We start from the raw sequence: 255,550 nt of genomic DNA on the forward strand, positions 1-255,550 counted from the left end.
AAGTGAGTTTGGGATTGTAACGCGGAGGTGAAGGCACGGTTTTCTGCGCACCGCTCCCATTCCGAGGTGCCTGTGAACTGGCAGACAGGCACAGGCAGGTTACACTAGAGATAGAAACAGGTTGGCACACCCAGCCCAGGGAAGGCAAGCCACCTGCCTCTAGCTGTCAGAGGAAGAAAATAAACAGCCTGAGGAGAAGTGGAGGTCTCCCATTCCGGTCTCCCTAATTTGCATGGCTTCCTGCTAGCAACTGCATTGTCCTTTGAAATTTTTCTCTTTAATCATAGATTCTCATTATCAGGGAAGTGGGATGTTGGGAGGGGAGGAAAGAGATGCTTACTTATATTAAAAATTTTCCCCATCAAGTAATGCTTTAAAATTCTTTAATGGAACCCATTCACATGCAAAAAAAATCAATCTCCAGACACAGACTGTACACCTTTTACAAAAATTAAATCAAAGTGGATCATAGACCTGAATGTAAAAATACAAAACTATAAAACTCCTAGAAGATAACATGGGAGAAAATCTAGCTGACCTTGGGTTTGGTGATGGCTTTACAACATCAAAAGCATGACCCAAGGAAGTTGGGTGATAAGTTGTACTTTATTAAAAGAAAAATCCGTTACCTGGGGACAATTAAAATTTTTTGTTGTACAAATAGAATTGAAATGTAAATTTCTATCTGAAGGAGATAATATTGAGATTTAAAATCATAAAAAAGACTGTAAGGAGAAAGGAGATGAGAGCACCCTGATAATAATTATTCATTTATAAGACAATAGGAAGAAAAAGTATTTGTGAAACATACAAGGAAAAAAGCCTTATCCTAGGAATAAACACATGACTTCCACTTTAGCGTCTTGAACGTATGCCTTCTCTGATAGATATAAGGACATCTGATGGTTCAGGTTTTGGCGTTGGAATAAATATTTCCTTGCCAAGGCAGTCTCCATAAGTCTCAGGTCTAATCCAGCAATTCAATTCATAGTCTTAAATATTTTCATTATTTTAAAAATTCAATTATTAATAAGAAGAAAAGATATTTAACAGTAAAATACATTAACTCAGCATTTAATTAGAAAAATTTAGAAAAAATAATAAAGCAAGAGAAAAGAAATAGATAAAGGCAAAAATAAAATAATTATAAAGATAATTATGAAAGTAACTAACACAACCAAGAACTACTTTTCTGAAAAATAACACTGTATAACATAAGCAAACATCTAGCAAATGTCATCAAGAAAAAAGGGGGGAAAAAGCAAAATGCAAGATATGAGAAATGGAATAAGAACAACGAAAATCAACCCTTCTCCCCACAAAAAAAAATGAAGTATATAATCTTTGCTTGCATCACTCAAAAACCATTAAAGGGGATCCAGGTTGTATCCAGGAAGAGCAACCCCTCTCCAAATTCCTCTCCTCTCTTCCCCAATTCTCTGACCATTCCAAAACTCCTACTTCCCAAATGCTTCCAAGTCTTCCCCAAAAGTTCACCTTGTGCATCTTTTTCATCTTTCTCCTCCTTCCCTCTTCATTACGTAGATTGGTGTAACTTCTCTGACTTCTTTTTGTTGCCTTTTCACAAACTCTCCCATTATGTGAATTCTTTACCAGAAAAAATATCTGGAGGACTGATCTATGAAACCAAAGCCTAACCTATTCTCCTGACTTCAGATGCTTTATGTCAGAAGAACGGGTTCCAGGCCGCGAAGCACTCACACATGAACTGATCTATAAACCTTATTCCTTCATCCCCATCCTATCAAAAATGTTTCCTGAAGTCGAAGTAAACCTTGGAAGAGCAGCCCTCAGGAACCCAGAGGGTTCATTCCCAGAACTCAAGGATCGTTCAATATTGAAACTTACTATAACATGCCACACCAACGTAACACACAAGAGGAATCATGGGATCTCGGCAGCTGCTAAAAGACATTTGCAAACACAAATAGGAAGCTGCTATGGACAATTTTGAACAAAATATAGCTGATGTCTCTGAAAGAGACAGAGATTGAGTTTGGGGGCAAATAGAAAATCTACTTTTCTAGATCTAGTGACAGGGAAATCAGATCCAGAACATGAATTACCTTCATTGCCATCATCCTCAGGCCCAACGGGACCTGTTAGAGGCTTGGAATTTGGCTTTGCAGGATGCCTTTCTGTCTCTGGAGGGCTGGACAACTGACATGTTGAAATTATTAGCCATTTTTGGTTTTATCAGCTATTGACTTACATAATAATGTTGATTATATTCCCTTGTGACCTATTACTTTTTAAAAAATAAAAGTTTATTTTTTTCACATTCCCAAATAGATATTCACTGTAGATAACTAGAAATCTGCATAATAATATAACAAAATTTAAATTAACCACATTCTCACCATCCTGACAAGACCATTCATTAATATTTCAGTATATTTTCTCCCAGCATGTATTTGGGAACATAAGCACTCTTGGGGTTTAATAAGGACACGTTTGTCACTGGTGTTATAACAACCATCTGTGTGTCCCAAACTCAATGGAACATCAGAGGTTACTAAATTAAAGAGTTTTAACAGATTCTCGAGGCAAGAGATTAAACATTTGTCTGCCTCAAAGCACCAGGGACATTAGATGCCCTCCCATTGGTAGTACAGTGACTTTCTGGTGTGGATTGGAAAAAAGCCCTACCACATGGTTCAAATTAATCAGGGCCTAAAAGATACACACACACACACACACACACACACACACACAACCAGTTGAAAAGCTCTGGCATAGGAAATCCATAGACAATTGATTTGTATGAAAATGTACAGAGAGGGTCCAGAGCTTTTACCAAATTCTCAGAAGCCCTGGTTTGTAAAGTTCTTCCCAGCTCTAATGTTCTGGTACTATTTGAGGTTGGGGCATTTATTCTGCCTGCTAATAAGACAGAAGTCTTAGAAGCTAGCTGGAGGAGAGAAGTGAAGCTAGGTTCTTAGATCAGAAAGAGGTGTGAAGGGGAGCTGGCCCAAGAAAAATGCACACACAGCTTTCTCTGTGTATCATTAGTCTTGCTTTGACAGTGCTTCCTCCAATATCAAACCATCAGACTTACGTAACAACAAATACGTCAACATAAAAATGTCACTTTTCAAGGATAGGCCCAGAAGAAGTGTCTGTTCCCAGTGCTACTCCCAGGTAAACTTGTGGTGTGAACAAGAGTAAAAACCTTGATGTCAAGTTAAGAAATGGAAGGAAATGAGCTGGCATATTTTCAATGTCTACCATGCACTTGACATGCCTCAAAACCCTCATCTGATAAATGCCAGAATCAGGCCTCAACCCTGGCTCTCACCAATTTTAGATTCTATTTAACCTCCAAGCCAAAGCGCTTCCCCTTATTAATCAACTGTGTACATTTTGTATTCTTACGTACACCCTGGTTTTCTCTCAAACTTCTATATGAATTTGGAGATCAGTTAAAACATATCAGCCTTATTTTTAATAATCCTTATACATTTTATTTTGAAACAATGTTTTTGAAACATAAAAGTTATATAAAACTTCTTCCCAAAAAAGCTTTTAGATTATAAAACACAGATTAAGAATTTATTGTTCGGTCAACTGTAATTGAAAATTTTTTAAATTAAATTTAAAAAATAAAGAATTTATTGTTCAAAGGCTGCCATCTGGTGGCTAAACAGAAAATCCCAAAGAATAGCCAGCCGCTCCATAGAAAAAATACGGAAAACCCCAATAGGCCTAATCACCTTGTCTGTTAGCAAAGCTTGATAATCTGAAATGTTATATGGGAAAATATTATCTGGAACATTATGTTTTCCACATAAATATTAACATGTTTATGTTCCACTAATTCTGATCTATAAGAGACAGTTTGCCCATAAACAATGGCAGCAGGATGTTTATCAAAGTTTTTCCAAAAGCTAAAGATGCAGCTTCACCAGACAACACACTTTCCACAGTTAAATCCAGCTACAACAGAGAATTCTGCTTTCTTTATGCTTCCAAAGTGTGACACAAGGCTTCATTGACACAACAAAATTTTATTGGGATCCTATTATGTTCCAGGTACACTAAATTTCATTGGGTACATGATGGAGAACCAAAGAACCAGCATCTGTTCGAAGAGGACTTCATGGTCTGGTGAGAAACAGGCCCCATCCTGTAGGGTTGTGCAGCTGTGCCCTACGTGGGCCTCAGCCTCAGGAGTGAGTGTGGCCTAAATACTTCCACCAGTAGGGGGCACCCTTTTCTCATTATCATAAAGGGGACACATACCGGCTGTCACCTTCTCAGGTGGGTAATTCAGACAGGTGTGCCAACTGGGGCCTCTTCCCTAATACCTGACCAGCTGGGGGGATCGCCTTTCAGTATTTGACCTATTTCCTCCCCTTGCTCTGTCATGAACATTTCCCTGGTATCGGTTCCTGAAAACAAAAGTAACAGTTTTCATTCCCTAGTCACTGAGCAATTCTCTAAGAAGACTTAACGATGGTGGAAATGCTGTCAGTAGTACCGTGTTTCCCCAAAAATAAGACCTAGCCGGACAATCAGCTCTAATGAGTCTTTTGGAGCAAAAATTAATATAAGACTGGTCTTATTTTACTACAATATTTTACTTATTTTACTATATTATACTTATTTTACTATAAGACTGGGTAGTTAATATGATATGATATATGATATGATATATGATGATATGATATGATATGATATGATAAATATAATATAATAAATATAATACCGGGTCTTATATTAATTTTTGCTCCAAAAGACTCATTAAAGCTGATTGTCCGGCTAGGTCTTATTTTCAGGGAAACGCGGTAGATAAGAATCCAACCCTCAACTGGCTCTTCAGGCATCCCTCAAAGCCCACTCCGCTGCCCTGGCCCCGGCCTCCTATCTCCAGAACGCAGCCACAGGAAGAGCAGCAACAGCTGGTGGTCTGCTGGTGCCCCAGGACATGGAGGTGCCCCAAGACCCTGGCAACTCCAACCAGTGTTGTAAGAGTGCATGCTATAGTTTCTGGAGAAGTTTCTGCAAAAGATCCTTTTCCAAAGGAAATTATCCAATTTGAGTATACAATAGTTTTTCCTCCAATGAAGGTCAGTTGGGGGAGGCACAGTGGGTTATCTTTTCAACTTGCAGCTGCCAGAAGTCCAGAACTGTGTGCCTCCTTTTCAGTCTTAGCTCCCACACCAGTGTGGGCCAACGGGGTTACTAGCATGTTGAGGTGATGTGTGCCGTCCATGGGAGTGGTAAACATCCATTGTTTGCCAACTGCTCCTCCCTGCTCGCCATAATTCTAGTGAGGCCATCAGTCCCATGGCACTCCACCTTAAGATGGCCCTGTTACTCATGATGGCCAGAGTATGCCATCTTTCTAAGAGACTGATTAGTCCAGAGATGATTATGGGACCTAAGCAGAGGAGTCAGTGTCCTTTCTGTGCTTTGGTAGGAATGGCAGAGGGAAAGGAAACTCTCTCTCTCTCTCTCTCTCTCTCTCTCTCTCTCTCTCTCTCTCTCTCTCTCGGCTATTTTTGCTGCCTCCTGGAGAGATCAACAGAGGAAGCAGAACTAAGAGATGGAAATGATGTAATTTAAACCCCTAGATTTGCCTAGACCCTTTGCTTCCCAAATGGGTTCAGAATCAGCATAAATTGGGGCAAATAAAGACTTCTTTTAAAATTAACTTCATAGGTTACAGAATAGATGCAAAGAATCTCTTGTGCTTTAGAAAACTCATCTGCCAATTTTGGTCTTAGGAAAAAAGGAGACCTTGAGGACAGAGCAATAGGAGCTAACCAGCTGAAGCTTGAAGACTCAAATCTTACAGGGAGAGACTTCAAGTATAATCTAGTCCAAGGCCCTGGTTTTAAATATGAGAAACCAAGGTTGAGAGAGAAAATGGGCTTCCTCAAGAGAATTCTGAGGGTTCACAGGTCAGATGGGGTTAGAGTTTGGCAAAGGAGACTAGGATCAATGAGTGCTGGACCACACAAGTACCTGGCCCTTTCACATTCATGCGTGTTTAATCCTTGGTCCACCTGGGAGGTACATAATTTTAGTTTCATTTGATAAATGATGAAATTGAGGTTATATGACTACCGTGGTGTCACACAGGTAACATGGAACAGAGCTGAGCCTCAAATACAAAGCTAAGTCCTTTCTTTTTTTCCTACTCTATCTTTACATGAAAAAAATATTATGAGGCAGGACATAGAAGCAAGGGGAATTAGCAGTGATGTTAATTCTTATTCTTAAATAAGATGTCAGTGCCTAAGAGCATCCGGAAAGAGTCAGGAGAGGACATCGATAAAGGGAAGACCTGGTTTATATTGCTAAGTGAGCCCCTTGAACCTCCAAGCCCAGCTGCTGTCTAAAAATTGAGGAAGTTGAAATAGTCTCAAAATAAATTTGCAAAACAGAACAAGCAAAAGGAGCTGATTAGTGAGTAGCCCAGAATCCAAGAGCTCTAAACTCCTTTCCCACTTCCCCCACCCTGATCCCTCTCTTCCCTGAGGTTTGGGTAGAGAGGAGCTGCCTGTGGAGAACTGCAGGCACTGGAGGAAGTCACCGATTTGATGAGTCATGTGACAACTGCCTGCATAACACTCAGCTGCCCTAGGAGGCCTTGGAACCCTAAGCACTAGGAGACTCAAACCCAAAGCCCCAGGCCCTGGTGATAGAATTTGCTTGCTTCAAAAAAAAGTTAACAGATTAAAATGTAAATATTAGATTACTCCAATTCCGAGAGTCTAATGGTCTTTTAGAACCCTTTTCTCAAGCTCTAACTTAAGATCTATTCTCTACACTTTTAAGGCATTCATTTGCTCAGTTTCAGGTTCCAGTTCAGCTGTCACATATCTACCTTCTGTTATACCAACAGAAGAACTCAATTATAAATTTGCCTTCTCGGCTGCAGTAACCAACCATATTCAACTGCTTTATTTTAATAAAATTGCTGCCTTGTCTGGCTATGATGGGGCCAACGTGAAAAATGATAGTCGCTAGTGGAGGAAATACCATAACTTGGCATCACAAAGGTGATGTACATGCTTTTGGTCTATTTTTTCATGCCAGTATGCCCTGTACCTTAAGAAGCCTCCACCCAATTGTAACACAATAATAAATCTGAGTTAAATTGGCAAAATAAAGGTAATTTTTTCTAGTAATATCAACAGTAGCTCACATGGGGGGGCGGGTGGCATGGGGCTTATATACCTCAATATCTCACATCCTTTTTCTGGCCCCTCCAAATCATTATTCACATTTGTCCTTCTAAAAGATATATTACTCAAGGTCACCAAGTAGCCTGGCTGAACAAAGAAAGTAGGGGTGGTCACCTCTTCCAAATTTTCCTTCATTGTATCTCACATACGTATATACTCGTACACGCTCTGATAGTTTCTCCTTGGTTGCAGTTTTTTATAGTGTCATTTTGATTTTAAAATTTGATATGGTATATAGCCTTATTGATTAGGTGGAAAATCTGACAATACCTATTCTGAAAATGTTCACTGGCCACTTTATTTGAGCTTTAGTTAAATGTTCTGTAATTCTCAAGTACACTGGCTGGGGCCTCAGTAAACTCTCCGCCTTCATTAACAGTACAAGCTGCGACAAGCTGTGCTGGGTCTTCAGCAGTGTGTGCTGTTCACATACTGTACCCAAGAAATGCTGCCACTCCCACCATCCTGGAATACAGTCACGATGCAGCTCATCTATCTGTGCAGATGACAGGTGCTGTTCTCCCCGAGACATTCATTTTCATAATGTCAATTCAGTGCCTTTTGGAGTCTGTCAGCCAGGGCTCCTGAACCCCTCAGACCTGCTAAGGATTTCCCCGTTTCCCACGACTCCCGACTCCCACCTGAGAGTGGTGGCTAAACTGGAGCCAGCAGCTCCTGGGCCTGAATTCCATCTGCAGCCAGAGGCCCCCAGGATATGCACATACCAAAGGGCTGAGGGCGGAACGCTGAGATCAAAGGAGAGCATCCCAGAAACCTCCTGGAGATGAAGTCTGTCCCCAAGTCCTCCATAGTAACCCCTGAAATCCCAGTCCCAAACCCATGGTTATGACCCTTTTCTCCAGAGCAGAGGTTCTTAAGCTGAGGTCCACAGACCCCTAGGGAGTCTATGGAAGCACTTCAGGGGCTTCATAAACTCCTGTCAATGTATATAAAACGTGTATATATACATCATTCTCGGGCAGGCGTCATGACTTTCTTCAGATTTTTTAAAATCTAATCTATGGAAGAAGCTTAAGAATTCTGTGGACGTCTCCAAGTTGGGGTTACTGGGACAGAAAGAGGCAGTTAGGCCAATTCTGACACAGACAAGCCCTGAATCTCTGATATCCAGCTACACACAGTATGTGACATTGCCAGATGCCAGGCTCCAGGAACTGTCCCTGAACCTACAGACTCTTAATGACCATCCCAAGTATGATCTGGTCCCTGAAAGGACCATTTGTATCTGGATATTTCAGAGAAAGACCCAGAAAAAATACATACGCTCTGAGCCTAAGGCAGCTGCATTCATCCCAGGTCCCAGGCCAAGCCTCTGGGAGTGACCTCGGAGCAGGAAGGGGGGATGGGAGCCATCAAAGACGAGCAGTCATTAGCTCCAGGACTGGCCCCTAAGAGCCTTGAGCCAGAGGGGCTCCCCCAACCCCTGCCTGCAGGTAGGGCTGGTCCCTACAGACAGTCACTCATCCTCATCTAATACCCAAGATCTCCCTGGATCCTGAAATAACACTGACCCTGCAGAGAAAAGGAAGGCCCACAACTGGCCCAGAAAGCCAACCAGAAAATGGTGTATGTACCCTGGGAGCCTAATCCGGAAGCTTCAGAAATGCTTTGAAGCCAAGTGTTCATTTATATGGTGATTCCCAAACCAGTATGAATAAAAACCATCCTGAATGTTTGTTTTACAATACAGATCCCTAGGCCCAAGGGACTGATTCAGTAGCTCAGGAGTTTACACCTTTTTAAAAGAAACTAGTAACTCTGATCTCAGCAGACCATGGAGTATACCTATGGAAACAGCTTCTAGGGCTCTAAGGCATCAGATGTGGGGAGGGGGGTGGATCAACTGAGCCTTCCTTCCCAGTCCCCACTGAAATAGAAGCAGAGGCTTCCAGTTACCATGTATTTAATCCTTCTCTGTGCCAGATACTATGCTAAATCTTTTACATGAACTATTTTATTTAATCCCTTATAAGCCTGAAGTTCAGATAAAATAAGTAACTTGCCCAAGATCCCTCAACTGAGTACCAGAGCCGGGACTGGGACCCAGATCTGAATGAAGGGTCTGTTCTTAACCATTATGTCCATGATGTGGAAGCAAGTTTCGGTGCATAGTACCTGATGATGGCAAGAGAAGCTGTGAAGACACAGCCCCTCTGCAGCTGGGTTGGGGGAGAATCCTGCAGGCCACAGGGTAAGGAGGCACCCGCTGCAGGAGAGGCCGCAGACAATCAGACACAGTAGAGCCAGACGGGAGGACTATGGTAGCGGTGCTAATGAGGTAAGGACCACATTCCTAGAGTGCAGAAGGGGCAGAGGACAGAGATGAAACATGTTGTAGTGACAGATGGACAAAAAGGGTTTTAAAGGAACTGAGCATCCTCTGAGAAATCAACAAAACACCATGGAAGGCTTTTGGTCAGCACAGGCCCAAGGCCCCGGGTGGTCTGTGGCTCCTGCTGGTTAGTACATTTATACTCTTCAACTAAGAGGGAAAATGAGTTTGATGCACCAGAACCCAGGCCGGCTTTGGAGCCAAAGATCCTTTATAGAGTATTAAATCCTCATCTTCTAAAGGGACATAACCATAGTACCTATCCCAGAGTTACAGTGAGAAATGAGATAATTTGAATAAAGTGCTTAGCATAATGTCCAACACACAGGATTGAACAAGTTTTAGCTGCTATAATCATTAATTACTACTAATTATGACCTATACCCACGCTCACCAAGAAATCACTATAGCATCTAGTTCATTTGTGAAAGACAGTGAAGTCAACTGTGGTCTCTACGGATTGAGGTTTTCTCTCTCCAGAGAGAAGTTTTGTTAAGGGTGCTCCTTTTTATTTTTACTTTTTTTAATGATCTCAAGAGAAAAAAGACTCACCTCCCCAAATAGATGAACAATTTGATCAAAAACATTTTAGATTTCCCTTTACCTTCAGTTCTGACATTATCCAAACACCAAATTGATCCAACTGTTCCGTCCAAATTTGTTCTGAGAGAAAAGTGAAGCTACAGGGTTCTGTACAACTTTTTCATTCCATGACTACCTTTCCATGTATCAAAATTGACTATGACTGTTGGATGACCTCCTGAAAATTTTAAACTACCTAAGACAGATACCCCAAACAAATGAACTTTACTTTCAGACAACAGATCAAAACAAGCCAGCAAGACTTGACAGCTGAATCGTGATGAACAGATGGCTGAGTATTTCCTCACCATCCAAGAACCCCTGATATTACAAAGAAAGCCCATCCCTCCATCCCCTCATCCAGCCTGTTTGCTCAGAGTGAAGGAGAACTGATGAGATGAGAAGAGAGTTTCCTGAGAAGGGAGCATTCGGGTGGTTTTGTATTAGAAAGGAATGAAAAGGACAAGAAACTAAGTCTCTCCATAAAGGAGGGAGAGAAAGAATATTACACAACAGATTAAGATCACAGAACAAGACCAATCTGTGCCTTCGGAATAAATAAGAGACTCCTCAGGCTGCTCTGATGAAAGGATATCACATGTCTCTGGGGAGGGAGGATAAATGTAAGGAACAGAAATATATAGCCTGCCCTCTACTTCTGTATCTTGCATTGGGTTGGTTTGAACATGGCTTTGCTCTCATTAGTCAAACTTGACGTGGGTCCTGGAAATGGTGGAGCAGGCCTGTCCCAGTAACTCTTACCAGAAAACACATCCATGACAAATCCAAAGTCCTAATTCCTGAACCATTTTGAGTCACCCCACATTGTAGCCACTCAGGAATAGAATAAGTTTTGTTTAAAAAAACAAACAAATGAAAAAAAACCTGCATGTTTTAATTCAAGAAATAAGTGAAAGTTCACAAGCAACCCAGAAGAGGTTCCCGAAGTTTGCTCTCAACAATCAGCCATGCTTGCTGCAGAAGTTCAGGCTCCACAGAATCACTTTGGCCAGTGCTTCCTGAGATGCTCTTTCAGCTGAGGAATGGAAGGCAACAGCTGCTGGCACTCGTGACAACGGAGAGGCAGCTTCAAGAGCTCAGGCATCCCATCCCGGACAGTCACTCTGCCAGCATCTTGTACCATCTCAATCACAGCTGCAGACAAGGAGAAAAGTTCAGCGCCCAGCTACTCTGGAAAGCCAATATAAGATACCGAAAAGAAAAAGGAAATATCTGACTCCAAATAAAAATATACCAGGTAGCCTAAAGCTAGTAAATTTGACTCACTGTTGGGAAAATGGGCTTGATCAGATTCTAAATCTGAGCAACCTATTTTTTGAGATGATCCCTTTCCTCCGAGATACACTCTAAGTAATCCGTGTTACTGTGTCAAAGGCTCACCACAGTGCTTTCCCTGGGTCAATGGTAGCTGGCATTGTTAACATCCCAGCATACTGAAGTGCCACAGAATACACACCGGGGAACGCTTCCTTCTACATACACAGCCTTCCCCTGTTAACTAACCACTCGACTCGAGGCAGCCCCCACGCTTCTACCCAGATGATGGCAGAAGAGACAAAGAACTATTCAGGGCTTTCACATCTATGAACCCCAATAATTCTCAGGACAATTTTTAAATCCCCTCTTGTTATAATAAAACACCTTTTTGACCTTGAAATACAGTTTTCTAGGTCCCCCAAGAAAGCTGCTCACAGCAAAGTGATAATCCTACTACCATCCAAATAATCCAGTTTCTTTTAATGAGGCTCTCTTTACAGGGAACACAAAGTTATACATGGGTTTTTGAGATCAGTTTATTATTTAGGGAAACAAATGAATCACGTATAAAAACAGCTGAGGAAATGAAACAAATATGAAAACCAAAGAACACTGTTTACCTTGTGATTCTATGAAGTATTCTGTATTGAAAGAATTCCAATGTTTCTTGTTTTTAAGGCAAGGAGAATCAAAATCCTGGCTGATCACATGAAGGTGCACGTGGCTAGTTCAGAGGGGAAAACAATTGGTGACTAAATCCGTTAAAAAGTAAGGCTTAATCAAAATGACAAACAGTAAAAGCATGGGTATGTAAAATATTAACAGTGTTTCCACTTAATTCAGTGAATTCATTCACTTAAGAATATTTACTGCTCAGTAAGTACCTGGTAGGGCCAAGCACTATTCTAGCACTGGGAATTCAGGAGTGAACAAAATGGAAAAGACCTCTGCCCTTGTAGAAATTATATTCTAATGAGGGGAGAAAAATAAAATATAACAAATAAACAAGGAAAAAATCAAATCATTAACATTGCTAAGAAAAAAATATGGAAATGTGATGAGAGTGCCCAGGGGGTAGACGTTGCTCTTTAACTAGCGAGGGTTTTCAGGGAAAGCCAAGTGCAAAGGCCCTGAGATGAGAAAGAGCTTAGTACAACCACGGAACAGAAAGAAGGTAATATGGCCAGAATGGTAGGAGCCAAGGAGCAGAGACCAGGTAGGAGGCAGATCATAAAGGGTCTTACTGGTCGGCAAGGGGTCTGCATTATATTCTAATTACCTTGGGGAGCCACTGAAGGATTATAAGCAGGGGAGTGCTATTATCTGATTAATACTTTTAAAAGAGGATTCTAGCTGCTACGTGGAGAAAGGACTGTAGAGAGGGTACGGATGGATACAGAGACCAGCAGGGGGGCTGCTGCAGCAGCACAGGCCAGAAATAATCACAACTTAGACTAGAGCTATAGCAGCTGAGTTGACAAGAAGTAATCCAATTTTGAATATATTTTGGAATAGAACCGACACAACTTACTAATGGATTGGATATGTGTTGGGGGAGGCACCACCTACTGAGATGGAGAAGTTTAGGGGAAAAGCAGGTTTGGGGAAGAAAATCAAGAGTTGTCTTTTGGACTTGTTAAACCAAGTAGGATGCCTCTGTGTATAGCTTTGACTCTTAGAATCAGCAATACTTCATATTCCCCCAATAAATAATCAAAACCAACCAGTACATGTGAGAATCTAAAATGAAATATAGGCAGTTACAAATCTAACTGTATTACATGATAAAAGGACCATACTGGTGGCCAGTTAGCTCAGTTGGTTAGAGCGCGGTGCTAATAACACCAAGGTTGCCGGTTCGATCCCCACATGGGCCACTGTGCGCTGCGCCCTCCTTAAAATAAAAAAGAACCATACTGAATAGGGTCAGGAAGAAAATAACTAACCTAATTAACTTTGGAAAACAGTATTTTCACTGGATACTGTAAGGATTAAAAAAACTGTATACAAACACTGTGCTCTAGTGAGTAAAAGTCTTTCTCACAAGGGTATGAGTCAGCAATTCTGTAATTTTTCATATGTACACAGTTAACCCTTGAACAATGCAGGGTTTAGGGCTGCTGATCCCACACACAGTCGAAAAATCTTATAACTTTTGACTCCACAAAAACTTAACTATTAATAGTATACTGCTGACCAGAAGCCTTACTAATACCATACAGAATCGAATAACCCATATTTTGTATGTTTTATGTATTAGATACTGTATTCTTACAATAAAGTAAGCTAGAGAAAAGAAAATGTTATTAAGAAAGTCATAAGTAAAATACATTTACAGTACTGTACGTATTTATTGAAAAATATCCACATATAAGTGGACCTGCACAGTTCAAACCCATGCTGTTCAAGGGTCAACCATGTCAGAATTGAACAAATAAGTAAATTTATTGCAGCTAATGAGAGCCAGATTTCTCACTGTTGGACAAAGAAGTTACAACAAAGGAAAGGGGGAGACAAAAATGAACCTTGTGGAGTTGGACTGGAATCCGAGAAATCAGTAAGAACTCATGGTTTTCTATATACACATATAGATAAATAAATAGAGAGGTGTGTGTTGACAGTGTCGGTTAGGATTCATGCATTGATTTCCTATCTCTATCTGCTGAGAGGATTAAGGAGCAAAGACACCCTAGAATCGACATTACGGAAACCTAGTAACCAAGTCTTGGTTTATTAATATCATTCTCCAATAAAATGAACTAGGGCTCTTTGGAGAAGTGGTTCATTCCAGGGCTAGAACAAGAAAAATACAAGATGAGCCTAGAACACCTTGTTCCAGAAAATAAAGAAGTGCTCAAAAATGTTGGGGGCATGTCAAAGTGATACAGGAGCCAACCTAAAGGAGCTTCCAATGACTAAAGCTGGAACAATTTGAGCAACAAAATAAATAATGATAGATGGAATTAAAACCTATACAATAACATAAATATCTGTGAGTCCATCCTGAAAAACAATTGAATACATACATAATGGGGAGAAGGGACAGCTCTTCCATAAAGAAGAATTCTAATTAATAAATTAGAAGGAATGAGGGAAACATAAAATCACCATTAGACAAATACCATAGTAGTAACTGTTGTAGGCAAGATCCACCAACAGAGAGGCTAAAATAACTGGGCAAAAGTTTGAGGAGAAACAGGACAGTAGCACAGTCTCAAAATAGTCAAGATATTCATCAATTAGAAAGGAAACAATATTCAGTAACTCTGAGTGGAGAAATCTGGCAGATACTGCCATAACAAAGTGATCAAGGTTAATTAACATTGTGAGTAATAAACCATCTGACATCATGCACTCCTGATATGACGCACTGAGGACTTATCACATCTGTGGCATTTCGGCACATCTGTGCAAGGCTCATAATACCAGCATGGGCCAGGGAGCTGTGTGCCACACAACTAGACTGAGAAAGAACGGCTTGAACCCCAGGCGGGGTGGGGGGGAGGCAGAAGAAAGAGAGAAAAATAAAAAATAAATAAATAAATAAACTATATATATATATATATATATATATATATATATATATATATATATGTTTTTGTTTTTTTTTTAAGTGAGGTAATAACATACATCCACCCTGTGACCTAGCAATTCCACTTCTAGGTATTTACCCAAGAGCAAAAAAATGAATTATGTCTATGATAGACACAATACACATGAATCTCAAAATCATTATCCTGACCAAAAAAAGCCAGACAGAAAAAGAGTACACAGTGTATGATTCCACTTATAGGACGATTTAGAACAGACAAAACCAATCTATGATGAAAGAAATCATAACAACATTTGGGGATTGAGGGGAAGATTAACTGGAAAGGAACACAAGGGACAAGCATGATAGAAATGTCCTGTATCATGGAACTAGAGGGTATTATGCTGAGTGAAATAAGTCAGACTTAGAAAGGCAAATACCACACGATCTCACTTATAATTGGAATCTAAAGAACAGAATAAACGAACAAACAAAACAGAAATAGACTCATAGATACAGAGAACAAACTGATGGTTGCTAGATGGGAGGGTGGTTGGGGGGACGGGTGAGAAAGGTGAAGGGATTAAGTACAAATTGGTAGTCACAAAATAGTCACAGGGATGTGAAATACAGTATGGGTAATATAGTCAATAATGTAAAAATTATGTACGACTCAGATGGGTATTAGGGTGTATCACTTAATAAATTATATAAATGCCTAACCACTGCACTGTACACCTGTCAACTATAATTTAAAAATATATATATAGTCACAGGATGTAAAATACAGTATAGGGAATATAGTCAATAGTATTGTAATAGCTATCTATGATGTCAGATGGGTATTAGACTTGTTGGGGTTATCAATTTGTGAGGTGTGTAAATGTCTATTCATTATGTTGTTTTGTATACCTGAAACTAAAAAAAACTAAAAACAAACAAACAAACAAAACGAAAGAAATGTCCTATATCTTGATCAGAGTGATAGTTGCATGGTACATACATTTGTTAAAAATGATCAAACGACGTCTTACTATGCATTTTATTCTATGTAAGTTATGCCTCAACTCAAAAGAAAGAGTACTGACGGGGGGAAAAAATGTGGCACAAAAATTTCACTGGGTTAAAGTAACCAGTAATCAAAGCCATAATTACCCATCTAAATAAAACGTGAAGAATGTTGGGCGCTTAAAAAAAATAACCAAAAGAAATTCTGATACATGCTGCAACATAGATGAACCTTGATGACATTATCGTAAGTGAAATAAACCAGTCACAAAAAGTTAGATAATGTATGATTCCACTTATATGAGGTACCCAGAATAGTCAAATTCTTAGAAACATAAATTAGAATGGGAAGATGAGGGAATGGGAAGTAGTTTGAGAAGATGAAGAAAGTTCTAGAAATAGATGGTGGTGATGGTTGCACAACAATGTACATATACTTAATGCCATTCAACTGTACATTTAAAAATGGTTAAAGTGATAAATTTTATGTTATATTATATTTTATTAGCAAAATAAAAACTCTGAAATCCAATTAGTCTGCTCATCTTGTTGCTTAGTTCTAAAAAAATGTGGAGCTCTGCCTTGCTTGCATTCTTTGAAAAGAATCAATCGTTCCTTTCTGAATCCTTCTGAAAACAGGCTCCACACTTTTCTCTCATTTTATTTCAAATGTCAGGACTACTAAGCTTTCATGACAGAAGTTAAGTGATGTATGTCTCATTTGGAGAAATGGTACTTAATCATTTAGGGGTTATAGAGGCTTCTGAAAAATCACTGATCATAATTCTTCATCTGAGTAATAATAAAGCTGCTTCACCTAGTTCATAGGTTAGGCCCTCTGAGGTTTACATTTTGAGAGGAACAAAAAACCGTATGTGATTGAATTACAAGCAGAAGTAGGAACTCAAGTCATGTAAGCAAGTCAGGCAGAATGGTAAAAGTTTCAGCTCATCTGCCTTGGAAACAGCCCGCTCCATTGCCCTGGGCCTCAGGGCTGTCAGCACACTCAGCAGACCCAGGCCGCATCCATCTGCATAAAGAGACACAAAAAGTATGCACCAGCCCTACCCACAAGGCTTACCTCATGCTGGGAACGGCGTGGTAGCCCAATCGGAAGCGCAGTTTGCTGGACCCAGCAGCATCAGCAATCACCTTCTCCCCTACAGTGTGCATATGTTTGAGAAGCTCCAGGTGTTCCCTGGTCACAGCCTTCAGACTGGAAATGGAGGCCCACGGTAAGACCAGCCAGTGGTGACGAGCCTTGGGGTATTTATCCTTAATCACCACCACCTGCTCATCTTTGTAAACCTAGCAGAGGGGCACAGGAGGAGGAAACGGAGATCTACAGTGTATTCTGTGTGCCACGTGCTGTATTCATTAACTCACTTAATCTGCACCACAATCCAATGTTCTGCAAAAGGTTTTAGTACCCCAGTTTTGACAGATGAGAGCACAGAGACTCAGATAAATTGATGCAGTCACATAGTTGCCAAGTGGGAAATCTAGGATTCCCACAGATCAAGTTGCCTCTAGTCTGTGTTTTCAATCCCGACACTGCACAGAATACGCAGAGCGTGCACAGTACAGAGTAGTTCCTAAGGATCTGATGATATCCCGGCAGGCATCCACGCAAATGCTCCCCTCTCCCTTCTCTCCTCTACCACAGCAGACTGTGTGATACATGCACATGTGTTCCAAGAAGCCCTGTCAGATCTGGCCCCTTGGCACTCCAGGATGTAATTTAAGAACTCAAAGACTCCTCCCAGGATGATGCCTGACTATTGACCCCAGGGCAGCCCAGTAACTACAGCCACAGTCCATTATCTGATGGTCCCTGGAAAGGGACCACAGTAAAGTTAACACAACTTCTCTGATTAGCATCTAGAAGTTTAGGAGGAACAAAACAGAGGGGATATTCATTTGAAGAACTTTACTTCTCTCCAAAAATTCCACGTTCCTACTCACTGACAATGGGAAAAGACACTTATTCTCATAAAATAGCCCAATAAAACGAAATCTCATGAAGACTGATCTCCTTTGATTTCATTTGTAGTAATGAAGTCTGTGAAATAGTCATTTAAGACATGAAATATACTTCAATGCCAAAACTTTATTCTGACCTGCATTTTGGGGTCCTGCATAGAAATCTTCAAGCCTTGACTCCAGTGGCCCAATGATTCCTAAAACAAAAAAGGGCCATGTAAATTGCAAATGCCAATGGTTAAATTTGGCATAGTTAACACTGTATGCCAGCAAAGTCCAACCAAACTTGGAAATAAGGTTAGTTTCTAGGGATTAAACGATATCCCCTTCACCTCAGTCTTTTGCCACTGTCACCATACGCTATCCCCATCTTCTTCCTACATGCAGAGCTGCGTGTCTACACGGACACTGGAAACGCCAGAGCGTGAAGAGCATCTTCTTTTGCCCTTTCCCACTCCATCTAAGCCTGACTAGGTTTCTACTTTGACATCAGGATGTGAACCACACGATTTATGAAACGTGTTCTAAGACTAACCTTCTAGATACACAACTGACTGACCCATTTTAGCAGCTCAATGTTAAGTACACTGCCATTACTGCCCTACCGTCAAGTGGCTTACCTCAGAAATTTAAGAGAAAAGTTTATGAAGGGACATTTACCCAAGTGACTGGTAACACAAACAAGTGACTCTTTCATCAGTTACTAACCCTTGTCTTGGTTAATAAACCCCTCTTGCATGTCTGGGTTCTACAAAACAATCAGGCAGTCATTAGATCTCACTTAATCTCCGTATCATCTATCAAGCACACTACCTCACCTTTCTGGTAGATGCAGCTGTCCCCTTACTTGGGGGCACAGAGCACTGGCTTGGGTCGCTCCCAGGCTCCAGTCCTGCACTGGGCTCAGCTTCCTGGGCAGCATCTCTCTCTGCAGAGTCGCTGCTGCCTGACCTCTTTCTCTTCCTGTGCATTTCCAGGCCAGGCCTCTTTGCCTCTTCCTCAAACTCTACAATGTACGGATAAAGTTCATTCACCATGTGGAGAACCTGGCCGGGCTGCAGCTTCACCTCTTGCTCCTTCCCAATTATGACTGAGTCAATGCTGGTGGGATTGACCCCTACCTATGGAATAATCAGAAAATAATAATAACAATAGCAATGACACCGTTACTAACATGGCCACCGCTATGTTAACCACTTACTACGTGCCAGGCACCGTGCTTAATGTTCCCTTATAGTACTCTGCCACTTCCACACATGACAGAGAAGCCTTATTGGCTGGCATAGACACTCTAACGTCAACAGCGTAAGAAACTCATCAAGTATAAAATAGAAGTCCAAGTTACGAACAGACGTACCTGCTTTACCTTGACATATCCTTTGTTACACTCTGCTTTCAACTGTACTGAAAGAGATTGAAAAAGGTTAAATCCAAATGCCATGACGAACCAGGCACATGCTCTTATTCTCTACAGGGCAATGAAACCTCCCTCTAGGAGGCAACTTAACAGGGGTTTCTTCAAAGGCTTGTGAGCAAAACTGCCCATTATGCAGGCGGCTGGAGCTCCAAATCCTTCCATAAAACGTCCAAGTGGACACAGTCCCTTCGCTACTGCTAACGTCCCTATGCGGCAGCTTCACTGAATCCCCACAAGGCTCCCTATGCCCTTGGCCCAGGGAGGGTGCCTCCCTAGACTTCCGTAGCTCACCCAGGATCACAGACTCTGCAGTCAGGGAAGGGGACCCACTTCTCTCACAAGATCTTGCTCAGGATTAAATCAGGCCTACACTATTATATAAAACTATCAGAAGCCCTGAACAGAGAAAGAGGCAAATGATACATTCCTGGGAAACAGAAGTTCAGCTGGCCTTGGGTAGGAAGAATGGAGAGAATATTCTAGAAAAAGAAATATTCATACAGAACAATCTGAGCATGTGTAGGAAGAAGTGACATTAAACATTTGTGTTTGGATAAGTGAACAAAATTTCTAGGGTGGGACAAGCAGTAAAGAAGAGACACCACAGCTGCTCTTCAGGGAAGACAGGCAGAGGAAAAGCTGACATACATGTCCCTACAGTTGCTGCTGTGACAAGAGGGACAGAGAGCGAGAAGTGTCTGCTGCTTATCTTGGGTCTAGCCAGTTCAAGAGTGGCTTTCTCCCCCCCATTTGGATTAACTCACGTGGGAAAACCCATCATCAGTGCTGCCGACTCCAAGCCTCGGGAACCCCTGCTACAGGGCACACACTACAGGTGGGAGGCCTGGAAGCAGTGAGCACCTCTGGAAGTTTACAGGTGAAAAATGGGCTCCGTGGTAATGCTTTTTCCTAAGGACTTTCATTTCATTAATTCCCAGGCATGACATTTCAAGAGCTAGATGCCACAGACTTATACAGATGTCACCCTCTGTGTGAGGCAATGTGTAAAGGAGGAACCATCCCATCACTTCTCAGACATGGTTTCAGCCTGAGATCCCAGAATTCCACTGTCTCACTGCGCAGCGAGGACTCCCCATGGGCACAGCAGGGTGCAGGACTCAGTTCCCTCATCCCATAGTAACAGGGTGGAACCTGCCTGTTCCCAAGACTGAATAACGACTTTCAGAGGGCGGAATCAGGAGTGAATGGGGCCCTGGTATTGGCTAAAAGAGCTCAGTCTCTGAGTTTTGTTTATGGCAGACAAAAGGCTTTCCATCATTAGCACCAGGACATGTGCACGTTTGGCTATCAAGATCCTAAGGAACCAAACATGGTACTTTCCACACGCCTTTGATCAGTTACCTTGCTGTCGAGAACATTTCTTGTCAGTGATCTGGGTCTCCGGGCTGCGCCCAACCACAACTGTTTCCAAATGTGGAAGCTGGATTCGCTGGTGCCGGCGGTCCTGTCTCACCAACCAGCACACCCGCATCATGGCTCTGGGAGACGCAACAGAAGAGAACGGCGGGAATAACAAGCACGCGTCCTCCGGGGCCACACCCCAGCACCACCACACATGCCATTTACCAGCTGTTCACCTTGAGGCAAGTGACTTCACCTCCCTCGTCTCAATTTCCTCACCTGTAAAGTGGGATAATGACAGGACTCGAGTCAGCTGTAAGGATGAAATAAGATAATGTGAGTCAAGTATTCATCTCGGTGCCTGAATCATGCTAAGCAATTAAATATGTGTTATGTTTATTGATGTGCTCTACATGCTCGACATTCGGCTACATGCTGAAGATCAAAAAATAATTAACCACTGTCCCTATTCTTGAGGGGCCTGGAGTACAATGGGGCACAGACTCATATACCAATTATTAAAATTAATGTGATAAACATTATAAATAGGAAGTAACCAAATACAGCATTAGCCCAGGGAAAGGAATGACTGACTGGTGAGGAATTATCAAAAAAGCCTTCATGAATAATGGATATTTATGATGGGTTTTAAAGGACAAGAAGGAGTTTGCCTAGCAGAGAACTAAGGACATGACAACAGAAGATATTCTTCAGTCCACATGCATTTTTATGTGTATTAGAAGGCTTCCCTTCCTTACTTATCATAGCATTTTGATGATAGAACAATATATTCTACTGCCATCTGCCAGAAGATTGTCATAATAAATGCACAAACCTACAGTTTCTAAAGTCTGAATGCAGCACCTTTGTGCAATACACAACCTGCAAAACAACAGTGGAGGTGCTGGTATTATTTGAAAAACCACCCTTATGACCATGTAGAGTAACAGCAGAAGGGAAAGCAACAAGAAATTCTGCCTGAAAAAAGGCAGAACAAAGGGGATGGAGAGGAAGAAGAGCCGGAAGAAATCCTGAAGGTAGACTGAATTACTGACTGCATCTGAGGAATGACAAAGGACTAAAGGGAGGTATCAAGCAGGATTTCTAATTCGGAAATACCCATTTACCAAAATGAGAAACACACGAGGAGACATAATTTGGGGATAAACACTAGGTGACGAGATGATTTCAGATTGAAACGCAATTAGATTAAGTTGCCTATGGAAGATCCAAGGGTCAGCTGGGATGTATGGTTATGAAGCTGAGGGAGAGCAATGGACTGAATGTATATATTTGAGAGGCATCAATATGTCATAGAAGCTGAGGCAAAGTAAGGGGATGAGATCATCAGGGAGGGAGAGCATGGGATTATGGGCAAGGACAGGACTAGATTCTTGGGGCCTCCCCAGACTCCCTGAGCTTATCAATAGTCAGATCTCCAATACCCTCTCTTTAAGAAACGTCCCCCGCAGCAAGGCAACACCTGTCAAGTCCTCTGCACAAGCTGTGAGTCCAAAGGGGAAAGAAAAGAAACCAGATTTTAAAAATCAGTTTCATTACCATCTGCAAAAACAGGATAATACAAGACAGAGTGAGCATATATGAGCACTCAGGGGGTGCAAAGTCATAGAAATTGGATCAGTCAGGAAAGTCTTCAGAAACCACCCAGTTGAAAAGGACAAGAACACTGATAAGGAAGAAAAGGAGTGGGAGGGGACATCCCATTCCATTTCCCTTGTTTTTCTTCTTTTAGGGAGCAGGTTGACATTACATTTTAAAACACACAAGTGACAGCACAGATTTCAGCAATGACAAGCCATGGGTGAGTGGTGGAAAGCCGGCTGACCCAGAGGAGCTGCCCCAAAGAGTAACAAAAAAAGGCAGAAGTGTTGAAAGAACACTAGGCTGAGATCTAACGATCAATAGGACACAACTAGAGTGGAAAAATCTGGAGTCGCAAATTAGCCAGGAGTCTGTTAATATAATGTGGGCCAGAGTGAGGGCCAAAAGGCAGCTCAGCAGGTCTTTGTGAAGGAGCTGATGCCAGAGCACGAAGAGTCAGTTCTAAATCTAAAATCCTAAATCTGGAGCCTCAAAGGATGATGGTGCTACAGGCAGGTCACACTTTTACATGCTACGTGTTCAGAGCGGCATCTGTTTGCCCTTGCTGGAAACTAATGAATGAGCGGGTAATAAACTGAGAAGTATGTCTTCATTAGGCACTGGGAAATAAGTTATTTGATGACGGACTAGTCACCGTAATAATAAAAGAAGCCTGGAGAGAGCAGTTTGAGAGCAGGAACAGGAAGAAAGCCCATGAGCCGCTGAGTATGGCTGGGTGTCCACAGGACAACAGGAACTACCCCTCCTGCCCTACACAAACACATACTCACACGCTTCCTTCCCGCCAAAGCTCTGAAGTTATGATGCTCCTATTCACTTCTCCTTAAGAAGCTGAAACACTGACAGCACAATGCTTATGCAACTAACCTTAAGCAGTATCTTGGCCCATTTCAGCCCCCAGTTCCAACTTCTAGGAATGAAGCATTTTAGAATATGGGGAGCACATAAGGATGGGCGTCCCTGAATCTTCAATATAGTCCATCCAGTAAAACTCCATAAACTGCAAGCTCTGTGGCAGCAGAAATCAAGCTCATTTTTGCTTACCAATATATCCCAGCACTTAATACAATACTTGGCATACAGCAAAAATACAATAAATATTTGCAAGTGAAGGATCAGACGATAATCCTATCCAGGTTCTCTTCCCTTCCTTCTCTCTCCCCTCCTCTGACACCCTTTCTTATGTGGGGCGCTTTGCTCCTCTCTTTGGGCAATCCCATCCTCTATGTGGATGAATCCTAACTCTGTTTTTCAGCTCCGTACTTTCCATTGCAGAGTTGTGGGGATTGGTCAGAAAGAAATTATGATTATTTAAGGAACCCAAGTTATCTGATAGGCCAGCAATCTGATAACCTGGAACAGTGTCATCCAGTAGAATTTTCTGCAATTATGGAAGTGTTCTAAATCTGCACTGTCCAATAATGTAGCCACCGTGTGACAATTAAGATTCTGAAATGTAGCTAGTGCAACAGAGGAATTCAATGTCTTAGATTCCTTAAACTTAAATAGCTAGTTAAATGTGGCTGATGGCTACCATAATGTCCAACACAGCCCTGGACACCTGCCCAGCCCTGATCAATCCCAATACCTCAAGCTTAAAGACCCTCATACTCTAACCCCACAGAGGTTACTTATTTCACCTCCCACTTCTTTTCATAGAACTAGACCCACTTAAGCATCCCTCTCTTTCCTCCCTTCCTCCAGACTCTCATACATGCAAGGATGTATGTACATCCTTCAGGTACCATGTACTGAATCATGGCTCCGAAATAAGTAATTCTTAATACGACCTCCTGCTATTGGTTTTTACTCTTTCCTACCTCCTAGAAACCCAAATCCTTCACAACTTCCAAGTCTTACCTCCTCCCTGAGGCCTTCACTGAGCTAACTTCTCTACATCTTATTACTGGATATGGTCAATTTACCTTCACAGTTCTCTAGAAATTAAATGTGGATGTAATTTTACTTTCCAGATAAAATTTCCTTGTAAATAGACTGCATCACTACTCAGGAAACTCAGAGGAAGGGTCTCCGGAGATCACTGCCCTGGGTTAGGCCTGGTCTGACACTTCTGTGTCCCCTGGTGTTCAACATACCTTTATCAAGTTTATACTATATGCTAGGCACTTGCTAAGTATATCATCTCATTTAATCTTCACAACTCTCATTCTAAGGAAGAGAAATTTAAGGCTTAGAGGAGAAAAGTAACATGTTTAAGTCACACAGGCAACGTGTGCCAGAGCTAGAATTTGAATTAATTCCAAAGAATGTTCTTAATCACTGCACCATATACCTCTTGTCTTCACTCATTTGATCAATCAAAATTACTACATGCCCACTATGTGCCTTGTGCCATTCTAGTGCTGGGAATAGAGAGATACTGCATATCATTTGTATTGTACGATGCAGGTATAATACATCATACCTGCCTTCAAAAGGCTCCGTCTTGTGGAAGAGAGAAACACAAAGACGATTATAACAAATGTGGTATGACTGGTTTGTGCAAAGGGTATTATGGGAGCACAAAAGTGGAGTACCCGACCCAGACTTGGAGAAAGGAGGTGTCAAGAAAGGTTTCCTGTAAGAGGTGGGCCTACAATGAGTCCTACATACAAACCAGGTTAATTAGGTGAAAGGGGGCAGCCTAATTAGTTGAGGAGCAGGAGGCAGAGAAAGGAATCAGTGAAGATTCAAGTCAAAGAGAACAGCAAGGGCAAGCGCACAAAGAAACAGCACAGTGCATGTGAAAAAGCAGTTCGGTGTTGCTGCAACCTAAAGTATGAGGCAGAAAAGAGGCTGGAGATGCAAGCAGGTCCAGATGAAGCAGAGCCCTGGGTGACTGGCTGAGAAGCTCAAATTTTAGAAGTTCCAATGGATTTTGCAGATGATGGACAGCTCCTTAAAGATTATTAAGCAGGACTCTGACACAGTTAGATTTGTTTTCGAAGATCATTTGGGAGAGGAGGTAGGTAGTATGGAGAACAGATACATGGGGAACTAGAGGACCAGAGGCAAGGAAACCAGTTAGAAGGTCATCACATTTCAAGTGAGAGATGATGAGGCCTAAAGTACGACAATAATAGGGGCAAAGAAGAGAGCACAAGTTTGAGAAATATTTAGGGGGTAAAATCATGAGGACTTAGTGATGGATGTGATAAAAGTAAGTTCAGGGAAGATGCTGAGTTCCATTTGGGACCGCTGAATTTGAACTGCCTGTGGGACTTGCAGAGTTGTCCAGCAGGATAATCTGACATGAGGGTGAAACTCAGAAAAGAGTTCTAAGCTGACAACTTCTATTTGGGAGCACGTAGGAAGTTAAAACCAAGTTCAGTTGATGTGCTCCCTCAGGCAGTGTGTACAAAATGAAAAGACCCTGGGCCAAAGTCACAAGCCTTGGAAACACCCAATATTTTAGGAGAGGAGAAAAAAATAAGACTACCCACAGGAGACATGACTAGGGAGCGAGACCCATGGAGAAACAGCTAGAATATTAGCTCTGTAAGGCAAGGCACTGTGTCTTGTTTATCTGTGTGTCACAATAAATGTTCACTGAATAAATCAGCTAAGTGTATTATCCTGGAAAGCAAAGGAGAAGGGAGTGAGAGGTATCAAGTTTCAAAAGCAGCAAAGGGATCCAGTAATGATCTTTTTTTCAATGTCTATCTGGTTTGATAATCAATCACTGATGACCTAAAATTTCAGGGGAATGACAGGTCTGAAAGCTAGACTGCAGAAGGGAATGGGAGGTGAGGAAATGAAAACAGAACTTAGAATACTCTAAAACAGTGTGGATAAGAAGAGGAAAAGAGTTAGTGGATGACAGCTAAAGAAAGATAGATCACCAAGAACTTTTCCTTTCTTTCTGGCTTGGGGGTGGGAGTGGGGGTGAGGGATGGCCAGGGATCTGAGAAACGTGACCTTGTTTATACGTGACTGGGATATAGACATGGACAGAAAAGACAAATGAAAACAAGCTCTCATAGGTAACAGTATAAAAGAAAGGTCAGAAGCAAAGATAAAGGGATTTGCTTTGACCAGAGGATACAGCTCATCCTGAGGCTTAAGGAAAGGTAAAGATGGGTGTAAATCTAGACGACTTTGTAAGAGGGAAAGCAGAGGCAGAAATCTGAGAGAAAGCACATCTGATGACCTCAATTTTCTCCATAAAATAACAAACAACAATGCAGTGAGGTATATGGAAGCTTAATAAACAGTTGAATAAAATCAATATAGAATAGTTGATAACATCCAGGCCTGTGAAGTCCAACTGCTTGAGTTCAAATGGTGGCTCCACTACCTACTCACTGTGTGACTTGTAGTAGGTTAATCTAAGCCTTTACTTCAGCTGTAAAACAACGTTAATTGTTCTACCCTACAAAGGCTAAATGAGGAAGTAGGTGAACCTCAGCGTCTGGCAAAAAGTAAGCATTCAACACTATTATCACTCTTATTAACAGTGAAGGCAGGATGAAAGAGCTAAAGACTCGTTAAAAAAGTTACCTGACAGCACAGGCTATGCAACTAAGATGAAAAAGCACAAATCCATATTGTCTCCCCATATGAACAGTCCTGTTCCAAGTGTTCCAACGATCCCCAATATGTCAAATTCCCAAAAAGCTCCAAACCTCGACCACATTAATTGCAAATAGAAATTAAATCCCTGCTTTGTTGAACCGCTATCACTGGTCTGCATGGGGAAAGGCTTGCTTCTTCTGGCCTTCCTGTAAGACCTGTCGAGGACCTATAAGAGTGAAGAGCCCTCAAGTTCCTTTCAGGGAGCGTTTCTGAAGGAAACAATGTCCATCCTGACAAGGTGAGCCGCCTCCAAGGGTGGGACAGTGCCCACTCTCTAATCTTTTCTCTGCTTGTTGCGACCAAGTCAGGGGTAGGTGTCGGGGGCACAGTTGAACGAACGCGAAGTGGGGCGAAGACCAACTGAGTGCCACCGAAAAAACGGCCCAAGGAAGCAGGGGGAAAGTGGGAAGCCCAGAGCCCTAGAGCCCGAGGATGCAGCAACGCCTGCCGGGAAAGAAGCCTCGAGAGCGTTATTCAAGGCACATCACTCAGCGGGCCCGGCCTAAAGCCCACACCCACGGCTTTCTTGCCGGCCAGCAGAGGACGTACGCCTCCAACTGCCTTACCTCCAGACAGCGGAGATCAACAAACTCATGCTACCCCTCCGTGCTGCACCGCTTCCGGCGCTGTAGGATGACGTCATGAGACAGGCTGAAGAGGAACCAGGGGCATGACCAGTACCTGTCCGATGATTGGCTGAGAGGGTCTCGCCCAATGCCCGGATCAGGAAGCACCCGCAGCAATTGATCTCAGTGGGGCGTGGTCCAAGGGTGGTTCCTGGTAGTTATCCCGGGGAGGAGGTGTTGCCTCAGCATCTCTCTACCCGAGAGCCTTCCCGGTGTCACCACCTCTCAGTCTCCGAGTAAGGAGAGACCTCAGGCAGCTATCCCCTCTGTGGCTGTTTCTAGACAGTGGTGCAGCATCTTGACATTCCCTTCGTAAGGAGAAGCTCACTACTGTGTTTCCCCGAAAATAAGACTGGGTCTTATACTAAGTTTTGCTTCAAAAGACGCATTAGGGCTTATGTTCAGGGGATGTCATCCTGAAAAATCATGCTAGGGTTCATTTTCCGTTTAGATCTTATTTTCGGGGAAACGGTACCTTTAAAACCATGTTTTCCACCATAGATAGTACCTGCTTGTAGCATTGTTTTCCTGCTGCCTTTCAAAACGACAATCTGCTTTCTCCCCTTTCTGGGGAGAAAAGACTGGAGGGGCTAACTGCGAGGAAACCTTTTTTTTTTTTTTTTTTTCTTAATTCTACCAAATGAACTAGCTGAGGCAGTCAGGGGAGACAGAAACAAGATGCTGGGATGAGATGTGTTTATCGATTTTTATAGTAATTCCAGGATGTTTCCCAAGAGTCATGTATTGCAATTATTCAAAGGCATTTTGGCAGATGGAAAAATTCCTATCTCATGAGTGAAGGCATAGTTTATAATTTTTCTCAAACTCGACAGAAACTGAGTCTTAAGGAGTCACATTTCTTGATCAAGGTAGAATATTGTTTCCTTCCATAGAAAAGCAGAGACTTAACGGTATGACGGAGATACCGGAGCTATCAAAACAGGGTGGGAGGATCTTCCAGGAAACAAAAGAGACTTGCCCTTGTTAGCAGAGAAGATGCAGATTTATATTTGGTTCACACCAGGAAGTGGGGAAGCACAGGAAGCATCTCAGCAGCCACACAAACTCATGGTAGTGCAATGTGGTTCATACTGCTTGAGGGGAAAAGAGGTGACTGGGGACTTGACAAGTTTTGTTGTTCCTTCACATTAAGCGTCTTTTAGCCTCTGCTTCTACCTGACCTGCCTTTGTGTGTCTTGCATTCAAAACCGGATTGGATTATTCTAATTGGATTATTTGCCATAAATTGGGCGGAGTTTCCACGCCCAGCCTATTAGGTCTAGTCCTTTGTCTACAGCATATTACTGGCCAGAGGAGAAGGGACACATAGTACAATGCATGACTAAGGGCGTGCATGGCAGGCACTTAAGACTTTCACGGATTCCAGAACCAAAGATTTATTATAAACAGATACATAGAAATTAACAGAAAGTAGTCTGCAGTTTTACCTGATGTAGCAACCTTCAAAGTGCAATTCTTGGATCTGAGGCAGCAGCCTCATGACACCTGGGAACTTGTTAGAAATGCAAATTCTTGGGCCTCACCCCAGGCTTACTGGTTCAGAAACTCTGGGGTTGGTGCCCAGCAATCTGTTTGAAGCCCACCGGGTTATCCTGGTGCGTGCTCAAGTTTGAGATTGTCTGATGGAAGACAAAGGCTTCAAACAACACATCATCATACATGTTACATGTGTTCTGTTAGCCTGCTCAGGGCTTTTGTGTGTGTGTGTTTTTTTCTAATTAAAATTTGTTTTTAATTATGGCAAAATACACATAACATAAAACTTACTATCAACTATTTTTAAGTACTGTATACAGTTCGGTAGGTAAGTATATTCATATTGTAGTGAAATCTATTTCCTGAACTTTTTAATCTTGCAAAACCAAAACTCTGTATTAAACAACTCCCCATTGACCCTTCCTCCAACCCCTAGCAGATATCATTCTACTTTCTGTTTCCATAACTTTGACCACTCTAGATAGCTCACATCAGTGAAATCATGCAGTAGTTTCCCTTTTGTGACTGGCTTATTTTACTTAGTATAGTGTCCTCAAGTTTCATTCACTTGTAACATGTCAAAACTTCCTTCTTAAGGCTAAATAACACTCCATTGCAGGAATACACCACACTTTATTCATCTGTCAAGGGACATTTAAATTGCTTTCACCTTTTGGCTATTAGGAATAATGTTGCTATGAACATGGTTGTACAAATATCTCAAGATTCTGCCTTCAATTATTTTGAATATGTACTCAAAAGTGAGATTGCTGGGTCATAATTCTATTTTTAATATTTTAAGAAACTACCTACTGTTTTCCAAAGCAGCTACACTGTTTTACATTCCCACCAACAGGGCACAAAAGTTCCAATTTATCCACATCCTCAACAACACTTGTTATTTTCTGGTTTGGGGTATTTTTCTTAATAGCAGTCAGTTTAATGGGTGTGAGGTGATAGCTCATTATGACTTCCATTTGCACTTCTCTAATGGTTAGTGATGAGCATCTTTCATATGTTTGTTGGCCATTTGTATATCTTCCTTGGACAGATGTCTATTCTAATCCTTTGCCTGCTTTTTAATTGGGTTATTTTGTGTTGTTGCATTGTAGTTCTTTTTATACTATGGATATTAACCTCTTATCAGATATATGATTTGCAAATATCTTTCCCATTTTGTAAGTTGCCTTCTGACTCTGTAGATTGTGACCTTGGATGTACATAAGTTTTTAATTTTGATGTAGTCCAACTTATCTACTTTTGCTGCCTGTGCTTTTGGTATCATCATATCTAAGAAATCAGTGGAAGCTTTTCCCCGATATTGCATAGTTTTAGGTCTTCCATTTAGGTCTTCGATCCATTTTGAGTTCGTTTTTCACATGGTGTAAGGTAAGGGTCCAACTTTGTCTTTTTGCATGTGAATATCCAGTTTTCCCAACACGACTTGTTGAAAGCAGTCCTTTCCCCATTGAATGGTCTTGGAATCTTTGTTGAAAATCATTTGACCATATACGCAAGGGTTTATTTCAGGGATCTCTGTTCTATTCTATTGGTCTGTATGTCTGTCTTCATTGCCAGTACTACCCTGTTTTGATTACTGTAGCTTTGTAATAACTTTTGAAATCAGGAGGTGTGAGATCTCCAACTTCTTTCTTTTTCAAGATTGTTTTGACTATTCTGCTCAGGGCGGGAGTTAACTTTTTACCCCCAACAATTAGAAATTAAAAGATCTTGCATGGAAATCAGGATTCTTGGTCTTTTGGGGAGGGGAGATCAATAAATCCAGCAAATTCTGGTAACAAATAGCTGGAACTGTGAGTGGCTGCCATGTGCTCTCCAGTTTGCCACTGTCTCTGTCCACGCATTTATATAGACCTGTCTGGCCTCCTTTCTTTGAGAAAGGCCCTTCTTTCTTTGCTACTTTGAGACTTCTGGTCCAAGGGAAAGGCAGTTGGAGCCAGACAATCAACCTGAGGAAGCTGCTGTGGTCTAGTCCAGAGATTTGCTCAGAAGGAAAAGTATAGAGTTCTGGGAGATAGTACAGCTAGGAAATTTCATTTCATTTTTGGGGGTGGGGGAAGGGCGGTTGGTGGGAGGAGGATAGGGCAGGACGGAGGTGGATAGGGTATCAGGAAAGACTTATCTGAAGAAAGGAAAATAATCAGATTCCAGAAAGATGAAAAGGAAACAAAGTGAAGACTTGCTAGAAGAATATTCTCAGTATGATTTAGGCTGAGGAAAGAGCATGTACAAAAGGTTCTACATCAGGACTTTTACCATATTCTTTCAAATGTGACAGAAGTTCAGTGGAGCTGAAGAGTAGATAGTGAAAGGAAAATGGTGAGAGCTGAGCATTTAGGAACTGTATGTGGGTTCATCCTATATTCAAAGAAAAACCCCTGAAGAGTTAGCCAGGAAATAACATTATTCGATTTTTATTTTATGAAGGTAACTATGGCTGCTGTGAGGAAGAATGGATTGTGGGAAGGGCAAAAACAGAAAAGTTAAGAGCAGTTAGGAGTTTACTGAGGTAATGCAAAGGATGTTGGCAGCCAAGATAAGAGGAGAGAGGTGGTCTGATTTAAGAGATATTTTGGAGGCAGCATCAAGATATAATCTTCTCTGTAGGAAAACCTAGGTCAGATGCCACATGATAAAAGTTACTTAGTGGGGATGGGACCAAAAGCTAGTGAGCTATAAACTTAGCTGCATGTTTCATATATATGAAAACTTCTCACTGCAAACACCTGCAACTCTACTTGTAAGCTTCCTCTGGCCCCAAGAGCCTTCTCTGACTGCAGACAGCCCAGAGTGAGGCACTTTAGGCCCCCGAGAACAGTAGTGTAGTGATATAAAGAAGTGATGGGTAAATTTGTTTCCTCACGCCTGGAGTGAAACAACTTTGAAGCAGGTACTACACTGTCTCCCAGAGGCTCTCCAGCAAGACTAAGCCCCAGGTGCCCCAAGTAGTAACCTGCACACTGGCTTCCTTCCCATCCCTGTCTCACTTCTCCACTTCCCAAGTGGCACTTCTTGGGATCATCTCCTAAACAAATGATTTGTATTCAAATCCTTGCCTCAGTGTCTGCTTCTGGGGGAATCCAACCAAACGCTCCTCCTGATTATTTTCTCATGATACCATTGTATTTTTTTTTTTAGCTAACTTAATAACTCCTACGGCTTCCCAACTTTTTCATGCCAGGGCTCAAAGGTGAAATCATATTTGCTGAGCACACTGGGGTAAACTTAAGGGCTATAAGGAGCTTGGTGGAAAAAAAAAGTCATTACATTTGCTTTATAATTATATGATAAGAAAAATAAAAAATAGAGTATTTGGAAAAATAATATTAAATATTCAAATAAAATATGCTTAAATTTTTCATGAGAAACTTGAGCATGTTTCTGTGAATATTATCTTTTTGACATTAGGTTTCATGATAAAATAAATATGTAATTACTGATTAAAATTTTTAATGATAATCTTTTCAAATTCTTGGTAGTTACACCTATAATTGGCACACCAGTAAAGAAATTCTCTTCTATATGTCATAGTGTAAACATGCTAATGTATCCATTAACTATACCCTACGATTTATTTTAAAATCTTCCACCTATAATTTACACTTTATTGTTTTCAACTCCTTCTTCTAGGACTGGTTAACTTCTCCTACTAGGTATTGATTACATAGCTTAACTATCTCAAGGGGATAGTCACTGTAATCCCAACTACTGACATTCATATCATTGATGGTTCAAGTTAGAACTTTTATTGCAATTCAGCACTTCGTATTGTGTAAATCATAGAAGTTGTGGTAGTCTCTCCTGAAAAAATTTTTTTTAATTGGAGAACAGTGTGTTTTTTCCAGGACCCATCAGCTCCAAGTCAAGTTGTTGTCCTTCAATCTAGTTGTGGAGGGCACAGCTCAGCTCCCAGTCCAGTCACCGTTTTCAGTCTAGTTGTGGGGGGCGTAGCCCACCATCCCATGTGGGAATCGAACCAATATCCTTGTTGTTGAGAGCTCATGCTCTAACCAATTGAGCCATCCGGCTGCCCTGAAATTTCTTATAAACATGATAAAAAGAAGTCACAGGAAACCCTTCTACCTTATCCTGCCTTACCTTCTACAATCTCTTCATTCCCAGCTTTGTATCAGCAATACTGAACTTCTTACCCTTCAACCCCCTCCTCCCCCTCCTGTAGAGCGATAAATGAGCTATCCCTGCTAAGCCCTGGCCCAACTGCAATACTCTATTGCATTCCTTGACGTTCATGCTATTTCCTCTAGAATCTTCTTATTTTCTCCCTTATTCACTCTTGCCCTTTCCAATCCATTCACACTACAACTAGAGAAAATATTTCAAAACACAAATATGACCATGTAATTCCCCTGATTAACCTCGGTACTATTCCCAAACTCCAGGCCCTGCACCTCACCGTTACAGATATTAATAGTTAATGTAACTCCCAGAACAGGAGGGCCTGGGCTCTTGGCACTGTCAGCTCTTCCCACTGATCTGGTATGAGGGACATGGCTATAGGAGTCCACATGGATACTTCCATCCCATATTTTCCAGTGTCTTGGCCTCGAGCCAATGAACTCAGAGAAGCTCTAACTCTCCATTGGCTAGTACATTTATTCATTCATTCAACAAATATTTTTGAGCACCTTCTACATGTCAAACATTGTTTGAGGAGCTGGGGCTACCACAGTGAACAAAACAAAGTTCCTGCTCTCAAGGAGCTTACAATCTAGTGGGGAGAAGCAGACTATAAACAAAGAAACATGCAGGTTATGTGGGGATAAATGCTATAAAGAAAAAGCAGGATAGAAAGTGATGAGGATATTTTGTGTATTATGGAAGGCCTTTTTTGAGCACAGACCTAAAGGAAGAATGAAGTCATGTGGATATCTAGGTGAGATGGGAAACCATCAAATAATTTTAATCAAAGAAGTGACTTTTTCTTTTTGAACCCCGCTGCCTCCGACCATCCCAAAATGACATAGTTCCAAAAGGATCATTCTAATTATTTTATGGCACCAGGGTCTCAAAGAGAGGGAATGGTTTACAACTCTGCAATTTCTTCAAACCTGATGTCTATATCCATTCAACAACCACCGAGAGCACCTCCTCTGTATTAAGACAATGAGCTAGGTGTTCAATTCAACACGCCTCTCCCTTTAAGGAACGTTCTATCTGGGATGCACAGCTCCAGCACATATTCACCGTTCACAGACTTACACTATTTTACTCTCCTGAACATGTCAATATCCTTCCTATCAAACCTTCAGATCTTGACTTAGCTGCTCCTTCTTCCACATCTTTCTCATTATACTTCAGACTGGACGCCCAGTGGCATTTTCCTGACCATCATTCACCTCCTCTTAACAACAAATTTGTATGTCTACACTTTTACACTATTCAGACAACTCTGGACCCTCCTACCTGTCACTTTCACTAGCAAAGCTCCAGCTCTGCATGTCAAAATAACAGTTTAATTAAATTTATTCTTTCTTTCTTTACATACTTTCAACTAGAGTAAAACATCTATTTACATAGAATAATATCATTCTAAATTATATGGCCTGTAACAAAAGTTTTTAACCTCTCCCAAGGGCTTTTTATACAGGAAAAAAAAAACACCTCACTTCCCACCTATGTGACTTTTCCCTGATGTCTCAGATATAAGGAATATGGCAAATGCAATTGAGGAGAAAAAAAAAAGAAAAAAGTTTTTAGAAAATGTAGATTTAGCCTTTCTCTCTATGGTAGTCTTTACTTTCCTAAACCCTATTGATTCTCACTTCTCAGAATTCTCACCCTTGTATAGCCACACACACACACACACACACACACACACACACACACACACACTACACTGACCCTAGACTCGGCCAAAGGACTGGCTTTGGCCAATGGGACACTAACAAGTATGATGTACACAGAGTCTTAACAAGTGCTTACACATTGTGGCCTACCCCCCTGGGGTGATCCTCTCCAGAACCCCGTGGCCATGCTGTGAGAAGTCCAACTTAGCTGCGTGAAGAGATCACGTGAAGGAGAACTGCAGTCCTGGCTAACATTCCCAACTGAGCTCCCAGCCAACAGACAGCATGTGAGTGAGCCCGGTTGGAAGGATCCTGCAGCCCTAGATGAGCCACCCCAGCAGCCACCACACAGAATTAAGATGAACTATCCCTGCTAAGCTTTGCCCTAACTGCAGAATTTCGAGCAAATGACTATTGTTACTTTAAGCCACCAAGTTTTGGGGCAGTTTGTCACAGAGCATTAGATAACAAGAACACTCTTTTAAAAAAAAAAAAAAAAAAGAAAGAAAGAAAGAAAGAAAGAAAGAAAGAAAGAAAGAGGCACTGTTCCTGCTGGAATTACTAACACTGAAACGTCTGAACTTTGGATCAAGGGTCAATTTCCCTAATAAGAGAGCTGCCTTATATACTTGCATAATTATTATTTAATGTCTATTCCTCCATTCATCTGTAAGCTCCATAAGGGAAGGGATTATGTCTGCCGTGGTCAACATTGTTACACTTAGAAAAGACCCAAGCAAACAGTAGGCACTCAGTTAATATTTTAGTAAATCAACATTATGTTGACTTACTAGCTATATCAGTTCCTCTGTTTGAATAGGATAGTAATTCTTATGACCATTATTGTTATTAGCAAACACTTGCATAATGTCTACTATATGTAGACACTGTTTTAAGCACTTTGTATGTATAACGCATTTAGTCTTCACAATAACCATATGGACTAGATGCCATTATTATTCCCTCTTACAGATGAGGAAACTGTGGCACAGAAAGGACAGGTAACTTGTTTGTTGCAGGAATAGGATTTAAACCCAGGGAGTCAGTTTCCAGAATCCACATTCTTTTTTTAAACTGTATTATTCTTTTTTTATTATTAAGGAATCCACTTCTGTAACTGTCATGAAGCCTGGGCTGGGTTAACAGTGACGAGTTCTGGAGGTAACTACACTGGATTTTCTGGTTATAACCACTGTCTTCTCTCTCTACCTCAACTGAAAACCCAAACTCACGAGGCCTCAATCTCCGCCCTTCTGTTCCTGGAAGATGCCAAAGCCAACTATGTAGCAGGGTTTATCAGACGAGAGGACAAACCCCAACTTTGCTTTATGAGGCAGATAGCAATCCCAAACCTCAGACAGGTTGGAACTTGCGCAGGCCTCAGTCAAAATGGATTTTCTTAACCACTACACTCTGTCTCCCAGTTTCCTGTCCTAGGTCTGGCAGTACCATAGCTGTTGAAGCGAGAACAAGGTTAAGTTACACACCAGAAGACAAAGCATCTGCATCATGACGAAGACATCACTATGACTATGCAGGTAGGAAGCTGAACATAGGGACCTCGTTCCTGCTCCGAAACATCTTTATAATGTCAGTGATGACAGGAAGGTGACATTCAGGATGGAGAGGTGGTGATACCCACCAGAAGAAACACCCTCGTACAAGGCCCTACCCCCAAGCCTCTAACTCTGCCAGCTAAAATGACTGAACCCTGATCTATGAGCTTAACTCAACTCCAGTCCTCCTCACAGGACTGTACGGAGCCCTGAGTCGGTAGCTGCTAGCTCAGAACTGAGTCTCTTTTAAGGCCGGTGCTATTATGACCTGTGCCTAGGGCTTCCCGAAGCTCAGCACAGAGACCCGTGGTAAAAGGCCCACGGGGCTCCATCACCAGCCCTGCCTCTGCTCTGAAGGAAGGAGATGTAGGAGTCTGGATCTAAACTAACAGTACTCTCAGGGTGACCTGCAAACTGGCCTCCCTGTTTGATGAGTACAGTACTTTCTTGACCCAACACCACCACCAACAATGACAGGTGTGTGTACACACGTGCTAATGCCTCTGGCCTCACTCCCATATTTGGAGAAGACATGAGAACTTTAACATTAAAATATTGAAAAGGTGGTTTAACCTAACAGTAGAAGAAGTATTTCATAACTGTATTGCTTGATAGCTACAAAAGGGGCAGAATTGGGGAGCAGGATTTTAAGTATTGGTAATCATGGGACCTCTCTAGAGGGAATCTTTGAGCTGGTCTTCCCCATTACATTTAGTCAAAAAATACTTCTTAAAAAAAAAAACACTTCTCGGCACCTGCTATGTGCCCATAAGTGTTCTAGGTGCGGGAGATAAAACATTGTGACCCACGATCACCGAGACGGGCGTCAACCTCAGGAGCGCTGCTTCGCCCACTGAATTGCTTTGTGGTGTGCCGTCAGCAGGTGGTAAGAGCCATCCTTGCGAACTGGTCACCTTATCAGGGATGCCACCAAGGACCCTGCTGCTCATATAACACAATGTTCTCTTTATGAGCATCCTTGGGAGACAGTCCAATCTGATCTCAGTTCTAGGAATAGTTTTGCTTCTCCAGGGTAACGGGTTTGTTTTTATCTATGGACCCCATGAACTGTAGGACCAATGAGGCTGTCAGCTTAGAGACAAATTCATGGCCCAGCTGTAGCAAATGTGAAGGTCATCCCCATATTTATTTTTAGCTTTGTCACTGGCTCCATATCATCTCTATCATGTTTTTATTTCTTCATTCTCTGCACTTTTAATTTATGGATCTTGTGTGTGTGTGTGTGTGTGTGTGTGTGTGTGTGTGTGTGTGTGTGTGTGTGATTTTTTGTTGTTTTTTAGGTTTTTCTTTTATCTTTGGAAATGGCTATGAAAACTTTCTGGAAGAAGGTATCACGATCAATGTTTATAATACATATTTACATAAATACTATGATAGAAATGTGTCCAAAGGTTGATGTAGGCACCCAGAGAACTTATAAATCAGTCAAAAGCATTAGAGAAGAACTTGCATTAGGGGTCATTTTTTGAGTTAAGGTTTTCTTTTGTTCTGTTCTTTTATATTGAGGATGTTTTAGAGTTTATTCACAATACAACGATTGTTAAACAAAATTAAATTGTTGCCAATTGCAACACGGTCTTGCCTTAGATACAGACAATAGTTTAGAGGTTACCAGAGGGTAAGGGGGGAGGGGTGTGATAGATGAGGGTAAAAGAGATCAAATACATGATGATGGAAAGAGAACTGACTCTGGGTGGTGAACACACAAGGTGATATATAGATGATGTAATACAGAATTGTACACCTGAAATCTCTGTAACTTTGCTAACAATTGTCACCCCAATAAACTTTAACTTAAAAAGTCTTGCATCATATGGGTTTATGAAACACCACAGAAATTGTTTACAACAAATTGAGGCTACTTCCGCAAGAGTTCCTTTCATCAATTTTTTTTTCTGACAAAAAGATCATGAGGCAAAACAATTCATATCTACATCAGAATTTCTGTGCAGAGAAGGAAATCCAGATAGAATATCAAATTTAATTTAGAAGATACTTAATAAAAAAATGAGGTAAAGATTTAAAATAATAATAATCAAATAATCTAGAAAATATATATAAACAAAATGTTATCAACTGAATTATTCAAATGAATGACAGCAAAGAGGATTCAGGAATTTAAATTATCTAGGTCAAGAGTCTCAGATTTGGAAGAGATATTAAAAATCATTTAGTTCAGTTGCATACCTGTGCAACGTTCTTCTTTAATTCTTCATTGCATCTTGCAGGTGTAGCCCCAGCCTTGAAATTTCTCTGGATTGTGTGGTTGCCTGCGTGAGAACAGCGTGAGAGAATGAATACTTGCTGACACACTGTTTTAAGTGTGCGGGATCAGCAGATTATTTTTAAATACACTCAATTTAAGTTCCTTTTACTTCTCTTAAGAGTTCTAGCGATATCAAAAGTCATATTGACAAACTGCATACGGAGACCTCAAGAAATAGGTCAGGATCTCAGGGATGAAGCATTTCTTAATTTGCAAAAAGACGGCAATAAATGTGTTTACTGCGCACCCTCTCATTCTTCAACAGTATGGAAAATTACAATCATCTTCCTTCAAATGGAAGGCAGGAAAGGAAGGAGGAAGGGAAGGACAGAGGGAGGGAGAGAGGCGGTGAAAGAGGGAGGGAGGGAGAAATTAAACCAGATATACTCCCCATGACCTCTTTCAGCTACCTGCAAGGCCTGGCCTTTTAAAGGGAATACTTTTATCCTGTCTTTGCATTAGGGCAAATTGTTGACTTTTAACTTAGAGTAACTAAATGGAATGCATCACTCTCCCCCTTCTATTAGAATTTTTTTTTAACTTAAAAGCAAAATTATCTGAAAGTTGTTCACTGTTAAGAGGAAAGGCTACTCTGAACTCAGCCATTAGTCACTCTGACATTTCCCAGAGGGGCAGCCCAGGCAGGCAGAAAAACCACCAGACTATAATGCTTGGCTGGATGTTCCATGAGGGCAGAAACCAGCTCTTCTTTTTCACAACTATATACACAGAGTCTGGCTACAAGTCTGGCACGTTGTATATTCATTCATCCATTCAATAAGTACCTCTGGTTCAGTACCTACTTGGTACCAGGCAGTGTTCTAGATGCCTGGGAGACATCAGAAAACAAAACAAAGATCCCTGCCCAAATGACATTCAAATTCTATTGGGAAGGGGTGTGAAGAGAAGAGACAATGGGTAAATATTGTGTTCTGTCACAAGGGCAATGGAAAAAAGAATAGAGCAGGTGAAGGGAGATTGGGAGTGCCTGAAGCAGCAGATCGCAACTCAGAATACACATTGTAGGCCTCACTGGGAAGGTGATATTTAAACAGAAGACTGGAGTAAGGTGAGGTGCTCAATAAACATTTGTTGATTAAATAAATGAATCAGAGCAAAATTAAGGAGGCAGGAAATTTAAGGCATTTTCTGGGGATGGCAAAAAAAAAAAAAAAACGAGTTTGAGAAGGTAAGCTGTTGGGAGATGAACCTGTGATGGAGGTGGGAGGCTCGCTAAGAAAGGCCTGAGGTGCAGAGCTAAAGGGTCTTAGTTTATAAAACTTAGACTTTACAAAGAGCTTTCACTTATAGTCTCACTTAATTCTCACATCCCTAATAAGGGTAATTGCATCTCCATTTTACCAATAAGGAAACCATGCTCAACCTGGGCAATTTTCCCAAGATCACTAAGAGGCAGAGGCAGAACTTAAACCTGAGCTTCTGACCTCCACCTTGAGGCTTTCCCTACTGCCCAATCACCTCCCCCAAGAAAAAGTACACAGGTTAATAGAAAGCAAGTTATAAAATATACTACTAAAATATGAAAATGCTCATATGCCAGTTATAAAAAAACATACAGCTACAAGGTAAAAGTTTAACGTAGTTTTTAAAGCTGTAGAGAAAGGAATAGATTGTGGGTGTTCAAAAAAATTAAAAAGCAGTAAACTAAGAACCTATTTTAAATCATGTGGACTGTGGTACTGGCAACAAAATATGTGGCTGCAAATCTATTTCTATCATAAATGCCTTTCTTTATATTATAAACTTTTTGAAACTTTTAGTTTCAGATTGACTCTATTTCTCTTACAAATACAATATTTTGTGACTTTTCATTAATAAAAATCTTTCACAAGTATACAAGAAATACATGAATATTTTCTTTAAAATGTTAAAGTCCCCAACCAATTCCCACCCTCCATCCTGGTCCTCAACCTCAGAAATAAGTAAGTAGTACTATCGGTTTGGAGTGTGTCCCCCAGCTCTTTTTCTGTGGCTACTTGTATACCCAAGTGCTTCCTGAGTGTCTATAATTGGATGTGAATATGTTTAAAACTAAATTCATCATTTTTCCCCTCAAGGCCAATCTGGTCCTCTTTGATTTCCTGTGTCAGTAAAATGGCCTTACCCAATCAGAAACTTTACATTCCATATTTTATCTGCCCACTCACCCACCACATCTAATCATCAATCAATCCCGGCAAGTTTACCTCTTTAATATCTTGTGTTACCACCCTCTAGTCTCCATTCCCACTTCCACTGCTTTAATATTGGCCTTTTTTCCCTACTACTTCTACTGCAGTGCCAACTCCATGGAGTCGTGAGCTGTGCAGTCACACAGGGTCTTATGCTTAGAAGGGCTCCATGCTTGGTTTAATGCTCTGCTGCCAGTGTCTTGAAATTCTTAACAATTTTTGAACAAGGAGCCCTGTCTTCATTTTGCACTGTCTCACAAATCACATAGCCAATTCTGTACTACTGTAATGGCATCCTAACTGGTACCATTGTCCCAGCAAGGCCCTGCTGTAACCTACCTTTAACAATTCTATAGGGAATTAAAAAAAAGATATTCCATTAAAATTGGATCGAGCAATGCAGGGCACAGTGGTCTGCTCAATTTGAGGCTGAGAGTTCTAAAGTGTAACTTTAAATTGAAAAGATAAATTAAGGTATTAAATTCCCATATAACGAAGGACTTAACTACATTATCTGTGGACACTTTTGCATAACAAGTACTTAGGGAAGATGGCCAAAGTAAATACAACCTTCTGTAAAGCCAAATGGTGTGGGCAAAAACCGCAGGCTTTGCATTCAGAAAGACTGGGTTCAAATTCCAATGTGACCACTTACAGTATGACTTTGCAAAGTTATTCAGATTCTCTAATTTTTATTTTCCTATTGATAAAATAGAGAAAATTATCTGGCAGAACTTTTGTGAGACTCACAAAATACCAGGGACCCAGTTCAGCTCAACTAACACTCCGTGCCACACCACGCCTTCGTGCCGATGACATCAAGAGGAATAAGACTTCCCTTTAAAGGGTACAGTATAGAAAAAGAGGAGAGGGAAGGAGTAACTTCACAAGGGAGAAACCTGACAAATACTACCTCAGCTAAGTGATCAAGGTCAACACCCAAAGTAATAAGTCATCTTCATGGTATATTCCCTGGATATGAAACGATGAAACTAGCACTTTACCTCAGTGGTCTTCCTCCCCCAAAACCCACTAAAACCATGAGATAAATATTAAACAAACTCAAAGTGAAGGACAGGCTACAAAAATACCTGGCCAGTATTCCTTAAAACTGTCAAGGTTTTATCAAAAGTAAGGAAAATCTGAGGAATTGTGTCAGGAGAAGCCTAAGGAAACATGACAATTAAAATAATGAGGTATCCTAGATGGGATCCTGGGACAGAAGAGGGACAGTAAGTAAAATCTAAAGAAATTCGAATAAAGAATGGACTCTCGTTAATAATAACACTGTACCAACATTGGTTCATTAGTACCATTTTAATGTAAGATATTAACAATAGGGAAACCTGGGTGCCAGATATACAGGAACTCTCTATACTACCCTTGCAATGTTTTTGTAAATCTAAAACTATTCTAAAATTGAAAGTTTGCTTAAAAAATAACAAGGAGGAGTAGGGGTTGGAAAGGAGAACAGCTCATAAGACTGAAACTGTGTATAATCACAGAGATAAGCAAACCAGAACAAATTGGTGACATACACAAAAATTTCCAGCCCCAATAGGCCCCACAGTCAATTAAAACCTAAATGTTGCAAGAAATTTAATTTATACAAGCATAAAAATAGCATTTTAACTACAATTTACTCTCCATTTTGTGCTTTGCAGTAAAATGTTTCTTTCCCTTTTTTCCCCACTTCTTCCGCCTCCCCCCTACCCCCAATCTGTTTCAAGCTAGTGTTTCTCAGTCTAGTTGTGTAGGACACAGCTCCCTGGCCCATGCTGGTATTATGAGCCTTGTGCTCCCCCTGGCTGAGGCAGTCGGTCGCAGGTTGTCGCCACTCAAGGCAGCCATGGCAGCTCACTGCAGCTCCAGGCAACTCACACCTACCTCCGGCTGCTACCGCAGCCCAGCTCCAGGGAGAGCTGTTGTTCACAATCTTAGCTATAGAGGGCGTAGCTCACTGGCCCATGTGGGAATCGAACTGGCAACCTGGAAGTTAGGAGCATGGCCTCCAACCACAATCTTAGCTATAGAGGGCGTAGCTCACTGGCCCATGTGGGAATCGAACTGGCAACCTGGAAGTTAGGAGCATGGCCTCCAACCACCTGAGCCACAGGGCCGGCCCTTCTTCCCCACCCCTTTTTTTTTTAAAAAAAGTTATTCTACACATCCAAAACTGGACTATCTTTCTCCATTCCCCAATTCTGCCCCCAACACAGCCTCCTCTTCCTCCTCTTTCTGGGCTCCCCATCTCTGGAAAGGCATCCCCAACCATCCTATTGCTCAGACCAGGAAGAATATTGGCTATGGCTCCTTCTCCCTGACTTCTGCATCCAGTCACCATAACCTGCAGATTCCAGTTTTATTATTTTTGTATTTCCTATCTCTCCATTTCTACTGGTTAGGCCTTATCACTTATTAATCTCATCTCACATCATAAAAGCTTTCTAAGAATCCATCCTTCATATTAGCACCCAAATGATTGTTCAAAACTGTGAATGTGATCAAATCATCTGTAAAATAGAGTTGCTGTGAGGATTAAAATGTGATAACATTCGTAGAGAGTTTAGCACAGTGCCTGACAGGTGCTCAAATAAAAAACAAAGTCAGCTGATAGAGCTTCTATCACCCATCCCTAAAATCAGGGCCTAGTTTTTAAAAAAAAAGTTTAAAACACAATAAAGAAAGTGAATATACAGTTACATGCACAATATACCTTGTTCATGAGTAGGAAGATCAACATTGTTTAAGCATTTTAATTCTCCCCAAACTGACTGATATATAAAAGCACTGTAATCACAATAAATATCACAGTAGGATTTGGGGGAAATCTGCCAGAAATATTCTTATGTTCATCTGGAAGAATAAACATACTAGAAAATGACAGGAAAATTGTAAAAAGGAGGAGCAATGAGGGGAACTAAGCCTCCCGGACATTAAAATGTGTTTTAATGGAAATTTAGTATACAATAGAAGTGGCATTTCACAGTAGTCAGGAAAAATAAAGTATTAAAAGTGTTAGACAAACTAGCTCGCCATTTGGAGAAAAAGTAAGTTCAGTTACTTACAAATAATCCTCAGCCCTTACTTTGGTAAAGTAAATTCCAGGTGGATCAAAAATTTAAATGTAAAAAATGGAATCATAAAAGTACTAGAAAAAAACCTGGGGGGACTACATTTATAATGTTGGATTGGTGAAGGCTTTCTAAACATAACAAATAAAGAAGGGTAAGGGGAAAAGGAGGGAAATGCAAAAGCCAAAAAGGAAAAGTCAAAACTTATCTACATAAAAATTAAAACATTTTATATGGCCCCACCAAAAAAACATAAATATATATATATATATATGTGTATATATATATGTATGTATGTATATATATACATATATATATACACAACACAAAATGAAAAGCTAAATACACTAGAGAAAATAATTGTAACACGTGACTAACACCTAATATCCCTAATGTAAAAGTGCTATTATGTCATTAAAATAGTGGAGTTACACCTCAGAAAAAATGATTAAATAACAAGAATGGACAGTTGACAGAAGATATGATAAACATTTTTAAAATGCTTATGCACACTATTAAAGAAACTCAAATTAAAACAATAGATATCACTTTTTAATCTATGGTTAGCAAAGACTTACAAAATGGACAGAATCCCCCATATTGGCAAGGCCCACTCACACACTGCTGGCAGCAGTACAAAGTAGTATGGAAACTTATTTACCACAATTTTAAATGTGCATTCATATTGACCCAACAATTTCAATTCTAGATGTCAGTCTTACAGAAATACTTGCATGAGTGCGCAAAGCTGTATTTGAGAATTTCTCAACAATAAATATTTATTTAGCATTGTTTGTAAAATATTGGAAATTGCCAAAATGTTCAATAGGAGAATGGATAAATATAGTGCCTGCATATTATATACTATGAAGTTGTTAAAAATAACAAGGTAGATTTATTCATCTCAAAATAACAATAAATTAAGTGAAAAGGACAAGTGGCAAATAGCACGTATAATATGATCCTGTTTCTTTAGAAAATAAAGACCACATACTAAATTATTGCCAATCTTCTATTTTATGTAAATAAGAATGCTTCTTAAAATTGTTAACTTCTACTACTGAAAAGCCAGAATATTCATCAGGACATATTTTCAGCATCATTAAGATAAATTTCTATAAAGGAAAAAATATCAAACAAAGCATGTGATGATGTTTTTTAATTTTTACGTATTACATTCAAATGGGTTAAACACTGCAGTTACAAAACAGTATTTTGTGAAATGTGTCCCTCCCATCTGCCATTCCCCAGCACCCAGCTCTCCCCACAGGCAACCATATTACCTGTTTTGGGGTATTCTTCTGAAATATTCTATGCACATGCAAGCAAATAAGTACATAGTTTCCCTTTATTTAATCAACTTTTATGTCCCTTATTTTATTCTTAATAATTAAGTTCACTTAGTGAGCTTGCAAATTTTAAAAGTATTTTCAATATTGTATTTCAGAGCATTATGGTGGCTGTCTCAAGAAGATACCTTCATGTGTATATCAGACTTCCACCTTTCTAAACGTTGTTGAAATTTCAATTGGATTCCTCAGGTAAAAATAAACAATAAATGTGGTTACATTTAAGAAACACTAGACATGGTAATAATATTTACTATCAGTTGAATGTTTTGATATACACCATACTGATGATTTACTTATGTTCTATACTTAACCAGTGTTAGATTCACAAATGCAGCCCATGTTACAGTAAAGTAGGGACTTTAAGACTACAATAACTACATAATACACGAATGACATTTACTTAGTTATTGTTTATTTACTGTTTTGTTGGTCTCTCAGCCTGGGACACTCATTTAGACGGTGATTTCCCTACTCAGTACCCCAGTTCTCTTCCTTATTGGCTGGCATTTATCACGCAACTCATCCTTCTTTATGTGAACTCCTCAAGGGCAGGAATCATAACTTACATGATTTTTATATTACCAAACCCTAGTTTGCTGCCTGGCCGTATTAGACTTTCAGTAACTGCTGGTTAAAAGAAAAAACTGTATACCAGAGGAAATACTTAAGAAGGTAAGAACTAAGATTGGGAAAATGAGGTGTTTGTCAACCAGAGCAAAAGCAAAGAGGTGAAAAAGTGCATTTGGGAAACTGCAGATAGTTTGGTGCAACTGTCCTGCACAATTTAAATAAGAGAGATGAGGCTGAAGAGATACACATGGGGATGCTTCCAGGGTAAAAAAGTTCACAATTCTTAGCTTACCAACATAACCAATGAGGTCTACCCCAAGCAGTTCTGAAGCCTCACCTCCTGCCACTCCAGCTCCCTTAGCTCGGGCTATATCCCATTACTTGCAGTTTGATAAAAACATATTTTCACACCTTAGTCTTTGATTTCCCTTGTACTTTGCTGCAAAAGCTCTTCTCACTTCTTCAAAACTCAGCTCAACTGCCACTTTCCCAGGGAAGCTTCCCCTCTCCCATCAGATGAACAGAGGAGCCTCTCCCCTGCTAACCTCTATCATGTGGTTCCCTATTTAGTGGGGAGCCAGACAAGTTTGTTGACTTGTCTGGCTCCCCACTACAGTATAAGCGATGTGAACTGGACTTTTTCAATTTTTCATCTCCAGCTTTCTGTGGAGCTAGATAGTACTCCTAAGGTTGTTGTGTTATTGAAAAGGAAGACACCCCATTTTCCAATATGCCCCCCTCCCAACATTTAAAAAAGCCCAGAGACTCACTTTGCAGACTGTACATCCAGGTTCACAGATCGGTGGGGCTTAAAACGTCAAATAACACAATCTAAGTCACTCTTTGTGCTACTCTGTGTACAGGAATCGGAAACCAGGTGGACGCCTGGCCAGAGACGAGTTCAAGGCACAAAGGCATTGCAAACGTTTCCCTGTTTAGCGCTGCCCTGCGCCCAGTGTAGGAGGCAACAAAGCCCAAGACAGATAATGTGTGTATAGGAGTCGGGACTTACACAAGGAACTCTTCCAACTACGCAGTTTGAATTACTAGGCCAAAAGCTACGTGTGAAAAGGAGCAAGATCCAAGGCTTGTAAAACTGTCCTGGGGCGCAGTCCCACCTGGCTCATCATTTCTTGCTCAGTGGGTTACTAGAACTTCAAGACTAACGAACTAAGCCGGTAAGAGACGCCGCAAGAGTTAAATGAGGGGCCAGCGGGGTGGAGGTGCGGCAGGGCTTTGTTCTGTGATTCCCATTCTGCACACAGTACCCACCCGCAGTCTTGTTCTGGAGCCGTCCCCATCCTCGCAGGCGGCGGCGGCCGACACACTGATTTGGGAACCCAGAGTTAGCTCGGAATTGCAAAGCTCCTGAGAAATCCCCGCTCCCGCCCGAGACTTCTGTATTCTCGGGCCTACAGAGTGGAAGAAAAGGTTCCAGAAAGTTCCAGGAGCGCCAGAACCCCAGGCTTAGGCCCACCCCCACCAAGGCCCTTCCGCACAGCCCACCCCAGCCCGAGCTCCCCCGCGCGGTTGCCCAGGTAACCGCGGGGCGGTGGCAGAGGCAGGAGGGGCGGGACTTCCGGCGGGTGACGCGCCTGGGCTCGACTACAAAAGACGACGGCTGCGGCGCGCCGGGCGGAACTTTCCAGAACGCTGGGCTAGAGGCGGAGGAGCGGCGGCTGCCCAAGGTGTGCACAGCAACGCGCTCCTTCCCTCTCCCCCACATTGGCCTCGGCCCTCTCACGGGTGAGTTTCAGCCCTCACTGCTTCCCTTCAACCCAAGGCTGGCGCCGTTGGGAGGGCCGGGAGGCTGGATGGAGCCGCGGTCGGGAGGCGGTTGGCTCCGCGTGGGCGGGAGGGTTGTTGGTTCCAGGATCCACGATTTTGTTTTTGGAAGGCTGGTGGGTGCCCGGTCAAGCTGTCCCTGACACGTAGTGAGTGAGTGGGCCCCAGACCTTTCACGAAGCTTTCCCCCATTCCCCATCCAGCCTGAGATCTCCATGGACCTGCCGCCTAAGGCTTTTTCCTCCATGCGCGCCCCCTTCCCCCGCGGTTGGGGCGGGGGGGTGGGGGGGGCGGACCATACGCGCACGCGCAGAAAGAGCCAAGGGCGAGGGGCTGCGGGAGGAGCGGGGAGGAGGGTACGGTTTCGCTTCTCCGGGCTCCCCTCCTCTTTGTTGAGGGCTGGACTTGTACTCCTTCGATTCTGGGTGAGGGAGAAAGGAAGGAAACCTTAACGGTCAGCACCAAGTGCAGAGGGAAATCTAACGACGTGTAAGCTACGCCGGCTTGTGGGGGCGAGGGATTCGGCGGTCAAAGAGGAGCTATGAGTCCTGATAAACATCCTTATGGAGGGGGAGGGGAGATTGCTTTCTGGAACTGGCATTCATAATCGGTTTCATAAACAACTCCCTGCCCCCCTTGTACCCATATGTCTTTTTCTCCAGGGAGTGTATGGTTTATCGGATTTGCTGAAAACAATGAATATTTACTAAGCAATAGACTGAACCTGTTAGTGCTCCTTTTGATTACTTCTGTCACTGCTGGGGAAGGGAAACAGGAAGAATCTAGGTAATAGTCGAGTTTTGTGTGGGAGAGTGGAAACGAGCTGCTCTGGGAGTCTTTTGAATTATTCCCTGGTAGTTGTTAGCTTATATTTAGTATGTTAGAACTTACAGCTGAATTATCAAAGGATTTGTTATCTTCTCTGTGCAGGGAAGGTGGGTTTCTTATAATCATATTTGGCAAAGAACAGATTTCTCTGCCTTAACTCAGGTATTACTAATTAAAGCTACCAATTGAAAGTCGGTTAAAACTGCATTTTCATTTTTCAGGCTGTCAAAAATGGTGAAAGAAACCACTTACTATGATGTTTTGGGGGTCAAACCCAATGCCACCCAGGAAGAATTGAAAAAGGCTTACAGGAAACTGGCCTTGAAGTACCACCCTGATAAGAATCCAAATGAAGGAGAAAAGGCAAGTTGTATATTCATATTCATAGCTGAATAGTTCTTTGCTGGGTGTATAGTAGTTCCATTAAAACCTGAAATTGAGTATGTCTAATGGCTGTGCTTTGTAATGCTTTTTTAAAGTGAGATTTATTCCTCTTTCCTCAAACAGTTTAAACAGATTTCTCAAGCCTATGAAGTGCTCTCTGATGCAAAGAAAAGGGAATTATATGACAAAGGAGGAGAACAGGCAATTAAAGAAGGTGGAGCAGGTGGCGGTTTTGGCTCCCCCATGGACATCTTTGATATGTTTTTTGGAGGAGGAGGAAGGATGCAGAGAGAAAGGAGAGGTAAGAGTAACCTAGTCCACAGGCAGCAATTCTAAGTAGCCCTTGGTCAGAGCAAGTTCTCCACAATTCGCCTATTTTAAATGCTGATTTACAAGTCGGTATAATGTTGCAAACTGGTTGTTAACTGCCATTTTGATTATGGTAGTTTTTTTAATGAGATTTGATGAAAACTAAAAGGAGATCAGCCAAGTGCTAACAAGTGAGTGCTTCTAAAGCTCTTGGATACACACAACAGGACTTCAGGAAGGTTATCGAGTATTAGGAAGGAACAAAGCATAGGAACATTCATTTTCAAAACCCTTTTTACAGATCTCATTTGACAACTCCCCCAACCTAATGGAGGGGGGTATAGTGACCTTATTTAGTCAAAAGTGAGTTAAAGTTCAGAAACCTAAACTTCCCTTAAGGTCATATATAGCAAGTCATCAGTTGAGTCAGGATTGGAACATAGGTTCATGGCCTCCAAATAGCCTGCTATCTGTTGAATTTTGTTTCGGCTTTATCATATCAAAATGTGTGTTCTTAATGTTTATCAAAAATGTCATTTTCTGGCTGTAGAAATATTCCTCATAGGAATACAGTGTTCCATTCAGAAACAATCTTACTTTGTTCCCAGTATAGTTTACACAAACAAGGGCTAATGGGTAGAGCCCATTTTAGAATGAATAAGGGGACCATTAAATTTCACTTTGAGCTTTTTAAATTCATAAAGCCTGGAAGTTGTTTATTCAGTTTTTCTTGAACGGAGTATTTTATTTTTAAAGGATTTAGCTTAAAACAATTTGCAGTCAAAATCAGTTGCTTAGGATGGTTTCTCTCACAAAAAAGTAGTGGGTTTTTTTTTTTCTTTTTTGAACAGTGAATTAACTGGCAAACACTTCCATGTGATTTAGATCATTGAAAGGTCATTTTTTGTGTGTGTATGATACCAGAAAATACTTGATTAATCAAACAAGCTTTTTTCCTTTCCTATACTTGCAGTTCTATAAAGCTAAAGTAAGAAGGGCAGCTTTCAGCATGCTGAAACCAACTACGTGGGACTATAGTTGTGATATAGGACCCAAACATGGAGTTAGAAACATAAAGTTAATAGTACTTCATATTTGTTTGGAAACTAAAAATGTTCCCAACAGGCACGTTGTACAGAAAGGAGTTTGAGAACTTTTTCACTGATTAAGGCAGGATTGTTTTACGGTGGATAAAGTCCTTGCAGCAGAATCATTATCTAGGAACTTATTAACCATTGGCAGGTGATTTCATTTCTCTAGCCTCAGTGTCCTCATATGATCTCCACTTCCTACTTCCCATTCTGAGACAGGGCAGTCCTTTGTAGCTGTTGGCCATATGAAGTTTAGGTTAATTCAAAACAAAGACGAAAATTCAGTTCCTTGTCTACAATAGCCACATTTACGTGTTCAAAAGCCACATGTGACTAATAGTTACTGTGTTGGACAGCACAGATATGAAACATTTCCATCACTGCAAAAGTTCGTTTGGACAGCACTATGATCAAGGATATGAGAAACCTGGCCTTTAAACTAGTATAAGCAAAGCAGTTAAATGTGTTGGTTCTATTCCAGGGAAAAGTAAGAATTGATATTCTATGGAGACTGAATAAATGTATCCAGTTTCCAGCCAATCTTGATTAGTTGGAACTTAGTGTGATGAAGTAATGGGCCATGTTGCTCAATATAGTAAGTAGAAGATTCAAAGAATATATTAGGACAGAAATGCAATTTGGAGTAATTGTTGTGAAATGTACCTCTATTTAAATAACATTGGTTCTCAAAGTGATTTGTTTTTGATTGCTATAGTTTGTAAGATGGCAACAACTACATTATTAGGCAAATTAATTCCACCCAGTTTTCCTCATCTGAAATTACAATTTGAGGATCATGTGTGGATAATATGGCCAACATTCTCTGCATATAAAGATAACAAATGTACCCTGTGAACCTCGTCTTTCATTATCTTAAATATTTTTACAGTGTATTGAACACAAATAAGATGCAACATTTTCTATTTTTAATTAGTAATGTTTTGTTCTAGGTAAAAACGTTGTACATCAGCTCTCGGTAACCTTAGAAGATTTATATAATGGTGCAACAAGAAAACTAGCTCTGCAAAAAAATGTGATTTGTGACAAATGTGAAGGTATGGCCTTTTAACATCTTTACTATAACTGAAAATGGAACTGAAGCCTTTCTGGAGATATAAAACTCAAAAATAACACTACCTAAATCTTGAAGGGTACAGGCATAAAGAAAACCACCTAAACCTACCTAGAGAAATATTAGCAAAGTATCAGTGCTTCTTTTATGTGTGTATTTTAAAGCAGTTGGGATCGATCTAATTTGTTGTCTTTTTCTTTCGTAACATTAGTACAAGTTATTTGGAAATACAGTATCTTTTACAGAGAAGAAACTAAAATGTTCTCATCTCACAAATAAAGTACCTTCTATGAATTGTGCTTTGAGAGCACGTTTAAAATTCAAAATTCTGAAGTGGCTCGTTGGGAAAACAAAAGTGTTTATAGACAATTGAACCTGATTACAGCTATATTTTATCCAATAAAAAGGCTGAATTGTAGGTTCTTAAGGCAGCATTCCATCACACCTTGCAAATGTTAATAAAGTGTATTCGTGAAATGTCTTATTAAAACATTAGTGTATCCAACACTAAGCAAACAATTTAATTTCCTTTTAAACTATTTAGGCCGAGGTGGTAAGAAAGGAGCAGTAGAGTGCTGTCCCAACTGTCGAGGTACTGGGATGCAAATAAGAATTCATCAAATAGGACCTGGAATGGTTCAGCAAATTCAGTCTGTGTGCATGGAGTGCCAGGGCCATGGGGAACGGATCAGTCCTAAAGATAGATGTAAAAGCTGCAATGGAAGGAAGATAGTTCGAGAGAAGAAGATTCTAGAAGTTCACATTGACAAAGGTGAGTTCTCAGCCACTACTGAATTCTTGAGTGCTTATTAACATTACATTTTTTAATTGTTTAAAGTGGTCCTTAATAGGGTTATATGTATGATCTTACCACCCAGAGATATCTTAGCTACATACAGTAAATGTTTTTCCATCCTACATTCTTGAACATTTGTAGGGAATAAAGATCTCCTCGCTTAATACAACACTGACATCAATAAATGATTGCATAGTGTTCCAGACTTAATTGTCTTCCATTAAATCACTAGCTCTTTCACCTTTTTTTTTTTTTTTTATTGTAATTAACTTTTGTATACATTCTTAAATTCCTTAGGAACTGCTTGGTTGAGGGATATGTGTACTTTCAAGGATTTGATGGGGGTTTAGGTGAACTGGGGGTCTCAGTTATTCCCTTGAAATTTTTCTAAACTAATGAACATTTTATTTCATGATTGATTTATAAGAACTTAGATTATGAATATTGCTTTTTTAATATTTATTTTTCATAGACTAAACATACCTGTCAGTTTCTGTCTCTGGGGCTCCAGGTTATACCTATGTGACTTTTCATATTACTAGGATTTAATTTTTTATTTTGCCAATTCCTTAATTTTGGTAATTTATGAAAAATGTTTTAAAATGTATTACAGCAATACATATTGTAGAAATTTTAGAAACATACGTAATTCGCTATTTTTGCTACTCGGAAACAACGTAATTTTCAGCCTATGCTTTTTAAAATGAAACTAGTATTATACTGTACGTACTAATTTGGAACTGTTAATACTGCAAATATCTTCTCATTAATACATACATCTTCATTAACTTAAGCCCCATGTGAGTCATGATACTGTCCTCCCTCCATTCCTCCCCCCCTTAATTGGCCCATGTTTTGTAGGGTTTGGATATTTTCCTCCACTGAGATTGTCCCCTTTTACTACCAACAGCATTAATTGTGGAGTGAAACCATTCTGTACTTGTCGTCTTTATAGTTGTGGAACAACCAGCAAAAACCTAGCTGAGTTCATTTTACTAGTGTAACGAGACAGTCACATTGCCTCATGAATGATTAAAACCAGATTATGTTTAGTTTTGTCAATGTATAATACTGGTATTGTGGTTTAAGTGTTTATTTTTTTTTTAGAGGCACATACATAGAAGTATTTGGGTTAATTGGTTATGTCTGGATTTTGTTTCATTTGTGTGGGAATAATAGAGTGATGAGTATGGAGGTATACATGAGATACTTGTCATGAGTTGGTAACTGCTGGATCTAGATTGGTGGCTGTCTGTATAGGGATTGTTGACCATTGGCTGCTTACATAATCTAATTTTCCATAATAAAAAGTGAAACAAAGTTCTTAATTGAGGGGTCTCACAGATTCAGGAAATTATCAGGAGATAACTACTGCAGTATAATGATCTACAAACACGTTACATGAGATGTGTTTAAAGAGATGTCTAAGTAAGCCCTTACTAAACTAAAATAATGGGCCAGAGGTGGTCGAGGGGAGGTAATCTTGATAAAATATGTTGGCCTTAAAGAAATTTTTGTCCCATTGAAAAATACTTCTGTCCACTTTGACACTAACCACGAATTGAAGAGGAAGTCTAGCATAATGATCCTTTTTTAAGGAAGCTAAACTAAAGCATTCTTCAAAAGATTATGGATTTTTCAGTTGTTTAGGTTGTTACAATATGCAGGTTTCCTATGTATAAATACTGCTAACAGAGAAGAAAGTCTTGATTTATGCTCTTGTTAGAGTTAGTAGAAATAATTTGATACAGGTTCTTTTTAAGTAAGTAATGAAATACTTAACATTTATGGCTATAATTGCCAGTCACTGATCTGGTGCCAGCATAGACCTTTTTATTTAATCCTCACAACAGGCCCTGATGAGGTCAGTCTCCATGGGAAGCTGGTGCTTAGGAAGGTTGTGAAATTGCTGCCCCAGGGTCATCCAGCTGGTAGTCAATGGCAAGTCTGAGACTTGAGGCCTTACTTGCTTGCCACTAGAGTCGGTGTTTTCCACTAGGATAGCTTTCTTTCTAAGAAGTTGGACTGATTGTTACTCATCTCTGTAAGTTTTAGCATTCACAAAACTTGAACTCTAATGCATACAATGTGTGTGTGTTTAATAGATTGAGAATCGGATCTTAGTTGGATGATAGTAAGAGTATAAAATTAACCTTTTGTTTTTAGGCATGAAAGATGGCCAGAAGATAACATTCCATGGTGAAGGAGACCAAGAACCAGGACTGGAGCCTGGAGATATTATCATCGTTTTAGATCAGAAAGACCATGCTGTTTTTACTCGGTAAAAACTTTATAATCTTACTCAACCTGACATTTTGCATATTGGAGGTTGGGGGGTGTTGTTTTGTTTTTTAATGAACTTTTCATTGCTTTTAGAACATATTTCCTGTAAATACCCTAGAAAAGTATAGCAATAGAGGCTAAATATATCTTTCCAAAAGGTGGTTAATACTTATCTTAAAAGAGGCTAAAAACAAAAAGGATCAGATTTTAGCTTTTTGTCTAAATTTAGGTAAATTGTTACATAATCTGGAATTTGAAGGATATCCTTCCATTTAGATGATTTTTATGTAAGTATAAACAGGTGGATTAGGGGAAACATCCCTAGACAAAATTTTGCCCTAAAGCTTTCTCTCACCAGTTTCAATCCTGAATTCATGGTAAGTTGGGTTGCTTTTTTAATTATAAATGAGTGTCAAGCACCATCTCTATTAAAACTAAAATAGTATATAAATTCAGGCTTATTGCTGTGAAACATTTAATACTGTGTTTACATTGAACTTATAGTGGAGCACGAGATGGATGGATGGTTATAGTGAATGTGTTGGGAATGACACCTACAGGAGCTGGTTTTGGAATTAACAGTAGAAAATTCCATAAGTGTCAACAGTAATGGGAAATGCTATCAAGCTCAGGATTTTGGTGCTATCATTATCAAGAGTATTTCTGGAGAGTATTCTGCCTGACTAAAGATATTTTATTAATTAAAAAATGGATAGGAAAAGCAGAAAGTCTAAGCATGAGGAGGAAATGGACTATTAAATATTTAAAAATGTGTTCATAACATACTAATAAAAATGTTCATAATGTATCAGGCACTATTATTTCATGTACATCAATAAAATTTTAACTGTCTGTTGAAATTGGCTATATCCCTATTTAGTTTCATAGAAATAATCCAGGACCCAGCTGAGATCTGTTCGTCTTACACTATAATGTCTTCTCCCTAAATTAGTTGTTTTCACCTTAAGTCCTGTGAGAATTTTTTCTTCTCTATGTGAGAAACTAAATTTAAAATTGGATAATGAAAGAATTCAGGGATGGTAAGTGGTAGACTACTTAGAGTGTGTGGAAGGTCTGAAGCCTTGTCCAGGTAACAGGGCTCACAGGTTCCGTATATTTGATATTCCCTGTTCTCAGCTCTGCTTTAAGCATGGGGGAAGAAAGGGCATCTTTGTGAAAGATGCCTTGCTGTTAAGAAAAAATTGCCTGCTGTATTATTATAGTAATGGTGATTTGAAAGATCTAATTATGTGTCATATTTACGTTGAAACAGACGAGGAGAAGACCTTTTCATGTGTATGGACATACAGTTGGTTGAAGCATTGTGTGGCTTCCAAAAGCCAATATCTACTCTCGACAACCGAACCATAGTCATCACCTCCCATCCAGGTATGGTAACTAGATGAGCTTCTTTCTGTTCATACTTGCTCAGTTACATATCCTTCTTGCGAGCTGAGCTGAAATGGTATGGTTTGGCTCTCCCTTAGAAGCCTCTACAAAATCCATAAATGAAAAGTTAACAGGATTGCTTCTCATAAATTTACTCCTGTCAACAAGCTAGGACATTCTTCTCTATTTTCCCTCCTTCTTAAAAATGTGACTATATTTAAAGAAGAACTTCAATGGTTTTTTAGGTCAGATTGTCAAGCATGGCGATATCAAGTGTGTGCTAAATGAAGGCATGCCGATTTATCGTAGACCATATGAAAAGGGTCGTCTGATCATCGAATTTAAGGTAAGTTATAAAATATACTTGGGAGTGATTAGCTTACTAAAGTCAGATAACAGATTTACACTTTGAATGGTGAGAAACAGTAAATTTACATTCTCCCTTGTCAAGGAAGAAATTAAATTGATCTAATACTCCTGTCGTGTTGAGCATTCTTTGTTAAATTGGGATTGGGTTTATTTACGTTATTTGGCTATTTAAAGATTGGTAGAGATTGGGTACATGGCAAGTAAGTGTTTTATTTAATGAAAGGCTATAACTGGGATCTTAAAATTCAGTAGGACTTAAATATTGTTGATTTTTGGCAAAATACTACAGTGCTTGGTCTGTTAATAGATGGTTCATAAAGCAGCCAACCATTTTCCTCAACCTTAGATTGAATGGCCTCTTACCACAAATAACATTTATTAAAAACATCTATGGGTAAAGAAGAACTACCTTTCTGAGTAAGAATAGCTTTGTTTAAATTATCTGTTAAAATGGATTGGAATGTTTTAGGAAGGGCTTTTGTATAAAGTATGCTGAATAGAACACTGATTGTTACAATGCAATTTTACTAGGATCATGTTTTTTTTTAAAAAGATTTTATTGGGGCAGCCAGTTGGTTAGAGCACGGTGCTCTTAACAACAAGGTTGCCGGTTCGATCCCCTCATGGGCCACTGTGAGCTGCTCCCACCACAACTAGATTGAAACTACTTGACTTGGAGCTGATGGGTCCTGGAAAAACAAACTGAGTACCTACCGGATGCTGTGCCTTTCAGAATGTGTTCTAACCTGGGATTTGGCAAATTCCCTGAAAGATTATGTGGTTACGTATGTTTTTCTGGGGGAAATGGCTTGATAGTAATTTAATGAAGTAAATCAAACTTACATAGTAATTTCTTTTTATAGGTAAACTTCCCTGAGAATGGTTTTCTCTCTCCTGATAAACTCTCTTTGCTTGAAAAACTCCTACCTGAAAGGAAGGAAGTAGAAGAGACTGATGAAATGGACCAGGCAGAACTGGTAGACTTTGATCCAAATCAAGAAAGCCATTACAATGGAGAAGCTTATGAGGATGATGAACATCACCCTAGGGGTGGTGTTCAGTGTCAGACCTCTTAATGGGGCCAGTGAGTACCACTCACTGCAGGCATTTTATATGCAGTAGTGAATGAGTGAAGGACTGCAACCATAATAAGCTCACTACTTGGCTATTGTTTTTGTTTTAATATTCAACTATAGTAGTGTTTTAAAAGTTAAATGAAGAATAAACTCAAATATAAAAGCTCTGACTGCCCTGTATGTATGATGACTTCAGTGTGCAAGATAAGTTTAATACCTGTAAAAACTAAAAAAAAAATTCCCCTAGTATCTGTTAGGCCATACTTTGTAATTCAGTTATGTACATGGACTAGCTTAGACTGAAATGCTAGGTGTGTATTGACTTCAGTGTATGACCCTTAATTGTTAAGTCATGAAGTTAAAATTCTGTATTAAACTGGCAAAGAACTTAATTTGTAGAGAAGTTAGTCATTATAGTTGTATTAAGTGGGATTCGTTGTGATGCTTCTGCGTTTATTCTATTGCCTCAATGTTACTAGAAGATGGCATGCTATAGAATTTAGCCTGAAGTATCAGTGCCAGATATGATACCTTTCTAAAGAAGGGGTTTATAATCTGCTTCTTGAGAGCTTGTACTTTTGCATTCCCTTCTACTGTGCCATCTTTTTTTAAAAATATATACAACTATATGAGTCTTTGGTTGCATTTTTTCCCTCTTCTCTTTGGACCATAAGCCTCAAGAGTAGTGACTTCCAGAGCAAGCTAACTTAGAAGTTAGAGGGATGAGACCTTTACATGGAGGAGTAATTTGCATGCATGAGATATAAGGAAGGTATTTTTTAGGTATGTTACAGGCTTACTTTAAATCATTTAACTTCTGCTCCACAGTAACTGTAATTCAATGTTAGTAGTAATAACAAATTATAATGAATAGCTTTAATTGTATGTTTAAAAGTCATGTTCACGAGCTTAAATCTGGTATCAGAATTTAAGCAATTCTTGAAATGTATGACTGTCTCCTTAATATACTGATTACAAAGCATTTCCAATGTGTCACCACAGGCTTTTTTTTCCCAGAAGCATTAGCTTTTCACCAAGATAGGTAACTTTTCATTTAACTAGTTAAAATAAGTAATACAAAGAAATAACTATTTAACTATAAATGTTTAATATTAAACAAGAGTGGCAAATGAAAAGGGGGGTGAATAATGAGCTCAAAAAACAACGGGGGGTTAAAAAACTTGGCAGCACTGGAGTGAGAATGGGAGAGAGCTTTTCTTCCTCACCCTGGCAGAAACTGGTCTTTTTTAAAGCATCCTCACTCAGCACTGGATACAGGAACAGAAGGGGTGTTTGATAAAAATTCCTAGAAGGAATAACCAAACGTGTGCTGACTGGGTTCTTGTCCTTCGTGAGCCCTGACACAAAGCATGCCTCTCACAACTAACTGCCAGTTCTTGAGCTCATGGGTTAAATCAAACCCTAATTACTTAAAGGTTTTTTTCTATGGGATTTTAGCATAAGCTGTTTCCTCTTTTCTACCTTAAACTTTTACTTAAGTAAAGGCTTCTTTTCACTGGGATGGCAGAATACAGTTACGTGAATTCATGGGTTCATGGCTGTGTTCAACTCTCAAACTGGCAGCATATACCATTCTGTCAAACAGCTGCAGGTTTTTATGGCTAAAAGAAAGGTTTTTGGTTTTATAAAGCTGCAAAACTTTCTAAGAACTCTCCCCACTAGTTTGTACCTAATAAATGCTTGTCATGCGGGGTCTCTGGTCCCACTCCCCACATAAGAACACAGGACCTGGTGAGGCCAAAAAGGAACACCCACGGAGCCATAGATGGGGAGTCACACCACTAGTCTCTCTGGCAGCTGGGTTGGAGACACAGGAAGCAGGAGCCACATGATCCACAACCCACCAGCCACTTCTCTGCCAACCAACAACTAACCCCTTGCTAACTGCAATCCACGCTTGCCAACCACCATCCTCTTACTAGCCCCATTTGCTGCTAGCATAACCACAGCAGTTTTATTAGTGGCCAATGGCTCACTGGTTACAGCTGACGGCCAACTAGCCACAGCTGATGGCTACTTACTACCCAAGTGAGCACCTTTTCATGTGAGAGCCTGGAAACTGCATTCCTGGCTGTCCCCACAATGCTAAAATTAAAGGCATAAAATAAAGGCAATAGTTCCTAGCACAGCGCCTTCACGTATCTACATAGGCACTCCATCGTTCAACATCCTTTAGTTGAAACATAAAAGAGACACGTGCAAAATATTTTCAAAGGTTGTTGGCTTAAGTTTTTTCCTTTAGCTAATGGGTAATGATGCACATATCAAAAAAGACTCAGTCTCAGGTCCTCTGCTAATTTTTCTCTGGAGCAATAGCACATTTTCAATGCCAAACCCCTCTTCACATACGAAAGGGCGATGTCAAAACTGAATTCTCGTGGATTCTGCAACTAGTTCTATCCAGAAGATGGACTGACATTCTCAAGTTGGCCAGAACACGTGAGAGAAGGCACAACTAGGAAGGAGGAGAGGTAGATGGGAGCAGTGAAATGAGATCCTATGCAACATGCAACCTTTTCGGTCTCTATTCAGGAACTGACTTCCTGCTATAATTAAGATTCAGGGATAATGTGGAGTCCCACCCACCTCACTAGATTCTAAGCAAATATGTTAACTACATGAGCACTTACTTACATTTAAAAACAGCCTCCAGAAAGTTGTAAAGTTTATTATCTAAAAAAAAAAAAAAAAAAAAAAAGATGGAACAACAAATAGCTACTGAATATGGGATAGTTCCTCATTTACAAATTTTACTACAAGGAGGCACATTTTAATCAGCTTTTCAAATAAAAGATTACAGTTTTTCCTAGAAATATGTTTCACTCTCCAAGTAAAAAATTACTGAAAACATTGCCTGTTCCAATTAGAAACAAACGAATACCTTAAAAACATATAAAAAGGTACTACTTAAACATGAATTTTCACAAGCTTATTTTTGTGCCTAATTTACTCAGAAAAGCTGGCCAAAAAAAAAAACCAACCACATATGAATATGTCTTCATTTAAGTACATGCTCTCAAGCTAGTTTAAAAAGAAAAAGGTCAAATTAGGGTTTCCAGAGCTTTAGGAGTCCATCTTCACTGTAAGTAGCAATCAGGTTCTGATGAGGATGGTGTGCGATACCAATCACATCCTTCTCATGAACCTGGAAAAAGTAAAGCGCAGGATTAGGGTATAGAAGTATAAAACTCACCCTGAAGAGGCTTCCAGACCTGAGTGGGAGAGAAGAGGGAAGCTTCCACTTTCACCAAAGGAATCAAACCTAAGGCAGCCTCAAAAGAGGGCTAAGCAAGCAAACCAAAACCTCAAATGAGGCTATCATTGCTGCGCAGATTTTTTTGTCACGTGTGAATACCTGTCCCAAATCATTTTTGCACTACAGCTGCTAGTCATCATCACGATTTTATAAATTCTAGGTGAAAACACTGACTGAGACCAAATGATTCCTTCAACTCAGTGAATTTGGATTGTCCAGGACACTCTCCACCTCACCTTGCTTTGCTCACATCTTAGCGCTGTACCGGCGGCTTCACTGGGCAGGTGTACCAAAGTTCACTTAAGAATGATACGAGACGAGAGATGATTCTCTAATATTGGTATGCACATAATTTTTTATATGTTCACCGTACTACCATACCACTTCTTTCTGGACCACAGAAGATTACATCTTCCCTGCCCCCCTTGCATTTAGGTATGGCTATGTGACTGAATTCTAACCAGAAAAAAGAGGAACAAAGTAATATAGGCTACTTCCAAACGTGGGTCTTAGAAACATCCTGTAAAGACTTCCATCTCTCTTCTGAGATCTTGGACACCACATATTCCAAATGACACAGCTAAAAGATGGAAGAGGACTATCAAACTTGTATCACATGACACAGGAAAGCTTCCATTGTGTTAAGGCACTGAAATTCAGGGATTGGTTGTTAAAAGAGCTGGCATTAATTACTCCTTGCACTGACTCTTATACAGCTGTTTAACAGCATAATCAAATCAATTTGACAGAATAAAGTAAAAGTATTTTGCCTTTGAAAGGAGATGAAGAGAACTAGCTGCATCTCACTCTCCAGTCCCCCTGAGGGAGATATGGCTAATCTAGTTGGCTAGACAAGCACAGTTCCCCTCCGCCTCTGCTTTAGGTACACTTACCCTATCCACCTGAAGCCGAGGGCTCACTGAAGGATGACTTCTTGAAAGAGGAGGTAATTTCCATACAATTACTTACAAGCCCTTTTTCAGTTAGTGATAAAAGTTTTATATTTTTTATACAGAGTCCACACTGACAGCAGTCTGGAAAAGGTTTACTTGAGTTCAGAAAGACACAAGCATTAATGTAATTTCTCTAGATGGCCTTAAGTCAGTAATACTCACTGTCAATGTTCTCTCCAGTTTGCCAGTGACGGTGCTAAAACAGTAGAGCACAAAGTCCTCCCCTACACAGTAGATCCATTCGCCACGGGGGGAAAGGGCACAGCAAACAAAGTCACCACCTTCTCTCTTACCAGAGCTGAAGCTTCTGACAATCTAGATCATACCACAGCCCAAGGCAAAAACAAAACATCTGGATTAACAGTTTTAATGCAGCAGTTTAAATGGACATCTTTACATTGTTCTTTTGCACTTTGGTTCATTGTCATTTATAATTACCAATTCTACTCATCATGTGCTATTTATAATCGTGTCATTTATAATCATCAATTCTACTTGTGCTAAATCCTCTTGCCTGGGAAATATTCACCAGATAGTTACTGGCAGACAGAAATTTAGATTTTGTATATCCCACGTCCCCAATCCTGCTCTTTAGTCTATTGAACCAGTTTACCCTAAAGCAAATTCATTACCACACACACAACAATTTCTAAGTCAATATACCACTGGTTCTCACAGCTCTGGATTCATGCTCCCCAGTTTCTGCTTTCTAACAGAATGAGATCTCTCCCCATTCAGGGTGGAACTGTCTCCAAGACCTTGCTTGCTCTATTTTATATACCATTTACAATCATCATAAATCAAGCTGAAAGAAACCAACCTCAAAAGGTTAAAAGTTTAAATACATACCATTTATACACCATTCTCAAAATGACAAAATTATAATAGTGGAAAACAGATCAGTGGTTAGGGTTGGTGGGGAGGGTTTGACTGTGTGTACAGCATGAGGGAGTTCAGGGGTGATGAAAGCAGTTCTGTATCCTAATTATGGTGGTCACATAGATCTACACGTGAAAAAATTTCTTAGAAGTATTAACTTCCCACCTCAAAATGAATGCATATGAAATCTAAAAAAGGTTTGTATTTAACAGAATTGTACCAATGTCAATTTCCTGGTTTTGATAATTGAACTATGGTTATGTAAGATGTTACCACTGGGGAAAGGGTACACAGGAACCCTGTATACTGTTTTGCAACTTCTTTATGAATCTAAAATTATATGTGTTAAATAAAAGGTCTTTAAAAAGTCAAGCAGAAAACTAGGAAGTGGGCAGCTATGGCTTTATACAGGGGCCCAGCAGATACCGCAGACCAGCCATCTCAACCATGGGTTCTAAACTACTAACTTACCAGTTATGGGGACTAAAGAAACGGAGAGAGTTCCATACACCAGCCCCTGGGTCTTCTCCATGCTCAGGAGAATCCCCAAGTGCCCAGGCCAATATTTCAGTAGCAACAGGACACATTCTTAGGGCTTCAGACCTCAACCTTGATGTTTCTAATGTCCCTGGTGCTACAAAAGTGAGGTTCCTTGAGAGATATGCAGCTGTCCTGATTACAAACATACATCATGAAGACACCGTTGCCCATCTCCTATTAAGTTCCACCTAGATCATGTGGTAGCTAGATGTCCCGAGTTAGTACTTGACATACTTAGCTCCCTCATTCAGACAGGAATTATTATCTTAAAATCTTCAGTGAGATTCTGAAGACGCTTAAAAGCAGGTTAGAGCCTCATTTATCCAAAGAGCATAACATACAAACACTCTGGGGAAAGGAGATAACTTTTGAGAAGCCAAAGAGATGTTCTACAGATGTATAGTTTAAACATCTGAATAACAAATACAGTGTGTGTGGTTTTTGGAGTGTTGAACCCATACTGGGTTACTGGAAGGGCCAGGACCGAAACATGCCGTTTTGGAAATGGCCCACAGGGTCTGCAAAGACACTTTCTGAGCACGTACCTGCCCCTGCATGTTCATGATGACCACTGTGTTTGATCTGTTGCACACCACAAAGTGCTCTGGGTTTTTAGGAAGCAGGATCACACTATTGACAGTGATGTCAGTCCCTGCAGTGCTGCCCAGGGACTTAAAGGTATTTGAGCATTCGGTGGTCTTCATATTCCAGATCTATGACACAAAAATTTAAAGCATAAACATTTTGGGGGGGGTGTAAGAATTTCTAAAGTTTTGAGGTTTAAAAAACAAAAATTAGATTACTAAAAAGAATAAAATTGACTCAGGAAAAAAAAAAAAAGTTCTTACTTGGTTTTCAGTCCAAATACCTAGCATTGCCATATGCATAGTTAGCACTTAGCAGCTATTTGCTGATTAATTGGTATAAAAAGTCACGAAGCTAAATAATAAAAACTTCATAAAATCTATGATCTTTTCCTACAAATTTTTCCTAAAGAGCCACCTATCTCTTTTTAGATGTGTGTCATAAACAACCACAAAGCTGTCCTTACTGACATAAAAATAAAAGGGCCATTTTAGAGTTACATGCTGGGGACCCTATCCTGAGATTCTGATTTGGGGGGTCTGAGGTGGGGCATACGTGTGTACATTTTTAAAAAGCTCCACAAATGATTCCAATGTACAGTTTGAACCACTGAACAGAAGTCACTATGTTAACACATACACATGTGGATGTGTGGAAGTGGAAGCCACTCCTGGCCACTTGTATTACCTCTCCCAACGTTTCTTCTGGTAATAGGTCTCTACCCTAATGCTTTTCACCCTGCCCTCAGGGCTTTTATGACCTGAAAGGGTTAAATCAGACATCATAGTTACTGACACCTGAGATGTGCTTAGAGAAGAGATGACCCAAATATTGATTGTAGGGCACTGCCTGGACACCACTCAATGAGGTATAAAAGCCTCAAAGGCACGGACTATATTGCATTTCCTCTGTACCTTCAACAGAGCTTAGTACAAAACAGATGTTGAATACCTATAAACTGGAGGAAATAGTTGTCCCACTACCGTGTGTCCCCGAAAATAAGACCTAGGCGGACCATCAGCTCTAATGCGTCTTGTGGAGCAAAAATTAATATAAAACCCGGTCTTACATTATAGTAAAATAAAACTGGGTCTTATCTTAATTTTTGCTCCACAAGACGCATTAGAGCTGATGGTCCGGCTAGGTCTTATTTTCAGGGAAACATGGTAGTTGCACCAGTGTTTATTAAACACTGTTATCATCTGTCCCAATCTCCTCTCTAAAGCCCAGTTGCCTAGGAGAGAAATGAACATTTTAGAGACCAAGAGTTCTAAGACTTCTAGTGTTTTCTGTCCAAAATGTCAGGGAGATGCTTCACCCCACGCGTTGCAAAACTAAAGGAAAAGACCTCAAAACAAAGCGGCCTAGATAAATGACCTCCCGATGGCATTTTATATATTGTAAGGCCCTATACATAGCACAAAGAGGGCAAATCTCATGACTAAAGTACTAAGAGCTCTATGTATTTCCCCATTCATCCCGAGGAAGAGTACATCTCCTGCCCTCCGGTTTCTGGTTGGATTCCCAAGTCATAACAGGCAACCTCAGAGGGCTGTTTAGGCCTTTTGCCTCAAAGCACTCACATAAGGCAATTGAAAAAAACGGTCCAGAATGTAAATGGAGTGTCTCAAAAATCTCCAGCAATTTCCTCTTTGGATTTCTCATCTTTTCTAGGAAACAAGGCCCTCTTAAGACAACTAAATCTCTTAAGGTATTAAAGATCCATTACTTTCAGCGGAGAGCTTAGGGAAGTAAATAAGTATCTGAGAGGGGGCTTAGTTATACTCTACACCTATTCTGTTCTTCTGTAAATGCTGTTAGGAAAGCCCTAAAGGGGGGATCTGGGATGGGATGAGGCCATGCAACAAAAAAGAGATCTATTTTGGGGCAGCTGGATGACTCGGTTAGAGTGCGAGCTCTGGACAACAGGGTTGCGGGTTCAATTCCCACATGGGCCAGTGGGCTGCACCCTCCACAACTAGACTGAAGACAACGAGCTGCCACTGAGCTTCTAGAGGAGCGGCTGGATGGCTCAGTTGGTTAGCGCTCCAGCTCTCAACAACAAGGTTGCCAATTCAATTCCCGCATGTGATGGTGGGCTGCGCCCCCTGCAACTAAAGATTGAAAATGGCAACTGGACTTGGAGCTGAGCCGCGCCCTCCACAGCTAGACTAAAGGATGACGAGTTGAGGCTGGTGGGTCCTGGAGAGGCACACTGTTCCCCAGTGTTCCCCCATAAAAAAGAAAGAAAGAAAAGAAAAATTGGGGCAAAAGACATTTTAAAAAAAGAGATCTATTTCTTTGGCCACTGAGCCCTTTGTGAATTTGATTGTTGCAGGTGGACCATACCTATGGCAAGATCAAATTTAACCACTGTAAACGGGGGATGACTCAAGTTTAGGATCCCACACCCTTCCTCTTTTCCTACACATGATAAAGTCTGTTTTCATTTTATAGATTTGAGATTTGAGGTCCCTAGGCCAATAGGAATTATCCACAGAATATTACTATTGTCTCAGACTCACCTCAATTATAACTCAAATAGCTAGTCAAGAGGCTTACGCCACCACAATTATCACAATTACCACCAATGAAAACTGCTCAACGGGCAAAAATGAAATAGACACCCCAAAATAAACCAGTAGCAAATACTTAACCTTTACAGTGCCATCAGAGGATGCACTAATAATATAATGTCCATCTTGTGTAAATGTTGCTTCGTTAACAAAGGAGGAATGGCCACGAAATTCCTTCAGCGTTTTCCCAGATTTTAAACCATGAATTCTATCACAAATAAAAGGAAATGAAAAGAATAATTAATATTCTATATATTATGTTTGGGACCAAGTGCTGAATGCATTTTAGATGAATTATGGAAGCTTATACTATTATGTGTAGAAAGAGGGCTATGCAATTATGTATGCAGTATAATTTTCATTATGTCAAGCAATCAAACAAAACCAAAACAAAAGGTGGGAACAGAGACTAGAAGAAAATATGCCAATAATACCATAGACTTCTGTTTAGGGCCAGACTTCTAGGTCTTAGCTGGCTCCCAGGAACCTGTATTTGTAAAGTGATTCTGATGCAGGTGGGTCCACAGACCACACTTTGAGAAACATCAAACACTGCTATCATCTTTTTCTAATCTCTCTTCTGGGTAGAGACACAAATGGAGAACATAATAGCACTGTGTCAGCTGTACTCTGAGGAAATTAAATCTCTCATATACCCTCCTTCTCCACATAGCATCATCCTGCTAAAAGCATAAGGAATCACTAATACCTCCCTCCAGAGCTTCATCACATCAAACCCAAGTGAGGGCAACTTGAAGATTCTTACTTACCTAATTGTCTGGTCAAAAGAGGCACTAAGGATCTGACTGCTATCCTTAGAAAAGCTTAGACAGGTAACACCTTTACTGTGTGCCCTTTCAAATCTCCTTAAACACTGTCCACTTTGAATCTTCCAGACCTTTATAAAAAAAGGAATAGTGAAAACTTGTAAATAAAGTGTCCCACTAGCCCACAAGGCCAAGCAAGATGCCATGCTCACAAAACAACATTAAAAATGCATGCTAATAGCTGAATAAGATATGTCTGGTCCACAAAGTACAATGATAGCTGAATCCTGTGAAACTTAAACCTCTTTCCTTTTAAATTATTAAAACAAAAATTTAGACGCTAAGTTCACTTAGCAGAGACCATTTCTGTATTTTATCTAGCCCAGGGCGTTTTACCATCAATTAAGTACAAATCAGAGCTAATCAACTGCAGACCATTCCATTCCCTTAAAAAAAAAAAAAAATTACAATACATCATATTATACTTAGGTGAGCCAAGGTGGTACAACAGAAAGGGCATGAGCAAATCTAAAATGAAGCCCCACATCTATCACTTACCTTAAACAAATTACTGGACCTCCCTAGGCAGAATTGTTATTAGGATTAAACAAGAAAACGTGACTAGCACAAAGTTGATGCTCAAGAAACAGTACCTGTTATTAAGCTGAATATCATATGTAGGACACTACCTCATTACAAAGCTCTCAAAACGTCTACATACAAGAGTTTGTGCCACTAATCCATACCTTGATTTTTCCATCTTGGGCCCCAGTTGCTAACATTTCTGTATCTCTGCTGAAACACATGCAGAGAACAGCATCATCCATCATCATGAAGTTATCCTGGGCCTGGTACTTCAGATCCTAAAAGAAACAATGATAAGCAGTTACCAAAATAGCAACACAAAAACCCAGTTACCCCAGATTTCTACAAACTCATTAAAAGCAAGGTAATGGCTTATACCTAATCTCAATCTCCAAAGCAAACAGTAGTGCCATGCATATATGTCCTAATGAACAACTGATAATGCTGGGAATAATTTTACACAATTCAAACTAATAGTGGAAAAAATGCCAACATAATACCCTACATCTTTTGCTTACTGATCTTTTCTAAGCAAAATTTCCCAAGTTTCATACTGCACATCTTTAGTAAATCTGAATTTATTTACTTTAGGGGTATGATGTGAAAAACTAATGTTTTTTTGCCAAATTGTCAGCTACTTTTCCTAAACCATGTATTTACTAACCTATTTATTTGTGATGTTTCTGTTATCATCCATTATTGTTCCAACTGAAGTATCTTTAATTTTTTTCTAATTATAAACTGAGAGTACTTCATGGTTTAAAAAAAAAGGCAAACTATAAATATAGAGAGTAAAAATTACTCATAAATCCACTACCAAGTAGAATTTGCTCTATAATAAAGATTACATTTTAAATCAGTGGGTAGTCAATACACAGCTATTTAGGGAAAAAATTAAGTTGGATCTACACTAACTTTATCTACCTAAACAAATTTCAGATGGATAAAACATTAAACACATAATGAAACACAAAAGGACTAGAAGAAATTGTGGAAAATGGATAAATATGACAATACAAAAAAATTTTAGTCTATAAAGCAAAATCGTAAACTAATTCAAAAGACAAAAGTCAAAACTAAAAATATTTGTAATAATACATATTACAAAAGTTGATTTCATCAAACTGTAAAGAGCTCTCACAAGGCAGTTAAAAACACTCCAAAAGAAAAACAGGCAAAGGATATGAACAGGCTTCACAAAATAGGAAATAATGGTGGCTTTTTACTTATAAAAAGATATTCAACTTCATTCATAACCAAAGAAATACAAGTAGTACTACAATTAGGTAAGATTAGAAATAAAAATTGCTTATATATACCCAGAATATTCCAGGAAGGTTACGTAAGAAACTGGTAACCCTGGCTGGACTAAAGAAAGGAACTGATCAGCTGAGGGACAAGGGTGGGAGCAAGACTCTTTATCAAACAACTTTTCTATTTTATAAAATATTGTATCAGATGCACGTATCACCTATTCAAGATATAAATTTAAATTGTAGAAATAACAATTAAAAAATAGATAATTCTCCCACTAGAAAAGTTAACATATTTTAAATACTTTACCTTCCTGATTTTTCCAGTTGTAAAGTTCCATACTTCAATGAATCCATCAACAGACCCAGTGACCAGATACTGACCATCTGGAGAAAATCGAGCACACTCCACATGTGATTTCTGACCAAACTGTTTCAAATGAAACAAGGAAACAGATGCATTTTTATCTAGTGGACTTAAAGCAATTCCCATTTTAACCTTTTGAGAAACCATGCCCTAGCATAAAGTCATAGCTAGTTATTATTACGAAGTTTTGGAGGGACGTTTCAGTACCGGGACACAGGGAGATTGTGGATATATTTTCTCTGAGCAGTTTTACATCTAGGCTCTTGGCTGAAACCAGTTTTTTAATGTGAAACTGATATTTCCAAAGAAAAGCAAACAAACTATCTTAGCATGGAATTCAGAACAAATAATCCTGTTAACTCAAACAATAAATTTTTACCAGAACCAGCCAGTCAGCATGACTTTTACACTCAACTTAATATGACATAATATGTCCCTGTTATGCAACTGGAGAAAAAAAGTTCATTTTTTTCAAAGTAAACGTCTACACTATTTTATAAACAAATTTTCCATCACTTTCTCTTCATGACCTTCATTTAATCAAGTGATAATGTGTGACAGAGAAGTAATTAAAGCTGATATAGACTGCCCGAGAAATGTACCCTAAGCATTTAACAGCAGTCATGCTCCCAGTAGCAAGTGAAAACTACAGGACATTAGACAGATGAGAACAGAGAAACGCTGTTATGAATTTCATTTTAAATGCCAAAAAGGAAAGTGTTTGTAACAAAAATTTTAGCCCAGCAGTATAATTATATGGATTTCTATTTTTCTCAAGGTTTCAGCCAGGATAAAAGTACTGCTCGAAAATATCTTTACACACAAGTCAAAATATAAAAGCCAGAAAAGACAAATTCAAAGCAAACCAAAGTCAAAGATTTGAGGAATATGAATTATTTTTAAACCCATAAATTCAATGGGAGCAAAAACCCAAAAAGAAACTACAACATAAAGTAGATGTTGAAGTAGCAAATATGCTTGTAATTCTGGGAACTGCAGCAATTACCTGATTGTGCTTTTTCCTAGAAGAGTCTCAGATTTTTTTAAAAAAAGAACCAGCCGTAAGATGATAAAAGTTATTTTGTTCAAACACCACACAAGCCCACTTTACAATCCATGCCTGGTACTTTGCCTGACTGAGGCAGGCAAAAACACAAATACTGAACAAGACAAATAGAAGTGCATAGTTAGTCCCGGGTTTAACCAAAAGGTTAACCATTCTTCCAAATGCAGGCTTCCTGGAAGCAAGGGCAGATGATGGGCCAGATGTCAAATGTATGTCTACTTGGTTATATATCTGATGTGTGCCAATGCTAGGCCACAGGACGCCAGGGGTCACCAACAGCAACCCTGAATGTTGACAGAGCTGGAGAATGAATTCTGCTCCCAACCCAAGCTTCTGGCATAGGGCCTAGCTGGGCAAGCACATATCGAGTCCTCAACAAATGATTACCAACTGCTGAGTGTCTAAGGTCCTACCTTAATATGCCTGCTCAGCTGTGTAGGAAACTTTTCTTCTTCTACATCTTTGACAGCTGCTTTGCCTCGGAACAAATCTATGGTCATGCCAGGAGGAAGCAAGCCCTGGTGCTGCTGCCACTTCAGTGCCTAGGAGAAAAGAAATGTACAGTAATCCCCTTGGGTGCTTTTAAGATCTGATCCTCATTGCTCAGACAAAGCCAAGCCCGTAAGGATGAGTGAGGTTCACAGGAAACTGTGAGCCATCCAGACCCAACCATCTCTGGCCATCTAAACAACATAATCTGTGCTACTCTGTGTGTTCTAGGAACACAGGCTGAGCTCAGGGTGGAAGGGGACTCTGAGAGCCAATAGGTCCATCTTTCCACACCTATTTTCTTATAGGTGTGACTCTTATTATATAATAAAACAAAATTTGGAAAACAGAAATCTCCCATAGTGCCAACATCCAAATACAGCCACGTTAGCATTTTATATTTCTTTCTAATACTCCCCCCTTACACATATTTAATTAACATAGCTGTAATTACACCATATGTAAAATTTTATATTCTCCTGTTTTCACTTAACATCAGATCACGCTATGCCATAACTATCATTTCCATGGCTGTAAAATATATTCTATCTAGTGGATGTTTAACAGTTTATTTAATTAATACATTAATGGACATATACACCACTTCCCATTTTTCACTAATCTAAATAATGCTACAACAAACATCTTCGGACATGCGGCTTTTTCTATTTTGGGGATAGTCCCACCTTAGAATAGAGTCCTAGAATAGGAATTACTGAATCCAAAAAAAAGAATACGAATGGTCAAGGCTCTTGATATATACTGCCAAACTATTTTTCCAAAAAGTTGCAACTTCAATAGCGCTCACAATTGCATTATGGGCAGTGGAAAAATCATGGACTTTGGAGACAGATGTCTCTAGGCTAGATCATTTGCCAAATGTTATTTTGACTCCCAATTTCATTAACTGAAAAAAATTTTAAAAAAAAAGAGCCTAATTCCCAGAACTGCTGAAAGGATACAACAAAATAATATATGTAAAGTCTACATAATAGGCATATGATCAACGTCCATTCCTTGTCCCTTTGTTATATCAAGAACACAACAATTTTAGATATCATTTTTAAATTTTGCTAATTTAATGAGTGGAAACTTATACCCTGCTTTAATTTAGTCAGCTCTCCAATTAGTTTGAACTTTTCTTCAAGTTTATTAACTACATGTATTTCCTCTCCTGTTTACCATTTATTCACATTCTTTGCTCAAGGATCTATCATAGTCTTCCTATTTTTCTTATTAATTTGTGAGCTTTTAATGTGATCAAGGTATTTGTTATTTATATTTGCAGAAAGATTTTTTTTTCCAATCTGCCTATTTTTGATTATAGCTTTATAGCTTTCTTTTTATCTTAAGTTAAACTCTTCAGTGATTAAATTTGTTGACCTTTACCTTGGTGTCTATTCCCTAATCATAAGAAGTCCTTCCCTATCAGGAAGTCTGATATACCGGGGTGCCAACAAAATGTATATGCATGACTTGTATTCATCTTCTGTTACCAGTATATACTGAGTATTACAATTTTAATAGTTTTTGCCTTTTTAAAAATGTGTATACATTTTTTTGGTACCCTCTGTATTATCTTCTAGTTTTTATATTTTCTTAAAATATTTAACTTTCAATCTATCAGAAATTATGCTCTATAAAATATGAGAGAAGGCTCTGATATAACTATTTTCTTCCATTCTAAAGTAAGTGCCCCAACACCATAAACTGAATAATTTTTCCCTACTCCTAGGTTTTGTGACATTGCCATGATCATCTAGTAAATTCTTATAAACAATGGGATCAGTTTCTTACATTGTTGTTGCACTGGTTGCAACAGATATTCTAAATACCAAAATGATTCAAACTATGAACCCTCATTAAATGCTTCAATATTTCTTGGACTAATATGCTCTCAACATTTTTCCTTTTTAAAATTTCTTTGATGAACATGCTTCCAAGTTTATTTTTCCAGATGAACACTAGAATTCTTTTGTGAAACAGTTCTAATCCTATTTGTGATCTTTATTATAATTGCCGTAAATCTAAGAACTGACATCAACAATCAGTCTTACCTAGGAAAATACCTGTTTCACCATTTATTCAAATTTCTCACTTCTCTTGTAAGTTTTGAAGGGTTTTTGCCTTTTTAAAAAATGTAAATCATCTACAGAAAACAAACTGAGGAGAGTGGGGTTGGGGAGCTGGGTGAAAAAGGTGAAGGGATTAAGAAATACAAATTGATAGTTATAAAACAGTCACAGGAATGTAAAGTACAGCATAGAGAATATAGTCAATAATGTTGGAATAACTATGTATCATGCCAGGTGGGTACTACACTAACTGGGGGGAATCACTGCATAAATTATATAAGTGTCTAACCACTATGTTATACACCTGAAACTAATATAAAATAATATTGAATGTCAGCTGCAACTGAAAAACAAAGGGAAAAAAAAAAGGAAATCGGGGCCGGCCCGGTGGCTCAGGCGGTTAGAGCTCCATGCTCCTAACTCCGAAGGCTGCCAGTTCGATTCCCACATGGGCCAGTGGGCTCTCAACCACAAGGTTGCCAGTTCGATTCCTCAACTCCAGCAAGGGATGGTGGGCAGCGCCCCCTGCAACTAAAATTGAACACGGCACCTTGAGCTGAGCTGCCGCTGAGATCCCAGATGGCTCAGTTGGTTGGAGCGCATCCTCTCAACCACAAGGTTGCTGGTTTGACTCCCGCAAGGGATGGTGGGCTGCGCCCTCTACAACTAGCAATGGCAACTGGACCTGGAGCTGAGCTGCGCCCTCCACAACTAAGACTGAAAGGACAACAACTTGAAGCTGAACGGTACCCTCCACAACTAAGATTGAAAGGACAACAACTTGACTTGGAAAAAAGTCCTGGAAGTACACACTGTTCCCCAATAAAGTCCTGTTCCCCTTCCCCAGTAAAATCTTAAAAAAAAAAAAAAAGGAAATCACCTATTTCCCACAAAAGTGAGAGCTACAATTTTTATAGTGTATGTTGTTGCTATAAACAAGAGCTTTTTTTCCCCTGAATTTTCTAACTGGCTACTGCTGATATATAAAAATTAAATCAACTTTTGTATTATTTTATATATGGCAGTGTTACCAAACTTGTAAATTAATTATACAGTTATTATAGTTGAAATATATAATGCTTCTAAATGTTATTAGTTTTATTTCTTCCCAAAATTCATGTTACTTGTTTTTCATTGACAAGAACTGCAATGACAAGAAAACTTATATCTCCTCAGGGCCTCTCTCCAATCAATGTGTACTCTCTGATGGCCTTTACTCTTAGTTTATAATAGTTTCAAATCACTTCCATCTTTAAAAAAAAGAAACTCCCTCATTTGCTCTCTGTTCATTAACTATTGCCCTCCCCTCCCCCCACTGTCATCATTTTCCTTTAACAACCAAGCTTCAAGAGCCATTTACATTCAATGACTTCACTTCTCAGTTAATTCAAACCTAACTCATTGCAACATAACTTCTCTCGCCCTTTCCACTGGAATGCATCTCAGATATCCCAAAGCCAAAACCAGACTCCTTTCTGAACCTAAACTTCCTCATGTTCTCTGCTACTCTCGACCTTGATGACCACTCATCTTCCTGAAATTCCTCTCTTGGCTTTGCTAACGATATTCTCTTGGCTTCCCTTATATCTTTCTGGCTGTTCCTTTCTCTGTTCACCCTGTTGACTTTAAATGCTCCCTAAAGTTTTCTTCTCACATTTTTACCTTTCTTATTCTACATGCTTTCCCCGGGGAATCATACTTACATCTATGGCTTCAACCACTATTGCAATTTACGACTCTATAACTAGCCAAAACCTCATGGTTGAGGCCAGATTCACAAATCCCAGTATAGTAGTCCCCCTCATCCGCGGGGGATAAGTTCCAGAACCCCCCATGGATTCCCGAAACCTCAGATAGTACTGAACCCTATATATACTATCTTTTTTCCTATACATATATTCCTATGATAAAGTTTAATTTCTAAATTAGGCACAGTAAGAGATTGACAACAACCAATAAAATATAACAATTATAATATACTGTAATAAAAGTTATGTGGATGTGGACTCCCCTCAAAATATCTTATTGGACTGTACTCACCCTTCTTCTTGTGATGATATAATACAATGCCTATGTGATGAGATGAAGGGAGGTGAATGACAGGCATGTGACATAGTGTGAGGCCACTACAAGGATTACTTAAGCACAAGCACTGGGATACTGTGATAGTCCATCTGATAACCAGTACAGCTACTGAGTGACTAATGAGCAGTAGCGTATACAGCGTGGATACATAGACAAAGGGACGATTCACGTCCTGGGTGAGACGGATCAGGATGGTGCAAGATTTCATCACACTACTCAGAATTTTCCATTTAATATTTTCAGACCGCGGTTGACCCCAAGTAACAGGAAACCACAGAAAGTCAAACCGCGAATAACGGAGGACTACTGCACTGATACTGGACATCTCCATTTGTATGTCCCATAGGAACTTCAAAATTAGTACATCCAGAACTGCTGCCCCTTCTCCAGTTTCTCCCTCCATCCCAAAGACAGCCTGCACTTCTTGTATTCACTCAAGCCAGAAGCCTAAAACGGCAACTCAGAGCAAAGCCTCACTCACTCCTCACATCTAACCAATTAAATGTATAGGAACACATGCGTTTATTTCTACTCTCTCCAGAAACTCCACTAAAGTGACAATAATAAAAGAATAAAAAGAGTACATAGCCAAAAAGACAAAGAGAGAATGAAAGAAAACAGCAAAAGAGAAATGTTAAATTTCAGAAACTGAAAAGTGAATGAACCAGTGGCAACCAAAAGAACTGAGAAAAATGAAACCGAATTATACAAGGCGGGGATGAGGAAGCCACAAAAAGCAAGCCAAGCTACCTTGAAAAATTCCAAAAAGTTTTAGGAATTGGAGACACCAAACACCCCTCAAGGGTAAGGCAGGAGATGAGGTAATGATAAAGTCCGTATTAAGAGCAATTAGCTCCCAGGGCCTCGCCCAACAACTATGCCATCAGGTGACTATCTTGCCCCTGCCTCAAGAGAAGTCAGGTGGTTTGTTCTGTTATAAAACATCTATCACTCTAGGTAGCTTTATAATAATGACAACACTAGTAATACTACTACTAATAAAAAAGAATCCCGATCAGCAGCTACCATTTACTAAGCGGTTTACAAGGTGTCAGGAAACACAGGAAATGCTTTAAGTGCTATATGGATTATGTCGTTTAATCCTTACCACAACACCATCAGTAAATGGAATCAGAAAAGTCAGGTAACATGCCCAACACCACAATGCTAGCAAGAGAGCTTGGATTCCAACTAGGGAAAACATTTGTTCCAATTTGCCTGACACAATGATCAACAGCGTCCTCACGTTATCCTGGATGGAATGATCAATGATATGGTCACCCTAATTCTGACTCTCGAGCTTATGCCCTTAACCACTCATCTATACACTGCCTCTCCCAGGAAAGATGAGGGTGGCATGGCACAGCTGTTAGTACAAGCACCTTCAGTACTTAGGATGTCTGATTTCTTTAGCTCATACATATAGTTTACATACAGGGTAATTTCAGTTTCACAGACTTTAATTACCTGTCCCAGCAATGCCATGAGACGAGATGGAGGTACCACACTGACCTCCCCAGCTAAGGCCTGGGCAATTGCTGCTCTTCTCTTCTCTTTGCTACTTCCATCTGGGTACGCCTGAAAAGGGAGAGGGAGGAGCATCATTTTCAAGAAACGGCTCCCAGATATAAGTGTGCTTATTTTAAAAAAACAACAACAATCATCATGCAGAAACATTCAAAAAGGAAAACAATGAAAGAAACTACCCAGTTAAACATGAAATTAATTAAATCAATTAGGTTTTTCAAATGACTTCCCAAGTCTATCCACTTGCATTTGAAAAGTATGAGCTGGGAGAGAACTGAGGTCAGCCAGTCCACGCTATTTCTGAAAAGAGTCCAAGTAAACCAGGCCAACGAAGGGCTGTTTCCCAGAGTTTAAAAAATCTGCAGAGTCAAGGATTCTTTTATATTCTTTGGTAATTTCTTTCAGTCAAATGACCCCCCGGCCCAAAAGTTCTTGACCACTTCTAACAAATCCTGTCCTGGTAATCTAAACTTCTTTCCGTTATCCTCCTGGTTTCTGTGCGTTTACCCTAACTTTCCATTATCCAACGTCTATTAAATTCTTCCTCCCATTTAGACTAGTAAAAGGCTGAGTGAGAAAGAATCAAAGTATACAATAAGGTTTTGAAAGAATGAAAGAGTATCAGTCACCATGTTCTCCCAGTATGCATAATCGGCTGAGAAGTAAAAGCACGAGCTTCTAAGAATTAAAAGAGCTGGGAGGAAATTGCAATGGTCAGGGACAAGGGACACAAATGCCCAGGGAATATACCAGCAGTCAGGTAGCACTTCAGGACCAGACAAGTACTTGGGCTAATGGGGAAATGATACCAGAATAAATGTCCTGCTTCTTTACTAATTGACACACAATCCTCTAAAATGCGGTAGGCAGGGAAGGGAAGACCCTCCAATACTCAGAAAACAAAATTATTCCCTTTAACATACGCAAATTTCAACCAACATCTACAAAAAGTATCACTATCGAAAATTAAATCAAAATCACAAAATATATCCAATAAAATGATCTTTACAATTACATTATTGCATGTTTTCAAAGTTAACAACAGTTTCTTTTTTATTACCGGTCATACCTCACGAGGATCAAAATAAGACCTGGCCAAGAGGTTCTCCAGATGAATATACCGTTCTGGCTGCGTTTGTTTTAACATGATCATAGGGTCAGTCTGTCTCAGAAGTGACCTGGCAGCCCCCAATTCACGGAGCTCTATCAGTTCTAGAACCACCTGGATAAGTGAAAGAAAATGGCTGTTTCAATGCATTCTCTTAGTAACACTTCTTTTTCAGTATGCAGAAATGGCCTGTCAAAGTGATTTCCAGTATTGGGAAATGCCCCTTTCACTAGCATATTCAGGTAGACAACTGAAGTAATTGTAAGTAATGACTTCAATCCTTCACCTTCCACCTCCATTTTTATCTACCAATCTCCTCTCCTCTCAGGCCACCTGTTCAGAATATAGATGCTGAAGAAAAATAAAGATGTTCGGAATATCTCCATGAGCGCCAGAGAAATCTTTCCCCAAATACCAAAATTCTCTTTGGGAAATTACTGAACTCTTATGGATTGTAAAGAAACCAACCAACTACCCTATTTTTATACACAGCGCTAAATTCTTATTTCCAGAAAGTCCATTCTGCTCTGTTGTATAATAAATAATAAATGATCTTTTGTCCTGGTTTCCCGGCATGGAGCTTCTAAAACACCTGAAATTTTACCAGTGATAGGAGTCTCTCTGTTATTAATGAGCCCCCTGCATCTCGCCTGAGTTGGTGCTAGGAAGCTAGCTCAGGTTGGGGGCTGGTTACTGAAAGGCCAACCATGTGATCAGAGGGTTGAGGCATTGAGCCAACCCAACCTCCAGGAGCGCTGGGAAGTTGGAGATTGAATGAAACCCCAATAAAAACACCAAAGGAGCTTCCTGGTTGGTGAATACATTCATACACCAAGTAAGAAAGGCACTGATTCCATGGGGAGAGGGCCCTGGAAGTTCTTTGTTCAGGACTCTGCCAGACTACCCTACAGTGATTCGACATTTGGCTGGTCCTGATCTCTATCCTTGATAATAAAACTGCAGTTATCAATATAGCGCTTTACTGAGTTCTGTGAGTCATTCTAATGAATTATCAATTCATGGAGACCCCCAAATTTGTAACCAGTTATTAGTAGTATGGGTGGCCTGAGACCCCAAAGTGCAGCTGGTGTCTGAACTACGGGCAATCTCATGGAGGACTGAACCCCTAACCTGTGGGGTCTGCACTAACTTCGGGTGGATAGTGCCAGAACTGAATTGCAGTTAGTGTCAGAAAAATTGGTTTCAGAACAGTTAATGTAATGATCACTTAAGAAATCATTTCAATTTGGGAAAATCTTGGCTTTTCCAAGAGAGAAAAAAAATACCAAGTATCACTCAAGCCTTGACAGTGTAAGTTTTAAGGACTGTTACAGTCCTTATAGTGCTTGAAGGAACGCGCAATGATGCTTCCCAGTTAGGGGGCCCACAATAAACCAACCCCCAGGGCTCAGCATCACCTCCACTCTTACCTGTTCATAGAGGTCAATGAGGGTTTTGTCTGGCAGTTTCAGAGACTGTATAGCCTGTAAAACAGTATCCCAGTGGCCACTATTAATGTCAGCCACAAAACTCTCAATGCTGTCCACAGTATTCAGGGACACAGTAGTCTCTTCCTGTAAGGTGGCTAAAGCCCGATGTAAACTGTTCTCCTTCAGGTACTGCATGATAAGACGGATCACACTGAAAGAAAAAAGCAAGTCATCCAGCTCAGGGATCCTCACTCACCAAAGAGGCCACAAAATAAAGCCCACCCCAGCTTATTTCTCTGACTCAACCATCTTCCTTTCACTACCTACTATCCATTTCTTTATCACATAAGTAAAACTTGCCAAAAATCACAAAATCTAAGTTACAAGGGATGCTGGGAATCACCCAGTCCTAACTCCATCTCAAAACTAGGAGAACTGGGGTTCAGAGAGGGGAAATAATTTGTCCAAAGTCTCACAGTCATCTAGAAAGCAAGTTGGTATCAAGGTAACTCTCCTACTTCCAAGGCCAGAGATCTTTTTATTATGCCAAGTTTTTTTATTAATTTGTACAATTATATTGTTGCACACTGTTGTAAAATATTTAAACTTAGTCTAGTTATTGACACAAATACTCTAAATGCTTGTGGGATGATTTGGTCCATTTTTTAAATGACAACCAAAAAAAATATGAATTGAGATTTTCTTAATAGGAATTTGTTGAACACAAATGAATAGAGCTACACTATATATAAAAGTAAAACAAAGCTGTATGTTCTCATTTGCAAAAATAATCCCTACCCAGTGCCTTTATTACCAAATTTTCTGAACAAGTGAATTAAAAACATTGTAAATTCAGTTCCCTAAGGAAAAAACGAGCCAGATTATGCCAAATATTGAGAATAAACAACCACTTTCAACGTGTGCCAGAAAACTTATAAATTATTTAGAATAAAATAGTTACAGTTAAAACTTCTTGATCTTGAACTTAATAATGAGTCTTGTGAAGAAATCTTCCATATAGACTGCAAAAGTTCACTGTACAATGCTGTGACACATTTGTTTTCCTTCTCTTTTTTAAAAGTACCTATGTGACTCACTGTATTTCTACTGGACAGCACTAGTATAGAAGGTTATACTGTTTTGGTTGGAAGGATTTCAGATTGGAATTTAGTGAATTCCCTCTCCTGAGGAGAAATAATAATCATAAAACAGCCTATGTTTATTATGTGTTTACTATACACCAAGTACTATTCTAAGCATTTTAGATATACTGATTCATTTACTCCTCAAAACAACTCTATGAGGTAAGTTATTCCCATTACGTCCATTTTACAGATGAGGATTTCACCAAGTAACAGAGATAAGTGGAAAAATGAAGACTCAAACTGGCAGTGTGGCTCTTGAGCATACATCCCTGACAAGAAAGCAAATACCCTCTTCTTAAAAACCCCTGCAAAAGGAAACTGATTACTGCTACTTGCAGTAGTCTTTTCTCCCATGGCCCCTTAAAGAGATACCCAGGCTTAGATCCCTGCTATTCTAGTACCTACTATCCTCCTTAGCACACTTTCATTTGCACTCCCAAAATAGGACACTCTCCCTGTAAAGACCTCATATGTGACACAACCAAAATCAAATTTACTTCTTTCAAACACAAGGTAATACATGAAGAGCTAAAAGCTTTGGCGATTGCTGGGATTTGAATCAGAGTTCCATCACTTACTGTGACCTTGGCCAAGTCAGTTATCTCTGTGCCTGTTTCCTCGTCTGTTAAGAAAAATATCTGCCTTGAAAGCTTGATGAAACGGTTGACTATACAGCTTATAGCATGACTATCATAGAAAATACTTACTAAAAAGTAGCTATTATTACTAATAAAAATGTGCAGCAGCCCAAGGCTGGGAGAATGGTCAGTGTCCACTATTATTCAGGCCCCAAAGCATGGAATCCTTTCCAACTTCAGCCGTGACTTAGTTGTCTTCACTCCAGCAAGTCTCTATCACTCTTCTTGGCTTTATTTTTCTCCACAACACTTATCACCATCTGATAAGCCTCATATTTTACTTATTGTTTTTGCCTGTTGTTTGCCTTCCCCAGTCACCATGCACATTCTATTACGGACAAGGATTTTTGTCTGTTTTGTTCACTACTGTGTCCCCAGGGTCTAGAACAGTACATAGTAGAGTTGAATATTTGTTGAATGAATAAACCTCCGTTCTTCCCATGGCAAGTCTCCAGGACAAGTCCTCTCCCTTACACTCAAGACACAAATGTTACATCTGATGATTTAATTAAGTGTGGGCAAGGGCGAGGTGGAAGACAGAGTCCTGGAGAAGATCACTAAAGACCTCCTTTAGTCACTCATTAGTCCCCTTATTCCCCCAAATTTATCATTCTTCTGGCCCAATCTCTCCTTTGATTGCCTCTCTCCTTTGTAGCTACACAGAGCTCAGACTAGCCAAAATCCAGCGCCAGATAGAGCCTGATAAAATAGCTCGTCGTTCATTCTCTCCAAAGACAGTAGTCGAGCCTCTGCGGTGTGCTAGGCACTGGGACCATACGAAAAAGGAACCCCTCGGCGCCCACGCAGGCTAGTAGGGCAGACAGAGATACAGTGACAATACTGGGTTAAGTGCTGGGCAGAGGAAAGCAAAGCAGCCATGTAAGCACAGAAGAAGTGAATCACACTTGTTTAACAGGGCGGAGAAGAGCAGGAAGGCTTAGAGCACAAGACCCCTTGTGCAGACAATTAGAGTCAAGAGAGGATGCGTAACACGATCAGTCACACAGCGCGCCAGCACTCGGGTCGCAAGGCGTATCCCTTCTCCAGCCCCGCGCCGCCTCCCACCGGGCTTGGGGCTTCTCGTCCGCTACTTTCTCATGGGCCCGCGTCCGAGGTTGCCAGATGCAAGGAGCTGCTTTGTGAACAAGGAAATGCCCCCCCACTCCCTAGCCTCTCAGACGCCTCTGCCTGAGCACCTTCCACCCCGCACCCTTCACCTCCCGGCCCCCGCCACTTCGCGAACACCGCCACCGCAGGACTCACTCCGAGGACTCGATTTCGATCGACATAGCGTTATATTCACGGGTGCAGAACCCACTCCACTTTCAGGCCTAGTCGCGCAACGCAGAACGACAGCTCCGGCGGCCGCCTTACGTCACTTCCGCTCGACGTCTGACGCCGGCCCAGTCGGCTTTGTGTACGAAAGAGGGGCGTGGAGTACTTGAGGGGCGGAGCTTCGAGGGGTTGTCAAAAGTAGGAGTGGAAGTGCCTGCTGAGGATTCTCCTGTCTACCCTGGAGGAAAACTGCTTGGAAGCACTGGTTTGGAAATTTTGCTTTCATCTGATGCAATTAGTTGATTAGATTTAAAGATAGGATTGAATTTACAACAGCTGACTGGGAGGTTAATACATTTGAAACCAATGGAACCCTAGCCAACATTTGTAGGTAGAGTTGAGATGAACAAATGAATGAATAAATGACTTTGAATCCAAAACACAGTTTAATCAATCTAATTATGAAAAGTTTGGAGACCAGTTAGGATTTTCATACCCACTTGTGGGAAGAGCTACATTACTTGTAGCATTTTCAACTCAGTATTTAATTGAAAAGAATTTGACTTCAATGGTACAATTACTGGGAATACAATGAAACCAAATGCAAATGTGTACAGAAAGATTAGAGACTTACTTCAATAGACTTTAAACCATACATTATTAAATTAGTAGAGACAAGTGAAATGCAGGGATATAAATGAATTTCATAAATAAATGCTAGTTTTTAAAATATTTTATTGCCATTTTATATAAATTTTAAAAATACTTACAGCACAATGATAAGAAATTTGTGTTGTGAAAATTACCTATTGAAATGATTTATTTGGAGATTTCCTGTTGGCTTTCAGTCTTATCTGATACTGTCCCCAAAAATCAGCCACAGAACTTCCTTCTAGCCTCTTAAATGCTGCTGCTTTTTTTTCAAATCTTTCTCTATTTCTCATCAACTCTTGAAGGACATGGTCTCCAAGATCACAAAATTCTGAGAGTTTAAATGTTTGCTCCAACACGTGGTAAGATAACTAGATGAGTATATGATTTCTGAGATATTCTTTCACTATCCCATCCCATGACACAACATAGAAATTATACCATCTTCCTTGAAAAGAAGAGCCAGCTAATTTTCAATAGCATATCACTTTATTTTCTCTGCTTAGTACTTGTCATGTTATTCTTACTTCAATTAAGGTTACTTCTCTATTTTGCTTATACAAACAAGTCTTCTCTATAATTACTTAACACCAGGTTTTATTCTAGTGTCCACCAAACTTCTGCTTTAATTTGAATAGAATGACTTCTCTTCTTATGACTCCTATTAAATCCAAACTCATTCATTATAAATAGATGCAATCATCTCATTGCTTCATTATGTTTTTGGTAGTAATGCCCAATATGTATTTCAATTGAAATACATATTACTATATTTTATAACAAATTTATTTCTTTTTATTATTCTTATGCATTAGGCATTATATTGATTTTTTTCATATCTTTATAAGTAGATTATATTATCTATGAATTTAAGGATACTAAAGGGAATGTTGTAAAATATTTGTAGGGCCTTGAACCTAATAGTAATTGAGAACATATTGGGAAGATCTTCATCAGAAATGATTCCAACATAATGACTTGAGTCTCCTATTATTTCTTCTTACTCTCTTTTTGTAACCTTAGATATCTAGAAAACAATGTCTCTTGCAATAAAGAAACATTTGTGTAAAGTGAGGCAATTCCTTTGGTTTAACTTCAGTTTTATTTGCTTTTTTTAACTTTTATTTATTTAAGTGTATTTTTTCAGGATGCAGCCGCTCCAAGTCAAGTAGTTGTTTCAATCTAGTTGTGGAGGGTGCAGCTCACAGTGGCCCATGCAGGGATCGAACCGGCAACCCTGTTGTTAAGAGCACCGCACTCTAACCAACTGAGCTAACCAGCCGCCCTTCACTTCAGTTTATTTTTATTCAGTCAATTACAGTTACAGTTAAATTAATTACTTTTTCTCAAAAAAAAATAGCATGTATTCTATGACCCTACTTCATGAAAGCACAGGTCCGCAATTGCTTACCTGAAATTCTGAAAACTAAAAAGCTGTAAAAATTAAAAGTATTTTATGTCATTTAGCAGCAAAATATGTCCTGACTCTAAATGAGGTTATTTGAAGTCTTTTAAACATCTAGTGTGAATATTCATATGCAAAAATGTTAATATATTTAATTATGGAGTACTGCCTAGATCCTGTTGGGAGATAGTATAAGATATACAGCATATATGCCATATTATCTTTCCAAAATATAAAACATTCCAAATTCCGTAACATGTCTAGCCTCAGGATTTTCAAGATTTTCAGGGGCCGGCCCGGTGGCTCAGGCAGTTGGAGTTCCATGCTCCTAACTCTGAAAGCTGCCAGTTGGATTCCCACATAGGCCAGTGGGCTCTCAACCACAAGGTTGCCAGTTCGATTCCTCGACTCCCACAAGGGATGGTGGGCAGCGCCCCCTACAACTAAGATTGAACATGGCACCTTGAGCTGAGCTGCTGCTGAGCTCCCAGATGGCTCAGTTGGTTGGAATGCGTCCTCTCAACCACAAGGTTACTTGTTCCACCCCCTGCAAGGGATGGTGGACTGCGCCCCCTGCAACTAGCAAAGGCAACTGGACCTGGAGCTGAATGGCGCCCTGTACAACTAAGATTGAAAGGACAACAACTTGACTTGGAAAAAAGTCCTGGAAGTGCACACTGTTCCCCAATAAAAAGTCCTGTTCCCCTTCCCCAATAAAATCTTAAAAAAAAAAAAAAAGATTTTCAGAAAAAGTATTGAGCCTTTTCTTTCTTTCTTTCTTTCTTTCTTTCTTTCTTTCTTTCTTTCTTTTCTCTATCTAGCTAATCTCCTATTGTATATATACATAAAAAGGCTCTTTGAAATGATATTCACCTAACATCATTTGGATGGTAGGATTTGAACTAATGTTTTATTCTCTTCATTTTCTGCATCGATACAATTCTTTTTCATAAACATGTAAAAATAAAATATTTTTTTAATTACAAGAAGAAAAGTTACAGTTCTTAACAGTACAAATGTCAGTTATCTGAAAAATTAATTATATAGAAAAATTCAATCTTTGATAATTCTGTCAGAGAAATAAAACACTGCCCTAAAGAAAAAAAAGGTGTGTGTGTATGGGGGGGGGGGGTTGTTGGCAGAGTGTAAACTGTATTCTATCTGCATTGCTTGCTGCTTAAACAAATCCTGGTGCCAAGAGCCCTGTTTCAAGTCAGAACTTGTTATTTGCTGCTGTGTCTGTGGTTTATGCATCCACAACAATCAGAGCATCAGACACCATTCTTGAGAAACGAAACTTTTATCATTATAGTTAGAAGCCACAAATATATTTTACCCATCTTCTGCTTGTTAGATGTATTGGATTTTTAATCTCTGATTGACAGTTAATGCCCCTGGCATCACAAATTCTCTTCATCCATGTTTCCTCTGTAATAACAGATTTTAATGTGACATTTTTGTTAATATATGTAATGAAACTGAAATATTTACCCAGTTAGGGAGGTCACCCCCAAAAAACTAGCTGCTTGTATGTCTTCTGTATCAGTTATATAACCCATCAATTTCCATATCCTTTCTATACCGAAAGTATAAGCTTTTGTCATCTTGCCGATCCCTTATTAGTCAGTTGATAAACTTTGGCAATTGCTGAAGATCAATTTATCTAGGAATTTTGTTTTTAACACTAGACTAATGAAGTCTCTCTCATCTCTCCATCATGTGTGGATAAAGAAACTCAAACAGGCAGGCAATTTTTTAACATCTACACCTGGACATGGCAGTTGCATTCATCAGGAAGCTTCCTACCGCCTTGTCAAAGGTTGGGTCATGCCCTCTTAGATCTTATTTCTGTTGAACAAAAGACCTAGAGTGACCCCAAAGGAAATCCGTTCTATTGATCATATCCCTTTTCCGGAAAGTTGGCCTTTCCCGGAAGTCCCCATCTCCGCAATCCATCTCCTTAACCAGCAGAGGGCAGGCCGACCACAGAAAAGCTGCCATTGTAACCGGACCTCCAGGTGTCTAACTGGATATTAAGGAGGCAATGTGTAGGGATGAGAGCCTCAGTTCAATGGGTAAAGGAGGTAGAAAGCAGGGTCAATGTTTGTGTGCCAAACTGGAGCCTAAGTTTGGCGCTTCCTATATTAAACTAGACCAATTTCAGCTAACATGATAATAAGGCAAAATTTAGAGAAAAATTATTACACAATTCTGCTCATGACAACATGACTTACATCTAATTCAATCACTACATGATCCGTGATGAAAGACCTTCATATTTTTTGTATACCTACTTGAATGAAAGCCACCTCTTCTAGCTTGGCACTAAAATATGCTTTCCTGTGACTCCCAAAGAACAAGCCTGTTTCCTTCTGAGATTGAAATGTGGCCTGGCCGTAGAGTCAGAGGAGAGTGGTTTCTCCACATGGATTAATTTTTATCAAACAAGAATCGTTCTCAGAAAACTTTCCTCCTTCAGCTGATAACATTGGGCAAAGTGGCATCATATGTCCATTATCAAGTTGACACCAATACTGGCAAGGAGAATGGAATTAACCATGGTTGGCCTGAACATGGACATGTGCCCCTGGGGCTGTGAAGAGACAACTTTCCATAGCATCCAAACATAATTGCAGATCATATGGCAAGGAAGAGGAGATGGAGCTATTGGAATGACTGTTGGGTGGACAGGCAACCCTGTCCACATGGCCTGGCCTGTGAGGCTGGTAGGAGGCACTGAAGAGTCCCATCACACAGATAAGAAAGTGGACAGGAGGACCTGAAGGGCCCCACACAGATCTCACAGTGAGTGAGTCCCCGGCTTGTAAAAACTCAGTTCTGCTGACTCCTGTCCCTTTCCTTCCTTCTTTGACCAATGTCCGAATCAAGGCTGCTGATGTTGTCTTCAATGGACTAGCCAAGTCCAGTCTTATAGGACTAGAGAGAAGCAGTGGGGAAATATGCATTTCTAGGAAGGCAAGGAAATGGGACTGACTTGGGGCACAGAGAATAGTTCTAGCCTGATGAGATGACACTTGGACAGGACCTGAACAACACATGCCTATCATGGAGGCACCTTCTAAGGAAACAGCCTCACCCACACTACCACTTAAAAGGGCAACTGTAGATGACCATGTTTTATACCACATGGTGACTCCAATCCCATTCCCAGTCCAAACTGATTGGACTAGAGGTAGTAACTGACCCAAGAGAAGACAAACCATAGACTGACCAGCATCCTACGACCTGAACTGGCTCAAAAAGATGAGCTAAGCCAGTCAGTTTTTCTCTGTCTCAGAATTATCACCCTGAAAATGTGGAGAGGTCAGGCAGCCAGAAGTAGGAACAACTGAAAGGTTCTGAGGTGGGGGGAGAAATGAGATGAGTAAGACAAAAGTGTGAGGCATCTTTAGCTGAGAGAGAGAAAAGGTATTAAGCTGAGGGATAGAAAGCCAGTGGGTATATAAGGCAAACATGGAGCAGACACCTGAAATACGCTGAGTGGTGTTCAGGAAGGGACTCCGGAGTGGGGAACCTTGGATTCCATCTTGCTGCCAAGGATGCTTTTGAGCCCTAGAGAACCTCCACTTCCAACCTCCTAAAGGCTTGGCTGCAACATGGTACCTATTTTCAGATTTCTGGACTTCCATCTCTTTCTTTTAGCCCCACTTCTATTCTTTAAAAACCTTTCCTTTCCTTGAAGTAGCTTGTGGGAGACTGTTTCTTGCTTCCAGAAGAACCTAACTGATACACACCACTGGAGTGAGAGCAGCAGTGCTGACTGGTTAAGGGCACAGATTGCCTGGGTTGGAATCCCAGCTCTGACACTTATGAACTGTGTGACTTTAGACAAGTTGCTTAAGTTCTCTGTGCTTTGGTCTCCTCATCTGTAAAATAAGGATAATGTTAGTCCCTACCTCAAAAGTTATGAGGATTAAATGAGTTAATACATATAAAAACACTTAAGAGTAGGGCCTAGCATATACGTAGTTATAATATATATAAAACACTTAGAGTAGGGCCTAGCATATACGTTAGCTCTGAATAAGAGTATGTTGTTTCTGTTATATATTAAACGTAAAAGCCCTTCTCTTATTTATGTTTTTTTTCCCCCTTCTGCCTCCTCCCTTCCCCCACTCCAGTTCAACTGGTGGCGCTCAGCAGCCCACAGCAGCTCACGTCAACCTCCGGCTGCTCACAACAGCCCAGCTCCAGGGAGAGCTGTTGTTCATGATCTTAGCTGTGGAGGGCGCAGCTCACTGGCCCATGTGGGAATCAAACCGGAGACCTTGTGTTAGGAGCACGGCGCTCCAACCACCTGAGCCACTGGCCTGGCCCCTTATTTATGTTTCTTAACACAATAATAAAATTAATACTGAAAGTCAAAATAAAGTCTAAAACTAGTCAGTTTTGGAGGTAGAGACTCCTCCCCTCTTGGGCACAATGCTGGTCTCAGATAGGTTTGTACCCTGCTCGTTGCAGTTATGTGGTGGATGGCTGGTCCTCCTGTAATCTTTCACTTTGTCTTGATCCCTGGAATTCCTGTCTGTGTCCCACTGACCAGTCATCCTCCATGACACAAAGCCACAATGGGGTGTGTGGCCCGCACTTCCTTTATTTACACAGAAAGGTTTTTCTTCAAGTCCAGGGCTCCAATGGAAGGCCAGGTTGGAGAGCCCAGTTCCCCACACCGTGACTTGTTAGCACTTGTGGTTTCCAGGGGCTTCCCTTAGCACATCTTTGATCTGGGATCTGAGAACAGAATCCACAGGGCCTACCCAGGACAAGCCCCAGCAGCTTCCTGTACTGCTCCCACAGGGACATCCCACTGTTGTCCTTTTTCTTAAATAGCATCTCTGATCTCTTTGTCCAGACTACTTTCCTTTAACATCCAGGGACTCTAGGGCATAGAATAAAGACCAAAGTTATACACCCGGAATGCTTGGCCTTTCTTTAGCTACATCAAAGGGAAGGTTCTAGCTTCATTCCCCATATTATACCTACACATAGAGCAAACTGGGATTCCTCTATCCACAATTGCAATGGGTACCTTTTGGAATGTCTGGCCAACTCACAATTCTCCTTACTCCATGTGGTGCTCCAGCTACCCTCAGGGGTGGGCCTGCTAAGCCACATTTTACCAGGTATTTCTCTTCCCCCCCTACCTGAATGGCTCAGTGGTGGACACTGACCCAAACTAAGCCAATAGCATTCTCTCTCCCAAGTGTTAAGAATTGGGATTCAAATATTCTAGTTCTAACTGGCCTGATATGCTGAGGAGTTGTGGGTAGTCACTTTCTCTTATGTGACTGTAGAGCAAAGAAAGTCAGGCTGCAGAGAAAAAAAAAAAAAATGAAACCAGCTGTAGAGAAAAAGAGAGATGAGAGCCACCAAGGGTGATATCTGAGTTCCTGGTGGCTTTTTTTCCTCACAAAAACTCTATGTGGTAGAGACTATTAATATCCCATTTTACAGATGAGGTAACTGGGGCACAGAATAATGACATTATCTAGTGTCCCACGAGCTTCTGGATCTCGCTGTTCCTAAAAAGAATACAACTTTGCACTGTTGGTGGGAATGCAGACTGGTGCATCCATTATGGAAGGCAGTGTGGAAGTTCCTCAAAAAATTAAAAATAGAATTACCGTATGACCCAGCAATCCCACTCCTAGGTATCTACCCAAAAAATCTGAAAACATTTATCCATAAAGACACGTGTGCTCCAATGTTCTTGCAGCTTTGTTTACGGTGGCCAAGACATGGAAACAACCAAAATGTCCTTCGATAGATGAATGGATAAAGAAGTTGTGGTATATATACACAAGGGAATACTATTCGGCAGTAAGAAAAGATGATATAGGAACATTTGTGACATGGATGGATCTTGAGAGTGTAATGCTGAGCGAAATAAGTCAGACAGGAAAAGCAGAGAACCATGTGATTTCACTGATATGTGGTATATAAACCAAAAACAACAAAAGAACAAGACAAACAAATGAGAAACAGAAACTCATAGACACAGACAATAGTTTAGTGGTTACCAGAGGGTAAGGGGGGTGAGGGGTGGGAGATGAGGGTAAGGGGGATCAAATATACGGTGATGGAAGAACTGACTCTGGGTGGTGAACACACAATGGGATTTATAGATGATGTAATACAGAATTGTACACCTGAAATCTATGTAATTTTACTAACAATTGTCACCCAATAAATTTTTAAAAAAAGAAGAATACAACTTTGGGCATCCTAATTGTGTGAATTGGTAAAGGATCCCTTTTTGTCTCCTTAAGCTGCTTTGAGTTGGGATTCTGTCACAGAAGAGAACTGAGATAGATTCTTTTGGATGGATCTAGCCTTGGAGGCAAGGAATGACACCAAGATACAGGAAAAGGAGATGAGAATGGTTGCAGCTGCAGACAGTTTGAAGGTGGTGATGAGAGGGGGTGGGAAATGGAGGAAATTAACGTAGGTGGGGGGGTTAACCTGGGTGGGGAGTTCTATGAGGTAGTAGGAGGCAAGGTCTTTGTGTTGAGATCAAATGGAGCACTTGGGGTGGGGGGAACAGGTGCAGCTGGAAGAATAACTATAAATAGAAGAGCAAAGGAGATTTGTACCATCAGGTAGAGGATCCCCAGCTGTGGTTTCCAGGTAATGAATTTCATGTAGGCTCATCTATCCAACTGTATATGATTTTGCTCCAGCAAGGCTCAACTACATTGTTGGGCATTAGCTGGGTGGGATAAAAGTGGGAGAAGATTGGAACATTGAGGGTGCTGAGGAGAGAGCTGTTAAAGTGATACACCTGCAGGTCCAGGCTGAAGGGGATAGGGAGCCATGAAAGGCTGGAGGCCCCAATGAGGTAGAAGACAAGTGTGGTGAGAATCAGACTGGAGAACTGGAGAGAGAGCAGGGCATGTCAGAGCCTGAAACATTGGGTTTTGAGACATCTGAGGCGGAGCCCTTCTCGCTGATGACAAGATTCAGGACATGACCACAAGAGGGAGTGGCTGACGTAGAGCGAAGGAAAGAAGTTGAAGTCGAAGAAGTCTTGGAACTTGGGAACTAAATACATATAAACATAGAGGCTTAGAAACAACTGCAAACATATGTCAGATATACCCAGACACAGGGTACAGACATACATGCAGATATACACAGACATGCGGCACAGGCAGGCATACAACTAATTCACGGACACAGGACACAGGACAGACCCTCCCCTCTTTCCCCTCCCAGCATACAACACAGACAGGTACACACACAGAGACACGCACATACACAGATATGAAATACATATGTAACACGGAGACTTTCACACACACACACACACACACACACCATAATCTTGTGACTTAAAAGAGTAATTTTTTCCCTCGGGTATTGTTTTTCTTGATTCTGGCCACTGTGGTGGCCACGTGGCACATCCTCAGTTCTTAGGGAAAAAAAACAGAAACCTGAAGCCTCTCCAAAGTTAGAAACAAACACCCTGGCACAGGCCACCTCTGGCTCAGCAGTCCAGGATGTCTCCTCCTACATTTGTCTCCCTGGAACTGGAGTTCGTTTAAATGCTGCCCTAGGGGCTCCCATCCAAGGAAAACAGCCTCCGGAGGCACAGAGTAGCCCTGGAACAGCTGGCCCAGGCTGGGAAGACACGCTCTGACACTCAGTGCCCTCACCTTCCCCAACCCAAGCATGTCTTTCCCAGATAGGCCAGCCATATGCCACATAGCAGCCTGCTGGAGAAAGGGAACAGGGTGAGGCTAGAGAGACAGATAGGAATTAAGGCTTCAGTTAGAAGAAAATGGGGAGCCAAGAGGTATTAGTAAGTGGAGACCGATGTTTACATTTGCACTTTTGAGCTCCCAATACCTAGAATAGTGCCTGGCACACAATAAATATGAATGGCTCTGGTGGCTTCCTATAGAAAGGGCTGGAAACTGGTGACCCTAATGGTAGGAACCCCAGTCAGGAGCATCAGATCAGGTAGAAGTACATGGGGGCTTAGTCTAGGGCCAAGGATAATGTAAGAGTGAGTAAAGGAAGAAATGGAATTGACTATGGATGTGATAAGGCAGGCTAGCTATAGCTGACATCAGCAGTGGCAGGGCCCTTTGACTGATGCTAATTAAAACAGCACTGTGAGGAAGACATAGAAATCCCACTGGTTAATTTACCTGTCACATGGATATGAAATATACCTGTCGTGAGGATGGTAGATATATACATGATCGTAAGCATTCCCATCAGCATACAAACACGCTCTGCTATCTCTCCCCCTCAAAATTCTTATTTGACCCATATCATCCCTCTTCACTACTCACTTCATTTTGCAGCTTTCCTTCACAACCGAATTCCTAGAGTCATGTCCCAAACGCTTTTTCTACCCCCTCACCCCATTCACTTCTAAGCTATTCTAACCTGACTTTCATCTCTACCACTCCACAAAGCCTGCTCATGTCAAGGTCACTGAGGACTTCCATGCTGCCAAATCCAGCAGGGCCCATCTAGGTCACCTTGAGAAAACTGAGGTTCAGAAGATGTAACAGAATTTCACTTCTTGCCATTTGGCCCAGCCCTCCTACTGAAGACAACTATAGAAGGTAAAACAAATCTGCTAGAAGGGCCAGAAAAGATAATAAATTGGTTTTGGGGATTTTTTTCCCTGGGGAATATTTGTCAATGCCAGAATGGGTGACCAAGAGGCAGAAGGCTTTTTTGAACAGAAGGGCAAGGATTAGAGTTTAGGAATGGCCAAAGTGAGGTGTCCTGATGAACCTCCCTTGTATTAAGATACTGAAAGGCTGAATCTTAGAAGTATGAGTGAATTAGAAGTAGACAGGCCCTCATAGAGATCAGATTCAAATCATCTCAATCCTTAACATTGAAATAAAGTAATTCTGAAATGCCAGTGACGCTCAAGAGCCTGTCAGAAGCCAACTTAAATCCTTACTGGAGGAAGACATCTTAGGCCTTAAATTGTTGCTAGAAATAAGTTTTTGAATTAAGTTTTCAAATACAATGGCCCATGTATAGACAATAGAACATAAATGAAAACCAGCAAAAACAGCAGATGATAGAAATAAAGGGGCTCCAAATATTAAAGTTGTAAGACACAAACTTTAAAGGAACTGTTTACCATGTTCAAAGGCAATATTGAGAATTTCAACAGAAGACTGTTGAATAAAAAAAGAACTAAATGAAGATTGAATAACTGAAAATACAATAATAAAAAGAAATCATGGCTAGGTTTACCAGTCCATTTGACAAGCTAAAAAGAGAATTCAGGAATTGGAAAATAAATCATAAAAAATAAATAAATAAGACAGCTATAAGTGCAGAGAGACAAAAGTATGGAAAACACAGAAGAGAGGAACAATTCATAACAGGTGTGATGAAAAGATCTAACACATGAGTAACTCAAATTCCAGAAAGACAGAAGAGACAGAGAATGGGATAGAAGCAAACCTTGAAGGGTTAATGGCTGAAAACTTTCCAAAATGTAAGAAAAACATCAAACCAGAGATTAAAGAAGTCCTGGAAATTCAAATATGAAAAATAAAAAAAAAATCCACACCTAGCCACATCATAGCAAGGATGCTCAAAACCAGTGACAAAGAGAAAATCTTAAAAGCATCCAGAGTAAAAAAAGACAAATTACCTTAAAACATAAAAAGCAACAATTAAACTAATACATGACTTCTGTTAAGAAACCAGTAGATATTGGAATTGGAATTATATTTTAAAAGCACTGAAAGAAAATAACTGCCAAATTCAGTTCTATGTCTAGTGAAAATATCCTTCAAGAAAAATGTAGGATTCTGATTCAAAAAACATATAAACATATGAAACAATTGGAGGAATTTGAACATTGATTGAATATTTGATATGAAGTAATTGTTCTTTTTAATTGTTTTTGTGTTTTAAAAAGAGTATTTATCTTTTAGTGATAGACACTGAAATATTTACAGATGAGATATTATAATGTTAATTATTTGTTTAGAAATAATCTGAGACTGCATGGAGATGGGTGAAGTGAAACAAGTTGAGTAGGTGCTGATAATTTTGAAGTTCAATGATGGATACAGAGATTCATTATACAAGTGTTTCCACTTTTGCATTTGTTTGAAATTTTCCATTCTAAGAATTTTATCCAAAAAGAATGAAGATCAAATAAAGACATTTTCAGACAAACAGAAAATGAGAAAATCTGTCACCAGGTGAGCCACACTAAAAATGTTGCTCAGTCAAAAGGAAAATGATTCCAGATGGAAGGTTGAAAATGCAGAAAACAATGAAGAGCAGTGAAAATGACAAATATATAGATAAACTGATACTGACCATGTAAAACAATAATAATTATCTCTTGTGAGGTTTCAAATATATGTGAAATTAAAATTCATGACAACAATAACACAGAAGTCAAGAAGGACTAAATGGAGTCAAAGTGTTCTAAGGTTCTTGCATTGTCCCAGAAAAAGGTCAATTCCCATTAGATTTTAATAAATCAAGGATGGAAATGGTAATCCCTGCAATGAAAACTAAAAGAATAGTAAAAGAATGCTTAATTTTCTAAGCCAATATTGGGGAAAAGTAGAAAAGCTAAAAATACATAATCAATTCAAAAATAATGCAAGAAAGGAGAGAAAAAGGGATATAGAGCATATAGGACAAATAGAAAGCACTTAACAAAATGATAGATTTAGACTGAAATACATCAATAATTACTTTGAATGTAAATGGATAAAATTCTCCAGTTAAAATACAAAGACTATTGGAATTTAAAAAAACAAACAACTATGTGCTCTTTACAAGAGACACAGATAAAACATAAGGGTACATAAAAATTAAAAGTAAAAGGATGGGAAAATACAGAGTGGGAAGGCTCTAACCAAAAAAAGCTGATTTAGCTATATTAATATCAGAGAAAGTAGATCTTCTCATCCTTGTAAAGTGTACAATTCAATGATATTTTTTAGTATATTCACAAGATTATGCAACAATCACCACTCTAATGCCTAGAGAAAGTGAATTTAAGGCAAAAGCTTTACGCTAAGAACATACAACAATTCTAAATTTGAAGTAACATAGCCTCAAAACATAAGAGGAAAGAATCAATAAAACTACAAAAGTAACCAAAAAAAGATACAATCATGTTGAAAGATTTTTAACAAGTAAAAGGTATAAAAGATTTGTTTTAAAAACTAATTAAGGTTGGGAAAGATTTGAACAATACAATTATCAAATTTGAACTAATGGGACTACACAAAATCCTGTCCCCTCAAATTCTGACTACATTGTCTTTTCCTACATACAAGAACACTTGCAAAAGTTGACCATATGCTGGGCCACAAAGCAAGTCTTAACAAAGTTCAAAGGATTGACATCACAGTGAGGATGTTTTCTGCTTACAGTACAATTGAGCTAGAAAGCTAACAACAACAACAACAAAAAACCCAATCATTTGAAAATCCACATGATAGGACGTTTAAAATACATATTTCTATGTTACCATAGGATGAAAGAAAAAAAATCACAATTGAAATTAGAAAAATTTCAAATTAAAAATAGTAATAAACATGACACATAAAATTGCAGAATGCCATTAAATATGTACTTAGAAGGAAATGTATAGCTTTCAATGAATATATTTAAATATATATTAAGAGCTAAGCGTCAATCTCAAAGCATTAGAAGAAAACCAAATTAAACTCAAATAAAGTGGAAGGAAGGAAATCTTAAAAATGAGATCAGAAATTAATGAAATGGAAATAAAATATGATAGGGAGGACCAAAACCAAAACTTTTAAGTAAGAGTGGCCTTGTCCGATCGCCCCAAAGCCCCTGGGAGGTCTCTCTCCTCTCTGACACCTGAGCACCAAGACCCCTTGAAAAGAGTGGCCCTCTGGTTGGCTAGCAGCACGAGGAGTTGAGCAGGAGGCTGACATTCCAGCACAGATGCTCGGGACTGGAACACTCCCAGAGCCCAGTGACAGGCCAGTGCTCTGATGTTCCGCTAAGGTCTGCCTTCCCCAGTGTTTGGGAGGGAGCAGGAGCTAGGCCCCAGAGACCCTTGGGACAAATTTTGCGTTTCACTTTGTGAACTGAACTTTGTGTTTTTGCAGCTTCTATCCAGATGGTGAGACAGACTGAAGAAGGAAAAGCCATAGTGCTTCCCAGGAAGTCTGGCAGCAAAGGCCTAGTTCCCTTTGGACGCTGGAGCGTGTACTTGGGGCTGCCTGAGGACTGCCAGGGGCTGCCTCTCCCTTACCTTTACCCTCTCTAGTTTCCTGGATTGACAAAAAGAACCTTTGTTTCTGGCCTTGAGTCCTGTCTTAAGCATCCTAGCAGCAACCTCAAAAAGGCAGAGGGGGCTGGAGGAATAAAGAGTTTTCCTAGAACCACAAGCTGGCAGCCCTGAAGGGCCCTCACAGCCTTTCTTCCCAGTTCCTGGATGGAGACCAGACATGATCTGGCCTAGATCACCCAGCAAGTCAACACTGGTCTCCCAGTTCAGGGTTTCCGCAGCTCCCAAAATTGCCTGCATCCCCCAAAGCAGTATGCTAGGATGTGTGCTTACTTCTGGGTTGTTAGGGAGCTAGGGCAGGGCCTGCCAGGCCTTGTTTCCCAGAAAGAAAGCCCTGGAACAGTCTTCTGGAGAGTGTGGTCAGTGAGCCTGGAAGATAGGGCCTGCCCAAGATGGAGAGAATACCCACAGGTCCTGGGGAGCCAGCAGAACCAAGCTCATCAGCCAGGCCCACTAGTCACCACAGCCAGGGCCTGTGAGAGACAAACTTGAGCCCCGGCACCTGAGTCAAAGGCAGAGCATTCACAACTGGCTGGCAGGGCCCGGGCTGGTGTCTGAGATGTATTGCCTGACAAATTGGCCACGGTAGAGATTTCTTCTGTCCTCAGCAGCAACTCTTCTCTCCTCATTCCAGTTTCATTGTGGCTAGGTCAGCTTCTATCCAGAGCAAACCACATGAAACATAAGTCACTAAGGTCTGGAGTCTGATGAAGTTAAACTCCACGACCTGCCTTTTAGAGCTCTTGGTTCGGTCTGTCTAAAATCATGACTCATCAGACCAAACCACAATCCCTGGCTTCATTTAGGAAAAGGCACTCAGTGGAGAACGTTCAGGAGGATTGGGAATGGTGTAGCAGCTGTCCTCCTTTGGGGAGAAGGCATACAGTGGGGGAGAAGAGCTGCCAAGAAGGAAAAGAGAGTTAAGGAGTCCAGGCCTCAGCGGAGCCTGGACTCCACCCTTCCCCACGTGTCCCCACAGCTTTGGGACAAGACTGCTGAGCCTCCCTGGACACCAGGTGTCAGCCCAGGTCACTTGTTGCCCAGAGCAATTGTCCCAGAGGCAGAAAGCAATCCACTTCTTCTTCAGGTCCACGTGGGTCCTCCCTCCTCCCTGTACCCCACGACACAGGCTTCCTGCATCCTCATGGATGATTTCAGTGTGAACCACTCCTGTGTTTCTCCCAGATGGAGGCTGTACTGACGTTCCCTGGTATAGGAAGCTGCTACCATGAAGTGTGCCAATTTTCCAAGTCCTCTAAAACCGTAAAGGGAAAACAAAACAAAAAACAAAAACCATGCTCTTGGGTCCAGCCCTTAGTTTGTACTTCACTTCCTTGTCATTTCTGCTGAGGCCAGGCTCAAAGTGAGGGCCATGTCTTCCTGAGTGGGCCACGGCATGGCTCAGCCTCCAGCCTCCAACTCCCATGCTGTTTTGTGAAGGGATTGCTGCTGTGGCTGGATAAGTGGCCAGAGCCCTGGACTGCTATTCAGGAAACCTAGGTCAGCCATTAACTCTGTGTGACCTTGTGCAAGTCACATGACCTCCCTAAGCCTATGTTTCCATGATGGGGATTGTAATAATGAACAAAACAGAGCAGGTGGGAAAGCGCTGGTGTGAGCATCAGGAGAGAACATGTGACGGATTACAGGTAGGCAGCACTGCACCGAGTCTGCCTGTACCCTCACTCGCTCCTGCTCTCACCACAGACATGCCTTTGGTGAAGCTGGGAACTACAGAGCTGGGGCATTGGAGCTGGCCTGTTTCCTGTGCTGCTGTCATCAGGGGAGACCAAAGTCACTGCAGCCATAGCAATAGGACATTTTTGCAGAAAGGGAGCACTCAGAAGGCCCCACCAATGGCCCAAGTGTCTGGCTGTGTCCAAGGCTATCAATGCAGGAAGCTCCAGCTGGCCAGGGTAGGGCAGGGCACACAACTCTTGGCACCCCACCAGATAGAGATTCAAAGATAGAGGCACGCACTCTTCCTGGTCACGGTCTGGTGCCCACCCTGCCCTGGCACATGCCTCCCAGGCAAGGACCGGGTCCAGGAGCTCAGGCTAATTGTCCAACACTCACATCTGGCCCAGAAATAAGTCTACAATAGCTCCAGGCTGGGGTTGGTGTCAAAATCCAGATGTCAGGGCCTTCCTCAGCAGCAGGCTTCTGGAATCTGGGGCCAAAGATCCAGGGGGAAATGGGGTTCCCCTCACTACCTCCTGGGTTCATGCTTCCCACAGAGCCATGATCAGGTGCCTTAGGCCAATCTCGCCCCTCCAGGGGCTGGGCACAGTGCCCTCCACCACCATTCTTTCTGTTCCTTAACATTTTTATTATCCATGTATAACAGGCATGAATGTTCAATTGCACTCAGGAGTGGCAAGAAATGTCCAATCTGAATTTTTCTAAATCGGAGGGAATCACTAGAAGCTCCCCATCCTGACCCTGTCCAGCCTCCAGACATCCCCACAGCATGCCGTGTCCCAGAACAGGCCCCCACCATCCCCTCTCAAGGGGCCAGCACTGTGAAAGGCGTTGGCCCTCAGGCAGCCCTGGATATAAACGTTGTTATGCCCAAACGGGAGCCTGGCTGCACAGGCAGTGCAGAGAAGGGAAGATCATCTCTTCATTTTATTGCTAATGCATCTGCTTCTACAAACAATTACAGAGTAATATCTGCACTAAATTATTCATACAGTTCCCTGCCATGTATGGAAATACCATTCTGTAGTTTGCTTTTTTCCCTTAGACCTCTTTCCAGTCAATAAATATAAATCCACTTCATCATTCTCAACGGTAACAGAGTATTTAACTGGATGCCCCCCATTTTACTTAGCACAGCCCCCATTGACGGTGGCTTCTAAGTGTTCAGTGTTACAAGCCGTGGCAGGGCAAATACAGCGGCATATCTTGGTGCATGGATTTGATTATTTTCTTTTGATAAATCCCTAAAAGCTGAATTGCGAGGTCAAGGGGTAGGTCCATTTAAAAGATTTATTTATCTACAGTCCACTCCCAGAAAGACTGTTCCAATGTAGCAAAATGGAGGTGGAAGTTCCCCCATTGTCACCAATACCACGTCCCTCCTGCCCTCCAAGCTCCAGAACTCAGGCTCTCCCTGCTGACACCTGGGGGCCTTCCTCCCCATCTAGACAGAAACTGCCTAGGTGACTGTTTTCATCCCCAGGTGTAATCTGGCCCCACCTTGTCATTGCTTTCTAGCTCAATCCCTAGTTTATACCAATAGTAAATACCCAAGTGGGCACTCTGGGAATAAGCACCTCCTTGCCCCCCAGTTCTGAGATCCTGCCTGAGTCCAGGCTTCATCTTCTCCACCCAAGCCTCCCCCCAAACCCCAACCCTCGCTAAGGGATAGTTGTACCAATGTCATAGCTTTACCATATCAAACTTCATTAGGGAAGGATGTGTGTCTTAGGAAAAGGTAGCAACTGAGAAGCCCGTCATCTGGGGCAGAGCACCAAGCTGGATTCAGCAGCCAAGCTGAGTGCCCACGATCACACCCCACACAGCTCCCCCATCTCATTCTTTAAATCACCAGGTGAATCATACCACCATACTCGGACACCTCCGTGGTAGGACAAGGTCCAGCTTGGCCACAGGGACCCTCCTTTTTTAAAAATAGTAGAATATACTATCTTAGTCTTTTCAGGCTGCTGTAACAAAAGTACCACAGATTGGATGATTTACCAACAGCAGACATTTATTTCTCACAGTTCTGGAGGCTGGGAAGTCCAAGATCAAGGTGCTGGAAGATTTGGTGTCTGGTGAGGGGTTGATAGACAGCACCTTCTCTTTAGGACCTTACATGAAAGAAGGGGTGAAGAAGCTCTCTGGGGTCTCTTTTATAAGGGCACTAATCCCATTCATGAGGGCTCTGCCCTCATGACCTAATTACCTCCCAAAGGCCCCACCTCCAAATACCATCACATTGGGAATTAGGTTTCAACATACGAATTTTGGGGGAACACATGCAGTCTATAGTATATATGTAACATAAAATTTATCATTTTAACCATTTTTAAAGTACATTTAGTACAGGCATACTGTGTAACCATCACCACCATCCATCTCCAGAACTTTCTTATCTTCTTCAACTAAAACTCTGTACTCATTAAACACTAACTCTCCATTATTCCCTCTACTCCAGTCTCCCCTACAGCCCCTGGCAACAATTACTCTATTTTCTTTCTCTACGAGTTTACTACTTTAGGTAACCCATGTAAATAGAATCATACAATATCTGTCATTTTGTAACTGGCTTATTTCACTTAGTATGTTTTCAAGTTTCATCCTTATCCACATTGTAGTTTGTGTCAGAATTTCCTTCCTTTTTAAAGCTGAATAGTATTCTATTATAAGTATATACCACATTTTATTTATCCATTTATTCATCACTAGACACTTGGGGGGGCGTGGCTGGATGGATCAGTTGGTTAGAATGTGAGCTCTGAACAGGGTTGCCGGTCGGTTCCCACATGGGCCAGTGAGCTGGGCCATCCACAACTAGATTGAAGACAATTGGATTGAAGACAGCAAGTTGCCCTGAGCTGCCGGAGGGGTGGCCGGATGGCTCAGTTGGTTAGAGTGCAGGCTCTCAACCACAAGGTTGCCAGTTCAATTCCCACATGGGATGGGGGGCTGCGCCCCCTGCAACTAAAAATTGAAAACGGCTACTGGACTTGGAGCTGAGCTGCGCGCCCTCTACAGCTAGATTGAGGGGCAACAGCTTGGAGCTGATGGACCCTGGAGAAACACACTGTTCCCCAACATTCCCCAATAAAAAAAATTTATTTAAAAAATAGATACTTGGGTCATTTCTACCTTTTGGCTATTGTGAATGATGCTGCTATTAATATGGGTATACAAATATCTGTTCAAGTCCCTGCTTTCATTTCTTTTGGATATGTACCCAGAAATAGAATTGTTGGATCATATGGTAAGTCTGTATTTAATTTTTCACCATTTTCCACAGGGGCTGAACCATTTTACTTTCCCACAAGCAGTGCACAGGGGTTCCAATTTTTCTCCATCCTCAGCAACACTTGTTATTTTGCCATCATAATGAAGTGGTATCTCAGTGTGGTTTTGAATTGCATTTCCACAGGGAACCTTCTTAAAGTCAGGATATTCTAAGTCCGTTTTACAGGTAAGATGGTCCACCTGAAAGGAGACTGGGTAAGAAGTAGGGTCCCATACCAGCTTTAATCCCACTTTCTTCTCCCAGGAGCTGAGCAGAGAGGCTCAGCCATCCTGCCTCCACGCCTGTGCTTCTCCCTCAGGTCCCCTGGGATGATCAGGAAGCCTGGGTTTTGAAAAGTTAGGGGACGCAGGTGAGAGGGGTCTGCCCCGCACCTACAGGGGCCTCAGGCAGAAGAGGGAGATAACATCCAAACAACACCCCCACCCTCCCCACCAGCTAAAGCTTTAACAGTTTTATCCCTCCATGCTCAAGCAGCCCTCAGAGGGAAGAGGGCAGGCCAGGGTGATCCTGCTATTTTTCCCCAAGACCAGGGCACTTCCTGCTGGACAGAACTATGGAGAGACTAGGTATGGATTCTGAGAGCAACTCATAAAACAGAAGAGCAAACTGAGGCTCAGAAAGAGGAATCAACTTGCCCAGAGTTACACAGTGAGTGGGAAGGCAGAGAGCCAGAGGTAACGATCATTGTATGGCTTTTTCCAGAACCCCTGGGGCCTGGTTACCTGGTATACATCTTGCTCCAGTGCCAATGTCCTTACAAGTGCCATGTTCCTCTGGCTGCTGGTCTACTGACACTATCACTCCCCGTGACAACTGTGCCCTGCAGGTTCCTCTGCCTCCCAGCCTGGGTACAGGTCCCAGAACCCAGACAAAAGCAGCAGCCACATTCCCTGTCTGGGGACTCTGCCAGAAGGAAATGAGGTTTGTCTGGTATGACTGGTTCAGCCAGACAAACCTCATTTCCCTTCTAAAGGGGTAAGAAGTTCCAGTTCTAAGAAACTGGCCCCTAGGAATGTCCGAACTCCCACCTCCTGGAGGAAACATGAGGAGACTGGGAGTGTGGTGGAAACTTGGTAACACCTAGAACTTGGTCATCTTCTCATTTCTTTGACCTCTGTCTCCCCCATTCTCCCCACACACAGCTTCTGTCACCAGCAGCAAACACTCCTGCCTGGGGAGGTTCCACTCACATACCTCCACGGGCACCCATCTAGCTGGGCACCACAGCCCTGTCTCCAAAGGACATCTATGGGTCAGTGGCTTGGCATCCAGGTCACATTCTCCCGTGGAAAAGAATTATTATATGGGGGAGAGAGGGATCTGGCACCCACCAAACCCACATTCATGACTACTGGGCTCTGCCTGGCCACACTTGGTCTGGGTCACATGTGAAGTGGGAAACTAGAGACAGAGCACTCTGGGAAGCTGTCCTTGGCCCCCTTCCTCCCCAAGGCTGTCATTCCAAACACATTTGCTCAGGTGAGGTCGGAAAGGGGTGGGGAAACACCTGGGTGTCACTTACCCTGAAGTTTACCTGCCCAACTGCCACATGGTTAAGCCCCAGACATGTGCCCTATCAAAGGAAAAAGGAAGCTCTCCACTGTATCTGGCGTGTATGTATGTTGGTAATGTGTATACAACAGTCTGTATGTATGTCAGCACATGTGCCCACGTGTTTAAAAAAATTTAACATTTGTAACACATACAATGCCTATTATGAGCCACGCATGGTATAAGTGCTTTGAAAGTATTAACTCACTTGACCTTCATAACTACCCTATGAAACAGGTGGTTATCCCCATTACACAGATGAACAAACTGAGGCACAGAGAGGTTAAGTCATTTGCTCAAGGTTATAGAACTAGCAAGAGGCAACAGCAAGAATTAAAATTAGGATTTCTGACCTCTCATAGGCACATGTCAGGTGTGTTATGCATATTTGGATACATGCATCTGTGTGGGTATGTGCATCTTTGGGGAGGGAAGGGTGCTCCACTTAACCCAGACCTTACAGCTTACAAAGCCTTGTAAGGCAACACTTTGTCCAAAGGACCAGTGTCTCCTGTTCAAAGGTCAGATCTGAGCCCCAGGCCACCTCTGCCCAGGCCTGGGGCCACTAGGGTTCCTTCCAGGAGTCACAAGGATGGGCAGAGACAGCCAGATAGCCTGGGGAGGAGGAGGGAGGCTACTAGGGGCTGCCCTTCCTGCTCCTGTTTCCCAAGTTGTCCCACCTCTGCAGCTCCATCCTAGCAGGGCCTGCAGCTCCACCAGCCTGGACAGCAGGGGCAACCTCTCCAGCACACTGGTTCCCTCTGGCCCATTTCTTCCAGATGCCAATTCAATCCAAGCAGCATGCTGGTGCCTGACCCAGGGGCACTAAGGAGGAAGCACCCGGGATACTGTCTCACTGCCTTGGGTCATGACTAAGACCCTTTAGAACATCTGGTTAAATTTTCTGCGCTGACAAGTAATCTTATTTTGGATAACAGCAATTAAGTGACACCGTGGACACCTTGTATATAAGAATTATCTCAGAACTATCCTGGCATTTGTTGAAAACAGCAGAAATGTGGCCAGAGAACTGCTAGGGAAAATTCTGTTTTGAAGTGGCACTAGCTGCTATGTAGTGAGGTGTCAGTTATTGTTTTAGATACATCATTCCTTTTAAGCCTCAAAAAAAATCTCTGTTATTATTCCCGTTATACAGAGTAGAAAATGAGGTTCCAATGCAGAAATGGCTGTTAAACTTAAAAATCTTTAACTTCCATAACTGAAGTCTTTTTTTTTCTAATGCAACTACCTTTTTTTTTTTTAACTTTTATTTATTTTAAGTGTGTTTTTCCAGGACCCATCAGCTCCAAGTAGTTGTTTCAATCTAGCTGTGGAGGGTGCAGCTCACAGTGGCCCATGTGGGGATCAAACCAGCAACCTTGTTGTTAAGAGCACTGCACTCTAACCAACTGGGCTAACCGGCTGCCCCTGAAGTCTTTTTGTAAATAGGGCTTTATTGAGCCAACAATGTTAGCCAAAAGACCGGTCTTAGGGCATGAAGTCTAAACTACCAGCAGCATGGCTAGCCAGCCATGTCCGTCATCCCCAAGTTCTGCAAGCATTTTTATACATCAAGTACGGGGAAGAAAGAGGTAGTCTGAAAGAATTTACATAAGTTATAGGCAAAGGGCTGGGAGAAGGTGAAGTGGGACCAACTCTGGGATAGCAGAGTCTGAACAAAGAAATGACCGCTCCTGTGGAGTGGCTCTGAAAAGCCCACCTGTCAACAAGCGGAGGCTCCTAGAGTTGGAATGGTGCCTGGCTAAAATAAGCTGTGAAACAGCCACCTGGAAATTAATCTGAAATTCCAACAGGTTAAATAGGAACGTGAGAAGTCTTGTTAGCTGGCATACAGCCATGAAAGAGTAACAGATCTCTTTCTCTCACTCTCAGGCTGCTGTAATTTAACTTAGAACATCTCAATATTTTTATCAGGTGGTTCCAGGGAAGTGTGTGTATCCAGCTGTGTGATTCCTGGGTGGCATGTGGATCTACCACCACCTCCTGCTACCCAATGCCCCAGCCAGGACACCCCTGAGCCAGGGAGGCACAGGCGGCAGACCTCTGCTTTCCTCAGATCCTCCCAGCAGGCAGCCCCAGTCCCTGCCCTCCAGCTCTGGGAGAGCCCAAAGCCCTTAAATCAGAAGAGAAACCACCTGCAGTTACAAAGATAGGATCATTTATTCACGTTATATTACTGGATTTTAAAGGCAAAAATACAGTTCTGTTTCGAACACCAAAGTCAGACATTCCCCCCTCCCACTTACAATAGTAAATACATACATTTGCACACACAGGGAATCAAAATACACAGCACAACAGGTCTCTAGGGCAGGAAAGTTGCTGTCCTGGCTGTGTGGGGCACCCCTTGGCCAGCCCTGAGGTCAGCAGAGACCCTGCCCAGGCTGAGAGCCAGCACCAGAATTTCCTTTACCCTCCTGTGTCGCCTCTGCTCTCTGATCTTTGCCAAAGGCCACTTTACAGGGTCACCAGCAACAAGAAGGAGTGAAACAGAGAAAGGCACAGCACATGACAACTCCATGGTGACAACTTCCAGGTAAAGGAAATGCTCCCTGAACCCTCAGCCCTGAGGGACCCACAGCATCTCAAACCAGGCAAGCGTCCAGGCGTAACATTGGGAGCACCAGAAGGTCAGCAAATGAGGAACAGGTGACACAGGATTTCCCTTGGTTCTCAGAATGAACCACATATTTGACTATTCCAATGCAACATGAAGGAAAATATAACAGGAAAACAACACAGAAAAAAAAAATCTGAATTTTTGTTTTGAGTAAGGTAACAAAGAAATTACCACCCAGGGAATTTGTCTCCTTTCTTTTAAGGCACTTTGGAAAAGTCAGGATCTGGGATCAGAAAGAGAGGCTTGGGGACAGAATTCTTTGCATTTCCCAAAACTCTCTCTCAGTACAGTTGTTCTTAGTTTTATGAACATTACTATTAAGGAGCGAGGAGCTGACAGAAGGAATACTCTTTGCATAGCCCAACTGCTTCTGCAGTGAAAAATAAATTTTAATACAAAGGCTTCAGAAAAAGAACCAAGTTAGCATATGAGATGCTCAAAGCAATAAAGGCACAGATAAGACTGGGGCCAGATGCAACCTCCACGCTGAGGGCTGTTTCCCAGGAGGTCAGTGATGGGGGTCCAAGCTGCCACCAGCTAAAAGGTCCACTCTGGGATTAGACAGCTGCATCTCATGCTCTTAGCCCAGGCTGGACCCAGCAAGGGCACCCAGTGGTATTTAGAAACTGCCTCATGCATCTCACCCCAGACAGGCTAAGCCTCTCCCAGCAGAGGTGGGTTTGGGGAAGACAGCCCCTGGGGTCAGCCTCCCTGGAGCGGAAGGTACCTGCTAAAAACCTGAGGGCAAAGGGGAGGTTTTAGGCACCAGAGTGGTTGTTGGGGAGTGTGGGTGGGTTCAGCTGAACTTCTTTCTAGATCTCTAATTAAAAGGCACATTCATGCTGGAGAATGAATAGTCTGTTTGACCCTGAGTGCCACAGGCAAGTTTTAGGGAACAGGCAAGAGGCAAAGGAACAAAAAGCAAGAGGGAAAAAGGAGGTGGAAGGAGAACTGATCCTACAAGGTGGGCCAGGCAGTGTAGGGCAGAACCTACTAGGGAAGCAGACCCGAGACTCCATGGGGGCCAGAACTGAGGTTCCTTCCACCTCCCAAGGCTAAGGGCCAATGAACAACCTGATTGCTATCATTCACAACTCCACAGACTAGGGCCCTAATGGGAGGTGGGGGGCGGGAGGGGTCAGACCAAGGAGGTGATGTTATCTCCACCTGGCCAGCCTGGGGAGGGCGAGGATGGGGACAGAGGGGGAGGAGGCAGGGAGCTCTAACTGGCAGGCCCCGGTTTCTGCCTCCCTGCAGAGGTGCAGAGGTCCGACAGGAGACAGGTAACACTGACCAGGAGGCGTTGTCCTCATCAAAGGGCCCAATGGTGATTTTGCTCTTGGCAAAACCTAGCCTGCCAGCTAAATCAGAGACCTAGTCGTGGCCACTACAGCATAATTTTTTTTCCCTAAAAAAAAATGCTCAGTTCCCTCCCCACATTTAAAACACCACAATAAAAATACATAGGAAATTCAAGTTCACATAGCATGTTCAGAAAAATAAATTGCCATGATTTAACACTCAACAGCTATGCAAATCTGGATCAACACAAAATCAAGCTAGATCAGAATCAGAATCCCATTTGGTCTTTAAAATACTACAAACTGCTAGGTTTAAAAAGTTTTACATTCAGAAATCAGACAATCTGGAGAAAGGCCACTAAATGTGAGAATGCCCAAGGCTTTTTGCTCTGGTGGCTAACGTTACCTTGGAATTCACACGTTAGCAGGGCAAAAGGTCCAGGGCTCAAGTTTTAAAATGTTTTTGCTAAGAAAAGACACACACACCGTGATTGTAATAGTTGTATACCACTAGAAGAAGGTGGGGGAGGAGGTAAAACGAGAATGGTTAACCTGTTCTTTTCCGTGGAACTATGACAACCAAAAAACATCATACCAAGCCAATTTCAGCAGCACTCTCCAATTTTTCAGAAAATAACAATACACAATTTAAAGCAAAATTCTTACCTAGTTCACAACAAATTAGCAGTTTATCGCTGGGAACAAGTCCCACAGTCAGCAAATTTGGGGCTGTATACAGCTCAGATTCTTTGGGGTGACACTGTGAACATGCTGAGAACCCCCCAAAGGCTGACAGTTGCTACACTTACAAACACCTCATAGAGCTAAGGAATCATATGCCTAGCCAAGTTGGGGGCAAAATATCCCACTCGTTCTGGTCACCTGGAGAGGCACGTGAGTGATGGGCAGAGGGGGCTATCACTCTGGTTGGTGAGAATGAGAGGGACCAGCCCAGCACATTGGCAGAGACACAGCAGAGGTCCCTGGCCATTTTTAGGTCTCTTATCAGTGCACCAAAATGCTAGCTTGGTGTCCCGACGTCCACTGTTATTTTGGTATATAACGGGTTTCTCTCTATGTCCAACACCTTGTAGGTGAGTGAGTTCAAACCATCAGAGAGCATTGTCTCCTTCGTGTGTGCAATTCGGTCAAACCTACAAGGAAAAAAAGGGAAAAGTGGTTAGAGTCAAAACAAAAATCTTAAGAACAAAACCATTAAAAGTTTGTACTCCGTTGTCCCCCACCCACCCCATAGACTGAACCTTCCCTTTTTCCTCGAGGCATGGAGCTCTCTCCAGAGTCTCATTCCTGCAGCCTCCCCATCCTAAAGGGGGCAAAAGGAATATAAATGAACACAGAACATACCTCTGAGGATTGGGTTCATTCTTCTTGTCTCTGGAGTGGCGAATCATCCGACACTTCCCAACTACAGCATTTGGGCGAGATATAGACATGCCTTTAAAAACTAACCTGTAAGGAGTAAAGGGACAGACAAATCATTATCATAGAGCTGCCATAAGGCTGGGGTCCAATAGCCCCAGCTGCCAAGACCTGCCCCATCCACCATCCGCCTTACTTTCTCACTTGGCCTATACCCCAACCCAGCACGGCACTGGTTAAAACTCACAACCCTTTTTCCCCATGTCTTTTTACCACGGGTTCCACAGTTTGTGTTGGTGACTATTATGTGCCAGGCTCTAGACTATTATGTGTCTGCCCTCTTGAAACTTAGTGTGGATGCTTAGAACATAGGGCTATCAGTGCCAGGATGAAGGTGAAGAGGGGAAGGTGGGGTTGTGGGGCACAGAGAAGCAACTAACTCTACCTTGAGCAAGACTAGGCAGAGCCAAGTTGTGAAAAATGAATGAGTGTCGGCCAGAGCATTTCAGACAGCACAGGAAAAGGCGGGGAGCACAGTGCCCTCAGGGAGCAACACAAGCTTCCACCGACTAGTGAGTGAAAGGGTCTGCAGTAGGGAGTAGGGAGCAGCTGAAGACGAGGCTGGAAAGTAGGGCAAAGGCTAAATCATGGAGGCCTTTTCAGAGCTGTGAGCGTCCAAAGGGATGTAATATGCAGTGTTTCCCAAAGGTTTTGGGCTGAGGAGGCATCTCTCTGGTAAGGAATATAAGAATGGAGAGCGGGGACTAAGAAGAGAGGCAGCCAGAACAGGGTGGAAGGTTCTGTGCAGGTTTGGGGGAAAGGAATGAGGACCAACACCAACACCTTAACATCAGAAATATAAAAGTTGTTAAAAGGCAGGACTGGCTGCTCCTGAATAACTGTGAGATTTCTGGCCTCACTCCTCACCACCACCACCACCACCACCACCACCACCACCCAGTGCTGACCTAGTACCTGGCACACAATGAAGTAGGTGCATAATTTAAGAGTTAGGTCTTTTATTTTTCAAGAAAGCTGCTCCACAAATCGCCCGTCCTTCCAGTCCCTCCCCTCTAGGGTGTCCGTCCTTAGTGTTCCCTACCCCCCAACCTTTCCAACCACTAAGGTCTGTGGTGTCACATCGGCCCTGTATAGCATCACACGGGCCCAGTGATTGCCCGGGTGTGGGACTGTGGAAGCGAGTTTGTTTGTGTGGACCCCAAGCTCAGGTCTTCAGTGCCCTCCCTCCCCATCGGGCCTACCCGACACAGTGCTCTGCATGCAGCACATACCCGATACATGCATGCTTCATGACCCATCTGCATAATCGAAAACACAAGTTTTCTTCAAGGCCTGTATTAAAGACTTGGGTCTCTGCCAAGTTCTCACACAAAGTTAACCTTGACTGACTTGGGTGCTACTCTGACAGACACCTTCTGTTAACTGATCAAATGAGTGTACTCCGATTCAGGAAGGCACGAGGGTGTGTTCTGACATCAAACTCAGTGACAAGTTCAGACTGGCTCATAGAAAGTAGGTTCTTCTTCCCTAAGGCTGTCAGGATTGAAGCTTCCATTGCCAGGGAGGACTGGGCAGAATGTGGTTGGTTTCAAATGCTACTGACAGATGGGTTTTTACCATCTGCAATGAAACCCCACATGATAAAGGTTTTACCAGCTTCCAAAGAGCCCCAGGGTATGGATGGGGTGGGCTGGCCACGGAATGATGGTTGTTGGGCCTGGGTGGATCCACAGAGTTTCATCACACTACTCTGTCCTCTTTTGTGTATGTTAAAAATAGTCCAAAATAAAAAAAAATGGTACAAAGATTCTGTGAAGAACTTGGGATCCTGCCCAAAGGAACTTGTTTCACACTCACGCTGGACCACACTGAGCTGCTGAATTTTTGCAGAGGGCACGTTTACCCCTTCAGTACAAAATGGCATGGGGCATACGTCACATTAAGATCACCCCTTTATTAGGTTCTCATTTTACATTTCCCAAGGCTAATGCAAATATCACAGAAGCTCATTTTCCTAACAACACCTTCAGCACCTTGCTATCACAGGGCACGTGTAAATCTGGGCTGAGTGGGGACTGCATCCCTCCTGAGGGCCAAGCCTTGCAGAATAACCAAGCACTGAAAGAAAAACTGGAACTGAAGGGAGACAGGGAACAAGGAGATCTAAGTTGTGACCATTACCTGTTAAAAATATCATCATCTTCACCTCCCCAGCCCCAATAATTATTAGGAAATCCATTGATGGTGAGAAACTGTTGTTTACTTAGAGCAGAGACACCTCCAAAATACTGAACATACGGCAGGCTGGGGGAAAAAACACACACAGGGGATCAATGGTTAATAAGCTTTGACTTTCTCAAAACAAAGCTTGCTCAAAACAGAAACACTTCTACAGTTATTTTTATTCTCTGAAATTTTTTAATTGGGGATTTATGAGGGTTTTCTTTGTTTTGTTTTTTTCTGTTTTTTTGTTGTTGTTTTTTTAAGCAGATGCAGATTATTTTAGAGACGATCCAGATAGCAAAAAGTAGAGTCTTCCTGGGGCGGCCAGGATGGCTCAGTTGGTTAGAGCGCGAGCTCTCAATAGCAAGGTTGCCGGTTCGATTCCCACATGGGCCACTGTCAGCTGCACCCTCCACAACTAGATTGAAGACAACGAGCTGCCGCTGAGCTTCCAGAAGGGCAGTCAGATGGCTCAGTTGGTTAGAGCACAAGCTCTCAATAGCAAGGTTGCCAGTTCAATCCCCACATGGGATGGTGGCCTGCGCCCCCTGCAACTAAAGATTGAAAATAGCGACTGGACTTGGAGCTGAGCTGCACCCTCCACAACTAGATTGAAGGACAAAGACTTGGAGCTGATGGGCCCTGGAAAACACACTATTCCCCAATATTCCCCAATAAAAAATTAAAAAAGAAAAAAAGTAGAGTCTTCCTCTAAGAATACCATGTTGCTTCTGTGGTGATCTAGGAAAATTAGTCAGTGACTGACGCGAACACAAGCCCAGTTTTTCGGCACCACTCAGGAAACTGCTTCCCAAGTGTCCTGCTCCTGGGCAGGAAAACCTTATCGAGGAGGTCCTAGAATCTGAGAGTGATTTAGAGCCTACCTGTGCCCAGCCTGTTATGCCCTATCCCACCTACCAGTCTAGTATTCCAAAGGTATAGTGGCTTGAACACTGACTCCAACAGCCAAGATAGCATTTCTGAAGATTTTCTAATATAAAATTTTCTGAGACGTTTCTACCATATCCAAACATAGCAAAATGTTTAAGCAACAGGATGTCTGGGCTCTCATCTGTGCAAGGCTTTTTGTGTTTCAATATTTCAATGGTTAAGCACCATGGCCTCCTGAGGGATACAGAGGAAGAAACACCGATGAGAAATGTTAAGAATCAGGACGTACAAAGAGCATGGGTCCTTTAATGGCTGTGGTTTTGTGACGACCCTTGTGTGTGCAATTCCAACCACACTCAGGCTCTTACTGGAATCCAAAGAGACCAAAACCTATTACCCATTATGGAAAACTCTAACTCAGACTTGGAGAGAGGGAGGGAGAAGTCAGCCAAGCCATAGAGAACACATGAAAAAAAAAAAAAAAAAAGCCATTATAATTTTCAAATATATGTAGGAATTCTGACTGTAAGTAACCACAGGCAAAGATCCCTGAGGGTCTGCTTTAATGGATCTAAGGTGATCTATTTGTAATAAGGTGTCACCATCACAGAGGTGCCAAGTCATCCACCTTTCGGCTTACCTCACAGTACAGTCTGCACTTGTCATGGGACTGTTTGAACCAGAGGTGGCCCAGCCAATGAAGTTTTTTGATAATCCGTTTTTACAGAAATGGACTCAGCCACTTCAAGAGGAAGTACAAGCTAAGTTGACAAGATCTGTTTTTGCTGTCTGTGCTGCTTTCTCTTACCTCCTCCTGCCCCATCCCCCAAGGCTAAGAGGTTCTGGGGAAAACAGACATGGTGTTGTGGTAAAGAATTAAGTGATCACCATCATACTTCAAGAGAGGAATTAAGAGCCAGGGTATGAGCCTGTGTATCTCAAAGAGAAGAAGATACACAAACAGGGAGGGAGGGAAGATACCAGGGCAGAGAGTGACGTTTATAGTCAATTTTTCCCCCTTTAAGACAGCAAGTTTAGGGCCTTTGATCTGGAGGAACGACTTCATAACATCCCCATATTCATCTCAAAGACCTCATGCCCTCTGCAAGGGAGGACAGAAAGGATTATGAGAATAAAATGAGTACGAAAGAAGGCATTTGTATCTAAACCAAAGGACTACAGGCCAGCCCAGGCCAGCCACACTGTGGTAATTGGCCCGAGAAAGGGAGTCTATACACATGGCACCTGCAGCACCGCTTCCTGAAGCTTCTTACAGCATGGATGGAAAGGTCAGGTTATGCAACTGATAGGTGATTTTTAAACCATTTTTATGTTAATACAAATATGGGTAAATTATGGAACAAAATACACATTTTTTTTTAAGATAAAACAATGTACTACAAGGTAATTTTCCACCTACGACAATATGCTTTGGATTATACCAGTGTCCCGGGAGCAGGCATCAGCTGACTTCCTCACTAGGGGCATTTTGGTAGAAACATTTGGGCCTCAGGTTTAAGCAAAAGACTGTGCGTTGCTGAGAAACAGCATCATGTTCCTTCTTAAAGTACCAAGGAACATTTGCTGAGGTATCCAAGTCCAAGCATTTACTGGGGGAAAATGATTCCAGTTTGCTTCCCAAACTGTGGGAAGGGAAGGGGAGAGAAGCAAGGAAACATAGCATCTATCTGGAGTCTAAAGACGAGAGCCATCCCAAACATGAAACACTCTTCTTGTTTGGATGTGCAGAGATTATAGGCGTTTCTGGACTCCATTTTGCTCCTCAAGTAATAACTGACTTTGGGCTTACAAAGCACCCATTTCTCAGCGGAGGCATTCTTCTCCAGAGCCTAAAGAGACATTCCTGGGCCGGAGGAACTGCATTTCCCAGTTGTCGTATCATAGAGAAACGTGTGTTCTGTGGACTCTGGTGAACAGCGCTTACCTAAATCCAAACTTATCCATTGCTACGGAAATGTGCCGTGGCTGTGAGAAACACCTGTAGGTGTTCCGGTCGTCCATGGGAATGAGGTCCACGTCACTGAACACGAAGCAGGTGTAGTCATAGTCCTTCAAGGCCTCGCGAAAGCCAATGTTGAGGAGCTTCGCGCGATTGAACATGGAGTCTCCAGCCTAGTGCAGAAACAAAAGAAGGGCGATCAGATGCCAGAAGGCCTTTGAGCAGAACACAGGGACTGGTAAGTCGGCCACTACACATGGTCATTAGTCCACTCTCAGGCCTCATTTTTCTGCCCTCATTTACAAATTAATACCAAATGGTATGCCCTGCGTCAGCAATCCCCCACTTCTCGGAATTATCCTGCAGGACTTACAAATGTGCGAATGATATATGAACAATGTTGTTCCCAATGGGGGTGTTCATCATAACGAAAGATTGCAAACAATGACATAAGCATCATGAGGGAACTGGTTAAATAAATCATGGCACGTTCGTGTAATGGAATAGAGCTATTTAAAAAAAATATGGAAGCTCTAAAAGGAAATGATCTTCAAAATAGTACTGTTAGGTGAAAAGGCATTTAAACATGTGTCATTTATTTATGTACTGTATGTAGACTAATTCTAGGAAAGAGACTCAGGAAACCAGTGCCTATGGGACTTTTCACTTCTCTCCTGTTTAAATGGTTGTGCCTATCAGGTACCTGTCACTAACTCGGCACCAGAGAAGTGTGACGAATCCAATTCAACCTCTTCCCCTACGGTGCTCACAGAGTATGGTGGGAAGCAGTGTGGCACACACACCACAATAGAAACAGGGTGTATGAGAGAGGACAAAGCCTGCTTCAGAATGCCGACCACTGGGTCCCAAGTCGATTCATGCAAAGGTATTTCTTATTTTATTTACTTGTTTATTTTCAGTCTTTCCCACTAGAATGTATGCTCAATGAAGGCTGGAATTTTTTACTATTTATTCACCTACTACCTCGAACACTGCCTGGTATAAAATAAGAGCTCAATAAATAACTGCTGGATGGATAGATGACTGGATGGATGGATGGATGGATGGATGGATGGATGGATGGATGGGTGGATGGATGGACGACAGACTGATGAATGAGTTTCAACATGCAATGGCTGAGAGCAATCCTTCCTGTGAAGCTCCAACCAAACAGTCCCCTAAGGGTCACCAGCATGGATCTCTGATCTTACCAAGTCCCATGGCCCTAAGTTAGTAAGGACACTAATAGCATCAACACTGCCATCCTTACACTTACCAGTTCATAAGCCCTCCCACACACGTGCTCTCATCCTGACCGGAATCCTCGTAACAACGCCAGGAGGAAACTAAGGCCACATATTGGACACAGCTGGGACTAGAACCCAACTGTCATGCAGGGTGTCATGCGGGGTCTCTGGTCCCGCTCCCCACATAAGAATGCAGGACGTGGTGAGGCCAAAAAGGAACACCCACGGAGCCATAGATAGAGGAGTCATACCACTATTGTCTCACTGGCGGCTAGGTTGGAGACACAGGAAGCAGGAGCCATATGACCTACAACCCGCCGTCCGCTTCTCTGCCCACCAACCTCATTTGCTAACTGCAATCTGCCGTGCTAACTGCAGTCGGCCTCTGTAATCCGCAACCCATAATCCGCGTTTGCTAGCTTAGCCACGGCAGTTATATCAGTGGTCAATGACTAACTGGTAACAGCTGATGGCCACCCAGTCACAGCTGACGACCATCCACCACCCGACCCATCACCTTTCCACGTGAGGCCAAACCTGGAAACCACTCTCTGGGACTCTGTCCCCACACCAACACTCCGGAATCCTCACTTTATGCTCTTTCCCAGTATCTCTTGGGATCAACAAGATCAGGGCCCCCATGGGGAAAAACATGTCCCACCAGGGCCTGCAGTGGCTACACAGTTTCAAAAGGGGGATGCCCAAAGTCCTCTCTCCAGACTCCTGAGAGGACTTGCAAACTGGTGCTTCACAAGGCTCCCTGTGTGAATACAGAGCGAGAGGACAGCACCACAACCACCCCGCCTCAGGTGGGTGACTCAGGGAAATGAACCACTTAAGGAAAACAAGTACCAGGAAGCCAGACAAGCAGCCCAGAGAATACTGAATGAATTAAGGAAACCTCTTACACAAGAGCCCCTTGTTCAGCCCTTGACAAGGATTTCTAACCATATACGGTGAAAAGAGAACACTGACCAATGGCACACACTGTATTCTTTGGCTGTCCCACCAGTTATCTAGAATTCTGCCTTCAGCCAATTCTGTGTAAGTCATGAGGCAAAAAGTTCAAAGTTTAGGGCCTGCATGTGAAAACTATGAAGTTGTAATTATTATTATTATTATTATTATTATTATTATTATTGCAACAATGCATTGCTAATATTCACTGGGGGATATGATATACCAGGCACAGGATAAGTGTTTTACATGCATGACGTGTCATTAATCATCTTCAACAACCTTGTGACAACATTCACCCCAACCCAGATCTACTTCATTCCTCCCACACCTTTCGACCTTTCAGTGATGGGGAAAGGCCTGCACCTGGTAATTTCCATTTTGCTCCTCCAGCCCCATGAAGACCCGAAAAGAGTTAGCTTTCTCTGAACATTTTTAAACACAATTCAGACCCACTGAACACTTTTCCAACGAGTGAAAGGGCAGTGTCTAAACATAGCCTCTCCACACCTGTGTAGCAGAACCCCGAGGGTGGCTGCCCAACACTCCCTTCTCTTAGCACACTCCCCAATAACAGAGGCAGGGGGCTCTTACCCACAGGACCTGGTCTCCTGGCCACAACTGTTGCCTGACTGAGACTTTTAACGAAGCATTTTTTCTTTCCCAGGAACTGGAAATTTGGAGCCATAAATGGGCACCTCTGGAGCCAGGCTCCTAAAACAATGGCAGCCTAGAGGAGGAAACCAAGGAGCAGACCTGGTTCTGCCTGTTCCCATGTGTGATACAACAGTTCCTGCGACTCAATAAGGCTCTCCAGTGTCTGGCCCACACTTAGAACCTGAACTACACGTCCCTCCTCCCATCCTTCCTCCCAGACTGGCCTCACCTGTGTGATCCTGGGAGCGGAGAATGGCAATGTACATTTTTGTAGGTGTTAGCCCCTAGGGAACACCAGATCAGCAGAACAATAGATAAGGAAAGAATACATCTTCATCTTCCTTCCCTGGGATAACCAACATCAGCTCTAGGCTTCTTTGGGTGGAATGCTGTAACACCTTGGTAACTTTCTTGACAAGAAAGGCCCTGGCAAGTCCACCAACCACCGCCAACAGCAGGTGCCATTCCTCTCAAGGGCTAGGAAGATGCCCAGCCATCATTCCTGCCCCTCCTCACCGGCACATTCATCCAGTGCACCTGCTACTTCATTCACTCAAGTAAACATTTATCAAGCACCTACTGTTGGCCAAGCTAAAATGTTATGACAGACACACGCATTTTTATCCCAGGAATGCCAGCTTTTTTATTCATTAGCTATGTGACTTTTGGGCAAATCATACCTCTAGGCCTCAATTCAATTTCCTCATTTGGTCATGGGGCGACAACAGGTAGGTTGTATTAAAGAGACATGCATGGAGAGGCCTTAGCACACTGCCTGGCAACAACGTCAGCTATCATCATGACAGCACAGGTTTTCCCATCCATTTTGAATACTCAGAACTTTCAAATTTCTCCCAGAGATCCAACCTGGAGATTCCTCCTCCTCTCATATTTGTGTGTGTCCTTCCCATTCAATTTCAAGATTCCTCCCAAATCCTGCTTCTCAGAAGGAGGGGGATTTCTTAAAAGGATCAAGGCTCCAGTGAGTTAGGCTATGGCTCACATTAGAGTCTCTAAACATACTAGCAGAGGAAACAGACCTTTAGAGACGTGAAATGCTTGGGAAGTCACACTTGGTGAATGGGATCTAGTGCACTGGAAGATGATGGTGACCCTATGAAAGACTGAGCTTTTTAAAGCATAGGCTTTATTTTATGTTAGTAGATAAGAGTTATACTTATCCCTTCCTTCTAAGACAACTGGCTCCTCTTAACAGAGGGAGAGCACAAAAGGAAAGAAGAAAGGCAAAAATGACATGGCATTCCTACAACTGGACAGGGCAGCTGTCGCACTGACCAAAGCTCACAGAGAAGTCTTTTATGACTGGGCATACAATCCTCACAGCGGGTGTATGAGTTGGTCCAGCAGAACCAATAATGGCCAGTACAGAGAAGACAGAAGTGTGGGCTTAGTCAGGCATGCTGGCCTGGTGTAGAATGAGGGGACTTGAGGTGGGAGGCCTGACACAGGCCTGAAGGCCAAGCTCCTCAGAGGAGAGAACAGAAGAAAGAGGCCACCTTCAGACATATGCAGCAAACCAGTGCCCTTCTGGCTGATCTGGGTGGCAGAGAGGCGTGTCTTTAACAAGTAACAGATGGCTCTCAAGGTCTATTAAAACCTTCTTCTGGAGCCCTCATTTACAGTAAAGACCAGAAAGAGCAAACAGTATGTCCACTGCAAATGGAATCCTCCTACACTACTGATGGGAATGTAAAACGGTGCAGCCATCTTGGAAAGCAGTGTGGCAGTTCCTCAGATAGATAGTTACCATATGACCCAGAAATTAAGTACATACCCGAGAGAAATAAAAACATATGTCCACATAAAAGCTTTTATACAGTGTTCACAGCAGCATTATTCACAATAGCTAAAAAGTGGAAACAGCACACATGTCCATCAACATATGAATGGATAAACAAAATGTGATATATATCCATATAATGGAATATTATTCAGCAATAAAAAGGAATGAAGTACAAACACATTCTACAACTTGGATGCACCTTGAAAACATTATGCTAGGTGAAAGTCAGTCCAAAGGATCACATATTTGTTAGGACTCCATTTAAATTAATGTCCAGAACAGGCAAATCCACAAGCAGAGAGATTAGTGGTTGCCCATGGCTGGGGGAAAACAGAGGGATTGGGAGTTCAGCGGCGTGAGGTAGCTTTATGGCATAATGACAATGCTCTAAAATTGGTCTTGTGGTGATGGATGCATAACTCTGAATATACGAAAAGCCACTGAGTTAAATACTCAAAATAGGTGAATTGCATGATGTGTGATTATATCTCAATAAAGCAGTTACCAAAAAAAAAGAAAAGAGCAAGCCAGCCCCAGAGACAGAAGAGGACCAGAGGATCCTGTTTCTCCTTCTCTCATATATTTATTGAGTGTCTACCTCATGCTTATCAGTAGGGATATAGAAAAGGAAAAGACACAGGCCCACTTCTTAGGTGTTTTCAAGTTAAATAAGCAATTGTAATAGATGATTAATGCTTTATGGTGGACAGCTGGGAGGGGAAGGGAGGGGAGGAGAGGGGAGGGGAGGGGAGCAAAGGTACTGAGCCAAGTGCAAATGGGAAAGGTGGAGCTGGAGACACTAACCTAGTCCTAGGGGATCGGAGAAGGCTTCAGAAAAGTTAGCCAAGTTTAGTGGGGAGGTCTGGTAAGAGTATTCCCTAGGAGAGAGCAGCATTTGTAAAGGCTGTAAGGAAAAGGGAACATTCAAGGAACTACAAGAAAGACAGAATGTGGAAGCCAGAATAAGACTTGAAGGGAGAGGTGGGCCAAATCATAGAATGGAGGAGGAGGCTGGGTACTCTGCTAAAATACTCAGGCTTTATCTTTGATTTAGGCCACAGGGAGCCTTTGAAGGTTTTAAACAAGGATTATGTTTTGCATGTCAAGTAGGGCTTGTGCCCCACCCCCCAATTGAAGGCAGGGAGACTGGTTTGGAAGCTGCTACTTGATTCATGTGAGACCCCGAGACCAGGCAGTAATGGTGGGCAAGTGGAGAAGGCATGCCCTGGGGCTAAGGCAGGGCCTCCACTTCCCCACTTCATGCCGCCCCTGCTCCATGGACATGAGCACTGCACTTGCAAGCAGCCTTTGTGGGGCTTTTGGGACAGATACCCAAGTCTGGTCCAATCCCTAGGCAAATTCTGACTGTAGTTAAGCCAAGTGCAACTTTCCCCTGATTCCAACAGGGGACAGATAACCAAGTAGGAAAAGCCATGGCTCCTGCTTGTCCAAGTTCTAATAGTCTCTAGAAGATCTGTCAAACCACCCTGCTTTCCCTGGATGTCAGGCACACATATGCTCAGCAGCAGACATGTCCCCAGACCATGATGGCTCGGGGACTGACCATGCCTGGTCCCCTCTCCAGCAAAAGACACAGCAGCAGTGAGGTTGGAAACATCAACCCCAAGCCAAGACACTCGAGGAATCAGAATTTCTGTGATGGGAGAGACAATGTCACTTCTGAGCATAGGCTCTTGCCCATCACAATGCCACTCCCCTCTGTCCCAAGGCTCTCACCCCATCAATCCTGAAGCAGGTCTGCAGTCAGTGGAAATGTTTGCCGAAACACCCTCCGCGTGCTTTTCTGTGCCCACTGAGACACCGAGGAAAGGCCTGGACAAAATGGGCGATAGGAAAGCAGAGGAAGCTCTGGCTGGGCAGTCCTGCAGTGGGACCTGGGGATGGTAGACAGGCTGGCTGGGAGGTGATCCCCAGAGACTGCTGGGAAGGGCCTGGGATTATACAAATGCTGAGTGTGTGGAGGGCTAATAGCAACTCACCCATGAGTTCACAGCAGTTGGACCTCTAGCTTTTAACCATAATAATACGGTAGCCCGGAGCTTGGCCAGGCCTTCAGCAAAACCTGGATCTGAGACTTACGTTTTTCACTCCGTGACTTTCGAATGGGCCCTCCAGGATCAGGAAGCTGACAGGTTGGTTCTCTGCTTGACAAAGTAATTCCTCACAAGAGTGAGTACATCCTTGGCCCACGACAGACTAGAACATAGGTCAGAGGCTGTAAATTGCCTTCAGAGAGAACTGGCCTAAAAGAACAGTCCGCGGGGATTCTGGGTGAGGTGAACACAGAGGAGCCATAGCGGGATGTCTGCCTCTCTGCCTGTTCCTGAGGCACTGACTTTCTGCACAAAAACACTTTAGAAAATAAAGCCTTCTCTTTCAGAAAGCAATTTGGCTGTTTATCTTAAGAACTATAAAAATGTTTAAACCATTTCCAAACCCGTAATCCTGTATCGAAAAACCTAGCCTGGGGAAACGTAAATGTGGAAGATGCAAACACAGAATAAGCTTCACACTCAAAGATGTTCATCTTGGCATTATTGACACTGGTGAGAAAGCGGAAATGACCTACAGGCCTGCTGCAGAGGAAAGGCTAAGTTAATTACAGTAGAACTGCATGCTGAGTTACTATGAAGGCATGGAAAGTGACGATTATGAAGACTATGAAACAACATGGGAAGATGCTGATGATACAGAATTTAAGAAAGAAGCAGGATATAAAAGTCTATCTACATACAGTATGAGCTCACCTGTGGCTTGATTTTAAGAAGGCAAAGTCTCTTAGACCTCTACACAGTGGGCGGGCATTTCTAAGCAAGCCCACAGAGCTCACGGCCTTGCTTGGGAGACCTCGGGACCCGGGCATGGCACACTGGCAGGATTATTACACAGCTTCCCCTGACCAGCAGGGCCTGGGCTCTGGGTTTGATTTGGGGGCATGTGGACATTACCAGGGTGGCAGCAGTGGTGGTGGCAGCAGTAGCAGCAGTCACAGCAGTAGTTAGGTCAACACTCCTTTATCTCTTTCTCTCTCTCTCTTTCTCTCTAGGAGGTGGAGGGTATAGACGAGGAGGTAGGTGGAGAATAAGAAGCAGACCACAGAGAGAAGCTCCTCCTTCAGCTGGCTTTGCTACAAACAGAATTAACAAGTAAAGGCAAAAGGCCACCCCAGGAAGGAAAAAAAAGAAAAAAGAGAGAAGGATGGATGCAAGGGAGAGAGATAAGGAAAGAGGCAACTGTCACGGCTGCAGAGCACAAAGGGCCCATTTTGACCACCCTTGTTCCAGGGCAAAGGCAAATTCCTAATAAGCGGTTATTCCGTCCCAAAGTCAAGGGTGACCAGAGAAAATGGCATTTCCCAGAAGAATGTCCGGGGAGGTGATTCACCAGCGCGGTGAGTACCTCTAAGTGCTTTGACATGTTCCCCAGGAGAACGGAGCAAGTCATGGACAGAGAGGGGGAAACACAAAGCAAAGGAGACATCCGATCACTGGGGCAGCGCAGAAACAGTAGTGGGACACTGACACTCTCAGCCCTCCCACAACCCTCTGGCGCCCCAGGCTCCAAAAGGTCCCCGTGCTCTGCCGAGAGGGTGCTGCAGGACAGGGTCAGCCTGCCCATCCCGAGCCCCATTCCTGCACACAGCAATCTGGATGCTGACAGCTCAGAGAAGAAATGGAAGGCAGGGGTGGAGGATGGTAAACAGAGATGAACGGTCAAGATAGAAACCAAACCCATGGGGGCCACAGGCCCAGGCAGCTGTCCTCAGTAATGGGATGGACTCAGGAGTCGGCTTCACCCCAATTCATCTGGGCCTCATTTAGGAACCAGCTGCCTGGCCCAGCGACAGAGATAAACTGCTGAGGTCTGGTGACAGATGCTCTTACTCACGAGGCTCCAAAGGGTTCCCTCCAAACCTGCCCACACTTGGTCCCAGGCAAGCAGCCTGGAACCACCTCACAACAGTGCAGAGATGAAAAGGAAGAGGGACAAAATTCCAAAGCCAGACAAAACCAGGTGCCCCCTCTGCTGCCCCCACACCCCAGCCCTTCAGGCCAGGGTTTAGCCGTTAGCATAATTGGGCAATTATGAACCCTCCCAGAGGGTTCTGAGGCTGTTACTCCAAAGCTACCCCCCTCCGCACCCTGTGACCCAGTGGGACTCAAGCATTGCCAAGTGGCTGTGGAGCTGTTTGTAACCCAGTAAGGGAACTGAATGCTCAGAGAATAAACATGGGAAGGTGAGGCATCGCCTTAGGCTTCAGGTGCTCTCTGTCCAATCCCAGCTCCTGCGCCCAGTCGTCATGGGACCCACACAAGCTACTTACTTACCTTCATGAGCCTTCCCTCGGCAGGAACCATGAGAATGACCATTTGCCTCCCTGGAGGGTTCTTAGGGTCAAACTTCAAAGTGAGACCATGAATGATGTTCAGTCCAAAGGACCAGAACCATAAAGAAGCTTCATGACTATCAATAACCACAGAGTTAAAGGAGGTTCTCTGCATTCTTCCTGAAAAGGGAGGCCAGCCCAAGGGCTGTGTCCCAGGCAGCCTGCTCTGGTGATCAAGGAGCAGGAAACCGGGAAAGGGCCGGGCAGGTTCTGACCTGGCCTGACTGGGAAAGGAGGCGTCACTGCCAAGAGGCACAGCTCTTGTCAGAGAGCAGGGAGCAAGGGGTCCTGAGAGTAGGTGTCAGTACATAGGCAGGGGTTACAGGGAACAGCGCTGTGCCCCAACCTCTAAATGAGCACTAGAATATGCATGGAGCTGTGTGGTCAGGGACACAAACGCAGTCAGACCTGGGGGACTGGGAGTCCAGGGGCCACCAGCAGGGGTGAGCACACACACAGGCAAGCGCCACTCATCCCTGTCTAGGAAGCGCTAAGTGGCCTGGGAGTATCAAGGAGCGAAAAGTCAGCTCCACACAGGGCTTCACAGAGCTAATGAGGTTGGGGGGCCTTAAATGGACAGCAAATGGGAGGGGAAGGCAGGCACGCAGGGCAGAGGGGACAGCATAAGCAAAGGCACCAGGCAGGAACACAGAGAATGTCTGGGTAAAGATGGCAATGCCAGCATGGCTGTGACACAAAGGGTGTGACGGAGGCCTGAGAAGGAAATGGGTGGAGGTAGGTCAGGGCTGGACTGCAGAGGGTCCTGGGTGCTGAGCTCAATGCTTCAGGCGCTTCCGACCCTTGCCTGTGGGCAGTGGGGACATATTGAAGGGTTTAACGAGAAGGCGTAACATGGGTGGAACTAGAAAGATCTTGGCAGATCAGAGGTGCCAGAGGATATATAAACAAAATTGGAGAGAACAGTCCTAGGTGCCGGCTCCAAGACAAAGATTACAAACCCACCTGGCCAGGTGGGCCTGTATTCCTCACCTGTGTGGTAACTTTTATGATCGTTAATTCAATAAACATCCTGTATTTCTTAACCAGGGCTAGTGCTGTTAAATGGCAATCTAGCTTCCGGTTACCTTGGGTGGTTTTAAGAGCTTCTTCCTTTCATGATTAAAGTACAAGGAAATGCCATATGCACCCTCCCATCTGCGATGTTATCTTGATGTTGACCTCTGCATGAAGGTCCCAGTGCTGGACCTCACATAGGACATGGTGCTTCAGAGCAGCACCCTTAGTTCCAAGAGGCTGGATGTGTCAAAACCCTAGCAGGATTCTCCAAGACTGGAGGGCTAGGACCTGAGGACAAACAGCCATGCTTGTTCTCCATCTCAACCAGAAACCACCGCCCAACCCCACTAACATGAGATATAAGTTGTTATGGTGATTGGAGGGGCCTAAACCAAAATGGCAGGGTTAAGAGCTTCATGCGGACAGAGGTAGGAGCCACAAAAGCCCGTGAAAGCTCACCCATGTGTGTGTGTGTGGGGGGGGGAGCTTTAGACACCACCGTACTCTGAAGGAGCTTGTTGGCTTGACATGGCCCCTACATCTCCTGAGATTCTGTCCCCTGATGGTTCTCTCTTTCATGTCATTATCCCCTATCCTGTGACCCCAGGGAGGCCACACACACAAGAGGGAGATTCTCCATGCTGGTACTGAGTCACTGAGTGAGGATGAAGCAAGAGGCGGGGAGAGCAGTCAGGATTCATCACCATAGTACTGGGCAGAGGGAACAGGCAGGAAGAATGGCGGTGGGGTATGTCAGTGAGAAGAAACTCAAATCACAGCAGTAACAGCTCATGTTTACTGAGGATTCATCATGTGCCAGATGCTTCACAGCGCCGTGCCGTAGGTGCTAAAACCTTGTCCTCCCACCAATGAGGAAACTGAGGAACTCAACTGAATTTAAAGTGAAGAACTCAAGCCTAAGGTCAGTAGCTGGAAAGTGGCAGAGTCAGAACCCAGGCAGTCTGAGCTGGAGCTCACTCCAATCGCCGGATACCGGCTCTGAGAAACACTTCAGGGGAAGGAGAGCTACTGCCCATGCAGTGAGAGGGCTCTGGAGTCAGGAACAGGGGTTTGAGCTGCAGCTCTACTCTTAACGTATGTGACTTTCTACTTCCCCTCTCTGAGCCTCAGTTTCTTCACTTGTGAAACAGTGCAGATGTTGTCACATTATCTGGCCTCAGGGGTCCAGGCAAATCCCAGCAAAGACCGAAGGGGAAGTTAAAGGATAGAGATGGCGACATGGCCCCTCTTCAAGCAAAACAGCACCATTGTGACCCACTGTAGATGGAGGGTTGTGTAGCATTTTAATGGGGCAAAAAGAGGTTCTGTTCTTAAAAACCTGTTTGAAAACCCCTGGACTAGATGTCTCAGAGGCCCCCCCTATTTTAAGGATTCTTTCTCTCTAATCTTAAATGGGGTGGGTGACTGAAGAAGCAAAATGACAGCAGGGTGCCCGCGACAGGGAGGCACTGAGAGACTCTAACAAACCTCTTCTCTCAGCAGTACAAAGGTCAAAGCCAGATACTACTAACTAACTCCCTTTCTGCCTCTAAAATTACTATAAAACAGAGGACACTGGAGGTTTCTAAGTTGTAAATGGGGGAATAAAGCAGATGTTTCTCCTTTGGCCTCTTTTTTAAAAGATTTCGGTTTCCTATCATCACTTTATTACATGTTCTTTATAGCTATGACACAGGTAATATTCTTTACAGATAAACTAGGGCAGAATTCAAGTTCCTTCTTAGAAATGGTTATCTGGACGTCGGCCTGTATTTTCCCAGACAAATAACCAAAGTAGAGTTGGAGCAGAAGAAATAAAATTAGCTGGACGACAGGGAGATGAAGAGGAAACATTCTCCTAAGGTGAAAAGCTAACCCTTGCAAGAGAAGGAAAAGATGAAGAGACAAAAAGACATGGATGAGGGAGGGAGGAGATGATACCGACAAAGCTAGAGGGGGAAAAAAGACATAAATATGTTTGAAAAACTAGAAATAAAATATTTCCAATGCTAAGCAGCAAGTAGGAAAGACAGGAGGGAGGGAGAATGGGGAAGTCTCAGTATCCTAGAGAAAGTGAGGAGGTGGGGGGACTGCCTGCTTTCCCCAAAACGTGATCCAAAAAACATTCATTACTTGAGATGGTTCTTGGAAAACAGTTCTCCAGTCAAACAGGCCCAGGAAACACCGTGTGCTGGGCACTTCTGGAGACTGTCACGTACACTGGTACCTGAAGGCTCTGCAGGAATGGGACCTGCTTCCCATTGTTCAAGCCAGCATTCCTCAAATGCATTTGGCCTCATCTTCATTTTGGAAAGCACACTTTGGAGAGAAGCCCCGGTTTAGGCAGAGTCTAGTATTAGCCAGCTCGGCGGTGCCACTGGTCCATGCGGGCTTGCTTAGCTTTTCAGCCAGCTTGGACTGGGGCAGGCAGGAGTATATAGCTGGTGTAAGACATTTGGAAATCCATTGTTTGAAACCTGAGGATTATCTATATAAATTATGTCATAGGAATTTAAGATGGTGGCTGAATTTTACTGGTCCAATATTTGTTTTGACTTTACAATCGAACAGAGAAGTCTTACATTCACCTAAAATATACTATACATGTGGGGTGCCAAAAAAATGTAGACACTAGACTTGTATTCATCTTTTGTCATCAGCATATATATTACAATTTTAATAGTTTTCTTTCTTAAAATGTGTATGCATTTCTTTGGCACCCTCTGTGTACACACACACACACACACACACACACACACACACATTAGCATGTTCCCCTCTAGTCTTCTTTGACCATAGGTAGTCACCTAAATTTAAAAGTTCTGCATCATCACTAACTCTCTTTTGCCTTCTTTACCCAAGTAGACATATCAGTGTAGACTTAGATGCCGTCCAGACCACAAATATCTATCTTCTGCTCAGGAAGATTTGTGGGAGACCATCAGATGTCTTGATGAATGAGATCTGACAACATTGTTACTAAATGTATCACTCATCTACTGGTGCCGTAACTGTTAAAGAGCGAAAGGAGATGCCGCTGGGGCAAGGATTGTTCTTAGTAATCCCTACTGGCTCCCGGTGATGCTGTCTCCCGCTCCCAGGCACTCACTGTCATTGCTTTAATAACGGGCTCCTGACTCTGGCCATGATCAGTATATGCTCATCGGCATCAGACAAGTGTTCTTTGATAACAGGGCTTTTCTTAAACAAATACTTGTTGGATTGAAGTGGCCTGGGCATTTACCTGTTCTCTCTTACATTCTCCAATATTCTTAGAAGGTGACCCACAACTGTCTTGCTCATAGATTTTATGTCCCTGCTTCACTTGGCCAAGCTTGGACTCAAACAGCCCCAAGGGGTTTGCCCGCCAGCTGCCCTTCCAACCTTGGGCTCAGTTCCCCCTTAACGGCGCTGTTCTGCTCTTTCCTGCCTGACAGACTCAGCTCCCACACCTGGCCCTGCCCTTTAACTTCTGCTATTTTTATACTCAAAGGTTATCTAGATCTCCAGGAACGTGCAAGGCTCATGTCTGCCTTTCAGTTCCTGTTCACTGGCCCCAGCTGAGATGCCCACGTCGCCCTCCAGCCTTTAGAACCTAGTTTGTATCCTAGGTCTTCCAGGTCCTCATTCTCTCCTTTCTGAGCTTCCAGATCATCTGGCAGCCACCATCCAGTCATACGCTATTTGGGATTGTTAACAAACTATTCCCTGGAAGGGCTCCACTTGCTATGAGTGGGGAGGGAGGCTTCGGGGCAAGTAGAACTGGGACCTTACACCTTTTTAACATCTCCCCGCAGCAGATGGTACAGCACTATGCACGGCAGTCCTCAGAAATGCGTGATGGACACACCGCTGCGGATACCAGCTTCGCTTACGGTCCGAGGGAAGGCACGCAAAGTCCCTCACTTTGATGGAAGCTGTCAACTACCTACAATTTTTCTGCCTCAAGCAGATCCAAAGTTTATCTTGAAATGAAAGGGACATTGGGCCTTTTAGAAATGGGCATACTCTGTCTCTTCTGATGAATTTCAATGAAATTTGGTATATAGATAAGTTTGATGTGTTATTGTACCGGGGAGGTTACAGTCTAAAGATATGAACTTAAGTATTCAGAATAAACTTGAAATATCAAAGTTATACTCTTGGAACAATAAGAATGCTCCTCAGACTGGAAATAAGCAAAGTTGTTTCAGCAGTGCTGCCTCTTAGGGGAATCAGATTGTCCAGGTCATGGTGCTGGAGGCTGACGTGTCTTCATTGGTTTCTTAAGCAGCGCTAAGCCCAACACACATGTGGCTCAGACAATGAGCTCTCTTCCCTCAGACTCGGCCCAGTCACGGGATGCTCAGCCGCCCACAAATCACACTTCCCCAGACATTTAGCTGGAGCCTGGCATCCAGGCCTGAACTAAGGGTGTTGTCTCCTGTGGGTACCCCAGAAGACGCCATCAGACCAGATAACTTTGAAGTTGCCTAACGGTCTGACATCTAAATGGGTGTTTTTATTTTTTAAAAGGAAAATACACAGCTACCCAAAGACAGGAAAATCAGTGCTTTATTTTGGGAAGAATTAGGGTTGTCATTTTTCTCTCAATTTTGTTGGAAGGCTGCTTCCAAAGAACAAAACAAACAAACAAACAAAACACCTCACCGATTTCCCTTGCCCAAGAGAATTAATAGCAACAAGCAGGCACATTATATGGCCTTTAGCTCACCTACACTGTTTAAGATGAGGAGGATGGCAGTCATGGGGTTGTAAAATGCCAGATGTCTAGGAAACCCCTTCCTTTCCTTCGCCCCCCTCATTGCTCACACATTGGCATACACACACATTCCCTCCCTCACTCCATCTTCCCAGACATCACCTGGTTGATAACATAGATGCCGTAGTCCAACTGCTGACGTTGCAGGATTGGGTGCAAGTAATACAGCCAGTACTTTAGGTGTTCCTGCCGGTTTCGGAATGGAATAATGATGGCCACCTTGTGAGGAGAGATGCAGTCCTTGGGGGCGTGGCGACCTCCCACCTTCACCTCCGGGTTCTGTTTCGCCAGAAGTGTCAAGTCCACAGGCACGTTAAACTCGATCAGCATGGGGCCGACTAGAGAGGTGGAGGGAAGGAGAAGTTAGCAGGCCACAGGACTCCTGGCTTTACAGGTGGTGTCAGATGGCCAGACCGCAGGAGACAGCTCCTCCTAAGAGGCAGTGTGTCCGTGGAAAAAGGCACTCACACCCAGCATTAGTGTGACCAACCATCCCAGGACACTCGTCAGTACCATGCAAGCCTAGGAAGCACTGACCTATCCAAGACGCCACCCCCCTCAGACTGTGTTTCTCAACTGTAAAATGGAAATGGGGTAATTCCTGCTATGACTTCCTGACAGGCTGTCGTGAGCATCAGAGAGCATGGATGAGAAAGCACTTTCTCAACTGGTAGTTACAAAATAGTCACAGGGATGTAAAGTACACAGCCTAGGGAATGTAGTCAATAATATTGTAAAAACGATGTATGGTGCCCAGTGGGTACTAGACTTATCGGGGGGTTACTTCATAAGTTATATAAATGTCTAACCACTATGCTATACACCTGAAACTAATATAAAATAATATTGGATGTCAACTGTAACTGAAAAATATATATATATGATGTGGGGGAAAAAAAGTTTTTAAAGAGAAAGCACTTTCTCAGAAATCCTGAGGTTGCCACCACACCCCTTTGGATAGGTTCTCTCTGAATCTAGCCAGGTTGGGGAAAGGGGTGTGTGTGTGTGAGAGAGAGAGAGAGTGTGTGTGTGTGTGTTTCAGTGTCAGGAACATCAGAAAGTAGCAAAAAGTTGCCTGGGTAATAATCCATGTCTCATGTGTTGATGCACAGATGAAACAAACTCGATGGGGAGGGACTGGAGGAAATGAGACCCCCAGAGGAGACTCAGGGGGAAATAAGAGAAAAAAAATACAGTTGGAAAGAACATCAAAGAAGAATGCTTAGCAGAAGGGATGAAGAAACAACAAAGGGGATGAAGAAGGTAGGAAAAGTCAGGGATGACTGCAAAGTTTCTGGCCTGGAAGAGCATGGCTCCAGATGAGAGAAATAAATTAGTAAGAGAGCTTTTTGGCTTAGAAGAAAAACTGATGAGACATGGATTTTGATTTAGTGGCAAGTCAGGAGCAGAAGGAAAAGCAAAGGTCAAGATCCAGATACAGGCATGGAAATCCTTGTCTCCTAAGTAGAAACAGGTGGAGCTAAGAGAGGGCCGCACTCCTTGAGGCTGGGACTGCTCCTCATGCAGCACACATGGTGAGGGCAGAAAGATGAATGGCCCAGGGACACACAGGGAATTGGGGACAAAGTCATGACTCGAACCCAGGCCCCCAGTATTCGCTGTAGGACAGATTTTCTCCAAATGGGTTCCAGGGAACACTAATCCCAGCAAGATGCTCAGTGGAAGAATGTGTCCCCTGGTCAAATAATGGTGGGAAACTTGTCTGCTAAATCCTGTTTCTGGAAAGTTATGCCATACACCAAAGGCTCTGAGAAGTGCAGTCAAGAAACCCCTTTCTCTGTACTCAACCCACCATTCCCCAAACTTAACTTGGCCATAGAACCATTTTATCAGTGGACACACTTTGGCAATTGTTAACTCTAGAGTAACCAGCTTCACCTATGAAGCAAATTAGCCCCGAAAGCAAAGCAAGGAACCTACAGAACAGAGGTGAGAACACTGACCACAAATGCAGAACAAGTTCACCTGAAACATGCTGGTGAGAACCACCCAAGGCCCAGTCAGTCACCCTATTTGTTTATCAATACGTGGCTCTCCAAGCAGCCCTGTCCCCAGAGATCACTCACCTTCTGAAACAAGACAGCCCGAGAAAAGAGAAAAGCGAGCCTGTCCGCAGGTGCAGACTCACCGTCTCCTCCGCTCCCTCCCCCGTCCCTGCCAGTACTCCTCACACCTTCCCTACCTCCCACGCTGACCCAGTTCCATCATCATGGGACCTGTTCCCATTTATTTCATTCTGAGATACAGCTCTGATCATTCCTTTCCTGCTAAAAGCCTCCAACGGCTCTAGGGCTGTGTAGCCTTGGACAAAGTAATGCCAACCTCTTAGCTTAGTAACAAGGCCCTTCAGTCTCAGCTCTCCCTCCCTCCCCATTCTTATGAACCATGCCTACATCCACACTTTTCCCTTTGCTAGAAATGCCCTTCCCTCTTTCCTCTAACAGCAAACTTTGGCATTGAAAGATGGGCCAGAATCTTAAAAGCAAAGCAACAAACTGGCCTCTTCCTTTTCCTTTCTCCATTACCAGAGTTCAGACAGCAGATCCCCTGGGGCAGGAAGGGGATCCTCAGAGCTCCAGAAGCCCTGGTCCCTCCCTGGCCATTCACTGCCCTCTCTGCAGGGACAGGGCCCTCACAGATCAGTCCCTCACAAGACTGCTGCTTACTCAGCTCCAACCTGCCAGGGTGCTCTCAGGTGAGCAGGTTTTCCATTCTAGAACTAAGTAAGGGGTCGCCCTGGACCAGTTTTTCCCAAACTTACCAGCATTCTTGCCTGAGGCAATCTGTAAAAATGTAGAATCTCAAGCCCCTCCCCTAGAGAGCCTGACTTGGCAGATCTTGGGAAGGACCTAAGTGGATAGTAATTAACAGAAGCCTACGAGATTCTGTTTGGGCAAGTTGGGCAATGGGGAGCTGAACCTCCCATCTTCACAAGTGTTGTGGCTCTCAGGCGATGAGGGTCCTCAGAGTCTCCTACAACTCACACCTCATGGAGGCAGCAGCCCTTCCCCACAAGGCCCGCTAGGCCTGGGCTGCTCAACTCCCCAGCCCCGTGCAAAGCCTTCTGGGAAGCCCTGCTGCAAAGTGTACTTGTGAAAAACACTTAAGATCTTTCACTGGGCTCGTCTCACTTCAGAGGGCCCCAAGACATCTGCAAACCCCCAGCCCCACCCCTCCTTTGGTTTTCAAGGTACTGCTAAACATAACCCCATTTTCGGGAACCCAAGAGGCATCTGGACTGTCATTCTACCAACCTGCTCATACCTTTTGAAACCAGCCCAGAATACAGGAATTCATGTTTTGTCTGCCTAGCCTCTTGGAGCAGACACCTGCAGGCTGGAAAGCATTAGTTTTGCCCCTTCAGGAGTTCCAGAACAGTGGTCCCAGGGTAGTTTCTTGGACAGGAAAGAGGATGTCTGGGCCCTGGTTCGGCTCCACCAGTGACTAGCTGGATGACCTTTAGGCACGTACCATCCGCTCTCAGGATACTGGGTTTCCACTTGTAAATTACAGGGATTGGAACTCAACCTGCCCCGCACAAACTCTTACCCACCACCACCCCCATGGGCTCCCCCAAGGGCTCCACATACAGCTTTATGACTGAACAGCCTCCTCTCACTCTCCTGCTCCTCTCTGCACCCCTCTCACAGCCGCCATCATGTTGCCAACACATTGAGAGCACCCTGACCCCCGGAACCTGCCCTCCCTGACCAATCTGGCAACTCTTTCCCCACCTTCTCTTTGTGAAGCCTCCATAGCTCTGAGAATTCTGTGGCTCACACCTCTGAGAGTGGACAGCACTTGGCAGTCAGTGGCAACTCCAGACCTGGAGCTGAATGCCTTCCTGGGTCCAAGGCCAGCCCGGAGGCCTCCCAGAATGCCCTGCACACCTACCACACTGCTGGAGCCATCCTCCGCTGCACACCTGGCTCTGTCCCAATGAGAAAATCCACTGAGCTCAGACTCCAGGAGGGCAGTGACCAGCTCTGCCCAGAACCTCGCAAACCTGCTACCAGGTCTCAGTGCCACTGCTCAGGGTCTCAGGGAGGGGTGAGGGGAGGAAGCAGAGGGCTGAGGGCTTTATGACAATCCTCAGGCTGAGCCAACACTCCCTTGCTGTGAGGCGCATGGCGTGTGCTACCACAGGCCCTCGGTCCCGCTGGGCTGGCTTGTGTGTTTTCTTGGCTCTGGGAGCTGGGAAGCAGGGTTACGTAAGCAGATGAGCAGATGTGAGCCTGTCCTCGGCTCCCCCAGCTAAAGCCTCGCCACGTGGGCCTCTCGGCTGGGAGTCCAGGTCACGGCCTTGCGTGTAAGTCGCTCAATAACTTCAATGTGTGAGCTCAACTCAGACAAATTCCACTGCTCCCTTGCCCAGCACAGCAAACGTTAAGATGTCCTTTCTTTTATGAAATGATCACGGTGGATTTTAAAGCTTGATTTTTATTTTTTTTTATTTTCTAAAAATCCTTACTTAGCATCCATGGGTCGCCCCTCAGTTTCTTCTGAAATTTTCCTGGGCCATGAAATTCAAACATTTGGGAACTGTGGAATGAGGCAAGTGTGAAGAGCTGTGTGGTTCTGAAAGTTGGGACACTGGACCGTTTCCTTGGCCAGTCCTGACAGTACTGGGTACAGCCCCTCTCTGAGCTATCTCCTCCCCAACTGGTGTTGTTCCACAGGCATCGTGGGTGGGCCATTTTTCTCTGAGCCAATCTCTCCAAAGCCAGATACACCCTGGAAGCACAGCCAGGCGTTACCAAATCACCAGGCATGGGAATGACAGCTGTTTGCAGTGGTCCCACAAACTCATGGTGCACTTGTGGTCCCTTACACTAGAAATGAGAAGCACACGAGGCGCATCTCAAACCTCTCCAGTCCTTCAGAGAAGAGAAGCTCGCTGAAGTTCTCCAAGGACTTTGTTATCACCAATTCAACAGCTGCCTGGCCTTAGCTCAAACATCACCACCCCTAGGAAGCCTTCTCAGACCACTCAAGATTGGTTCTTATTCTTCCTCCACCTCAAGTACTCACAGTAGCACATCCAAACATGTATCCAGTTAGCATGAAACACGTGCCAGCTGGTGCCAAGCATGCAGTGATGGAGCTGGGTTAGGAGGAGGTCTTTGCCCTTGGCAGCGGGTAGGGGGGAGACCAACAAAGCAGACAACAATGGTGAGGGTGACAGTGGTGAAAACAGCTGACATGGCCAAAGGAAGGGGAGTCAATTCCAGGCCAGGGAAGAGAATCAAGGAAAGCTTTGCCCAGAAGCAGCTGCCTGAACTGTCCCTCAGCTCTCCCCACCCCTAGGAATTTATCACACAGAATCATGAGTGTCCATTTGGCTGCCATGGACCCGGAGTCCACCAACAAATCTTAGATGAGTGGATGGCACACAGCTATTCTCCCTGTTTCCCTGCCACTGATGTAATAAGCAACAAAGAGGATTTCGATAAATCTTGAGGAAACTTGATGGACGAGCATAGGACAGAGAGCCACCAGAAGGGACTTCTCAAGTCTCATTTAACAATTTCTCATTGTGTTTTTTTTAATGCATTCAACCCTTATTTACTGAGTGCCTACTACGTGCACTATGAAACCTCCAACTATAAAACTTGGTTCTTTAATTTTTTTTTCAATTTTTTTTTTAACTTTTATTTATTTTAAGTGCGTTTTTCCAGGACCCATCAGCTCCAAGTCAAGTAGTTGTTTCAATCTAGTTGTGGAGGGTGCAGCTCACGCTGGCCCATGTGGGGATCGAACCGGCAACCTTGGTGTTACAAACATCGCGCTCTAACCAACTGAGCTAACCAGCCGCCCTGGTTCTTTACTTTTTCATATATATTATATTAGTTTCAGGTGTACAAAACAACATAATGATGAGACATTTACACCCCTCACTCTCATTGACTTTTAAAATCTAATTCATAAAAACTTCAAAAGTACTGGAAATTTAGTTCTTAAACCAGATGTTCATGGTATTTTTCTTTTTACCTTTGGGTATATCTTTAAAATTGAACAATAAATATTTTCAAATATAACCCAAGAACAAGAAATGTGACCCCATCCTTCAACTCTTTCCCAATAAGGAAGTGTATTCTGAAATAGATTTCAAAACGTACTACTCAGTGACCAGAAAACAGGAATAATCTATCCCTAATGCTGACTTGATATGTCTCAGGCACACTGCACACAGAACACAATTTCAACAACCACTGTTCTTTCTGCCATTTCACCATCCAAGCCCCTGTGATACCCTGGGGAAAGAAACGCTGTTTCAACAGGAAGCAGAGCACATTTGTGGTCTCAGAACCCTGCATTGGGGGCATAGAGAAAAACAAAGTATTTGCTCGGCAGATCTCCTCTGGCAGAGCCCAGGTGGCCAAGAGGAAGCTGGACAAATCAGGTATAGTGGGGCTAGTTGCTCCTTCATCCATCGCTGCTGAGGAGCAGCCCTGCCATCTGCCTAAACTGCCACACTTTGTAGGTCTTCCAAAATATGACCTGAAAGTAAGTGGGCCAGCAGTGGACCACCTACCTCAGTGAAAGTGGCCTTTCTTGTGCCCTGCTCTCTCCTCCATTATCAATTCCCACCCAACCTTGAGCCAAGCATTCTCATTTGCTACTGTATTTGCTTTCAAAATGCTGGTGAGCTTTCCATCCACTACAGAGGTTCTCAAGCTGGGGTGTAGAAGAATCATCATCGGGGGAAGCATATAAAACTGCAGATTCCTGGGTCCTACTAACCAGAGCTTCTGATATGGTAAGTCTGAGGCTGGGGCCCAGGACTCCGCATTTTAACAAGCACTCTAGGTAACTTTAATGTGGGTCCCTGGAGTACATTTTGAGAAGTGCTGGTTTACAGGTTCACTCATTAACCACCACCTCCCTTCCACCCCACAAAGCTCTCTAAGAGTGAGGTACCAAGGAAAACAACTGACGTTCAGGAACTACTGTGTATTTCTTCTTTCTGACAACGTATGTTATGTAACAGAATATGTTTCACTTTTGGTTTTTGTAAAGGGACGGATGTCTTAACTATTATGTTGGGCCACATGGTCTGAATGTCTACATTTTAATTCTCCCTCGGTCTTAAGTTTTTAAGTTACATTTTCTCTATATCTGACTTTATTTATATTGGTCCTTTTTATGGTGTGTAATCTCAAAAGCTACCTCAAAAACCTTTGTGAAAGTGGTGAGGTAACAATCCTTCCAAGTTCAAACCAAATATCATCTCTTCAAAACTTTCCCCAAGCCCCTTGGGCCAATCAGACCCGGCTCCACGTGCCCAAAATACCCTTTATACAACATTTGAGCCCTTCAGGATGAGGGTACCAGCTTCTTCCAGTATACTCTCCTCTCCTTGAGGGCAAGGGTTGTGTCCCATTCATTTTTGTACTTGTGACAGTTTCTGGCAGAGGAGCATCCACAAATGTGTGTCGACCCACACAGCACTTGATCAACTACGAGTTCAGAAGCTGAGCTAACAGAGCAGGAAACCATCTTGCCTTCAATATTTGAGAATCTAGATTGTTATCCTAATAGACATCGACAACCAAGGCAAACAAAGGCAAAAACACTCTCCTTTCTGTACTCTAAAGATGCCTTTGGTTTCCAGGCACCTGATTTGTGATGGATGGGCATATTCCATCCTCAATTTGAAAATACATTTCCTCCAGGTTTGAGGCCTACAATTTGAAACTTTTTGGCAGTGGACAGCCTAACCTCCTCGTGAAAATGTTTCATTTCCTCATCTAAACCTCACACTGCCGCATCAGACAGGTGCTTCACCAAATACCATTTGTTTGACAAAATATCCCCAAAGCTCAAAGTCTGATGCAGGTTGTGAGATCACCAGAAATGCTTTGGGTGGTCATTCAGTCCAGGGTCCTGTCACCGAGGGTACCAAGGCGTAAACCTAAGGGAGCAAAACATGGTTGGATTTCATCACCTTGATGGGTCCGGATCCTCTTTGAACCAGAACCCAGAAGAACCTGGCAGACCAGAGCTGGAGGGACCTTGAGAATTATGTTTCAGGCCGACGGTTACACTTGCTTGCGGGCCTTATACACAAGGGTTTGAAACTGAAGGCCAGAGAGACAGACTTCCTCAAGGACATTCTTGGATTGCCACAAAAGCCTCCCTTATTACTACTCCCTTAAGGTTCTGATGTTCATGGATGCATCCACACAGTGGACAGCAAATCGCAGCACACATGCCTCTCTACTCTCCCTTCACTGTGCCTGTGGGAATTCTGTCTCAGAATCCTTCTCAGCCTAGGACCCAGGGAGCTACCAACTGATCCCAGGTGGTATAAAAAAGAATCTTATTTGACATCACTGACCTAAACCCTTCTCAAGTCCATTTCCATACTATACATGGTCATGGCTCCCAAATTCAGGGGCAGGAGAAGCAAGGAGAGAATACTGGGAAACCTCTGGGAGATCCCAGAACTGGGGGTGTGACAGTACGCTTATGTCCTGGGGTGACACAAAAAAGGTTTTCACCAACAGTAAAACCACAGAGATGCAAGGAAGGCCCTGAGGTCAAGAACCAGTGCCAGGGATTACAGGCTTTTCAAGCCCACTGAACAGGCTTCTCAGTGTTTGTCCACTGGGGAAAATTGTCCCAGGAGGGATTTCTGCTTTGTTTGGTCCTGGCCCAAAAACAGATTTCCTCCTCACCCAGCCCTTCTCTCTCTCTCCCTCCCTCCCTCCCTCCGACTCTTCCTCCCTCCCTCTGCTGGAATTTGTGGAAACTGCCTGACCATAGTTATTATCAGTTAGCACTACCAGGAAAGCCTGCCCACAGTTATTAGTTATCACTACCAGGAAAAGCTCAGAAGGCCAACTTGCCTGGAAACTCTATGTCAGCCCAAGGAAGATCTTGCTGCATCTCTCTCCTCTTAGAACTATAGCACTTCTGGGAGGAATGGTTTGAACTTCTCAGAAAGGATTAGAATGACAAATGCCTGGTATTTTATTGTAAGACTTTCCCCTCCAGGCTGGACAGTACCCTGCCTCCTCTGCGGCCTCCACTCTCGGCCAGCAGACAGTCACCAACAGGTAACCCAGGGCCCGCCACAGGCATGTTTCGTTACCTCTGAACCTTGTCAGTGACAGCACAGTGCATATACCACACCATAGGCCTACAACATACACGTATTTGCTGAATAAATATATCCATAATACTTACTTGCGGGCCTTATACTCTAAGAGGAAAAGTCATTCTCAATAGAATTCATAGAATCTGAGGGGTCATAAAGATTGACTGTTTACTGAGGACAATTAGCTGAGTTCAGCTATACCAGCATACCCAAAACGTAGAGGAACTAAGGTTATTAACATAGTGACAGAAGAAAGAAGAGTGTTGGTGAGAGACTGCACAAAACAAAGGAAAAAGGGTCATGTTCAAACAAAAGATAGCATGGGCAATATGAACAGATAGATGACAGACTCAAAGAGACCTGCAATGTCTGAAAACAGCAAGGGATTAGTATCCAGGATGTATTTTAAAATCCTGTATATCAACAAGAAAAATACAAGCACCTCAGTGGAAAAAAAGCTAAAGGATTATTATGAAGAAGCAATTTGCCAGAGAAGAATCTCAACAGCCATCAAGCATATGAAGAGATACTCAAGTTTATTTGTAATCAGAGAAAAGCAAGTCAAAACAAGAGCTCTCTCAGCACATTTATTCATTTGGCAAAAGTTAGGAAGCTGGTCAATGCCAAATATTTGTGGTGGCAAGAGCCGCTCATGCTCTTCTGGTACAAAGGTGAATGGGGGCAGCCATTCTGGAGTGGTATCTGTCACTCCCGAAATCTACATAAATACACATACACAGGTCCATAAAGGATGAGTAGAAGACTGTTCCTTACAGCAGTATTTTCGAAGACCGCGTTGGCGTCTACCATTAAGGAAGGGAGAAAAATCACTGAATGGATACTAGATGTATACATAGCAATGTGAATGGACCTTAAAAACAGTTCTTGGTTTCTAAACATCATTCTCTACTAAAAAGAAATAGGGCTTGTCGGAAAAGTGGCTGATTCCAGGGCTGAGTCAGGGAATGAGCAAAAGGAGCCCAGAACATCTTGCTGTGCCTAAAAGGAAGTGCTCAAAGAATGATGGAATATTTCAAAAGGGCGTAGGAACCAGCCTGAAGGGGATTGCATTGGCCAATCAAAATAAATAATTCTGAGCACCAAAATAAATAATTCTAGTAAAAGAGTATGAGCTATCAAATAAAGTAAGAATCCATAAGTCTGCACTGAATTAATAGGGGAGAAGCAAAAGTGCTTCCTTACAGGAAAATGCCAACTAATAAATGTAGAAGGAATGATGGAATGAGATCACCAACTACCATAATAACTGATTCTGGCAAGAATCATCAATAGATGCTAAAAACAGTGGATGAAAGTTTGTGGAATAACAGGGTATTTATATAATCTCAAAGTAAATGCCCATAAGATACTTTTCAGTTAAAAAGGGTATCATCACAACTGGATAATGGAGAAATGGCAGATACTACCATAATGAAATTATCAAAGTTCACATGGCCAGTAAGGCCCGAATTGATGCATGTGCCTCCAGATATGATGCACTGAGAACTCAGCATCACTCATGTGGTATTCTTGTCAAAATGCATAACCTGAACCTCATCACAAGGAAATACCAGATGGGCCCAAATTGAGGGGCCTTCTGCAAAATAACTGGCCTGTACTCTTCAACAATGTAGTGTCATATAATATAAAAAAACACTCAGGCACTGTTCCAGATTAAGAGACTAGAGAGACATGACAACTGAATGTAATGCATTGTCATTCACAAGGACATTTTTGGGACAACGGACAAAAATCTTAAGATCTGTAATGAGACAGGAATTTTTCAATGGTGATTTCCTGATTTTGATCATTACACTATATAATGTAAAAAATACACTATATTATATAAAAAATTCTTATTTTTAGGACATACTGAATATTTAGAAATAAAGGGGCATGGTTCAGAATACCTCTCTCTCTCTCTCTCTCTCTCTCTCTCTCTCTCTCTCTTCCTTGCATGCGCACGCACGCGCAGACGGAGAAGGAAAGAAGAGAAAGAGAAAAGAAAAAGCAAATATAGCAAAATGTTAACATTTGAGGAACTTAGGGGAATCCAGAGAATATCCAGAAATTCTTTGTATAATTCTAGCAACTTTTCTGTAAGTTTGAAGTTATGTCAAACTTTAAAAAAATAAAAAGAGCTAGGTAAAAAAAAAAAATTAGAATAAAAATGAGCTATAAAATAATACTATTTACGTAAGTTAAAAATATATGTACAGGGCCGGCCTGGTGGCTCCAGCGGTTGGAGCTCCGTGCTCCCAACTCTGAAGGCTGCCGGTTCAATTCCCACATGGGCCAGTGGGCTCTCAACCACAAGGTTGCCAGTTCAATTCCTCGACTCCCGCAAGGGATGGTGGGCTCTGACCCTGCAACTAAGATTGAACATAGCACCTTGTGCCGCTGAGCTCCCGGATGGCTCAGTTGGTTGGAGCGCGGGCTCTCAACCACAAGGTTGCTGGTTTCCACTCCCGCAAGGGTTGGTGGCGCCCCCCTGCAACTAACCACGGTAACTGGATCTGGAGCTGAGCTGCGCCCTCCACAACTAAGATGGAAAGGACAACAACTTGACTTGGAAAAAAGTTCTGGAAGTACACACTGTTCCCCAATAAAGTCCTGTTCCCCTTCCCCCCAGTCCCCCCAAAAAAACTTTTAATCTTCCTGGAAATCAGAAATTCCAGCACGTAAATAATTCTCCTGGGAGATTTATAACTGAGTCAGTTAGCTGCCCCTTTGATATGTTCTGGAGCTTGACTAAATTTCTGGTTCAGTAATGCTGGTTACAAATACATTCTTCTCTCTCCATCTAGAACCAGACTTGGGGGTGCGGAGAGCCTGCTTCCCTATGGACCATCTGGGCAGTTTGCTGGCCATGCACTCCTGGCATTACCTCTGTGGTGTCAGGACTACTTTAAATGCAGCCAGCTCCAATTTCCTTCTCCAAGGAGTGGGTATAAAGTGTTCTTTTCAGGTGGTAAATGAGATAACACATATACATCCTTATTACAGTGCTTGACACTAATAGATATTCAATAAATATTACTTTGCCTTCTCACTGACTCCCTAGAACTTCACAGCCTGTAATAATCATTGCAGCTCTACAATCACAAGTGGTTAAAATTCACTTTTTTACTCTGATCCACCAGCAACAGTGGTCGATTTGGAAAAAAAGCCTGGGATCTCAAAGGGTCCTTTGGGTATAAGTCTTCCTGCAACACGAGGTTTGAACAGCGATTCAGTTCATCTTTTACTGTCAGGGATGAGTACCAAAATGTTAAAGAACCAGCTTAGAAGAAAATACAGAAGAAAAAATTTATAATCTTGGAATGATGAAGACCTTCCTAAGTGAAAAAAACAATCTGAAGTGATATAGGAAAAGACAGATTTAAATACGTAAAAATTCAAAATTTCTGTATAGTGAAAGCTACTAGAGATAAAGTTAAAAGACAGGTGACAGAGACCATATCTGCAAACAAAATATGATAAAGGAGTAATATCCATACTATTAAAAGATCCTACAGATATATTTTAAAAATAGAAGAGTAAAAATATGAACAAGTACCTTACAGAACTACAAATAGTCAACAAACACATAACATTTTGCTCAACATCATCAGTAATCAGAAAACAAAACAAGATACCACATCTGACCATCACATTGGCAAATGTAAAAAGACTGCTAACATCCAGTGCTGGCATGGATACAGGAAACAGGCACTTCTCATACACAGCTGATGAGTATAAATTGGAGGACAATTTGACAGCATCTATCAAAATGTTAAAAGTGTATGATCTACAGATCTCAAATCAATAACCTAAACTTCCACCTTAAGACACTGGAAAAAGAAGAGCAAACCAAGCCTAAAGCAAGCAGAAGGAAGAAAATAATAAAGATTAGAGCAGGAATTGATGAAAATGAGAACAGAGAAATAGAGAGAAAAATAAAATCAATGAACCAAAAGTAAGTTCAACAAAAATGGCATACTTTTGACTAGACTGACCAGAGGTAATGACCAGAGGTGAATATATGGTGATGGAAGGAGAACTGATTCTGGGTGGTGAACACACATGATATATAGATGCCGCATTACAGAGACTGTACACTTGAAACCTATGTAATTTTACTAACCATTGTCACCCATAAGAGTTTTAGTTTGAAAAAAAAAGATTCAAATTACCAAAATCAGGAAGGAAAGAGGGAACATCCCTACCAACCTAATAGATATTAAAAAGAATTTTAAGGGCCAGCCCGGTGGCTCAGGCAGTTAGAGCTCCATGCTCCTAACTCTGAAGGCTGCCTGTTCGATTCCCACATGGGCCAATGGGCTCTCAACCACAAGGTTGCCAGTTCAATCCCTCAAGTCCCACAAGGGATGGTGGGCTCCGCCCCCTGCAACTAAGATTGAACACGGCACCTTGAGCTGAGCTGCCTCCTGGATGGCTCAGTTGGTTGGAGCGCATCCTCTCAACCACAAGGTTGCCAGTTCAATTCCTCAAGTCCCGCAAGAGATGGTGGGCAGCGCCCCCTGCAACAAAAATTGAACACGGCACCTTGAGCTGAGCTGCTGCTGAGCTCCCAGATGGCTCAGTTGGTTGGAGCGCACCCTCTCAACCACAAGGTTGCCGGTTCGACTCCCGCAAGGGATGGTGGGCTGTGCCCCCTGCAACTAGAAACGGGAACTGGACCTGGAGATGAGCTGCACCCTCCACAACTAAGACTGAAAGGACAACTTCAAGCTGAACGGCACCCTCCACAACTAAGATTGAAAGGACAACAACTTGACTTGGAAAAAAGGCCTGGAAGTACACACTGTTCCCCAATAAAGTCCTATTCCCCTCCCCCCCAAAAAAAGGAATACACCATGACCAAGTAGGATTTATCCCAGGAATTCAAGATTGATTTATATCTAAAAAAACTCACACGAAGAAACAAACAAAAAAATGCATAATACACCATATCAGTAGAATAAACAACAAAAACCACAAGATGTACTTCAACAGACACATAAAACCGTTTGACAAAATACGTCACCTATTTATGATAAAAACACTCCACAAACTAGGAACTTTCCTCACCTGATAAAGACCATCTACAAAAATCCTGCTGTTAACATTACAGTTAACAGTGAAAGTCTGACGGTTTTCCCTCTAAGATCAGGAACAAGACAAAGATGTCCTCTCTTATCCTATCTATTCAATATTGTACTAAAAGTTCTAACCTGGGCAATTAGGCAAGAAAAAGAGCTGCTGTGAGAGTTAATGAAAATAACACATATGAAGTATTTTTCCAATGCTTGATAAGTGGAATAAGCATTATCTGTTGTGAGAGAGGCTGATTCGTTGTTGCTGGAGCCCAGGACCCTACTCACAATTGGCTCCCGCCGACTGGGTTTTCAAACTGACATCTTAACTCATTCCGACTTTCGATTTTTGTCCCTAGAAACTGGAATTGCTAAAAGGATCAGGTGGTTGTGGACTCATCCAGTAAGACTCAATCCTGGCTCACAGGGCCCAATGAGAGTCACCCTGGCTCTACATGGCTGGCCCTAGTGGGGACAGCACTCAGCTGTCCTGCAGGGAAGCCATTTAGACATACCGAGCAGGAGTGCACTGCTATATCAGAATCCCAGGCAGGAAGAGATTCCAGAGAGCATCCAAGCCAACCCCTCACCGCATTTCATTGATGGGTAAACTGAGGCCCAGTGGGAGGATATGACTTCTCTCAGATTATTCAGTAGGTTGGCACCAGAGCTGGACTAAAGGGCTTGGCATCCTGGCTTCCAACACCAGCCCCTGGGTAAAGACAGGCCTGTGCCTAAGTTTTTCTAACAACACACCAGGCACAGGTCGCTAGCACCCACCTATGTCCAGCCCCTGTTTTTTACCACATCCCTTCTCACCTCCTGAGATTTCACCAAACATCCAATGCCCCCCCAGCTCCTCCACCAGACCACTCAGCTACTTGTAGTCCATGATGCATCTCGCCAAGACACGGGCAAACAACGTCCACCTGGAGAAGGGAAGGCTATGGATCACCACAGAATCCTGGTACCCCTGACACATGGCAACACACATTCCAAGTTCCCAAGGTTGGGAATTCAACAAGGTGGAGGTCTTCTCCTTGTGGCCTGGGGTAGGTGTGTTCATATATGTCAGGCCAGTCTCCACTAAACTTGGTTCCAGGCTAAACCCTGTCCCTGAGCTGAGGTTACAGCCTCACACCTTTCCTTCCTCCTAACTCTGCCCCACAGTAGAAGAAAAAAACTGCCTTTGGAGGGAATTATATGCTGCAGCCTACTACTTTGACTGTATGCCTTCTGTGCCAAAGGGACTAGGTTGGGCATTGATCAAAAGACAGAGTACTGATAGTTCCACAAACCTCATCTCATTCAATCCTCTTACCAACCCTCTGAGGTAAACATTATCTCCCCATTTTGCACAGGAAGAAAGTCTTCCTCTAGGAACAATATGCTGGACAGTAGCTCTGGCCTGATTCCAAATGGACCCTGTTAAGTCAGAGCTGATTGCTGTGGAATTCAGAAGACAGGATATAGGGAGTGGCTATAGGATAAAGGGAGCAGCTGTCTCAAGTTGAATACTCCACATCTTCTAAATTTGTAAACCTTTGGTCACTGACATCACTAGCTCATAAGTCATTCTACCATTTATGCAAGTCAGCAGGCTCCTGTTCAAGTACAAAAGGGGTGCGTGTATGGCGGCAGGGGAGGAGTAGCTATAGGGACAGAACTGGCAATTCTGTTCAGACCTTGGGCTACTACTAATTAACTTATTTTTACCCAATATAATTTAAAAGCCTTTCCCTGTCCGGACCCCCTTTCTGGATCTAATGAACCAGGGCTGTCAGATCAGAGTTCACTCACATGGGTTAAATGGCCAGGTAAATACTATCATTATCCCCATTTTACAGGTGAAAACACTGAGGCACAGAGAGGATACTATTTTTCCCATATCACACGGGTTAGCCAAAGTGATAAAAACACTCTCCATGCCATTTCAGAGACCATCCATCAACTAAAATCGTTATGCCTGCTTAGTCAGAGATGATAAAAATCCTCAGCAGAAGCCCAGACTAGCCTGTCAGAACCTACCACAGTTTCTGCAGCTTTTAAAGCCAAAGAGTCTGCTTCCATTCTATAGGTTTGGCTCCATAAATAAAGGAAAAAGGAAAGATTCTCATCTTGTGTAAATCAACTCTTTGGCAAAAGTGTCAAAAGAGCCACCTTTGTATCCTCAGCAGTAACTGCCCAGAGACAAAGGCTTCCAAGTCCAGAGTGGCCCCAGGCTCTACAGAGGGACCTTAACACACATACAAGGCCCAAGGGTTGGGAGTGTGAGACTCCAGACAGACCTGACTCTCCTTGGGAATCCACTCTTTAAAAGCCCATATCCCTGGCCCAGGAATTCACAATTTAGGGCCTGTGGATTCTTCCAATACTCCTAGAAAACAAAGTGCCAATGTGAAACAGTGTCGTAAAGATCTCCTCTGGCCTAGAAATTTCTCTCCAGCACTTTATCCCAAGGAAACAATTCAAGTAAGCAAAGAACTACACACAGAAAAAATGTTCAAGATTATCTATAATGGTGAAACCTGGAATGTTGAATGCTACGGGAACATCCATAAGAATTTTAGAGAGCAACTACAAAAGACAATTAGGATAATTATTAATATAATGGTTTAGTATGTTGAATGAAAATAGCAGGTACAAAATAGTTTCACATTGTGATTGCAACAAAGTATAATATGTATGCATTTGGAAAGTAAATGCAAGTTCTGCTACAGTGGTAGGCTCTGTGTTTTGTTACAATGGTAGATAGGAGAATTATGTTTTTAAACATTTAATTTGATGATATTTTCAACTAAAAAAAAAAGGAAGAAATCCTACAAAGCAAAAGCCAAAATCTTCACAAATAAGAACTATAAGTACTACCAATAATAGATAACATATAGTCAGAGCTTATTCTGTTAGGCACTGTTTTAGGCCCTTTTATGCCTACTACCTAAACTTCACATCTGTGAGGTAGATACTATTATCCCCATTCTACAGGTGAGAACACTGAGGCAAGAGAGGATAATAACACTTCTCCCATATCACACTGGCTAGCCAGTGATAGAAACATTCCATTCCCTATGCCATTTCAAAGATCATCCATCAACAAAAATCTTTATGCCTGCTTAGTCAGAGATGATAAAATCCTCAGCAGAAGCCTCACTACAAGAGCACTTGAAATGGGTAGTGGGCAGTGAGCTTCCCAGGGAATTTCAGAGGCCTTTCATGCTGCAGAGATAACCGGAATTTCTCCCCATACCAACCTAGACTCTAGGAGGAAGAGAAGGAGGGCACCAAAGACCAAAAGGTCCAGCCCACTCAAACTTCAGAGAGGGGGAGGGGGACCAACAGAGCCAGTAACTTGCCCAAAATACGGTAATGACTTAGGAATCCTCACTCCAGTGGCCTTCAAGACTTGTCCCTACCCTCTGCAGACCATGAAAGCTCTCTTTCTATATCTCTCTCTCCCTTCACCTCTCTTGGGGCCCTCAGTCTAGCTATCCTCAGCCTTCCCATCCAACATGGTCCCAACTACACCAGCTTCTCTCTTCTATCATCTTCTGTTCACTCTGCCTTTACTTCCTGTCCTCTCCTGCCCTGCTGGTGACTGTTCGCAACAGCTGGCCCTCAGTTATGATGTCCTGCCCATGTGACAGCAACTAGAGGTAATTATAACCCGTGTTCAGCTGTAGACCCCTGCCCTTCCCAACCAGGGAGACTATTCAAACAGACTGAGATCCAGATGCTCTAGTCGGTGTTTGGAAGAGAGGCCCTCCATTTTGCCTGGCCCTGGGAGCACCCACCCTTCCCCTCTCTGACCACATAGCAATGCCACAGTCTCTACCAGTGAGGGGCTCTCTGATAACAGGGACCAGCCCTTGTTCATGTCTAACTCCCACGTTTCATATGGGATAGTTACCAGTAAGTTTGTTGAATGAGCAAATGAGTCCCCATTCATTTTCTTCCTTGGGGCCTCAAGATTCAAGTCTACAGACCAGGCAGAGACCTTGCCCAGGTTGTCTGGGGGCTCATCTTAATTCCAGGAACTACCTAATACCTCCTACAATGCAAGTATCAGTTTCCCTAGGTCCAGCCTATCTCAGAGTCCTTTCCTCTTGGTTTTTTTTCAGCTGATGGTATTCTGAAACACCAACAACAGCTCTGCTGTTTCAGGATGTCAAAGGCAAAAGGACATTATGCAAAACAGGAAGAAACTTTTAAAGAATTTTTAAAGTCATTTTTAGAATGCACCCTGTCATAAGGCCAGGCAGTGATTGAACCCCCTGCCAGGGCCCCTCCCTATGACCTCCAGACCCCTGTGGTGGGGCAGGAAGGAGCATGATCTCACACCATACTGGTCCCGTGATCTCATACCATACTGGTCCCGCTGGTCTGACATAACCCTGCCCCTTCCTTCAGTGTAGCCTCCCCAATCCCCAGGCTGTGTGCCAAATGACCCCTGGCAGATTACCAAACCCAAAGCGGCTCTCAAAGAGGAGAATTTAGTTCCAGTAAAGACACTCAAAGGGGAATAACTTCAAAATAGACACCTTGGGAAGAGCCTGGTGTGCTGGCCTGAAGGCTGAATTGCTCTAACCCACCTGAACAAGCCCCTTACTGAGTGCCAGACTCTCCTGGTCTCTGAGGCTTCTCCTGAAAGGAATTCCTGGAAACCTCCGGGTTTTTCACTTCATGAACCCTCCTCACATGTCAGGACCCCCGGGAAGTAGGAGAGCTATGCTATCTGTTTCAGCGTCTGATTTGCGAGCTTGTTCCCACACCTTCTGTGGAAATAGTCAAGTCAGTTATGTCAGCTGGGTGAGCTAGCTGGTTGTTCATCCAGCAACACGCCCCAGTGGCCCCAGTGCCACAGTCTGCGTAAGCCCAGCCCAGCGACTCGGAGACAAATGTAGAAGTTACTGAGAAAGCTGACTCCTGGGGCATCACCCCCACTGATTCTGTTGACAGCTCAGCCTCATCCCAAGAGCCTGCCCCCAGCCCTGCCCCAGGCACTTCCTGCACCTCGTTTCCTTTTTAATCAGAATTCTAGAAACATCCTTCATTCAGCAATAAACGATACCCATCTGCCAGCAACAAGCAAACATGTAATTTTCAATGGATCTAACATGTAGTAAAACTGGTTTAAAAACTTAGGCCTTCTCAAAAAGCACTCGCCCCTTTCTTTTCTTTTTTAGAAAACTCTATTATGAAAACAATTCAAAAGCACATGAAGCTTTATGTACAAGCTTCACCAAACCACTAAAAAAAACCCAAAACTCTGTGTGTGTGTGTGTGTGTGTGTGTGTGTGTGTGTGTTCAACTGCTGGATGATAAAAATGACGGCATATTCAGCTGACAGAATATAGCCTTTGTGGCTTTTAAAAGTGTAGGACCAAGCTTGTAACAGTCTTCAGTGAAAAATGCTAGACACCAGGCTTTCTATATCTATATCAATCTATCTGTCCATCTATGAAGATAATCAGCTGTATTCTTAAACATGTGTAAGAAAAAACACTAGCAGGAAACATGCCAACACATTTTGTCTGGGTGACGGGAATACAGGGGTGCTTTTTCACCTTTTTTCAACTTATTTTCAATAAGCCTCCATTTTTTTTTTAAAAAGGAGGAAGAGATTACCAGTTCCTCAAAGAAACAGGCAAAAGCAAAAAACCACAGCCCTAGTCTCTTGCATCCCTAGGGCGACTCCTCCACTCTCTCAGGGCTTCCTGAGGGGTTTGGAGAGGCAGCAGGGTGACAGAGAAGCAGCAAGGAACACACCCAGGTCAGACATTAAAATCACTGCCAAGTAATTCAGCCAATTATATAGCCCCTGGCCTTCATGTTTGTAGGGAAGGGGCGGGCTGAGGCCAGGCTGGAAAGTAGAACCTGAAACAAAGAGCAAAGCGAGTGAGTCAGCCCTTCTTTCTGCCTTTCGGCCACGTTCACCCAGAACCAGCTTCCTGCCAGACCCATCCCCTACCAAGTCACCACAGCCGTCCAACCTTACTGAAGGTCTCTGACCTTTAGAACTGGATTCCAGATCTCTCCCCAAGGTAGTGACCTGCATGGGCCCAGGTAAACACAGAGGCCCTCACAACTGAAGCCTTTTACAAGCACAGCCACAGTCTGGCTCCCAAGACCCCTCACCAAGTTAAGGGACAGCAAGGGTCCTGTGGAGGTCACGGAATCCAATCCCATGCCTTGGTAAATCCCATAGTAGTCAGGGTCTGTCTGTGACCTTTACAGGGTCTGTCTGTGACCTCACTGCCCAAGGACCACATGGAGCAGTGCCAGAGCCAAATGTAAAATGACCTCAGTGCCAGGCCCTCAAGGGATTTAAGAAGAAAGAGCGGACCATTTGTCTTAAGACAACTGGTTTGCTCCTTAACTGGATGAGAAAAAATGGAAATTTCCAGGTGGATGTGGATTCAAGCAGAATTCCAATCTCTGCTTCTTGTCAGAAACAGAGAGGGGACACTGAGTAGGGAGCAATGGGTAAGTGGCAGTGGAGAAATCACCAGTTTGACTTGACCACAGGATGCCTGAGCCCCTTTCCCACACAACCAGAGACCAGCTGAGCCCGCAAAGTCTGGAAGGCCCCTAGGACAGAATCTGTGGAAGGGCTGGGACTGCCTTGGCGTCAAAGGTTCCATCATTCCCAACCCCTAAATTAGCCAAGTCCCAGCCTGGGAATCCCTACCCTGCTACTACCCAAAGACCATAATACCCAGCCATACGGCTGCTGATGTCTCATTATAGTCTTTATAAAGCAGCAAGTTAAAGATTACCCAGCAGAGCTAACGTGAGGCTTCAGAAATTAGAGGAACATTTTCACAAGGATTGGAAGGAGTGGAGAACTATGATATCAACTCTGGGTTTCTGAATAAAAGAAAGAAAGAAGAAATGAAGGAAAGGAGGATGGTGAGGTAGAGGGACGACTAAATAAACACACACACACACACACACACACACACACACACACACACACACACACACACGGTTTCCCTAAATGACATCAGCATAGTTTATGCCTTCTCCACCTAAATTGTGAGTTCCCAAAGAGGAGGCATTTCCTCCTCCTTCTCTTTGTAGCTCAAAGGCCCACCACCGGATCGGCACGTTGTATGGATTGAATGAATGAGGTTACCAGATGCCTTGGCCATCAAGGACATCCAGGCATGTTGCCACCATACAGATGGGCCCACAAACACACCTAGCAGGGATCTTCCCAATCTCTAGGCCACATCAGGCTACCCTGAGCCTCTGCACGAGGTGCCTACTAGGCAATAACCTCAAGAAAGAGCACGGGGCTGGGGAGAGACCTGGGATCCAGCCCTCGCCAGCCACTCCTAGGCTGCGTGCCCTGAGGCAGGAACCTTCCCCTCTAGCACAGTGAGGGATGGGGGCCAGGGGACTGGATAGTACCTCCTGGGATGCTATGGTTCCAAGACGCTGCAATATGAGTCCAATCCCACATTTGGGTCTTGCTCTCTGTGCCCTAAGGAGCTTCCACCCGGTTCATCAGAAGACCCCCACACTTGCTCTGAGTCTAGGAAGAATTACAATAGGCAGGAATCACTTCTGCCACTATCAGAAAGCCAGACAGCCATGCAGGATATTTCTCAATTTCAGCCTGTTGGAAGGAAAGGCATGTCTGTGTGTAGGTCAGTAAATATTTTCCCCCGGAAAAGCAACAGGGCAAACTAGTTTAAAGGACGAGTTACCTAACCTCCCAAAGCTTAAAGATCTGGACACAGGGGAGGCTCCTTGCACCTCCTCCCCCAACCCCAAAGATGAGCCTCCATCCCAAACTGGAAAGCTCCAAGACTCATCCCCAAAAGGGAGAGAGAGCCCTTCCCCAAGCAGAGACCTGGACAGATGTCCATAAAGTACACATTGTCCTGGGCTTGTGTCCACATGTGTGCATATGAGGGAAAGGGGGGAGGGGAACAGCATGCTGGTGGAGAAACACCTGAAAGCCGAGAGCCCTGCAGAGACCCAGCAAGTGCTTTGTCCTCCCAAGGGCACAAACAGAGGCAGGGGCTCAGCTGACAGCCCCCACAAAAGCCACGGAAACTGGCTCATGGACAAGTGGCCCCCAGAGCCCTGGCTACCTGGGGCTGCTATGTGCCCACGAATCTCTGGTGCCCACCTCTAGGTCAGAGTCTTCTTTTGAACAAATGAAGAGGACCTCCTCATAGCATAGCTGGGCAAGAGGTGCCTGCCTCTGCCAGTAAAGCGGTCCTATACTCACCACAGTCCCCTGCCCCCATGCACCCTTGAGGGGACTGTACCAACCGTACCAAGCCCTCAGGTCAGTCCTGCTTCCCCTAACCAGTTCAACCTGAGGCACTGCCCACCCTCCACCCAGCCCCTCTCTGGGCTGGCAGTGCCAGCACCAGTCAAGTCACATTGAGCTGCAGCCAAATCTAGGCAGAGATAACATTCCGGGAAAAGAAACGCAATGCAAGGACACTGCTCCTCCCAAGCTGACTATGTCGCAGGCAAATACCCAGGAAAAGGAGCCTTATCACGGAGTTCAGTGGAGTAGATGCTGCACAGCCCCCTGAAGGCTGAGAGGACAACCCCTAAAGGCCTGATCCCTGGGGAACTTGTAGGAATCCTCAGGAATGGCCCACCTCCCCCCTGCAGCACTCAGTTGGGCGGCCTCACAAGAGCCCATGGGTGCGCCCGGGGCAGGGCCTACTATGGCTCTGAACACTTTGCCCTGCTCTATGTCACACACATAGTGTAGACAGAGACAGGATTCAAACCCAAGACTATCTGAAGTCAATTCCAAGGCTCTGATAAACCACAACAATTCAAACAGTGACCCGTCAACAGCTTAGTCTGGTGCCTGGCTCCTGAACGAAAAGTCATGCCCATTAGCCACCACCTACAGGACAGGAGGGATCGAAGAATCTGGCCCAGACCCCTGGACACCAGAAAGTGGAGCCAAGTTGTGGAAAGGAACTGCAAGTAGTGAAAAGGCCACAGCTCTAAACCCCACGGACGCTTTCTCCCACCAACCTCAAAACCACCCCGCAAGGGCTTTGGTAGACACCTGCCCAGCTGAACAGATGGGCTCAACCACCCCCTCTCCCCCCAACACACACACACCCCAGAGAGACTTTCAGCTTTCTGAAGACCTTCTCCCAGCCAGGAACTTCTCCTCTGAGAGCTGCACCCAACCACTCAAAATTAAGGGCTCAGTTAAAATGAAAAAAAAAAAAAAACCCTCTGCCTTTACTTTCTGGGGCTGCCTTAGCAAGCCACCTAAACAGCATGGTCCTGTCTCTGTCACACAAAGGCAGCCAAGCTAGAGAAGGCCCAGGGCCTTTCTCCTCACCCTCCAAAACATTATCTCTCAGGAAGTCCCTTTGAACGGCAACTCAGAGTCAACTCAGAAACACCAGTAACTGGTCACTAATCACTAGCAACACCATTACAAAACAAAGCAGAAGTGAGTAACCAGTCTCTCAGGCTTCATTGAAAAGACCCTACACCTCAAACACCAATCTAATGAACTTTGGGGTACTGTAATTTGCTAATTAATTTCTCTTTCCTTCTGCATAAAGTCCAGGCAACAATTAAAAACAAAAGGACAAAACCTGGCCCCTGGGATAAGAGGACTCACTCTCTCTTCCTTTTCTCAGACTCTCCATGGGAGTCTGAGAAATGAAACTTTAAGTTGTCCTATTTGCAACATACGTAACATACACAATATCATTTAGTCCTAAAAGTAACCCTGTGAGTTAAGCATAGACAACTCTGTTTTACACGAGGAAGAGACGCTGAGAAACTCTACATCACGCACCGAGCAGCAGAGCAAAGATCTGACTTCATTGTATAGAACTAATCTACTTCGCAATCAAGTCCAAAGGAATTCAATTTTCTGCTTTAAAAAAAAAGCCCCCTCCTATTACCACAGTTCATGTCTGACCAATTGCTAGAGCTTCCTCCCAAACTGGATATAAAAATATTGAAGTAATTATTGGAGAAATTGAGCAAGAGCATGTAGGAGGCCTACTCTGCCAGGGTTCTGCGGAAAAGTGTAAGCGTTCCTGTTGGCAGAATGCCTGCCTGCCTGCCTGCCTTTCAGGGCCCCTCACTCAGAACAACATTCTCTAAACCCTGGCCTTAGAAATGAGCAGCCACCTGTCTGATAATCTTGGGAGCAACCTGTGGCTGCCTTGGGCCTGACTGCCTGTGCATAAAAGGTCAAGGGAAGGTCTGGGAGCAGGTTCAGCCTCCTCCTGACCCACTCACCCAAGCTCCAGCCCATGCTGAAACAGAGGCTGAAAGTTATGGTTCACATCCTCTGAATAAGATCATTGAGACTCCAGGAAAGGGACAACTCCGGAAAGGGACAACTCCGGTGTGTTAACCTGTTATATTTCAGCCCTCCAGTCCCCAGAGTATACGTTTTATATTCCCACAAACACCTAAGGCTCCTGGGAGGGCCCAGCTCACTGAGGTTTTGGGAACCTACAAAGGCAGGAAGCAGGGGAGGAGGGCTCCAGGGCAGGGAGCTATACTGCGGAGGAACTGAACACAACGGTGACAGTTTACTGAGGGTTTACCCTCAGTGATGTAAACACTTGTTTAAGTCACCTGCCCAAAAGCTCAAGAAAAAAGGTTAACGTACATTCACTCAGGTGAGAGTGGTTCTACGGGAGACAGATGCGAACTGGGAGATCAGTTCCCTTCCCCACCGGAGGCCTCATCATCCGTCCACCAAAATGGAGTGGGTTACCCCGGCTGTCCTGTGATCCCCACCAGAATTAGCAGGGCAAAGCCCGCTCCAAGCCCTAGGCAGACTCAAACTCCAAAACTTCTTGAGGTTTGGGAAGTCTCCAAGGCCTTCTCGGGTTCTGGGACCAGAGGGGCCTGCGGCTTCCCGACACCGCCCCTGCCCCAGCTTCCAACATGAATCCAAAGGGACTCACCTCCCAATCTCTCACCCCCACCCATCCCGGAACCACCCATCTCACCCCCATTAGAGTCCCGGTGTTTGGGATTCGGGACTCTAATCCGGAATAGGTAGGCTGGCTGACGTGGGAGAAGCCGTGGGCGAACGTCCGAGGGCCCCATCTGGGAAACCCGGTCGAGTCCCAGTCCTTGGACTGGCGCTGACCCGAGTCCTTACCGAGCAGCGGGGACTCCTCAGGGCAAGCGGGCAGCGACAGTGTTGTGCTGGGGGACAGTGGGGCCGACGTCAAGTTGCTCGCGGGGCCGGGGCGAGAGTCCGCGTCTGGGCTGGAATCGCCACCCGGACGCGGCTCGGAGGCGTCCAAAGACCGCGGCGGCTGGGCTGCCACTCGCGGCCCGAGCTCCCCGGAGGGCTGCTTGATGGCGGGGGCGCCGTTCGAGCCGCCCTGCAGTGGTGTGGGGACTCCGACCAGGTAGGGCAGGCGGCTCAGGTCGCGGCCGGCCAGGTAGTAGACAAGAGTGACGCCAAGGTGCAGCGCGCAGACGGCCACGAGCAAGCGGCAGGCCCGCTGCAGGGATGCGCCGGGCATCGCGGCGCTGCCGCCCAAGAGCGGCTCCCGGAACCTCATCTTCCCGCCGCCGCTTTAAGAGGGGGGTGGGCTACAACGGGTAGGGCGGCCCGCCCGCGGTCCGCCGGCCAGACGCTGCCAGACCACGGCAATGGGGGGAGGGGCCGAAGGGGCGACGGAGCGCGGAGACTCGCGCGGGCCCTGCCGCGGAGCCAGGAGAAGTGCGCCCCGGGCGCGGGCGCGGGCGGGGGCGGGGGCGGGGCCGCCGGTAGGGGCGGGGCCGGGAGAGGGGTTTTCAGCTGAGAGCGTGAGGGCGGGGCCTCTGGGACGCGGGATGGAGGGGCGGGGTCGAGCTGAGTTGGGGGGAGACACCGGCTGGGCTGAAGGGGGCGGAGCCGTCTGCAGAGGGCAGCTGGAACCGGCACCGCACAGTGCTGAGCCCTGGGGCGCGTCAGCGATGCTGCCCCTGGTTCGGACTCTGACTCCGATAGTCAGCCGCGAACCGCGGTCCTCCCGAGACTTCGTCGTCGGGCTTCAGTCGGAGCAAGCCGCGCCTCCTCCTCCTCCGAGCCGCCCTCGAGAGGCGCCGCCACTTCCTGGGATGTTCAAAGGCTGGGGTCTGGGCCTGGGCCTGCGATGCCACGGCAAAGAGGGCGGAGAAGAGAGCAAGCGGATCGCTGGCTTGGGTTGGGGGCCGTGGCGGCGTTCTAGCCGGTAGGCCTCAGTAGTCCTGGGGGGTCAGGAAGAGGGATGGAGAAAGGTTGTCCAGGAAACGGGCTTCGATGCCCGGCGGGAGGTGGGACAGCTGTGGAGGGATTCACTGGGACGTCCGGAAGCCGCTCCATTAGCCAGGCTAGGCCCCTCTACCGATGTAGGGGGCTCACCTGCCGCCCTGCGGGGAAAAAAGTGGATGAGTCTCCGCTTCTCTCAGATAGCCCAAGCCTTGTAATCTCAGAGGCCCACCCAGCTCGATTTTGGGTGTGTGTGTTGCCGGCGGTGCCTCTTCTGGTGCATCCCACCCCAGTGAGAATACACGCTTTAAGTGGGACGGTGGCAAGAAGCCTCAATAACTCCCAGGCCAGCATGCAAGAGGGAAGCCGCCGACTTTATTTCGTCTACCTGGGCCTAGACACAATCCTATGAAGTAGGAATTGTCCCCATTTTACAGATAAAAAGTTCAAAACTCAGGAAGGTTAAGTTTGCGCAAGATCCCACAGCTGTTAAGAGACAGGCAGAATTCTGGCTCCAAAACTTTTATTTACCACGTGTGTACTCCTTGTTGATTCACAAGTAAGGGGTGGAGGCTGTGTGGATGAGAGACTAGGGCACTGAAGTCCCTTGGTTCAAATTTGACCCAGCGGCCACTCCTCAGGCCCCACCTGCTGCCTGAGTGAGTAGGGGCATTCACCCCTGAGAAGGATTCATGGAGGTGCTATCATTTACGTGGATGGAGAAGCTAAGGGCTCTGGCAACACACTCGGCAGTGGGGTCCGGGAGAAGGATAACAGATTGAGAGTTTATTGTATGCCAGTCAGAGGCATGCCTGTTCTATCTCATTTAATCGCAGCAATGCTGTGAAATAGGCACTTGTTACTGTCTCCCACTACTCAGATGAAAAAACAGGCTCAGGAGTTGACTGATCCTTGCTTGTGATCACACAGAATCCACTTTCTTCCCTTTGCTTCCTGGACTCCAGGCTTTCCTGATCTTCCTCACTTCACTGGCCACTCCTGTCTCTTTGGTGGGTTTCTCCACCTCTTCCCCAGTTGTTGTAGGCTCCATGCCAGGGTCCATGATGCTTTTTGCTGCCGATACTCACTCCTTAGGGTTGATTTATATCTATATGCTGATGACAACATTTCTGTCTCCAGCCCAGACCTCCAGACTAATATTCAACTGCCTATGGTACTGGCATCTCAAACTAAACACATCCTGCCCTCAACAACCTACTCCCTACATTCCACTCCCACCCTTACCTACCTCAGAGAATGGCATCATTGTTCATCCAGTTCCCCAGGCCCAAAACCTAAAAGGTATGCTCAGTGTGCTTCCCTTACTCCCAAATGACATTTCCAGGCCCTCAGCAAGTCTTATCAGTGCTACCTTCAAATCATCAGAATTCATCACTCACTAATTCTGCTGTAACCGTTCTGGACCAAGCCTCCATCATCTTGACCTACGTTATATGGTAGCCTCCTAATTGGTCACCCTGCTTCTACCTCCTCCATGTCCCCACCCAGTCTATTCTCCAAACAGCATCCAGAAGTGTTTATCAGTATAAATCAGACCATGCTATTTCATTCAGAACAAAATCCAAATCTGTAGAAGCCCTGTCTGATCTTGTTCTTACCTCTTCCCCACCCTTATCTGTCACTCTCTACCTGCTTTAGCCGCACTAACTGATTTGCTATTCCTTAAACTTGCCCTACATCTTTCTGCCTCAAGGCCTTTGTACTTGCTGGTCACTTACTCTGAAATACACTTCCCCCATATTTCATTCAGATCACTCAAATGGCACCCTATGAAAGAGGTCTTCTTAAACCACTCTATGTAGAATAGTTCCCCACCCAAATCTGCTTAAGCTGCTTGATTTTTTTCAGAGCAGATACCACTACCGAACATTAGATATTTATTTACTGTTGTCTGTCTCCCTCATTAGAAGATCAGCTCCATGAGTGGGGAACTTTCTTGTTTACTACTGTATCCTCAGTTCCCAGAACTGAACCTGGCACATCGATGGCACTGAATAAATATTTGTTAAAATATCTGTTAAATGAATATTTTTGGTCATATTGATAATGTGGGAAGAGAAGAAGGAAAGAACTGTTGCTAAGTTATTTTAGAACACCAAAGTTAAGAGTTGTTCCCCAGGGAGTTGGTGAGGATAAAACTGACCCTAACAGCCTATACCTAGCGGAAAATGCTTAGCCAATGAGTGAGGATGGGTCAAATTAGCCCCCCATCTGAAAAACGAAGGGAGGGAAAAATGGAGATGTGTCCTCCATATGTCTAGATAATGGCCAGGAGACAAAGATTGAGGGGAGGTTAAGGGTGATAGACCTGTCCCAGGACCCTTCCTGTGGCCAGGAAGTGAGAAAAAGGAACCTCCTGCTCTATTCCTCAGGAATATGCAGAGTCCACTGAGTCAAGAACACCAGCCTCCCCAGACCCCATCCAGACATACGTAGAATCAGTCAATTTCTTGCTTCAGAAAGGTCCAGATGGTGAGAAACCTTCAGGACAACAGTGTCCAACTGTCAGCATGAACTGGTGTTTGAGAGATAGACCCAAGGCAACTTTCTCCAGCTGTTTCTGCTCGCCTTTGTCAGGTGAAACATTAACCTCATCATGAGAGATAGTTGGAGGAGGAACCTGCCATGCTGACTGGCCAAAAGTTGGGATCCAGATTTGGTAGTTGGCCCATACCATGCTGGTCTGTCCAGAATCACCCAGATCTCTGCTGCTCCCTCAGGCTGCCTTCAACTGGTTAGTGGCATTTCCTCTGCCTTTTCACAGTGCCTTCATCTGTTCCTGTCAGTTTACGTTTCACCCTAGTAGATCAAAAGGGCACAGACTACTGCCTGGCACATGGTACAGTTACTTGAATTAGCTATTGCTGCATAACACACCACCCCCAAACTTAGTGTCTTAAAACTAACAATTTTTTTTGACAATTGTGTGGGTTGCCTGGGCTTTTCTGCTTCACATGGTGTCAGGTGGGGCACTGTCACAGTTGGAAGTTCCAGAATGGCTCAGTCATATGACTGGCAGTTGCTGCTGGCTGGAGGCTGGGTCAGAATGGGTTGTGGGTCGGTGGCCTTGGCCGTTCTTCACGTGGACCTCTCCACAAAGGCCCCTTACATGGCTGCTTGGGTTTCCTCACAACCTGCAGGGTGTGTTCCAAGAAAGAGCATTTCAAGAACAGGAAGATGTAGATTGCTTAAGGCCCAGCCTTAAACATCACTTGTGTGGGCATTTTAGTTAAAACAGTTACAGGGATGTCCAGCTTCAAGGGGAGTAGAAATAAACCCCACCTTTTGATGGAAGGAGTAAAGAATTGGTAGCCATCTTTTCTAATCTACAGTAGTTTGCCCAGTGGCCACAAGTAATCTATAATCCTCCCACATGTAAAATGCATTAATCTCCTCCAAAGATTCCCCCAAAGGCTCATCCCATTACGACTTCAGGCTCAGGCTCCAGGTCCAGAATCGGTCTCATCATCTGAATCAGGACTAGGTATGGTTCCTCAGGTTCAGGGAACTATGAACCCTAAAACAAGTTCCTTTCTTCCTCTTCCTTTTTCTGGACAATTCAGTCCAAAAACTACTAGGTAGGGATGAGCAAGGTAGGAGTCCAAACAACATAGACAGTGTGTAAAAGTTCAACCAAATGAGGAGGACGGGGTGGGGTGAAGGATGGGGAGGGTAGCAGCTCAGTACAGGGCATAGGAGGAGCCCAAACAGATTAAAGAGGGCATCCATAAGGTATTGGGTATTCGGCCATATTTTATCGGGAATATCCTGGAATTAATCTTTCCCTCTAGGTTTTGATTTATTTTGACTAATTTTTCGCTGGCTGTAGAGACTATCCTGGGCTCTCTGTAGTTCCTCTAAATTTAGCTAAAGTGAGTCACTTGGAACTTTGAAGATACTGCCTGAAAATCTCCATAGCAAGACCACAAGTTCATTGGATACATTTTGTCTATCCATGTTACTGTATGTTGCCAGGATACAATTTAGGTCTCTAATAACCTCTAATTTCCTTACTGCATTTGGGATCTCCTTACTACTCTTCAGGACTCTGCAAGCGTTCTGGTTCCAAAGTCAATGCTATATGGTTTAGATTTTTGTTATGAAAGCACCCCACTTCCAGGTGCCAATTTCTGTTTCAGTTACCTATTGCAGGGGTTGGCAAATAGGTTCCATGGGCCAAATCCAGCCCACCATCTGTTTTTGTAAAAAAATTTTTATTACAACTTAGCCATACTCATAGGTTTACTTGTTACCTGTGTTTGTTTTCACGCTACCATGGCAGAATTGAGTAGTGCAACCAAAACCATCTTGCCTGCAAAACCTAAAAATATTTACTGTGTCGACATAAGAAATGTCCAAACCTGTAGAGAATTTTTATGAGTTTATTAGAGCCAAACTGATGACGTATGCTGGGGAACAAGATCTCAAATGCTCCAGAGAATAACAGTTTTGCAGCTTCTTTTATGCATTTGTAATTAAGGAGGGAATGTAAGGAAGATTACATAAAGATGGGAAAAAGCAAGGAGGGTAATTGAATTACAGGATAGTTAAGATTATGTGCTTTCTTGAAGGTGGTTATAGCTTATTTCAAAAGTGTGAACCAAGATACACAGAAACAATGGACAGGGCTTGCTTAAGGCAAAGATAAATGTTTTACTAAAAAGTTATATGCCTGGGGCATGACTAGCCACCATGACCTGCCCAGTTAGGAATTTATGATCGGATCAGCCTGTGAGTTTACTTTTCATAGAAACCCCCCGTTTTTTTTCATCCACAACTATCTGATCTTTACAAAAAAAGTTTGCCAACCCCTGGTATTCAAAAAACTACCCCAAAATGAGTTTCTTAAAACAACAAATTATTTCTTAAAATTCTGTGCATGAACCAGATGTTTTTCTGTTTCATGTAGTGTTGGCTGGGGTAATAGAATGTCTGGAAGGTAAAAATGGTCTTGCTCACATGGTAGAAATTTGTCACTGGTTGCTGGCTGGGAGCTTAGCTAAAATTGTTAGCTAAAGGTCTCAGTTCTCCTCCATGTGGGCCTTTCCACGTGGCTGCTTGGGCTCCCTTACAGCATGGCAGCTGGATTCCAAGGAGTATTGCAGAGGTAGGAGGGAGCGGAAGATTCTCTTTTTTTTTTTTTCTCTCTCTTTTTTTTTTTTTAATTTTATTAAATTTATTGGGGTGACTAGTGGAAGATTCTTAAGATCAAGGCTTTGAAGTTATCCAATGACACATTTGCTAGAGTCTGTTGGTCAGAACAAGTCACAGAGCCAGCCCAGGTTCGAGAGGAGGGGAAATCGACTTAATCTATTCATGAGAGATGTGGTAAAGAGTATGTAGCCAATTTTGATCTATCACAACACAAATAAATCCTGTCAGAATGCTACCCCCATCAACGCTGTTCTGATTGCCCAGCTGGACTTCCTCCCCTGACCTAAAGAGTGGTTGGCTTCCTCCTTACCTCTTTACCCTCATCCTCACAAAATGCCTCTAACTCTGGGTCTAGGTCCTACACAGTGACCTTGGCCATCTGTTTCTAGCAACATCCATACCCGGGATAAGATATGCCCACAATCTGTTGGGATAAGTTCTTTGCTTCGAGTGCTACTTTCTCAAAGCCTAGAAAAACCACTCTAGTCATTTAACAGGTTACCATTTATAAAGCTTGGTTAAGTTTTGTTTAAATAGACATGTCTTTAAGAGTTATTAACATTAAATATATTTTTGTTTTACCTGGGTTTACAAAAATAAGTTCATGTTATCTCTGTAAAAAATTTGTCAAGAAAATAGCTTGGGTAATAATTGATTTTAAAATCTCATAGATTTAAGAACTAAAAAATAGATATAAATAAATCAGTTTTTAGATAAATTTTTTCAATAATTAAACATTATATGACATATATATATATATATATATATATATATAAATGCTTAAACACAGTTTCCCAAATTCTTTTGTAACTTGAAACTTTAGCTTTACTAAGTTAAATGATAAAAATGATTGAGTATCTTGATATCTCAAATAACATGAAATTCTAAAACATTAATTGTTAGACTAATCTAAGTTTACCTACTTTGGGCTTCTTAGTACAGAGAAACTAAAAGATAAATTTGATCTGTTAATGAGTATGTCTTATACTTTATTAAAAATGCATGTTTCTAAAAAAAATTGTGAATATATTTGCCAATGAAAGAGGCAAATGTTTCTAAATGTTGTGAAATGTATTCATAAATTTGCCAATCTAAAGAATGCTGATTATTTACTTTTCAGTTGTCACTAGAAATTAAGGTTTCTAAGGGTTAAGAATTCTAATTAAGGTGGAAACAAATTGTGTTTTTGGTAATAGAAGGTATAAGATATGGAGGTACATTTTTAAGAGAATTAAAAGAAAGTGGTTTGTCCTAATGCTGGTGGCAAACTAAGAGGGATGAAGAAAGCTGTAGAAGTTGTGTGGAAAAGGAATAATTAGAAAGGAAATTTTATATGTGGTTAAGCTGAATAAGATTGGAATAAATTTAAGTAAATGAATTTAAATATCTTTTTCCTTTTCTTTTTTTTTTTTTTTTAAGGAGGGCATAGCTCACAGTGGCCCAAGCAGGGATTCAACCAGAAACCTTGGTGTTATCAGCACCACGCTCTAACCAACTGAGCTAACCAGTCACCCTGAATTTAAATATCAAAAGAGTTAGACTTTGGTTCTTTTTCATTCTTTTTTTTTTTTTTTTTTTTTTTTTTAATTAGTTTCAGGTGCACAAGACAAAGCAAAACTTAGACATTTATCATTTATATCCCTCACACTGTGTGAACCCCCCTCCCCCCATCCACTATCCCTCTGTACGTTCCCAAAACCTCTCACCTTCTCAATCCTAAGAACCCTCTGTTTTTCCTCCATGTTAACCTATATTTGTCTTTGATATCTTTTGTCATCACTTTGGATAAATGAATAATTTAATATTATTTCATAAAGATATATGATCTTTTTTCGTCAAGTATGTTTGACAAACTTCCCAGGATTCAAGTTTTAAAAGGAGATTTTTTTCTTAACCTGGAAATGGCTTTGGGTTATTCCAACAGGCCCCTGGCATACCTCAAAAATTTGTTCTCACTCTCCTTATACAAGATAAATTTTAAACTAATTAGGCCCATTTAAATAGTAAATATGACCAGTGTTTCAAGCTTCTTCCTTCTGTACATGTCCTCCAAAAGTCTCTGGCAGGGATTGAGCAATCTCACTTGGAAGTTCTTTTAGTGCCTTGGATTTATTTCATTTGGCCAGGAAACAAATTTATTTTGAGCAGCTAGATGATCTCTTATGATGTCTTCCGCCATTATTCCTTTCTTTTTATTTTATTGTGGAAAACTTCAAAAATGCACAAAAGTATAGAGAATAGTATAATGAACCCCCATGTTTCCATCACCCCACATTTGCTTCATCTATACCCCCAACTTCCCCCCACCTCCTACAGGATTATTTCAAAGCAAAGCTCAGATACCAGGTTATTAATTTATCCTCTTCAATCACTATCCTGAGCTTTAAGTCCCCCCATTACTGCTAAATAGAGTACTTGCCCTCAGAATTTTCGATCTAGTCAGAGATCTAAGAACCCTGTCCAGTGCTTACCAAACTGAAGGTAAAATCACCTGGGGAGATGTTAAAATGCAGGTGCTGCTGGAATAGGTGGGACAGGGGAAATCTGCAGTTCTAGCAATGGTGGTGACCTGTGGATATCAATTTAAGTAACCAGGCCCTAAACCCTAATGCAGAGGAGAAAAGACAGGGTGCTGTCTTTTAGAGGTGATGGGTCATGGGGCTTAAGAACTGGCTTTTAAATAGCAGACCACAGTTACCCAAATTGATTTTTACAGTATTCCAGTGTGAGAGCACTGAGGGATTCACAAAAGAAATTTTATAAACTCTGGGAAGAGAAGGCACAGTTCAGGAACTGTCAATTCCAGGAAATCTATGTGACAGAGAATGACAGTGCCTAGCCAGTTCATGGTGACTCATTTTTCTAAAAAATTGGCCCCCCTGGGATGGGTCATCTGTAGCCACTTTTGTACTGCTTGACCCCACCCATCAGCCCCAGCTATTTGGACCAAGGATGAGCATCTGACCCAAGCTGGCCCAATCAGATGGTCTCTCCTGAGAGTTTGGATTTGAGGTTCAAGACAGTCAGTCAGTCCCTGGGTGTGGCTGGAAATGAAATTATATAAACATTCCACCTTCTGCCAATATACAGAGAAGCCAGTACGCTGAGAGAATGGAACAGACCACAGAGATGGAGACCTAGAAATGAAGACAGAGCACTTCCTGTGTTCCTGGGGCTTCTTACCCCCTTTTCTGTCCCTCTTGAGGCATACAGTATTTCTTGGAATCTGTGCCTCAACACCCGATCTCCTGATACTGAAATCTTCCAGGTGTTGCTTCTCTGTGTTTCAGATCTTCACAATGAAAGAAACCGACAAATAGACACAAGTAGAGGAGAGTCAGAGAGGGAGAAGGGTAAGGGCTGCTGGGCCCAAGAATGTAGGTCAGTGTGGGTCTGGGTTTCAGGTGGGTAGAGGAGATGCCATTCCTGACAGGAATGAAGTCTTAGGAACCAGAAAAGAAAATTCCTTCCTGCCATCAGAGTAGGCTGGGCCCTCCCTCTGGCTTCCTTTGAGGCCACCCGGTTCCTGCTGCTACCTGCCTGCCAGTCCTCACCTGAGAATTCCCTCAGTCTTCCCGATTGTGTTAGGATTGGCCACACCAGAAGGTACCTTGTTCCCAGTAAGCTCAGGGGCCACAGCGTCCCTGCTCTATTGCCACCTAACTTTACTGTCTGTCTCTCCCAGGAGTCTGGGAAGAGCTGCTGCCAGCTGATTGTCATTGTTCCCATCTTCCTAATCAGCAGGCCACTTGCCCCTGCGGGAGTCCCCATCCTGGGAGGTGTGAGGAGGTGGGCCTGCAGGTGTGTCCTAAAGTCCTTGGCAGCCTTTTGCTTACAGATCGGATGATCAACTTATCCCTGTTAGCCCAGGACTGTTCCAGTTTTGAAACGGAAGTCCCATGGGCCACAAACCCTCTCAGTTCTGGAAAAAAAACTGGGAAAGTTAGTCGTCTTAATTATAGGGCCTCCAGGGCCTCAATGATGCCTGCCTTAGCACTGTTCCTCCACACCTCCAAACCCTCCTAAGGATTCCCACACAACTGGAATTTCTGAAACCAAGGCATCTCTCACAGGCCTGTAGGCAAGTATGGCAGAGTCAAATTAAGAGCACAGATTCTGAAGCCTCCCATTCACTGATTGGGTGACCCTGGATGAGTTACCTAACCTCTCAGTACCTCACTCAAAAAGTAGAGCCAATAATAGTATACCTACCTTATCGTGCTGTTGTGAGAATAGTGCCTGACCATATAAAGGTTGGCAATTATTTTCATGCCCTTACCCTGATCCAGTCACTGCCTCTGCCAACAGAGCGTCCTCCCCCCTGGGCACACTTCAGAGTCCCAGTGGCATGGCACAGAGCCTGGCATAGGGCCATGAGAGGACCCAGGCTGTCTCCAGAGGCTTCACCTGGCCCTCTTCTCCCTGGGCTCCAAGGCTGTGCCTCAGAGCAAGGCCTGCTTTCTCTCATTTCTGGGCTGAGTCCCTGAAAGGGAAAATTCATGGGGCCCGTTAGAAGAGCCTAGAAGAAAAGGGCTGGCAAAAGACCTCAGTGGCTTAGCCAGACCTCTGGTGTGGATAGAGAACCCCTGTGTCTCTGGCCTCCTGCCATGTGGTCAGCCTCGACCTGCTTTCTCAGCAGCCATGCTCTCACACCTGTCAGCCAGAAGTGAGAGATTCCAGTCCTGGAGGGATGTCTCCTGAGAACTCTGCAAACAAATATAGAACTCCTTGAGGAGAATTTGTGTGTGCATGGTGACAGAAGCTACGAAGTCCCTGCAGCCAGCTATCCCCTGACCACTGACAACTGGAGGTGAGCTGTGTCTGCCCACAAAGGCTCCCTGGCCCATGTAGATTTCTTCCTTGCTGTTCACTACAGGAAGTATATGTACCAACACAGGCTTTGTGTGTCACGATGAAAACAAATCCCAAAGCCACGGTGCTGGGTTTCAGGCCCTCTAAGGAGAAAACCCCAGGAGTGCACAGAGATCTCACCACCTCCGCTTAGGCCAGCCACACCAGGCCAGCTCTTAAAGGCCTCCTGTGACTGTCCCTTTCTCTTGTCTTTCCCCACTCTGATAAATGTCCTGGGATTAGCTCTTCTGTGTTTATTGGATAAGCAATTTGTGTCTGTCTGAAAAGCTACATCTGAATAATATTTGGCACGAGCTGAAGAAATGTGATCTGCTGCATTCCCCTCAGCCAGCTCTCTGGAGCCAGCACGTCTCCTGCCAACAGGGCTATACAGCTCTGCAGCTGGGCCTGCAGCCTAAACTTGTTTGTGGGGTGGGGAGCGGGAGGGGGATGGGAGGGTGGGAGCGGGGGAGGGGCAGAGGGGGGAAGTGCCTGTGGTGGGACCAGAAACCCACAGGAGTGGAGCAGCCTTAGCGAATCTGCCAATAGTTCTGGAGCCTCTATAGTAATTTTGGCATATCACAGATGCCCACGGTGGTCGCCCAGACCTGGGGACAGGAAAACTAGGGCCCCCATGGTGCTCAGGAGCCTGGGTGGTTACCTGGACCCAGAGTTCCAGGTGCAAACTGCAGCAAAGGAGATTCAAGGGAGTGCAGTGGGTGGCCTGAGGGTCCCAGGTCTGGAGGATAATTAGTGCTGGGCTCTTGAGGTTTGCATGCTTTTGTGGAGTGGGGTCTGGGTGGTAAAATGGACTGAGGCTGTTTAAATGTTTCCTGACACCATCTATATAAGTCCTGGGACTGTGGAGGACAGAGCTTGCAGCCGTGGCAATCAGACAACCTGCTTATGAGGTCGCATTATGATGTGCTGAGGTGTATAGAGGGAGAAGCAATATGGTGACTGTGGGTGTGCCAATAACCTCCACTCCCCCACCTCCCACCCAAGAAGCCTTCTGCTGTTCTCCCTCAGCACTTACCCTGCTTTTCTCGTAGGGCCCATGTCACTTCTTGTCTTCTATTACTCAGGCCTCAGACTTTCCTCCACCGGTATCTCACTCTCCCCAAGTCAGTGATTGGATTGAAGGTAGGACATCATCCCTGTGCCCCTAACAGTGAACGCAGAATTGGCCACGGAAGAGGCATCAGTAATGGTTTACTGAGTAAAAGAATGAACACAAAAGGCAGGCAGCTCACACCTCAGTGGTCACAGACTCACAAGAAGATAGCAAATCACTGGTCTGACAGAAGTAACAACACAGGAAATGGATTCAGGAGTGAGAACACGGCCATAATACCATCCTCTACGTCTGCACTGGGCAGAGGCCTATAGCAACTCAGGACAGGCCCCTTGAGGCTCTTCAGTAGCTGTACACCCTTCCTGCTGGATGGCAATGGTGTTCTACATGGTTCCACCCATTAAGTTAACATGTTTTGTACCATACTCCTTTGGATGGTATATGTCTCCTCAAGTAGAAAAGATGTACCCGTAAAAAGGTAGGAGCAATTTATGCTCTAACAGAGGCATGGAGAGAAAGTTATAAAAGTTCAGAAAAGAAAGGTTAATTTCACTTGGAGGTGCAAGTAAATCTCCATGGCAATAGGGGGCAGGGGTGACATTAGACCTGGACCTGGAACTAAGTCTGCAAATGCCTCCCACTGTCTCTCTTGGAGTTGTCTTTTGACAGCCCGATGGCCCCACAAGCTGCGGGTTCCTTGACAGCAGAAACTGTTTGCTGCCTCTCTGGGGCCCCAGGCCTGACATGGTACTTGGCAGGTGCTCATTATATATTTGTGAAGTTACTGAATAGGGCAGTGAAAAAAAGGACAAGGAGTGTACAGAGAAGGCCACAGCTTTCTGGGATAACATCCTGTTTAGCAAGTACAGTTCCTTAGGACTGGGCATCAATGCAGCTGTCTTTTGGTATGTGTGGAAAAGTAGAGGCAGCATGGGCAGGGAAGGAACCACAAGAAGCTGGAAATTGCCCTGACTCTGTGTGTGTGTGTGTGTGTGTGTGTGTGTGTGTGTGTGTGTGTGTGTGTCTTAGGAGGGGCTTACAAGAGATCTTGGCTTTTTTAGAGAGAAGTGGACAGATAGGAAACCTCACGATCTATATTGTCCTAAGTTGACTTAGGAGGTGCATTAAAACTCCTTTTTGGTTGCAAGAGAGCTTAGGGAAAATGGGATATTTACTGGCTCATAAGGTGCATTTGAGGACAGCCAGAACCAAGGATTCCAACAATGTCAGACTCTTTCCCTCTCTAATGTCCGCTTCTCTCCACAGGCTGGAAACGTGGTTGCCAGTAGCCTGGGTCTCACATTTGGGAGCGTCCCTACCAGAGAAATACTGCAGGCTTCGTTTCTCATGTTCAATTTCAGAGATCCTAGGAAAGGACTCTGATTGACTCTGCTTGTGTCAGAAGCCTGCCTCTGGCCTAAGACTAAATGCAGTGGCTAAAGAAGCAGGGTCACATAAGAAGGAAAAAGCTTCCACCAAAACCTCATAGTTGGAGTGGAAAACGAGTAGTTCCCAGAGGTAGAACCTGCAATAATTTTTCTGAGTCCTTTGCATAAATTAACTATTTCCCTCAGCAACTCCAATAGGTGTTACTCTTCTAAAATCATTATTAACCTTGGGGAAACTAAGGCACAGAGAGGGTAAGTAATTGCCATAAATCACACAGCTAGTAAATGGCAAAGATGGATCTGGAATTTAAATACATTCACTCTAGCTCCAGAGCCTATATCTTCCTATTATGTAATGTTGCCTATTCACTACAGTAGGAAAGAAAGCGAGGTATAGGGTTGTGAGGAAGGAGCCTAGATAATTTCCCCTGGGAAGATCCAAGGGCTGAGCTGAGAAATCTGTGGTAGGTGATTGGTCCAATGTCATGTGAATCTGGAATAAGAAATGCCACCACCCATCTTAATCTCACGGAGATATCTGAAAAGGAATGTTTCATTTTGACTTCTTCTTTCTTCCACCTTTATTTACTTAACATAGAATTTGATAAAGCCAAGTAAAGCAAATGAACAGTGAGGTCCCATATTTACTTATTAAAAATTAAAGCAGCAGTATAACAGCCATCTGGCAATGGTGGGGAGATAGTTTGCTTCTAAATGGCTGGTGACAGGATAAAGTTGTCCAACCAGTAAAATACAAGAGCTATAAAAGCTTTCTCTAGCTTTGACCTGGTAATCTCACTCTTTAGAAACAGCTCCTGGAGTCACAAAATAAAACTCAACTAGTGCCATGTGCAAGACAAAACCCAACTAGTGCCATGTGCAAGAGATACATCTAAAATTATATTCCTCAGAAAGACTGAAAGTAAAAGAATAGGAAAAAAATAGAAAGCAAAAACAAATGCAATACATATGCATTCAAACAACATGAAAACAAGCATTATAGTATTAATATCAGACATGCTTGAATTTACAGAAAATCAGAAAGCAAAACACAGGAGAAAATGTTACAATGTTAAGAGCCGAGAGCCACAATAAAGATCTGTCATAAATATTTATGCACAAAATAATATAGCACCAGAATTCATAAAGCAAAGACAGTAAGAAATATATGGCGAAATGGACAGAAAGACAGTAATAGTAGAAAATTTTAATTTACCTCTCTTAGCCCATGACTGATCAATAAACCATACAATAACTAAGGATATAGAGGAATTGATTTGTTAAATTAGTAAGGTAGATCAAATCAAAAGACATCAAACTCCATCTGTCTTGAGAACCTAGGATATACTCTTTGTAAGTGCCCATGGATCATTAACAAATGACCACATTTGTCAAGACCACAAAAACAAACAAAAGCTCAATACATTTCAAAAAGTAGCATGAGTACAGATAACATTCTCTAATTACCATGTATTTAAACTAGGAATTAATAGCAAAATCAGAAACTGACAAGCAATAAAAAGGTAGAAAATTAAGCAAACAAAACCAAAAAAAATGACAGCTGAGTGGAATATTAGTCAGGCTTAAAAAGGCAAGAAATTCTGGTACATGCTACAAGTGAATAAACTTCAATGAAAATATTATGCTAAGTGAAATAAGCCAGTTACAAAAAGACAAATACCATATGATTTCACTTATATGAGGTACCTAGATAGTCAGTTTAATAGAGACAGAAAGTGGAATTATTATTTCTAGGGACTGGGAGAAGTGGGAAATGGGAGTTGTTGTTTAATGGGTATAGAATTTTTGGTAATGCAAGATGAAAATGTTGCCTATTGCACAAACAACATGAATATACTAAACACTACTGAGCTGTACACTTGAAAATGGTTGAGATGATAAATTTTGCATTATGTGTATTTTAAGAAGTTCTCTGTCAATTCTCAAAGTGTAAATAACTTATGTTTTGTGTTTTTTTGTCCCACCCCCCCTGTAAATAACTTGTTTTTTAAAAAATGATAATTTCGAAGGATATAGTGCAAAAGATAAGTCAAAGGAATGAGCATTTTTATGATTCTTGGCTATGTCTCACATAATCTTCAGGTGAGAATTCAGAGGGATAAATTCTGAACAGTACAAGCTCCAAGACTGACACAATGACTTTGATCAAAAAATGTTGGTTTTCTTCCTGCCATCATTCAACAAGCACGTGTGCCAGGCCGTGTATTAGGCCCTGGAGAGACCAAAAGGGTCAAGTGTGTCTCCCTCCTCAGGACAAACAGCCTTGGAGGAAGGCAGGCCTTGAGGAGATATGTACATCAGAGTGTGAATCAAGTGTCAGCTGGACCCTTGTCTAAAGGGCTACAGGAAGGGGAAGAAGAGGAGGAAGAGGCCCTACCAAGGCCAGGACATTAGAGATGGGTTTTAAAGGAAAGCCAAGATTTCATCAGACGTGATGGGCTGTGAAGGGCAGTGCAGGCAGAGGAAACTGCTACAGAAACGGCCCAAAGAACAAAACTGAAAATTCTGTTTAACTCCAGCTGGTAGTTCCAAGTAGAGGGAAAGGGGTGGGAAGTACAGACGGCCAATGATTAGGTCCTTCTCTTTTCTGTAGTTACTGTAACTCCTTCCTTACCTGGGCTTCTGACTGTGGCTTTCTAATTGTGACAGTAGGTAAATCGCTTCACCAACCTGAGCATCAGTTTCCTCTACTACAAAATGGAACTGATAATGTCACCTGGTTTTCATGAGGATCAAATGAGATAAAGTGTGTTAAGAGATTCGAGACACACATACATTCAGCATACAGGAAATACTGGTTTGCTGTTAGTGCACATATTTTATAGACGGGGGAGCATTCTCCAACTCATCTACATTCCTTGTTCTCTTTGAACGTCTTGATGTCCCTGATTCTTCCTTTCCTCAAGTTTCTTCCAAGATTCTCTCTACACACTTATGCACCACGTTGTTAGCTCCCTGAGGAAAGAGACAAAAGTCGACTTTTCCTGGTACCTCCGGGACCTAACACTTGGTCAAAAGAGAATAGACTCCTCAGCTTCGGGCAGCCTGATCAAAGTCACAGCCATTCTATGTTGCCAACCACGGGGCCATGAACACCTGTGTCTCAAAAAATATCGCAGATGAACGTGTCTACGGGGGCAGCAGCAACTGCACGTCCATTGGTAGTTGTTTTTTTTTCCCCCTGTACCTGGCAGATAACTGATAACTCAGTTTATTTTTTAATTAATTTATTCATCCACAACAGACATGACAGTAAACAATTACAAAGATTGTACTGGAGGTCAGTGCAAAATGCATTGGGGGCCAGGGGGAGGGGCACCTAAGCCAACCTGGGTGTATTAGGAAGGCTTCACACTGGAGCAGCATGAGCTGGACTTTGGGTGAGTGGTAGGGAAAGGTCATGGGGGTTAAAGAAAGAAAGTACAGTTAAGGGGTATAGCTTGGGGCCCCTGGAGTTTCTTGCAAGGCTGAGCAACTATTTCCCATGAAGCGGTTACACACAGTGGCAGGGACACAGCAACTATTAACCTCCTCTAGGGCGTTCTCTGCAAATCCTCACTGCCTCAGCCCTCGCAGCCTTACATCATTGGCTGGAACTTTTTCCCTAAGGAGAACTGAGCTCTGCCAGAGTCGCAGAGTAAGCAGTAATGGAGCAGAGATGAGCATCTGAGTGAGTTATAGCCCTAGCTTTTCTATTCTTAACTCATAGGCTTTTATGGAGCTCTACAGGGCTAAGCTGCCTTTTATTTTATTTTATTTATTTATTTTTTAAAACACACTTTTTTTTTAATTGGGGAGTATTGGGGGACAGTGTGTTTCTCCAGGGCCCATCAGCTCCAAGTTATTGTCCTTCTATCTAGTTGTGGAGAGCGCAGCTCAGCTCCAAGTCCAGCCGCCATTTTCAGTCTTTAGTTGCAGGGGGCACAGCCCACCATCCCATGCAGGAATTGAACCGACAACCTGTTGTTGAGAGCTCACGCTCTAACCAACTGAGCCATCCATCCGCCCCTAAGCTGCCTTTTAAAAGCCCATACATGGAAAGCATAGTAGGTACAACTGGCTCACCATTAGAAAAAAATTAAATTAGGAAAAAAATTAAATTAAAGCTCTAAGTCATGGCTGACATTAGAACAAATTCCAGATGGCTGAAAGATCTGAATGCAAAACATGAAATCATAAAAATAGTAAAAGAAGAAAGTAGATGACTATAATTTTGGGATGGAGGGGAGTAGGGAAGACCATTCTAAGTTTAACACCAAAGGCGTACAATAAAGAAAAGATTGACACTTATAAAAATATATATATGCACAAGAAGACTGGGACAAAAGCAGAAATGTTTAAAAAAGAACTCCAATTTCAGAGTTAATGGGTATGAGGAAAAGAGACCCCTGGGCCATGCCTTGGGGTGCTTAATTGGGAAACTGCATTTGGAGTATCTGATGAAGTTATCCCCTTTCTTCTCCTCACATTTATACTAAGCAGCCAGCTATAGGAGGGATTTGTCTCAGGCCACTCCAGTGAGTGTGGGCTCTTGGGCCAGAGGCAAAGTTTTCCCCTGACGACAACTAATGCCCAGGAAGGGAAGAGAATTGCTGTACCCAAAAGATAAGACAGGCTGTGTTCTTCCTTACATACACCCTCATATCTATACCCAACCAGTACATTCCACTCATGCCACAAAGTTACTACACACAGGACCAGTTGACAAAACAGAGAAGAGCAAGAAGGCACAATTAAAAGTTGAACAAATATCTAGAACTAAACATTTGAGTAAAGTCAGGACTATGAAACAGAGCCATTGAAATCCACCATCAGAAACAACTGACATCCAGGAAACAGAATTAAAAAGTACTAAAGAAGAAGACTTTAGATTGAGTGTAATTAATATCTTCACAAGAAATGTGAAAGGATATTTCATCTATTAAAAATAATCAACTGGAGATTTTGGAAATTTAAGAACTCAGTTTTCCAAATAAAAATTCAATGGGCTGAGTCACAAAAGAGATATGACTAAAGAGTGAATAACAGAGTTGAAAGATCAAGTGGAGAAATTCTCTTGTAATTAAGTTCAAAATAACAGGGTGAGAAGTATAAAAGAAAAGTTAGGAAGCATAGAGGATGGATCCACATGTGTTACCGTTTTATTTAAAAGGAATCCAGAATAAGAGAACAGAGGGATTAGAGGGGGTGAAATAAAAAAATACAGTTGACCTTGAATAATGTGGGGCGTTAGGAACGCTGACCCCCCCACACAGTTGAAAATCCGCCTATAACTGACTCCCCAAAAGCTTATTTGTCTCTTAGTATCCGCAGGTAACTGGTTCCAGGACCCCCCTCGAATACCAAAATCCGAGGGTGCTCAAGTCCCTTATATAAAATAGTATGTAAAGCAATGCATACGGTTGGCTCTCTGCACCTGTGGATTCCCAACCTCAGATAAAAAAATACTGTTTTCGAATCGCGGTTGGTTAAATCTGAAGATGCAAAACCAGGGGATATGGACGGTGAACAGTATATTCATTGAAAAATAAAATCGCCTATAAGTGGGCACATGCAGTTCCAATCCAACGTGTTGTTCAAGGGTCAATTGTAATAGCATATTTCCTACAGGTGTAAAAAGGCATAAGCTTTCACACGGAGATGGCCCCCTGACCACCAAGAAGAATAAACCAAGACAAAAAAAAACAACAAAAAAAGACGTATGCCTAGTGTATTTATGATGAAATTGCAGAATGTTGAGCATAAAGGAAATACCAAGCAATTTTATTCCATCCTCATACATTTCTAACCACTTTTTTCTAGGAAGAGGATCTAGAACAAGTATTCAATTCTCAAAATAGCAACCAAAAAGGAAGTCTAAGAACGATTGCCCTCTATAAAGACAGCTTCTCCAAAGTGGGGCTGGTGGGAGGCCCCTCTATGCTTCCTAACTTTTCTTTTATACTTCTCACCCTGTTCTTTTGAACTTAATTACAAGAGAATTTCTCCACTTGATCTTTCAACTCTGTTATTCACTCTTTAGTCATGGCTAACCCCACGTTAAGCCAGAAAGACAAGGAGAATGCCATTTAAAGATAGAGGCAGAGACTGAAGTGATGCATCTATAAGCCAAGGAATGTCACAGTTCCCAGCTCTCATGGGAAACTAGGAGGGAGGCATGGAACAGATTCTCCCTCAGAGTCCTCAGAGGGAATCAACCCAGCCAACATCTTGATTTCAGACTTCTAGCTTCCAGAACTGAGAGACAATAAATTCTGTTGTTTTTAGCCACCTCGCTTGTGATATGTTGCTATGGCAAATGAGGAAACCAATACACTCCCTAAATGGAACTTCATTTTATATCAAGTATGAATTTCTGATTTTTAACAAGAGTCAGTGGGAATCCCAGCTTACGTCCTGTAGAGCCAGGACAGGGGCGAGGCATGTAAGGTGCCCAGAATTTTAGGAGGCACTCACTCTTAGGTCCCTGTAAGGGCTGCCCCTGGGAGTGAGTGCCTCCTTAAAAGCCAGGCACCTGTGGCTGTGCTGGAGTGTGTGGCAGTAGTCCTTCTTGAACATTTATCTAAAATCTTTGAATGGTGCTTTGGAGCTGATTATAAAGTATAATTTCCAGCCACTTTAACCCAGGGCACAGCAAACCCATATTTCTCACCATCTCATAATACTTCCTCTTTACTTAAGGTGGAGGCAGAGGGGTAGCAGGATATGTCACCCCAAAACATGACTGCAGGAGTTCAGGATACACCACCCCAAAACATGCCACTTTGGTATATTGATTCTTTTGAGCTGAAGTCACTTGAAAAATAGCAAATGCAGGGAGGGTTTTTCTCTGAACTGCCTTTATCTGCCTAAAGATAGATCCTCTAAAAGGAATTCAATTGTCTGAAATCCCGTCCCAGGGAGTTTTCAACCAAGGAAGACTGACTTTTATCACAGGAGAGGAGACTGGAGATCATACCCAGACAAACTTTGTCACAAACTATTGTATCTCCTATCTATTTTTCTAAGGGCCCATTTATCTTTCCAAAAAATCATTTATTCTGCCCTAAATGGTCTCTACCTCCCTCCCTTTTCTCTATTAAAATGGTATTTAACGTTGAATTCTAAGCCACCTCAGGGAATTACTCGTTTTCCCCTGCGTATCTCCCATGTACACATGAAGGATAAAAGGTTGATAAACTTCTGTTTGTTTTTCTCTTGCTGAGCTGTGTATTATTACAAAGATCTCAGCCAAAACTCAGAAGGGTCGAGGGAAAATTATTTTTCCTACCCCAGGAGGAAATTACAAATTTGAGTTTTCTCTTTCCCACCTGTCTCATTCACGCTCATCTATCAATTAATCAGTTCTCTATCGTAGGTGCTAGAGATTAAGAATTGAACAAAACACCGAAAGTGGTGGGGGAGACAGAGTCATTAAAAGAAAGAAAAGAAAAAAAAATTATTACCATAAAGTATGGTGCTATAAGAGAGAGAATTTCAGGGGCCTGTGTGAGCTCAACAGAGTACATTATCCAGACCAAGGAAATGGGGTAAGAAGATGGTACCTCCACTGCCTCTTTAAGAATGACTAATTGTTAAGTAGTCAGAAGAAAGGGGGACGCGGGGTGACAGATTGGATGAAAGAGGAAAAGAAGGAGTCAAGAATGACCCACAGGTAACATGGGTGACGGGCAAATGTGGTCCCAGTCACTAAGACAGATCAGACCAGAAAAGGAACAGATATAAAGGAAAACAGACTGATTTCAGTCTTGGACATGCTTACTCTCAGGTGCCTGTGATATACAGGGAAAGGTGACAAACACAGCATTTCCAAAGCGTGTTCTAGGAACCCGAGTTCCAGAAGATAGTAACATTCCATGAAAGAAGAGCGGAAGAGTTTGTTGAAGGCTGTACTAGCCCAAGTTCCCTAGAAAACAGAGCCTGAGGCAAGGATTATATACTGATACTTGCCATGGAGGTGCAAACCGGAAGCCTCAAGAATGATGTAAAAGGAAAGTGTGGCAAGAAAGGGTGGGAAACAATCCAAGATGGAGGGAGAAGCAGCTGGTTGGACTACACAGTTGGGGGATTTGAGAAATATATAGTGATGGAAGTCTAGAGACTGGAGGAAATCATCCAAGAAGAGTCTGTAGAAGGATCGTAAGCTTGATTTCTGGCATACGCCAATATTAAAGGACAAACACAGGAAGAAGTTTCGTTAAAAGAGACAAGGAAGAAACAGTCAGTAAATTAGGACAGTCAGAAACCATCTGTCATGCAGGGTGTTAGGCGGGGTCTCAGCTCCCACTCCCCACATAAGAATGCAGGACATGGTGAGGCCAAAAAGGAACACCCACGGAGCCATAGATACGGGAGTCTCACCACCATACTCTCGCTAGCGGCTGGGTTGGAGACACAGGAAGCAGGAGCCACACTATCCGCAACCCGCCGTCCACTTCTCTCTGCCAACCAGCCCCAATTGCTAACTGCAAACCGCCGTGCTAACTGCAATCTGTGCTTGCTAGCTCAGCCACCAGCTTCTTGCCAGCCCCCATTTTCCTGCTAGCGTAGCCACAGCAGTTATATTAGTGGCCAATGGCTCACTGGTTACAGCTGACGGCCAACTAGCCACAGCTGATGGCCATCCAATCACAGTTGATGGCCATTTACTACCCGAGTGAGCACCTTTCCATGTGAGGCCGAGAGCCTGGAAACTTCTCTCCTGTCTCTGTTCCCACACCATCATCGGGTAGTTAAAGCAGAAAGGAATTTATGATGAGGTATAGCTTAGCGGAGGACACCTTTGGACCAAGCTACTCAAAAATTCATCCTACTATCAGACATTATCCTGGAGCTTGTTAGAAATGCAGAATCTGAGATCTCACTCCATATCTATGGAATGAGAATCTACTCTTTAGCTAGATCATCAGGCCATTCATATGAATATGACAGTTTGGGAAGCTCTGGTTTACAACGTTGCTGAAAGAGCTGGAGAAGTGGACTTAAAATGGAGCTTCCAGAGATCACTGTAAGCCCTCAGAATCACCATGCCTCTGCCATCATGATCAGGAAAGAAGACACCACCACTATTACTACAAGAAGCTGCTGAACCAGAAAACTGGTGACCATGATGAAAACAGTCTGCCATGATCCACGCCAGCAAAATTGATGCCTCACTTGTTGCCTTTCCCCACTTAACTTAGTTCCATGTTCAAGTCTCATGTAAGTTCATTTAACAGACAAATCCTAAATCACATTTGCAATGCCAGCTGCAAGGGAGTCTAGAAAGTGTGGCTTCTCAGCCATACCATAGAAAGAAATGGAAAGGGATGTTGTGTGAGCCAGTCCCCAGTATCCACCATTGGTGGTATCATGGAAGCTCTGACAGGTCTTGATAGATGTCCCCCAATATCAATTCTCCCCTTCATCCATGGTAATAGAAGTTTTAGCTGGTCATATGACTGTCCAGAATAAGATGTTTCCCAGCCTCTTCTGCAGATAGATGTGACTATGTGATTAAGTTTGGGCCAGTAATATAGATGTAGAAATGTCACATGGCAGCTCCCAGGAATCTTTGAGAGGCAGCAGGAGCATGTCCTTTACATCCTTCTTTGTCCCTCCCTCCAACATGCTGCCTGGAGCATGAGATGCTCCAGAGGTTGAGGGCTACACCCTGATGTTGGCAGAGCAGAGCTAGAAAGAGCTGAGTCCCTGAGGACTTCATAGGTCAGAGCCACCACTCCAGCTCTGATGACTTACTGCTGTATCCCTGAAAGATAAATCAACCATTGTTATCTTGGATCACTCCCAGCAGAACCTTATCTACACCAATACAGATTTCAAGAGTACTGGTTCTTAACATTTTGGCAGATCCCTTGGAGAAGCCAATGAATTCCCTGGACCAGCCTCCCTAGAAAAATGCATGTTTGTGCAACACTGTGTAACAGTTTTCAGAGATTGCATGGTGTTTCTTCCTGATGACAGTCTACAGCAGGGGTGTCCAAACTGCGGCCCGCGAGCCAACTGCGGCCTGCAATCCATTTTTAATTGGCCCGCAACAAATTCCAAAAATATATTTAGTTTACTTAAATAAACCAGGTGAGGCAATACGTACTTCACCTCGAGTGAGTGGCCCGGCTGTTTGTGTATTTTACCGCATATGGCCCTTGGTGAAAAACGTTGAAAAAAGTTTGGACACCCCTGGTCTAGAGAATCGTGGATCCCTCATTAAGAACCCCTAGAATGGAGATTTTTGAGAATAAATGATTATAATAAACAGACAAATGGCTCAGAGAAAAGGTAACATCTGAGGACAGGTCCCTGGATTTAGCTCCAGACTCTTAGTGCCAGTGGTGGGAGCAGTTTCAGTGGGGTGGGGTAGGGCAGAAGTTAGTGGGAGAGTGATGGGAGAATGGTAATTGAGAAAGAGGAGGCAGCAAGTGTAGTCAACCATTAGGAGTAGCATGGCCCTGAAGCAGTGGTGCCCGGGAACAAGTGGAGGCCATGTGCTCCAGGGAGGGTTTTCCTGGCTCTCCTCTGTTTCTAGGACCAGACCAGCCAGAGTGAGAGTGATCTGGAATATCTAACACATTCAGTGTTGCAGCTCATCTGGTGGCTTTGGCCTTCACTGCCCTGGAAATGCTGACGCTGTCTCAGAAACAACGGGAGATGGGAGCCTGGGAACAGGAAACACCTGTGAAGAAGTGAAGGCTGGAGGATGATTTTGGCTGAGCAAGAGTAGATGCTGTTACATCTTTTCTCCTGCAGACACTACACACTAGGGTACCTCAGGGCACTGCCCCCTCACTCCCCACCTCTGGGGTTGCTGCTGTAGCTGGACCCCAGGCCTGAAAGCAAAGCATCCAATAGCCTTGGCACATCTGTGGAGCTAACGTCAAAGTGGACCACAGCTTGTCCACTGGAGAAGAGAGGAGCCACACTATGTGTCCTGGTTTCTCTTCTCGCTGGGACGTTCTTTCACACTTTTCTGCAATCAGGCCTCAGACTGGCATTCCTGATGTGCCTCCGTGATTCTCTCCACCTGCACCTCCTCACCCCTGCGCTGCCACTGCAGGCTTATCCCTGAGGCCTTCCTTTTCATTATTACCTGCACACATTAGTCATTTACATCTTCTCACTCTTTAACATGACCCTTTCAAATGATAAAACCACCTTCCCAATCAAAGATTTATTGTGCAGGGAACCCTCCCCAGCTCCCTGCGGTGGTGAAATTAGACAAAGGCTAGTCCCATGTGAGAAACTGGAGAAGGAAATGGCTCAGATGTAGGCCAGAGCCCTGGGGATCTGCACCGGCAGTGGGAACCTGTCGCAGAGCCTCTGACCCGTTGTGGGGACACACAGTCCCCATTTGTCTCCTGTCTTGGGAGGAAGAGAGGGTCCTGACTGGGGCCTGGCACTTGCCAGATTGCCGATTGCTGGACCAAACTGTAAGGTTTCAGTAGTCCCTCAAAGACCACAGGCATCAGAAGCCCGTGTCCCAGGTCACAGCCCGAGCAGGGTTTGCTCTCACCCCTGTGACTCCCACTTCTTAGGCTAAACTCCTGCTCCTGTGGAATATGGCAACCTCCAGAGAGGAGACTGGGCTTACAAAGTGGAAACTATCCAACAAAACTTGTAAACATCCGCCAGGACCCTCCCACTTCCAGCTCCCAGACCCTAGTGTTTGAAAACAAAGCTTAGCAGCCAGAGAAAGCCTTTAGGATAGATAAGAGTTGAGCCAAACAGATGCAAATACTGGTACGCCTGGTTTCCTAGGGTAGCCTGTCCCCCTCCCCTGGCTAGCATTTCCTGGGTGAGGGAGAAGATTTTAGAAAAAGGAGTAAGCTTCACTCTGGAATTTTAGCAGGGTAGTTAGAAAATAATACGGGCTCTGGCCTCTGAAAAACCTGGTCCCAATCCTATCCCTGCCCCTGACCTGCTGTGTGACTTTGGATACATCCCTTAACTTCTCTGAGCTTCCACTTACTTTCTCAGCTGTAAAATAAGGATTGTGATTCCCCTTATATAAAGTTGTAAAAATCCGATGAAATAACATATGCACATTTCCTGGCTTTTATTAATTAAGTTACTAACCTGCTTGAAAATAGAGCCTCTAAATAACTTCGTTGCCCATTTTCAGAAATTCTCTCCTCTCTGCTCTCAACTTACCTTTCTCCTCTTTCATCATTTCTTTCCCCAGCACCTGGAAAGATCTCATAGGCCCATGCTATTCAAAGGTCAAACACCAGCACCATCACCCAGGAACGTGCTAGAAATAGACACCATCAGGCCCTGCCCCAGGCCCTCTGAATCTGAATCTGCATTTTAATAAGACCCCCAAATTTTTCTCTGTGCATATTAAAGTTTGAGAAGCACTCACACTAGGTCACCCTTTATTTCTTTTATTTACAACATAAAATACCACTGGGTTTCAATAATTCACACCACTGTGAAAATTGACATAAGTGGAACCATTTTAAAATGGAGGCAGAACAGCCATTCCAGAAGAACTGTCTTGCATGTCTTGCTCCTTGAATCTTTGAACTGAGCCACTCCAACATTGTCTTCCAAACAACTTTGTGAAGCTAACAGGAAAGCAGGCATCCTGACCACAAGAACTGCTGAGTATGGACTCTGAAGATAGAATCAGGAACCTACCATGTTTAGCTAAAGAGTAACTCAGCTTGTCAGCACCAGTAGGAATTCTATTCATGTAATTATTCCCACCATTTTCTCATAAAATCCCCTTGCCCTCAGCCTGTAATCAGAACATTACGTGGGTTTCTTCCTGAATCTGTGCTTCCAGTCTTGCGATTCTTTCATCCCAAATAAACGCTTGTTGCCTCTCATTTTGACTTTTTACTTTTAGGTTAACACCACTTAACCGGAGTTTCCCCCCAGCAAATTGCATACTGCATACTAAAAACTCCTTTACTGTGACACTTGAGTAACAACAAATCATAATATTAATAAAATTAATAATAACACAATCTAATGTGGGTTTAATGCATTGGTGTTTACAACATCCTTTTATATACAATCTCATCTGACTAGAATAGCCATACGCTGCATAATGACGTTTCAGTCAATGACAGACCACATATATGAAGGTGGTTCCATAAGATTATGATAGAGCTGAAAATTCCTATTGCCTAATGATGTAGCTGTCGTAAAGTACAATGCACTACTCATGTGTTTCTAGTAATGCTGAGGTAAGTAAACCTACTGTGCTGCCAGTTGTATAAAAGTATAGCACGTACAATTATATATAGTACATAATAATTGATAATGATAATAAACAACTTTGTTAGTAGTTTATGTATTTACTATACAATGTTTTTTATCTCTATTTTAAAAAGTTAGCTGTAAACCAGTTTGCCCTGTTACTTGGGACAATAGCCTGATACTTCTGTTTACTCTGTCTTTTGATTGCATTATTTGATTTAATCTCATGTTGTTTTGTACAGTAACATGCTATAAAGGATTGTAGGAGTAATAAGCTAGTGAGTCGTAGGCTATACCATCTACGTTTGTGGAAGTGCACTTTACGATGTTCTCACAATAATGAAATCACCTAGCAATGCATTTCTCATAACGTATGCTCATTATTGAGCCAAGCATGACTATGGGGTAGTGCTTTTTTTTTTTTTTTTAAAGATTTTATTGGGGAAGGGGAACAGGACTTTATTGGGGAACAGTGTGTACTTCCAGGACTTTTTTCCAAGTCAAGTTGTTGTCCTTTCAATCTTAGTTGTGGAGGGCGCAGCTCAGCTCCAGGTCCAGTTGCCGTTGCTAGTTGCAGGGGGCGCTGCCCACCATCCCTTGCGGGAGTTAAGGAATTGAACTGGCAACCTTGTGGTTGAGAGCCCACTGGGCCATGTGGGAATCGAACCGGCAGCCTTCAGAGTTAGGAGCATGGAGCTCTAACCGCCTGAGCCACCGGGCCGGCCCCAGGATAGTTCTTTTTAATCAGAAAGTGTTTGAGTGAGTAGTGACTAAATGATTATTTGAATGAATGACTTGGGAACTATTAAGTGGAGAGAAACTGAATTATGAGAGGGTTTTTAGGGTTACACCAATGAAGAATTTTGTTCAGCCACTAGTAAGAGAGAGCCAAAATAACAGTGACCTAAAATAAGATAGGGGCTTATTTTCCTCTCACATGATAAACTGTCTCAGGCAGACCAGGCTGATATGGGGACTCTACAAGGAGCGGAAGCTGGAATTCTTCTGTCTTTTACTCTGCCATCCTCAGCACGTAACTTCAATCCTTAAGGTCACCTCATGGATGAAAGATAACTGCTAGAGCTCCACCTATTCAGTTCATGGCACAGAAATGAAGATGGAAGAATAGAGGAAAAGAGCAGAGGGGTGCTTGGTAGCTAAGTTAACCCCTTTAAACAGTGAAAGGGACAGTTTTGTCACCCTGAAGCTGTCTTTTGCGATATTGATTTTAAGCTGTTTATTAAGAAACAAAAGACTTAGAAAGAACCTTTCGACCCTCCGCTTCCTGCCTAAGAAATTCAGATGGAAGAGCCTGCTCCAGGAAGGGGGTCTTAGGACACTGCCTTAGCCTATTTTGAATTAAGTATGGTAAATGGGAGGGCTTCAGGCAGAGGCCTGTTTACTAGACCCTCCCCCACCCTCTTGTGTCTCATTGTTTCTGGGTTGCCTAGCAAAAAATTTGCCAGCCTTATGTTCTCCCTGCTTCCTCAGCTACCTGTAAATCTCTCTTTCTCACTTCTGAAATCTAAGACCTTGTTCCCTCCTTTTCTCCTTTGTCCAAAATGTCATATATACCCAATGTTGTCTCACTGTTTTGGGAATTTTCATGCTTATGTGAATTCCCCATGTGCATGTATTAAAATTTTATTTTCTCCTGTTACTCTATCTCTAGGCCAGCTAGAAGAACTTAGAAGGTCAGAGGGAAAGTATTGTTTTTTAGTCCCCACAACAGCTTCCTTAAAACCCTACCCAATCAATTCCACGGACTTCTCATTAGCTATCCCCACCTGTAAGGAAGGTAAAGAAATGTGGTTTTATCAGCCAGGCACACTGCTGCCCCCGATACAAGAGTAAGGAAGGTGGGGATATGGCTATTAGGATGAAAGCCAGCATTCTCTGCCAACAGGGGCCTGAATGAAAGGGAAGCCTCTACTATAGCCACCTTGTAAGCAGCAGTACCTTAGGTTGAGGGATATAGCCAGGGAGGTAGGCAGAAAAATAAGTATTCCAATCTCTCTTTCCTCCCTCATTCCGTCTCCTCCCAGGGTTCTCATTAGCCAAACACAACAGAAAATCAGAGGGCAGGAGTATGGTTGGTAGGTCAGGCTTCCAGGGCCAAGAGCCAGGTAGAGAGGGGGTAGAATCGACCTGGAGGGTCAAAAAAAAAATAAAGATAGTGGCTCACTATGTCAATCAAGGGAAGACTGGACTCTTGTTTTATTTGGAACTTTAGCAGGAGAGTTCACCACTGTAGAAAATCATAACCAAATGGCAAGTGCTGGCAGTATTTGTGCCAATAATGTAACATCTGTATCAGGTTGTATTCCTACTTGCATATTCACAGTATGTGACTGCTTTATTATATCTTCTAGTGGGGGTCTATCCAAACATTTCTATTTTGAAATATGTGTACTTTTAAGATATATGTAGAATGCTTTATGAATTATCTTTGTGCTGGGGACATGCTAATCTTCTCTGTACCATTCCAATTTTAGTATATGTGCTGCCTAAGAGAGCACCAAATATATGTGCTTGTATTGTAAATTTATTTTATTTCCCCCTTTGCATTGTGGCACTTTACAGTTTAATATTATGAAATTGTGATGTAGGTTGATCATATTATCTATAAATGTTAAAAGTGGTGTTGAAAAATATTTATTATAAGAAAGGGGCATTGGGTTACATAAAGTGGAGAACTATATGGTGTAGGTGACTCATAGTGCCAGCACACTAAGTGCTAGATAAATAGTATCAACTATTTGTTATTAAGGCTGCTATCACTCGCTGTCACCTGCAGGCACAACTGACTTGAAGACCCCGAGACCAGTCCGGCTATGAGTCAGCGGTGTGGTTGGAGGGGCGCAATCTAGAGACAGTTCCCCTGGGAGGGGTGGCACTGAGTGACTAAGAAACCATAGCGCTGACACAGCCGCTCCCCCCCCCCCCCCAGCAAGATGTCTCGGAGGAAGGGACTTTCTCTAGAGCCCTGGAAGCCCCCGGTGAGCCCCCGGTGAGCCCCCGGTAGGTGTGCCCGAGTCCACTCGGCTCCCTCTGAGCACGTCAGCATCCTGGGAGTTCCCCCAAAGCCGGAAAGGGCAGACCAGATCTGGCTCAGAGTTGCAAACCAGACACACCCCGCCAGCCAAGCTGACGTCAGTGGGTAAACCAGGATGGGGGCGGGGCGGGGGGGGTGGAGGTTGGCCTGGGAACCTGGGCGTCTCACTCTCAGGGGAAGAGAGGAGATGAGAGAAGACGGAGGAGGGGAAAGAGGAAGAAGGAAGGCAGGCGAGAATTGAGCCCTCAGAAGTCTGACTCAGGCCAGTCAAGACAGCTGTAGGGAGGGGAAATGGCATGCTGAGTTACCTCCCAGTTTGAAACTTGGTGTTCAAGACCCCTGCCTACATCTCGGTTCTCACCTCAGGCCATTCTCTGCTGGGGACCCTCACACAGAGCTATGTACTGATCCTTCCCAAGGCCAGGCTAATCCAGGCTTATGTGGGTATACAGTTCTCTCCCTGAATGCCAGCTCCAGGCTTCCTTGAAAATATCAGCTTCTCTTGAAGTATTCTCCAATTCAGACATAATTTCTCTGGTCTAGGTGCTAAAATCCATAGGTGTCTGAGGTATACAATAATAAATTGTGATAAATACGCTAAAGGAAAAGAAAAAGGAAATTATGAAAAAGAATAGTAAAAAGAAATTTCAGAATCGGCTGTCAAGTAAGGCCTTTGGGGGGAAAGGAACATTTATACAGGTGTATTTTAAACAAACTTCTATAGGATGTACTTATTGCACTGTATTATTAGCTGTTAAAAAATGTTTTTTTCCAGTGTCCATAAATAAAGTTGTATTGGAACACAGACACAGTTGTATTGGAACCCATTTGCTTATATATTGTCTATAGCAGCTTTAGTGCTGCAATGGAAGAGTTCGGTAGCTGTGACAGAGACTGTATGATCTGCAACACTAAGATAAGGACAGACAATTAAGTTCATGAGCTTTCCACCATGCGCTTACCGTATTTATTTACCTGATACTTTACAGAACAAGTTTGACAATCCCTGCTTTACATTCTCAAGCAATGGTGAAGGGAATTGCATAAGTAAATATGCATATTAGCATAAGTCAACAGAATGTAGCAGAGAAGTCACAGAGTTGGGAGTAGTGCCTGGGAATTCTATTTCATGCAGCACTGCTAATAAGCTTCATTGGATTTTGGACAAATGATATTACATCTATAAATATCAATTTCCTCATTTGTAAAATGGAGAGACTGGACTGACAGCTTCTTAAACTCCCTTAATAATCTAATTGTGTTCTTAGATTCTGTGTTTGTCTAGTTGGCATCCATTAATCAATCACAGGGTCAAACTAATGGCCAGAGTTGTTTATATCTCCCCTGCAATCCAGCCTTCCCAGGTGCACAAAAACATATTACACATCATCCAGGCAAGATGGTGGAGTAGGTGAATGTTGTGCTTGCCTCCTCTCATGACCTCATCAAAATTACAATTCAACTACAAAACAACCATCACTGAGAATTGCCTGAAGTGTAGCTGAACCAAAGTCCTACCTCTAAGGACATAAAGAAGAAGCTACCTTGAGACTGGTAGGAGGGGCGGAGACGTGGAATGGGCTAGTCTCACACACACACACCCATGTATGGCTCTTAAAAATCGGGAGGATTATCTCAGCTGCAGAGATACCCCCTGAAGGAGCAAAGGGTCCCAGCCCCACACCAGGCTCCCCAGCCCAGGGTTCCAGTGCCAGGAAGAGAAGTCTTCTGGCTGTGAAAACCAGCAGAGATGTGGCTGAAACAGAGAGTAACTGGAGTCCCAGGTATTCTTCTTAAAGGGCCTGAACACAGACTTACTTGCTGATGGATTCACTTGCTTTGAGTTCCAGCACTGGGGCAGCAGCTCAAAAGATGCCAGGGACATACAGGGAGGAACTGAATTGTCTGACTTCACAGAGAGGACAGAGGGGCATCTTTCTCCCAGAAAGAAGTGCTGGTAGAATCCATTATTTCTTTGTTGAGCCCTCTCCTACCTAGCTTGCAGATCAGGTGGGCACCATATCTGAGTCTCTGTCCTACTATCTATTTTTCAAATTGCCTAGCTAACCACTCATCAGCATGCTCCTTGAAAGCTAGAATCTTGTCTTATTAATATTTGTGCATTCAGCATTCTTCACAGAGTAGGGCCTTGGTGAATAGTGTAAGAATGGAAGGAAAGATGGAGGAATCATTGCAAGAATGAACTAATGAATGAATGAAATGTCAGATGAATGCATGCATACATAGGTGGATGGATGGATAATAGATGGGTGGGTGACCGTCTCTGGCAAAAACACAAAGAATCAGGATTCATGATGCTACCAGTGAGACAAGAGTAGAAACTGATAGAAACTTAGTTGATTCTTTTATTATATTTCCAAGCCCTGTCCATCATTTAAGGTGACCACGAATGGCCCCTCCTCTCCAAAGCTCTCTTGATTACCATTGCTAAGCTGCACTCCCCACATGAACGAATTGCTGTCACCTCTTGCACTCCCATGCATGCCACACTTACTTAGTGTGTACCACTGTCTTATGTTTGCCACCTACTAACCACTTGTGTGCAAGTTTCACAGGGCAAGTCATGCTCTCTGTGTGTCTTAGAAGGGAAAAGTAGTGAGGAAGGAAGAAGAGAAAGTTTTTCTCGTATTCCTGAGCCAAGGAAGGCACACAGCTCAGAGGGTGGTGAGGAGATATCTCGTGACTTCAAAACACTTTAAATGGCACATTTCCTCTAAATGTGTGTCTTAGGCTCCTAAGAGGAGCATGGTTTATTTAGAGACTAAATTTGAATTAAATAATAATAATAAAAACATCCAGGGCCCCTCTAGAGTGTTTAAAAATGGAGAGTAAAAAGAAAACTACATACCGACCAATTCCTTCCTTTTGAAGACTCTCCATCCTGGGATAAAAGCTCAACTAGTTTTGCATGTTTCATACTTCCATACACTTGTTTCCAGTCTCACTGAAGCTCTTAGCGACCCAAGCCCAGTCCTCCTATGCCAGAGGAACTTGAATTCAAAGGGGAGTTTCCAAAGGATATGGAGTTAGGAGAAGAACCCCTTTCTATCCAAAAGAGGGAAGAATGAAGAATCTAGGACACAAAATTCCCCAGAGATTGAAATAAAATACTTCTCTGTAGTGAAGGACCTGAACAGATGACTCTCAAAAGAAGACAAGAGATTAACAAGTGTTGGCATGAATATCTATCCCTAATAGTAACTAAAGAAAGCAAGATTTCATATGTATGCATGCACACACACACATTTTAAACTACACACACACACACACACACACACACACACACACACACACACACACGAGGTCTAACGATTAAGTTCGCGAACTCATCCTAGAAAAAGTGCTACATACCTCATTGCTGAATATCACTATGGTCACCTTGAGGTACTCCCCTTGGGAAACTATGCACTGACGCCAGGGCCTAGTCCACCTTCAAAGCTATTCTTTTTCTGGAATGGCCATCAGAGTTGTCATATTACCCTTCATGTCTTGAATGTCATCAAAATGTCTTCCTTTCAATATTTCCTTTATCTACAGGTAAAGAAAGAAGTCATTGAAGGCCAGATAAGGCAAGTAGGGAGGGTGTTCCAATACAGTTATTTGTTTACTGGCTAAAACCTCCCTCACAGACAGTGCTGTGTGAGCTGCTGCATTATCATGATGCAAGAGCCATGAATTATTAGCGAAAAGTTCCAGTCATCTAACTTTTTCATGCAGCCTTTTCAGCACTTCCAAATAGTAAACTTGGTTAACTGTTTGTCCAGTTGGTACAAATTCATAATGAATAATCCCTCTGCTATCAAAAAAGGTTAGTAACATCATTGCAACAAGTTTGCGAACTTAATTGTCTGACCTCTTATTTTAAATATAATACTCTGTATGAGTCAGGATGTCCTGAAATGGTCTCTAGTGGGACTGTAATTAGTACAACATTTCTGAAAACATTGAACAGTAGGCCTCAAGTGTCTTTAAAATTTTCATGCTTTTCCTCCCCCCAAAAGAGGAGGATGTGATTTGACATTAATTCAGTCCCAGTTTTGATCATCTGTCCTAAGGAAATACACTTGAAATCACTTGAAATACACAAACAAACCAAACAACAGCTAAAAGACTACTAATCACAAAGATGTTCATCCCTGTGTTATATATAATAGTGAAAGACTGGAAACAGCCTGAAGGGTAGCAACTACTAGAGAACGGTTGTTATAATAGTTAGACACTTGCAGAATACTATTTATCCATGCCCAATTATATGTTCTGCAGGGTTCTTCCTTGGGGAATGTACTAGCAGTGATGTCAAGCATGCAGGCAGTAGATCTTTCAGGAGATTGAGTCCAAAACCTGGTTCTCAGTGTCTCAGGGTCAGAATCTGGCTTTTTCAAAATTTTAATTGGGGAATATTGGGGAACAGTGTGTTTCTCCAGGGTCCATCCGCTCTAGGTTGTTGTCTTCAATCTAGTTGTGGAGGGGGCAGCTCACTGGCCCATGTGGGAATCGAACCGGCAACCCTGCTGGTCAGGCTCTAACCAACTGAGCCATCCAGCCACCCCAAAATCTGTCTTTCTTTTACTGCACTAGATAAGAGCAGACTCTTGATGACAGATTTACTCTCATCAACACCATTGAAGCCTGATGTAGCCATCAAAGCCAATTTATTAGACCACAGTGGATGACACCCCTTTCCAAACAGCAGAATATGTGTATACGCTGCTCAAGACTTGTCTTCCAGCTAGCATTGTGGTGGATGGGAAGGAAAATCAGAAAGTTGCTTGGTGAGCTGCATATTTGAATAAAAGAAAATGGTAGCCTTGAGGAATACTTTTTCAAACCATGGTGAGGCTTGATGAAAATCCCTGATCTATAAGAGAGACTATTTCTATAGTGACTGACATGCTTTTTTCTCTCCCCTGGAGAGTGGAGGATGCTTGAAGACCGGTTGGCTTTCTTGCACCTGCTTTTCCATGCTCACTGCTTCCCTTTTTATTAATGCAGTTTCATTCTTAGCACAGGTGACTGACCATACCAGCGGTACCAGCAGCTGGACCAATCATCATCACTTCTCTGAGCATATGGACGTGGAATTGTGCTAGTCATCAATCTATTGCCGCTCAGCTCAAAACTGAACCTTCATTGTTTGCTCTGCAGAAATGTAATGGACCGTCTAAAATTTTTTCTTTTGCCAGCTGATAGATGTTAAACTTTGTCAGTAGAGGACACTGAAGAGACATTGTAGGAAGAATTTTCCTTCCTGATTTTGGTGTGCTCCATCCACTCATCAGGTCTCTGTAGCATGTGGCACCTGGCTCCTTCAGCTTGGATGACTTTTCCTGCAATGGAAGTGACTTCTTTTGCATCAAGTTCTTGCAGGACAGATGGCTTCTTTAGTATCCAGCTCCAACAGTGTATAGTGGCCAGCATCATCTAAAAGCCAGCAGCTTCCCCTGGCATTCTTCCTACAGGTGGTTTTGTAGAGGAGTAATTTCAGTGAACAAGCACCCTAGAGGATGGATTTCCAGCAAGTTCTACAAGTGCAGCATCAAAGAGATTTCTGTACCATACAGTAAACCACAGCTATGCCCTCTCCAACAAGTTCTGGATCTCAGCCCTGGGGTGTGGGTTGGGGGGCTCTACCTTGGATGTTCTAACTCAGCCCTAGTGGGGTGACTGCAGCTCATAACTGCTATTCTTATAACTCTTTAGTGTTCTCTTTACTTCTTCCTGGCTAGCTAGTACCTCTATCGAATGAACTGAAAAAGAATCTGAAGGATTTGGATAGAAGTAAATAATAAAGATTTATTCAAGGGCCTTAGGGTTTGCAAATCAGAAACACAACCAAGCAATACCCAGCGTGTACCACAGAAAAAAAAAAAAGAAAAAAAAAAGCCAAGAGTTCTCATAGTAAAAAGTCCTGCATTCTTAGCCTCGGGATTGGTACAAACTGGTAATCCTCTAGATGACTGGTAGTCTGGATAATGGATGTCAAGCAGTCTGGATACACAAACATTCTTTCCCTAGTCCTTCAGGGGGTTACCAGAGGTTTATCTGGAGGTTTGATATATATCCAGGCATTGATACAGGGCTAGGAATTTCCGAAGTTTTAGTTCCTAGGCTAGTTAAAACAAGAATAGAATCATTTCGTCATGCTTCAACCAGTAATTTAGCAGCTTGACAGTAGTGACTCCCTTTTATTTCTTTATTCCTCAACTGCCAAGTAGAAAAGTAAGGCATGAAACTTACAGTTATTTTGATCTCAGTTATGTTAAATATGTACATATATATGCATAGAAAAAAAGAAAACTTGTGAGGAATTCACCAAAATGTAAAAAGAGGTTGCCTTCAGGTGATAGGATTTTTTCTTTATATATATTTTTATTTCCCAATTTTTCTACAATGAGCATAAATTATTTTTATAGCAAGAACTTTTTTTTAAAGAGAACACATACATCATGCTCTGCTCATGTTATCGGGAGCAAACCAGACTGACCCTGGTAAGTCACGGCCAAGGAATCCACCCCCAGGTATGCTTTGCCCTGGTTAGTCAGGAGCCTCAGCAAACAACTCTCCAAGTTTTCACTCTTCCTTCAGAAAAGAGTAGGAGATGATGAGGGCTGCCTGTAGGAATGAGGTTGCTACAGTGATTTCAATTGTCCTGAGCACCTGCTACGGAGATATTTGGAGTTCTTAGTCTTCCAGTCAGGGTTAGGTTGGGACACTTGTACCGGGCTGCTAGAAAACAAGTTGAGTCAGTACTAGCCTTGTCTGTGGGGAACAAACATAGGACTCCACCACCAGTGACATGCACAGGGTATAAATGGTGTCCTTGGAGAGAGTGGAAGACACAATAGGGCCATCTTAATCAGGTCTGGATGGAGCCATATAAGTTGATGTCCCTGTTCGCGCCCAGGTAAGTGTGGTCCTGCCATTGGGCCTTTGCTTGGGCCCTTCTTTCCACTTGAAATGCCTTCTTCCTTATCCTGTCTCTGTCTACCTGATTGCTGCTGACCTACCTTTGGAGTATTTGGGTAGAATAGCAAGAAGTCCTCATCCTGGTAGATTCAGGCTTTGGATGCTCACCTCAGCTGTTCCAGCCCTCTTGAGGGCATGGAAGGCGTCCCCTGCTGGGGGTTCGTCGCAAGTAATCAGGCAGGGAAATATGCTGACAGTGTTGGTATTTCGATGTTTCGGTTTGTTGTTGTGGGGGTGGAAAAATGATTTTCTCTTTTCCCTTCTGAGTTCTTAGATAAGATCCCTGTTATAAAAGACAGATTAATTAAAGAAAAACAAACAGAAATTTATTCACATGTATAACTTATGTATACATGGGAAATACCCAGGGGAAAACAAGTGAGTCCCTGAGGTGGCTTAGAATTCAGAATTAAATACCATCTTAATAGGGAAAGCAGAGGGGGATGTAGGCCTGTTAGATGAGAGGAAATTATTTTTAGGAGAGATGAATGGGCCCTTAAAAGAATGGATGGGCTATATGATCGTTTGTGACAAAGTTTGTCTTCTGGGGATGATGTTGACTTCTGGTCTTCTCTCCTGTGGTAGGGGGTAATCTCCCTGGTTAATGATACCTCTGGGAAGAGGATCTATGACAAATGAGTTCCTTTTGGAGGATCTCTCTTTAGGCACATAAAGGGAGCTCAGAGAAAACCTCTCCCTGCATTTGCTGTTTTCCAAGTGCCTTCAGCTCAAAAGAATCTGTACAGTAGTCTCTTTTATCTTCAGGGAATATGTTCCAAGATCCACAGTGGATGCCTGAAACCATGCATAGTACCAAACCTTATATATACTGTTTTTCCCTATGTGTACATACTATGATAAAGTTTAACTTATAAACTAGGCACAGTACAGAGTAACAATACTTTGTGAGGGGTGAAATGTCTAACTACTGCATTGTTTTGTACACCTGAAACTAATAAAAAATAAATTTTGTTAAAGAGTTAGGGGTGGCCAGATAGCTCAGTTGGTTAAAACGTGGTGCTCTTAACAACAAGGTTGCCGGTTCGATCCCCACATGGGCCACTGTGAGCTGCACCCTCTGTAACTAGATTGAAAGAACTACTTGACTTGGAGCTGATGGGTCCTGGAAAAACACACTTAAATGAATAAAAGTTAAAAAAAAAAGAAAGTAACAATAATAACTAATAAAGTAGATAATTATAACAATATACTGTAATAAAAGTTATGTGAATATGGTGTCTCTCAAAATATCTTATTCTACTATACTCACCTTTTCACTTAAAAGAAGCACATTAAGGCTTCTCGTTGGCATACATGAACTTCCAGCATCACTACTCTTGTGCTTTGGGGCCATTACTAAGTAAAGAAAGGTTACTTGAACACAAGCACTGCAATGCCTCAATAGTCGATCTGGTAACTGAGATGGCACTAAGTCATTAATGAGCAGGGAGCAGAGACACTGTACAAAGGGATGAGTCACAACCTGGCAGGACAGAGCAGAATGGCACATAATGTAACACTTATGAATTGTTTATTTCTGGAATTCCCCATTTAGTATTTTCAGATGGCAGTTGACCATGGGTAACTGAAACCAGGTGAGGTGAAACCGCGGATAAGGGGGACTACTGTGTAACAAAGGGGCATATTTTGGAGTGGCATGTTCTGTTCCTTCACTGTGGTTATTGAGGTTGCGGTTTCCTTTCTCATAGTTACCCCACACCTGGGCTAGTCACCCTCCACCCATCACAAGCCAAGTGTGTGGGAAGGGACTTTCCCTGGGTCCTCACCAAGGCCCCTAGCTGTGGCCCAGCCTGTCTGCAGTCTTGCTGTAGCCTGCAGAGCTCACCCCACCAGTGCCCAGGGCATGGCCTGTTGGGAGGGGAAGAGACTGCAAAACTGGACCATCTGTTCAGCCTCTAGGTACACTCACCCTGAATGTCTTTGCTTCCTGATGGGTCAGGCTGCCGTGAACCCTCCCTGTACTTCCTCCGTCAACCACTGTTGAGGATCAAGAGGAAGAAGCTCACAGTTCTCTATACAGAACCCTGAGCCCGGGGCCCGGTGGCCCTATGGCTGGTCAGTTGCCCAGTCCAGAGCAGAGATGGTGTCTTTGGGAGAGTAACGGGAAGTATCACTTTCCCCTCTGAACCCAGCTCATTCCCTTTTTCCCAGTCATACCCATTATGCCCAGGCAAACATCTAGGCAGGAAGGATCACAGGTATGACCTCATTACCTGTCCTTGCTCCTAGATGACATATCTGCAGCCTTACCTGGTGAATCAGTCATTCCTAGGTGAGGGCTGCAAGAGGAGAGAAGACACTTTTTGCCTCTACCAGTCTTCCCTTCCTATTCTTTCTGCCTAGCCTGGCCTGGAGGACACCAGGTCAGCCTTTGGCAAAGACACCACACAGGAATGCATTTTGGTTCTGTTTACATTCTTGTCAGAAAATATGCCCATTTTAAGGTAGTGCTTCTTAAATAGTAATTCACTTGAAGGTCACCTTGGGATCTTGTTAAAGTGCAGGTTCTGACTTGGTAGTTCTAAAGTGAATCCTGAGATTCTGCCTTCCTAACAAGCTCCTGATAGTGAAATGATGTAAGGGATCCAGTCTTGTATTCTAAGCTTGGTGCGGTATTGCCTGATCTGTAAAGACGATCAGAGCTCCAGTGTCAGAACTAATCCCTGGGTTCCATCGCTTCCTTAACACCTGGCTTAGACCTTGGCATATATGCTGACTCAGCTGTCCCCCTGCTAGTCTGGGGACTTCTGGGACAAATAATCTTTGTAGCCCTAATACCTAGCATGGTGGATACTCCAGGTTTGTTTTTTGTTTTTTTTTTTTTAATATATGAATGAACACATTAATGGCTTTTGAAGGCAATTTACAAAAGATATAAGTTGTTAATAGCTAAGACAACATTTCCTAAACTGTATTCCTTGGGACTGTATCGATAAGTATTACCGATTGCTGTGCACAGACTTAATTTCAAGGCCCGATACGCAAGACACACCACCACAAGCCGGGATGAAGGGGTTAAAGAGTTTTATTACAAAGTGAAAGTAAGACAAGACAGAGATTAGGGGAATATGTCATCATACGACTAACAAGCAAGGAGGCAATTCATCATACCACCAGGGCCCAGTCAATTAGAGTCGTAGAAACAGCACCGGCCCTTCATCAGTGTGGGCGAAATCCCAGTCAAGTAAAGTCATCAATACGGGCGGAATATCTTGGCGCAGCCAAGGCAGCCAGGGGAACAACAACTGCTGCTGTGCCTGCCTCGGCTTTCTGGGGTTTTGAGGACTTCATTAACAACAGCGGCAAGGAGCCAATAAGCATACGTGTTAACAACACAAGGAACTGGTCTCGGATCTGGCTAGGAGCCGGGACCAGTCCTTGGTATGAGATTAGATGTATTGGAGCTCGGCCCACCTGCGCCAAGGCGAAGGCCAGGCTCCACATCCTGTAAATATTTTCTTGGTCCTTGGGAGGGTAGCCAATCCTTCCAAGGCCAAGCACGGTACCCCAGCCACTCTGAGAGTTTACATCCCCAAATGTTCCCAGGCAGACCTTCATATATTCTATTCCTTACAATTCGGCCCTAGGGCTGCATGGGGGCATAAGCATAGTTTACATAGCAGTTTTGAAACATGAATGCAGTGTGTACTTTTTGCATGTGACAGTACATCCAACAGTTGCATATACATAATAACAGTAAAATGCTCACAATGACTAATAGGAGAGAAAATATTGCATTAAAATACTTAAGCGCGGTTGTGCTGGTGAATAGAAAATTATACCAATGATGATTGGAGTCTTGGGTTATAATATGTGAGAGGCCCTTCAATTTATTGCTGACAATGGTAGTCATAATCCGATGTTCAGCGAGGGACTGGGCATTATAATCTAGGTGGGTTTGCAAGAACTGAGAGTTCTGTAATATTCGAGCCAAGGACAAGTGTATATAGGTAGCAGGAGGCTGTAGCCTCCGGGGAATCCAAGTAAGGGATCTATCAGCCTCTAGATCGGGAGTTAAGTAGAATACATCACCGTTCCAGTGGAGCAACTCGAGATGCTGCAGACATCCCGAGAAAGGGGAGGGTAATCCCATGGCGGCTAGTTCGGCAGCATTAGAGCTAGCAAGGCATATATTCTGTGGTTCTATTTCATATAGGACAGAGAAATTGGCTATGGGAAAAATCGTTAGAGTACATAGATTAACAGAGTGAGAAAGTAAACAGGGTTCCATCATTCTAAATAAACCATTACATGCAAAGCCTTTATCTGTAGATTAACAATTTGTAAACTGATAAGTACTACTATTATCTATATGGGTGCCTTCAATGCATGGCTGTAAAAAATAATTACCCTTGACAATGGACAGCACATGAAAAAAGCATTGCAGGTTAATTATTATGGGTATATAATAAGTTACAGTGCCACTACACTATCTAGAGGTGTATATAACATTGGACTTGACATTTGTTATCCAAGTATACTTTGGGGAATATAGATCTCCACGTGTAGGAGTCTCCTTGTATTAGTATGCGCTGTGCTTCTTTTTGGATTAAGGTATATAACATTTGTAAGGAGCATCTAGTCCAATTAAATAACTTGCTAATGTTATATAGATACCATGTAAGTATCTGTATTAGTAGTATTGAAAATTTGTAGCATTTGTTGTTGATATTTTAAGGTATTAGGATGGGGTGTAATAGTAGTGGGTAACCATTGTGTATTTAGGGTGACTGCCTCAGCTGTATCTGAACCAGTCTGCCGAAGACGGCTAGCCAAGGCTTCTAGGTTAATTGAATTGGCAATACCAAATCCAGAACTGAGGCCACCCAGAAGGATATCATACCAGGCTCGGCGGCGCCGGTTACAATCAGGTAACTCAGGAAATGAAATGTTGAAATGGATTAGGTGTTTTCTAGCGGCAACAGAAACATTACTACAAGTACGGGGTACATGTACAAGTTGGGGAATGTTATTTCGAGGCCAAACAACAGAAAGCCAGAGAAAATCTCCCCATATGGTTTGATTTTCAATTGGGGTTGCATTACTACAAAGGATAAATTGAGAAGTCTGTATAGAAAAAGTATGGTTATAGGCAGCTGGGTGGCCTGTTGTCATATTAACCCATCCGTGGGGTTGTTTCCAATTTAATCCCGGTTTTTTGTAAAAATCGGTGGAATTTTGTTGCCAACATGATATATTTACATGTGCAGTAATAGTTATATTAATGGGTGGAGGTCCAGAGAAAGCAAAACGATATGGGTTGTGGCCTCCTATCCATCCAGTGAGGTTTGTGGCTCTTACAGTTCCATTAGCTATAATACATTGTTGGTTTTCTTTGCAGGTGTAGTTATCTTGTGTGCATGGGATAGTTTTATTCCGCCATCTCCAATAGAATGTGATTGTGCTTGTATGACTGAGTTGCTGCACAGGTATACCAGGGTCCAAGCTTCAACCAGGAAACAGGTCTAGACTAGGCTGCCATAAATCAGGAGCTAATTTCGTAAAAACAATTGGGTAATAGTTGGATACATTTCAGGTTGATCTTGCCCAGGGAACATGACAACTACTACATTGTTGTCTCCGTGGGCTATGACCTCTCCGGCCCTAGGAGGGTCAGTGGTGTGTTTTCTGGCCCAAACTTTAGTACCAGCCACATAATCTGTTGAGCCAAAGCCTCCCTATCATGTGGTGGTATTAGGAGGAGTATCTAACTTCTCCCAAAAGTCAGTGGAGGCACATGGAATGATTAATATTTGAGCGATCCTGGTGCCTGGGAGAAAGTGTAAGGTTTCTTTTGAGACATGCAATAAAAATCTTTATTTCTCCCACATAGTCTGCATCAGTGACTCCAGCTATGATTTGGATTCCCTTCTGTGCCAGTCTGGATCTGGCAGCTATCTGACCATAGTAACCCTTAGGAATTTGAATTCCAATTCCGGTGGGGACTGTTTGGCTAGTATTAGGCTCTGGCCAGATTTCTTCAACATTATGTAAATCATGCCCTGCAGATGCAGTAGTGCCCATATATGGGGCTTGGGCATTGGGGTGAACTGCCCACCAGTGCAGTGTTGGGAAAATATGGATCTTCGTATTTGCAAATTGGGAGTCATCATTCTAGATAAGGGAGTACCTTCTGTACTGAGAGCACGATTATTGAGTTGTTGCAGGGCTGTAAAAAGATGATCTTTCCACTTGTAATACGAATGGAACCCAGCAATGGAGCCCATTTTGCGTAATTTTTCTTTTAACAACCCATTCATACGCTCTATTAAGCCAGCTGCTTGTGGATAATAGGGAATATGATAGATCCACTCAATGTTGTTTTTCTCACAATAGTCAGTAATCTCTTTACCTTTAAAATGGGACCCATTATCACTTTGAATTTGTAGAGGTGTTCCATAATATAGGGTAAGAATATCAAGAGTCTTAATTGTATTAAGCTACGTGGCATGCTTGTATGCACAGGCGATTAGAACTCCCAAATAAGTGTCTACACATGTACAAATATAACGACACCCTTTCGAGGCGGGCAAGGGCCCAATATAATTAATTTGCCAAATTTGAGCTGGAGCCTGCCCCCGCAAAAATTCTCCAGTGACTATTTTTGGTAAGGGGCGTTCTTTATTCAATTGGCAAGTGGGGCATTGTTTCTTAGTGCTCTTTAAATCAGACATAGGAACACTTATCCCTCTGTCCTGTGGCCACTTGTGCATAGCAGCGGAACCAGCATGTCCTGTGTTTTGGTGGATCCATCGAGCAAGTGCCAGAGTTTCTTTACTTATAGGGATGGAACACTTTATTTCAGCAATTGCTGTGAGGCGATCTACATCAGCGTTATACTCACGTTCCACCAAGGTTTTCTTAGCATGTGCATCTATATGAAACACAGAGAGGTTAGTGGGTTTTGCAATCTCCCAAATTTCTTTCCATATATCAGCACCCCATAAATCCTTCTCATAGATTTTCCAACGGTCCTTTTCCCATCTAGGCATCCAGGTGCCCAGATCTTTGGCAACAGCCCAAGAGTCAGTGAAAATGTGGCACTGTCCATCCTTTTCAAAGTTCATAGCTTGATAAGCGGCTTGCAGCTCAGCAAATTGACTACTTTTCCCTTCTCCACTAGTCTCTAACACCATTTTGGTGACAGGATTATAGGCTACAGCCTTCCAGTACTGAGTATTGCCGATATATTTGGCAGAGCCATCAGTAAACCAGGCATGTCTCTTTTGTTCGGCAGAAAGGGAATTACATCCATGGTTATATACTACAGGAGATTCAGTTCTTTCAATGGCTATTGGTTGGAAATCATCATTGGTAATTGGGGCTTCAATAACTAACTCATGTAGAGATAATATTCCAGCTGGGCCTGTTTTGGCTCTATTTTGTATACACCATTTCCATTTAATAATACTGGCCTCTTGGGCATGTCCATCTTAGGGGACACTGGGTCATTCATAATCCACTGCACGATAGGAATTCGGGGTAGTAAGGCTACCTCATGTCCCATTGGTAACTGTTCAGTTTCAGTTAGTGCACAGTAAGCTGCGAGTAACTGTTGTTCAAAGGGAGTATAACTGTCCAGCCTCTGGTAATTTTCGGGCCCAAAACCCTAGAGGGACCTGTTTGGCATCCTGCTTTTGCCATAAGCTCCAGTTAGCATCCCCGGCATCCACAGTAGCCATTAATTCTAAGGGTCCCTCTCTTATTGGCCAGAGATCTAAGGCTGCTTGGATTGCAGCTTTTGCTGCTTCAAATGCCTTATCCTGCTCAGCTCCCCAGTCAAATTCATATTTTTTCCCAGTAACTCTATACAGAGGTTGTAAAATCTGACCTAAAAGAGGAATATGCTTTCTTCAATAGGCAAACAGGCCTATAAATTTTTGAGCCTCCTTCTTATTCTGGCGTGTTACAAAATCTAAAATTTTCTGCCGTGCTTTTGGAAGGACGGTCCTATGCCCAAAATTCCAACATATTCCTAAGAACTTGACTTCCTGGGCTGGCCCCTAGATTTTGTCGGGGTTAATTTCCCAACCTTTCTTTTTCAAATGTTCTACAATTTGTTCTAAACAATATCTTACAGAATCTTCAGTGGAAGCTTGGATTAGGATATCATCTATATAATGAGTAATTAAAACTGAGGGGTGGAGAATGTCGCATTCATCCAAATGTTCAGCAACTAGTTGGCAAATGGTAGGGCTATGTTTGTAGCCTTTGGCAACCTAGTAAAGGTAAATTGACGCCTCTGCCAGCTGAAGGCAAATTGTTCCCATTGGGATGGATCAATGGGAATAGTAAAGAAAGCATTAGCCAGATCAATAACAGCATACCAAGTACCGGATGAGACTGAATACGCTCAATTAAAGTGATAGTATCCTGTACGGCAACAGTCAGCGGGGGCGTGACTTTGTTCAGCTTCCTATAATCTACTGTCATTCTCCAAGACCCATCTGACTTCCTTACTGGCCAGATTGGATTGTTCCAAGCTGAAGTAGTTGGAATTATTACACCAGCATTAACATAGTCTTTAATAGTTTGAGTTATTTCATTATGTCCACCAGGGATACGATATTGTTTGCTCGTGATAATCTTTGTGGGCTCAGGGAGATGAATGGGGTCAATGAGTAATTTGCCTACTATAACAGAATGCATTTGCAAAGCTCTGATTGCAAAATGATAAGTCCCATCTTGTAGTTTAAGGGACATTCCCCTTAAAATATCAATGCCAATTATATACTCAGGAATGGGGACTATTACCACCGAATATTCTCAGCGGGGCAAATCACCAATGCTCATTATCACCTTAATTTGTTTAGCTGGAATTTCATGGCCACCAAGACCTGAAATAGTAATCGGGGTTCCTTTAAATTTGGCTGGGTTCCCATAAATTAAAGAGGCTTCCGCTCCAGTATCCACAAGTGCATTAGCCACTGTAGTGGACCCATTTTTCCAATGTAGTGTTATTTGTATATGCGGGTGATCCCATCGGTGTATTTCCTTAATTTGTGGGATACCCAAAGCTTGGCCTCCATCTTATTCAAATTTGCATAAATCCTCAAAGGGATAGATTCCAGCAGGTGGGACAGAGGGGGAAGGAACCATATGAGGAATGGATTCAGTCTCAGTCTTTTGGACTTCTACCCGGTTGGGTCGCTTTACTTTGTCCTTGTACAGCTGGCACATATCTTTAGTAGGAATGCCATCCAATTTGTCGAGGCTCATTCCAGCCTTTAATAAGGCTTGAAACATTTCTTTCTGGGGGACCCGATTGCTGTTACTGGGTCCACCAAAATTATTGGACTTTCCCCTATTGTCAGTGGCATTTTGCTTTTCGTTATTCCATTCTCCCATATCTCCTACTTCTGACATCTTTCCTAAAATTTGCTCAACTGGTTGCCCAGTTTCTGCTAATAGCAGAGTTATCATTATGTGCTTGTAAGCAGGAGGGGCAGTCCGTACAATTAGGTTGGGATGGTAGGCGGTTATGGGGCCTGTCAGATAGTGATCGGCCTGTCCTAGCATTACTGCAGTTTTCATTGCCTCCCCCTTCAGACGGTGCATGCCATCCCTATGGTGTACCAGGGCCGTGTTTCAACTGGCCAGGAAGTATCAGTAGCATATTGGGCTGTACATCCGCGGGCCGCTAGCGCTAATAAAGTGGTCATTGCACCTTCCACGTGTTGGTGATCACGGATGGTTGTCTGAACAAAGGGGTTGGTAGAGATAGTAATAAAGCGGGGGGCATCCACACTATCTATACTAATACCGCCTGCCCCAGTATCAGCAATTCTAATCATCCAGTCAAGCAATTTCTCTCCTGATTTTTGGGAAAATTTGGATAAGATATCATTAATTTCTTGTTGGGAGAAGTCTTCATTAATTACTAAAAAGTCCCTTTGTCCATTCATTGGAGATCCGCTCCTGTCTACGCTGCAGAGGCTTCACCTGTAAAGCTGGGGGATGTTTTTCCTCATCATATTTCCTGGCTTCCTCCTCCAAGTCTCCCCAATCTACCTCATCATCAGTATCATCCCAAATATCTCCGTCCCATTTATCAGGTTCCCAATCAGCCTTGGCTGAGGCAATTACTGCATGCACTTTACCTCTCTACCTCTCCTTTTTTTATATTTGTATTGAGCACACCATATAGCAGCTTTCTCAGCTACCGTTTGATAGCCACAGGCTTGATTACCTAGAATATAGTTTTGATATTGTAGCATGGCCATCATGCCTTGTACATCAGTATTCTCTTTTTCCAGATTACATTTTTCTTCAATTAAGGTATTAACACGTTGACACATGCGGCGATAAGCAGTAAGCAGAATCCACCTTGCCTTGCCACAGAAACCGATTCCCCCCCTTTTTCTATAGGAACAGTCCTCAACACTTGGAGCAACCGAGGGGTGTCGGCAGTCTGTAATTTTCCGTCCCAATTTTCACTCAAACCATCCCTATTGCCCGTTCCTTAGCCAGCGAAGCAAACTGAGGATCTTCCCTCCAGGAACATCACAAGGTACACAAGTCACCTCACTTTTCTTTTTAAACAGGGGCATTGTTTCGGTGGTCGTGCGTATCCTGTTCGTGACGCCAATTTGTATCGATAAGTATGATCGATTGCTGTGCACAGACTTAATTTCAAGGCCCGATACGCAAGACACACCACCACAAGCCGGGATGAAGGGGTTAAAGAGTTTTATTACAAAGTGAAAGTAAGACAAGACAGAGATTAGGGGGATATATTATCATACCACTAACAAGCAACGCAGCGATTCATTATATCACCAGGGCCCACGACCTTTCATCAGCAGGGCAAAACATCATGCGCAGACACAGCACCGGCCCTTCATCAGTGTAGGTAAAATCCCAGTCAAGTAAAGTCATCAACACGGGCGGAATATCTTGCAGCAGCCGAGGCGGCCGGGGAACAACAACTACTGCTGAGCCTGCCTCAGCTTTCTGGGGTTTTGAGGACTTCACTAACAACAGCGGCAAGGAGCCAATAAGCATACGTGTTAACAACACAAGGAACTGGTCTCGGATCTGGCTAGGAGCCAGGGCCAGTCCTTAGTAGGAGATCAGAGGTATCACGGAGCTCGGCCCACCTGTGCCAAGGCGAAGGCCAGGCTCCACATCCTGTAAATATTTTCTTGGTCCTTGGGAGGGTAGCCAATCCTTCCAAGGCCAAGCACGGTACCCCAGCCACTGTGAGAGTTTACATCCCCAAATGTTCCCAGGCAGACCTTCATATATTCTATTCCTTACAGGGACACTAGTTCTGGGGCATGTTAATAGATATTTGTTAAATGATGGTGGGAGGGGTAGAAAGGGTTCTGTAGTCACTTAATCTGGGAAATAAATAACCGAAGAGCTTCTCAAAAGCTTTAAGAAATAATGGTCTTTGCCAGGGTCCAAAAGAGGGACCCAGTAGGCAGCATTGCCCTCACTGATTTGCCTACGAAGAACTTTCCTGAGAAGGTTCTTACACTGCTAGTGTGCTAAGGAATATAGGGGCAGCCATCACTCTGGGTATTCATCGAAGAATTGTAAATAAAAATGAAGTTACAAAGGAGATCTAGAGGGAGAATAGCTGTGAGAACTAAAGAGAGAGAAAAGAGGATATGAACTTAAAAGAGAGATCCCTTTCCTATTCCCCTTGCAGACTGAATCATGCAACTTTTAAGACCTTATTAGCTACAATGGGGCTCTCCCAGCTCTTCTGGATACCTCAGGGAGGGGGCACAAGGAGAATTTTGACTCCCTCTTCCTCCTCTGATGCATTGTAGGGGCTGAGAGAGGGAGGCCAGGAAACCTAGAGAGAAGAAAACCTGGATGGCGGCTTGGTGCTCAGTCCACTACAAGGCTAAGGATCTCCAGAAAGTATCTCCAGGAAGAGCTTTATTCCAGCTCAGAAGCAGGAAAGGAGGTGGTGGTGGTGGTGGTGGTGAGAGAATGTTTTTAAAAGGACCACAAAATGCAAGTCTGTAGCTAAGATTAGGGTTGAAATAAACTGACAAAGAGAGGAAGAGTCCAGTAAAAGACCCCAAGTGAATCCCAGAATTCCTTTACCTTAAAACAGTGGTTCTCTCAAATATGTGGTGATGGAAGGAGAACTGACTCTGGGTGGTGAACACACAATGTGAGTTATACATGATGTAATACAGAATTGTACACCCTGAAATCTATGTAACTTTACTAACTATTGTCACCCCAATCAACTTTAATTAAAAACAACAACAACAACAAAAAAAAACAGGGGTTCTCAGCTGGAGGCAATTTTGTCCCCCTCAATGGACATTTGACAATATCTGGAGACATTTTTGGTTGTCACAGCTGAGGAGGAGGAATGTCACTGGCATCTAGTGTGTAATAGCCACGGCTGCTGTTTAACACCCAATAATGCACAGGACAGCCCCCTATAATGGAGCCCAATGCCAACAGTGCCACTGTTGAGAAAGTTTGCCTGAATAGGTGTTCTAAAACATCACCTTTAATTTAAAAGTTAGGATTTTGCTTACATTTAGCTGTTTTACCACAAAGAACTGGGAGAAATTTATAAAGTAGAATAAAATTCATGATTATCAATGTGAAGGCCGAAATCTTAGTCAACAATACTATTTTGTAAATTTAAATCACATTATAAATAACTACATGTTTTGCAAGGTGACAGAAAGTGAAAGGACTCACAGCAAGTATTTCCTTTAATTTAAAAGTTTCAGATATTGCTTAGATGCAGCTGTTTTAGCACAAGGAATTTGGAAGAAATTTATTAAGTAAAAGGGGATTTTAAAAGTATAAGTAAATATTATGAATAAGGTGGGAAGGATCCCGCTCCTGGTTATATAATTAGAGAAGTTTTCACACAGGTCCATAAAGAGACATGTAAGAAGGTATTTTATCTAAAGTTATTTGTGCTGGTTGGAGAACTGGACCCAATAAGGCACTCATCACTGGAATATTCTATTACTGTAAGGAGCAATGAACTAGATATCCACAGAGCAATGTAAATAGGTCTTTAAAACACAATGCTGAAAGGGGTGGGGGAAGAGTAAGGAACAGAAAGAGACCTCCAGCATAATATTATTGATTGAAATTAAAAATACATGCCCACAAAACAAAGCCTCATGCTTTCAAGAACACTTTGCAAACTTTAGTCTCTTGGGTATTAGGTACCACTGCCACCTGGTGGTAGCAATTTAAAATTGAAGTGTTTTTAAATTCAGTTTTTAAAATGAGATATAATTTACGTGCTATGAAATATACAGATCTTAAATGTTTAATTTGATGAATTTTGAAAATTGTATAAATCAGTGTAATCATCACTCTAAACAATATATGGAACATTTCCATCACTCCAGAAAGTTCCCTCCTGCCCTTTCCAGGAAAGTCCCCCACACCCTACTTTAGAAGCAATCACTGGTTTGTTTCTGTCAAATAAAAACTTTGCCTACTGTACAACTTCATACACACGGAATTATACAGTATGTACTCTTTTGAGTTTGCCTCCTTTTGAGAATCACAATGTTTTTGAGATTCATCCATGTAGCACATATCAATAATTCATTTTTATTGCTGAGTAATCAGCATGTATGGATGTTTCAGAGTTCATCTATCTATTCACCAGTTGATGGACATTTGGGTTGTTTCCACTTTTTGGCTATTACAAATAACACTGCTATGAATATTTATGTATAAGCCTTTGTGTGGACACACGTTTTTATTCATCTTGGGTGGAATTGCTGGATCATAGAGTAGATGTGTTTGTTATTTTTTAAGAAACTGCCAAAATAATTCTCCAAAGCAGTTGTATCATTCTACACATCTGCCAGCAGTGAATTTATATCAATAATAAAAAGATGAAAGATGAAAAACCAAATTTGTGTAAATGAGCAAAAAGACTTAAACAGAAACTTGAAGGTATGCAAATAGCCAAAATGCACATGAAAAAGTGTCTAACATAATTAGTCTTTAGGAAGATGGAAATTAAAACCAAAATGAGATATCATTTTACACTCATTGTGGGGGCAAGGTGCAGGTTGCAGGGGGAAGCTTTTAACTACAAGGCTAAGAGCCAAATGTGGGAGACGTGGAGAACCTGGAGGCTGCCGGCTGTCACACAGACACACAAGCACATCGGTATGTTGTGCACAGTCTCACATTTGCACAGTTGTTCAAACCCGGAAAACTGAGAAGTCAGAAGACAAACAGGATGTTTTCCATCCGTTCGGTAGGACCACTGATGGGGCCAGAAACATATATTGGCACTGGCCAATATATGTAACTTCTTTACTTCATGCTATAGACTGAATGTTTGTGTCCCCTCCCAAATTCATACGTTGAAACCTAATCCCCAGTGTGTTGGGGCCTTTGGGGAGTGGTTAGGTCATGAGAGCAGAACCCTCATGGATGGGATTAGTGCCCTTACAAAAGAGACCCCAGAGAGCTCCCTTATCCCTTCTAGAATGTGAGGGCACAGAGAAAAGACGGTCATCTGTGAGCTAGGAAGTAGGCCCTCACCAGACACTGAATCTGCCAGTGCCTTTATCTTGGACTTCCCAGCCTCTGAAACTATAAGAAATAAGTTTGTTGTTATCCAGTCTATGGTATTTTTGTTACAGCAGCCTGAATGGACTAAGACATCTTAGTTACTCATTCAAGAGGCAAAACTTTCAGAAGGGTATATTAGCAGTTTGCCCCGTGACCCTTCTAAGGAAGATTAGAGTATCCTGAAGACAAAACAAATGAAATCCGGATGATGGGTCCAGGGTAGAGCTAAGCAGGTTTTCAGGGAACCATGTGTACCTGGGACTACCCAGGATGGGGGTCTGCTGTACCTTTACCATCCATTTTCCCTCCTCTCCTCTTCCTCTGTCTGCTTCTCTTCTCTCTCTTCCTCCTTTCCATAACAGCACCATTTATTAAGTTTAATCATGAAACAGGCTTTTAATAATTACTTTTTCTCATACTCACAACAATCCTGTAAGGTAGGTTTTATTATTCCATTTCACAGGTGAGGAAGCTTGGGCTTCCGGGGCTGAGGAACTTGCTCAAGGTCACATAACTAGTGGATTAGTTTCCTACAGCTGCTGTGACAAATGACCACAAACTTAGAGGCTTAAAACAATACAATTATCATCTTACAGTTTTGGAGGTCAGAAGTCTGAAATGGGTCAGCAGGGCTCTGTTCCTGGAGGCTCTATCTAGGTGGAGAATCTGTTCCTCGCCTTTTCTAGGTTCTAGGGGCTTCCTGCATTCCCTGGCTCGTGGCCTTGCATCACTCTGACCTCTGCTTTCATTGTCTCATCTCTTTCACTGATTCTGGCTCTGCTGCCTCCCTCTTATAAGGACACTTGTGATTACTTTGGGCCCACCCTAACAATCCACGATAATATGATAACATCCCCATATCAAGATCCTAACTTAATCATATCTCCAAAGTCCCTTTTGCCATGCAAGGTAACATATTCACAGAGTTTGGGGATTCAGAGGTGAATATCTTTGGGGGGGGGGGGGCATTATTCTGCCTACCATAGCTAGTGAGTGGCCAATCAGGATTCAAGCTCAGTTCTGCCTTATTCCTAAATCAGTGATCTTTCTCTAAGTTACACTCACCCTTCCCTCAGTTCCTCCTCTCCTTGGAGCAACGCTGGATCCTTGACAGGCATAGCATCCCAGAGAGAAAAGGGTGGCAGAAGACCCTAGGGCTGGACATATGAGGAGGAGAAGCTCCTGGTAAGGGTCCAAGGACCACTCTCCAAAGCCAGGAAGGAAGAGGGAGACAAGAGACTCCATGGCCTGATCACACTCAGTCAGAGGGAGGGCAGCAAGGGAAGGGGTGGCCTTCAGTTCCAGGCAGGAGAAATTGACTGGAGAGGGAGCAGTACCATCCCTGAGGCCTCAGCTGTCCTTACACCAAGGCTCAGAGCATTAGAAGCAACTCATCTCTCCACCTCTGCTTGGGCAAACTCCCAAAGGCCTCTACAGCTCCTTGCCCTCTGGAGACAGGCTACCTGCCCCCAGTCCCAGCTGTGTGACCAAGGTCAAGACACTGCTCGGTACCGCAATTGCCTCATCTGTAAAATGGGGATACTTGTACTTATTTCATAGAGTTTTCATAAAAATTAAATGAGTTAATATATGGAAAGGGCTTAGAACAGTACCTGATACAATACAGGTGCCAGGTAAATGTTGGGGAGAGTGTGCAATTTGCAGGGGGCAGGGAGAGACAGGCTTTTGTGTTCTCAGTGTCTAACCTTAGCCTGGCCATAGGTGCTGCAGGAGGTCATGTCTGGGAAGACGTCAATGGGGATCACGTGGGTCATGAATACTGAACCTATCCGTGCTGCAGAGCATGTGTGGCAGTGCCTCCCTTCTCCTGCCTGGACCCCTGGATTGATCACCTTCTGGAGAAGCCCTATTTGCAGGGACCTCTGGACCTCAGCCAGGCCCAACTGCAAGAAGGTTCCCTCTACCTGTGCTCCATACCTGGAGATTTTGGAGACTTCTTGCCAAGACTGGACCACAGGGATTTTCCAGAAGACTCACTTCAAATTGTGCATTTCCTTCTGCCCCTGCCATTTCAGTTACTTGACCAAAGATGGGCTGCTGGGTGTATACATTTGAAACCAGAATCTCAAGTGGGTGGAGAAATCTGGTCTAATCATAAGATTAAAGTCAAAAAAATTGAATGCCAGCTTTGCTGCTTACAAGCCTTGAGATTTTGAACATGCCATTTAATTTTCCTGAGCCTTACTCTCATCTGTAAAATGGATGTAATGATAGTCCTACCATTTTTTTGTATGTGAAGATTATATAATACATGTAAATGTTTCATTTTATGTTATTTTATTTTAATATATGTAAAGTTGGGGAGGCCGGATGGCTCAGTTGGTTAGAGTGCAGAGCCCAAGCTTTTAACAATAACATTGCCGGTTCGATTCTCACATGGGCCAGTGAACTCCGCCCTCCATAACTAGATTGAAAAAATGACTTGATTTGGAGCTGAGCTGCGTTCCTCACAACTAGATTGAAAAAAAGCAATGACTTGCCATCCTGGAAAAAACACACTGTTCCCCAATATTCCCCAATTTAAAAAAGTTAAAAAAAAATACATGTAAAGTTTTTAGCACAAGCTTGGAGCAGATAGTAATAAACTGCCAACATATGACAACCATTTCTTCTGGCCTAAGTGGTCAAACTGCATAGTTTTCCCATACCAATCCCCAGTGATGTGGAGTGACAAGCCTTCAGAGTCATCTGTTCCAGCTCTTCAGGGAACCAGAAGGCTCTGTGGGAAGCTAGCAATGTCTGCTCCATAATACCATGCCTGGTCCAAGGAGGCCAAAAGGGGGCAGGATTGAATAGATATCTAAGCTCCTAGGTCTGGGAGACTCACAAGACAGCAAGGGAGGAAAATCAGGGAACAAAGCCCAGTAAACCTGGAGACCCTATGGACCTTTAGTAGAGGCCTCGCAACCTCCAGGCCTCACCTTTCCTTGACCTATAGTCTAACAATAGGTCATCCCTCTGCGGCTTGAGCTTGGAATGTCCACTGTCCCAGTTCCCTGCTTTAAAAAATTACCCAGAAACTTAGACTAATACCCTTAGGCTTACTGATCACAATCTCTATGGTCTAGCATTCTTTCCTGGCTACTCCCATCATTATTCCTGGGTTGCTGATGCCAGCCACAGGAGAGCTGCGTTGCTAGAGGGAAGGCTCCAGGCACATCCCTGGAGCCATCACTAGTAGCAGGAGGAACGCCCAGATTTTCCCTTAAATACACCAAGCCGAGATGAGAATGTTAAGGCAGTTTTTTGAAGGTGTTAACCTGCTGCCTACTCAGACCATTGGTGCTCTGACAATAAACACTTACCCTATAGCCCCACTCCTGTGTCAGTATATTGGCTGAGTGGCGCAGGTTGCCCTCCAGTTTCAGTATCTGATGGTCCAGGGGTTTGGCCTCCGTTGATGGTGGAAACCTCTGGCATGGAAAGTGAGAAGCTCCTGCCACCTGGGGACATTTCTCAGGTTCTGCAGGAGGTGTCATTGCTGGGGAGGATTTGTGACTTGTGTGAAGTGAGTCTGGTGGAAGATCAGACTCCCTACAGCTCCCCTCCTCCTCCAAACCAGGTCCACAAAGCATGATAGTGACCATGAGGAAGTGCTCTGTGTGCCAGAAGCTTGGTTACAGCGCTTAACAAAATTATCCCCTTCATCCTGTCAAATAGGTATTGTTATCTCCCTTTATAAAAGAGGAAACTTGCCTTCCTTTTTCCAAAGAGGAAAGTTTCCATAAAGGAGTTTCCAAAGAGGAAACTTGATGCTTTGCATCAAGGAGGACATCCTGGTGAGCGTCTGAGGACCCCTCCTCTAGACTGGGAAGGAAGAGGTGGGCAGGAGGCTGTGGGCAGGACTGGCCCAGACCACATACCCGACATACAGCTGGGGTCTTTGGGTGGCTTGCAGAGCTTGGCAGGAGACAATCACCGTGGAGGATCAGACAAAGTCTGAGGCCTCACCTGTCAACACTGAGGCATAGTAAATATTAATCAAGTGCCTTTGAGCCTGAGAACCAGACCCTCCCTTACCTGTCTGGACCAATGCCCATGGGCTGCTGACAGCTCCTGGCTGGAAGTGAGAACACTGCCTCCAGAAGGTGTGTACCACCATGGGTACACTGAACACGGAGGGGAGGGTCGCATGAAGGAGAAAATTTCCAGGACTCCCAAGACCAGCACTGAGGACTTTAGCCTTTGGGGCTCTTAGGTCCTGTCTTTTTCCAGACCAAACAATCACTAATCACTTTATCCTGCTGCTTCCGCAACCACAGGGTGCATGTGACCCTAGCCTGGCCAATTATCAAGGCCCAATCCCCTGACCACATTGATTGGTCCAAGAGATGAGCACATGATTTATCCAGTCCAATCAGAGTCTTCTCTTGGGTTTTGGTGCACTGAAGGAGGTTATGGAGAGAAGAGAGAAGCCCCTTCAGTATTTTTAGTCCACAAAGTTGGGATGAAGTAATCTTCTGCAATCTGACTGAGAGGAATAAACCTGTCCAACAGCAGGAGACTATGCGAATACATCTGGGACTGAATGCAGCCTCCAAAGAGACACATGGGAGAGGGAGATTGGGAACCAAGCCCTGGTGCTCCCAGCACCAGGGAGATCCTGTGGGCATGTTGCATGACCTGTGGAGGTTGCCATTAAGGATGTTGGATACCTTACTTGCCCCCACTCCAATTCACTGCACACTGCAGCACCAATGATGTATGATGTGAACGGCACCCCCAGAGATGAGCACATTCCACACAACCACACACGGTAGCCCTGATCATAGATGAGGACCTGAGGCTCCGAGGTGAAAGGACATGACAGAGGTTGCACAGGCAAAGCCTCCAGACTCCAGACAACAGGCTCTGATGGCACCGCTGCTTCCTCACTCGCCCCTAAGGCACTGCACAGGCCAGAGGAGAACCAGCACTCAGCACTTTAGCTAACCCACATGAGCCTCGGAACTGTTATTCTGTGTAGTGCCTGGATCCAGGCAACTTCATGGGTTCAGCCTCACAAACCCTGGTCTCCTGTGGGTGAATTCATCCTCCAGGTGAAAGATTAGCATATGGGGAAGGTTTAGTGACATCTGTGGCTTTTGTCTGACCAGCAACATTCGCCCTTCTTCTGGTAACAGGATCCCAGGTATGCTTTGGAGATCTATTGTCCTCCATGGAATACAATGTTTGTGGGACTGTGCACAAACTATCTCACCTTCCCTGGTCAGGAGGTGGATATATGACTGCAGATAGGTTTGGGGGCCCTAGTTTTTTCTTGGGCCTAGCTGTTCAGATTTTCATCTAATTTTCTGTGCAGCTTTTGTAGCAGTCATGGTCAGTGCCCCACACACATCTCCTTGGCACTCACCATTCCTGGGCTTACCTGTACTTCCAGCCGCCATTCCTGCGATCCTTTGACTAAGGGCTTTCTCTGGGTGTCCAGGGACACGAGAAAAACAGGTCAGTAGCGCCAGGGAGTTAAGGTCCACCCTCCAGCAGCCCTCAGTCAGTGGCTGATGGGAGTTGGAGGATATATATCCCAGCTCCCTCACCCCTCAGGGGGCATAGCTGAGGTGTGTTCCACACAGTGTCCCCGCCACTCCTAGTGGGACTGACGCCTGGTTTCCCACAATGGTAACCTCAGTGATGCACCCTATTGGTTCCTTTCCCTTCCCTGCCTCACTTATCCTCATTCCCCTGCCAGTGCTTCCTGGGATCACTACCCAGAAAATCACTTGGGATTTAGTATCTCAGTGTCTGCTCTTGAGTGAATCCAACCTAAGACAACTATATACACTTCTGGAAAATTCCTAGTCTGCTTAAGCTGGCAAAACTCTGTTTTTGTTGTTTGCAACCCATGGACCCTCTCAGAATTAATAGTGGTCTGAGGTGGTGTTACACTGAGCCTGACCACAATAACCTATGGTCTTCTTTCTAAAGACCACCAGAGCTCTGGGAGGGGAGAAAGAGGGTCTCATGAGCCTTTGTTAAGCTCTTTCATATGGAAGCTCAGAGGACTGGAGCTCTGAGCTATGCCTGTGAATGGAACTGCTTGGATGGCACATGGTTCCAGAACACCAGGTCTCTTGTGACCCCAGGTCACTCACAGGGTGACGAATAGCCTAAAAATTCCCCTTGGTGATCAAACCAAGATTCCACGCACCAAGAGAAAAGTCAGGTACTGAAGCTGCTGTCTGTGAGCTCTGTAGAGAGGCTTGGGATGGCTTTTGGAGGGAAGTACCATACCTAGGTCTTGGAGGAAATGCTGGATGCTTGGAGGCCCAGCCGGATGGGCCCAGCTAGAAAAAGGTGGTCCTTTGAATAGAGTGTCACCTCTGTTGCCATATGGACAAAGCATAAGGTAATCAGTGGCTGGACCTACTGGGCCAACTGAAGCCCAGCCTAGACCTCAGAGCTCTCTGACACCCTCACGTCCAGCTGACGGAGAATCTGGAGTTGGGCTCCTTGCTCTCCTGAAGTTGCATTCAGTTCTAGATGTAGTCATATAGTTACATGTGCCAGGCTCTGTGTAGGGCACTGGGGATATGAGGTGGATCAAATGTCCTCTCACTCCTCTCTCTAAGGAAATATGAAAGATATTCACATAAGCAAGAAAAAGATGTGGAACATTGCAGGTGCTGCTGGGATAAATGTCTGTACAGATGAGGGGACCACACTGGGAAGGGCTGAGGTCCCAGGAAAAGCACCCAAGGGAGGTGGTAGAGGGGCATGCCTGGCAGAGGGTGCAGCGTGGGCAAAGGCAGGGAGGCATAAAAGACTAGTGGGTGGTTCCGTCTGATGGAATGGACAGCTACGTGTCCAGAGATGAAATTAGAGAGGCCAGCAAAGACCCAGTCATGGAGGAATGTGTATACCATGTGTGGGGACAGAGTCAGAAGTGCAGTTTCCAGGCTCTCAGCCTCACGTGGAAAGGTGCTCACTTGGATAGTAAATGGCCATCAACTGTGATTGGATGGCCATCAGCTGTGGCTAGTTGGCCGTCAGCTGTAACCAGTGAGCCTTTGGCCACTAATCTAACTACCATGGCTATGTTACCAGAGGATGGTGGCTGAGCTAGCAAGCATGGGTTGCAGTTAGCACGGTGGATTGCAGTTAGCAGGGTGGATTGCAGCGAGCAAGTGGGGTTGGTTGGTTGGCACAGAAGCGGACGGCAGGTTGCGGATAGTGTGGCTCCTGCCTCCTGTGTCTCCAACGCAGCCGCCAGCGAGACTATAGCGGTATGATTCCCATATCTATGGTTCCGTGGGTGTTCCTTTTTGGCCTCACCATATCCCGTGTTCTTATGTGGGGAGCGGGAACTGAGACCCCGCCTGACACCCTGTGTGGGGGCGGAGCCCCAGAAAGAAGTTTCCAGGCTCTCGGCCTCACATAGAAAGGTGTTGGCTCAGGTAGTAAATGGCCAACTGTGATTGCATGGCCATCAGCTGTGGCTAGTTGGCCGTCAGCTGTAACCAGTGAGCCATTGGCCACTAATATAACTGCTGTGGCTACGCTGAGGGAGAGAGGAGAAGAAGGAGAAGAGAAGATGGGGCTAGCAAGAAGATGGCGGCTGGGCTGGCAAGCATGGATGGCGGTTTGCGGACAGTGTGTATCCAGCCTCCAGTGAGAGTATAGTGCCGCCAGAGAGAATAAAGTGGTATGACTCCCCTACCTATGGCTCCGTGGGTGTTCCTTTTTGGCCTCACCATATCCTGCGTTCTTGTATGGGGAGCGGGAGCAGAGACCCCGCAGGCCTCCCTGCATGACACCCTGCATGACACCATGCCATGGAGCTTGGTTTTCATCCTTGAGTCAATAGAGATTGAATAATTTTAATTGAATTCACCAATAATAACTGAATAACATTAAGCAGAGGGTTCATGTGATCATTTTGGCATTTCAGAAAGATTGCTCTGGAAGCAGAATGGAGGATGAATTGGAGGTGGTGAGTTCTTAGGCAGGGAGATAATGAGTAATGAAGGCAAAAGGTCACGGAGGCCAAATGAGAGCAATGATTGAGGAAATGCAGAGGAGGCAATGCAGAGGAGGTGAAATCAGAAAGACCTGATTCCCTGAATGTAGAGGTAAGGGAGAAGTGTGGGGTGACGTCCAAGTCTGCTTGGGGCACCTGGGCAGCACTGGGAGATAGGGCATCTCTGGGTGGGGAGGAGATGGGAAGTTGGCTTTTGGACATATTGAGTGAGTGGCCCATGAATATCTCTCTCACTGTTTCTATCACTGCTCTAACCACAGCATTTTATAAAAACCTGCTTAAGTGTCCATGTGTCCATTCCACTTCCCTGCCACTTATGAGCTATAAGCTCCTGGAGCTTAGGGGTCTGTTTCTCACTCATCTCTGTGGTGCCAGGACCTGGTGCAATGACTGGTGCCCAAGAGTAGGTGCTCCATTGAATGGCAGGGTGGGTGCCAACATGGAGGAATAACTTTAGCCCATTCCCATCACTGAATCCTCCTTGGAGTCATATCCCAAACAGGTAGATGAAATCTCCCCTTGAAGGAGTAGAGGGGTGCCCTTTCCTCCCACTGCCATTGTGTGGGGGCCCTGCAGCTTTGGACCAGGCATAATGAGGAAATGGCCAGACCTGGGACACAGAGTCAGGTGGCTTTGGACAGCCGTTAGAACTGGCTGTGCCCGGACCATGCCTCCCTAAAGTGGGTGCCCACATCTGGGTTTCTCACAGCTGGTAGACAGGCAGCTGGGAGCACCTGAGGCTGGAGGAAGGGTGGAACAGGATGTGGGCTGAAGGGCCAGGGCTCGTCCCGGGGCCAGCTGGCCATGCTGTCTGTGCCATCTGGCAGACCCAGGCCTGCTTGAGCTCAGCTCATCCACCGTAAGTCAAACTGTCCTCTCCATGCATCAGCCGGGCCTGTGATTCAGACCTAATGGATCCTGCATTGTCGTCATCAAGGAGGGGCTGTATTCCTAGAGGAGTTGGGCACCAGTCCAAGTCTTAGCAGGCAGCGTGAAGGCTACTGGGTGAGGCTGGGGAGTGTTGGCTCAGCCGGCACACATGTTCCCGCTTTCACCATGACCTGGGGCAGGAGATGGAGGAATCATTTGCTCTCCTGCCCAAGCCATAGTTTTAGGGCATCTCTCTCCTTGTTGTATTGATTCCAGCACTTGTGTAGGTACCCAGGGCTTTTAGGGTGTGGCCTCTGCCTACTTCCAGGTATCTCCACTCAAGGCTCTTCCTTGGCATGACAATGGCTGCATACATCTCACCTCACACTCTCCACTCCTAGGCCCTCGCAGCTGCTCTGGGAGTCAGGCTGGTGTTGGTACATATCAGCGGGCCCATTTCTCAGATGGGAGCATATACGCAGGCCCAAAGAGGGGAAGGGATGCACCCAAGTTCGCCCAACAAGTTGTTGGCTGGGCTGGGACCTGAGCATCTGCTGGCCCTCACCTCCTGCCACTCGCTTCCATGTTCACTCTACTCTCGTGATAATGGGCTCCTTGCTGTTTACTTCCTGAGCATGCCAAGCCTGTTCCCTTTGCACGTGCAGTTCCTCTGCGTGGCAGGTTCTTCCCCCAGATCTCTGCAGGATTTGCTCCTTCCTGCTCACGTGTCACTATCTAAAAGAGCAGCCTCTTTCCCCTCTGTCACCTTCTCCCCTCAGACCACTTAGTTTCTCTTCAACATAGCATATTGCGTGTTTATTTTATATTTCTTTGTTGTCTGACATTAGACTGTAAGCTCCTTGAAAGCAGGGACTTTCTCCATCTTATTCACAGCTGAATCCCTCGTGACTAGAACAGCGTATGGAATAAATACTGAAGGAATGAGCAAACCCAGATCACCTTATGCCTGGCCCAGAACTCTCTCCCTGTACCTCTCTGCACCCCATAAAAGCCAGGGCAGGGGAATAGTAAGGGAGGGGTTGGCTCACGCTAGGAGACAGCCTTACCCCTTGACACTCTGACTCAGGTCTGCCACCGAGTAGGGTGTGTGTTAGGGGGCTCTCTTGGGCTCTCACAGCATCCCAGGAGCATGGAGGGATCAGTGGGGACAGCAACTGCCTCCACTTCAAAGCTCTTTGCCAATGCTGGACCATCTTTGTCCTTGAACCCAGTATCCTCTGCCCCCTCTTGGATCTGTCACTGCACACCTGCTGTTTGCCAGTCTCAGGATTGGGCACTCATCCCCGGAGAGCTTCGTCAGCAAGGCAGACAAGCTAACACCACTTGAGAGTGGGAGGAAGACTTTAATAGTGGAAATAGGAGCAGCGGGGTGGAAGATTTGGGGTGGGTGGCAATGAACTTGCCCAGGTTGGCAAAGGACAAATAGGGAAGGTTTCAGAAGAGGGGGATATTTGAACTGGTTCTTATAGGATGGGGGTGAGGGAGATAGAGATGGGAGACCCAGCATTATCAGCAGAGAGAATAAATTGTGCAGAGGGTTCAGTAGAACTGAAGAAGTGTGGGTCCAGAGTGCGGCTGGACAAAAGTGAGACTGAAAAGGGAAGTTGGAAGCAGATGTCGCAGGGCCTTGAACAGCAGGCTAAGGAGCTTGGGCTTTGACCTGTTGGCAGTGGGCACCATTAGAGCATTTTGGGCAGAGGTGACTTGGTCAGGTTTACATTTTAGGAGGCTTGCCCTGGCCATTGTGTGCAGTGGTTCTGCCCTGCCCACTCACCCCTGGCCCTTCTCTGACTTTCCAGATGGATAGATCAATCTTGGATCCACCCAAAGCACTGAGCATGTCTCATTCATGTGTTATCCCAGTGGTGATGACATAATTCTGCTGTGCATTTGGTACCAGTCACCTACTCAACCACAAGAGCCTTAAGGGCAGGAGCTATGTCTGACTTATTCTCTGCTGTATCCAAACACTCAGCATGGAGCTTGACACAGCTGTTCATTAAACTCTTGTTGAATGAATGAATTCTGAATTAATGAAGGAGGTTTATTTGGATACATTGACGTCCACAGGGGTGTTATCCAATAGCCATTGTATGTAGGGGTCAGGTTGATACTTTTGTGGGACAGCAGATTAGGAAGTTTGTTACTATGAGTGAATCTAGGAAGTGTTTGTCTGAGGAAAGAGACCTTGAACAGGGGGCAACAGAAGTGGGGCTCAGCACCCCTCAGGCCGCCTTTGATTTTACTCTGGATTTTGAAGGATGTAGAATTCAGGCTTCCTGGTCCCTTGAAGCAGCTAGAACAATCAGCAGCCATTCCTGCCATGTTGATAGAGGTCTAAGATCCAAAACAAGGGAGGTGACAAACTCCTTTGCTCCCCTCAGTCCCCTTCTCACTCTAACCTGGGACGTTGGCAGACAGATCTGGGGACCAGATGAGAAATGCTTCATCATATGCAAGAGTGGGGGCAGGCAAGGGGCTGGACCTGCTCGGCCTGGAGGTGCTTACCTGGGGTTCATGCAGGTACAGGAGGCTAGAGACAGAGCTGGGACACCCCCACCCCACCCCCACCCCCACCCCCGGGAATCTCCCAGAAGCAGACCTCTTATGTGAGGGAGGACTCTGTTCCAAGACATTCAACAATGAAACTGGTAGGTAGTGACAGAGCTCCCTGTCACTGAAGGATGAATGACTCCCTGGTGGGGCTGCTAAAGGAAGGCCTGAGTAGAAGATGGGAGACAGAACCTAGATGACCTGTAAAGTTGCCTTCTCTTTATGAGATGATGTTCTTGCTTTAGGACAGGAAATCACCATTAAATATTTGCTCTGCCTCGCTAAGCAATGAAAAGATAGCTGCCACCTGCCTCAGAGGCATCCATGGGCGGTGCAGTTTCCTGCGGAGGGCAAAGGATCGCCAGGCTGAGTCATGGACCTCAGGCAGGGGTGGGCTGCAGCTGGGGGGCTTCTATTGGTCTGTAGGGGTGACTGTCTGGCTCCCTGGGACCCCCGAAGGGATTATTCTTGAACAAGAATCCTTCCCATTGTCTCATTTAACTATCCTTAAAACTCATCTGTAAGCTTGAAATCTTTTAAAATAAAAGGCGTTTTAAAAAACACTGAAATTTTGATTTGAATATTTTTGAGTGAGTCTCAGCATCTGCAGTTTTAAATTCTCCCCTGGGAAATCTAATCTGTAGATGGAGCTGAAAATCATTGATCTAAATGAATTAGAGAAATACATGTATGTAAATACAATTTTATTCTTTTAATAAGTCAGAACATTTTTGAAAGCAGATAACCAAATATCTCATTCATATATATTGTGTAAATATGGGGTAGTTTTAGATATTGATTTTTCTTGAAAAGAATCTTGTCTGTAACCCATTAAAATGCAAATGGTAAATAATACATGAAAAGCATGAGGGCATCTTTTTTACAATCTGTTTTGTTTTGCCCCTTTTCCCCTTCTGTCACTTGGGCCCTCTTCATGGTGAAAAAAAGAAAAAAGAAAAAGAAAGAAACAAAATGAAAGATTTCTATTTACATTTACACCTCATTTCATACTCTGCAAAATGTTTTGCCATCTGCTATCACGGCTCTCATCTTCACAGCAGCCCTAGGAGGGAGACAGACAGAATTATCCCCATTTTGCACATGGGTAAACTGAGACCCCGTTAAAGAAAGTCATCTTTTCTGAGGTCCCAAAGTTAGTTGATAGAGGCACAGAGAAAGGAATCCATAACTCCAGCCCCTTTATTCTGCCTCCTACTACCTTCCAGTTGCTTCTTTCTTTCTTTCTTTCTTTCTTTCTTTCTTTCTTTCTTTCTTTCTTTCTTAGCTCCTGGCCTCTCCATCTGGCCCCAGGTAAGATAAGGGTAGGGATCCGCACTATAAACAGGCCCCATCCTTCCCCTGGCCCCTGCTTCAGTGAGCAGAGCCCACATCAGACCAGGATCAGCATGGCCGTCCGCCTGGGGGTGGTTACCCTGGCCTTGGCTGCCCTCCTTATTGTGGACAGGGGTGAGTGGGAAGAGCCTGGATTCCATGTGGCTGGGTGTTGGTAGGTGAGCTTGGGTGGGGGGCAAAGGCAGGGCCTGGAGCACCCTGTGAGGCCTTGGTTTCCTGCATATACCTTCTTTCTGTACCCTTCCACCATGGTGGGAAAAGCCCTGGCCTAGGAGAAGGGCAGCCTGGAAGGGGGGGAATGAAACTTCTTCCCACATTGGTTCTGAACTCCTCCCCACAATGCACTTTAGTGGGAAACTCCTGAACATTTGCTATGTAGGGGACATTGCCACACTGGGGTGGAGACAAGGGAGCCCCGAGGAGCTCAGGTCCACAGGAGGCAGCAGTGACCCAGTGAGTGGGACAGCATGTGGCAGTGGGAAAGAAGCTGTTATGGTCTGAATGTTTGCGGCCCCCAAAATTCTTATGTTGAAATCCTAACCCCCAAGGTGATGATATTGGGAGGTGGCACCTTTGGGAGGTGATTAGGTCATGTGGTCGGAGCCCTAATGAATGGGATTAGGGTCCTTATAAAAGAGGCCCCAGGGAGTTCCCTAGCCCATGCCACCAGGGAGGACACAGTAAGAAGGCACGGGTTAGACCTTGCCAGACACCAAATCTGCTGGTGTATCATCTTGAACTTCCCAGCCTCCAGAACTGCGAGAAATAAATATTTGTTGTTTGTAACCTACCTAGTTTACGGTATTTTTGTTAGAGTAGCACAAATAGACTAAAACAGAGGCGTAAATCTAGGCCTGATCAAGAAACTCTGGGGGACATCAGGGAAGGCTTCTCTGGGAAGTGGCATCTGAGCCTTGAAAACAGGGTGTGAGTCAATAGGAAGAGAAGGGGAATAAGGACATTTCAGGCAGAGGGAACAGCACAAGCCAAAGTAGTCTGTTCTGAGATGAGCAGGCAGAGAGGATAGCTGGCGTGTAGGGACGTGGAGAGGTGCACGAGGAAGTGAGACCTGGGGGAAGTTTGGGACCAGCTCGTGCTTTGCCCTAAACATAAAATGAAGGAGCTTGGTGGTCATGACAGGGAGCCATGGAAGGGCTTCATGTTTTTTAATGTGTGTTTTTTTGTCCCCTAACAGTTACATACCATGAAATGCACAAATCTTATCATTCAGTGAATCTTCTTCAATCAATCTTATTCAATGAGTTTTGACAATGCATAGGCTTGTGTAACCCAGACCCCTATCAAGATACAGGACATTTCCATCACCCCAGAGATTCCCTTCCTGTCAGTCAATCCCCACTCCAGAGGCAACTACTGCTCTTTATTCCCCCACAGATTAGTCTGGCCTGTTCTAGAACGTCACAGAGAAGGTTGCCCTCATCCCCAGGCTGCCCTTGGTCTTGACCTTCACACAGTCTGTAGTTTTTTATATCCAGCTTCTTTGGCTCAGCATGTTTCTGAGATTCAGCCATGGTGTTGCATTATTGTTGCCCATTTTTGTTGCTGAGTTGTAGCCCACTGTATGTGTCATAGTTCATCCATTCTCTTGTTGAAGGACATTTGGTAATTTCCAGTTTTAGCAATTATGACATGGAAGGGTTTTGAGCAGTATGGAGACAAGGCTTGCTTTGCATTTTGATGCCCCAATGCCAGGCTTAAACAGCACGCCAGAGGTCACGTAGTCTCAGCTCCTTTGTCTCTCTCTATCTTGGAAATCCCTTGTAATAGAATTCCCAGGAAAAGCTAAAATCACAGTGCCTTGTATATCTCCGATGATGGAGAGCTCTTCACTTCTGGAGACAGCACCCTTCACGGAGACATAGCTCCCAATGAGAGAAAATGCTGGAACCTAAACCTGCCTTTCTGAAGCCTCCTCATATGGATAGGCTCTTCCCGAGGTTGAGGAGAGCTCATCTCTCCCTTGACCCCAAGACAGGTCTTCAGAGACTTCAGGAAGCATCCTGTCCTTCTCCAATTCACATAGACACCTTTCCTCCCGCCTGTGCTGTTAGACATGGCTCCTATTCCCTCCTCCACCCATCGTACTCGCTAGTCAAATCACAGTTTGCTCAGGTCCTCTAAGCAGTTCATCCAGACCTTGAGGGGCCATGGGGCACACCTGTGTGTGTGGAAAGGGCCAGGCTGGGGAGTGACAGACCCATGTGCAAACCCCAGCTCTGCCCTGAACAAACTGTGTTGCTTCACCTCTGAACCTCTTTCATAGGTTGGTCAAGTTCTCCGGGAAACAGACTCAGATCTGCAGGCAGCTGACGGGGGAGTGCTCATGGGAGTAACACCTGGGAAGGGTGAGGGACGCTGAGTGTGAGGCAGTGCAGCAGAGGCCTCTGATGATGCTAGGGTGGCCCCGCAGCATTGTTCTGAACAGAGATGATGTTGTACCCACATCAACCTGTCGTTGGGTATGGGCTGTTCTTGGGTAGGGGATGCAACCTTGGGTGAGGTGGCTCTGTTCTCTGAGGGTAATTCCTAGAAGGGACTCGCTGTGAGTGGCCAATAGTCTTGGCAGCTGAGGAAATGAGTGCCTCGGTCCTACAGGTGGAATCCAGGTAGCAGACTACAGCATCCACTACTGTCTCCGTTCCTCCCTGTTACGTGGTAGTGAGAGAGGTGTGAAGAGCAGTGAGTCACATATTCTTAATGCCTGGTACATAGTAACTGAATTGTTGTTTTCATTATTACATGAGGCACAATAATTCCAGTGGAATCTAATAAGGAACAAGTTGGACTATCACCTCCCTAATTCTAGACTTTCTGTCTCTGTTCATGTAACCCAAGGTCACAAAAGCTTTCTGGGAGCCCCACTGCCTGGTGACTGACTCCCTTTCCTTGAGGAATTCCAGACTGGGGAGTCACTGGAACAGTTCCCCTGTAGAAATAGTCCTCAGACTCCTGGACCTGGGGCTTCGGGCCAACATTATGTAATTCTTACTGTTTTGTCTTTCAGAAGTGCCAATATCAGCAGAAAAGCTCGTTTTCTCAAGAATGGTAAGGCAGCTGCTTGCAGTTCTGGCCTTCCCTCTGCAGAGGGAGCCCTCCCATCCGTACTGGGAAACCAGCGTTTTTCTTCTTTACACCCCTGCTCAGATAACCCCAATGGCTCCCCCATGGCCAGGGTGGCCTCCTGAGCCTTTGTGTTCCCCGGGCTAGCCCTTCCAGGCTGAGCAGCCCCAGCCCCTTTGCCAAAGTCCCAAAGCTGGCATCAAGGCCCTTGAAAGATCTGCCCCAGCCTGGTCTCCAAGGCCCCTGACAGCAGTGAGATACCCCCCTCCTACACCTCCCCCAGGCTCAGCGGGACCGAGTGCACTCTGCTCTGTATAGTGCAGATGGACAGGCTGTAGGGTTCAGGCCACAGAGGTGACCCTGGAACACTGAATGTCCCTGTGGAGATGCCAGCCTCCCAACCACACCCCACCATCTATCCCTTTACTCTGAAGCGCAGACACCAAGTTGTCCCTGAACCCTGATTCCACCTTGGCCCTGGGTCTGATGTCCCCCGGGATCCCAAGGCAGTGGTGGTGGCTTCCTTGAGACCCTAACGTAAGTGAACGAGAGGCTCAAAGCCACCTTCTCACCCAGCAGCCTCAGCCTTTTCACCGTCAGCCCATAAGACCCCAGCCCCACATACTCTGTGCCAGACAAAGAGCCAAATATTTTAATACATTATTTCAATTAACCCTATGTGAGAAGAACACTATTATTACTCAGTGTTTGCAGATGAGGAAACTAAGGCTCAGAGATTAGACACAGCTCATGCAAGTTTACACAGCCCATCAGTGCAGAACTCTGGTCTCCAGGGCCTGGGGCCTTCACTACCCCACCGCACCGCCTCCCTCCCCCGCCCCCTACCCCCGGCTGCGAGCCTGGCCTGAACCGGTTCTGAGCCTGACCTCACGCCTGGCCCGAAACCCTTTCAGACTGAGCTTCAGTTAGGTCCCAAACCCTGTCTCATTTCTCCAGCCTTCCCACACCAGGTTCCTGATAGGTCATGCAGGCCAAGATGAGTTCAGGAGCCCCAGGGGAGGAGGGGCCTCCTGGCAATGATGGGTGGTTCTGTCTCCTGGGGTCCTCAAGGGGCCAGCAGCAGAGGTTCCAGTTGGATCACCTGAGGAGTGTATGAACCCGACCATAAGCTTGAGGGTACACACTCACTCCACACATGGACATAAACACAGGCACACCTGGGCTGAGCACACAGGTACACACTAATGTACACACAGCCACAGCGACAGCCACGGTCATGCATGCGTACACAGGCAGACATGCCAAGGGACCCTGAGTTGTTGGTTTCATGCTCACTGGATCCACATTGGGGCTCTTTTGAATTTGGCTCCTCCCTTGGGGCCCCTTTGGCTCCAAGCAGAAGCCCTGGGTTCTTCTCACTGCCTCTGAATTCCTGAGTGCCCTCCCTCTCTTCCACAGCCCATCTGCGAGCATATGGCAGAGACTCCAGACTGTTCCCAGTCATTCAACCCGGTCTGTGGCACTGATGGGGTCACATATGACAGTGAATGCCAACTCTGCTTGGCTCGGATGTAAGTCCTCCCCACACTTTCCCCTCTGCTTGCTTGGATGGGCCCCATCTCTAGCGCATACAAGTCTGAAATAAACAAGACTTAACCTGCCTCTTCCTTCATACACACTTGACCTGAGAAGAGTCCTCCATTTGCCCCTAACAGAATGAGCACGAGTATAATTCACGTACATGGTTCCAAGCAGGAAACCACAGCTGGTGGGGGGTTAGGGGAAGGCAGAAACCCTGGGTTCTATTCCTTGTTCTGCCCAAGTAGGTGACCTCATTTGTTTATTCCTCCAGCCAACAATTATTTATTGAGCACCTACTATGTGCTAGACGTTGGGGTTACAACAGGGCATAATAAACTAGACAGCATCAATGGCCTCCTGGGGTATAAGGTCCGTCTAAGTGGGAAGCCAAGCTGAGGGTTAGCCAAGTGCAGCATAGAACGCTACAGGCTCAGGTGGGAGTGTACATGGCTCTGTGGGTGCAAGGCAAGAGCAGGGCATACTTCCCAGAGGAGGTGACACCTCAGCTCAGCTCTGAGGGATAAGTCGAAATTAGCTAGGAAAATGAAGAAACAGGGAAAGGGAATTCCAAGTAGAGAAATGAGTTTGGAAAGGTCTAGAAGGGAAAGAAAGTTTGTATTTGAGGAACTATAGGAAGTTGGATATGCTGGAGTATAAAGTTTAAAAAATAGGGGAGAGGCAAGAAATTAGTCTAGAGAGGTGGGCAGGGCCAGAACATGACCTTGGCACATCAGGTCACCTGTTTGGTCTCATTCTTCATTAACAAGACCCTTGAGCCAGGCAGAACTAAGTGAGATCATGGAAGAGAAGAAAGTCTTTGGAAGCTGCAATGCTCTAGACAGAAGTGCAGAAGCAGTCCTAACTTAGAAAGAGATCCTGATTGCTAAACACGCATGGGTATGTGGGGAGAGAACTGGCAGGCTGTGAGACTGGATGTGAGGGGTGAGGGGGCACAGGGAGGAGGCAAAAGCAACATGCTGCTTTCTAACTTGGGCAGTTGGTGGTGCCCAGTGCCAGGATGAGGGACGGGGGGATATAGCAGGTTTGCGAGTGATGATGTTTGTGGACAGTTGAGCCTCTGGGACATCCCAGCGGAGATATGCCGAGTTCAGGACAGAGGTCTGGGCCGGATATAGATTGGCAGCCATCAGCATGCAGTCGTGGTTGAAACCATAGGAAGCCGAAATCTCCCAGGGGGAGGGTGTGCAACAGGGCAAAGCTGTAGAAAGATGTGCTTAGGGACCCCTGGGGCCTGCCCTGCATTGTACACTGGGTAGATAGAGCTCAACAGGTGTTTGGCTGGACGGTGCCAGGGTTCCTGGAGGGTACATAACGTTTCCTGAGGTGGCCTCATCCCTGTCTCCTGTGATCCTAGGAAAACCAAACAGGACATCCAGATCTTGAAGGATAGCAAATGCTGATCCCACAGGAGCCGCTTAAGCCATGAAGCTTCAGGCTAGAGAACAAGGGTGGGAGTGGAGACGGTGTGACATGAAATAAAAGATCCAGCCCAACGCAGCCAAGTGGGCCAGTGTCTTTGGGCTCTGGGGAGGTGGACGGGGAGCGGTGGCGGGGCGTGAGGGGAGAGTGAGGGAGGGATCTTACCCTGTCCTGCCTACTCTGAAACTGGTGTCCTCTCCACTGCTCCTGTGCTCCTTAACCCTGTCACATGTCTCCCTAGAAATCCCAGGTATTTTTTCCCTGTTTGAGAGGCAGTCCCTGGTCCTAGGATTCTCTCTGCCCAGTGCTCCTGTCTGCTCTAGCCTGGCCTGTCACAGAGGCCAAGAACCTAGGTGAGATCTATACCCTCTGCCAATGCCAGGGTGTATGGCCCTGCTTCAGAAGACTTCGCGAGGGTCCCACACCCCTTCATAGCTTTCTCCCTGGCTAAACCAGCACCCCAAGTCTCATATTAACACACACACACACGGACCCAGACACAAGCACGATGTACATGGTATAACTGAAATGCTGGTTAAAATATTGAACTAGGTCTGTAATAGCTGAAATAGGTGCCGCCCCAAGCCCTTGCATGTCTCCCTGCACCCTGGCCACACACAGCAGGAAGACTCCAGGCTCTGCTCTGCTCTTTTGGTCAATATCTGCTCTGACTGGTTGTTAAATATGTTGATATTAAACACACCCCAGGCACACTGCATTCAGAAATCCCACCAGAGACCCCAGCCTGAGGTATATGTCAAACACCCTGTCTTTAGGCCAAAGCCTACAGAAGGAACCTCTTGATAATGGTGGTGACAGGGGAAGGAGTGTGGAGAGGGGCCTGGCCAGATGGAAACAGTTTCACATGGATTCCGATTCCTGCTCTAGGGTGGGCAGGTAACGCAGAAAACACACGCACCAAGGTCTAGGAGGAAAGTCAGGGTAGGGAAGGCAGGAACCAACATTCCCTGACCCTCAGAAATGGGACCCTAAGCAGGAATTGCTGCTGACAGACTCACAGCTGTTACAGGGGACTGTGGGGTTATCTATCGGCCCTTCTACTGCTACTGGTAACAGAAACTCCGGTTTCCCATCCGCACATAAATAACGTAGGATTAAGTTTGGCTGTGAGAAACCAAAAAGCCAAAATACCAGTGGCTTAACCCGAAGTTTATTTCTCTCACATAGACCTATGCAGTATGCCAACTCCATGCTCCTTCTGCATTATTACTCTGCCATCCTTGTCAGTTTCCACCTCAAGGTCCAAGACAGCTGCTCCAAATCCAGCCATGTCTGCATTCCAGCCCACAGAGAGGAGGAAAAGGCACACTGCTGCTTCTGAAGATGCTTCCCATAAGATGTACACACTCTTTCCATCCCATTGGCTAAAATGTAGTCTCTGGTCCATGCTAGCGCAAGGAGATTGGGAAATCAAGTTTCTAGCTGGTTGGCTGTGGGCTAAGCTGAAAATCAGGAGCTCACTGACTGTAGGAGGAGGATGTATATTTGCATCATCTAAAAGTCTCTGCTCTAAGTGGGACTCCCCTCTTACACCCAAGTGGCAAAGTTCAGCCAAGCTTATCCCTAGAGAAGCCCTTCCAGGTTTCCGCTCACACAATGAGGAATCACATAGGTTACATCTGAGCAATGTGCCAGGCACCACAGTGGAAAAAATACCTAATTCCTCACTTTACAGGTATGGAAACTGTGGCCTGTCTCTGGGAACCGCCCTGAAACATAAGTGGGGACCCCTAAAGTCCCCATCAATGGCACGTGACTCTGCTGACCTGGCCATTGCTGATTTGGCCAAAAGTTTCTTCTTCAGGATTTTTCAAATTGGAAACAAGGAAACAGAGGCAGTTCCTCTCTGGCAGTGAGGCTATAAGGTGTGCGAAACGGGAGCTACTGGAAGTCATGTTTCCTACTTTGTGGAAAAAGCAGGATTGAGGGAATGATGCTGATACACAAAGAAAGACATATGGAGAGGGATTCTGTGCAGTCTTTGAGTTCCTGAAGCCCAGCTGTCTTTCAACTTTCCAGTTACATGGGATAACTTGACATCCTGCCAATAAATTTTCCATTTCAACAATCTCTTTGAAATTAGGTTTCTGGTACTTTTAACTAAAAGAGGCCCAACTATCAGACGAAAAAGGGCTTCTCGGAGGAGTTAACCTTTAAGGAGGATAATTAGAAATTATTGACTAAATAGATCATGTATGGAAGAATCTTCCAGCTCTGTGAAGCTGAGGAAGTTTGTGGGATCACTGAGCCCCATTTGTTCCCCTGCAGTAGGACTGATAATGTCCCAGGAAAGGGGGCAACTGACAAGAGATGTGAAAAGATGTTCTCTCCCTGTTCACAGGCAGAGATGCCCTGCAGATGGGCAGGTCTGTGTGAGTGGGCATGTGTACAGGCCCCAGTCGCCATCCTGCACATCTACCAGGCAGCCCATGCCTTAGGGACTCTTTTTTTTTAGCCCTTAAGATGATGGCTGTTGATGCTATAAATTCCTGGGACCAAAAAATTGGTGCTGACAGAGCTTCAGTCACCAAGCGCAGCTGTGGGATTTTCACTTTTTTTTTTTTAAATAAATTTTTATTGGGGAGTATTGGGGAATAGTGTTTCTCCAGGGCCCATCAGCTCCAAGTCATTGTCCTTCAATCTAGTTGTGGAGGGCACAGCTCAGCTCCAAGTCCAGTTGCCGTTTTTAATGCGGGAATTGAACTGGCAACCTTGTGGTTGAGGGCTCGCACTCTAACTGAGCCATCCGGCCGCCCTTCTGGAAGCTCAGCGGCAGCTTGTGTCTTCAATCCAACTGTGGAGGGCACAACTCACTGGCCCATGTGGGAATCGAACTGGCAACCCTGTTGTTCAGAGTTCACACTCTAACCAACTGAGCCACCCGGCCACCCCAGGATTTTCACTCTTGATGTATACGTTCAACATTCATTCATTCTCCAAAAGTTTGTTGAGTACCTAGATACTATAAACCAGACACTGTGTTTCAAATATGCTATTAATAAGACAAAGAAGCTCCTTATTCCAAAGAATTTTATAGTCGAGTGTTAAAGGCACATATGTATTAAATCAAATAATCCCATAAATAAATCATGACAGAGTATGATACATGAAAGAAAAATTATGGCAAACTGTGAGAGGGAGCTTGATAAGTTCTCAGACAGGAAGTGAGGTTTCTCCATGGAAGACACATTTGAGTTAAGTTCTGAAGGATGAATAGGAGTTACCTAGGAAGGGGAGTGGGGAGGGGAAGAAGGGTGGTAAGGAGCTGTCCAAGAAGAACAGCATGTGCAAAAACCCCAGGAAAGCAGAGTGTACAGAGTATCTGAGGACCTGAACAAAGACCAGAGTGGCTGACTGCAGAGAGCAAACAGGAGAGTGGCCTGAGATGAGATGGGAGAGAGCATATGGTAAGGACGCTGGCCTTTATCCTAACAGAACTGGGAAGCCATTGGAGGTTTTTAAGCAGGGAACTGATATGGTAAGATTTGTACTTTATGATCACTCATGGTGCTCTGGAGAGGGACAGAGAGGAAGTGGAGACCAACATGGGAGATAGAGTGAGAAGAAGAGAGAAAGTGAGAACACACCACTCTGTGTCGACTGGGAGGCAATACAGTAGAGATTAAGAGCATGGGCTCTGAACCAAACCGCCCAGCTTGGTGTCCTGGCTTTGGTGTCCTGGCTTTGCCACTTACTCTATGTCCTTGAGCAAATTACCTAAGCTCTGTTTCCTCATCTCTAAAATGGGATATTATCTGTCTACCTCCTGGGTTGTATGAGGATTAAATGACTAATACATCTAAAGTACTTAAAACAGTATCTGGCACACAGTAAGTTCTCATTAAACACTGTGGCCCAAGGCCACACAGCTACTGTAACATAAAAACAGAAGGTACTGCACTGCTCTGATTACAGCTGGGGGTAGGGTGGGCTGGGCCCTGAGCCTCATCTACTTCTCCACCCTCCCACCACCTTATCCTAGGTCCCACCCACGCAGTCCTAAATTCCTGAGACTTCAGTGATGCCCTCTCAGCCAAATAAGGTTGGCTTCAGAGTGGCCTGTTAGGAGCCCCCGACTCCTGGGCACCGTGTGAAAAAAATGAGGTGACAGCAGCTGACCAGTTTAAGAGTTCTGGCACACAGGGCCACTCTTGACTTTATTAAAATAACAACTAGAAACACAGGCTTTTTGCTTCTCATACTTCAACAAAAAAAAGTTTAAACACTCTTCTACTTCTGATTTGTATACAAACTTTTTTTTTTTTTTAAATAACAATGGGTGTGTGTGGTGTGGGGGAGGCCACAGAAAGGATAGGAACAGCCTTGAAGGAAATGTAGATCTCAGATGGGTACGGCTAACAGAAATGCCTTTGAAGGAACTCCTGAGAAGTTTATGGTTGCTTGCTATACTCACTCTGGTTCTGGCCTGGTTTCAAGCAGAGACTCAGTCAACACTGGGTTCTAACCTTCTAAAGATTTGCTTGGGGTCAAGGAAGTCCATACATCAACCACAGGCCCCACCCCAGGAATGGCCCCGAGATCTCCTGGCCTGTGACTGGACAGGGTCACTGGGAGATGAGGACAGAATCTATGAACCAACAACCCGGCCAGCTACTCCAGAATTAGGTCACAACGAGGGGTACTTGGACTACCGTTGGGCCAAACATCTGTTCTGAGCCATTGCCAATATTCCTGACTAAATGCAACCTCCCGGTGGTTCTGGGTTATAGCTCTGGGGCTACGGGATCACAAGGGCAAAAAGGCTTCATGTGTCTGAAGACCAGGGTGGCCTATAAACCCGAACTACTTCAGGACAAATGAGAGCTCTCACCAGCCCAAGGGTCAAAAGAGCAGGGCAGAAGTGGGCAGGGGAGGCCCTCCCCAGACAAGGGGGGCTGCTGGACAGTGCAGTTACACAGAGACAGAGTGAGAAAACAGACAGGAGCTCTACTTAAGATTGTGAAGACAATACTCGTTCATTGAGAACAGGTGTAGGAGAAGGAAAACTGGCAATTGGACAATTGTCCCCAGCAGTCCTAGAGGAATCACATGACTTCCATCCCAGAGAGCGCAGAGCTGGTGATGTGGATCTTCAGGGCCGTACAGCCTCTCTCCACCTCACCTCATTCGGCCAGGGCCAAGTTTGTGGATTGCAGCCGCTCCGTCTCCTGGCAGATGTTCTGCTCCACTGAGTCGCAGTCCGCTAGGAACGCCTAAAGGTACAATGCAGTGAGGGTCCGTCCAGGGCTGGCCAATCCCTGCCCATGCATGGCTCTGTGCTCAGCCATTCTGGGGAACCCACGGGTGACTGACTCAAGCTGAAACAGGCTGTGCAGGGATGGTCTGGGCTCCAAAGTAAGGAGAGGGAAGTAGAGGGATGCGTAGGACCAGGGTTTCTGACAATGCTCTAGGCCCACAACCCCCAAAAGGGTGGTGAGGACAGGAAGCCTTGTCACTGCAACCATACAATTTCAGGGGGCACTGTACATATGAATGGTGCCTCCCTGACTTGTGTGTCAGCCTGATCTGCTCTCCAGTGATCTTCCTTCCCAATTAGTTTAAATTCAGATATATAATGACAGGGACAAGAAAGGAGCAATTCTCTTATGTTCTGTGTTCATGCTGAGTAACAACCAAAAGAAGCCACACACAATTCTACTATACCCTATTTTGAACAGATAAACACACACACCAACACATTACACTTTATAATGCTCTATCACACAACTCACCTGAACCCTTTTCACCAAACCCTTCCTTTTCAGTCTACTGTCTTTGAAATTTTCTGGCAGAATCTATGGGAAAGTAAGTTGACACATAAATGATCTCCAGTGAAAATGATGTAAGAACACATCAGAAATACTCACAGTATACAAATAGGTCATAGGTCACCACTGTGAATGAGACATGCATTTTCAGGAATCATTTCTCTGGGTCTGTATCCTCCATGCCCCTTCTATGGTTCTTGTCCCTATAAAAGCTCCCTTTGTTCTCAGTGTCTGGGCCGTAGAAACTGATCTACGAGGTCTGACAATTAAGTTCGTGAACTCATCCTAGGAAAAGTGCTACATACCTCATTGCTGAATATCACTACAATCACCTTCGAAGTACTCCCACTGGGAAGCTATGCACCGACGCCAGCGCCTAGTCCACCCTTCAAAGCAATTTTGGAACTCTTTCTGGAATGGCCATCAGAGCTGTTGTCATATTACACTTGATGTCCTGAATGTCATCAAAATGTCTTCCTTTCAATATTCCCTTTATCTTCGGGTAAAGAAAGAAGTCATTGGGGGCCAGATTAGGTGAGTAGGGTGAGTGTTCCAATACATTTATTTGTTTACTGGCTAAAAACTCCTCACAGACAGTGCCGTGTAAGCTGGTGCATTGTCATGATGTGAGAGCCATGAATTGTTGGCAAAAAATTCAGGTAGTTTTCGTATTTTTCATGCAGTCTTTCAGCACTTCCAAATAGTAAACTTGGTTAACTATTTGTCCAGTTGGTACAAATTCATAATGAATAATGCCTCTGATATCAAAAAAAGTTTAGCAACATCATTTTGACTTGTTTGGGACTGACAGAACTTTTTTGGTCATGGAGAATTGGCTGACTTCCATTGTGCACTTTCATGCTTTGTTTCAGGGTCTTATTGGTACACCCATGTTTCATCACCAGTGATAACATGGCCCAAAACATCGCCTTGCCTCTCCAAAAGGTCTTGGCAAACTTCGACTCTCCTTTGCTTTTGTTCATCAGTGAGCTCCTTCAGAACCATTTTGCACACATCTTTCTTATGCCACAATTTCGGTTAAGATTTTCCTGTTTCTTTATCAATGTTTATTTGGTCTGTTATGCTTCTCACAGTTAGCGAATGATTTTGACACACAATTCGATGAATTTTTGCAATGTTTTCATGTTTTGCTTGTTACTGGCCGCCCTGACCTCTCTTCATCAGAGATGCATTCTCTCCCTTCAGGAAAACATTTAATCCATTTGTACACTGCCGTTTTCTTCATGGAATTATCCCCATAAACTTGGAGTAACATGTCCCTGATTTCACTTCCACTCTTGACACATTTAATGAAAAATTTAATGTTTGCTTATTGCTCTAATTCAAGCTCAGACATTCTCACAACAGCACACAAAAACACACGACAACAATAATGAACGCTACTCAGCAAGATACCACCACATGTCGCCACGAACACAGCTGTGAGTAACTGATATACCAAGGTTATGAAACCTTACCGAGTTGTTTATACAGTGCTGCCAATAAAAGCGCACGGTGGCAAGTTTGCAAACTTAATTGCCAGACCTCATATAACACAGACTTTGTCCTTTCACTGTTTCCTATGTATGGATACCATGTCCTGGCCAGACCATGATCTCATTATGGCAGGAAAAGCACCTTCTGCTTTTTTTTTAAACTCTCTCACCCTCCACAGAATCCCAAGCAGAGTAATTCAACATCAAGAATGAGGCATTATGAGACAACATGGATGGACCTAGAGGGTATTATACTAAGTGAAATAAGTCAGACAGAAAGAAAAATACCATATGGTTTCACTTATATGTGGAATCCAAAGAACAAAATAAATGAACAAACAAAACAGAAACAGATTCATAGAAACAGAGAACAAACTGATGGTTGCCAACAGGGAGGAGGGTTCAGAGGATGGGTGAAAAATGTGAAGGGATTAAAAAGTACAAATTGGTAGTTACAAAACAGTCACAGAGATGTAAAGTATAGCATAGGAAATACAGTCAATAATATTGTAATAACTATGTATAGTGCCAGGTGGGTACTAGACTTATCAGGGGGATCACTTTCTAAATTATATAAATGTCTAACCACTATGCTGTATACCTGAAACTAATATAAAATAATATTGAATGTCAACTATAATTGAAAAAAAAAAGCTGGTCCAACTTGTCAAATGCATTGGGGTGAAGATGTTAATATTGGTGCAAGAGTAATTGTAGTTTTTGCAATTATTTTTAACCTTTTAAACCGCAATTACTTTTGTACTGACCTAATATAACCAACTGGTTATAAATCAGACTTTAACAGGCAACTTCAGATAATGACTTTAAGTAAAAAAGAATGAGGCACCAGGCTAGAGATATCATTACCATCATTTGTAAAAGGGAACATAGTGTCAATGATTCCCAACAACCTCACAAGAGCTAGATGTGGATGAATTCCGTACAGGTAATGAGCTCAGTGGAATATCAGTCACATGAGTATCATGAAAGTGAAGCCTTATGTTTCTCTGACCATGAGACCATGGATCATTTGGATCCCAGCTTCGTGAGGATTACATGCTACTAGTATACGTCAATAAAAATGACAAAAGTTCTATGTTGGTGGGATGTAAGTGACTAGAAATTAAGAACTGTCTTATCTTTCTGTATATTCACAGAGGACCTAGCAATGTCTGGAATACAGCAGGTGTTCGATATATTCAGGCGATAGGGTGAGTTACTGAAAGAGTGCAACTGAAATGTAGTCAAAGGAAACTAGTTCTGCTCAGCTGAGTATTTACTTACTAGTGTGTCAATCTCCTCCAGAATCTTCATAAACTGCTCGATTGTGGCTTTTACTCTCTTATCGAGTTTGCAGAGAGCTTCAGCTTGCAAATCCTTGGCCAGAAAACCCTGTGGAGAAATAATGCATTCTTGCAAGGGTTTCTTGAGGCTGATGGAAAACTCCAAGCCAAGGCACTGATAAAGCAGCCACATCCTGAACCCACATTCCCCCTCAACAGGCTGGGCCAGACTTTAGACCTACAACTTTATCTCTAGGAAAAAAACAGAAAAGCTGGCACTGGGCTGCCCTGAGCCATGAAATAGGCCATTCTATCTCATTTGGCCCACTGGGGCTGCAAATGCCTCCTGCAGCCTGGCTCTGGAGAAGCCAGAACATATACCTACACACAAGAGCACATATGCCTGCATTAAGAGCATAGGGGTTAGAGTTTGACAGGTCTGGGCTTGAATTCTGACTGCCATTTATACTGGCTTATGAGCTTGAGCAAGTTATTTAACCTATATGTGCCTCAGTGTCCTCATTTAAAACGGAGATTATGACACCCACACCCTATATGGTTACTGTGAGGATAAAGGTAAATATATATAGACCCTTAATAAAATTCCTGACACAGACATATGCTAACTAATGGCAGCACTTACATTATTTATATTAAATTGTCTTGCTGTTTATTCACATTGCTGGCCAAATGAACAGTTTAGCTGGTGACAACAGGGATCTTTGAGGATGTTTAGGAAAGCCGAAAGTTACACAGAGAGATTTGACAACATGCAGTAAATATTAGTCAGCAATTCCAACTCAAAGAATTTATTCTACCAAAAAAATCAGAAATAGTCAAAAAAGATTTATGTCCAGTCGTTCAAAGAAGCATTACACAAAATGGTAAAATTATGTTTGGTGATGAACAATGGAGACTTGGTTAGGTAAACCATGATACATTCAAAAATGATGAAATGTTATGCAAGCTTTGAAAAGTATGATCATTTTTAATGACATAGGAAAATGTTCAATTTTTTAATCCAATAAAAGAACCATTTACAAAGTGTATATGACATCATACTAATTTTTTTTTTTTTTAAGATGGAAAAACAGATTCCAGTTTTTAGTAATGGTTATCTTTGAGTGGAGGCCTTACAGATCATTTTTGTTTTCCCTACTAGTGCTCACGTGTTTATTTAAAAGTTATATATAATCAGCATGTATTACTTTTGTAATTAAAACACAAACATACATCCTTTAATGTTACAAAATGAGGAGGTCAAAAAGAAATAAGTAGTGTGGGGCTGTTTCTAATCTTTACCTGGTTTCAGTACCCTATCTCTAATACAAGCAATTGAATTAGATGACCGCATCCCACTAAGATCATACTCAATTTGGATGTTCTATGAATCAACAATGTTCTCTGCTTTGCTAAACACATTATAACAACTAGACTGAGAGAAGTAACGTATTCTATTTCAGACAATGCATGATCCTAGCACTGCAGGTGCTCTCCTAGGAGCACAAATGGATGCTGGCTGGGGTTTGAAAATAACGATGATAACACTTACAAAGCACTTAGCATGTCTCAAGCTCAAGGTACATTATTTAATCGCCACAACAATCCTAAGAGGGAGGTACCATCATTTTCTCCTTTTGACAGATTAGGAACTTGAGACAAAGGCAAACTTGCTCACCGTGATAGAAAGGGTGGAGCCAGAATATGAACCAAGGGAGTCTGACGACAGAGCCTGCCCTCATAACCACATTTGTATCTCCACAAAATTCTTAGAGAAGTCAAAGTCCACAGAGAGTTACCTGCTGGATTCCGGTAAGCTCCTTGTTCAACTCTTCCAGTTGGTGAGCAATCTTCTCCACAGACTTCTCCAAATCTTTCAACTTCTTCAGTTCAACCTCTTCCTCTGGACTATTCTAAAATGTGTAAGAATAAAATGAAGCCAGTGGTCACCGGGGACAGTATTCTGTCAGGAAAAGAAATCTGAACACAATTGGGCTAAACTACTCATCTAGAAAAAGTCTTAACTCTGCTACTTCTTGGAAAGTAAGCTAGAGGGTTACACATTAAGGTTTTCTTTCCATTTACAAAGACTGTAGACTGGAGAGAAGGTATTAGATAAACATTCTGGCGAAGGCCCTGACAGCCTGGATTCACAGAATGGAGCCAGATTCAGCCTCAGCCTGGGCTGATCATCAACAGCCAGACAGAAGCCTGAAGGATGAGTGAATTAAAGTGAACATCTGTGAGGAGTCCAGAACGGCGAGACAGGTGGAATTCTACTATTCCTTTAAACAGAATTCCAAAAAGTCACCCACTGAGTTCCCCCATTGAATATGATGATGATGATGATGATGATACTTTTATTTAGCATTCCCTCTATGCCAGGCATGATCCTAGGCACTTTACCCGTATTAGTGTTTTAAGCCTTACCACAACACAATGAGGTAGGTACTATTTTAGATGATGAAACTGAGGTTATTGTAAAGTAACTTAAGGTCACATAGCCCAAAAGAGGTGGAGCTGAGACTTGAATCAGACTTGGCGCCACACACCTCAGGGAAGCTCCAATCGGGGTCCTATAGCTTCTTCAACCTCGACCTGTGAGTTCTGCCTATTCCCCATCACCATTCTCCTGACCCTTGAGCAAGGAATCCAGAATATTTCCCTTCTCTCACCTAAACAATTGGTAGCCAGGGCCAGCCGCTTCCTACTCTTACACTATCCCAAACTCTTCACATTCTTCTCTATGGCCAAATCCTAAGCGCCAGTCCCCTGGCAGTTCCAAGTGTGGACCAGATTTTCTTTGCCTCCATGTTGCTAATCTCTGCCCTCTTTCCACTGAGTCAGTCACCTCACTCAAAGTGAGGGAACGTCTTCATCTGACCAACAATTACATCGTGTCACAATGCAGGCCTGGCCATGGCCCTCTCTCATCACCCCAGAGGCTAGCTACTGTCCTCACCTGTCACCAACTGTCTCTTTTTCTCCCTCAGTTCTTTAGTCTGAACCTTTCTTTCCAGCCAGACTGTCTTCCTGTGTGAGACTTTAGTAAAAAAAGTGTTTAAAGGGAGAGAGGCTCCTAAAACTTGCACAGAGTACCTATTTTTAAAACCTACAAGTTTATTTTAACAAAATATTCTCTTGCAAATTCCCTCCGAGTGAGTAAGGCCTGCCTCGGGCACCTATTTAACCAGACTGAGATTCTACCATTAACACAAAAGCTGAGTTACTGAGGCAACACAACTGCTCCCAACTTCCAGAGCGAAAACCTTACCCAACGAGCTCCAGAGGGCCCATTGAGAACAAAACTGGTAATCCCATCAAACAGATAAAGACTACATCTTTTTGGAGTTATTTCACCAATGCAGAATCTGGGTCCACCAATTTGGTCTTCTAAACAGAAATATGCATAAAAGACCTTAGTCAATTTGATTTGGAGGTATTCTGGTGAAAAAAGCAGTTTACCTTTTTCCCAATTAACATGACCCGGCAACCATTTTGTATTCCAAGTGCAGACAACGGCTTCTCCATTTCCTTCAGAGATTTTCCTGAAGAGAAGAAAGTTATGCTAAGTTGTAACAATTGCACAACACTGAAAATAGATTTCAGCAAGGCTCCAGGAGCTAAACAATTGTGTTCACTAAATAGAAGAGGATAAATTGGTGTAATGTTTTTAGAAGTGTCTTGACCTAGTCATTTCACTTCAGATGTTTATCCTAAACAAATCACTGGACATGTCTTGCACAATAACTGTTATACAATAATTTTCACTGCGACCTTATTCATAATAGAAATTGGAAAGAGCCAAAAATTTAGGAATAGGACACTGATTAACTACACCGATTAACTATACATCAGTACAACAGAACACTTTGTAGGCATTAAAGCTCATTTATTCCAGAAACTTCAATGCCACAATAAATACTGAATACCCAGTGTCATAAAGAAACAAATGTTATAAAAACTATAATCAGTATGATCGTAGTTATGTCAACTAAAAAAAAAACCACAAACAAGAACCCATACTACCAGATGGCAGGACCAACAAACAAACAAAAAGACTGGATAGAAATATGCTGAAATGTTATGAGGGGTTTTATCCAGGAGAACATTCTCTTCTTTGTGTTTCCTCCATTTTAAAACTTGGGATTTCTATTGCCTTTATAATTCTAAAATGAAACATTTTTAAAAAGACAAAAAGTTACACTTATGAAGTATAAATTATCCCATTAGGACAGGCACCAAATGGGAAAAATCTGGCCTCACTGACACCAAAATAATGGGTTCCCATTGGAATGGGAAGACCGGGACTGGGTCTTGGATGAAATCAGCATCATCCACTGGGCCTGTCAAAGCCAGGCCCCTGGTAAGTTTGTTCATTCAACACCCTTTCTGTGTCAGCACTATGCCGAGCATTGGACATATAGCAGTAGCTTTGCCCTCACAGAGTTTGTTATTCTAACAGAAAAATCAAATGGTCAGCAACTATGAAAATAATTATTTAACAGTAATTTCAATACAAGTTGTGCTGAAGTGGTAGGGAGTACGATATGACCATACAATGGGAAGAGGATCTAACTTAGCTGGGCAAGTCTGCCTATGTGCTTCATCAAAAATGGTAAGATTTCTGCCACCCTCATATGACTTCAACTCTAATACTTGACCAAATGTTTGGAAGTACCCAGTACATGGTAGGTCTTCAATAAATATTTGCTGAAGGAATAAATGACTATTTTTTTCCTCCAAGTCTTTCCCACTGGGCACACCTGGGCAGACACCTGGTTGGTGCTCAGTAAAGAGACAAATGAGTGAATAAATTCAAACAGCAAATAAGAATCCCAGTTTGAAAAACTGAGAGTTACCATCAGGTAAGGTCAAGCAGTTTTATTTTATTTAAATAGGCCATTTAGCCATAAGGGCTCAAAGTTGGAAGAGAAAAATGCCTACCCTTAAATATGAGTTTCTGAAAAGGTAGCGGGACCCCTGTGGCCTCTTCAACAACCTGGGCCAGGTCTTGGACAGTTGGTTCACTACAGCCCTGTTGCGGAGTAACATGAAGGTCATACTTCTCATTGCCTTGGGAGAGAGAAAAGCGTCCGATGAAGAAAATTCTTTCACATAAACCAATACAGACTGACATTTTATTGTATTTATTTACAGTCTTCAAGACCCAGTTCCTATGCCATTTACCCCAAACAGCCTCTCCCCCCATCTGCCCGGCTTTCCTCTGGTGATCTGCTCAAGGATTTTTGTTTCCTCTATTATAACAATAACGACCAATATTAGTGGTATCAACTAATATTTTAAGGACTTAACATGCACAAGGGGCTGACTGGGTTTATTTCACGCATTATTTCATTTAATCCTCAAAACCACCCTATGAAGTAAGTACTACCTATTATTCCCCATTTCACAGATAAGCAAACTGTGAGTTCAGTACAGTTAAGAACTGACTATGGAGACCCGAATGGAATCAGAACTTGACCTCGGATCTGATTCCAAAGTCCATGCTTTTCATTACAAGCCATCTGTCTCCTGTGGCCGGACTGCCCTGTACTGGATACTGTACTGGCCTTTGTCTCCTTTAATGGGCAAGGGACTGTTTTACCAATGGGCACATACATGGTTGGTGCTCACTAAATAGACAAATGAGTGAATAAACTCAAAGAGCAAATAATTTTTTTTGGAGCAGAGGTGCCAATTCTTTTCCAGGTATGTGGACAGTAAAGAAGTAGCCTATGTCCAGTGAATAGGCTAAGCCTTGAGCCTGCTCAACAGATGTGAAGTCAGAGGGACAGGTGTTACCAACTCTGCTTCACAGAGAAGAAACCAGATGCCTAAGAAGGAGACATTTCAAGGTCACTCAAAACTGCAGGATCTAGAATCAGGGCTTCCAGATTCTGAGGCCCTGGGGTCTTCTGGTCCTGAGGAAATCTCATGAACTTAGCTCTCCAGTGAATTGACTGTTTAGTTCTGCATCAACTCCAACAGCAGACAGACCCAAAGGGTGTCAGAGAGTATGCTTGGACCTAGGGCCCATTCAAACAGCGGACATGAGTTCAGACTCCACACACACAGTTGTCCAGAAACACAGCAATCATACACATGGTCAAATACAAGCCTGACACAAAGTCCCACAATAACCGTGCAGGCACACACTAACACATACAACCAGGACCACGATGTGAAGCACGAATGTCAACGATCAGACAAACGACCTGAGACAAAATACAGCGGTCATACAGAAAGGTGTGCTGACAGAAGACCTGGACAAAAGCCAGCCCCACGGACACAAACAAGAACCCATACTTCCGGACGCCCGGACAAACCCAGGGCACCCGCTTCAGGAGGACACGGGGGCAAACTCACAGACCCGGCCAGACTTGCGTAGCCCAGGAGGGAGCCCACCCGGCCACCCGTGCTCACTGTGGGTGACAGTCACGATGAGCCCAGCTGCCGCCATTTCCACACTCTGGGCCACCTCTTCGCTTTGGGCCACCTCTTCGCTTAGGGTCACCTCTTCGCTCTCGGTCACCTCTTCGCTCCGTGCCACTTCTTCGCTCCAGGCCGGGCGAGGCCGCGCTTTCTTCTTCACCCGCGGCCTGCGAGCGCCGGCGGCGGCGCCCCTGGTGGATCCGACATGCCCTCTGGCCGCACTCGGGACAGATGATCGCTGAGACAGAGGCGGACCGCGCTCGGCCAGGGGCACCGACTGGCGCTGCTCCCGGCCCGGCCGAGGGGCGCGCCGCCGGGGGCCCAGCCGCTCCCGGTCGCCTCGCTGTCTTCGCGCGCCACTGCGCTCAGCCAGATCAGCGCTTGTTACCCGCCCAGCGGTAGGAGCTGAGCACCACACCAGCAACCCCACGGAACTACTTCCCCGTCCCGCCCCTCCCGGCCCGGGCCTACCAGCCCCGATTCTCGGAGCCGGCGGGGCTACTGCCTCGTTCCCTAGTGGGGAAGCCGCCCAGGGCCACACCTACTCAGCCGAAGCCCCACCTTACTCAACTGAAGTCACGCCCTACGCCCTTCAGCGAGGCCACGCCCCCTGCTGACTCTCTATCCCACATCTCCAACCTCCTGGAGCTCTCCTTCCCCGGAAGGCCGAGGTGAAAAGCCGGAAAAAGGATCGGGAAACTCCAATAGGCAGATTGCGCTTGCGCATGGGGGCCGGAAGTCAAGGCAGAGGCGGAGGTAAATCGGCTTCCGTTTTCTGTTTTTGCTCTAGTGTTTGGGTTTTCTTCGCGGCCGCCCAAGATGAACCGATTCTTCGGGAAAGCGAAACCCAAGGCTCCGCCGCCCAGCCTGACTGACTGCATTGGCACGGTGGGCACTTGACCACACATAACTATCAGCTCGGGGACTCTGATACCTCTGACCCCACCCTCCCCCGGCTCTCGGCTCCTGTTTCTTCACCCCATTCCCGGTCCCGGGCCCATTACACCTCGACCCTCTACTCCACCTTTATTTCTGTTACCCAAGTCACCCCTGACGCCGCAAACCAGGGACCCCTAAACCATCATTGTCTCTCCCTGCTTGCACCCGACCCCTTCTGATGCCCACTGCCATGTCCACTTTCTTTTTGTTTTATCCCTTCACCCCAAACTGCCGTAGGTCAGTACACCCTTCCCACCTTGTCCATCCCGACCCCTTACTCCTCTTTCATCCCTCGTTTTTCTCCCACGTCAGGACCCTCAGCTTGATATCCTAGGTCAGCATATCTGCACCCCAGTCTTAGATCTCAGTAACAAAATTCAGAACCGTGGTCCCGCACATTAAGCCACCAACCTCTATCTAAAGAACAGCGTTAGATCTACAGCCCTAGCCAGGGTCCACTGGGCATTAGCTTATTTCACACACCTCCAGGTTGAGCCCCCAGCCTGACTAGTCTCTGATTCTAGGGAAATCGCAACTCAGCCTAGTGATTCTCAAATTATTTTTCTGCCCAAGTGAGATCCTAGAATATGAGAATCTGGAGAGAGGAGTATAGTTTATAAAAGCTCCCCAATGTTTCTGACAGGGAATCACACTGCCCCACCCCCTTTGGAAGCCACAGTTTTCTATCCTTCATCCTCTTTATTTTTCTTTTCCTCCATATCCCTTCCTTTCCTACCTCTTCTCGTGTAAGTATATCACAGTAAGTACCATTGCCTTTGATTTTTTTTTTCCCTCAAGGTGGACAGCAGGGCAGAATCCATTGACAAGAAGATTTCTCGACTGGATGCTGAGCTTGTGAAGTATAAGGATCAGATCAAGAAGATGAGAGAGGGCCCTGCAAAGGTAAGGTAGACCGGGCCGGCTGTGACAGCCTAAATTGAGCACCTGTGGAAGAAGGGCCTGGGGGTAGGGGCTGGTGAGAGGTACAGAAAACATGCTCACAATCTGGTAAGGAGAAAAATGTATGTGATGGTATATCCTTCAAGTAATTAAGTTTGCAGCCAGATGTGAGAGAGAGGCTGGGGTTTGACCTGGTGGAGAGAAGATACTGATCACATGTCCCAAACATGTACTTGAGAATTAATGTATTCTACTGAGAAGGTGACAATCTGAAGAGAAGGGATAGGCCATGCTTAGGAATGATGAGTTGTTAGGCTAGTCTTGTACGTTAAGTAGGTATAATAGACTGATTAAAGAGTGGCATGCTGGGAAAAAAGTACTGGAGACCAGTGTTCTGCTACTAACACTATCACTACTTACTGGCTGTGGCCTTGATAAAGTCACTTTATTTCTTATTTTCCTATTCTGCTAGGTAGAAACATAGAATACTGTATTGAAGTGCATGGACTGTGGATATAGAACTACTTTTTTTGCTTCCATTTTTGTAACTTACAAATCATTTGAGCTAGGGCAAGTTACTTAGCATCACTGAACCTCAGTTTTCCCGTCTATAAAATGGGGACAATATCTATAGTGTGAGGATTAAATGAGGTAATTCATGTGACCTACCTAGTACTGTGTCTAGTACATAGAAACATTCAATAAATGTTACATATTATTATATTATTGTCTGTGAAGTACTGTTTGCTTTTCCTTCTTCACTGGAGGAGACGAATAAAATGATTTATGGAACAGTATAGAAAGGGAAGTGACAAGAGGCTTTTCTCAGCCATCTTAGTTGGTGGCATGGAATGAAGAGTGACCAGAGGCAGGAAAGCTCATCTAGACTTGAGATGAAAGCCTGAGCCATAGTGGTAGCCATGAGAATGACATGCATCAATTTGAAAATGAGCTTTGAAAATCAGTGAGAAGACTGCATGAAGAGACAACAGAGAGAGGAAAGGTAAGAGACAATCTAGAGAAGTGAGAGATTGGTGTGGCCATTGTTAGTAATTTCCAAGGAGAGAGCAGGTTGAGGAGTTTGTGCATGTTGAGTGAGTGGATAGCAGGATGTCCAAGTTGGGAATCTCCTAAGGCAACGGTATACAAAATCAGCACTGTTGGGGCGAGGGGGTGGAGCTAACACGTACTAGGAAAAAGGATGCAGTTCATGCACTGAGATATGAGATGCAAAGGCAAAGTCTAGCTGAGGCTTAAAGTGCTTGGGAGGTAAAGAACAATCCAGAAGCCACTGTGTCCACTACTTGGAAGAAGAGAGTAAGTAGATATATAAGTCTGAGGCTATGGGAGATTTCTTTTACCATATGTATGTTTTCTACTTTTCATTAAAAATCTGTTTTTCTCCCCAGAATATGGTCAAGCAGAAAGCCTTGCGGGTTTTAAAGCAAAAGAGAATGTAAGTTATAGGCATAATCTCCTTTCTTCTGCAGGTTTGACCGAAAGAGAAATGGTCTTCCATTCCTTCAGATTTTTATACCATTTTAAAAGCATTCTTGATTTACTTACAAATTTCGTTTACATATACAGTGAACTGGGTTTTTCCCCCCGGTATTTAGCAACATCTGTTGCAGCACCGTCCATCTAAATAGAACTTTTTACTATGATAGAGATGTTCTGTGTCTATGCTGTCCAGTTCAGTAGCTCTTAGCCATGGGGGCTATTAAGCACTTGAAATGTGGCTAGGGTGACTAGGAATTGAAGTTTTAATTTTATTTAATTTTAACAATTTAAGTAACCATATGTGGCTGGTGGCTTCTGTATTGGACTGCCCAGATCTACAGGGTTTGGTTCTCCCATTATGTATTTAATTAGAGTGTGCCTTTTCAATTTTTGTTTATCTATAAAACTGGGAATCTTGAATGTTTTATTCCCTCCCACCAGAAGATTTAAGCGTCCTTGATTTGTTTTAGGTGACTATATCCCAATGTTTGAACAAAAGCCAAATAGTATCTTTAGTGCTTACCTTGTGGGCTGTCCAGCTGTTGAGACCCTCTGCAGGGTTGTAGAAATCAGATGGAATCAACTAATAAGGAACCAGAAAGTTTATTGATATCTCTATTCTTATTTATAAAATGACTTTTTACAAGACATGAGACTATCTTGCTCCTTTTATGTTAGACAAAATTGTAAAATGAAATCGTAATGCTTAGAGTGGTGAGTGCAATAAAATTTTTATACTTCCTTAATCAGTAGCATTGCAAGTTTTAAGTGACTTTTTTTAATGAAAGGATACATGTTCATTGTAGAAACTTGGAAAATATATAACATAAGTTATATGAAAAGAAAACTTACCTAAATTCCTAACTATTAGAAATAACGACCTCTAAAATGCTAATTTCTCAGTTTCTTTTCTCTGCTTGTGCATACATGGTATATGTGCATATAACTTTTTAGAAGAAAACAAATGGCATGTATATAGGTATCCTTTTTCACTTAAAGATATATCATCAGCATTTCTTTGTCCTTTATTTATTTATTCCCCCCTTTCCCCCTCCCCCCCGACTCTGGTTCAAGCCGTTGTTTCTCAGTGTAGTTGTGTAGGACACAGCTCCCTGGCCCATGCTGGTATTACGAGCCTTGCGCTCCCCCCAGCTGAGGCAGTTGGTCACTGGTCATCGGTCAGCTGCTCACAGCAGTTCAGGGCAGCTCTCGTTGGCTGCTGGTCACTCATGATGGCCACCGGCACTCACGGCAGCACACGGTAGCCCACAGCATCCCACGGCCGCTCACATTGGCTGCCGGCCACTCACACTGACCTCCGGCTGCTCACAGCAGCCCAGCTCCAGGGAGAGCCGTTGTTTACAATCTTTAACTGTAGAAGGCACAGCTCACTGGCCCATGTGGGAATCGAACCGGCGACCTTGGCATTAGGAGCATGGTGCTCCAACCACCTGAACCACTGGGCCGGCCCCTGTTTTGTCCTTTTAAATATTCTTTGGAAACATTATACTTTTTAATATTCCACCACCATTTGCCTGCACCGTGAATTCACCATTTTTCTCCTGGTTGGATAGTTAGGTGGTTTCCAGATTGTGTAAACACTATAGTGACATAAGTTTTGGAGGTAGTATTATACTTTGGTATAAAACTTTATTTAAAAAGGCATATTTTGAGTGCTAGGCATTATATTAAGTCAGATGGATTAGCTAATTATGGATACGAGATTAATAAAATATAATACTTGTCCTCAAGGAGTTCAGTCTACTGGAAAAACAGTTTCACTTTATGTATGAAGAGCCTTAAAAGTAGTCTTACCCTTTGCCCCAGAATTCCACTTAGGAGAATTTAGCATAGAAGATAATGTAAAACATTATAAGACACATGTATTAAGACTTTGTAGCAACATAAAAAATAGGAAATGCCATAATGTTAAGTGGAAAATAGTGTTATAACTAAAATACATGCAAAAGAAAAAGACTGGAGGGAGATACATTAAATGGTATTTGTGTTAGAATGGTTAAAGTGTTTTTGCCAATTTTTCTGTAATGTTGTTAAATTTTTTTTTTTTTAAGAGAAGATTCTCTTATTTAGTGTTAGAGATACTTTCTTCCTGAGGATTTCTGTCTGGCTCACATTTGCCGTTCTCATTTCACTCTAAAAAGGTATGAGCAACAGCGGGACAATCTCTCCCAACAGTCATTTAACATGGAACAAGCCAATTACACCATCCAGTCATTGAAGGACACCAAGACCACGGTACTTCCACAGCATCTTTTCCCCTGACTTGAGTTTATTTTTGTACTCTTGTGCTCTTTTCCCGTGGTTTTTAAAAGACTGTTTCACCAGCATGGCTTCCTAAGACATTGTGTTGTTTTTTTTTTTTTTTTTTTAGGTTGATGCTATGAAACTGGGAGTGAAGGAAATGAAGAAAGCATACAAGCAAGTGAAAATTGACCAGATTGAGGTGAGATGTATACTAGTTTCTGCAAGAATGTGCACAGGTTTCTGAAAGAATCCAAATGAATGTGTGTGTGATGGCAAGGGCACTGAAGGGGGATTGAATCTTGTGCCCGTCTTTTGCTAGCAGAGTAACTTTGGGAAAGCGTACCAAAGGTCTCACTTTCCTTATCGTTAATACAAGGATCCTAATACCACATACGGTTATTATGAGGATGAAATAAATGAGCTGGTGCCATCTACATACATAATGCCTGGCACATAATAAACATCCAATAAGTAAGCACCCAGTTTCCTGTTATTTCTAACTCAATGATTTTGAGTGTGTTTCCTCAGTTGTAAAGTAGTGATGTTGCTGCCTGTCTCCCAAGATTGTCATGAGTGTTAAATGAGGATATACAGAGGGTGCCGAAAAAATGTATACACATTTTAAGAAAGGAAAAAACTGTATTAAAATTGTAATACTCAATATATACTGATAACAAAAGATGACTACAAGTCACGTTTGACTTCTGCAGTTACATGAAGTGCTCTAAATGGTTACCGTCAGTGTAATTTTAATATGTCTTAGATGTTTTAAATGTCTTAGAAGTTTTTTCCTTTCTTAAAAAAACATTTTTTTGGCATCCTCTGTATATGTAAAGTGCTTAACACCGTTCCTAGCAAAGAGTTGGTTCCCTTTTCTAGTAATTCTCTTTAGATTTTTAATAATAATGTCATTAGGTCCTTAAAATGAGCATTTCTTTTGAGATTGCGGTTTGGCTGGGAAATAAGCCCTAGGAGCTTGGTTCTTCTCACCTCTGTTAGGTGAATCAGCCCAGATGGCAAGCAGGGACAGCAGAGGAAGGGAGTAGTGACTGGTCAGGTTTCTACAAAACCCATAGGAGGCCAGGACTCAGTTTTGTTCAGTTTTATCCCCAGTACTTCAAACGATGCCTGGCCATTAGGTGCTCAGAAAGTATTTGATGGCTGAACAAGTGAAGGAGAGGCTATTAAAGGAGGTAAAGCAGTTCTGTCCAATTCAGGAAGTATTTTTTCATGAGTACCATGTTTCCCCGAAAATAAGCCCCAGTTAAGATCTCAGCCAGACGGACACATTTAGTATGTTATGACGATGTTCCAGAAGAAGATGGCATGACTCTATTTGAATAAATGTAGATTATTGTACATGAAAATATGAGACATCCTCTGAAAATAAGCCCTAATGGAGCAAAAATTAATACAAGACCCAGTCTTACTTTTGGGGAAACATGGTACTTACTGTGTACTGGCATTTTATTATCTCTGCAGAGGTATTCTCTGGGAATGCTGGTCTTTCATAGCATGAGGAGTGACAGCGTTCCTCCATCTTGCTTTTTTTTGAGCACTCCTTAGACTGCCTGTGGCATTCTGTTTAATCCGCCACCAGTCTCTGCTTACAAGGAATTCAGCTTCGTGACATCATCCAGGAGATTTACTGAGAAAAATGTCTGTGTATGCTTGTCTTATTTGTACAGTACTGTTTGATAATAAGATACAATGAAATTGAATTTTATTTTCTGCTTTTGGGGTTCCTTGTGTTTTAATTAAAGCTACTTAATAAACAAAATAGAAACTTCGGTCTTTCTTTTTTTTTAAATGTCTCTCCACCTTTCACCTGTGATTGGCTGTGTCCCTGCCTAATTATCCTTTTCCTGTCCCCTAATAGATGTGCCCACATAACAGGTGGAAAGCTTCTTTTTAACTTTTTTGGTGTGTATCTGTCTGTGGTTGGACTACATATATTTTGAATTTCATTTGGTTTCCTAAAATACTTGCAAAACATTTTCATTGTCTTATAGCTCTCATTTTTTAATTTTGCCTGTGTTTGTGTGTCTGTAGTATAGCTCTGTTTCTACCTTTTTTACTTTTCAGTTTCTGCATATTAAGTCTAGTGTTTGTACTTGTTTATATTGTTTTGTTTGTTTACCCAGTAGTGAATCTACCAATTCTTTATATGATGTTTTTTTGTTTTGTTTTTTTCCTGTGTCTGTCCTAGAGTCTATTGTTTGGAAGACTATGCATAGATGATTTTGGGAGAATGTCTTGTCTTAATATGTAGCAGCATAGTATTATCTTGACTTAATTAGTTTGTTATTTTTCACTCAATTGTTTCAGCTAGTGCTGTTCTGTATAGCAGAATATTACATATGTACAGTGTGGTAGTTTGGCACTTGGAAATGGAGAAAAACAGCATTTTCTTTTTCAAAACAGTGTTTTTTTCTGTTTTGTTTTCTATCCTTTATTTGAAAATACAAACTTCTGATTTGGGGGCCAGGAAGGAGTTTTCAAATGTTTTGCATTGCTCCAGAAAGTCTGAAGAATAAATGATGCTGATGTGTACCTTCTGCAGTATCAACAGTACCCCATTCTATGAAAGTTTCAGTCTGTGAAGAGTATACTGTTCTGCACGTCCTTAACGTAATAGAAGGTGCACAGTATTAAGTGTTTGACATACATTATTGCACGAAATCCTTATGTAACCCTATGAAGTATGACTATTAATCCCATTTTACAGATGAAGAAATTCAAGCTTAGAGACATTAGTTTTCATGGAGTAATGACAAAATTTTAGCATGGATATGTCTGACTCCAGAGTTTGCTCTCTGAACCATTATACTCGTACAAACTGTCCTTTATTGTGCTATACCACTTCTCAGATTGGTTTCACATTTTTTCTGGCCTTGTGGTAATCTCCCAGTATTCACAGATGATTTATGCCTTCAGTTTGTTTCACCAGCCTGGTTTCAGATATCAACTTATCCCGATTCCATTTTGTTTCCCCAACCATGGTGGGCCTGTTACCACTTTTTATACCACCCAATTGTTTCTGCCTCCTTTCTTCTGCAGTGTAGTCAGTCTTTGGCTAACTCAAGAAGGTTAATTTGCTTAACTCAATTACCTCCTTTTCTCCATTAAATAAAAAAATGTTGATAGTATAGATGTTGCTTGATTTAATGTTTCAGGTAAACTTCCTGTAATGATAGAGACCTGATGGGCATCTATTCTTACAATAGGACTTTGGATTTCCATGAGGCACCTTAAATTCAAGAGTACCAGTTCTGTTCCTCTTTATTTTTAAGTTTACGTTTTTACCACCACAAGTAGGAGAAGGATTATGTGGGTCACTGGCATTCACAGTTATTGTTAGGGGAAATCTTCTAACTTGTGATTTTTAAATCATTTTTTTAAGCTCACTTCCTTATACTGTTAATCAGAAGGGACACCCAGGAGTTACTCGAACCTGTCATTTAGAGGAGCACCTGCTCCTCTAAAGAGAAACAATGTCACACATTGCTTCTGGTACACGGCAATTTCTAAAACAGACTAAAAACAGTTGCTAGCCAAGGACTGGGGTGCAAGGGGAATTAACAGTTGTTGAGAACTGGTGGTATGCTTAGCACTTTATGTACGTCATCTTTTTAAAAATTGCTCCTTTATAAGATTCAGAGGAGAGCGTAGGGGCAGGGGGTAGAGGAAAATGGTAAGAAACAAATGAAAACCCTGTCATATATTTTTATAGGATTTACAAGACCAGCTCGAGGATATGATGGAAGATGCGAATGAAATCCAAGAAGCACTGAGCCGTAGTTATGGCACCCCGGAGATAGATGAGGACGACCTAGAAGCAGGTAGGTTATGGGAAAAGCAATGCATACGTAGCTTTAGAGTCTGAAAGGGGCAGCTGCCTGGGACCTTTCCCAAAGGCTAGGGAAAATTCCCGTGAGGTTTCCTTGAGAGATGGTTCATGGTACAGTCTCTGGGTAGAGAGCTTGTGAGGTACCCGCATCAGACTTACATGTTCCACCACAGCTCTGAGATGGACAAGCTCTGAAGGAAGGTCCACACAAAGACCTCTGCTGACCCAGTGCCTGATATCGAAACACTGCCTTTCTCTGTCTAACTTTTGATTTTGTTTTTCCTATTTTGCTACTTTGGCTTCTTTCCTTCAGAAGAGCAAAGCAAATCAAGAAACAGTAGTTGGCAAATACTTAATGTACATCTATACAAAGGTGATAGAAAAATACAGTGAATGTTTAAATTTTTAAAAATTTGTATTACAGTAAAAGACACATTGCCATTAATCCCCCTCAAAATACTCCCCCTCACTTCAAACACACTTATCCCATTGTTCTTGCCACTTTCTGAAGCAGTTCTGGAAGTCCTCTTTCGTGAGTGTCTTTACTTCATCCTCCATTATGAGAACATTCCATGTCACACATTGCTTCTGGTATACGGCAATTTCTGTCGAATAAAAACATTGCAGTGAGTCCTCATCCACCTTATTCACCAGATCTGGCACCGTGCAACTTCTGGCTCTTCCTCAAAGTCAAAAATGATTCAGGACATTGAGGCAGCCATGACAGCACAACTAAAGACACTTATGAAAGAGGACTCCAGAACTGCTTCAGAAAGTGGCAAAAACAATGGGATAAGTGTGTTTGAAGTGAGGGGGAGTATTTTGAGGTTGATTAATGGCTATGCGTCTTTCACTGTAATAAATTTTTTTATTTATTTAAACATTTACCGTATTGTTTGATCACACCTTGTATGCCATGTACTGTTGATAGGTGTTGGGAATTCAGCATTGAAGAAAACAAATACGACCCCTTTATTCATGAAGCTTCTTGAAGAGGGGTAAGAAACTGCTTCTTCCAAGTAATTAATTACAGGAGCACAAATGTTTGGAGAAGTATGGGCTACCATGGAGAACATAGATAGGGAATCGAATGTGTTTGGGAGTGGGGGACAGGCATGGGATCTGAAGGATGAGTAGGAGTTAGCAGGAAAAAATGGGAGGGATTATTGGGTCGCCTCAGGGAGAGGAGTTTAGAAGCTATTCCTGCAATCCATTTAAGAGATGATAGTGTCTGTGACTAAGGTTGTGGTAGCAGAAACAGAGAGAAGTGAACAGACTGAAGAAATTTTAGGTGGTTGAATGGAGAAAACTTAATTGATTGGCTATTGATTGGCTATGGAGGGAGAGGGAGATATCAAGGATGTTTGCCAGTTTCTAGTATGAGTAACCGAATAGATGGCAGAACCACCCCACACTTGATTTTCTGTCACGTGACACCCTTGTCACATTACTGCTGCTGCCTCTCTCTCTCTCTCTCTCTCTCTGTCTCTCTGTCTCTCTGTCTCACTGTCTCACTGTCTCACTGTCTCTGTCTCTGTCTCTATCTCTTTCTCCATGTTCTGTTTTTGCCTAGAACCTTTTTCTCCCATTCATTTCTTATCTAGAGATACTCCCGATGAGTCTCTATCTGCTATTGTGATTCCTCTTGTTCACTTGAGATTCACTTTACTATTTAAAGCCTGATTTCACATAATGGTCACTCAGTATACAACAATCTCTGGCCTCCTTTCTCTGCCTCCTTTCAAGTTCATCAATAAATGGAAGAGAATTTTTTTACATTTGTTATAATTAGGATTTTCTAATTTGAATTGGCCAACTCTATAGTTATAGAGTCTTCTCATGAAGACGGGGGCCTTATAAACCTGTGGGGAATGGTTGTTCTGTTTGTTTTATTTTCATTTTGGTTTTTCATAGATTTTACCAACATGAGTTCTCTTGAAAATTTCTTATAATGCTCGTCTTTTATTTTGAAAATAGAAATTAATAATCCCTTTTTGTTTCTAAATGTTTATCTTATAAATAATTGGGCTTTCCTAACATGAACTGCCAATTTTCTTGTTACATATTTTTGAAATGTTGACTGTTTCAATCTCAGAGTTGGATGCCCTGGGTGATGAGCTCCTGGCTGATGAAGACAGTTCTTACTTGGATGAAGCAGCATCTGCACCTGCAATTCCAGAAGGTGTTCCCACTGACACAAAGAACAAGGTGAAAGCTTTGTTTATATTGTCTGCAGATTGTAAAGATTTTATGCTTGATCACCAGTCTGGGAATCTAAAAGGTAGTTTTAAATTATAATAAGTCAGGACCGTCTCAGTCATTTTGAAAACCCTTGAAATCCCCATTGTCCTGTAGTGGATATGGACAGGCTATGTAAGTAGTGTCACGGAGACCCAGGAATGGTTTTCTATAACGACAATTTATAGAATATACCTAGTAACCATTGTTGTGAGCTTGCACTAAGTGCCATTTATAGGTATTAGACATTTCCTGGAAAAGCATCAAGAACACATGCATGAACCGTGCTAGGCAATGGTGTAAAAGAAAGTTCTGCAGACACAGTGGTTAATTAGAGGGTGGATGTTTTTTAACTAGGGATTAATAATTTAAGTGTAAAACTTAAGTAGAAAGATTCTCATTCAACAAGGTAAAATAAAAGAATCCGGATACCTGGGTTTAAGTCTCTACTACTAACTAACTGTGAGACGTTATCATTTAGCTGTTTTGAACATTTCTGTTCCTTGCATCCGTATAATGCAGATAATGATCTCACATAATTGTTGTATAGATCAAATTAGATCTTGTATGAAAAGGGCTTTGTGAACTTAAAGTCCTGTCCAAAGCTACATGGTTGTCATTATTATAAATAGATAACGTTTTGCTGCTTATGAAATCCTGTTCACTCCATCTTAGTTTCCTAATGAAACGTGTCATTTTTTTATTGCCACTGGACATGGACAGTCCTGGTGTTTGCCTTATCTCCCAACGTGCACATTGAGTGTGCACAGTATAGTTGGCAGAATCCTTGAGTGGGAGCCAGTCTCAGTTCTACCTTTATACACTGTGTGACTTGGAGCAAATTAGAAATTTATGTCTTCTCTCTGAACCTCACCAGTGATTTTTCACCTGTAAAATGTGCGTAGCAAAAAGTGGGGGGTAGGTAATTTTTCAGGTCCCTTACAGCTGATTTTTATGAATGTACATCGTCCCCTATGTACCCCTCCCATCTTCCCTGAGCCTAAGGCGGTCTTACCTTTCTCTACTGCCCATCCCACTCCACCTCCACATCTCTGGCCACTTCACAGTTCCAGGGGCATAGGTTGATTTTTCTCAGCACGCCTGAATAATTTTTATTTATGCTCTCATAGCCCACCTTTGCAATTCCCTGAAGCATCTCTTTTATTTCCACTTCTAGAAGGTCACAGATTCCTGAGTTAAATGTGCTGTTGGGATAGCTTTCTTTCTTTATTTTTTATTTTTTATTGGGGAATATTGGAAAACTGTGTGTTTCTCTAGGGCCCATCAGTTCCAAGTCATTGTCCTTCAGTCTAGTGGAGGGCACAGTTCAACTCCAAGTCCAGTTGCTGTTTTCAATCTTTAGTTGCAGGGGACACAGCCCACCATCTCATGCAGGAATTGAACTGGCAACCTTGTTGTAGAGAGCTCGCACTCTAACCAATGGAGCCATCTGGCTGCCCCTCTGGCAGCTCGGCGGCAGCTCGTTGTCTTCAATCTAGTTGTGGAGGGCACAACTCACTGGCCTATGTGGGAATCGAACTGGCAACCCTGTTGTTCAGAGCTCACGCTCTTAACCAACTGAACCACCCGGCTGCCCGGGATAGCTTTCTTAATTGATAGTGGTGTCACTACCTATAAGTTTGTAGGACAGTATGATCACGGAAGTGACTGGAAGTGTCCTGGGGCACTGCTCCTTCCAGGATTTGGGAGGCGATAAAAGATAATTGTTCACTTTAGGGATCAGAGTGAATGTAAGAGTCTGGAGGCAAGCCCTCAGTCCTCAGCCTTTTCTCCTGGACCCTCCCAGCCCTCTGAAGAGAAACACTTCAGTTTCTCTCTCTCTCTCTCTCTCTCTTACTCTTCCTTTAGCTTGCAAAGGATCACCCCTTTTGATCCCTTCCAGTTCTTTTTCTATCACTTCCCTCTTTACCTTTCATAAAAAAGCTCGTTCTCATCTTCTGAGTGGGATTTTGGTTTTCACTGATTGAACACTTGGAGATGAGTTTTAACTACTAAATATTTGTAATCTTTTTTTTTTTTTTTTTTTAATCAATTGAGAAATAGTGGCACTAAACATTGCTCCCTTTTTACAGGATGGAGTCCTGGTGGATGAATTCGGATTGCCACAGATCCCTGCTTCATAGACTTGCATCATTCAAGTACATCGTGTAAAATAAACACATATTCTGGGACTGGGAAATTTATCTTTCCAAATTTACCGTAACAGATTAAGGTTTCTTTCCTTTCTTTGAAGGAAAAGTTAGATACATTGTTCTTTTATTTTTTTCCGTTAAGAGACTCATTATTTGGGGGATGCTTTCTTCGTACTAAGTTTGTATTCCTTTTTTCTTATGAAAGACTAACTTACTTAAAAGTATCAGTGGGTATGTATGATTTCAGTCCTTAATAATAATTTGAGATAAAACCAACGAAATGGGAATCTTTAGATTTCATGGTAGTATAACTCCACAATCTCAAATTAACCTGATAAAGTGCTAAGGCAAAGATGAGATTTCTGAGACTTCATATTATGATTCAAAACCATTTTCTATTGTGGTATTATAGTTTGGTTTAAGTGATGGCCTTTTTTGATGAGCTTTGTTGTGTCTTGTGAGTAAATCATTACTGTGTCCAATATTGGAATGGAATTATCACTGTGTCATGAGTGGACGTTTTGATTCTATGGTTCTCTCAGTATTACAGCTTAACTTGTAATCAATAATGAATATTTCTTGATATTTAATGTATAGGACATTTATTTATACTCAATAAATATTTTTCAAAAGGATGTAATTTTAATATCACTTCAGTCTAAAACCTCCACTGCAGAAACCAAATTTAATATAGTTTTAATATTGATTCAGCCTAAAATTTCCACTACAGAAATCTACTTACCCAGTGGCATTGTGGTATAGAGGAAAGAGCAAGGAACAATCAGGCTTGGGCCCTGGGTCTGCCATCTAATAACTACTAAGTAGTCTACTCACTTCTTTAAACTTTTATTTCCTTATTAGTAAAGTCATGCTTACGTCACAAAGCTCTGTGAGAAATAATTGAGGTAATTGTCATGAGTACTTTATGAACTGCAATGTGCTGTTCTCATATGAGGAATTATTAACAAAAAAACGGGGGCTCATTATTTTCTTGGGAGCTTCCTGGAGCACTACAGCAAGTTCAGATTCCTCGTTGATTTCGGGATCTTGAATGATCCATCCTCCCAGCCTCACTCAACCTCTCACCAATAGCATTCCGTTCTCCAGCCTTGCTGGGTACCTCACAATGCCACATGCACCAGCCTTTCATGTATCAGCAGGTCAATCCAATAAACATGTATTGAACACCCGCTCTGTAGCATCTCTATACCAACCCAAAGGATACCAAGAACAATCACAGTTCCTCTTTTCAAAACCACTGTCTAGTTATAGGTGGGGATGATACACACATGTAACCTTCTCCCACCCCTGCTAACCTCCCTCTCCTAAGAAGCCTTATAGTGGGAGGGCATACTACCTTCTTGAAACCTTCCTTGGCTTCTGTACAGAATTTCACTCAGCGCTTTAGATATTTCTTCCACTGTAGTTCCAGTCTTGGACTTCTTCTCACCCTTCATACTCTCCTTGAAGATATCTCACACCCATGATTTTACCTATGCTGTAATAACTCAAAATAACTCAGACCTCTTTCTAATAAAATAACCTAGACTTCTTTCCTTATTTTCAATTCTGGGGATTTCCCCATTAAATGTCCCACCATTACCTAAAATCTAACATGTAAATTAACCTTATTATCTTGGGTTTTACTATCAGCAGACATTCCTGCTTTATTTTTCATCTTGCCAATATCATCAGTGACCCATATATTGCCAGTTTTAATGGGTGATAGTCCTCCAGCTAGACCTCATGAGTGCATTGGATACCAGTGGGCAATCATTCTACCAAAATTGCTTCTTCCTTGGCTTTTGTGATAATACCGGTTTCTGTTCCTCCGACTACTCTGTCTAAGACTCCTGAAATCCTCTACTCTCCAACCTTACAATGTTACTGTTGCTCAGGTTTGTAACCTTTATCCACCATACTTCTTTCTCTGCTCACTTATATTTGGTGATCCCCGCTATTCTCTTGGCTTTAACTACTGACTTCTATACTCCTTGATCTTGTACCTAAGTGTCAGAATCCTAGTTATATCCGGCTGTTTGCCGAACAATTATTTAGATGTTGCAGAGCCCACAAACGCTTCACATTCAAATGGCCAAGACAATCATTACCTTTTCCCCCAGTCCTGAATCACCTCCTGTTTTCCTTTTCTCCGCTAATAGAACCATTATCTTCCACCATTCAAAATAAAGCTCTTGAGTTGTCCTGGATGCCTACAATTAGCCTTATCCTACACAATTCATCCTTAAACCCCGCTTTTAACCCCTTAGTGTTTCTCAAATCCATCCCTGCTTCTTCTTCTTTCCCATCTCATCTCATCTTGGCCTAGACATCCCTCACATAGTCTTTTGGAATAAATGACTTGCTTTCTCTTTTTGCAGTTTCACTTCCTTGAGTCCATTCATCACAGACAGCTATACTTACCTTTCTAAAACACAAATCTGACCATATCATTCCTTTACTTAAAGTCATTCATGGTTCCTTGATACTTCCAACAGGGTATAAAAAGCTGCCTATGATTTGGCCCCTGCCTCTCATAATGGTTTATTGCTTAGTCTTTTCAGAACATCATTCTCTCTTTTAGAGAACTGCCTCCCTCTTTATAACGGTGTGATTGTTGGAAAAATGCCAATTAAGAGTAACGCTACCCTTACTCTTCTGAGCTATGGGAGTTGGACTTGTGACCAAGCCATGTCCATTGAAGTTTATCCCTCAAATTTCCTAAATGGAAATTAGGGGAAATGCTTTTAAAAATAAAAAAACTGTCAGTAATGAGAACCCTGAGATACTGAGACCAGAGAGGAGCCGAGAGGCAGAATGAAAGAATTCTCATGGCACTGAGCCCCGACTTCTGATCTTGGAGATTCCCAGAGTACTCCAAGTCTCTGCAACTCTTCCTTTAATTCTATGAGCTGTCTGTGAATTCTGCCAATAAACCCCCTTTTCTGCGTCAGCTAATTGGAGTTAGGTTCTTGTCACTTGTCAGTAAGAATCCTGAAAAATTTCTCTGC

At 43.4% G+C, this 255,550-nt stretch overlaps 7 protein-coding genes and 1 pseudogene across 22 annotated transcripts; 3 read left to right on the forward strand and 5 right to left on the reverse strand.

Annotated features, from left to right (window-relative positions):
* Positions 1-11,026: 11,026 nt before the first annotated feature.
* Positions 11,027-47,379, reverse strand: APTX (aprataxin). Of its 13 annotated transcripts, none has more exons than XM_074330636.1 (10): positions 47,185-47,379; positions 38,646-38,728; positions 20,969-21,011; positions 20,733-20,869; positions 19,311-19,357; positions 18,772-19,074; positions 18,091-18,150; positions 17,052-17,278; positions 12,051-12,154; positions 11,027-11,307 (listed from the first exon to the last, which is right to left on the reverse strand). In XM_074330636.1, exons 4-10 carry the CDS (start codon positions 20,863-20,865, stop codon positions 11,153-11,155), a joined length of 1,029 nt encoding a protein of 342 aa, XP_074186737.1. In that variant the 5' UTR covers positions 20,866-20,869; positions 20,969-21,011; positions 38,646-38,728; positions 47,185-47,379; the 3' UTR covers positions 11,027-11,152. The 13 variants fall into 13 exon arrangements, with proteins under 13 accessions (XP_074186737.1, XP_074186739.1, XP_074186735.1 ...); XM_074330638.1 differs by having other exon boundaries at positions 20,958-21,011; XM_074330634.1 differs by lacking the exon at positions 20,969-21,011 and adding an exon at positions 21,012-21,045.
* A 122-nt stretch (positions 47,380-47,501) lies between these two features.
* Positions 47,502-57,461, forward strand: DNAJA1 (DnaJ heat shock protein family (Hsp40) member A1). Of its 2 annotated transcripts, none has more exons than XM_019734223.2 (9): positions 47,502-47,658; positions 48,747-48,888; positions 49,033-49,210; positions 51,260-51,364; positions 51,926-52,153; positions 54,344-54,458; positions 55,734-55,849; positions 56,095-56,195; positions 57,082-57,461. In XM_019734223.2, the coding sequence occupies exons 2-9, from the start codon at positions 48,757-48,759 to the stop codon at positions 57,292-57,294; spliced, it is 1,188 nt and encodes a 395-aa protein (XP_019589782.1). In that variant the 5' UTR covers positions 47,502-47,658; positions 48,747-48,756; the 3' UTR covers positions 57,295-57,461. The 2 variants fall into 2 exon arrangements, with proteins under 2 accessions (XP_019589782.1, XP_074186732.1); XM_074330631.1 differs by lacking the exon at positions 47,502-47,658 and adding an exon at positions 48,018-48,186.
* Positions 57,462-58,385: 924 nt separating this feature from the next.
* Positions 58,386-82,048, reverse strand: SMU1 (SMU1 DNA replication regulator and spliceosomal factor). 2 transcript variants are annotated; one of them, XR_012495828.1, is made up of 13 exons: positions 81,903-82,048; positions 78,857-79,067; positions 77,388-77,540; positions 76,259-76,369; positions 70,556-70,684; positions 69,020-69,139; positions 67,618-67,734; positions 66,875-67,002; positions 66,186-66,312; positions 63,489-63,656; positions 61,687-61,839; positions 59,950-60,460; positions 58,386-58,600 (listed from the first exon to the last, which is right to left on the reverse strand). XR_012495828.1 is itself a non-coding variant. In XM_074330630.1 (12 exons), exons 1-12 carry the CDS (start codon positions 81,926-81,928, stop codon positions 60,362-60,364), a joined length of 1,542 nt encoding a protein of 513 aa, XP_074186731.1. In that variant the 5' UTR covers positions 81,929-82,048; the 3' UTR covers positions 58,386-60,361. The 2 variants fall into 2 exon arrangements, 1 of the variants encoding a protein (XP_074186731.1); XM_074330630.1 differs by having other exon boundaries at positions 58,386-60,460.
* A 22,933-nt stretch (positions 82,049-104,981) lies between these two features.
* On the reverse strand, positions 104,982-154,054 carry B4GALT1 (beta-1,4-galactosyltransferase 1). 2 transcript variants are annotated; one of them, XM_019734236.2, is made up of 6 exons: positions 153,433-154,022; positions 128,196-128,431; positions 113,227-113,414; positions 110,349-110,471; positions 108,132-108,236; positions 104,982-107,920 (listed from the first exon to the last, which is right to left on the reverse strand). In XM_019734236.2, the coding sequence occupies exons 1-6, from the start codon at positions 153,842-153,844 to the stop codon at positions 107,788-107,790; spliced, it is 1,197 nt and encodes a 398-aa protein (XP_019589795.2). In that variant the 5' UTR covers positions 153,845-154,022; the 3' UTR covers positions 104,982-107,787. The 2 variants fall into 2 exon arrangements, with proteins under 2 accessions (XP_019589795.2, XP_074186744.1); XM_074330643.1 differs by lacking the exon at positions 110,349-110,471 and having other exon boundaries at positions 153,433-154,054.
* A 28,594-nt stretch (positions 154,055-182,648) lies between these two features.
* Positions 182,649-182,747, reverse strand: LOC141571391 (U6 spliceosomal RNA; annotated as a pseudogene).
* Positions 182,748-217,611: 34,864 nt separating this feature from the next.
* Positions 217,612-223,787, forward strand: SPINK4 (serine peptidase inhibitor Kazal type 4). Its single transcript, XM_019734239.2, has 4 exons — positions 217,612-217,742; positions 220,654-220,694; positions 222,129-222,241; positions 223,627-223,787. Exons 1-4 carry the CDS (start codon positions 217,682-217,684, stop codon positions 223,670-223,672), a joined length of 261 nt encoding a protein of 86 aa, XP_019589798.2. The 5' UTR covers positions 217,612-217,681; the 3' UTR covers positions 223,673-223,787.
* A 2,938-nt stretch (positions 223,788-226,725) lies between these two features.
* BAG1 (BAG cochaperone 1) lies at positions 226,726-239,225 on the reverse strand. Its single transcript, XM_019732475.2, has 7 exons — positions 238,686-239,225; positions 237,207-237,335; positions 235,725-235,807; positions 234,059-234,172; positions 232,261-232,368; positions 229,445-229,507; positions 226,726-228,925 (listed from the first exon to the last, which is right to left on the reverse strand). Exons 1-7 carry the CDS (start codon positions 238,720-238,722, stop codon positions 228,836-228,838), a joined length of 624 nt encoding a protein of 207 aa, XP_019588034.2. The 5' UTR covers positions 238,723-239,225; the 3' UTR covers positions 226,726-228,835.
* A 210-nt stretch (positions 239,226-239,435) lies between these two features.
* On the forward strand, positions 239,436-253,174 carry CHMP5 (charged multivesicular body protein 5). The gene is made up of 8 exons (XM_019734248.2): positions 239,436-239,582; positions 240,432-240,536; positions 241,943-241,989; positions 244,196-244,289; positions 244,426-244,497; positions 248,032-248,140; positions 250,244-250,356; positions 252,480-253,174. Exons 1-8 carry the CDS (start codon positions 239,514-239,516, stop codon positions 252,528-252,530), a joined length of 660 nt encoding a protein of 219 aa, XP_019589807.1. The 5' UTR covers positions 239,436-239,513; the 3' UTR covers positions 252,531-253,174.
* Positions 253,175-255,550: the final 2,376 nt, after the last annotated feature.

The sequence above is a fragment of the Rhinolophus sinicus genome, linkage group LG04, assembly GCF_036562045.2.
Source record: "Rhinolophus sinicus isolate RSC01 linkage group LG04, ASM3656204v1, whole genome shotgun sequence".
NCBI classification, from domain to species: Eukaryota; Metazoa; Chordata; class Mammalia; order Chiroptera; family Rhinolophidae; genus Rhinolophus; species Rhinolophus sinicus.

Coding starts and splice junctions, on each gene's coding strand:
- APTX (XM_019734155.2), bottom strand. CDS start 27,525: ATGAGTTTGTTGATCTCCGCTGTCTGGAG. Junction 18,151..18,771: donor CAGCTGCATCTACCAGAAAG/GTGAGGTAGTGT, acceptor TTTTTGTTTTAG/GAATCATTGGGCCACTGGAG. Junction 12,155..17,051: donor CACGCCGTTCCCAGCATGAG/GTAAGCCTTGTG, acceptor CCTCTGAACTAG/CCACGTGCACCTTCATGTGA.
- DNAJA1 (XM_019734223.2), top strand. CDS start 48,757: ATGGTGAAAGAAACCACTTACTATGATGTTTTGGGGGTCAAACCCAAT. Junction 49,211..51,259: donor GATGCAGAGAGAAAGGAGAG/GTAAGAGTAACC, acceptor GTTTTGTTCTAG/GTAAAAACGTTGTACATCAG. Junction 54,459..55,733: donor GACCATGCTGTTTTTACTCG/GTAAAAACTTTA, acceptor ACGTTGAAACAG/ACGAGGAGAAGACCTTTTCA.
- SMU1 (XM_074330630.1), bottom strand. CDS start 81,928: ATGTCGATCGAAATCGAGTCCTCGGA. Junction 63,657..66,185: donor CCTCTGATGGCACTGTAAAG/GTTAAGTATTTG, acceptor TTTGTGTCATAG/ATCTGGAATATGAAGACCAC. Junction 60,461..61,686: donor AACTGGAGAGAACATTGACA/GTGAGTATTACT, acceptor TACTTTTTCCAG/GTTCATGAGAAGGATGTGAT.
- B4GALT1 (XM_019734236.2), bottom strand. CDS start 153,844: ATGAGGTTCCGGGAGCCGCTCTTGGGCGGCAGCGCCGCGATGCCCGGC. Junction 113,415..128,195: donor GCATCTATGTTATCAACCAG/GTGATGTCTGGG, acceptor TTTCTGCACTAG/GCTGGAGACTCCATGTTCAA. Junction 108,237..110,348: donor GATGATGATATTTTTAACAG/GTAATGGTCACA, acceptor TACTCCTTACAG/GTTAGTTTTTAAAGGCATGT.
- SPINK4 (XM_019734239.2), top strand. CDS start 217,682: ATGGCCGTCCGCCTGGGGGTGGTTACCCTGGCCTTGGCTGCCCTCCTT. Junction 220,695..222,128: donor AGCTCGTTTTCTCAAGAATG/GTAAGGCAGCTG, acceptor TCTCTTCCACAG/CCCATCTGCGAGCATATGGC. Junction 222,242..223,626: donor CAACTCTGCTTGGCTCGGAT/GTAAGTCCTCCC, acceptor CTGTGATCCTAG/GAAAACCAAACAGGACATCC.
- BAG1 (XM_019732475.2), bottom strand. CDS start 238,722: ATGGCGGCAGCTGGGCTCATCGTGACTGTCACCCACA. Junction 235,808..237,206: donor TCAGAAACTCATATTTAAGG/GTAGGCATTTTT, acceptor TCTTCTCTTCAG/GAAAATCTCTGAAGGAAATG. Junction 234,173..235,724: donor TCATGTTAATTGGGAAAAAG/GTAAACTGCTTT, acceptor TACACATTTTAG/AATAGTCCAGAGGAAGAGGT.
- CHMP5 (XM_019734248.2), top strand. CDS start 239,514: ATGAACCGATTCTTCGGGAAAGCGAAACCCAAGGCTCCGCCGCCCAGC. Junction 239,583..240,431: donor TGACTGACTGCATTGGCACG/GTGGGCACTTGA, acceptor TTTTCCCTCAAG/GTGGACAGCAGGGCAGAATC. Junction 250,357..252,479: donor CCACTGACACAAAGAACAAG/GTGAAAGCTTTG, acceptor CCCTTTTTACAG/GATGGAGTCCTGGTGGATGA.